The 267317-nt window shown below is 44.3% G+C and overlaps 1 protein-coding gene and 1 non-coding gene across 13 annotated transcripts; one reads left to right on the forward strand and one right to left on the reverse strand.

The window, feature by feature from the left end:
* Nucleotides 1-11719: 11719 nt before the first annotated feature.
* On the reverse strand, nucleotides 11720-186032 carry DISP1 (dispatched RND transporter family member 1). Of its 12 annotated transcripts, XM_057315337.1 has the most exons (11): nucleotides 185904-186012; nucleotides 107068-107144; nucleotides 66166-66365; nucleotides 63934-64112; nucleotides 54702-55230; nucleotides 30825-30854; nucleotides 25313-25436; nucleotides 24445-24572; nucleotides 23831-23928; nucleotides 21517-21614; nucleotides 11720-15324 (listed from the first exon to the last, which is right to left on the reverse strand). In XM_057315337.1, exons 5-11 carry the CDS (start codon nucleotides 55211-55213, stop codon nucleotides 11740-11742), a joined length of 4575 nt encoding a protein of 1524 aa, XP_057171320.1. In that variant the 5' UTR covers nucleotides 55214-55230; nucleotides 63934-64112; nucleotides 66166-66365; nucleotides 107068-107144; nucleotides 185904-186012; the 3' UTR covers nucleotides 11720-11739. The 12 variants fall into 12 exon arrangements, with proteins under 12 accessions (XP_057171320.1, XP_057171318.1, XP_026365259.2 ...); XM_057315335.1 differs by lacking the exon at nucleotides 66166-66365 and having other exon boundaries at nucleotides 107082-107144; XM_026509474.4 differs by lacking the exon at nucleotides 66166-66365.
* LOC113262996 (U6 spliceosomal RNA) lies at nucleotides 119189-119294 on the forward strand. The gene has a single exon (XR_003319017.1). It is a non-coding gene; the product is annotated as a U6 spliceosomal RNA (small nuclear RNA).
* Nucleotides 186033-267317: the final 81285 nt, after the last annotated feature.

Below are 267317 nucleotides of genomic sequence, written 5' to 3' on the forward strand. Positions count from 1 at the left end.
TCCTTCCACATCCACCTGTGGGTCCCCTTCTCCTTCTTCATAGCCCAGCTGCTGTCTTTGCTGACCTGGCTGAAATGCCACCTCCTCCAGTAAGCCTCCCTGGGTGGGCGCCCACTCGGGCTCCCGCTGCACCTGTCACCCGGCCCCCGTGGTTCTTGGTGTCTCTCTCACCCCAGATCGTGGTGCCTCTGGAGGTCCCTTGCCTGCTCCTGAGTGGAGCCGGCATGGACGGACAAGCGGGCAGACCCCGGTGTCTGGGGTGCCATCATGGAGGCTGGGAGTCGGGAGCTCAGTTCTAGACCCAAGTTAGCAGAGGGGGCTGTGTCTACGCCTCTCTCCCCGGGGCGGTGTCTACGCCTTCCACAGCTACGTGGAAGTGGCTGCCGCTCTCCCCTCCCCACCCCCCGGCAACGAGCCTGAGGCCCCTCCTTCACCCTAGAATGCAGCACGAGGGCCAGTGTGGGGACAACACTGCAAAAACCAGACGTCAGACCAACCTGCCAAAACGCCCCATAGGATAGTCCCCGGGGACCATGCGCTTCTTCCCACAGCGTCCGACTTCGAGGGGTTTCCAGGGAACAAATGCACAGAAAGGGGCCAAATTGAGAGGCAGGGGTTCTGGAATGTTCTTGGTCTCCCTCTGAAGAAACTGAGAATTGTAAACACCAGAATGACCTGCACTGGTTGGCGTCAGTGGCCATCCATCCTAACCACCCGAGACTCCACGGGGCCATGTTTGGAGGACTGGCGGTAGGACTTCAACACCGTTACCCCTGCCACCAAGACTCCCTGTGGACCCTCCCACCCCCATTACCGCGCTCCATTCTGACACATATGGAAGCTCACACCTTCCTTTATGTTTCTGAGAAATGTTAAGGCATCGAGTGCCAACCCCAGAGCAAGACTGACATGCCCAGGGTCGGCTCCTGGCTCGAAACCACCTCTCGATTCAGGATGAGCCGGACAGCAGTGAGGGAACCGGCCCGACCTGACCCAGGGCTTCTGAGGGTCGACCTCACCGTCCCATGCAGCCAGCGGCAGGACCACAGCCACACCGATGCCCCTACAGACCAAAGACGGGACGTATGGAGCCACCAGGCGGGACCGAGTGGCTGCAGGGCATTCGGGCTCTTTGGGTCGCTAAAAGGAAAACCTGTATTTTTAAGCTGGGGGTTTTGTTCCTGTTGTGCATTTGTGTAAAGACAGGAGGCTGGGAGGACAGATGTCAGAGGAGGAAATCAAGCCAGTGCACAAGCTCAGCCAGTCCTTGCTCCAGCCCCACATTCGGGGTGGGAACTGGCACGAGAGGGACGCTTACAACCCATTCACTGTGCCCCCGACACCCTCGCCGGTGGCTGGGGTGCTGCTCCCGCTGCGGAGCCGCGAGCGCAAGCCAGAACAGATACTGTCCTGCGTTCTGTCCGCTGGGGCCGCCGGGTGAGTCCTTCCTGTGAGGACATGGACGCCCTTCAGAGCCGGATGGAGGGCTCCTCATGCTCCCTCAGATGCCGGCAGCAGCAAGGCCTCTGGGCTGGAAGCCAGGAACATGAGGAGGACCAACCCTCAGGGCTCTGTGTCCCCCACCCCTTCATCAGTAAAGGCCTCTCCGGAAAACCACTAAGGAAATAAAACATCTCCCGTTTTTCTGTGTGGCGCTTTTCCTATCCGGATTTTAGTGGCATTTGGACCTTCCCGAGGTAAGAACTCAGCAAGTGTCCTTGCTCCCTCTGTCCTACGTCCCATGTCCAAGCCCTGCAGGTCCTGTGGGATCGGCTCCACCGGCCAGGTCAGGGTCACCCGTCGCTGTGGCATCCGTCTCCCGCCAACAGCTCTAGGAAGCTGTGAACCTGAGTCAGACCAGGTCGCTGTCCTGCCGTGGACCCTCTAGTAGCTCCCGAGACCCTCAGCGCCAAACCCAACTTTGCTCACACCCTGCGATCCACCCTGGCTGCTTCCCTCCCTGCCCCCCACCCCCATAGCGCCGCCTGGCCTTGTGTTCACCACTGTGTCCATGTGCCCAGAAGGTGAGTCCCAGACAGCGGACACCTGCCCTTGCCCGCTGCCCACTGTGTGCTCTCAAGAGCAGCGGCGGCTCCAGTGAGCGAGCTCTTTCCAGAAGGGGTATGGCACAGATGAGCCACCATGGCCTCTTGCTGCTGGGACGGGACTGGCGTCTACGCTGAACCTGGATGGCCTCTGAGCAGAGCTCACTGGCTGAGGCCAAGGCTGATTGGGGCATGTGGCTTGATCACCTGTCATCAAGGCTGGTGTTACTGCCGAGCAGCCACTCAGAGTGGAGGAAGTCATGTGCTGGTTCTGGAAGCTTCTGCCTGAGGCGGAACCTGTCACCCATATTCGTTGGCTCAAGCAAGTCCCTCAGCTGCACCTGAGCCTCATGGGGCCAAAACGAGCGCTCCTCCTCCTGTTATTCCCTATTTCCCTACATGGGCAAGCAGGCCTCGGAGAGCCCGGGAGCTGTAGGCTGGGCCTTTGCACTGTCACTGTGGCAGGTGCCTGCCCCACATACCCTCATGCAGGAGTGAAAGGAAGAGAGGGCCTCGAGCCCCGTTTCCCCCGACACCCATGCATTGGTCGGCACCAGGCCTGGGGACAGCCGACGCTTGTGTCTTCCAGCCCAGAGGCCTTGGGGAAGGAATTCTGCAGACCTCAGGGCAAACCCTCTCTGCAGGCATCCTTGCGGGGTCCTGGCCCTACTCTGCTGCGGGTCAGGCTGGCCGGCTGTTTGGGAAGGCCAGACGCCCAGTGGTATGGGAGTGAGGCTCCAGGCACCTGGTCTGTTTGCCCCAGGACCGCATGTGGGCTTTGTGGTGGTGCCAGGGGAGGCCACGTATCTCCCTGCTGACCTGGTGAGCACCGCCTCTCTCCCTAACACCCCGCCGGCTGGCTTGAGGCCCACAGGCCCCGCAGAGACTCTGGTGCTGCTCGGTCCATGGGGACTGCAGTCCCTTTCTTGCAGCTCCCGCCAACCAGACAGAGTGCACTGGGTGTGGGGCTCGGTCCAGGGAAGCGAGCCCATGGCTTCTGGCCGGGGGTCCCATGGGGCAGTGTCACCCTATGCCCACTCTGCGCACGTCCACGACACTTGCTTCAAGACCCATCCACCCTGACCTTCCTCCGGTCCCTTAGCCCATGGAGCCTGCTCTGCGCTGAGGGCGCTAACATTTCTGTGAATCGTGCTGTGAAATCCATGCAGAATTCGGTTCTCCAGGGGTTGCTGGCCATGCCTGAGTCGTAAAGGGCAGGTGTCGCAGTCTGCCCTCCGACCTGCTGGAGGCTCCACCCTGACTGTGGTTCAGATGAAGGGCAGAGAGCGTGAGGAGTCAGCGAGCGTCATGTCCAGGCCTGCAGCCCTCTGCTCTGTGGCACATCAGAATTGCCCATGGATATTAGAAGACGCAGGTGCCCGGGCCACATCCTGACCAGCAAAATCAGAACCTGTGCGGGAGGGACCCAGGCGTGAGTGCGTCTTCATGCTCTCCGCAGGCACGTGGGGACCCTGAGCCACACGCCACGTGCACGCGCATCACGCGGGGTCCTGCACAAGGGTGAGTGCTCCTCCCGTGGGGATTCTGGATTTCAAAAAGGCATGAAGTCGCACTGCCACCCACCCACATACCTCACCTTGAATTACAAGGCGCTCGACATTTGGAACTTTCTGGAACTGCCCCGCACACAGGTTTCATGACTGCTGGCTACCTCCTCATGATACCCGAGTCCCCCGTGATGCACAGGGCCCTGTTCAAGTACGCACGTGTGAATAAGTGGAGAGAACAGTGTGCATTTCAAAGCGCCGGAGTGTCCGTCCTTCAGATGTGCCCCTGGCTCGGACCCCAGTGCCGTCACCTACTGAAAACCACTGTCGTATCCACGGGGACAGCCCGAAGCCCACCTCCCAGGACGCCTGCCCCGGAGCCACGTGAGCTCAGAGCTCGCATCCTGCACCAGTGTATTGGGGGCAGCCCAGGTTGGGGAGCAGGGGGAAGGGCAGGGCTGGGGCCGCCGGGGGCAGGGGCTGCCGGGGGCAGGGAGAGAGAAAAGCTTCTGTGGCAGCAAGTTCCAATGGCCTCCCCTCTTGCTAATCCGAAATCTTAACAGTCTGAAACCAAAGCAAGTGGACCACCTCAGCTCCAGCTGTTTTTCAGGTCAGCCCCGTCCCAGCCCCCACTCCATCCCTGGTGGAGGAGGGGAGGGTCACCCCAGGCTACCATGGCCTCCCCTTGCCCCCCTAGCCTTCTCCTGTCCCAGGGACTCCCTGTTCTGCCTCCCTGCTCTTGGGAGTCTCATGGGGCCTCCAGACTGACAGAGGGACAGGAGTAGCTGCCTCCCTGGGAACTGGGGGCTGGGCTGCTCAGCTGCTGGGGCCACATGACAGAGGCAGCGGGGGATGCAGCCGCCATGGTTCTCTGCCAGCCTCGCAGGGGGCCTGCCCTGGGGTTCCGTGGGGCACCCCATTTCCCACTGTGTTTGCACTGTGTAGGCCAGGCTTTGGGAGAAGCCAGGGACGCCTGGCCTCCACGCCTGGACGGTGGCCTCTCTCTACGAGGTCCTGGGGCCGGGAACACGACTTTGGTTCTGACCTGAGGGGCGTCCAGGTCCTGTGGGGTCCACAGGCTGCCCTGTCCCTCAGGAGCCCGCTGTCCGTGGCCTGAGGACAGACATCGAAAGCAATCACACTTGGCCCTGGAACGGCCCACTGTCCAGGTCGCAGGAAAGGCGGCTGCATCATTTGAACCCAAACACAGCCGGGGTGGTAAGACCCACCTGAGAATGCGGGGAAGCCCATACCTTCTTGGGGTGAGTGAGCGTGGTGGACAGAAGCCAGCAGCCTTTGCTGGTCCGGGCAGGGGCGGTGCTGGGGCTAGGGTGGCTCTTTCTCGGGGAAGCAGGGTCGGGGGACCTGGCACAGGGACCAAGTGCTGCTGCCCCCTGGATCCTGTCCAGGATCTGCTTCCTGGGTGCTGGGGGTTCAAAGGACTCCACACTCCTGGCTTCACCTGCATGCCCTTGGCAAATGTACAAGACGACTAGCCCCGGGTCTCACTGGTGCGAGGCTGACGTTGGAGTGGAAGCCCCTCGGCCCCCAGGTCCCTGGCTTCTCTTCGTGCTACCCCTGCAAACCTGGCCTGGAAGGGACTGGGGGACACTTCCGGCCTTCCTGCTGTGGGCCCAGAGAAGAGGCAGAGCAGGGTCCTTGTGCCACCAGTCAGGGTGTCCCTTCTTTCCAGTCGGAAAGAAACAGCTCATTCAGGAACCTCCCGTGCCCCGGCAGCCTCCTGATTATTCCTTCCAACCTGCCCCAGCCCCAGAGAAGGAAGAGCAGTCCATTCTCTCCGCTTCCTGCTTGACTCTGGATAACCATTTCCCAGAGTGGGGTGGATGCCAAGGGCCTGTGCCCATGAGAAAGCGGGGAGGGGGTCCTCAATGCCAATGGGCACCATGGTGGCGAGAAGGGGCCCAGGCCTACCTGAGGCAGGTGATCCCTGCCCATGTGCCTCTAAGAACGCACAGAGAGCACCTCACCCTTACATCTGATGGGAACCTCGACAGGAAGCTGACCGAGCCACCGGCCACCAGTCAGCGGACAAGAGGCAGGGCTGGCCGGGTGGAAGAGGCAGCAGGGGTGGACCGCGACCCCAGTGGGTGCAACGTCCCCAACAAACGGTCATTACAGAAAAACCACTGTGGGTCTTGGGTATTGTTTTTCAATTCCTGAGCATTATGAGACCCTCAGAATGAATATGAAACACACATGCGGCAGTATTCACATATGCAAGTAGCAAATACAAAACTGGAAAATGTGTATCTACTTTGATTAAGAACTAAACAAAGATTAACAGGCTAGTAAGTAATGGTGTCATGAGAGGTCATACAGCCCACTAAAATCAACACAATATCAAGGAATCGTTAACCATTTTTTAAAAATGACTTCATTATGGTGGGTTTATCTCATGGAAAAAACCCTGTACTCCGAGCTTGGCACTTTGTCAACTGAATGACCAAGTCCCTCAGCCTGGGTTTCACCATCATCTGTGAAGAGGGGAAAATATCTGCCCAGATTACATCAACCATTCATTGTCTTTTTGTCCACTTACTCACTCAACACTTGGCAGACGTCCTATAGTGCAGGTTGATTCAATTTAAATGACGAGCACGTACAGGTGACTCCAGGAACACCCCAAGAATATAGTGGATGAGACAGTGATGCGACTTCTGGAACACAAGACAATGCCACTTAATTAAAGCACAGCGATATCCCAGGGAGCTGGACGGACTAGAGAGGGATGAAGTCTTGATTATTTTGTAGTATTTGCACAAACACCCACACTGGAGACCCCGCACGTGCACACCCACGTTCTCTACACCACACCCACCCACTGCCACAGTGGCAGACGCACAGACGGCGTCAGTGTGACGCGGAGCTGGCGAACAACCTCTGTGTGCTCTCGTGAGGACAGAGGAGCCCCAGATGGGGCTGTGCTCTCGGCACAGGAGCATCTCATGTGTCTTATCCGCCGAGTCCTTGCTGCCCTGTGAGGACGGTATCACCAACTTCAGTGTATAGGTGCAGAAGCTGAGGGCCTGCTCTTCAGCCCGGGTCTTCCAAATCCTTCCATCTTTTGTTCACACCAGGAGATTCTAAAATGCTCACGACATCGAACCCTCGTCCCAACACCTTCATATCTCCCACTTGAACAGAAGTCTTCTCGTGCAGTTACCTGCTTTACAAACCCATTTTCCTTGGAGGGCTTCAGCTCTGCTTCTTAAGGGCAGAAGCTTCCTGAAGGCAGAGGCTGTAGGTAGTCAGAGGCGGTCCTCCAGGCCCTGCACGCCATGGTGCTCAGTGAGGCCATGTTGCTCTGGAGTGCCACAGAGGCTCTGCATCTCTAGGAGGTAGTCTAGCGAGGGAGACAGGTAATCAGGCGATTGTAACACCGGGCGGAGGACGCTGACCGCAAGCCAGTGCCAGAGAGACCCCAGGGCGGTTTTCTGTGGTCCCTCAGGACGCCACACTGCATGAAGGACCCATCTGCCTGTTTCTCCCAAGACCCAAGTATGACACCAAAACACAAAGAACAGAAAGCCCTCCCTCCCCCTCTGAAGGGGCTCAAGAATCAAGATGAGTTCTCCCACCCTGGGTGGTTTGTAACAATCAATCCACAGACGAGAAAAATCAGTTTTTGTTTCCAGGGCAGATCTGTCCCTAAATTGTTTTCCGAGTCACAGTGATTTAGATGAGGGACAGAATTTCATCCCCAAGTTTGCTTTTTCTCACCTCTGCTTTCTCTTGGGTGGTCAAGTGCTGTGAGATTTGTCATGATTGGTGAGGAAGCGCCCACTGAAGCGAAGTCCCCCTGCCTGCCATTCAAAGCCTGGGCTCTGTGACAGAAATATCCAACCGCTCACGATCATCCAGTCCCTCTCTCTCCCCATCCGGCACGCACACTGTCCCAGAAACTGAAGGTCAAGGTCCAATTATGGGAAGGAACAGACACCTGGATGTCAGTCTGAGTGAGGGCTGAGATTCCGTGCTCCCAAAGCCTTCTCTGGATCTCTGCATGAGCGACTCTGCTAAAGGAAAGACAAGCTGTGGCTTCGTACCCCCACCCCCGAAGGTGCCACTGTGTGTGGCCCGCAACTGCTGCCCAGACACAGGAACTAGAGGTCGCCAGTGGGCCCCAGAGCTGCCCAAGGGGGGTAATGGGCTTGAGTGGGAAGCAGCCCACAAAATTCACATTTAGGACCCTTTAAAAATAGATGCTGTCTTACTATTCTCAACTAGTATTTAAGCATCTGGTAAGGTTTTGCCTCGAGATGCCCCACCAGGACTGCTCTGCGGCGGCAAGGTGGGAGCGAGGTGGGAGCTCGCAGCGGGGTCTCGAACTCTGGAGCTTGGCTTCCTTGTGCAGGCTAAACAGGCCCTTATAATCTCTTTCAGACTGATTCACTTAGCAAATCCTTTCCCCTTTAAATGCAGAAAGCTGAAGTCGAGTTCACTGATCAAAAATGTCCAATGAGTGGATAAAGGCTGAGCTGTCACTTTGTCACAAATTAAAACCAGATCCTGTAGGAATCTTGCTAGGCTCCAAAGACAAACATCTCTGCTGAAAACAGTCCACCCTTCACATTTTAGGGCGGCACAGATCACGTTCTATAAAGTTATGTGGAAAAAATGCGAGTAGGACGGCAAACATCAAAGTTTAGCTATTCCGGTTGATTTGAGCACAGGAAGTGTAGCCTCCACATCACCAGGAGTCCCAGGCGGGGCTCCCACCCTCACACACAGCAGGCACCAAAGTCAGGACTCGCGTCCCATTTCTGGTGTCTGGTGGGAACAGTGGGGGCGCTGACCGGTAAACCAACGTTGGCTTAAATCCCCGAGCACAGCTCCTCATAACCACCTGGGCCACTGACTGACCGTCTTACTCAAATTCAAAGTAGATGGTTCTCCAGGTTACTGAGTGTCCGGCCAGGAAGAGCGCTCCTGAGTGCAGAACATCACTGCTTTGCTCCCTGCCCTCCCCCAAACAGCGAGCCGCCCCAGATCTCAGGGGGGCCTTGCTGATATGCCACGGACACCCGTCAGTCCCCAATAGCAAGCTGCCGCTGCCGTGCTCACGCACACTGAGTGCTCAGGGGAGTGGGGGGGGGAGCACCACACTGACCCTCGTCACACGCTGTGCTTTCTAAAGTTTATGAGAGCAGAAGTTATACTCTTGGGGCTTGTTTTTTTTTTTTCATGAAAAATCCAAAATTTGGGCAGTTAAAGCACTGTTAAGAACAAAAGACACAAGATTCTACCAACCAACCATGGATAATCACTACTTACCTTTTTCCTGTATTTTTATAGGAAATATAACGTATATTTATAGGAAATGAAACACTGAAGAAAGTGGCTATTTTACAAAAAACACTGCAGAGTAATATGACAATTGGACGTAACAAACTAAATGCCAACATACATTCTGGAAAGATCCATGATGGTATAAAGGGTATTTGAACATGATAGTTTCTTCCGTATATAAAAAAAAAATCCCCTCATGACTTCAACAAATTTCATGTTCACAGCTGTGTCTGAATCTTATGAAAAAAAAATCCAGTTGAGTCTTAGGAATTTTTTTTACATGGACTTAATTTTTTTCTTTTAAAATGGCTCTCCTCGTTAAAGAGAAAAGCCACAGCTGTTTTCAGTCGTGGTTCCCTGGTATTTCGTTCAGAAACTGTCCTAACTGCTGGTGGGAAGATGGTTTCCATGGGAGACCCGGTGAATCAGGAACATCTCCCGACCCTCTGTAAGACCCCATCTTCAAACCGCCCGCGGCAATCAGTTCACACCGAGAATGATGCAGAATGGAGCAGGGATAGCCATGCGGTGCTTCTCTGACACGCTTTGTGCTTGCGCCTGTCCTGCTTTTCCATCAACCAGAGATGTAAGACGTGACCCTGCAGGGAAGAAGTCAGGGACGGATCTGGGAACACGGGCTCGAACTGGAAAGTACGTTCTGTCGTAAGGACGGATGGTGCGGAAATACAGCCCCCCCCCCCCCCCCCCCGCAAGCTATAAGTATTTCACAGGGAAAGGGCTCTTTCCCCTTTGTGTAACTCAACCTCTTACCTGCTTTGCAATTCTCTACAAGAGGACAGTGGATGGAATTTCTCTGTGAGGCAAAACTAGAAACAGGGGCCCTTCGTTGCCTGGTAATGAGTAATTAAAAAAAAAAAAAGAGAGATTTCTAGTTCCAGCTACCAAATTCTTTAAAGAATTCCTGCATGAAAAACACAGTCAGTTCAAAGCCCGAAGTCAGAAGCTGTGACCCACGTGGGTTTACGGCCACACTCAAGGTTGGGGGTAATGAGGCAGAGCAGCAGAAAGACGGGCCCGCGGTTCCTGGAGCTGGAACAGGTGCGGCAGGCGGGCGGCTGAGCCGGCTGAGGGCCCGGGCGGACAGAGGACCCCTCCCTCCTTGGCTCGCTCTCTCTGATCTTATTTTCTCGGCACCGCTGACATTGTGTCAGGGAAGACTGTTCGGAAGTGTGTCTCTGATCACCCTTAAACTCAGTCTGTGTCCGTGCCAGCATAAAGCTGCTTTGGGTCACCAGACTTCCACTAGCCAACTTCACGGTTACACGTTTCAGAGGAAAAACAAGGAGTCCTATTTTCAAGTGTTCTCTGTCCTGCGCTCTTCCTCTAACAGAGCTGAGTGCACCAGGAATGGACGCGGGGTCCTCAGCCTCGGGGTGGACGACTAACCCACTCCCACAGGCGGCTCAGCAGCAGCTCACGCCAGGCCTAGCGGGTGGGTTACCTCCACGCTGTGTGAGGCTCGGCGGTGACGTCTGTGCCACACAGTACTTCCGTCCCCAAGAGAACAGACAGGAGCACCATCCGGTCCCCTCTTCGGGGCCTCCATGCGGGCAGGGGTTGTCCGGAGGCACTCAGTCAGAATGGCTTAAAAGCTGGGGGCGGGAGGAGGAAAATTGGAGGGAGCAGGGACGTCGTGGGAGGACGTCTCCAGGGACACCACATGGCAGGAAGATCAGAGGCATGTGTTTTCACTTCAGGGAACAAAAGGACCACCGGGTAGAAAAGCTACAGGATAACAGACTGCCGTCAGCAAGGGAGTCAGGTAGTGAGTCCCTTATCCCCGAACAACGAAGAAGCTGGAATGCTACTTAATAGAAATGTGTTAGAGTCAGGGAACCATAAGGTCCCTTCCAACTCCTGACAGCATTTTTCAGGCCCTAGAATAATATTCAGATCCAATTTGGAAAACTTCTCAAAAAATAGGCAATACTGCTTTTGGAAAGAACACTGTATTTAAAAACATTTCCACCCGCTCTCTTGGGAGGACCAAACTAGAGGCAGAATGGGAGGGACGCGGGTTCAGTGGTCAGGGTGTTAGCGGCACCAGGAGCCCCCCCACCCCCATCCTGTACCTCAGGCCCCAGTCTGACGGCGGAGGGAGTGGAGTTTCATGGGACACCCCCACCCCGAAAGCTTCCAGGGCCCGCGGGCTGTCTCCCCTGTGCCTATCCATGTGCACCCAACCCCAGCAAGTGCAGTGCTGTTCTCTCTGGGCACTAACATACTCGTGGCCTGACATGGGACGCCGCGCTCGCCATCTGGGTGACCTGATGTGAGACCTGAAGGCCCGTGGGTTTTGGCTAGTGTGGAAAGACCCTGATTTACATCTAAATGAGTCACTGGCTTCATGTAAGTTCTACTCATGCAGATAGGCAGAAAGCACCATTAATATGCGTGGCAATTAACATAAATTTTACTGTTGTATAGTCCCTGGATCCCAACGGAAGTGTCTCTATCAGGATCAGTGTTTATGTTTGGCGATCAAAAGTCCTAACCACTGCACCCGAGTCAGGGTATCAGGTGAGCAGCGCTTCCAGAAGCTTCTGACTCTGCACCTGGGACTCGCTGCTATGGCACAGCAGAGACGCTGACCAGCACTCGTCAAGCCAGATATCAAGATAAAAATAAGACCTGTTTGAACTTTGTACTTTTTGAAAATATAAAATCCAATCATCAGCCAACATGATATGTGAGTGTGTTGACTGTTCATATAGGAAATAAAAATAGCCCATGATTTTTTAACAACGCGAAGCCTGTTTCTGCATTTTGCGGCTCCCTTTCCAAACTTCTGGATTTTACTTCCATTTCAAAGGAACGATTGAGAGGCACTGGTTCTGAAATTAACACTATATTTATTAAAGTGTTTTTATTAACAAACTTTCACCAGAAAGTTCCGAGTGTGTCAGCACAGGGGGACCGCTGGCTTCACACTCTGGCATCTGACGGCCCGCAGAACCGCACGTCACCCGGACCCCTCGGCCACAGCTCTGGGGGTCGTTAGCGCAGCACCGAGTGTCCCCCGTGCAACGGTTAAATATGGGTTTTGGTTCATTCTGATTTAAATGTTCAGAGTCCTGTGATGGGCATGGCTCTGCTTTCCTTTCCGCCTCGTCTGCCTGAGCCCCCGGACCCAAGTCCTTGTTCCCGGCCCTTCCGCTGCCCTCCATGTTCCCAAGGTCTCTGTTTCTGGAGAGTCCCCTTTGGCCGTTCTCGGGATCACAGTTCGGTTTTTGTAAGGACCCGGGACTTCTGTGGACAAAGGACGGTGGCTCTGGCGTCTGTGGACCAGGCTCTTCCACGCCCTGGACGTTGTGGGAGCTGGCCTTGCCAACTTTCTCCTGGGCCTGCATGTGCTGCACCGGGTGTAGGAAGAGGCCCGTGGGCAGAGGACTCTGCGCTCCCGGCCGTCTGGCTCTGGCCTGCAGGCAGGGGCAGTGGCGGATGTGCGGGACGGCACACACGAAGCCTTCGGGGGCCTGCTGTGCGGCCTGCAGGGGCACCACGCCCTTCTGCACGTGCACGAAGCTGCTGGCGGCAGTGGCGGCGCATCGGGGGCACAGGCTGTCGCCCACCTGTGGGCAGGCGTGCGGGCCGGGGCTCAATTGTCTGTAGGTGTTTGGGCAATGACATCTCTGATTCAGAGAGAAGAAGTGACACAGGCTGTGCTGCTCGAGAGCGGGCGGAAACGAGGCGGAGCTGGTTTCGGGTTTGGAGCTTGGACTGTAAGCGGCACGCAAGGGCAGCCCTAGACTCTTGGCCTGGCTGCCGAAAAACTCAGAGCAGATGTGGGTCTCCTCATAAGCCGCCTTCTCAGATGCGGTGCAGCTGTGGGACGCCAGAGGCTCTAATTCATAGAACTCATGCTCCACGTTGGATTTCTGGGCCCTGGGGTCTAAATGATAAGCATTCACGGCCCGTGGTTTGCTCTGTCCCTTGTCGGCAGGGGTCGCGGACAGGGCGTGAGAGAAGGCACTGCACTGCAGCTTCCTGGGTAGCGGAATCTGCCCACAGGTGCCCTGCGGCCCGAGGCAGCGGCACATGCACTGGAAAAAGAAGGTGGCAAAGGCCCAGCTGACGCCCATGATGAGCATCATGAAGGTGCCCAGCTGGGTGTACGCCAGAACCGTGGACGGCATCATCATGGCCCCAGCCACAAAGGTGGTCAGCGCGGCCATGGCAATGGCAGAGCCCATGCGGCTCAGGGAGAAGATCACCTTCCCCTCCCGGTCGGCGTCTGGGGCCAGGCGGTAAGCGACCCCGTAGTGCACGGCAAAGTCCACGGACAGGCCGACGGCCACTGAGATGATGACAGACTCCAGGACGTTCAGCTCCCAGCCCAGCAGGACGAGAGAGCCGACGGTGACAAATATGGTGCCGGCGATGGAGATGATGGCGTACAGGCTAATGATGACGTTCCAGGTGGTGAGCAGCATGACACTGAAGGCCACGGCCACGGACAGCCCCATGGCGATGAGCGTGCCGTCGGAGAGGCTGTCCTGAAGGTCGTAGAACTCCAGATTGCTGACGAACCAGCCGTTGCTGAGGCCCTCGGGGGCCGAGCGCAGCTCCCGGGAGATCCAGGCGTCCACCTCCTTATAGAACTGGTGCATCTTCTCATAGGCCAGCGTGAAGAGGTAGGTGCTCTGGAACTCCAGCACCACCGCGCGGATGGTGTCATTGACGTCAAACCGCGGCCCTGGAGTCTTGCTGTCCAGATGGTAGCCCGTGCTCCTCTCCAGCTCCATGATGGCCCTCTTGATGCACAGCTCGAAGATCTCCTGCTTGTAGGGGAAGCTCCAGCGCCGGCAGCACAGGTACAGGGCGGGCTCGTCGCAGTCCTGGTTCTCCATCCACTGCTTGAACGTCTCGATGAAGCAGCTCGTGAAGTCCTGCTCTTCCGTCTGCTGGAAGAAAGTCTGGTTTCGCAGTTTCTGACAGAAGTGCAAGATCCAGACCTGCGAAGCCGGGCTTGCGATGTTAAAGCTGCCGTCCAACGCCAGCTTCCCTTTACTCTTGGGGTTCAGGGGGTCGCCGTTGTCTTCTGGGGACACTCCCCAGACCACGGTGATGGGCATGTGCAGCTCCTCCCCACGGTGGACACGCTCAAACATGAAGAGCTTCTTGTACTCGGCATCGTAGCGCTCGAAGGGGTGGGAGGGCCTGAACAGCTGAAACTCGGACAGCTCCAGGGAGGGCAGCTTCATCTTGGGGTTCACGCACACGACGTAGGCCCCGCCCACGGTCAGGGCCAGGAACCACAGCAGCCAAAGGTAGCGGAACTTAATGACAACGCACGGCAACACCTTCTCAAAGAAAATGCGCGAGGCTTCTGAAACGGCAAACAGTGCTTTGTGGCACGTCCGGCGGGCCACCGTCCAGCAGCTCTTGCCCTCGCAGGCCTGCTGCGGTGGCTTCTTGAAGCAGCTGAACATGTTGAGGAGGTAGCGCTCGTGCAGGACGACAACGGCTGGGAGCCACGTGACCATCAGCACGTAGTTCACCAGGATGGCGGTCCCCGCGTACACACCGAAGCAGCGGATGGCGGTGATGTTGCTCACGTAGTTGGCGTAGAAGGCGGCGGCCGTGGTGAAGCTGGTGACGAACATGGACAGCGCTGCGTGCTGCAGAGTGATGCCCACCGTCTCCGCGGTCGCCGCGTGCGGCCGGTCGAACTTGGTGTAGCTCCACACGTCACACAGGACGAACGCGTCATCCGCGCCAATTCCAACCAGAATAACAAGCGCGGTGAGATTCATGAAAGGGAAGAACTCAAAGTTGAACACGACGCGGTAGAGGAAATAGGAGACGATGAGGGAGCTGATGACGGCAAACATGGTCATCAGCGTGATGAACAGGGACCTGGTGTAGGCGCACATGACCAGGAGGACCAGCAGGACCGCGATGGCCGGGTACGCAGTGTCCGTCAGGAGATAGTCCTGGAACAGGCTGTGCTTGATGCCGAACTCGATGCCGGCGACTGTGGTGACGCCGTCTGAGCCATTCCAGTGCTCAAAGTTGTCCAGGTAAATGTCCATCATGCTCTCCCCCTTCTCCGTGGGAGAGAAGAGCATGCTGTACTTGAGAGTCGGTGCGGCGGGGTCGACTACCTTTGGGGTCAGGAAGTCCTTGTCCACCAGGTAGTGTAGGATCTGGTAGACGGCGTTGTACTTGGTGCACTTGCGTGGCACGCCCGTGCACTTGAGCTGCCCCTTCCTCCTGGCGCCCGCGTCCCAGCAGTCGGGCTCCAGGGTGCCATTGTGATAGTGCTTGACGCACGCCCGCAGCAGCTTCAGGGTGTGAGACACGTCTCGCTCCACGATCTTCTGGCAGGACGACCTGTTGTTGAGGATGGCGATATAGTTCCCCAGCGTCCAGCTGGGGCAGCAGGACGCGGCCGTGGTCCTCTGGCACAGGTCGCCAAACTGCGCGTGGGATCTAATCTGCAGAGAGAGACACGCGGAGACCGGCGTTTAAAACCGCTTTACCCAGAGGCCTGAGTTAAGGCGGCCTTGAGGGGCAGGTTAAATAGCCATCCTCTTAGTTAGGTGTCAGCTGGGACACAGGTGGCCATCCCCCAGAGCCTGCCCTGCGGAGCATCCACCAAGCACGTCCCTCCAGACAGCAAATTGCTCAGCGTGCAGGGGACACGCGGACGTGAAACCACCAGTGCTGGTTTGGTTTTAAGAAGGACACAAAATTAGCACCTCTTTAGGAAAAAGGCCTTTTCCAAGTTACTTTAAAAGGCAATGAAAAGGACAGGCCATGGGCTCATGTACAGAAACTACAGGATTAAGAACAGTTGTCCAATTGATAGAGGACACAAATTGGTAGCTTTGCCTAAAACTTCTGGTTATTGGCATGAAATTTTTGGTAACAAAGGTACTGTATCTCAACCAACTTAGCTGGAAGCAAAGATGATATTCCCCCAGAAAGCTGTCTGCGAGCTCCAAGGTGACGTGCGGTGCACTAATGTTAGGGGTGCACGAGAGACCGAGGGCACAATGGTTTCCTGAGAAACGAGCAGAGCGTGGCAAGGTTCCTAAATTACAACAGTCTGCATATCGGATTAACAAGTAAATACTGAAGTAGGAGTTGATTTCTTCCACTTCCTTCAAAGCTTACTGGAGCTGGCTGAAACCCTCTCGGGTTTTGGAGACGTGGGGTCTGCTGCTTGGTGGCTGTAGGACGGCTCTGGGTCTGGTGTGGACAATGTTCCCAGAGGCCTGTTCACTTACAGCTGTTCCCAGAGGCCTTTCTTCTCTGGCTGCTCTTGTCACAGCAAACTGAAAAACTACTCCACTGCCGAGGGTGGGGTTGCTAGAATATGGCGGAGCCCTCACAGTTTCTTACAAATCTGTCAACTGTGTCAGTGGCCCCTCTTTCCTGAGGCTGAGTTTAGGAACCATCCCTTTTTCTTGAGCCTGGCCAGAGAGCTTCTCTGCAGAAGGCGACCCACTCCTGTTTACCAAAGGCTGCTCCAGGGAGGAGACTCCAAAGTTCAGAAAGGGCGTGAGTGTGTTTCCTCCACTGGGATTAAACTACTCTCTGCCTTTATTAAAGTTGACTTTCTCAATCATAGGGAGCGTTGACACAAACTGTCTCTCCGGAACTTAGAATGATCCTAGAACCTTGTTTCCTGTACCCCTCGAAGGCTTGGCTGTCAAGCTGCTTTCGTGGGACCAGTCCTGGGGGTGGATGCAGAGGACACAACACTGCCCGTGTACCCCAAGTGTTGGAGCTGGGCGACCCGCATGTGGGGATTCATTATACTAGTCTACTTCTGCATACATTTAAAAACCTCCATAATAAAGCATTTTTAAAGGGCACTCTATTGAAGGTAAAGACAAATGAGCCAGAAGGGTTATTATTCAAGTATACTAAAATATTTACTTTAACAAAGGCTTAATTTTTCAGCTCATTTCTAAGAGCAATAATTATTCGACACTTTATAATATGGATAATTAGTATTTAACTGTTTCTAGGTAAAAGCATACAAACATACTAAGTCAGGGGAAATGGAACCGCGTAATAAATAACAGCAAACCCTGGGATAGCACTGCTCTGGGTTTCATGGCAGACAACCAGTTCCCATCCCACAAAGAAGTATCAGACAAGCCCCTGGAGTCAGCCTGGTGAATGAGAAGAAAGGGGATACAGCCATAGCGTCGGACACTCTCAGATGGAGGAAAATGATCGTGTCGGTCACGAAGCCTGCCACCAGCTCAGAGGAACACACTTGTAGCTGCTTGAAGAACCAAATGCTAACGATGAAGGGAACAGGGGTGCCAGCCAAAGCCCAGAAAGAAATGACCTTGACTAATCTTTCCAAATAGTAGCAGGGTTTGCGTGTGTGTGTGTGTGTGCGCGCACGCGCGTGTGACCCAAGATTAGAAAGTTAGACAAGATGAATGTGGACCAAAGGCGCTATCAAAACTAGAAACCAGTAAGCCGCTGAGAGCTAGTCCTTCAGTTCACAGGTGGAGTTGGCTGATGTACAACCATCCACAGAGTCCTTGAGGACTCTGACAAGGGTCAGAAATAAGGACAGAGAAGACACCGTGACTGATACTCTTTACCACAAGCTGATGCCAGCGCCCTGAATGTAACGGGATGGGGCCCAAGAGACCATGTAGGCTTTCAGGGAAGAAGGCCCTATGTTCCCATCCATCTATTCACCTATCAATCCATCCATCCTTCCATCTGCTCATCCATCCATCTGCTCATCCATCCATCCATCCATCCATCCATCCATCCATCCATCCATCCATCCAACTTCTATCCATCCATCCATCCATCCATCCATCCATCCATCCATCCATCCATCCATCCATCCATCCATTCATCCATCCATCCAAACTTCTATCCATCCATCCATCCATCCATCCATCCATCCATCCATCCATCCATCCTTCCATCTGCACGTCTGTCCGTCTGTCCATCCGTCCATCTGTCCATTCACCCACCCACCCACCCACCCATCCATCCTTCCATTCAAAAGAGGAAACAATATTTACTGAGCACCTACACTCGAAGAATAGGAGGGTACGGGGTCCTTGCCCCGGAGCTGCTCACAGTGAGAGAGAAAAATCAGGATTCAGCATGGGAAGGAGTGTACTGTGTGTCCAGGTCTGTACAAACTTGCAGGGAGGGGTGCCCAAGTCTGAAGGGTGGTGGGATGGCAACAGCAGCCTGGCGGTGCTCTTTAAACAAGTATCAGGAGGCACATTTCTGGGGTCCACTAAACTTCAGGGGGGTCTCATGTGTCCACAAAAGCTATGCAGTAAACAGGGTTAGCACTAAATTTCAAATCTCCTCTACAAAGCTGCTCCTTGAGCTCTAACTTCCACGAAGCGCAAAGACTAAGGAACAGGGAGAAGGGTTTCCAACAGAGTCAAGAGCCGAGAAACACACTCTGGCTACTAATGTACAGTATGCCAGTGCGTCCCTGGGGAGGGAGATCAGGGGAGTCGGCTGAGGCTCCTTCGGAAAGCATCTAAGAAAACAAGCATTCTGTAAGGAGGCGACGACAGCATCAGAAACAGGAGCCCTTCGCTCTGGAAACCAAAGCCCGTCAGAATCATGAACTGAAATGGACTTAGCCAGGGGGCTCCATGTGCTGTAAACACAGGCAGGTGACAATGGCCACGTCTGGCCGGAGACGCCGTGCCGACTGCCGGCCATCTTCCAGAGTCATCGCTCCCCAGGTAAGCTCCTCTGATCGGCATCACTTGTTATGTGTCCCATCCATTGAAGGCTGCTGAGAGCCATGTGCTGGAGCAGGACGGCAGGAGGTCAGGGGAGGGGAAGGGAAAGGCTGACCAGTAGCTTGGGGGACACAGCTTACTCGTGTCACCACCAGGACAGACAGCACTCTGCAAAGGTTCTTGAGCTGGGAGACACGAAAAGGGTACAGTAATAATCTGCAGGCTGAACTGCTATGCAACAGTTATCACGTAAGATGTCACGGGACACATCCTCTCTGTGACAAAGAGAGAGAATCATTGTGCATTCACCGCAGAGGCCGAGACTGGAATACAAAGGTGTGTGCAACTGGTAAAAATAGTATTTAACAAGTAAAATGATAACCTGCTCTGTGAGACAGAATCTGGGGCTGTGACTCTCTGTTTATTCATTTATTATTGTGGATCTGTAACTGCCTTGACCATTCATGCAGACACGTCTTGGGTCTGTTCCTCAACTTTTCAGAAGAGGACCAGGTGCCCGTTGTGTTCCTGCCAGGAATCACACACTCAAATTCAGGGCCATCCGGTCCCGACTCTGAGCCCACAGAGGGAAATATTCAGACAAAGGGGCACAGTGCTCCTTCCACAGTCTGTACATTTTGCAAATGCTGTCAAGCCAGACCACTGGAAAGCCACACACTTAGACTTCATTGCTTTACTTTCTTGTAGAAAGAGCTTTTGCCGTAATGCTCTCCTGCTACCAGCCTGAGCGTGGCTTAGAAATCAGCTCAGATTCATGACTGCACATCTCGTGAACATGCTGTTAACGAAGAACTTTGTGTATGACGTCACACTTCTACTGAGGCCACAGAGACGGTGCTCCCCCTCTTAGTAAAAGGGAAGGCCGGGCTTCTTCTAAAACCCCAGCTTGTTGCCCTATTTGTGACCTTTGTCACCGACTGCAAATCCCATGTTGCTCTAGGGGGGACACAGGTGTGCAGCCACCACCAGTGAGCGTGGAGACTGTGGGCACGTATCACTGCACAGAAATCACACCGTGGCTTTACCTTTTCCTCCCATGACTCTCCCTTCAATTTAGTTATACTACCCTCTCTGCCTTTTTGTGAGCTACCCACTCATGCTGATATTTATCATCTGATAGCCCCTGATACATATTCACATGTGTACGAAACAATGTCCTGCTTCCATTCACGAGAGCGCTGCTTACGGGCCTGAGAGTCTCTGGGTCCGTGCAGAGCCCAGCGGCACTCACAGAACCAACTGTTGTCATTCGAGGCCGCGAGGACTCTTTGAGGATCCTCTGAGTGGGAAATAGCATACAGGACACAAGACAAGGGCAAAGGGGTGGTTTCTTCTGCGTGTGATGCATGATGGGAAAGACTCAAGGGAGGCTGGGTTCAAGTCCCGCATCCGCCTCTTACCCTCGGTGTGGACTTTCCCCATCCAGAACACAAGCAAATAATAGGATTTAGTTCATAACACTGTCATGAGGACTAAATGAAATAAACCGGTCAAGTGTCTGGGACACACCCCGACAAACTCAACAATACCCAGTACCCACCAGCTACTAATCAGCTGTGTGGAGTCGGTCACCACTCGGGAGGGAAGGTCTAAAGGTCAACAGCAAAGGTACAGAAACGAGGCCTAGAAGGCGTGGAGTTACTGTTCTCCTGTGAGTGTGAAGACGCGTCACAAGTGCCAAGGTCAGGGGCTGACTGCAGGGAGGGGTGGAGAGTGGCGAGCAGGAAGTCCTGCACATACTAAGTACCGTATTTACTTCTTCACAGTTAACTTTCTACACAGGGAGAGTGGTAACACATTCAGAGCCTCTGCCTAACGAACTGACAGCTGCGGGAGAGAAGACAAGAAGGCAGATAAACACTGACCAGTGGTTAAGAACCTCAGTTTGTGTGGAGAGGCTGGTGACTTTGGTCTGTTTGAGCTGGGCAGAGCAAAGATGGAGCTCACGGAAAATCCTGATAGCCGGACCAGCAGGCAACACACAGAGTCTTTCAGAATGAAGAATAAAGTCTGGAGGCCTGGGACCCAAGGGGGGAAGCTGTGTGCGTGAGCACGCTGAGAGCTGACCCGGTGACCTTCCCCGAGAAGCCCTGTGGCCAGTGCCAGCTCCTGCACCAGGGGTCAGGCTAGCTCTTAGGAGGGCGTGTGATTACACTTCCCGCTTCTAGTGAGTTCCCACGTTAGAGTTACGCTATGCACACAACGAGTTCCTTTTCTGCTTGGTTCCTGGGCTTGGGCAGGTGCAGCAGTGACAGCAGACAGCAGTGTCTCCTGAGAGAATCTGCCTCTGAGCACACGTTGCTGACAGCTCTTCCAAGCCTGGAGGCCGAATTCACAGCTTCTGGGGCTGATGTCTTTTGGCTCCAGAGACTGAAAGCGGAGGGCTTTTTGTCTCGCATTCTCTGTCTTCAAGGTGTTCAGAGTTCAGGGCAATCTGGGCTGGATTCCTTGTCACTGACACAGACACTTGCACCCCTGGATGTCCCCTTTCCCAGCCTGAGCCCTACATCTGTCCCCGAGACCCACTGGTTGCCAGAGAGGTAAGCCGTTCACTGCGGAGTTGAGAGGCTAGCAGTGGCCTCAGGAGGAAACACTGCAAGTAGCTTAGGAGAGAGACCATCCAAGAAAAGAAGAGACAAAGTCTGAGCCATGAAGCAACAGAGGACGGGGCAGCAGGAAGGAAAGAGCTCTTCGCTGAAGAAGGCGGCGGGTGTCAAAGACGGGGCCACACAGAGGCGCTTGGATCCTGGGGTCTACAAGTGTGTGAGCCGGCCTTGGGCATGTAGTCCCTGGGAGTGAGACCCAAGTAAGTACTGTCATCGCATGAGTCACCAGGGTCAGCAGGGAATGGACTGGTAAAAATATAACCTTATCGTTCTCAACACATATCAGTTTTTCTTTACATACCCTTGAATTATCTACATTGCACATTGATTTAATGGCAGGTAAATTCCATAGTGTCTCCCCTCCAGCTGAAGTAAATACTACTCTGGAATATCGGTCACCTGGTGACATGAAAAAGAAAAGAAAAAGGTTTATAATTGTCCATTTCTTTCATCAGACTCAGCATTCAGGAGCAACTCAAACTGGGGAAGCACAGGGACAAGTCATTAGCAGCAGGGATCCTTTCCTTGATAAATTCTAGGAGGAAAAAAAATAAACCAATGCTATAATATTGTTTCTGCTCAAAGTCTTTGTCTATGCACGACATCTGAAAACTCAGATCTATTTCTGATCAGACTGTGATTAGGAACAGTAATCCGTAAGAACACTCAGTACAAAATCAATCGAACGCTTCCCTCTTAATTTCGAAACACGTCACCAGAATGGGGTGTAAAACCCAAGAAGGATACATTAGGGAATATCAATAGTGGGTGTTCTCTTGGGCAGCTAACTAAGGAGGAAAGATGGTAGGTGATCGGTTTAAAAGCACTAAAAACAGCCAACCAGGTACCAAAAGTGGGCCAGGGTGGCAGACATACTCCACGTTCTGGCTGGGTCTGTGGTCTCTCTGGTCCACCAGAGTCTAGAATAAATACTGTGATAATCACACTAACACAGGCCAGCTGTGGGATAGGCGAGCCCGACTCTGGGGTCAGAAGTGGTGGAACCAGGTCCTGCCTCGCCCCAGCTCTGGGGACGAGCAGATCCTCTGAGCCTTGGCCCCTCATCTGTAAGCACGTCTCTCTCAAACAGGTGTGAGAACAAAGGAAAAAAGAACGATCAGGGCTGCTTCTGCTCCCTCCACCATTAGAAGAACTTCATACGATAAAACAGAGGGGACGCACCTTCTGTACAAATTTATGAATAAAGCTTTATAGCATGAGCTTTTATTCATGATTATGAAGTTTTCTTTAGTAAGCCCTTCTCTTCACCAAATGGCCATTATCGTATGTTGACTAATTTTGAAGAGTACAACAAGCCCATGGAACAAACACTTCCTCCTCGGAGCGGAACAGGGACGGCTTTCCTCAAGGCGGAGCCGTGGCCGAGGGGATGAGTGTTGTGTGTGGGCTGCGGGGACAGACGTGGCCACATGTCACGAATTTGCTAATGTTCATCCTGGTTCCAATATTAACCAACAGATGTTGGTTCAGAAATCTATAGTGCCACGCTGAGAGAGAGAAACCAGCCAGAACATTCAACTAGAGCTCAAATTTTCTAATAAGACACAGAAAAAGATACGTGTGTTCCTTCCTGGGACCAGGACAAAATTCTCCCTAATCTCCTACTTTCTGTCTCTCAGTTACTGCACAGTGGAAATGTCCCAAGTAAAGAGCCTCAGGCTTGGCTAGATCCAAACATCAGAGGTCCGGTGAGGTCCTCTAATAAGAGAGGAAAATACACATTTTAGGGGGATTTTCAACAACAATTTAAAAAAGCTGAATTCAAAAGAGCGTTGGTGTGAAGATTCACTGAAGGAGAAGCTGTAGGTCCTCACGCCTGCTCTCTGTGGCTAAGCTGGACTAGGCTAGCTGGACCTCCACACGCACCAGTGTCCCTGAGGCCGCGCTCTACCCCACAGCAGATGCTGGTTAGTGAACCTGCTGCCAGTGTCTGGAGACCTAGCGATGCTACGTTAAACTCTGGATTCCTGACCTCAGGAAGTTCATACACATCTGGGCCCTCATTTCTTCAAGGCCACATTCTGTGGAGCTAAATGGCAGCTCCTTGTGCTCCACGACGTGACATCATGTCTAGCTGTCTGACATGACATCATGCGTTCACGTGATGGGCTGGCCGCCGAGGCACTCCAGCCATGAGCCTCTGGACTGTATTCTGTTCATCTTTCTATCCCTAATGCCTAACAACAAGGCAGGCACAGAGAAGGCTATTATATATGCTTTCTGAATGAAACAAAACTTAAAAAGTTTATTTCTGATAATAGATTGTTTTAGGGTTCAATCCAAAAATATGTACTTGTTACTTCACTGAGAATATATTTTTAAATAATGTAAGAAATTTAAAATGACTTGAAATTTGCGGCAAGGTCAAGTTTTTTTTTCAATATTTTTTATCTTCCTTAAAACTGAGTCTAACTCAATCTCAGGTAAATAAATTCAGATTAGTGGCTGACTGACCTTGAGAAGTCAAACTACAAGTTAAATCATGTAAAATCTGTGTCAGTGCCCAGCACATCCTCCCACCGGTCTCGATTTCCTTGTGCTCCATCTTGAGCGCAAGGAGCCCCGAGGGGCTGTTCACTTAGGATGACACTCACTCGGAACGTCGCAGAAAAAGCTGTCTTTGTGGAAGTTCCAGTCAACTTCTCTTTTCTCTCTTTCATAATGATCCTCTGACCATCTATCATCCCGATGGCTGAAATGGAACGACAATGTGATCTTCAACAAAGCACTTGTGACAGCACAGGGAATGTGGTCAACAATGTAACAGTGTTGCACGGCGGCAGAGAGTAGACGGAGGCGAGCACGGTGTAGGGTGCAGACTTGTCGAATTGCTCTTATACACCTGACACTAAACTATGTGTGTCAACCATAATGCAATCATAAAAACATAACAATAAATAAAGTACTAGCTATTTCAAGGCCAATAAGCATACCAGTAATGGTATACACCTGCCATGAACTACTCGAAATTAAAAGGATTAATATAAGCAACCAACATTAATTTTCACACTGCTATAAAAGAAAAAGAACCCCAAGCCCTCACTTTTTTACCTTAATACAACAAAATCTTAAAAGACAACGAGAATGTAAACAAATTCAGTGGCAAAGATTTTGAGCCACACACTTGCATTTAATCATCTTGCTCAGGCAATCCTTAATAGTGGAATTCATCAAGCAATGTTTTGTGTAAAAGTTAATAAACAATTACCTTTTGGCTTGTTCATCTGCATATTTAAAAGGATAATTTGCTAATGTTGCTTTGTATCCTGTATTTTTCACCATGTTATTCCACGTGACCAGTCTTTGGCCTATCGCAGTCCCTCTTGGCTCAAAACCCTGAGACAAAATATTACAAATTCCCATTAGTGCACTTCTCTTCAGGCTATGAATGGTTACAGCAGGTTGGGAAAGCAATGCTGGGGCGACGTGTGGCTTTCAACAGGAAGCGCAGGCACTCCTCGCAGCTGCCCCGGGTATGAACAGCACTGAGCAAGATGGCAGCCACCGTTCACCACGACAAGGCAGTTTGGTTCTCTGGTGTGTGACCCGTCTCAGCAAAGAGGAATAATCGTACCTGAAGCTTCTCTTTCAAAATCTTACCTAAGCAATTAACAAATACTTACTTTGATGTTATAAAAAATTATGGTGAAATCAAATTATGTCATACACGTTACAGCATATTACTGGGACATTTATTTAAAAACAGACCCTGCCATCTCTGAAATTCCTTTCACTCCTCTGGGGAAGAATAAAGAGACATTCAGTCTTAAAGACTTTATGAAAATATTTTTATGGAATGCAGATTCTCCATTTTATTGCCTTTTAGCTTAAATGTGGGAGCCAAGAAGCAAAATTTCCACGTCTGTAATGGCGAGCAAGTTCCCTGACCTCTGAAGAACCCAAAAATAGGATGACACAGGTTTACTTTTTAGAAAGAGAGCTGCATACTCCTGATGGCTTGAGAAGGTTTTAAAAGAAACGGAATACTGAAATATATAATGTTACACGTATTGAAATACTGAATTTCTTGAGATAATTTTCAGCTACAGAAATCGGATGGGCTGAATTTTCCTTACCAGCAGTGGATCAGAGAAGTCGGGAAGCTCGGGCACTAACACCCCAACCAAGGCGCAGGTGACGATGAACACAGTGCACATACCCAGCACCACCACGGGCCAGTCAGCTATCAGGGACGCGTAGCTGCAGAGCAGAGAGGAGCACACAGGAGGCCACTTAGAAGCAACAAGAGGCTTTGCTGCCCAAGAGAGCAATGTGTTCAATCCTCTAGTTCAGACCTAGTCCAGGAGTTTCTCAATCAAAGATGCAGTGAGATGATAAGACAGACAGCATTTCACATCTACGTCTGTTCCTGGAGAGAAGATCTACAATCTACACCCCCAGGTGAGGAGAAAACGTACTTGAACCGAGGACCCATCCTCCTGCAGCCTCTTCTGGAACTTGTTTCTCCATCCTTGTACTCTATCAGTTCTTGGAGAAGAACTCAGCCCACAAACAGGCTCATGTAGCCATCTTAAGAATAACCAAACCAAAAACTTCCCACAAACCTGCCACTTTCCTTCTGGCTGAAACTATAATGAACACATCAGCCTGAGTTCCAGGAGAGAGGGTGCTTGTTTCCTAGATTTGTTTACTGCAGTACTGGGACCTGGAACAGCACCTTTCAGAAGGCGCCCTGTGAGTACCTGCCCCTCCCTTCACTCTCCAACCAACCTCAGCAGCTGGGCCTTGGTTTCCCCTCCCTGGTACCAATCCTGCCCCAGGGTGGAGTCCTTTCTTCGGGGCGCCCCTCCCTTCTGTAAGATCCTGGGTCTTACTGTCATGACACTTGCAGATCTTGATATGAACTCTGTGCTCAACAGAAGTTGACTGAACAGAATTCTTCTAAAATTCAAAAATGTATCTTGCTAACTTCAGGTTTCTTGAATTTTTATTCAAGAAAAAAGAAGCATTTCACTTGGGGACGATTACTCTCAAATCCTCCACAATGTTAGCTCCCTTGACCTCTGTGATGGCTGTTTCTGGCTCTTTACTCCTATGTTTGCAGGTTATTTCTCCAAGTCAGACCAGGGGTTTAATGAAGCTGGTGGCTCTAAATGTCACTCAGAGAGGCTGCTGTTTGTCTCCAAGACAAGGCTGCTCATGTTTCCATTCTGCTCACACAACACCACAGATCTGGCTTTCTGGGGGCATTTACTTCAAATGAAATTTTAATATGGAAATTAAAATACAGCATAATTATGCTTTAAGAGAACACTCGCACAGGATTTTTCAGTGTTGTTCTTCTGAAGGTAGTCTCAGGAGGAAGAATGATCTCTTGCACTTACCCGTCGTTCCTACGCGTTACACAGATCACCTCACTTAATCCTCAGGGCTTTCTAAGACGCACTGAGGCACAGTTTGGATCTGTGCTCCGAGCCACAGAGCTGGCCCAGCATGTGTCCTGGGCTGCAGCACACGGCCTGCTGACTACAGTTAGCAACACCGGACTGCATGTGTGAAAGTGGCTGACTAAGTAGATCTTAAGGGATCTCATCACAAGAAAACAAAATTCCGTACCCCTGTGCAGCGGTGGGTACTACGCAGACTTGCTGTGGTGACATTTCACAATATGTACAAATACCGAATCATCACGTGCTGTACCCGAAACTAACACAATGCTGTATGTCAGTTCCAGCCCAATAAAAAAGTCACAAGTAGGAATCCTGGTCGTCTGGCTCTAGAGAGGGGCCTCCTAACCACTGTGATATCACCTCTTGCCCTAGACACGAGAGAAACAAAAGACATCAGGACTAAGTCGACTTGCCACAAGTGTACGCTCCCCCAAATTCACATTGTATGCTGAATTTCTAAGCCACACTAACAGTTCATTTCATGATGCAAAACCATCAATGTCCACAGGCCTCCAAGTCTAAGCATTACTCACAAGCCTGCAAATCCTGAATTTAATAACTCACTCGGGAAAAATTATGCTAGATAAGATGGAATGATCCTTGGAACATTATTCTGAATGTAATGAAAACATATAAATCACAGACACTGATTGGGCTTGTTCAAATGCACACACTGTTCCAGAACACACCCAGTGCTGATAGTCACCCCTTGACTCTGTTTCCTCCTCCACCAAATGCAAACTCAGGATGAAAGCAACTAGTGTGGAAGCAAGCTAGTCCTTTGTCAACAGCACACTTGAGACTTTCTGTTCCTGGCTTCAGCCTTAAAAAGAGTCCTTTACATTTTAGACTTTGAAAATATCAGTGCTGCGAAATGAAAATGGCCCCAGGCTTAGACAATTACTCCCTACACTTTATTTTAAATGGATCAATTTTCTTCCAAATTGACCACAAGTTCTGCATTCTTACATACAAAGGTGCTATCAACAGAGGGCAGTAGGCCCCCAAGTGCTTCTTTTTCTCTCTGTGGGTTAATTTCCCCAGATAATGACTTTCTGTTTTGTGTTCTTGAAAAGTCGGCACACACATGCAACCTTAACACCCCCTTCAATCATTGCTTTTTCTTCCCTTGAGCACATTTGGTTTTGATTTTACAGCCCTGCCCTAGGCCATGTGTGTGCCCAGACTCCACATGGAAACTTCACGGCGTTAGTGATCGCTGCACGCTTTTCCACCCCCTTGAGCGTCACGGTGCTACAACTCCCTCCTCCTGCAGTGCGTGTCTCACGGCGGAACCTCTCCCAGAGACACTGTTACACTTCAAGGAGTCACCACGCCGAGCTCGGCGGGGGGAGGCCCACAAGGGTCTCTCCTCGATACCGCATTACTGCTGCCTGCGCTGGATGTCGCTCAGCAGTGGGCACCATGTGGGAAACAGAAGTCTCAGGTACAATATGAAACCCAGACAATGCTGTAATATTAAGATAAAAATCTAATAAAGCAGGAAAACCAGAGAAGCAAAGGAAATTAAATATGGCCTATAAATGTCATTGTTACATTTTTCACTAATTCCACTCCTAGTGAGTCTGGGTTCAAGGCCTATATCGTACCTGAGTGAAAAGAAGTAAGTATCTGCACATTACGTTTCTGAGAAGTGAACCACGTGTCCAGGAGCAGATGCGTCAAAAGACCCACTGCTTTGACTGGGATAAGACCTCCTGCATGTCACATAGTCTGTCCTTCTTGTGCCGGCTCTCATTCTGGAAACCTCTAGACAACACCACAGCATAACTACAAATCCTGTCGGCCTCTGTACCAGGGTTTCCCAGCCAGTGACCGGGAGGAGTTCTACCCTGAGGCCCTGCAGGACGCTAAGTCCCAGGGAGGAAACGGGTCAGAGGTACTCCCTTCTACAGCACGGGGACACGGAAGCGGCAGGGTGCAGGACACGTGTTGTGGCTGAGCTGGGGATCCGCGCAGGCATGCGGCCGGCATCGCAGCTCAGGCTGTCTGCACACTGCAGTTTTCACGAGTATCCCACCCACGCCTTCAGAGATCCCAGCCACCTTACTGCCGGGCTTAGCCTGGGACAAGAGCAGAAGTAACTGTCCGAACAAAGGCAAGAAGCGTCTTTCAAGGTTAATTTTGCTCGGGCGCCAAGGTGAGTGTGGGGGCCAGTTCTAAATAGGCCATTTGTACCACAATGGGCCTCCACAGGGCATTTTCCTCTCTTAGCTCACAAAGCTGTTTTCCTCTGCCCTTCCCGGCCCCTCTGGAAACAGGCTCTCCTTTCTCCTTTCCCTCGGAGCAGAGAGCCGGGCTTCACACAGTTTGAGTGCCCTGGACCCAGGCCCCCCTTCCTGACTGAACACCCAACCTGTAACCCCTTGCTGCCCGGCTGTGCTCTCTCGAACCTGCCAAAGCCAACAGACCAGCTCTCTTGGTTTTCATTCTCCCTGAACTGAGTGGTATTTAACACTTGAGTTACTACCCCTTTCTTCCCAAAAATCTCTTTTTCCTTGTTTTTTTCCCTTCTGTTTCTCTTAACCATTCCTTATTCCCCTTGTCCTTTAAGGGCAAGCATTTCAAAATGTTATTAATCATAATTTTCCCAGTGGCATTGGCTATCAATTTAGTGGGAGGACTGACTGAAGCTTGCAGAACTTCCTAGAAGAACACAGGATACAGAACTCTTTCTTTGTTTGGAAGTAATAAAGTCAATGTCATTAGCATCACAGAATAAGGGTGCGGGTGTCTGGGAGTAAAAACGCGGCAGACGCAAATCTCGCCCTTAAGGGACATGGAACCTGATACAGAAAATCAGACAACTTTACAAATACTTACAAAACCAGGTAAAGAAGTATGTGTTTTTAGAGGGATACAGATAAATACTTTGTGAATTCAACAGAGATTACTTCCAGCGAGGGGAAGGGAATCAGGAAAGGCTTTTTTGAAGAAGCTGTATTTGTATGTGTATGTACTGAAAAGAAGACATTAGGACTTGTAAAAACACCAATCTAATAACAGAAAAAAATATGTATGAATGAATGTCTTCAAAATGCAGAAGGCTTATCATTAGAGAGGGCTCTATTATTTGTAGAAAAATGGAAATTCATTTTCCTAACATGCCACATTTACTTGTATAACCTCTTCCTTTATCTCTTGCCATAAACACAGTCTATCCAGACAATGGACAGACTTCAAAAAGAAGGACGTTCTGCCACTGCAGGGACGAGCCTGGAGGAACCTGGAGGGCATCCTGCTGAGTGGAACCACCCAGTCCAAACGCTGGGGGGGGCTGCACTCATGGAGGTGTTGGCAGGGTACAATTCATCGAGGCGGAAAGTAGACGGTGGCACCAGGGGCTGGGGGTAGGAGGAACAGGTAGTGGCTGTTTAGCTGGGACAGAGTCTCCCTTTTACAGGACGAAGGTAATTCTGGAGGTGACTGTGGCCAAGCCGCACAGAAACTCGAACTCGGCACCGCAGAGCGCGAACTTACACTCGGTTAAAATGGCGGATTTCATGCTGTGTGTATTGTAATACAATTTTAAAAAATAAATAATTTTTAAGTGGAAAGGGAATTTATGAATGAAAATTTATGTAGTAATTATATTGGAAAGAGAGGCTAAGGCTTCAGTCATCAGCACCTCTCTCGCAGGTGAGTTTCAAAGACCGCTTAGTCGCCTACAGCACCCATGAGACCAGGCTTTCTTTAAGAAACGCTTATCCCTTTAAAATTTTGCTTTTCGACTGAAAAGATAAAACTTCAAAATTTCCACATAAAAGAATACCTCCATTTTAATACGGTAAACCACATTTTGGGGAAGAAACACAGACAACCTCTGAAATAAAGAGCTACAAACTCAACTCATGGCAGATGGCAGAGCAGTGACTCTGTCCTCAGCAAATAACACAGGAAGGAAAGAATCCGCTACAGGAAGGAGCCAATATAAATGGTTAAACACAAACAGAATCTAAAGACTAAAAATCTACCTTTATCTCAAACCCTCTTTGGGGGAGAGATGATTACTCAAGCAGCCAAGTCAGGGAAAAGGTACCTTTCCTTCATAAAAATACGAACGAGGGAGGCAGAAACAGCAGCAAAACGTGAACAAAGTACCGAAGAGGAAAGTGCGCAAGTAACTTCATTAATGAGATGATACGGATTACTTTACCTTCTTGGCAACTTGAAAGGTCTGCATGGTCTGAAAAAAACCAAAGGTAAACCAATTAGAAACAGGCATTATAAAATTAAGGCTTTTTATGTGCTCCTAGCATCTTCCTTGTTAACCCTCCCGAGCAGGTGCACGTGGGAAGGCGGAGACGCAGGTGGAGCCCCGGTGCACCGGGGTGGGGGTGTCAGAGCGGCTGCCCGGGACGTGGACATACAAATGGATTATTTTAAAATTGAATTAAATGGGGGCGCCTGGGTAGTGCAGTCGTTAAGCGTCTGCCTTCGGCTCAGGGCGTGATCCCGGCGTTCTGGGATCGAGCCCCACATCGGGCTACTCCACTGGGAGCCTGCTTCTTCCTCTCCCACTCCCCCTGCTTGTGTTCCCTCTCTCGCTGGCTGTCTCTCTGTCACATAAATAAATAAAATCTTTAAAAAATTTTTGAATTAAATGACACAATTACAAAAATAGGCAGAGCTGGCATGCACAGGCTTGGTAAGCACACTCGTCAGACGCTCGGGGCAGACGCGCGTGGATGCCGTGGACCCTCGCACACGCAGCCGGCGGGGCGCCGAGCGCATGGAGGAAAGGAGCGACACCACGGAGTGGGTGAAGGGCTCAAAAGGGGCTTTCGTTAAAAATGCTACTACTCAAGAAGTTATGAAGAATACTGAATTTGGGGGTAAGGCTACCCAAAACCAGAACACTGTATTTTCAATGTAATTACACATTTGTTTTTAAAGTTTTATTGAGCTATAATACACAAACCATACAATTAATCAATTTAAAGTGTACACGCTGGTGGGTTTTGGTGCCTCCACAGACTGGTTTTTAAAGAATATGCTACCCAACCAGCCATGATGAAGCTACTGATGAGCCTGAAGAGAAAAAGTACTTTCCCAGAGTGGGAGAGTAAGGCACTGAACAAAGAAGCGAATCACTTAACTTGTACATGAACCCTTAATATTTTACTCACAGTGTTCAAGTCATACACCCTCAGAACCACCTCCTGAACTTCCATAAGAACCTAACAGACTTTGTTGTCTTTAGGTCTGTGACCCTCAGAGCCATGACTCTGGGGCAGACCGTACTCAGCGGTTGCAAAGAAATGATATTATATACATTTTGGGTCGTAACAAATGTAAATATTCTTTCTTCCTACTCACCCCCACTCACTTTTTTTTTTTTAACAGATACATTCATGGATCTATGACTAGTTCACTCCCTAGAGTCAGAAACACCCACAGACTCATCACATTCTTTCTGCTCAAATAAAGACTTCATTCTGTGTGATATGTGGGAAAGTAGAGAAGGCCGCATCTGTTGGATAAGGAAAACGGGTTACCACAAAGATACCTCTTGGGGACACATGAAATCCCTTTGACACAACAAACAGATGTCTGAAGCGATATGACGACAGGTAGACAGGAGGCCCATCTGACTCTCCATCGGCGACGGTGCCCGGCCACCTCTCACCAGAGAGCACCTGCGCAGGAGGCCAGCAAGGCGCCCACCGCACTTCCACCCCCCAGAAGCCGTCTTCCTCCATCTGGAAAATCTTTCCGATTTGCTGCTTTTAATCTCTATCTAATACAACCTGCAGCATGATTTTTCACCTAACCTCGGTCCTGGGTTGATAAATAACAACTCTGAAAACAAACAATTCCAATCTCTACTACAGAGCGAAATAGTCTTTTCCACAGTTCATGCACCTTGAATACCATATGGTCAAAACTCATGCCAAAAACCAAACAGAAATAATCTCAGGTGGGAACATCTTTGTTCCCTGTTCTTGGTTAGGTTTTTAGCCTCTTTCAACACAGAAAAAAAAAAACCCCAAAGCAGATGGCATTTGCTTCGTGACGCAGTCCCAGAGATGAGCTTGGGCTGTGCACCGTTCCCAGAGGACCAGCTCCAGAACGCACTTCTGTGCGCGAGTGGGTGACAGCGACATTTTATAAGCAAAGCTCCAATCTGCGTAAGAAAGCACTTTGTAAGTTTGTAACTCCTCGAAATTGGGAGCAGGCTGCCGACACCTCACACCTGAGAACAAGAACAGCTGGGGACCGTGGCTCTGGGACCGCTCTGGGACCGGAACCACCAGCACACTGTGCCCTGTGCACATCCCTCAGTCAAGGGCACAACTGATGAGCCCGTGAAGTTCTCAGGACGGGAGGAGGGAGGTACAGAGAGGGGGGGAATCCCCATGATGGGGCTGAGACAGATACAGAGGCAAGGGAAGTCTTTATAAAAGGTAAGAGAAAAAAAGAAGTATGAGAGGAAAGTTAACAAGAAACAGAAAAAAATGTGGAAAAGCTACAAACGGTGTTTCTTTGTTTCCCTTGCATTTTCTCTTTTGTAACAATGTTTGGGAGAGAGTGGGAGATTGCAGGGTGAGGAAAATGAGATTAGGAAACCACGAACACGCCATCCACCCATCCAGAGCGCTCTTGTTGACATAGCTGCAGAATATCACAATTTACAAAGAGACAGCGTCAGGTTTCACAAATTCCAAGTCATTCTTTTTAGCAGTTGGGAAAATCCAAGCTATGGGGGGAAAACTGTATATTTCTTTTTATTTTTTATTTTTTAAATTAAAGTGTAGCTGACACACGCTGTGATGTTAGCGTGAGGCACACAGCACGGTGAGGGGACAAGTATGTGCCTTAAGCTGCGGTCACACGGGTGTGGCTGCTGTCACCACACTTTACTGTGACAACACCACTGCCTGTGTTCCCTGCGCTGCGCCCTTCCTCCCGGGACTTGTTCATGCCATTCCTGGAGGCTGCAACTCACTCTCCCCTCCACCCGTCCCTCCGTGCCCTCCCCTCTGCAACCACCAGCCTGTCCTCTGTATTCATGGGTCTGTTTCTGCTCTTGTTTTGTGTTTTAGATTCCACAAAATCATACAGTATTTGTCTTTCTCTGTCTGACTTATGTCCCTTAGTATAATACCCTCTAGCTCCATCCACGTCATTACAAATAGCAAGATTTCACCTTTTACAGCTAAGTAATATTACAGTGTGTGTGTGTGTGTACCACATCTTTTTAAAATTATTTTTTTAAACTGCAGTATTTTATTTCTTTTTGAGTAATCTCTACACCCAATGTGGACCTAGCTTGAACTCACAACCCTGAGATCAAGAGTCATATGCCCTACTGACTGAGCCAGCCAGGAGCCCCACTACAGCATCTTTTTTATCCATTCATCAATCAATGGACACCTGGGTTGCTTCCATATCTTGGCTGCTGCAAACATGGGGTGCATGTTTCCCTTCAAATCAGTGTTTTCATTTGCTTTGGGTAAATACCCAGCAGTGCGATTACTGGATCGCAGTGTAGCTCTACTTTTACCTTTCTGAGGAACCAGTTTCCATTCCCACCAGCAGTGCACGAGGGTTCCTCTTTCTCTGCATCTCACCAAGACCTGTTATCTCTCTGTTGTTGATTTTGGCCATTCTGACAGGTGTGAGGTGATATTACGTTGTGGTTTAGATTTGCATTTCCCTGATGGTGAGTCATGTTGAGCCTCTTCTCATGTGTCTGCTGGCCATCTGCATGTCTTCTTTGGAAAAAATGTCTATTCAGGTCCTCTACCCATTTTTTAAATTGAATTATTTGGGATTTTCTTGGTATTGAGTTGTATAAGTTCTTCACATATTCTGGATATTAACCCCTTATCAAATGTATCATTTGCAAATATCTTCTCCCATTCAGTAGATTGCCTTGTCATTTTGTTGACAGTTTCCTTTGCTGGGCAAAAGCTTTTTATTTTGGTGTAATCCTAATAGATGACTTTTGCTTTTGTTTCCCTTGCCTCAGGAGACACACCTAGAAAAATGACGCTACCGCTGATGTCAAAGAGTTTACTGCTAATGGTTTCTTTTAGAATTTTGATGGTTGCAGGTCTCACATGTAGGTCCTGAATCCATTTTGAGTTTATTTTTGTGTATGGTATAAGAAAGTGGTCCAGTTTCATTCTTCTACATGTGGCTGACCAGTTTTCCCAGCACCATCTGTTGAAGAGACAGTCTTTTCCCCACTGGACGTTCTTGTCTCCTTTCTCAGACTAACTAACTATATAAGCTTCAGTGTATTTCTGGGCTCTCCATTCTGTTCCATTCCTTCTTTTTAAAAAAACTGAGGTATAACTGACATATAATATTAGTTTCAGGAGTACAACCTGAATTTTTGGATTCACTGGAATTTTGGAATATTTGGATTCATTGCACTATGATTATAAGTCTGGTTAACATGGACATAAGCTTCGTATATTTCTGAACAATGAATATGCTTTGAAGGAAATATACTTTCTGCTTCATGGCTGTAGCCAAATTTAAGTAAGAAGCTGCCTAAAGTAGCACATTTTTGTCTCAATTGTCCCACTGGATTGTGCCATATTGCCTTTTCGTAAAAGGGCAGTCTGCAAATAAAAACTTTTCAGTTCAGTGCTGGTATGTGAGGAAGAAAGTGTCTGAAAGTAAAGAATCCACACCCTGATGAGCGTTCTTAAAAGACTTCCAACAAAAACAAAAGCATTCTTTGTCCTCCAGTATTTGCGCGGATCATCATGGGGACCCTCGGGCGCTGCCGTGAAGATGAAATGAGCACCCCGTAGGCCAGCCTTTCATCCACCATTCACGCACCAGAGCTGGGTGTGCTTGGGTGATGCGTTTTCGAACGCTCGCTGGACCCCTCTATGCAGGTCATCTCATGCCTGGTGCTGTTAACCACCGAGGAGTCCTGACTACCACACAAAGCACAAAATGACCCAGGTGGGAGGACAAAAGGGCTGGCAGCCATGAGGACTAGCCTTTAAAGAGCATCTCACAGACACCAAGCACTTCAGAAATGCTAACGAAGACATTTAGCATACATTAAATTAAATGGTTGAGTAAGAGGAAATTGTCTTTTTAAAAAAAGTTTTTCTTTTTTTATTTGCGAGAGAGCTCGAACGGGCACACACGGGCACACAAGGGGGTGTGTGTGTGAAGGGAGGGCAGAGCAAGAGAGAATCTCAAGCAGACTCCCTGCTGAGCCCGGAGCCCCACACAGAATTTTATCTCAAGACCCTGAGATCACAACCTGAGCTGAAACCAAGAGTCAGTCCCCTAAATATGTAAATGTATTTAAAACATTTGGAGGGGAACTCTCTTTATACCGGGGGAAAGAATCAAGGATGAGTTTTACTTTGTATTTTTGAATTCATGAGAATGTATTTGTGAATTAGTTGCATAATTAAACAGAAGTGAAAAGAATTTTTATAAAGAGAAATTGTGTATATATTCATTTAAGTACTTATAACTGAAGTATTTTATTTGAAAATTTCTCTCACTGATACGGAATCCTGACTATAAACTAGATGAAAAGAAGTAACACTACACACAGATCATAATTTTCAAAGAACTTAAAATCCATTTAATACAAAGTTGATAGTTCTGCTCAATTCAAACATTTACTGCGCAGTTTAAGTGATGAGTAATCTGATCATCACTGGAACGAATCCCCTGGTGGCTTAATGGAAACAGGGTCCCAGGCTCCTCACCAGGGACCAGCTTCAGTAGCCTCGGGGCAGGAACTACACAGTCCCAGCCGGGGCCACTGCTTTAGGCAGTTTGCCAGGAAAATGATGTCCAGACAAAAACAGAGAATACTACAAGAAAAGCAGCAGAACTTAAAGGTATGGTACAAACATGGAGTGGGCGGGGAACAGGGAGATAGGATTAGGACAGAGTTATCCAGAGAGTAGCACTAAACTGGGCACGAGAAGCAAAATGTGAGCGAGGTCTTGGAGGGCAGGTAGGGCTCAGAGAGCAAACTTCACACATCGTGCAGGACCTTCCCGAACAGACTGAGCCACGTCACGGGGACAGAACCGCAAGAGAAGCACTAAAGACACAGGGAGCCCAGGGTGGGAGCTGGTGCATGGTCCGGAGCACGGTGCTGGGAGGAAGACACGGAATGACTTCTGTCTCCCTTTAATGAACCAGAAAGCCTCTGAGAATCTTACAAATATGGGAATAAAATGATTAGTACGTATTTTCATAAATATATATGGTACGACCAGAAAACATTCTGGTGAAATGACTAAAGCCGGGTGATCTGTCCTACGTACCGCAGAACACACTTCCACACTCACTGCTGTTCAACATTCATATACAATCGGAAATGCCTAAAACTACACTGAACATCTTTACAGAATGAACTAAAAACAGCAGGAGGGCCCACAGAAGTGAAGTTAGTGACAATCTGGACAAAGGGGTTGTCTGAGAGATTGGTCTGGAGGTTGAGGGCGTAGTTTCATAAGTACGTTTTTGAGACTGACGTCAAGCCTGGTTCAACAAATATGTTTCATTACTCTAATTAAGCAAGACACACAAACGCTTCTCACTTGCAAAATTTTATGGATCTATAAAAAAGTAAAATCATTGTGCATTTTCACTACAAACTATACAAATTACATAAATAAGAGCATGTATGTGAATCACGACCTCCGTGAAGGGATATCTGAATTTAAGTCGAAGTCGTCGGGTTTACTGTGAGGACAGGGCCCTCCCGGGTGAGACTGAGACCACAACAGAAGCACAAATGTCCTTCACTCACCTGTTGGTCACCTTCTCCCTCCAAGTTTTCCAGGTCTCCAGTTTTGAGTTTGACTTGTCCATATTTGGTTCACCATAAAAACTATTATTTGAGCTCAAAATTACAAGAGACATCATTAACCTTTCTTAAAATTTATTTCCCACATATTTTGGATTACATTGCCCCTACCAAATTACTCAGTATCGCCCAAGTTTGAGTGTGGAAGGTTAAAAGTCACACCTGCTATTAAAAAAAAAAATTTGAGGGGGAGTTACAAAAATAATAAAAATCCACTGTATCAAAATGAATTGCGACAGCGTAACCTATACCTCGCAGCTGTTGTGACGTCTTCATTGCACTGGCCAGGAGGACAGGCCGGTCCTCGCCATCCACAGAAATTCCTTAATTACACTTTCAAGAACACCAGTATATAGAGAAACGGAGCTTTCTTAACTAAATTTGCTCATATTTATCCTTTAACTTAGAAACTAAAATTACGTAACTCCACTGCCAAAAGAGCTAATAAATAAAGATCAAAGCAAAACTCAAACAAGGTCAGCTTTTGTAAAAATAATACTGATAGAAAAGAGATTTCTTCTCAGCTGGAAGTCCAAGGTTAAAAAAAAATCAACTAAGCTGAAAAGAATTCAACTGAGAACAAATGGGAATTTTCTGAGGAAACATGAGGAAGACCCCGGCGTGGCGGGGCCCACCTGTTCTCAGGCCGCAGTGAGAGGCGCCATGGCCGCTAGGCAGAAGCTTCTAGGCCACTGTGTTCAACTCAAGTGGTGGAGACTCTATGCCAATGATACCCAAACACCACAGAACAGAGTTTGGACGTGTATTTTGAGGCCAGTGTAACAAGAAGACCACGATGACAGGTCAGGAAGCCTGTGACTAATGGGGTGCTAACCGTGGGCCCCAAGCTCTCTGGCTTCAGCCTCTTCATACGCACAATAAACAGAGCTGGATTAAATCATTTCTAAGGTCCTTTCCTGCTCTGAAACGCTACTGTAATCTGTGGAGCTTCAGATCATTCGGATCACCATCTGGGTATCTGAACGCCAAACCACGGCAACAGCTGGAAAGCCAGGCGCCCCTAATCAAAATTCTAAGCTGAAATACTTCATGTGAATAATCAATGGAAACCATCCTTCACAAGGGAGGGAAGAACTCATGTTTTAAAATGTTTTAAAAATAATGGTGACTCTTTATGTGAACAACGAAGAGAGATAGATATTTTTAAATGGCTAAATAAATGGTTTAATGAAAAAAGTGCTAAAAAGGGCTTTGTAAGAGGGCTCCCCGCGTTGTTGGCTTCAGATAAGCGTGCAGATGAGAACCATGAGGTCAGCAGCACACCTGAGCGGGCGGGTGTCACAGGGAGACTGCAGGGACCCCAGACGCTCGAGGGCAGCGGTGTCCCTAGTGCAGCAGATGTGCAAGAGCGCTCAGGTTTTCCAGAAGCCTCTCTCAAGTCTCCCACCTACTATTACAGAAAGGCAGCATAAAATATTCATTTTTTTATTTAAAAAACTTACCTTTGATGGGCTTTTCACTTAATAAATTTTGCCCATTCTAAAATAGGAACTTTATTTTTTAAAAGATTTTATTTTATTTATTTGAGAGAAACAGAGAGAGCACGAGTGGGGGGAGGGATAGAGGCAGAGGGAGAAGCAGGCTCCCCATGAGCAGAGAGCCTGACGTGGGACTCAATCCCACGACCCTGAGATCATGACCTGAGCCGAAGGCAGACGCTTCACCAACTGAGCCACCAAGGTGCCCCGGAACGTTAACTTTCAGAGGAGAAGCAAAGCTTTGAGGGAGAGAGATATTTTCTGTTTTCATGTTGGTTTTGTTTCCTGATTATAAAACTAACACATTCATTTTTTTAAAGCCTGAACATGCGGAAAATCATGCAGGAAAAGCAATCATCCACACTCTCAATATAAAGATCTAACCTCTACATTCTTTTCGATCTATTTCTTTTCAGTATTTTCCCCTTTGTGCCTAAATCTACACGTTGAACATGCACACAGTTAGGGAACACTGGCTCTGAGTGTCATCACCTCAGATCATGAGCTTTTCCCAAGTAATTAAAATATTCTGAAAACATGACATTTCATAGCCATAGAGCGTACCATTGGATTTATCATCATTTATTTAATATATACACACGGTTGTAATCACACACTCCTCTCTCTTTGGCATGTCCAAGTGCACGTGTGTGTGCACACACATCTTTCCTACTCACATATGAGACCCTGTTCACGGCTATGAAACATCACAGTTGTGGAAACTATTTTTCCTACTTGTGGAATGGTCTGTTTTTAACATGATTTTTGGACATGCATCTTAAAATTTCCGTACTTGCAATTGTCCTTTGTAATTTGGGGAACTTTTACCCCTGAAGAGTGACCTTTGACCCAGATGTCAGTGTTCTTCCCAATTTCCCCTGAATAACCGAGTCCAGCCCTATTACTCTGTGATGCTTTGGCTGTCTTCTTCTCCAAAGCCCCGCTTTTGGGGGAGATGAGGGTCTAAATGTGCATTTTCATAAAACACATGTGACGACAGCGAGCTGATCACGGTGCGCCCGCTGACGCCCCCAGGCCCCCTGGGCACCATGTGTACAGTTGTTTGCGCGGGTCCATCATCAATGGTGACAGCTGTGGCTCCTGACTGATGGCCTCTGTAGGCTACACGAGTGGGGAAGAATCTCTCAGTGAGTTGGTGCCCACTCTTAGCCAGATCCGGGGACGCTGGGCTGGGAAACCACCTCCCACTTCCTCCAGGCTTTTGTCAGAAGAAGCAAATGCTTGGCCCCATTTAAGAATGGGAGCTGGGCGGAAGTCAGAGGCCCATGGAATCACCAAGAGGTTTTACGTCAGTGAGGTTTCATGTATACGGAGGTCTGTCTCATCTGTCCGGGTGGATCCACAGATTGAGGCTTTTACAGAACTGCTTTGTTTTAGTTATTTTGGCTTCAGGAAATCCTACTCCCTTTAGAGAACTAATGGGTTTACGGTGTTACTGCTGCAACTGTGACTTCACAATGACTCCGGTGAGTGAGAGGACAGCAGGGATAGCTAGAGAACTTCAGTTCTCCAGGGATGTGCGCATCCCAGATTACAGCTCAGAACTAGTTCCTGAAGGAGATTTCAAAAGCCTTCAGCTCACTCAGAACAACTTCCTAACAGGATAACGGCATGAGCCCCAAAGGCAGAATTACAGCCAGACTTCCCTGTGCTTTCCCCGTACGAAGAGATTTCTCACAAAGTAAACGCACATTCTGTTCTAAGTCAACTGAGTGCAGTAAATTTCCCCGAACCTGACTTATGTCATAGGATGAGGTATTTTGGAAGAAAAGGCTTACGTATGTAGACTCTCTCATGTCAGATATGTTAGAAACACCCTCTCTCTTCCTTCTTCCTGGCCCTAAATCTGGCTCTTCCATATGGAAAACTGAAATCTTTTTATAACCTTGGCTTACTTCTATCGTAAGACCTTTGGCAGAGGGATGGAAAAGATGCGTTACTGTCTCCCCACGGATGGCTCTTTATTTTCTCTGCATTACTAAATCATTCCTTTTGTCATGTCTTCTCCACCCTAGAAACTCCATTTCGCTACATACTTGTCGAGTAGGAAAAGGCAGAAGCACAGTGTCTACTCTCAAGCAGCACAGACAGGGGGGCTGACAGAGACGCCAGTGGGAAAGCAAACCAGGCAAGAGTGTAATCGTGTCACAGAAGACTCTCTGCTTCAGCTTCTGAACAAAAACGCAGCTGTTGAGCACGTGGTGTGCTCTCTTCAAATCCAGGAAAACACTGATCTACACACACAGACGACTCGGCAGAAAGCACCCCCCACCTTCCTCCTGCCTCCCACCCTCTCCCACAGCATAACCAGGAACGTGAGAATGAATGGAATATTGTCCCTTGTGTTCCAAAACGAGGAAAGGAAATTTTAGTTTTTCAAACCCCTTACCTCATTCCTATTTCACCCAGCTCGTCAGTAAGAGGCACAAAGTATAAGTGTTCGGCCTGATGGATTTTCATACACGCACACGTCTGTGCACCTACCACTCGAGTCAGGATACAGGCTCTCCCCAGCAGCCCAGGAGGCTTGCCGGTGCCCCCTCCAATCGACCACCATATCCTGCCCCCCCAGGTAAACAGCGTTCGGGCTTCTGTTACCATACGTGAGCTTTGCCTAAAGGACTGCCTATTTTTAAAGACAGCCAAAGAGAAAAGTTTAAGGACAAACTTAGAATAAAATTCAGGTTAGCTCGAACTTAGGAAAATACGTAAAAATGAAGCCCTAGTAACATTTCAGTGGGTGGCTCAGAGACGAGTCTTCACTGGTCCTTTGCCTCTGGTGAGCAACACACCTTCATCATCAAGGCTACTCTCGGTTCAGTTTTCTGTCATTATGCTACTTCTGAATAAGTTATTTTAAAAAAATCCATATTATTCTGTTTCCTGACATTTTAGTTTCTTCCAAAATTCAGTCTTGTCCGAACCAATAATATCTAGTTACAATAAGCTATGCTCACTAGTGTCTAATTAACAAAGTATATGGGCTTCCATTTAAGGGTTTCAAAGCGCTCTCCTCTGAGACTTTGGCAGAATATTCAAAGGAAGACATCCCACATGCTACTGTGAATACAGAGACATCCATCACATGAGAGATACAGGCAGGAAATGGGGATCTGAAATCTTTTTAAAAAAGATTTTATTTATTCATCTGACAGAATGAGAGAGACAGCACAAGCAGGGGGAGCAGCAGAGGCAGAGGGAGGAGCAGACTCCTCGTCGAGCAAGGAGCCCGACGTGGGACTCGATCCCAGGACCCTGAGATCGTGACCTGAACCGAAGGCAGATGCTTCACCGACTGAGCCACCCAGGGGCCCCCCGGATCTGAAATCTTTTTTTTTTTTTTTTAAAGATTTTATTTATTTATTCGACAGAGAGAGACAGCCAGCGAGAGAGGGAACACAAGCAGGGGGAGTGGGAGAGGAAGAAGCAGGCTCATAGAAGAGGAGCCTGATGTGGGGCTCGATCCCGGAACGCCGGGATCACGCCCTGAGCCGAAGGCAGACGCTTAACCACTGTGCCACCCAGGCGCCCCCCGGATCTGAAATCTTTAACAGGCAAGGGGGGGAAGGAAAAGCACAGTGACAGGAACTGCACTACGTGTCAAACATGACATCCCAAGCACTTGACATAGTAAAACATTTAATTCTGAAAACAATCCTGAAAGGTTAAGTGGAGATTTTAGAGATGAGGAACAGAGACACAGAAAGGATAATAACCCCCCAAATTTGCAGTCGGTGAGTGGAGGGCAGGATTCAGACCCAGGACTCCATGTGGCTGGTGGCAAAAGCCTCGGCTGTTCTCTCAAGAAGCAGGTGAGCTACCCGCGTCCAGCGGTTGAGGCTAAGTCCCGAGGAGGAAACTGGAGAGAGAGGTGCACGAGGAAGCGTGCTCAAGGGTTTGCAGTGAGGACACGCTTCTCCCAGCAGACAGGGCTGGAGCACCAGAACCCTCGGTGGGTGGGGGGCAGCTTGACATCTAAAGCAGAGGGTTCCGTCCAGACAGCTCCTCCAAAAAGGCCGTGTTGCCCTTAAAACCTGCGAGATCTACTCATTACCACTGGCATTTCCAACAACACTGCGTGTGAGTGCAGGGTGCCCAGGATACGGACAGCAGGGAAATCAGGCAGCCACTCTCTGGGTCTGTGCGAGAGGCGCGTGAGGAGCCTCCTCTGCCTCCCGGCCTGGAAATCCTCCTGCAGCCGAGGTCAATCATCCGCATGTCATCTGTGATCTCCAGGGCGAGCCTGCACGGAGGTTACGACACAGCAGTAACTGAGTCTCGAACCTCGCTGACACTAAGACACCTTGTTCTGTGATGCTGCAGCAGCAGAAGCGGGAGAGGAAAAGCTGCGCAGTCAGAGACCAGGACTCACCCCAAGCCCCACACTTTGTAACCACCTAGTCTCTGAAACGGCACTTCATCGTTTCATCTGGCAGTAGAGATGAGCAACAGCTCCGAGTTCCTTGGGCCGTTTCCAGGATTAAATCAGAGAGCGTGCGTAAAATATAGCACAAGGTGGTATATGGGAAGGGTTTCGATAAAACCTTAATAGTGTTATAAATTTGAGACTTTATGCCACTGAAATCCATTTTCTTTGCCAAAGACACAGGTACAATGCACAACCACGTCCCATCTCATAACTCAAAGAATTTTACTCAGTCGTGCATTTACTCAAGACTACTATTCATTATTTTGGACTACTTTAGAGAATTTGTAACAGTGATAAAGCTTACTATTAAAATTCTCAGAAATGTAATTTCGTTATGACATTACATAAAGGAGATAGTCATGTGATAGCAGAATTAAAAAATAATTTGAATGCTATATAATCTAAATTGCAATGCAGATGGGAAACTAAATAGTCTTAATTGTGCACATGTCCAGACATATTCCAGGAGGTCATTAACACAGAAGTCATTAGTAGCTGATTGTATTTCCACACAGAGCCTACATCTGCAGGTCAGAGAAGGGGAGACATGGCTCTTGACCACCATCTTCATTTCTTCCCATCTTCACACCTTGGTGGCACCATGAAATGCACGTGAGTGTACTCTATGTTTTATAGACTTGATTCACAATGATTAAGAATTGCTTTTCTTTTAAATCATGATTTTTAAACACAAAATCTTAGGTTGGTTCTTTTAACTAATGAAAAATAAAATATTTTACTTGTAAACTACGTGACGCTAAAATTCTATTTCAAACCATGTTGAATTTACATCTAAGATACATCTAGACTCCTGATTATGACCGTTTCTACCTTCAGTAATGAATGTCTACACTTTTAACATACAAGTTTTATATTTGCTTTATGGCTGACAGGAAATGGAAGCCTACGGGAGAAAATAAACCATGTTTTTCGAAATGACCGAACTGCTAAAATGTCTGGTTATGGACAATCTCGCTGCTGAATCCTGAATCTCCTTTGCTGTCTTTCACTTCTACCCACTTGAAAGCCCAGGGAAGCATTTAGTGGCTACTAATCAGCTGAGAAAATCCCACCTCCAATTGAGCTGTTAAATTATTTGCAGTTTTCCCCTGGAGACATTAAGAATTTTGCAGAGATGTAATAAAAGATTCAGCAGACACAATGATAGAAATGTGCATTTTGAACATATTTAAAAATCCCTAGGCCAACTTAATCAAAACTGGCAGAAGAGGAACACCTGACACTTACGAACGTCTGTCCAGTGGGGATGCAGAGGGAAGGGTGAGAGAATAGTGGCCTCCAATAGTAACCGAGCCTGGTGACTGTGGAGGCATTTCCATGCGATGCTCCAAGAGAAAAGTATGTTTTGTGCATAATATACGTGATTCTCTGTCTGTCCCACTCAGACTCAAAGCCCCATAAGCTGGAACAAACCTCACTTTCATGGAACAGCTTGAGTTCCAATTTAAGTTAAAAAGAAATTTCTTATTAGTAGAGCCTGGTCCTGAGAAGCAAGCAAGAAATAAAGCTATTTTTTCCCCAGTGATTTCAGTAAACAAGAAAGGAATTGTGTCAGCCAAAACTGGGGGACGATGGGGAAGGATGTCACTTCCTCGTCTATTATTAATTAATTATCTCCTCTTTAGAGACTGCTAGTTAAAAGGCAGCTCTTGGGCTGCTCACTGAAAGGTGAGGGAAGCGGGGCATGGGAAATTCATTTTCAAACACATTTTGTCTCTGCCACTTAGAAGGGGGAAAGAGGAGGGGCAGTAACTAAGGTCAAAATACCACACAGCTCTGGTCCCATGCAATGCACACCCCAAAAGAGGAATCCAAGAATGTCGTATGTTTTAATAAGGAAACTGTTTAAAGACATTAGAACACTGATAAACACAATTGGTTCATTACAACTATTTTTCAATAGCTGAAAAGTAGCTTTGGTTAAAAGAAAACATTCTTCCTCGGCCCGTGAAGTTACACCTGCACAGTTTAGCTGGAGGTTACAAAGCAAACAGTGCCATGTGTTATAGTTAACATTACACTAAATTATAAAGCACTTGCCCTTAAATGTGAGCCTTTCCATGCCAGACTACTGCTGTGAGTCCCACACCAAACACGCTAAATAAGAGGACAGCATATACTCTTCTTAGTAAGATGTGAATAATAATCACTAATAAGAGATCCAAGAAAAGCTCACAGAAAGCCAGCAAAGTCTTATTAAACTTAACTAACTTAAGAGCATGGAATGCTGGAATGAAGTCTAAAATCCTCAAGCCAAAATACCCACCAGACGCGAATGCTGCTCGCGTAGAATGTGCTTTGGGAGAAGGTGAGGGTAAGAAAGTACAATAAGAAAAAGAATCAGTACAATGTGGAGCTCAAGGTGGGGTTTTACTCTGTGTGCGAGGGGGACATTTTATCAATCGGATAATACATTTAAATGCATGTCTCCTAGGAATTGCTTTACAATGAAATCTTTTTTTTTTTTCTTCTTTCTGGTGGTCACTATGGTGGTCAATGGCTGACAACTAAAAACTCCTAGGCTAATACCTAAAAAATAAAGACCCAGGATATTTAGTGTTGGCTGGGACCCCAAAAATGATCTAAGTCTCAATTATCTGTTAAGTGGGAACAAAGACCCAGTCCATCATTAACCAGATTTCTATTTAAACTGCTGAATGGCAGGAAGAAAACCTGTTACAGTCATCTCACTCACTGAGATCTGTCACCGTTGTTCCTGTCCAGGGCTACAGACTTTTCCCTGAACTACCGCCCTTCCTTCCTCCAGCAAACACACTCCCTCCCCGACTCCAGTGCCAGGTCAAGGAGTTTGGGGAAACCGTGAAGGATCCCTGAGCCAGGGCCGAGAGGCATAATGAAAGCAGTGTCTCAGGAAGGGAAGGTGGGCAGGCCCAGGCGACCACAGACACACAAATAGGGTCTGAAGGAATGAATGTGCTAACTGTCAATCCTTGCTTCTTACTAGACACACAGAATAGTGCTTAGAAGCGGTAAACTGTTCACATTCCTGGAGAAAGCATCATGCTTGAACCTCAAACTACTCGGTAACCGATCAGAGCCTTGGACTGTTCAAACCACCTAACTCGCAAATCCACGTAGAACAAGGGATCTATCACATCTGGACCTGCACCTTCTCATTTGAGTCTGCTTTCTAAATTTACAAAATACATATGAACAAAGAATTCAGGAATTTATGGTTCATCCACCAGTTTTAAAAACTCACTCTTACGAGACCTGCAAATATCCTGGAGGGGGCTGGAGCCGAGCAAACAGAAAGGTTATTCCTGGCCGACTTCCAGAGCAAAGGCTCCTGGCCCCACCTGACTTTCTCAAAGGGGCTCCAGGATCAAGTTTGATGGCACCGTGGGCGCTGTATGAGGGCCCAGGTCTCTACATGTCTTCCCTTTGCTCCTTATGAATGAGTCTGTGATTTTATTTATTCATTTGAGAGACAGAGGAAGGGAGAGAGAGCAGGGGGAGAGGCGAAGGGAGACAGAATCTCAAGCTGACTCTGCGCTGAGCATGGAGCCTGACACAGGGCTTGATCTCAGGACCCCAACCGAGATCATGACCTGAGCCAAAACCAAGAGACACTTAATCAACTGAGCCACCCAGGTACCCCCAATTTTTTTTAAAAGTCAGAACCAATGCATTTGCAGGGAGATTTAAAGAACAGAAGGAAGTATCCTCCCAAATAGACCCAAACAACAGAAATAAGAGTGTTTTTAGGGAAAAAGAACCTGTGGTGTCTTCCCCCATCATTTGGGAAAATATCTTACTACATTAGACCAATGGTTCCTGATTTTCATTATCAAATTATCACATAAAAATAAGCTCTGCACAAGAAGGACTTGATGGATGCTCAGTTATTTATTAGCCTGTTAAACAATTAATTTGAGTGTTTACTAAATGCCAGGCACGGTGCTAGGCCCTGGAGAGACACAGGAGTACCAAAACTCGGGTCAGCAGGCCCAGGGAAAGGTAGTGAATCCAAGATACGAGAAGTACACAGCTTCTGTGTGTGAGTACTTAGACAGTAAGTTCTTTATGACGCTCACACTGCATTGGGCATGCGCTGCTCGGGGGAACAGTCTCCTCGGACCATCACAGCGTGCTGTGCTTCCAGGATCCCATGAGATGAACGCACCCAGCACAACGTGCTGTCACCCCTCCTCTGGGTCCTTTTCCAGACAAAGGAGGCCACATGCCACCCCCCCACGCTCCCACTCCCACCCCCTCCAGACCTCCTGCTCCTGCCAGCCACCCCCCACCCCCCACTCCCAAGCTCTCCAGGCCTTCTGCTCCCGTGGGGCGGGGCTGCAGGCTGTGTGCATTTTAGGCAAGGCCCCCAAATCCCTCTCTGGGACTCACATGACTCTCTAGACTCTGTCTCTGTGCTTGGAGAGCAGCTGCGTTTGCTCCAATCATCTCTACCCTTTGAGACCATCACGGTGCCTGATGCCAGTGACCGGTCTAACTTCATGAGGTTTCCTTAAAAAGTTTAAACTCTGTGAACTTTCATTATATAATATGTTCCAAGAATTACTGTTTTGTGATCATTCACTCAACAAATATTTACTGAGTTCCAGCTATGCTCCAGGCGTAGTTCATATCCAAAATATCAACTAACTGGTTAGAGATCTGGTTTGTGCTTTAAAAAAAAAAAAAAAAAAAAGATGCATTTTTATGGAGTCAATTTGCTGAAAAGAACACAAAATAGTACAGCAATCAAAATGCTCCTAATAAACATTAAGTTATGTAAATTCTTTTAAGTGACAGCTAGCCACCCTCTTAAGTTTGGAAATAGGGTGCCCTTGGCAAGCGACTGGGGTCTTCCTGAGATGTACCTGATCCTTTCATTAGGGTTTACTGATGGTCGAATTTCTTACCTTTCTTTAAACTTTTTTTTTTTTTAGCCAAAAGAAAAGGAGAACATTTGAACCACTTCTCTTTTTTTTCCTCTTCAGTCTCTAGTATCTGCTAAACAACTCTCACTGACATGGAAAGGAGGTGAAGAAGGAACATGTTTACCTCATTCCAAAATGTCATATTAATTACTTTTACGAAATAAAGAGGGCATTGTTTGCTGACATTTACTATGAAAGTAAAAGACGACCAAGGTCCAAATTCTGAAATGTGCATTCCACGGCACCCTCTGAAATCCATTCCTTTATACACATTAGTCTCTAAGAGAAGTCTTACCATAAAACAGGCCTTCAGCCCATCTGACTGCCAAACAGTCTGACTTTGGCAAGCAAGCTCGGAACATTTTAGATTTTACAAACATTATCCTGTCTTAAAAGTTAATTTTGACTACTTTAAGGAATTTAAAAATAAACTTCGGTTTCAATGAAATCAAGATTAAATCTTACCAGACTTCTAAAATTAACCATGTAATCAGATGATATATTAGCATTAGTACAGCGGCTCTGGGTCTCTCGGGCAGGAGAGACCCGCTTATTCTCAACAGTCCCCTCCTTGTCCAGACGGCGAGCCAGGGGCCGTGTGCTACACTTGTTCTTCGGGGCGGAGGGATAAGAGTGAAAAGCAATACATCATGTATTTATTTCCGCCAGCATTCAGCCGCAGCTTGATTTCTGAAACAAGATGAACGGAGGGAAGAACAGCAGCAAGGAGAAAGAGAAGAAATAGAAAGAACACAACCCAAAGAGGAACACTTACTCCCGTCTCTGCCAAGACAGAAAAGAAGGCTGAGAGAGAAGCACTCCTGCCCGAGACACAAAGCCAGCAAGTGGCAGCACCAGGGCTCACACGGGCGTGTGTGAGCGAAGCCGCGTGCTTACCCCTCACCTGGAGGGGGGGAGGCAAGGGAGAGAGAGGGCTGGAAAAGAGAAACGCGAGTCGTAAAGTAGGGCCAGTGGTGCCTGCAAGGAGGGCTGTCTCCCTACCCCCAGAAAAACTCTGTCTGACGTATCATAGATCTGCCGGCTACAAATTAGATACGCCGATCCTTTTGCCTTCAGACTCATCTAAATAATGTGGCAGTGGCTTTTGTGGGATGTAACTGGGGCCTCCGAGGATACTGACCCACTACAATTTTTTATAGTATAGGGCTTTACTCCTTTAGATTTTTGAAGAAAAGGGATTGTATCTTTTGCTATTTCTTTGTGATACAGTCACGAGTTCACTGTCAAACATGGCTGCCGCTCTACATCGCTAACGCTCCACTTGCAGCCGCGGAAGCTGGGAGGGACTTCAGTTGCTCCGAGAGAAAAGAGACCACCTTGCCCAGGAAAACGTCCTGCCAGAATGGAAATGTCCAGTATGGGAGCAACTGGCATGGGTGGCCCCCGGGCACATGAACAGTACCCAGTAGGACTCAGAACCGAATTCTGAAGTCTGCTGGGCCCTGTGAACAGCGCACGTCTATATACGCAGTGTGACCATCCCTTCCCGCAACATGCCTGCCCAGCAGTCCCACAATCTGTATTAGTAAGTAAAGGCTCATGATTATGTCGCTGTTAGTACTAACTGTCATCGTAAGAGAGGAAAACAGGAGGGAAGAATTTATACAACTATGATCTGGACCATGCCGTTTTTACCTCTGTTTTCAGCACCTGACTCCATTACGTACGTACTCACTGAATACTTGCTGCATAAGGGAATAACTAACCTTGAATTTGTCCACTCATCGCTCCAGCATCTTAGAAAAGGCATTTGGTTTGAGTCTAGTGACTGGCGCAACTCACAGACACTGCAATCTGCGTCAGTGCGAGGTTCATGCCACAGGGCTAATGAAGTGTTCAATGTGATTTCTGTTTCAAATTTCCCAACTAAATAGAAATAACTCAATCACCAGGGCTCAGGAAAGGGGAAAAGGGTGGATCACCGCAGAGCATCTGCATCACAGGAAGATAGTTTGGAAAATGGCGCTCAGAGCCATCATCTGGCCCCCGGGTGTTGTGATATACCATATACAGAGAAACCAGATTTCAGGTGGTCAATTCTCTCTCCTAACATAACATAGGAGCTCTCACTTCTTACTTTGTTAAGAAAAAGAGTTGAAAGTGAGTAGCACCCTAGGGAAAAGCAAACAGATGAACACCTCTGAGCAAGTGAGCCAGACGTTGGAAGAGTCAGGAAGGATGGCAGGAGAAGGCTGCAAATGGCATAGGCACCATGTTCGGGGGAGGAATGAGGGTGTGCTTGACTGTCAGCCCCTTTCATGGGCTCCTCTGTGCCACGCCTGCTCAACTGCACAGCTCTCGAGCCTCTGGTCCCCGGGGAGCACTCAGAGTGACCATCTGTCTGCGAAACCACCTTCCGGGAAGTAAACCTGCATTTGGCAGGCACCCAGAACCATCACAGGTTCCCCCCATGATCAGGAGTCCGGGACTTGCCAAGCATCATTCATGGCTTCCTCTGCCGCACTTGAGAACAGGTCTTTGCAGACCTTGCATTAGGAAATCTGTCTGTTGTTTCTGGACACAGAACTCCTTGTTAATCGTGTCACAACACCATTACCCTTCCATTCGGATGGCAGTAAGAGGACCCCAAACCAGAGCCTGTGGAGTGTGAGAGGCTCCAGGGGGCTCTTTTCCTGTTCCGCCTCTCTCCCTTCCCCCCTTCCATGGTTTGCCCCTGCTCCCCTACCAGCCCTTCCATGCTCCACCCCTGCTCCCCTCCCTCTTCCATGCTCTGTCCCCTCCCTCCCTCCTCTTTCCATGCTCCGCCCCACTCCCCTCACCCCCTACCCACCCTAAGCCCTCCCATGTCAGTTAGAGGGCCTCTCACCTCATCAACCCACAGGGCTCCTTCCCCCCTCTGCTTGCCTAGAGTTATTTTTTTCTACTGCAAAGGAAACATCATTATTATCGTACTTATTTAATGTCTAACTCCCCAGGTGATTCAGATGGCCAAGCGGGTGTATGCCTTGTCTCTTGGTAGGAAGACATCACCTTTTGCCTTTCTGAATTCCTTAGTGTTCTCAACTGGACCCCATAATTAAGGGCCAGACTGTGGGCATGAAGATGGGAATCTAGAAATGAAGAACTGGGAAGCCTAAAATGACATCTACGTAAACTACTTCATATTTGGTGATAAATGGGATTAAAATAGAGTATTACCATGATTCTTGCACTGATCTTAATTTTAGTGATCAAAAGATTAACAGATAATGTTACAAAGCAAAAAAGCACACACAGGTGATTGATCTAATGAATCTTTTCAAGAGACGCGCTGGAGCCTAAAGAGCCAAGAAGGGATAAGACGGAACCTATCACTTTAGAGAAGGTAAGGAAAGAGAGCAGCGCAAATGAGCCAGGATAAAATTACAGTTGCTACTTGACTGACCCTTTAAAACATTCTCTATGGCTTAAGTGTTTCATAAACAAATGAAATCCAAAAAAAACAAGCCCAAGCACCAGCCGGGTGGGCCCATTTGTGGCGCGGGTGCAGACACACGTCTTTGTGCAAACTGTTCCTGTCCGCGCACTGGCGACTTCTATTCACCCGCAGCCCATGAGCTCCTTCTTGGAAACACGTCTCATGATTTCGTAGCTATGGCTGGAGGCTGGCCTTTCTGTTTCCCTCCTACCACCTCGCAGTCTCACCTCGTTCAGAATGACATCTGTGATGGTCAGCACGTGTAAATACTCAGTAAATACTGTTGATCATACAAATAACCGAATGTATAAAATAAGGAAGTAGCTTTGGCAGGTCACATTTTACAGTGAGGTATGTGGTAGACACAACTGCGAACAGACACTCCTTTACAGGCATCTGTAAAAGGTTCTACATCTGTAATACATAGTTGATCAAAAGGCTCAAATTCTAGAGAAAAATTCTAAATATAAAAAATTTCTCATGTAATATTCCACTTTTTTCTACAACTTTTCTTGATAGACAAATATGGCATTTTTATGTTTTTTTTTTTTTAAAGATTTTATTTATTTATTCGACAGGATAGAGACAGCCAGCGAGAGAGGGAACACAAGCAGGGGGAGTGGGAAAGGAAGAAGCAGGCTCATAGCGGAAGAGCCTGATGTGGGGCTCGATCCCATAACGCCAGGATCACGCCCTGAGCCGAAGGCAGGCGCTTAACCGCTGTGCCACCCAGGCGCCCCTATCTGTTTTTTAATGCCATTCCATTTGTCTTATTTTTTATTAAAGGTTTTATTTATTTACTTGTTTATTAGAGAGAGAGCAGGCGAGCAGAGGGGGAGAGAGAGAGCGTCTTAAACAGGCTCCACACCCAGCACGGAGCCTGCTGCGGGGCTCGATCTCACGACCTCTCACGATATCATGACCTGAGCTGCAACCAAGAGCCAGCCATGTAACCGACTGAGCCACCCCAATGCTGTCCTATTTAAAGTGTATGTACATAGGACTCTCATCCTTTTAAGAATCGGTTTCTGAGAAATGTGAAGCTAAAGTCCTGAAAATATTGACATGCCTACCATAAAGAATTGGTTTAATATTTTCTACCCATAGCTTTAATATTTTCTAAAAGTTTTTAAATGAGGGATCAGCCTCCAAATGTAGAACTAGCTGTCTCCCCTCACACCCACAACCATGTAACTGATGATTCAAAAACATCAATACCAATGACCATTCAATTTCAAAGTCAACTACTTCCACGGTTTAATTCAAAGTGGAAGGAGCCTAGAGCTGGTCACAGAGCACAACGCTATCAGGACAAGCCTTTTGAGAAATGGCTTTGGCATGTCCTTCCCGTAGTTCTGTGGCTTTTCTGACGTGGAAAACGTATTTAGAAACTGCAGAAACACGCTGCAGAGGAATGTCCCCCGGTTCCCAAGCCCCGCTGTCTTTCCCCATCTCTCTCTGCCTTCTTTTTAAAACAGTGAAACCAGATCATGTCAACAGCAACCCGAACCTGATGAAGGTGAAAAGATCCATTACTTAACCTCTGCCTGGATCTGACTCCTTTTTTACTGAGCTGTGATTGCATGCAGCACTATATTAGTTTCAACATCATTTGATATTTGTATACATTGTGAAATTAGCACCACAATAAATCTGTCACCACCCACAGTTACAAGTCTTTTCTTGCCATGAGAACTTTTAAGATCTGCTCTATTAGCAACTTCCAAATACAGAGCCCAGTGTTCTTAGCTACAGTCAGCACGCCGTATGTACGCGACGTCCCCAGGACGTACTTCACAACTGGAGGTCTGACAGACACTGGAGGGGACAGTGAATCTGTCCCAGGTACACAGTGGACTGTGGCTCAGCAACAGAAAGGAAAACTACGCACAGTTAGACGAGTCTTCCAACACTATGCTGAGTGGAAACTGCACGAAACACATGTACTGTGTGACTCCATTCGCACGAGTTTTCAGAGCAGGCAAAACCAGCGTGCAGTAACAGAGCTCAGAACAGCGACCTTGTCGGGTGAAGACAGCAGGAACGAGGAGGCGGCGGTTGGAGGGGACGTTCTCCATCACCCCGGAAAGAAACGTTCCAAGTGGGCCAGGTGTGGACCATGAGGGTCCACACCGATCCAGCTGTGCACTTCAGACTGGCACATCTCCCTGTGTGTAAACTATATCCTCATCAGAAAAGGGGAGTGCTCTCCCAGCTCACTGACAGCTCATTACCTGAAATGTGAACTGATACTTGGTCTCTACAAAGCACTTAGTATTTCATAAAATACACCAATGTCGCTCACCTGCGGTGCACGTGGAGGAGACAACGGAAGAGACACTGAGCAGAAAGCACGCGCTGGCATGGGGTGGGAGCCGGCCAAGACACAGGTGTGCCCAGCGCTTTTCTGTCTACCAGACCCAAAAATGCTTCATAAAACATAGTTTTCAAAGACCTACACTACAGATCGACAGGCTCCCCCCATGAGGAAAGGTCTGACCTCAATGTACTGAATGATCACCCAAACCACACGGACAGCTGGTGGACATGGCCGCTGGGAAGCCTGAGGAAGCAACTGCTTCATTGTCATAAAGGTTGAGGACCATCAAGACTCCTGTTTAGGCAGCCTTGACACAGACATATTCCCCACAAGGAGTAACTGCAACTGACAGTAATAGTTTTACGGGTAAGTCAAGGTCACCAGGGACACCAAACCGACTGGCAGGCAGGCAGAAAGCACATGAGGGTCTATCAACGGATGACACAGAGACACATTATTTCATGTGCATTTTGGTTTTCCTTCTCTGACGTATGTATCTTCCTCCTTTTGGGGAAATCAACACAAGTCGGGCACCCTGCAGACTTGGGTGGGCGCAAAGGTGAGCAGAACCCGTGCACACTCACCTGAAGCCGGCCGCGTGCTGCTGCACGGGCTGGTGTGGGAAACGGCCGGGCCACGCGTGGTGCAGGCAGAAGGACGGAGAGGGCTGCAGGCAGCACGCAGTCTGGTAGACGGGCGAATGGCTGGGACACAGAGGTGCAGAATACTCGGAGTGTGGCTGCATGCAGCACGAGGCCAGAGCAGAAGGCGCAGCTGGGCCAGCCTCGGGCCGGCCCTCTGGGTGACTGCTCTGGCCGGCCAGGGGCTGATGAAACGGGCACGGGTGGCAGCACGGGGACAGCATCGCGGGTGCTCTCTGGTGGCTGTCCACGGGCAGAAAGGAGGACTTCATACTGCCATTGACCTGCAGGCATCCATTCGGACTCATTTTTGTTCTCGGGGCCTCTCTGGGTGTGAGCTGCTGGGTGGCGAGGTCCCCATCACAGGGCGTGAGGGCGCCAGGGTTGGGAGCACTGGTTGCGATGCTGCCGTTGCTCAGAACCACAAAATCGCTGTTTCCATTGCTCACGGCCATGTTCCAATTTCTTGGCCCTAAGAGAGAAAATGATACAAAACCAACCAGTGACAGGCCGGCAGGCAAAGATGCAGACAAGACAGGAAAGCTACTGGAAGGAGTCGAGAGCACGGGGGAACCCATCAGCCTCTGCAAGGGGCCCCACAGCTGCTCGGTGCACCCGCAGAGCCGCCGTCCCGCCTGCGCCTCCCCACCTCTGCTTTCAGTCCTTCTCTCCCCGTCCTCATCCTTGGTGTGAAGTATGGGGTAAGACTTAGCACATTTTAGGAGAGGATGGGGACAGAGAGGGCACCAACATCGCCCTGTGACTCTTCCCCCAGGCGTGAGGTGTTAGGACACAGGAGTAAGGACAAAATGAAGGGCCGTCATGAGGGCAGTGAGTTGTGTAGGTTAAAATAATTTGAATAATCTTAAGAACGTCTTATGTCTTAGAAAAATCTCAAGAAAATATGATTTTTCCCCCTAAGTCTCTCAGGTCCTAGAATAAGAAGAAACAAAAGAAAATAAAAAGTAATCGGCTAAGCCAAGAATTGCTGCGATCGAGATATCAGACACCATTTTTCCCCCTCAACTGATGACTACAATGCTTAAAAAATGAACACGCATGCCACGAAAGTTGCCAAGAACTTATTACTTTGTCTTCTGTGTTATGTAGCATTGCTTGCACATGAGAAAAATAATAGTATGGTTAGGATTTGCTTGAAATCAGATTTTTGTTCTTAACTTTTTTCCTTTTGCCAGAAGGTCCGGGCCCTTCAATGTAAAGGAAAATTAACAGTCAAAATACCAGTACCATGTTTCTGTCCCACCAACAAATGAAAGCAAACACAACTTCCTCCCTCCCCACTCACCCACCTCACCTCTGACCACACACACCAAATCGGGGAATTTGCAGTAAGAACAACGCGCCACCCACTGCCCGCGGTCTGTTTAACCCGCACGTGAAAGCTCACAAGAAAACAGCAAGAGACGGTGTGGTTTGCTAACCCCTCCCGCAGGGCAGTCCTCGAAGCAGACGGAAGAGCCTCCAGACCAGTCTCTCCCAGGTGTCTCCCAGCCTCCTGCAGACACGCAGGCAGCAGAAGAAACCACCTCGGCTCAGTCTGAGCACATGGTCAGCCAACCTGGCAAACCTGGGCCTCACCAGGAAGGGCCACCAGGAAGGGCCCCGGGTGCATTCTCACCCAACACACGCCCCACGGCAGGGGCATTTCTGAGCAGAGTGCGCCACAGCGATGCGCACTTCCAATCTGAGGCTGGCGCCCAGAAGACACTGGGCACGAATTCAGCATCATTACTGTATTTACCTTTGGGACAGAAGACTCCTCAAAACACACGCACAAATTCTACATCGTAAGAGATGGAAGAATTACATGGACCCCAAACAATTTCTTTATAAATTATCCTAGTGGAAAGACAAAGAATCTATAAACATCAGAATATACATAAAACCGGGTCATGGTGACTTCTCTCCTCCTGTCTTACCACTTCTGAAAGTGGTCATGGGTCCACCCTCCTTTGCAGGGACCACAGGGAGAGATCCTGAGCGTCGTAGTAAAGGCAGTTTCCCGCTCTGGGGATAGGCACCGGGCACAGGGCGCTGGCAGGCCCACGTGTCACCTGCCCAGTGGGAGGGCAGGGCAGGCGCAGTGGCAGGCCTCCCCTCGCTTTCTCAGTGAGGCGGGATCTCACCCTGAGAGCGCCTCAGGGAGGTTCTGTCACCCTGTCACCACAGCTTCCTCTCACTGAATGTATTCTCCCTTTTACTAACAACAAAAAAAGCTGCATGCAAATGTCTGAGGACAATGAGACACGAATCAGGGGCGGGGGCGTCTAAAGAGGCACTACACTTTCTCCAAAGCCAAGTGAAATTTAAGATGCTTGTTTGTAGGCTGAAGTGCAAGGCAGCCTAGAACGTGCAAGGAGAACGAGCCACAGGACATAAATGCGGTCACTTTCCAGAGCCAGATACTCCGTGGACAAACACTCCACACAGACATCACAGGCTCCTCTCCCCCCAACTGGGACGCACTCCTTCTCTCCAGAACTCAGTCCGGTTGCCCCAGCTCATGGGGTCCGTGGGCCAACAGGGAACCAGCTCCACTGACCTCACCACCTGGAGGACGAAAGGGGGAATGTTTTCTCTGATTTGCTGGTTTGTTTTTACTGTGAGGTTCTTTAATATCCTCTCAGATAATCTATTTTGTCGATGCTAATCACAGCTGTTGTGGAAGTTATGAGGGCGCCGAGTGTCTAACAACCACCCAGATCCTCAAAGTTTTAACAACAAACTGGGCTTTAGACAGTGTCCCAGCCTCTAGCAGCCTTCCCAGCCCCCTGATGTCCCTGCAGACTCTCCAGTTCCCTCTGTGTCCTGTCTTCCGACTGGACGCTTTTCCTGGGAAAGAGAGTTTTCTTTGTAACCAGAATCCCACGATCATTCTCTTACTTTTACTGCAAATGCATCATTAGGTGGTTATATAAGAGTTAAACAGACTTCTGTAGGCCGGCCAAGGGGCCTAATCACCGGTTATAACATTTCCCCCCACCGTCGGTAAAATGCAATCCAAGTGCCAAGTAATGACCTACAAATGGATTTTTGGAACAGAACCTGTTTCTTACACTGGAGACTTCTCCCGATGGAGCGGGAACTAGTGGAGAGCAAACAGTCATCTGAACTCTGGCTGGCTGGCGTCTGAAGTCACATGAGCGTCTACGATTCAGGTTCTTCAATCATAAAATAGAGCAAATTGACTAAGGTTGTGAATTATAAACAGAAAATAATTAAAAGCAAAAACGGGGAAAAAATTATTCTAAGAAATGTCTGTGGATTAAGTTCGGTGGATATACTTGGCCAGGAAAACAGCAAAGTTTCAATCTGAAGTCAAGAATGGATCCCACGGCCTTCCAGAGAAAATCTTAGTTCTTTAGAACTGGGGCAGGTAAGAAAAAAATGTGGTCTGAGCCTAAGACAGAGAGAGCTAAGAGGAAAAGCAGCTGAGACAGAGGAAGAGTCAACATAATAAAAAGGAACCATCCTGACAGATGTGATGCCACTGATTATGTCTGCAGTGAGGTCTAAGGAAAGTTCTGGGTCAAATGCAGTGAACTGTAAATCACCCATTTTCCCCAGGGCCGTCACACACAGAGGCAGCCAAAAGAAAGCTGTTTCTGAGCTACTGTTGGCTTGAGGTGTGACAGGGCCCCATGGCCAGAAATTGTATTTTCCTGTTGTTCATGAACATAATGCGCCAATATCAATACATTCAAAGCCACTAATCCCACACCCCTTATTTCACCTCTTCTAGCATTTTTAAATCTCGAGTGCTCTGGCAGTTTGGGGGGTCATAGGGCCTTTGGTCAAGGACCATCTTCTGATTACATTTTAAAATTTAATTTCTTTTTTCTTTGAGCCTCAGGTCTTTCCATGTATTAATCAGGATAATAATCAATGTCCATCTCACAGGACCACCATTAAGGGCTTAGAAGAGGAAGGAAAGCTTCCAGGCTCATTTACAAGGCCAGCATTACCCCGACAGTAAAACCACACAAGGAACAGAACTACAGGCCAATATCCCTGATGAACAGAGAGGCAAAAATCCCCAAGAAAATATTAGCAAACTGGGTTCGACAATACATTAAAAGGATTATACACCGTAGTCAAGTGGGATTTATCCCAGGGATACAAGGATGGTTTCACACTCATAAATCAGTCAATGTGACATACCACATTAATAGAATGAAGGAGAAGAATCATATGGTTTTCTCAATAATTGCAGAAAAAGCTTTTGACAAAATTCAACATCCATTTGTGGTAAGTACTCTCAACAAAGTGGGTATAGGGGGAACATACCTCAACATAATAAAGACCACATATGACAAACCCTCAGCTAACATCATTCTCAATGGTGAAAATCTGAAAGCTCCTCCTTTACCATCAGGAACAAAAGAAGGATGTCTACTCTCACCACTTTTATTCAACACAGTATCAGAAGTCCTAGCCACAGCAATTAGGCAAGAAAAAGAAATAAAAAGCCTCCAAATCAGAATGGAAGAAGTAAAACTGTCACTCTTTGCAGATGGCATGATATTATATGTAGAATACCCTAAAGACTTCACCACAAAACTGAGGATAAGTGAATTCAATGAACTTGCAGGATATAAAATCAATATACAAAATCATAAAGGAATGTGTATTTATAATGGAAGAATTATCATAACTGCCTGATTGCCTGTTAAGAATATAAAAATATAAGGAATAATCTCTATGCTTTAAAATAGCAGCTGAGGGGCGCCTGGGTGCCTCAGTGGGTTAAGTGTCTGCCTTCAACTCAGGTTTTGATCCCAGGCCCTGGGATCAAGTCCCGCATCGGGATCCCTGCTCCATGGGGAGTCTGCTTCTCCCTCTTCTCTGCCCACCCGCCCCCCGTCTTGTGTTCTCTTTCTCCCTAATAAGTAAATAACATCTTTAAAAAAAAAAAAAACAGTAACTGAGACATCTAGCTTAGAAGAAACAGTGTGGGTGAATCTGAGTTTGAAAGCTGACTCTAACTACTTTCCACCTTTGAGAACGTGGATCAAATTATTTACACTTTACAGCATCCACTCTTGGCTCTTCTCAGAGTTAAATTTCAAATGCAAATTAGCACAACTGTCTAAGAGAGCAACGTGGCACTCCTAATGAGAAGTTTAAATACCCCTATCCTTTGACCACAGTACTACTAGGAATTTATCTTTTGAATATACTTGAAAAATGTGTAAAGATAAATGTACAGAGAAAGATGTTACAGACTGCCCCACTGTTCGTACCAGCAAAAACTGGAAACAATCTAAATATCACCAATAGCAGACTTAAATTCTGTCATAGCTGTACATTGGACATTCTGCACAATAAAGAAGAATGAGTTAGATCAGGCTATATTACTATGGAAAGAAGTCCAAAGTATATCTTTATGTGTAAATAAAACCTAGCTACAGAACAGCCTATACTGTATGAATCCATTTCACTGAAAAAGGAGAGAGATACATATATATGGTTAGGATACACATAGTTTCTAGAAGGACATACAAAATGCTAACATTGTTTCCTGCTGGAGAGCTGGACTGGGAATTTTGGAAGGGTGGAGAAGACTTCCACATTTCATTTTCTGTAGCACTTAACAACTTTTGCTATAATTGTGTCTTCTTTATAGTAATAAAATATTAATAAAACATATAAAGTCTCTAGCACAGAGACTAACACTGCACAAAAGGTAATTATCATTAAAATGTAAAAACAGAAACAAAGTTATTTTACTTTGAAGGATAACTAAACATCTATTCAGTGGGATGCATTTTACATTATCTTCGGAAATGCATCTGCTGTGTTACAATAACACCCTGCACAATACACTGAATAACTGGATGAAAAAGGAAATGAACATGGAAGCTGAGGGGCAAGAACAGATGATATCAGAGTATTCAGGACAGGGTTCTATTCAGGTTTCTGGAAACACACATGACCATTTGTGGGACCAAAGCAATCTATGAACCAAGAAACAGAACCATGACCAGTTCCACAGGGAGCTGGGAGACACTGCAGAGACCCTTCACTCATGTTTCAACATAGAGAGAAAAGTCATCGGAGTTCATGCGATTACAGAGACCACACGATCGCCTCCTACTTTGGTTTGGGACTCAGAAAACTTAAAGCTTTAGAATAATAGAATATATAATTACATATAATATACACAATTGGTATAATTAAATATGATAATATAGTAATACATATTTTTATAATATAAGGAAATTATATTTAAAAAACAGGAAATAGGGATGTCTGGGTGGCTCAGTCAGTTAAGTGTCTGCCTTTGGCACAGGTCATGATCCAGCCCTGGGATCCAGTCCCACGTCGGACTCTCCACTCAGTGGGAAGCCCGATTCTCCCTCTGCCTCTCCCCTCCCCCTGCTTGTGAGCTTTCTCTCTCTCTCTCTGACAAGTAATTAAATAAAATCTTTAAATATATATATATATTTTTTTAATGAATAAAAATAAAAGAAAGTAGTATCTCATTGAATATATTATCGTATAACCACAGTAGGACCTGTTTGAGTTATGAAAACTTTATTCATCAACATATTGTGCACAAAATAAGTTACAGGACACAGCGTCACAAAGGATGCAATCAAGCTATTTAGGTGCCCAGCAGGGCACAGAGACATCTAAAACTTTGCTATGAAATCCTCACTGTAGCTATTTGGAATTGGAGGTCAGGACTGCAAGCATGGTCAGAAAACTGTCAGGTTCAAATCTAAATGCCATGTTGAAGAGAATACACAGACCTCTTCCAATCACCATGATGACCTCTAGCAAAGCCAGCACAACCTCTAACAAGGCAGGGCTCACCGGCTGGAGGAGTGCCACCCCAGCCCCATCGACAGCTCCAGCATTTCACAACACAGGATCCCACCTGACTCGACTCTTAGAAAAACAGGTGTGGCAGGCATCGCCAGTCCGTTTTGCTAAAGAGGACTGGAGATATGGAGTCTCAAATGGTAGGCCAGGAAGCCCAAGGCCCAGGGTTTCAGGGCTTTCTGTTAAAGGACTCTCTGTAAGCTCAATCACGTGTTCTAGAACAGCCCTCGGCTTCATCAGATCCATATCACGTAACTGAACAGTAAGTGGCAAGATGGGATCCCTAGCGCATTCCCATGCTCTAGCCTTTTTCAAAGGAGTGATGCTTCCCACAGCACAGTTCCACTAAGTAAAACACAAAACACTAATCCAGTGCTTCTCAAACACAAGGATCACTTGGGGATGTTGCTACAACACAGATTCAGATCCAGTGCACCCGGAGTGGGGCAACAAGCCTCCAGCAATGTGCCCACACTGCTGGTCCCTGGAACACACAGACTCGGTGAGGAGGCTACCAGAGAATCAGCCCTCAGTTATGGCAAAAGGCACACAATTCAAGCAGCGTGGGTCAAGCAGGGAAAGGACGGGAGTGACAGAAACAAAGGCCTGCTGTTCCGATGAAGGCAGATTTAAAAAGTAACACATTTTAAGAGGTTCTAGTTGGTAACTAAGTTTAAGCACAGCTTACTAAAGTGCTACGGGCATAGATTCTAATCATTCTGGTGTAACTCACAAAAATACGGATTAAAGCACCATGTCCCGTTAACTGGGTGAGACAGTCTTTTTTTCCTCAAGTGGTACCAGATATTAGGGGATGGATATATAAAGACACAGGTACAAAGGTGTTCAGTTACCTGTGTCCATTATTTATCAAACTTGTTTTAACATGAAATCGTTCCTCTAAAATGGCTTGATGCTCATCCCGAATGATGGCCTCATTTCTGACCACCGGCAGCAAGTCGAACTATCACTACTTGGTGCTATGGCCAGAGTGTAAGTAGCTTCTCCAGCTGCACCCGGGACATCAACAAGGAGTCGTCCTGTAGGCTCCTCTGTAGCGGGGCTGCTAAGCTGGCCTGTAGAAGGCCACGTCTCCAGGGATGTTTTGCCTCTTAAAGGGCTATTAAAACTGTGTTTTTTTTTTTTTGTCATCTCACTGTGTCAAGCACTTTCCTTACAATACCTCTTTGTAGATATCACTAAACCCACTAGAGAGAACCTGAGGGTTCAAAGTATTGAAGTGCAACTAATCTAAATCACACGATTGGGGTCCGCCTCAGACCAGCCCGCCCAGGCTCGCCCAGTACCTCAAGATGCCTCCAGGACAGGGCCGGGCTCCGAGAGCTCTGAGAGGACTCCTGGAGGTTATGGATACAAAACTCAGCCTGAAGGTCTGCATGAAAAATAGCCTCTGAATTCAAAATTTCCCAAGACAGTTTTAAAAGGTACAATTCAGCATCCAAGAGTGTACATATTTCACTGATAAGAAGTGTTTTCCACCCATGCATCATGTTATGCAAACCTGAAAAGCAAGGCTGAACTTTGCTGTCATGCAGCATTTGGACAATTTCAAAACACAACTGGGACTTGACAGCAAAATCTGTATCTTTAATCAAAGACTCAGGCTTGTGGAGGAACTGACAAGACTGGTGTACATGAGGAAACAGAATCTTCTCCCCTTCTGAGACAAATTAAATTTTCTTGTTTTTGTTTGAGTTCATGAACTTCCTACCACTAAGCTCTCCTTCAACAAGAACACTTAGCAATGTCTTCACTTAATCACTGAGGAGGATTTCATATGTTACAAAGAACTATACAAAAATAAGGGAGTTTTGCTATCACTCCCCTTACTCATTAATAGCAATATATCCGAGGTCTTCTTCCCCGAGAGACAGTGGTGCAGATTGAAGCACCTGTCCCCTCAGCACACGTTCCATGAGAGCCCCCTGGGTGCTACTATGCTCTCCCCACACCACGAAGAAGCAAACTGAGTCTGGGAAATTCGAGAGTCACAGATTCTTTAACAATGAAAACGTAACTATGTTCTAATAAATTTATATTATCAAGAAGGTAGTTTTGACTTATAACAAACACACCTTTGAAAATGAAATCTATCTAATATTTTTATATAACCTCTTTTAATACACACAGTCTATACTGATAAAGACATCAATAAACTATAAATGTTAAATGTTTCATCATTACAACTGTTCATGCGTATTTACAAACAGCTTCATGATAAGGGAAAAAAGTGTTCTGATAAAATTTCCCTCTCAGATTTACAACCAAAAAATACAAGAGCCAAATAACCTTAGGCAGATCTTACGGTGTCACAGCAAGTCTGAAAACCCTGAGTTTGGGAAGCAGTCCTATCACCAGCTGAGAGTCTGGTGGTCCAAGCAGAGACCCACACGGGCAGGCGCCAGGGCTTTCTGGGCTGCAGAAACACCAATCTCCGTTTTCTCGTGTGTTCTATGTCCAATGTGTCTTTGGTAACAGGTCTACCTGGGAAGAGAAATGTAAAATAAAGCTTATCTTTTACATCTGGGATACATGATAGCCAAGAACATCTTTTTGGCATGAACACTTGTCTCCTGAAATTCCTATTTCATGAGCACTATCGCTGCATTGCGGCGATGAGGACAGTTTTCAGAGATCCCTTTTCCAAGTTTATCCACAAAAATTATCAGTCTGCACGATATGCACCACGTTCCCCCACGCTCACCATACAGCGCCGTCTCCACACATCTATGCCCTTCAAAAACAAAGGCTACTTGTATCTCTGAGTTTCAATTTCACATGAGCTCATGGGTAAAACTAAGACTATGTAAAATAAAACCAGAGTAGTTTTCTATCGTTATTAGTATCAATCAAAGGTCTTTGACAAAAGCTCTGGAAAGCCCTCTTATAAGGGTTCATCTAACCTAGGAGCCGGCCACGACCAGCGTCTAGACTTGGCCACAAGTCCTGGAGGGAATGTAATACATACAACAAATGTTCACAAAGTTATGAGTCTATTACAGCACTCTCAACCCTTTCTGCACTTTAAAATCACTTTAGTTATATATATATATATATATATATATATATAATTACAGACCCAGGGCCTTGGCCCCAGAGGTTCTGACTGAATTCATATTGGAATAGACTGTGGTCATTAACATTTTTTAAAAGCTCCTCAGATGATTCCAATGTGTGGCTAGGGCTGAGAATCACTGATTTATACTTCTTATTAATTAATGCTGATCAGGTTGTAAGAGCAACCAATGGTCACTCAAAATATTCACAGGCAGAAAATATTGCTTAAAATGCAAACACATTTGGAACTGGTACGCCACGTGACATGCGCTTTAAAGCATTTAGATGATCTCTACTTCTCTTTCTGTAACAGTGAAGAGTACTTCTGAAGTTCTAAGGGTGGGGATGAGGGCACAGGAAGGAGAGAGCCTTCGTCACACAGTCTAAGAGACAACAGGGCAGAATTCACATGCATCAACGTTGTAAAAAGGTGAAACACGGCATCGCGTGGCCTCAGACCCACGGAAGTTTAGGATACAGCCCATTTGACTAATGAGTTTATTTAACCCTCAAGAAAAATCATATCCCCAACTCCCTGTCAATCTTCAAAATGAAGTCCCAAGCCCTCGTATTAAAAGAGCATGTTCCCTGAAGTTTTGTATCCCCACCACCAAAAAAAAAAGAAAAGAAAACACAAGAAAACAAAAGAAAGAAGAAAAGGAAAAAAAATATGTGACTGCATTTTAAGCATCTTAAACGTTCCAGTTCTTGGATCAGACAGCCTTCAGACACCAGGCCTGCATCTTGCCTCACATCCTGACAAATAAGAATGACAGGACGCTCTGGCCATAAGTAGCAACCCCCCCCCCCCCCCCGATGATAGGTCTATGTCTAGGCCATAAGATTTCATCTGAAATTACTGTCTCAAGTAAAATCACAAAACAGGCAACCTTGCAACCTGGCGATTTCTCTGGGCCACTGTAGCTCTTCCTGGCAGAAACAGGATCATGTTACCGAGCTTAACTGATGTGCTGAACAGATCACAAGGAAGCTTGAAGACACCAGGAATGTTAATACTTCACACATCTCAGAAACGCAAAACTGAGCAGCTAGCTCAAAGGAAAAACACGTCACTGAGATAAATCAAATCAAGAAAATTCTACTCCCACATATTGTGAGGCAAAAGAATGTGAGAGAATTTTTCAAATGTCTTCCACAACGCAGAAACTGAGATCAATCACCATAAAGGACTTGGGTTGTTTGGTTTAGATGGTAACTGCTGTTTTTTAACACCACTCTTGGAATTATCAAAGCTTTCCCCACAAATGCTTCGTGTCTGATAGCAGGCTCCACACCCTGCTGTTCTGTGAAGTCGGAGCAGCAAATCCGATCTCCTAGACCATCACCCCAAATGGGCTCTTTCCTCAGAGTCCAGCAAACCGTCTCAAGGGCATCCTTCACTCTACCAAGCAACCCCTCCGGGTCCTTGTATGAAACGTGGTTAAACACACCCTTTTACTTAAAGAACTCTGTGATTTACCTGAAGCTTAGGAAAACATCAAATTCATAGACTTTTGGGGGCGCCTGGGTGGCTCAGTCATTAAGCGGCTGCCTTCGGCTCAGGGCGTGATCCCAGAGTCCTGGGCTCGAGCCCGGCATCGGGCTTCTCCCCTAGGAGCCTGCTTCTTCCTCTCCCACTCCCCCTGCTTGTGTTCCTGCTCTCGCTGGCTGTGTGTCTCTCTGTCAAATAAATGAATAAAATCTTTAAAAAAAAATTCATAGACTTTTCTTCTTCCTTGCACTGGATCAGTAAGCTCCCTCTTCATGAGAACCTGGGTGTGACCTTCACAAAGCTGTTTGTCTTTACTGACACAGGCTAGCGAGCTCTACTTGCTCTCCCGCAAGCAGCAGACGAACTGAAGTCACAGTGACCCGCCATGCGGGATCCTCGTTTGCCCACAAAGGAAATCAAATCACATTTTTCACTGACATAGGTGAAGGTCCTTCTTCAGCAAGCATTTACTAACAGCTACTGTGTTCACTGTGAATGTTTCTCTCCGAATCTGCGTACGTGCACCTGCACAGTACAAGCCTGGTTCCTGGGACTCAAATCGCTCAAGTGCAGAAATCCAGATGAGGCCAAAAAAGGCCACCCTCTTCCCAGTCCTGCTTCGCTAAATTTTACCTGAGTTACTTTGTTTTATGTTTCTCCCCCCAAAAAGGCTGACAGGCTAAGCACCTCATCTGTCCAGTCCGAAACACCCACATGTACTTCCTGTGTTAGGGTGTGATCGGGACTCGCTGTTTTAAAGAACAGGCAGCGTTCACAGAGCCGGTGTGCCAAGGCTGCCGGCCGCGCTCTGGGTTACGGGCGTGGCGGGCGCACTGCTCCCACCAGGCCAGCAAAAGGCACAGGACTGGGCTCCCCAGCGGATGCCAACAAGGGCTGACTGGTTCAGTATAAACTACAGACAATGGGCTCAGGTTAAAATACGGAATGAATCGGTGCTATGATACACATTTTCTAGATGCGGTGAGGTTTACATGTTGTTTTCTAAGTTGGTTTGTAGGTTAACCATTTCAGACACTTCAACATTTTTCATGATCAGCGCAAACAGTTCATGCTCACAATCCTATAATTCACATCTAAGATGGAAGCTAGATGAAGCGTGGAAGATATATGAAAACACTCTGCCTTATCTATGTACGTTAACACAAGAAGTTACAAATCAAGTGTAATCTAATAAAATACTCCAATGTTCGAGACTGGCAATGAAAGCATTTAGCCTAGAGATGTAAAGTGTAAAAACAAATAACATAATGCAAAAAGATTATTTTAGCATTTTAAGAAGCAGAAATGTGTGAGCAGACATTAAAACCATGGGAAGCAGTTAATTCACTGTCCACAATGAAACACTCATTAGTTTGGACTTTATTTACATAGTTTAGTGACTCCTGAGGCTTCAAAGGGAACGAGAGTTTTCTTAATTATAAATACTATGACTGAAAATAACCTTCATGTGGGTAAAAGGGACATATTCATTCTTTTTCTTTCAACGAGAATACCTGTTGGAGAAAATTTTACCAAATCGTGAAGTGTGCTCTCAATTTCTTGCATTATCACCGAAGAAACTCATTTATGGTCAATGATTTGCATGAAATACCTCAGTTTTGACAAAGTTTTTATCTGCTTAATTTCTTTAAAATTTACATTTTACTCTCAGACATACAAATTTTTCACAAGTTAAACCAGTCCAAATTTTCCTGCCAGTGGCATAGAATTTATCCATTCTATTTTAAGCAGAAGTGAGCACGGCAGGGATAAGATGGAAGTTGTGTAAGGTACAGACTTGCAACGGGCAGGAAACAAGCCAGAGAACTCACCGCAGGGCAATGAATCCACACAGCAACGCTGAACTACCATCATCGAACCTGCTCAAGACACTAAAACTTCACTAACCCCAACACTGGACAGAAGGGGTAACTATGTAACAGGATAGTGGTGCTAAATATCACTGCAACAGTATTCACCGTTACAGCATATAAATGTACCAAATTAACACACCTACACTTTCCATTTACACGATGATAAATGTCAAATGTATTCAATAAAAAAGAAAACACGTACATGTGGCCCACGTATTCTGACTTCCACTTGGAGTGGTAAATCCAATTACAATGCCTGAAACGTGTCATCAAGTCACACGGCCTGAGGTTGCACACAGCGTTAAGATGAGCAGGGCCACGACAGCGCGCGGTGGACCCTTAGTTCCGAGGCAGAGATCTTCACCAGACTTCCCTCCATTAAGGTTGGAAGATGCTAATACTTTACCATCTTTTTACGATATTTAATTCACACAAGTGAGTAAAGTAATTCCTAGGGTTCGACACCTAGTTTTCTACCAGCTAGTAATGAGAGAAGCACGGATTTTCAAAATCCTCTCCTTTAGAGAGAGGCTAAAAAAGACTCTCAGAGCATGAAACGACATAAACGACTTTAAATCTGAGGTTTCCTCCCGACTTGCTAAAGAAAGCACATTATTAAACCCCAGAAACGGCTGACCTTACCTTACTGTGTCAGATCAAAATTCAAACGAACTGCATAAGATTTTAATGCATTAAGATGCCATTCAGAGTTCACACCAAGAAAAAAACCTGAGATGAAATTAAAATTCGATCCTAGAAGCAGAGAACAAAGTTCCATTTTCAAATAAATTCTCAAAACAACAAGTTCACACATCGGAAGCATGAGTAAATGTATTACCTTCACATGCAAAGAAGAACGGTGCCGGCTCGATCTGCTCTGCGCTCTGCGAGGGACAGCGGCAGCGAGAGCTGCAGGAGCAGCAGGGCGGACAGAGTGCGAGCACATGCAGAGAGCTTTGAATTCCGCCTGTGAGGGGCAGGGACTCTCAGCGTCTGCGCTCCTATAGGACAGGAGCGCCTTCTCCCACCTCCCCCTCCCCCCAGGGGCAGGGTCTCCGCAATGGGAACAGCTGGCACACAGGGGCTGGATCTGAGCACAAGGTCAGCGAGCCAGGATATGAAGGTGACATGTAATTTCTAGCCTTTTCCTGCTTCGACCAGGGAAATTGCAACAAGGACTGTTTTTACTTATAACTTCCTTTGATCTTTTGGATTTAAAGTTACTTAGTAGATTAAAGCCATGTTAGCTGATATTATTTGCTTGCTTAGGCTAACTTCAGTGTTACAGGTTCAGTTTTCTGACACATAGGGCTACTACATTTAAACTAACACAAATAAACACCAACCTTGTTTATTTCCAAGTTCCGGATTCTTATGTTTTTTCACGAATGGCTCTTGAGATTCTACTTTTGGGGCAGAAAGTTCAGAGTTTTTAAGAGGCAGAGTCTTCTTTATTAAAGAGGAAAGTATTATTTAAAGCAGTGATATGTGTTTCCCTTCAATTTTCCTAAGCAAAATAGCAGTGTGTTAAATGACTTTGACACTACTTTTTATAGACTTGTGGCCCTGATGATGTCATTATTTTAAATTCCACAATGTTAAAAATCTTGTAAATATCTGATATCTGCAAATACTTTCCAGCCATTGGCAAATAAGCAATCATTTACTGAAACCGTGAAATCCAACTCTTCACAATCTAATAAAAAAATGTGTAAACAACTCTTTTAACAGGTTGTACTGATTATATAAAGACAATACTTTCAAAATTAAAGAAGTTAACACCAAAAGCACAAGTAATCAAAGAAAAAATAGGACTTCGTTAAAGAAACTTTCATACATCGAAAACATTATCAAGAAAGTAAAGACAACTCACAGAAGAGGAGGGAATATCTGCAAATCATGTACCTAAGAGGCTAGTATCCACAATATAGAAAACACAACTCAACAATAAAGAGACAAGTAATACAGTCGATTAGTCAAAGTTTTGGAATAGACATTTTTCCCAAAGAAAATGTATAAATGGCTCATATGCACATGAGAAGTTGCTCAACATCACTAATATTAAGGAAATGCAAAATAAAAGCACGCCTATACCACTGGACATCCACTAAGATGGCTATAATGGGAAAGAAGGGAGGAAGGAGGGAGGTGGAGGGAGGGAAGGAAACAGGTCTGGGGTTCCCTAAACAAATGACACAGGCACAGTCAGGGTGGGACAGCAGTGCCACGCCTAGCACAGTGGATCCTCAGTGTTCATGGATTCCGTATTTGCAAATTCGCCTACTGGCTCCAGTCTACTCATAAGCCCAAATCATCCTGGCAGAGGCTTCACATTACTTCCAACATGCGTGCGCAGCGTAGTGAAAAATTTGAGTCCTTCAACACGCATGCTCCCAAGGGGACACTGAACACGGTCACGTTCTTATTTTAGCTCATGTGTGGTAAACAAGTGTTCTTTTCTCTATTTAGTGCCATGTTTTTTTCACATTTCTGTGCTTTTCATTGGAAAGGTCACTGTTTAAAAGAGCAGTGAGCAGTGGTGCCCACTGTTGGTAAGCTCAAGAAGGTGTGATGTGCGTGTTAGGTACACTTCCGTCAAGCACGAGTTACAGTGCTGCCGCCCGTGAGCACAATGTCCACGAACCAACAATACACGTTAGATAACGTGTCTCTCGACAGGAACACACAAAACAAGGTCATGTACTGACTGGTTGTCCAAAATGGAAGCAAGGCTCAAAGGCACCTAATCCTGCATTTCCCTGATTTGGTGTTGGCAGCGACCGGGAGGAATAGAACTTCCGCGAACAACAAGAGGACTGAAAACACTGGTTCGTACAAGCACTTGCACATGGGTGTTCACTGCAGCACTGTAATCGTAACAGCAAGGAAGTAACTCAGTGTCCATCAGTGACGCATGGACAAACAAAAGACTGCACGCACACAATGGAACGTTATCCACCCACAAAGATGAACGACACACGGGGCAACACTGATGAACCGGGGAAACAGGACGCTAACTGAGTGAAAGCCCAGACACGAAAGGTCATACACCGCATGCTTGCATTTATAGGAAACGTCTAGAAAAATCAAATCCATAGAGACAGAAAGCAGACGAGTGGTGGCCAGGGGCTGGGGGTGGATTCGGACATAGGGAGTTAACTGCTACCAGGGATGCAGTTTTTTTGGGTGATAAAAATGTTCTGGAATTCAACAGTGGTGATGGCGCATGACCTTGTGAATTTCTGGAATATGGATTTTATCTCAATAAAAAAAGTAAGTACAAAGTTTCAGCCATTAGACCAGAAGCCCTCCAACTTTACCAAGCGTCAGAATGTCCAGGAAGGCTGGAAGAAGGCAGACTGCTGCGTCCCATTCCCCCAGGGCTCCAATCCTGAGCCTCTGGGGCCTGAGTCCCCAGGCAATGCAGACCCTAATGATCTGAGACCACATTCTGAGAACCAGCATATTAAAGACACTAGTCCCTATGTTCTACACCCAAAACTAATATAATACTGTGTGTCAATTATACTTCAATTAAAATTAAAATATTTGTAAACATCGAAAAAAATAAAGGGAACGTATGAGTCCCTCAAGGGTAGGAAGGTAACTTTTTCCCTGTATCCTCTAAATTTACATACAGAAGAGCCAGTCCTGGGAAGAAAAAGACAGAAAGACAGAAGAGAAGTATTTACTCAAGTAAATACATTAAAACATTCGGTCTCTGAAATCATAGGGTATGTGGATCCCACATCATACAGATGCCAAATGCTGTAAGACCAAAAAACTCTCCAAAAAAGAACTACAATGAACACGAAGGTATCTTACCATTCTTTGATGGTTTGAACTGGACTTTGGTTCAGTTTATTAAAGCAGCCAATCTCGCTGCATTGTGCTTGTTGTTGCAAGAAGTGCAAACAAAGGTTCTAGAGTTGCTGATCCATTAGTTACCTCAAGAAACCTTTAAATTAGTTACGGTGCCACAGAAACCGAACACCTGAACTGGTCCAACTCATAAACTTGCCAATTCTTATTTATGTTTTTAACCAAAGCACTGATTGGTATATTTAATTACTTTACTTAAAAATGTTGGGTCCATGTGAAAACAGACAATATAAAGTACCCCTCGGGTATTGTCATGTGGACATTACTATTTTATAAATAACAATTAGGATTATTTTGATTAGTTTCAGTATGTTTCTCAATATACAACTTAGAGTAAAAAGCGAAGTGCTAGTAACTTTACAAAGTTCTCATGTTCTCTGAAAACAACATCCTTTTTTTCTGAGGTCACATTATCGGGATATCTGTCTTCCTCCAGTACTAGACAGACGGAGGGTGTGAGACAGGACAGAGGCAGGAGCTGGCCGGGAAAGCCTAGAACGGGGCACGCCGAAAAGGGAAGACGGGTCTGCTTTAACAAACTCTTTCACACTGGAACTAAGTCCAAAACGTCGCTCCAGTTTTTGTTGCATTTATTAACTCTGCCATCCGTTAACGTCCGTGTGTGCCACACAGCAGGCACGACACGGTGAAGCACCAGGTCAGCACAGTCATCTGAAAGGACCCATCCAGAGAAGGGGATCATAGAGACGTTCTGAAGGTAATACTCCACATCGTACTTTCATGTTTCTGCATATTGTTGGGGACACACTGAGGATTCAGCCCAGAGCATGCGGCTGCCCCGTCACCGCTGCTACTGGGGGTCAGTGCCCCCCATCAGCTCTGTGACCTTCAACTATCACCCCCCGCCCCCACATCTACAGACCCCACACATTGCACGAGATAGTCTCGCAGATCCTTCCTGGCTCTGAGTTCAGTTTTTATGAATTTGGGCATTACTGCAGACGGATAAAATAAGTCCCAGGTTTACTCTTCAAATCTACATTCGACACAGACATGGTGAGAATGGAGCAAGACCAGACTGCAAGCAAACTGGAGCAAAAGCAAAACATGGGCCTCGCTTATTCCTCTCACCGGACACTTAGATTTCTTAATGTTAACAGCTTCTTTTAAAATCCCATTTCTTGTTGATGAGCCTGCCACCAAAATTGACAACTCTTACAAACAGATGTCTTATGACCTTGCTTACCTTTCAGTCTGACATCCAACGGTCTGCTCGTCATCTTGGCAATGCCGTCCAGCCCTCGGCCCTCACCCCGTCACACCTCTACCTGCAGTCTGTGGTCGGCACTCACTCAGTTCACTACCCTCCCCGTGCCGGCCTTTCTGTGGCCCCCCTTCCACTTCATCTCCTGCTCCGCTGGTTTTCTCCCAAGTTTGGTAACCCTACTGAAAAGCCCCCAGACAGGGAAGCAGACACCTGACCCGACGCACACTCTCACCTCCAGTGGCCTGTTCTGTCCTTGCTGCTGACATTTACCCACCCACCCGCCTTCTCTGAGATCCCGCAGGGGCTGCTGGAAACCTTTCCCGTGCTCCCTACTTCACTCTCTTCGCACACAGTGTTACCTCTTTCATGGAAAATAATGGAACTATTTGGCCACGGGTTCCTTCAAATGTTATCATCTCTCCCTTGAACTTTTTTGGGAACTCCTCCTCATCTCTCACAGTGTCTGGTTCACTTTCTTAAATTACTTACACACTGTATCTCTGCCACCCAATAAGGGAGCTACAAGCCACATGTGACAATTTACATTTAAATTAAAATTCCACGAAACTGGAATTTCAGCAGGTGCCCCGCAGCCACACGTACGTGCACAGAGCAGGCAGAGTGTACACCCGGCCCGGCCCAGCAGCGTGTGTCAGTCCCCCTTCCCTCCCAGGTCCACCTGTACCCCCCCAACTGAGACAAGTGACCCTGTTGTGGCCTGCTGGCACTCAGGCTGCTGATCTGGCATTCCTCTCCTTCCCAGACAGCCTCTCTCACCCCCTCTCAGACCTACCCACCATCTGACCAAACGATTCCTTCAGAAATGAAAGTTGATGGTCCTTTCTCAATACTCACTTCCTTTAAATTTCTTCACCTCCTAATGTCCCTGGCAAGATTCTCTTCTTGTTCAGTCTCTGCCGTTCTAATGTCCTCTGCATCCATGTTCAACTTCTTCTTTCCTTTCTTTCTTTCTTTCTTTCTTTCTTTCTCTTTCTTTCTTTCTTTCTTTCTTTCTTTCTTTCTTTCTTTCTTTCTTTCTTTCTTTCCTCTTTCTATTTTACTTATTTGACAGAAAGAGAGCACAAGCAGGGGGAGCAGCAGAGGGAGAGGGAGAAGCAGACTCCCCGATGAGCAGGGAGCCCGATGTGGGGCTTGATCCCAGGACCCTGAGATCATGACCTGAGCAGAAGGCAGACGCTCACCCGCCTGAGCCCCCCAGATCATGACCTCCCCGACGGAGGCCCCCAGATGCCCCTGAACTTCATTTCTAAGTTCCATTTCTGCAGCTCTTGCTGCCTCAGGACATTTCAATATATGTGTCCTGCCAGCAGCTCAAACTCACTAATCTAAAATACAGTCACCCCCCCCCTCCATGGGGACACGTGTAAGACCCCCATGGGCGCCAGAAACCACAGACAGTATAGGACCCTACGTAACCATCCCTACACACACACACTCAGGATGGAGCCATCACAAGACACGCATGGACATGGCCTCTCCCTCTAACCACCTTCTTCCTGTGACGGGGAGTGAGGATGGGATGCCACGTGGGCAGATGGCATGGGGTGAAGGACGTGGGCGTGTGACACAGCGCCAGGCCGCCCCTGACCCTCTGGTCACACGTCAGCAGGAGGGTCATCTGCCTCCAGACCACAGCTGACCGCGGGGAACTGAATATGCGGAAAGCGAAACCCAAGAAAGGGGGGGACTACTGTATAATTAACTCAACATCCTCAGACAGCCTCTTGATTTTCCTGTGTTTATTTATCCTCTCAGTCACTTGAGTGCTGAACTTTAACTTAAATATGTATTTATTGAACGCCTGCCCTGTGTGGCATCCTGACCCTCACACGGCCGTCTGCCCGTGCTCATCTGTCCTCGAGACCGAGCCACTGCTGTGCACGCCCCTCCTCTCCTTCCCAGGCTGCCCGGTCTGCCCTCAAACCACCGCTGCGGCCTGAGCCGTGCTCTCCCTCATTCAGGCAACCCGGAGCTTCCAGATTCTCCATCGGAACAGGCAGATCTGGCCATGCTGCTCCCAGTCCAGGAAACACCAGTGGCTGCTCCAGGCACACGAGGTCAAGTTTAAAGTCCCCAGCCAGCACGCAAGACCCTCCACTATGGCCCTTCCTACGCAGTGCTCTTGCCAAACAGAATGTGCTCCAAACACATGCGCCCACACATGGCATTTCAGTGCTTTTGCCTTTTTTTCTTCACCCGCAGCGGCCTCTGCTTGCCCTTCCTGGGGCCACATCCCATCCACTCTTCACAACACATGACGGGTAACGTGCTTGCAAGAAGGCTTCCCAGATGACCCGGCCAGGAACCCTCTCCTCCTTCTCCAAGTTCTATGATCCCGGCATCTCTCTTACGGCAGAGGGAGAGGGACAGATTCCACACTGAGCCCAGAGCCCGACATGGGGCTCAATCTCACAACCCTGAGATCGTGACCTGAGCCGAAACCAAGAGTCAGACACTTCACCGACTGAGCCGCCCATGCGCCCCTACCTTGGTCATTTTTATATCTCTTTCACCCCCTTCATCTATACTTAACCCCACAAACTCTGTCACCATCATTTGTACACTACTCCAGAAGATCTAGTACATGGCAAGTACCCAACAAATATTTATTGAACAAATGATGTTTTATAATTTGTTACCATCGCACAATTACATTACTACTACTTCGTTAAACAGAATAAATGTGGTTTTGAAATGCAAAATAAAACTCAGTATACAAAATCTTTTTTTCTTGCTGATTTCTATGGGCCCCAAGGACCACTTCTACAGTGAAAGAAACAGCCAAGATTCAATATATTTTAAGTATGACTGCGATATGTTGCACTGTTGTCTGCTTGTAAATTTGGAGTAAACTGTTGCTGAATCATAAGAAATATCAGTGATTGGCTTTTCATACTTTTATCCAAATCAGTGGAGGTCATGCCAGCAGCCAATATGCAAGCTTCTTCTTGGGAAGTCTTAAAAGTTTATTTTTACTTTGTTTCTAAGGTAGGGTTTCCTTGGCATTAGCATAAATATTCTTAAACAATGAACACAAATAAAAGTTTTCTCTCACAGTGAGTCATAATTTCACTTTCTGCTTAACTGCCAATTGGTCTTATACTGGCCTAAGTGATAAAGTGTCCTGGAAACGAGGGGATCTGTAAGGTCTTAGTTTTCATTCATTACATCCTTTGCTTGATTTGACTCAACACTAGGAAACTATGCACACTTCATCAATAATCCAGAAGGCACTTCGATCATCAGGATGAAATTTACTTATTAATCTATACACCTCTAGATTTCAGTGAAGATCAGAAGCTGGGGTACCTATTTTAAAGCAAAACGCAACGAGATTATTAGTTAAGTTTCAGACAAAAGGTAGTCTTCTATTTTCCTGTGGAGAAAAAAAATCTGACCACGCAATACTAAAATAGACAAAAATTTGAGCCCTCCTTAACCTAACCAAAAGTTAAAAAACATTTGAAATGTGAAAACCAACTCAGGTAGGCTAGTTTGGTTTGGGTTTCAGGAATTCTGGTAAGCATTCTGTCTTTGCGTGAGCAGTGCACTTAGCAGCAGGAAAGCCTCCTCCCACCGAAAGCATACGGAATGTGTTACGTTTCAGAGGAGGAGAGGAGGCCCAGAGTTGATAGTTTCATATCAAAAACAAGCTGGAACATTTCAGCCATAACAAAATAACTAGACTGCAGATCATCTAAGAATATAATCTTGTCATGCACGATGATTTAAAGGCAAAGCATAATGCACCCATGGGCTCTGGAGAGTTTCCAAAATACTTTTGGTTTGCGATATAGGATTTCAAAGGAAGATACTTCACTTTCACAGTAGATGCTCCTGGTATGAGATACACTCCTCGAATGAAGACCACTGTGTCTTAACTCTTAATCTAATTAGAATATTATTTTAAGGGTTTTTGCTGCACTGCTACCAAATAAGTCTAAATAAATCTAAATGAACGTCGTATGCATAGATTAAGAATGGGATTATGACTAATAATTTGATTATTATGACTAATAAACTGAAATTTTTGATTAGAAGCCAGACTTCTAATATTTATGGAGAAAGTTACACTTACTTTCTGTATGTCGTGAAATAAAAATATAGGCAAGTTAATTTTCCAAAAGTCAGACTTTGTAGGAAAATAGATGTGTCACTTGCATACAGACACCTGTCATCGCTGCCGAGGGCTCCCATTAAGTGACATGGTGACACACTGCATTTTCTGACCTAAGAGGAAGTTGTACAGAAGAAAGTAAATGAGAGTCCTGGTCCTATTTATTTATCCTTTCTGTAATGTGTGGTAATATTATTTTTGGCAAGCAAAGAACCTTAAACTACCCAAACTCTGAGACAGAAAACAGCGTTAGGAGTCTTTCACAAATGCAGTGGGAGTAGTTTCCTATGTGGAAAACACACTCATCAGTGATTCAGAAGTTCAAATAGTCCAAAATTATGAAACTGGTGCCATGTCTGGCTTCGGAGAGTAGTTTATATGGAAAAAAGTTCTGTGAGATGCCCCTAACAAGAAAGGAGGTAATAACAAAAGAAGGAGATGGGTCTTTAATTCATATCAGAATCCAAGACTGTGAGACACACGCTAGAATACTTTCCTTTGGCTTCCTTAAAATCTTTTGATATATCACGGCATGGCAGCGTTGTTAGACTCAAATCATAGGCCTGGCTGAAAGAATATGTTTATCAATGGGGTACATCAGAAACTAGGATTAGGTCACGGAAGGTAAAAGGGCTTCTTAACATGTTAAATACAGCATGTCACTGGGCTCAGCAAACGCCACCTCAAAGCATGGAAACAGAACCCATCGTGGTCGGTGTGCTCCCCGATGAGTCCACGATGAGTCCACGATGAGGCTCCTTGAGAACAAGCCATCTTTGGCACATTTGCTGCAAACCCCAAAGGTGAATGCGCTGAAGCAAGCCTAGCTGGCCACGACCGTCCCTGGTGGGGAGACTTCCAGGCTGTCAGCCAGGATGGACCTCGCAGGTACAGACTGGTAAGAGCTCCAGGTCAGCGGCTGGGAAGCGTGGCCACGACAAGGCAGGTGTCCCGACGCCCATCCCAGGCCAGCACGTACGCCCCGTGACATGTGCTGCTGTATTCTGGCATCCGTAAAAGACCCAGAATGCTGTGACGGGGGGGGGGGGGGGCGGGGAGGAGAAGGGGGCCCTAAAACCTACAGGGGCTGCCTGGTGCATCCTCAACCCTCGGCATCTGTAGAGAAGAAAAAGCCACAACTCTGTTAACCTGTTCTAGGTTCTCGAATAATAAAGATCACAAAACTCTTGACAAAAATGTAGTGGGAAAATACTTAAAGTGAATACAAACATTTCTATTTCTTGCAACAAACCTCACAACCTAACGGTAAGGAAATTACCAGGAGACATGTAACAAGCCTTGGCTCAAGCACTGCATCTGCACAGAGACACCAAGGAGACGGGCCGGGGTCACTTCATAAGGGACATACTTTATTTATGAAGCCGGTCATTGCATCAGAGTTTCGAGTTATGCTAACAACAGCTTACCAGCACCATGACCTCTGCCTTAAAAAGAAACAGAAAAGCGTTGGTCATCGCAATGTCATTAGTAATAGTCAGTATTTAGATTTGCAAAGATCTGTCACCGGACAATGAGAGATGAAAGAAAAAAAACAAAAACAAAAACACAAACACAAACATGGGGGAACTGGAGAAATGGAACCAGTGAGTTATGTGCTTTGTTCCTGAGTTATGGCGTCTGCCTTGTCCGGTCATGGAACAGTCTTTGCCTTCCTGGAGATATCCAGGGATATCTAAGTGCATCCCCTACTTAATAACCTCAAGCCACATTCCTCACACAGCAGTGTAACACCGCCCTGAGCCACAGACCGGGAACACTGTGCACTCCCCCACGCCATCCCTATGGGATATTAGGCAACTCAGCGTTCATTCCTGCCCCTGCCAGTGGAATTCCTTAGTAACAGGCATCTGCAGCTTGCTGGCTTTGCAAGGAGTCAAATCCAGCACCAAGGATCAAGCTAAGAAGCCCTGTATAGAAACAAGTGGGACTGTCACAAATCTCTAAAATGATCCCTAAAGCTAAAATGTACTTTTTACTTAGATCAAAGAAACCTAACTCTGGGGAATGACTGTTTTTCCTCATCTCTGGTTATATTTGCAATGATGGCTACAGAGACAGAGTCCAGGATAACTGTGGCTGAGCTCAGATTCTGGGAAGCCAGGAAGCACGAAAGAGGCTCAGTCTTGGGGTGCCTGGTGGGCTCAGTGGGTGGAGCATGGGACCCTAGATCTAGGGCTCATGACTTTAAGCCCCACGTTGGGTGTACAGATTACTTAAAAATAAAATCTTAAAAAAAAAAAAAGATGCTCAGTCTTTGCTCCTATGACCCTAAGTTCCTCTGACACTGTCAAAGACTAAATTTCACAAGCTCTCTCAGCATTATCTCTTGCGGAGGGGGGAGTATTCACAGAGCTTATTCTCAGTGACAAGTAACTCTGTATCCTTCTCAAGGGAGTAAGGAGGAAGCAGGGGTGAGAGTACTGAAGGAGGAGGTGCTGGTGCTCTCGTCTCGTTTCTACAGCAAAGCCCCTCGAGCTGGTCCAAAGAAACCCGAATCTTAATAATAATGCACAGACCTCACGGTGTCACAAGAAAAAAAAATTTTCTGACCCCAACTTCAAAGTGTAAAACTAATATCCCATTGGTGTAATATATTTCAAAAGGCAACTGAGTTTATAGATAGTAATACACTTTCACTTCGGGATTCTGGTGCTCTATCTGAAAAGTTCAACTATGGATTTGCAGTCTCCCTAAAAGAGTTTTTATTTTTTAAAAGTTCCTTTTAAAAACTTAAATCCTGGTGTCTTTGATCAAGACTGACTTCAAATAGAGGGGCAAGCGGTTTTACAACAGCCCGAAGATTTTCATGATTTTCTTTGGATCTCAGGCATCAGAGTAAGTCTACACCCACCTGGGTTGGAGAAACCAAGAGCATCAGGTATACAGCAAGCCTCACCCAGGCTTTATGCAGAGCATTTCTTAAAAAATCAAGTACTCCTACTTTCAAGTACGGATTTGGGAATAAGACAAGTTATCCCCACTTGGATCGGGAGCAGACCAATTATACAGGAACAAGGAGTGTATGAACCTCAAATTTTATAAAAGTTATCCGAAAGACAGATGCTAATAACAGATCGCTATTTCATGTTTCATCTGCTCTTTCACTGAATGTTTAAACCTAGTATCTTGTGACTTCATTTTTAAGATGAAAGGTTAAATAATAAAAGCAGAGGAAAAGAGGGGGGAAAAGCCTACAGGGTAAAATCTTATTTCTGAGCAAATAAAAAATATAGTTCAAGTTATTTTAATATTTTGTGAATCAACTTCCTCTTCAAATAAGCCCTTGAACTTGGAAGTTCAGACTGGATAATGTAGGTCTTGATGGTTAACACCTGCACTCTCAATCGATACCTACAAGCTAATAGTTTGATATATGAAAGCTAATTATTTTATTCATGAAAAATAAACTTAACACATTAATTTCTTTGCTTAATTTTTTAATATTTTATCAAATGATTGTCTTAATTTTATATTTCATTTCTGACCGTGTTTGAGGTTAACTTTTAAGAGACAGGGTGGGGCAACACTTTACACAGCATTGAAATAAATCTTTTTAACGTGCTAAGTTCTAATCACTACTTTCTACTTTATTCCACCACTTTAAAGTATGGTTCAGTTTTTTTAGTTTTTGTTTTTTGGTTTTTTTTCCAGCATTCCTGCTATAAACACATAGTCCTGCAGGTTGAGAGTCCTGCAAATGTCTCGCGGTCCAAGATCACTCGGCTGCATCTGGCAGCTGGGCCCCCTCCTTGCCCCCCCGTTCCCGCGCACGGCAATACTCAGACATGAAAGCACTTCTCTATCACTCGGCTATTTTTCTAGCTCACATTCTTCAGTGAAACCTCAAATAACCAAACAAGTTCAACAAAAGTTTACCAGAGCTTATGAATATTGCGCGACTGGCTTTCATTCTTGGGCTGTCTAACGAGCCTAGAGAAAAAGTGAGAAAGAACAGCGTGGTTGATATAGGGGTCAACCCCCCAAAATGGTGAAGGCATATGGGAAACAGACAATGATCACAGCGTCGAGGTGGTGAGTTTAAGACGTACTCACCAAATACAGGGGAAGAAGGGCAGCAAGGCAGAACTTGGGCTATCTGGGAGGGACATGGGGAGCCGAAGGGAGAGGATAAAATATGCCACTGAATTTTGGAAGGCAGAAGGGAATCTGGGTGTTTTGTGCCATAATCGAACACAGAGAGGTCATCCTAGCTCCTACAAAAATTTACTGGCAGAAGGAGACTGGAGCAAACCGTGTCCCGGGGCAAACCTTCGAGTCACCACAGGGATGTAAGTGTTCTCACGCACTGTGGTTCTTCTCAAGATTCCAACTTAGTTCTCATCCTATGACCCCTAACACCCATCATAATCCTAGACACCAGGCCCGTGGTTAAGGCACGTTAGTTAGAGCCTGTGAAACACAGAGGACCACGGGGATCCCAAGTCAAGACTCAGCAGGGTCCTAGGATTGCCACGGCACCTGGCCCTGCTACTCCCTGCGGCTGGCATGGCCACCTCAGTCCCTCAGGGGTCTGTGTCTTCCCCCTGCAGGAGACAAACAGCCATCAGGTGCGGCTGCCCTCCTCCTCCGACAGCTCCTTAGCCCTTGCTCTCCCCAGCGTTACCCTTGAGCAAAGTAAATGCAGGCTATCTCAGGCCCTTTGCTGCAGATACATTATCTTCTAGACAATTCAAAGAGAAACAGCAACAGGATTCCATTTAGAGCAGATACTCTTTGCTGCTAGGACAACCTTGATTTATATTAATCCCTAGGCAGCCTTTGTTCAGTCTGAGGATCACCTGAGGGACAAAGGAAAAATAGGGTTGGTTTTTTTTTAAGATTTTATTTATTTGACAGAGAGAGACACAGCGAGAGAGAGGGAACACAAGTAGGGGGAGTTGGAGAGGGAGAAGCAGGCTTCCTGCTAAGCAGGGAGCCCGATGCAGGGCTTGATCCCAGGACCCTGAGATCATGACCTGAGCCGAAGGCAGATGCTTAACGACTGAGCCACCCAGGTGCCCCGGAAAGAAAATAGGTTTTAACCGTAAGTTAAAATAATACAAGGAGATGAACACGTTTCTCTTGATACAGAGACACTCCCATGCCCATGAGAAGGGCTCCAAAAATTTCAAAAGCGCCTCCTCGACCACTTTCTTACATAAATCCTCACGTTGGGCCAAACTACCCTCAGCATGAGTCCTGAACCTCATGACGTGCATGCCCTGTGCTCTCGGTGCTCAGCCTCCTGTGAGAGCAGCGAAGCTGAATGCCGCCTGTTTCTTCGAGGCACGGCTAAATCTTTTTCTCTTTTTAAGACTATGGACTCACAGAGACCCTTCTCTCCTTTGATTGCCTAACAACTAGTTTCTGTGTCTGTACTGGATATTTGCGGGATCGTAAGGGCTTCCATTCTCGTAGTTGGAGTAACTGAATTACTGCTGTTTTGCACATCACGTTCACACATTCGCAAAGGCAGGCCTGACTCCCACTCCTCTGACGTATTCCTCCCCTCCCGTACTACTGTCGAATTTCACCCATGTGTTCCCTCTGGGGTAACTTTTCTTCTTGTTGATTTCTGTTTTTGGGTATTTCCTCTGGGAGGTTATGTGAATGGTAAACACTCTATTTTCAATTTTCTTAATTTTGTTCTCATCCTTGAACAATAGTTTAGGAGGGTGCAACATTCTACGCACGCTGTTCTGTTTTCTCAGCCCTGCCGGGTTATTACTTCCCTGTCTTCTGGAATCTCACTGCCCCGGACAAGTCTATTAGGGGAAGCCTTTCCCCCGGTCGTTGTACTATTTTCTCTCTGCGTCTAAGGTAGTTCTACTACAGTGTTTCAATTCACGTGTGAATTTGCCTTTTCTTGCCGTTTGGTCCCTGGAGTACGTTTGATCTGCTGCCTCCTGACTTTCACGGATTCTGGAAGCCTTGGGGTCGGGTGACAGACCTTTTGCTCACCGAGCATCCCAGACACGCTTCCCTACAATCTTCGTGAGAGAGTTCCAATGGTGGATTCGATGTTCCAGTGTCTGATCTGTCTTCCGTAACAGATGCTTTGGCAATTAGGTTTGCAGGATCATTTTTGAAACGGAGGTCATTTTTGGTTTTTTTTCCAACCTTGTTTTTCTCCTGACAACTGCATTTGTGGCCGCCTGCACTTAGCTCCTCTCCCAGCCTGACTCTGTTCACATACTTGCTATAAGTGGAGATATTAGCATTTTAGAGCTTCAGTTCTGTGGTGGTATCAGGAATAGCACAGAACCAGCAGACACTCTGCCTTGGTTTCTGGTCAAACCATGTTTTTATCCTACTTTCTTCCCTTGGTTCACAACTTCTAATAACACTATGGCCCCAACACATTGGCAGAGCTGGCGACTTTCAGGGTCTGGTAGCAACAGTGATGGAAATCGGGAGGGGGAAGGGTTCTCGCTTCTGCTCCTTCCTCCAAGCAAGGAGCCCGGCTCCATTGCCCCAGTCCCTGCGCAGTAGCCAAGGAGCTCTTGAGCATCTTTCCACTCTGGCCAGGAGACTGGCTGGTTCACAGTTCCAAGTTCCAGTCTGATCACAACTTCCTATCTCTGATCACCTTATGGGTCCTTTGAGATGTTTGTCTTGATTTTCAGGCTGGCCATGTCTCTTCAGTTTTCTCTTCTGTTCTGTCATTGGCATGTAGAGGATGAAAACAAGGCCTACAGAGCTGGAGTGGTGCTGATGGGGACTCTCCTGTCACCCAGTGCGGTGCCTCACACACAATAGGGTTTCGATAAATATCCCGCACAAAGTAAGTGCACACACCCAAATGTCGATGGAATCTTCAACCATCACAGCACAGCACTAACAGTCATTGTGGCATACACATACACGTTTTATTTGCTTTGATTAAAAATAGCCGTGTCTATGCCAGCCACCTGAATGTGACAATCTCCTGTATAATTCATAACGAGCTTGAAACAGTTCTAAGAACACCAGTGAGTACTGGGTATAAAACACTAAATACAGTACTGACCCATCTCTTCCTGACTTCCTCTGTTCTCTACGTATCATGTATTATTGGTGACATGATAAGAAAAATGTTTCCTGGATCTGAAACATAAATTAACATGAACCGGCTCAAATCCATTTAGCCAACATCATTCTCAGAAGAAAGCATCCCAGGCTGCCTGGGTGGCCCAGTTGGTTAAATGTCTGAGTCTTGGTTTCGGCTGAGGTCTTGATCTTGGGGTCCTGATCTTGGGATCATGATCTCGGGGTGCTGGGATCGAGCCCCACGTTGGGCTCTGTGCTCGGTGAGCAGTCTGCTTGGGATTGCCTCTTTCCCTCTGCCCCTCACCTCATGTGCTCTCTCCCTCTCTTTCCTTCTCTCTCTACAATAAATAAATAAAATCTTAAAAAAAAAAAAAAAAAGCAGTAAGCCCTCCCAGGAAGCTTTTTTGTAGGAAGTATATACTGTAAGGAAAAACAGTGCCTCCCAACCAATCCTGAGGCCATCAGGATACAACACATTTGCAAAGTGTAGCGTAGTAACACCACAAAGAGAAGAGTAATAATCCCAGGAATTCTCAATAAATAAATAAACAAACAAAAGGAAGAAAGAAAGAAAGAGAAAAGAAAGGTCAAAGAATAAAAATTTTTCAGAGGTCTTCAGCACTGACCAGGAGAAAATGGTCAATTGATTTTTGAAAAGGCTTCCCTTTATTTTACATTGAAATATTTTTGGTATGGAGAAATTAAATTTATTAAGTTATTGATTTCAAAATAAATAATGCTTAAGAATATCCAGCTGTGACTGGGCATCACACAGCTGCTCTGATTGATAGTTTTCCCTTCCAGGAGAATAAACACATAACACGAAAGTGTGTCATTCTGGTCTGAGCTAGTTTCATTCCCACTATCACATGATATATTGACAATGGATTTTAGAAAGAAGTCTCTGGTTACTTCTAGGTAAACTGATAACCTGCAAAGCTGAAAGCCTGTGGTTACCCCATCAAAGTACAAACAGCTCTTTCTTTTAAAACTACATTCGAGGACTAATAATTTCTGGACAGCTGTGCTAAATCATCAGATCTTTAAACCATCCTGTCCTCTGACAGAAATGACCCCAGTGGTCATCTTTTCTATAGAATTCCTGATCCTAGGCTGTTCCCTGATGAGCCTGCTTATACCAGCATCCCTGGAAGGCCCATTTATTATTTTTTTAAAGGATTTCATTTATTTATTTGACAAAGAGAGACACAGCCAGCGAGAGAGGGAACACAAGCAGGGGGAGTGGGAGAGGAAGAAACAGGCTCCCAGCAGAAGAGCCTGATGTGGGGCTCCATTCCAGAACTCCAGGATCACACCCTGAGCCGAAGGCAGACGCTTAATGACTGAGCCACCCAGGCGCCCCCTGGAAGGCCCATTTAAAACCCGGCTGCTGCTGTCCCTCACCAGCAGATCCCGATTTAGGGATGTGCATTTCTAACAAGCTCCCAGAGGATGCTGAAGCTGCTACTTGGGAGAACCATACTTTGAGAACCATGGCTCTAGCTTTCCCCTTTCACTACATCCAACACAGTTCAACCAATCCGCCTCAGGCCAGACATCAATATAATAACCAGGGCTGTCACATGAAAGCTAAAACAACTCCCTTCCCTACCTTCGCCCCTCTGTGAATCAGATCCCTTGTTTATCCCGACCTCTTCTCTTGCCCAACCAAGCAAACCCTTTCACAGCTCTGGCCACCTCAGATCTCACTCTGCTAGAAGGCTCTCCTTATCTGCCAATAAATGGTCACTCTTTTATCATTCCTTATTTATTCACTGTAATTCAATAAATATTTGAGTCACCATACTTAGTGCTGTGAAAAATACTGAGGTCCAAACCTGCCATAATTAACCTCAAATCAACAAATACCCCATGACTCCGTCTTAGAGTCCATCTAAGACTCCGTCCTAGAAATTAAATTGTTTAAACAAGCAAAAAATAAGTCCTCCAAAACATTTTGAACTGGTTTTTCCAGGAGTGGAAATGGATGCATAGTGTATCTACTGTAGTCTCTTTCCTGGCCCTCTTATAACTTAGTATCCATTTTAAAGAGTTGTAAAAAGAGTTACGAGTATAATAAAGATTCCACTATGTATATGCTAAATAGATTTGCAACCTCACGCTGTAGGCTTAAGAAAAGTAATTGCTGGAAATTACAAACTGATGCTGGGTATTCTCTCTACATAGAAGGAAACTACTTGAGGGCAGGAAATAAGCCTTCCATCTTGGTATTTCTGGAGTTTAATGGCGCAGGACAGCTCAAGATCTAGACAAAAAGATGAAACCACTCACTGCCTGTTAAATGTTTCAGATGGAATATTTTTACAGACAACACCACAGCAATACATATTTAGTGGTAACATTTTACTCACTCTTTTGAACCAAATAGACATTTTTCTAATCCTCAAAGTACTATGAGTATATTTTTAAATTTGTTTTTACTTGTGCTTAATTTTTAAATAATATTTATTCATATTCCTGTGCTAATCTTAATGAAGTCATTCAAGTTATCCAAAACTAATAAGCCCATGGAATAAATGGAATTATTAATGATAAAGGAAGCTTTCACAGAGACCCAATTAAGTCAATTTTATAATTTTATTAAAGCATGACAGAAGAGCCCATGTAAGTGCAATAAAGTTTAATGGAAACTCAGTCTGGTACTAAGAGTGGGCATCGTATGCAATGAAAGCATAGGTTATAAATAAGAAACAGTCTTACAAAAAGTCTCTATTTCCTCAGAAATTAGGCAACATCTACTCATGATCAAATTTATGCACTCAGAGCTTGTGGATAGCTAAAATGATGCTATATATTGCTTATTCAGTCTGCATTTGAAAAATGAAGTTATTCTTTAATTAGCATTTCTAAGCCAAAGTTAACGGCTGTTTGAAAATGAGGCTCGTTACGTGATTCTGTAAATGTACTCATAATAACTGACATTACCACACAGCTGTATAAACATATTTACCATGACATTTTTCTTCTACCGCAGGTGTATATTTTCCATTCTGAGCATTAGTAATATGTATCTCAGACTAGCCTGGTTTAGTATTAACATTGAAGGGAAAAAATATTTCTTAAATTATTTAACTATTTGTAAAATAAAATGTTAACCCCACAGAACATTTCATATGTCATAATACATCTTATTTTTGTATTTTTATGCTCCTACCTAACCCTGAAAGGGTTTATGCTAGCTACTTAATTCCTTTTTTATTTTAGATATATTAACAATAAAATCTTCATCTAAAAACTCAACAAAATCAGTCTCAAAAGAAATAATCTGATTTGCATAACCAGCAAACATCACTTGCAACATGAGTATATTTTATGTTTTTCTAGTAACATAGTAAAATATAATTTTAAAAAGGTAAAATATTCCATAATATAATCAAGTAACTAGGAGTCATTTTATTAGGTAAAAGTCCCTGAACTAGCTAAATTATCCTTTCTAAGCTTAATATAAACTATCATAGTAAGAGGAAAGGTTTCGGGAATGAACTTCTAGCCTTTTTGAACATCAAGAATGGTGATGTGTTAGGTGATAAAAGTCTACAAATATTTTACCATACAAATAGCATATTTGGTACCATTCAGAACAAATGGCTTAGTAACAACTTATGATGATCGCTTATGAGCAGAGGTTTAGGAAACTCCCACAAAATTCTATTTTCTATCTAACAATTCAGAAACTTCAATCTTGGAGATTACTTTTTAGTTTTAGAAAAATGAAACCGATTAAAAACCTCACACTGGCAGGTAATCAAACACCTTCCATGTCTCAAGTGATTTCTTTTTTCTTTTTTAAGATTTACTTATTTATCTTAGAGAGAGAGACAGCAGGAGCAGGAGAGACAGAGGGAGAGGGAGAGAGAATCCCAAGCAGACTCCACACAGAGCACAGAGCCTGATGCAGGCCTCAACCTCACAACCCTGAGTTCACGACCTGAGCCGAAACCAAGAGTTGGATACCTAACCGACTGAGCCACATAAGCGCCTGCAATTATTTCTAAAGATATTTAACCCTTTACATAAAGGGCATGAGAATATTTTTCAGCTGTTGCCCAAAGCCTATCAGCTTTGCCCTTCCTGAAGGAAGGAACAGGCAGACTTTTCCATTAAAGGGATCTGAACTGTGGGGAACACAGCACACATGCTAGGTTTTATCTGATCTGAACACAAAACAGTGGAGGAGACAAGGATAATAAAAAATGTATTTAAGCACAAACTCGATGTTTATTCACGCTGCTGTCTCGTGCTGAGTGAGCACCCAACACAGCTTCCAACGCACAGAAGCGGCGCTCTTTCCCACTCTCTGCACAAACATCCCGGAGCCTGGGAATGACTTTGGCATCTGCTAAATCCAGGATTTAGAGTATTAATGTTTAGTATACTTGGAAGGTAATGGCAAGTACCGTGGCACCTTCTATTTTACACAGTGCAGTTCAGGTCCCACTACACTTACCATCTCTGAACGGCAATAAATACAAGGCAGCTTAAGGGACAGGAGCTCGAGGGGCTTTCCGTGTCTTCACTAGTCTCAGAGGGGAAGGGCAGTAACTGAAGCAATTTGTCATAGTCAAGCATATGCTCCAAATTCTTCCCACTGTAATATTAGCAAGTATATTTAAATATATAATGTTACATTTTAACATTTACTTTTACAATTAACGCTTCTTTAGATATACCAAAATACTAACCCACTTCTCTGCTCGTATTGATTCTTGCCTCTCACGCTTGCATCTGGGTTCAATTTCCTTCTAGTTGAAGCATATGGTTCTGCAGCTCTTTTGGCAAAAATCTATGGATAGTATACATCCTCAGTCTCTGCAGATCCCAAAATGTCTTCTTTTCACTTTTACTCTTAAATTATTTCCCCTAGCACTTTGAAGGTGTTAGCCCACAGCCTTCTGGCACCTGCTAGTAAGTCTGCTGTTAGTCTTAGGAAGGAAACCTACCTTTGTCTGCAGTCATTGCGAGCATTTCCTTTCTGACGACTGTTTCATACCTGGTCCCAGCTCTTTAAACCTCTGACAAATCCTCCCCATCCTTGTGCTGGGCCAACGACCTGGGTTTCTAGTTTCCTGGGGATACATGAGCAACCAGCAGCATCCCTCACTGCCAGGGGCCCAGCAGCATCCGCACGCAGGGCAGCTCTCTGACACCTGGCTTCTCCTAGAGATAAGCTACTCTCATGCGTAAGGCTAACCTTACATTTGTGCCCTAGATGCCATTCCCTTGCACGCTACAGAACGCTGTCCAGCACTTCTCGCAAAATCTTCCCTCTCTACTGGCTCACCCCATCAGTTCACAAATAAGCTTAGTTTTTTGTTTTAAAAATAACAACAAGGCAAATATAAAATCTCCCCTCAGCTCATGCCCAGATTTCCAGACAGAGCCCCTAACTTCGGCTCCCTCTCATCACTCTGTCCTCATAATATTAGCTTTGATCACAAGTAAGATCATAGTTAGCTTGCTGGGATCACACTGGGATCACTTGAGATCACAGTTCACTACTTCCATATTGATCTACCTCTAATTTTTCAGGTGAATTACTATCCTGCCTTAAAAGTATGTTCTGGGAGGAGCCATGATGTCTTTCAGTAGATGAATGGATAAATGAACGGAGGTCCACACAGACAATGGAACATTACTCAGAGCTAAAAAGAAATGACCTTTCAAGCCATGGACAGACATGGAGAAATCTCAAATGCTTATTACTAAGGGAAAGAGGCCAATGTGAAAAGGCCACATGCTATAGGATTCCAACTATAGGACATTTTCGAAAAGGAAAAACTATGGAGACAATACAAAAATCCGTGGTTGCCAGGGGTTGAGGGGGAAGGGAAGGATGAAGAGGCGAAGCACTGAGGTTTATGAGGGCAGTGAAAACACTCTGTGATACTATAATGAAAAATACACATCATGATACATCTGTCCAAGTCCACAGAATGCACACCACCAAGAATGAACCCTAGTGGACACAACTATGGCCTCTGAGTGATTAGGATGTGTCAGTGTGGGTCCATCCACTGTAACAAGTGTCCCATCTGGGGAGGTTGTTGGCAGTGGGGGAGGCTGTGCATGCGTGGGGCCGGGGGACACACTCGAGGTCTCTCTACCTCCCTCTCCATCTTGTTATGAAACTAAAACTGCTCTAGAACAAGTAGCATTTTTTTAAAAGTAAGTTCCGGGTTATTTTGGTTATTGCTGTTTTTATTAAAGCATAACTACAGTCAAGTTTCAGTCTTTCACACTACCCAGTGATAGATCATCCAGTTTGCAAACTTGTTGAAGGATGCGACTTTTCCATATTCCTATTAATTCCTTACTCAGTAGGATCCCCAACAGAAGAAAACAGAAGCCAAGAACAACAACAAATGAAGGGTACAATGAACTGAAAGTCACTCACCAACTAGATTTTGTTTCCTGTTTCATCTACTGAGATAGATAATCCAAATTCCCTGTATTGTGTGACCATATATGGATGACCAAGTTACTCACATAAATAAACCTTGTTTAATCCTCATTCTTCCCCGGAGAAGCAAGTACCATCATTGTCCCCATTTCATCAATGAGAAAACGAAGATCTGCCAACATTGCAGAACTGACATTAAAGCCTAGCAACTAGCTCAGAGCCTAGACTCTTACCCACTGGATAGGTCAGTCCTAAGGACTCACGTTCCTAAGGCAACGTACGCTTTCCAACACGTCAGCCCCATCAGGGTTTTAGGAACTAAACTACTTGAATTTTACTTGGTTTAATTAATCTTACTAATTTACTTAATAACACAGCATATTTTGTACTTTTTATTAAACTTTATAGTAAAATTAACTGAACTCTCGAAGTCAGAAAACTTTTGGGCGTGTAAAAACCATTACTTTCTGAAAAACTGGATTACGGCAACAGCTCTACATAGAAATTAACATTAAATCTCTTCTTGCTCCAGTTAAATAACCTCATTCCTTTAAGCCAGACAATATAAAATAAGGCCCTCACTCTTTGCGATGAGGACATAACTAAAATGGAGATTTTATTATTGAAAACCTGGTCAACATAAAAATTGGGATTGAATGCCCACAAATTAGAAATCACAGATAATAATTCAACTAAGAAGACATCCTCCTCGTCTTCATCTGACACCTGCCTGAAAAAATTAGACACTGAAGGCAGAGACTGAAGGAAAGAAAGTCACTTTTAAAACTGTTATAGATCTCCTCTTACCGTTAGAATTGAAGACTCTATTTTCTTGATTTCTACCCCCTACAACTAACAGGTTGAAAACTGCAGGAGACAGCACCAGGCGGTGGAAAGACTGTATGAAACATAATTCTTGTGAACTTTGGTTTTCTTGTGGCCTTATCGTACGAATCAACTGAAAAAGTAAGACTGTATTCACGCCAAGTGTTATTTCAAATAGAAGCTGCTCAAAAATGTATTTGCAACTTATTTTCTAAAAGGATATTAAAATCTTTTCTCAGAAGCATCAAAGATTAAATGTCACAAAAGTTAAACTATTTCAGCGTTAGTTATGTACTTAGATAAACCAGATCAGGGCCCAAGTACGCCAACTGGTTTGTTTAATTTAAACTAGTCCAAAATTCAAGCTCCGATATCAGGAGATATAAGAGAACGAAAGTAATATAACGTGTATTATATAACCTAACCCTGGATGCAACCTCACACGGCATCTATTAAAAATGGAAACTGTGCCTTCCCTGCCAACCCCAGCAGGCTGTTGGGGAGCTCACGAGAGACGCCACGTTTGAAAATGGTTTAGGGGGCCCCTGGGTGGCTCAGTCTGTTAAGCGTCTGACTCTTGATTTCAGCTCAGGTCATGATCTCATGCGTACTGAGATGGAGCCCTACCTCCAGCTCTGTGCTCAGGAGGGAGTCTGCCTGAGATTCTTTCTCACTTTCTCTCACTCTTTCTCTCTCAAGGAAATAAATAAATCTTTAAAGAAAATGGTTTAAAGTATTAGGCACTTTTTTAATTGAAAAGATTTTTTGTTATTATTAAACCAAAAATTAAACAGGAAAGGTTTCAAAAGCTATAAATTACCTAAGAAGTTTCATTTGTTTTTCAACAGAATCACTCTTCCTCTTCAAAGAGCATTCTATGCCACATAAAAACCAAGTTGATACTTCCGTATGTGCGTCCCTTCCCCAACTGCTGTGTGAGCTTGGTCTTTTAAAAATAATTCCCCTCACCGCCTCTGAAAAAGACATTTTGATACTGCCTTAAACTTTTATAATACATCAACTGGTACAGAGTTTTTCCACTCAAAAACATGTTTATATCCCTGCAGTTAAATTTCTTCCATGTGCTATAAGCTACAACCAACCCCGGAGAAAAGTGACCAGAACTCTACAAAGAAGACCATTTCATAAGCAAGCTTATGTTTTTCCTCTAAGAACTGCGCTAGTGAAAATCAGATGCCAACAATGTCTGTGCAGGACACACAGACACAAGGCAGGAGAGCAGGACGGTGCAGGTGGGCGCTGCTGACTGGGGCCTGAAGATGAAGACGGGAGAATGCGCACTCTCACAACTCAGCCGACACAATGTGGAGTATTTTCACGAAAGGAAATCCAAAATGAACAGATTCATGTTTTTAAGGCACGTGTAGTTTAACTGAGACACCAAGTACTGGAGCCTCTGAAGATACAGGAAAGTAAATCTAGTAACACTGGTATGAGTGTTAAAATACAAGCCACTCAACTGAAAGCTAGAGCTGCAGATGTTAAGGAGTTTCTCCCGGAGAGAACGGGGCAGACCTCGTTATTTCTCAATCACACCACAACTATTAGGTGCAGCATTAAACTATTCATGACCGGCTCACGGAACGGCCTCCTCGAAGGTTTAATACAACACCAGAGAAATCCAGAATGGCTCCTCGTAAATTTAACTGACCAAATGCTTTCTAACAAATACATAAAACTAGATGCTAACAATATTTTAATGATTTAAAACACAATTTCATGTTCTTATTTTTAAACAGCTTTGTTGATATATCAGTTACACACGATAAAATGTACAGATTTCAATGAGTTTGGACCAGTGGGTGGACTCGTCCACGTGATCGCTACTGGACTCGAGCTACAGAACACGTTGCACCCTCTAGCCTGTCTCCCGACTCTGCACTTACACGTTCTCTTGCGGATACACACGTAGGTTGTTTCCAGCTTTTGTGGATTCTAAATAAAGCTGATGTGAACGTTCATGCACAAGTCTTCCCATGGACATCTGTTTTCCCTTGCTTTGGGTCAGCGTCCAGCTCTGGACTTGCATGTGTGGTTACTCAGAGACTGGCTGTCGTGCTAGCGATGACGCCACGTTCACGCCCGTCGAAAATGTTCCACTCGTTCTGCTTTCTGTCCAACACTTGTTCTTCTCCGTCTTTCTAATTGTAGCCATTCTGCTGGCTCTAAGTGGTATCTTGCTGTGAATTTTATCTTTTTGATCTTATTTTTAAGCAATCTCTACACCCAACATGGGGCTCGAATCTACAGCCCTGAGATCGAGAGCCAGGAGCCCCCTCGCTGAGAATTTTAAATAACTGAAGTGTCTTTTCAGGTCTGCCCATTTTTAAAAAATCGTCTTACTATTGTATTGTAAAAATTCATTAAATCTTCTAGATACAACCTCTTTGTCACACATTGTTTTACCAATATTTTGTCCAACTTCATGCCTTGTCTTTTCATTTTTTAAATAGTAACTTCTGAAGGCCAGAAACATGTACAGTCCTGAAGTCCAATTTATCAAAGCATTTTTTAAATTGTATGAATGGTGATTTTGTCCTAAGAAGTTGCTATGGTCTGAATGTTTGTGTCCACCCCCCCAATTCATTGTTACATCTGAATGTGATGTATTAGGAAGCGGGGCCCTAGGAGGTGGTCAGGTCATGTGGATGAGGCCCTCACGACTGGGATTAGCACCCTCACAGAAGGAAGTCCACAGAGAACCCTAGCTCCTCTGCCACATGAGGACACAATGAGAATTTCACCAGCAGGAGGATGGCCCTCACCCGACCACACCAGCACTCTGATCCTGGACTTCCAGCCCCCAGAGCTGTGAGATACGAAATCTGTTTTCAGTAACCCGCCCCTGCCTGTGCTACCTTGTTACATGGGCCTGAATGGACTAAGACAGAAATCTCTGCCTACCCCAAGTACACTGTAAGCTTTGGTTTTAGGTTTTACAACATTTAGGTCTACGATCAATTTTCTAAAAACCTTGGTATTTGCCGTGAGACAGAGATCAAGGTTATTTCACCCGTCCCCCAAGAGATCCAGTTAAGCCAGCATCACATGCTGAAAAGCTAGTCTTTCTCCACAGAATGACTTTGGCACCTCTGTTGAAAAATCAGTTGGCTATATATGTGTGGGTCTATTTCTGGACTCTTTATTCTGTTCTACTTACCTGCTTGTCTATCAATCATGCTCTCTTGAAGAGGTGAATTGCACATTATTTCCTCTGTCTTGGTATAAGGAGTCAGAACCAGGGCCAACCACTGATGCTGATGTATTCCTTCAACAAGGAATAGTAACAGATTGAGAAAAATGGCAAAAGTTTGTATTTCGGTGTTCTTTAAAAATGATCCCTTATTGGGCCGCCTGGGTGGGTCAGTTGGTTAAGCATCCAACTCTTGGTTTCAGCTCAGGCCATGATCTCAGAGTCATGGGATCAAGCCCCCGTGTCAGGCTCTGCACTCAGAGAGATTCTCTCTCCCTCTGCCCTTCCCCTCCAGGCACACACCTGCAAGCACTCACATGCACACGCACTCTCTCAAATAAATAATAAATCCTAAAAAAAAAGATCGCTTATTTTTAAAACAATAAATATAAGCCAAGGTAACACTAAAATGTGTTGAACTAGTTTTCTAAGTAGACTGTTATTTCAGTTAACTATTTGGAATGAGTGTAGAGGCAAAAAAGCACCAAGGGGGTTAGCTCCACAAAGGGTCATCAGTTAAGCCTTTCAGAATTTCCCCAAAATGCCTCCCCTGGCCTTCAACTGGACGGTGCTCTCTCAGATTCATCCCTGGTCAGCTCTTCCGAACTATAACCACACCGCCCTGGCTGCCCAGGCCAGCCTGCTTGCCCATCATAATCAAGAGGGATGAGTTCACTCCTTCTTTAGAGAGAAAACAGAAAGCCTCTTTTAGATTTCGAAATTCATCTACATTTCCACGCATCCTTTGTTCCTTCCCAGGAAGGAAAAAAAAGGAAAGAAGAGGTGTCCCCACTCAGGTGCTGGTTTCTCTACCTGTGTCCTTCATCTTAGCCTTTGGGTCAAATCAGTGTCTCAGGTGGTGAATCCCTGACGTATCTTAGACCAGAAACTGGAATCCCCAAGAATTCTCAATACCATACGTTAGTCTGTATTTTTCATACATTTATGTTTAAAATAACAAGTGACAGAAGTTATACACAGTGAATAATTTTTCCAAGATAGACTTACATTAAAAATTTCAGAAATTTACTGTAACACAAGAGATTTAATAACAAAGGCATGGTTATTATTAACCAATATATTGTTATATATTTCAATAACATGTAAAAATGATCTGTACACCTCATAGACATCTAATAATAGAAAACAGTAAATGAAATGAACATAACACAAATGTCCAACAAAATCATTTAAAAATGAAAAGATACATAAAAGTCATCATTTTTTTTTCAAGTAGGCTCCACACCGAGCGTGGAACCCACCATGGGGCTCAAACTCATGACCCTGAGACCAAGTCCTGAGCTGAGACTAAGAGTCAGATGCTTAACTGACTGAGCCACCCAAAGGCCCCAAAAGTCATCATTTTTTTTGAGGGAGAAAGGGGGTGAGTGGAGTAGGGGCAGAGGGAGAAGGAGAGAGAATCTCAAGTAGGTCCTGCTTCGAGCCCCACTGGGGCTCAATCTCACAACCCTGAGATCATGACCTGAACCAAAACCAAGACTCAGGTGCTTAACCAACTGAGCGACCCAGTGCCCCAAAAGTTATCATTTTTTAAATGAAAACTTTAAAACACACAAAAGAGTGACAGTCTTAATCTCTGTTTCATGACAAATGACCAGACACAGAAAAATTTCTTTCATTTTGCACAGATGGTATGATCTCCAAGCTGGGCATTCTGGTGTATTTTGCTTCATTTAAACTGATTTCCGTTTTTTGTTTTCTTAAAACCCAGTATAGTTGACATGCAGTGCAATACTGGTTTCAGGTGTACAATACAGTGATTCTGCAGTTCCATAGGTCACCCGGTGCTCATGACAACAGGTGCACTCCTTCATACCCATCACCTGCTTCCCCCATCCCCCACCCACCTCCTCCCTGGTGACCAGCAGTGTGTTCTCTAGAGCTAAGAGTCTGTTTCTTGCTTTGTCCCTTTTTTTTCTTTATTTACTTGTTTTGTTTCTCAAATTCCACACCCATTTCCTTTTTTAACGTGAATTATTTTGTCTGCTTGTCCTGATTTTGGTTTTGCCAATGAGTCAGTATTGCTTTGCAAATTCAGATTACAGATCAGTTTCAATCCCACAGCCACACTCACCTTCTCTGCATTTGTTCTACTCAAGTATTGACAATAATTGCAGCCTGTAGCAAGTATCAAGCCCTGGAAACCATCAACAAACATAACGAGGTAGCATTCCAATAACGTCATTTGAATCCCCTAGAGGGGAACCGGCGTGACACAGAACCGCAGGTCCAAGCCTCCAGTTTGTGTGAGTACTTGTTAGTTCTTGGAACGCCACTCCCTAGATTCATACAAAGTGATGAACTATGTGAATGAACGTATTAATACTTATTTTGTGGGGTCCCTGGGTGGCTCAGTTAGTTAAGCAGCTGCCTTCGGCTCAGGTCATGATCCCAGGTTTCTGGGATCGAGCCCCACATCGAGCTCCCTGCTCAACAGGGAGTCTGCTTCTCCCTCTCCCTCTACCTGCTTCCCTCTCTCTCTCTCTCAAATGAATAAATACAATCTTTTTAAAAAATAATTATTTCGTTTGCAAGAATGACTCACTGTTAGCAGCAGATATGGCTAAGAACACACACAAATACATGTAACAGCCCCAAGGGAGAGGGTGAATCTCTCCTGCACGAACCTGTCCGGGTTCCCAGGAACATCCACCCTGGCCCATGACACCTGTATGCATGTTTCCTGCTCTCGTTCAGAACTTGATGTCAGTGGGACCCTCTGAATCAGCAATCTCTGCCTTCATTGCTAAACCTTTTTTCTTACAGGAGAGTTACAGTATTTCCCCTATTTTCCTGATTTCCCCACCATTTGGGGTCTGGGAAAAAGGACATAAATTATGCAAGGAAACCCTTCTCTTAGTTATCTTCATCGTCCAACCCCCTCCCCCCCCCCCCCACTTATTTCCTGTTCTCGGCTTCCAATCGTGCCGTCTGCCACCACGTCTGGGTGCTGCCTTCCTTACCCCTCCACTGCCAGTGCTCAATACATTTACTATATATTTTTATGCTGTAGTATAAATGTGAACTATATGAAATAAAGACACTTCCTAATGATTTACTCCTGCTTCTTCTCAGCACACAACAGCCAGGTTTCTACTCTCACCTCCTACAGAGCCTGGTCTTTGACCTCCGACCTCAGCTCTCCTCCTTGACTTCGTGTAGCACCTGTTGCACTAACCAGTCCTCTGACTCAGTTTTCTGAGCAGGGCTCCATCCCGGTACCTCTTTCTGCCTTTCTGTGGGCTGCTTGTTCTGACCTCTTCCTCAAATGCAGGTTCTCCTCAGGTTCTAAGGAGCCCAGCCCTTCTACCTGAGACACTGTTTCTGAGTGAATTTACCGAACTTTGACCCAGAACACCCAACCCCCAGGTCTTACCCGGCGGCCGCAGCCTTGCTCCTGACCAACAGATACAAACTTCTGTCTGCTGGATATCAGCACCTGGAGAAGGCAATCCCGCTTTCCTCCAGGCCATGCTCAGGGCCCACGCGGCCTCTGCACCCGTCCTACATGGGATGTCCTGGGGCCACCTCACTGCACTGGTTCCCAAGTCTGTCTGTAAGTGAGCCAGGCTTCTTTCCAACACGAGACCTTCACATGCTGTCCTAGCTTCTGGGGAGAAAAAGGTTTTCCTCTTCCCCTTCTTCACTTGGCCAACTGCTGGTGTTGTGAGTTGCGGTGTCCCCCCAGATTCAAACACTGAAGTCCCAACCTCAACACCACAGAATGACCTCATTTGGAAATAGGGTCGATACTGAGTAATTTCTTCAGATGAGCTCATATGCCTGGTGTCTTGATATAAGGGGAAGCTTGGACACACACACACACACACACACACACACACACACACAGAATGCCCATGTGAAGATGAAGGCAGAGCCAGGGGTAATGTGTCTACAAGCCAGAAACGCTGAAGACTGCCAGCAAATCACTAGAAGCTAGGGGACAGGATGGAAGGATTCTCCTTGGAAACCTCCGAAGGTACACCTTGATCTCAGACTTCTAGTCTCCAGACTGTGAGACAATAAATCTCTATTGCGTAAGCCACCAGTCTGTGGCACTTCATATAGCAGCCCCTCGGAAACTGACACACCTAGTCGTCATTCACATCTTAGCTCAAACGTCACCTCCTCCAGGAAGTCCTCCCTGTCTCCCTCAAAATAGACTAGTCCCCACCTCCCTCACTTACATGGTCTCACTCCATTCTTCCTTCGTGGCATTTATCGTATTTATCTGTGTGATCAATTGTAATGGCATCTCTAGGCTATAAAATAGATCAGTCCATGTCCACAGTTAGTTCTCCCTGGCCTTGAAGCACTGATCCCTATCTGAAATTAACTTAATCACCTATTTATGTACTTATTTATTGCTTGCTTCTTCCTCCACGGGAGCATGACCCTAGCCTGTAGGACAGTGCCAGGTACATGGCCCATGGGCCGTGAACTAGCACATCAATAAACACTAAGAGCAGAACCCAGGACTGCTCTGCCCACTACTGACTGTGTTTCCAGCGTGCGACATCACAATCACACAGAAAGCAACTGAGAATTCTACGTGTTGAATAAATGACTGAATGAGCCTATTCAATATGGCAGGCAGTTCATTATAAGGATGCCATAATCACTTAAAAACAGTAAAAGTCTGAGAATTGTAACCTTCTATATATTAAAGGAAATCTTGTTTAGTAATAATACATTAACATCAACTTACTTCAGCTTTCCAGCTGATATTTAAAATTTAAGAATGCTTGCCAACAAGAGAACTCAAAAGGTAAAGCTCTCAGGTATGACTGCTTTCAAAATGATTTAAATTTATGGACTGAAGATAAAACTTTTCAGTACTTTCTTAAGACTTCTGCTCTGAAACAGCAAAATGGAGAAGGCCAAAATATTTTTTTCAAGAGTGTCAAAAATGAAAAGTGTCTTCCTTAGACTATTACATATTGCTGAGGTAATTCTAGCAACATTAAGAAAAATTTTAAAAGATTTATTTATTTATTTATTTAGAGAGTGAGCAGGGGGAGGGGCAGAGGGAGAGAGAAGCGTGGAGCCTGACATGGGGCTCGATCCCACAACCCTGAGATCATGACCCGAGCTGAAATCAAGAGTCGATGCTCAACCAACTGAGCTACCCAGGTGCCCCGTAACATTGCGAAATTTTTAAAAATTATTTTTACCCATTATCCTAAGTTTCTAACAGAACAGGGATTTTCCTTGTTTCTATGTTTCCTGTGGCCTTTTGCCCAAAGCACATACATTTCATATAGTTGTAATAACATATGGCTATGACTCTGAGAAAAATGATAAGCCAATTCAAAACTGTATTTGGAAGAAAAATGGTACCACACAAATAAGAGATAGTGTCCCAAGTGCTAGTGTTTGCCTTCTGTCATCTTTCATCAGAAAATCTCTCAAAGGAGTTCCTTTTGCACAGCAATCTTTAGGAATTGCAGAAAAGCACTTATTGGGGAAAAACAGACCCCCTACCATTAATCAGCTCATCAGACAAGGTAACTGGACACCAAACAGAACTCTGGTTTTCAAGGGATTAGACATCTAATACTTGCTTACTTGGATTTTGACGTTTCTTCTCCCCTCATTCTTAAGGTAAAAATTCTTGACCTCAGAAAGGATCCTGACACTGTTTTCCAAAACATACCATAATCAGAAAAACATGACTCGAAGTATAAAATGTATTTTTAACAAGAGTTAGAATCTCAGAAAAAACCAAACTACTTATCTAAAAGGTTTCAAGGCTATAAACAAGTAGACAACGAAAAAACTAAGAAATCTCTTAGAAGTCTTTCCAACAACAACAAAAACCCACCAAAACACAGAACATAAGCAGTGATTCAAGATAAGGTTATCACTAAAATAACATAAAAAGAAACTTCAAAATGTTTGTAGTTCTGATAAAAGTTAGCCCTGTGGATGTTGTGGAAGTTTGTGGGAGAAAATAAGGATTGCTAGAACACCTTCTGGTTTGCCTGTTACCTTCAATGGATAGCAACAATAAAAACAGCCAAACACTCAACATTTTAGAGACCCTACTGCTCTTGTGGGCATGAAAATACAATCCACCAAGCATGCCCTTGCTTCAGAAAAAAAACTTAACTAAGAAAAATAATAAATTAAATAAATAAATAATAAATAAATAAATAAATAAATAAACAAACAAATAAATAAATTAGGGAGCACCTGGGTGGCTCAGTCGGTTAAGTCACCTTCGGCTCAGGTCATGATCCCAAGGTCCTGGGATTGAGCCCTGGAACCCCAAGTCGGGCTCCCTGCTCCACAGGGAGTCTGCTTCCCCCTTTTCCTCTGCCCCTCCCCCTACTTGTGCTCTCTCTCTGTCAAATAAATAAATAAAATCTTTTAAAAAAACCCAAAAGTAGAATTTTTAACTCTTTTCATTAAATAAACTACCACGAAAAATTTTACTTTAAAAAACTCTTTTTCTTAAGATTGGCTTGTCCAACACATGTAACGGCTTGAAATTTTACTCTTTCCAAGATGGTTTGTTCCATACATGTGTGTAAATACCATAAACGCATGTAAGGACCTGCTCTGTGCCATTCATGCCCATGCAGCAGCCTGTGTCACACAGGGGGGCTCACTGTGACTGCCTCTCCAGCTGAGATCAAACTGTACCAGTGGCCTTTCTCTGTGCTGCACACACATCACTCAGCAGTGAGGGGGGGAAACTCAAGGAGAGCCACGCTGTGACCATTCTGGGTAAGTCCATAAAGCTAAACCATCTACTAGGAATGGTCTTCAATGAAACAACTGGGCTTCTCACATTCAGGCAGACCCACTTTGCAAATCCACCCCAAACTATGAACTCCTTCAAGTTCCATAATCAATATTTCGAAGACCAAGCAGCCAAGGCCCCAGGAGAGGCCCTATCAAAACCCAGGATCAGCGACTGGAACAATCGGATAATAAAGGGTCAACAGTGTCACTTTCCTGCTGTTGTGACCTCCGAACCCCACTCCCACCTGCTAAGTTAGGACAAAAGCTGTTTCCATTCTTAAAGACATCATTATTCTGAGCACAAAAATATTAAAAACAAAAGCAATGTGATATTTATAAATAATAAAGCAAAGGAAACCATCAACGAAACGAAAAGGCAGCCTACTGAATGGGAGAAGATACTTGCAAATCATACATTTGATAAGGGGATAATATTCAAAATATATAAAGAACTCACACAACTCAAAAGAAAAAAAATCTGATTTTAAAATGGGCAGACAACCTGAATAGCCATTTTTCCAAAGAAGACATCCAGATGGCCAACAGACGCAAGAAAAGATGCTCAACATCACTGATCATCAGGGAAACACAAATCACCACAGGGAGGTATCACCTCACACCTGTCAGCGTGGCTAAAATCAACAACATAAAAAACAACAGGTGTTGGTGAGGATGCAGAGAAAGGGGGACTGTGGTGGGAATGCAAACTGGTGCAGCCACTGTGGACCACAGTATGGAGGCTCCTCAAAAAATTAAAAATAGAGCTACTCTCTGATCCAGCAATGCTACTTCTGAATATTTATGTGAAGAAAATGAAAACACTAACTTGAAAAGATATCTGCATCCCCATGTTTACTGCAGCATTGTTTACAACAGTCAGGATGTGGAAGCCGCACAAGTGTCCGTCGATGGATGAATGGATAGAGGTGTGTGTGTGTGTAATAGTACTACTCAGCCATAAAAAAGGATGAAACCTTGCTATTTGCAACAGCATGGACCCTGAGGAGTGTTATGGTCACTGAAATAAATCAGACAGAGGGGAGAGAAACGTGCCATATGATAGCTCTTAATGGCAGAATCTAAAACGAACACACAAATACCCCAACCTCACAGGTACAGAGAACAGACCAGTAGTTGCCAGAGGTGGGGGAGGCAGAGGATAGGAGAAAAGTAGTTGTTGCTTTTAGTTTAAATAAACTGAATTTTTAAAAGACAAGATTAAAAATTTTCTTAAAGACCAATGTGGTATTTGTAAGTAATGACTTAGTTTAGGAAACTGTTAGGCCTGAAACTACTAAGTATTTTGACCTAGAAGTGTCAGAGTAATGGGAGAAGAAAATACTCCGACAGGTTTCTTTTGCTCTCAACTGGTTGAGAAACGTCCAGATGCTCTGGCTACGATCAGAACAGCCACTCTGAAGGATGACAAGCTGCAGGAAAATAAGGCTTGTAATTCACGTATTCAAACAAGTATTTAAAAAATGCTCCTGTCTTAACAAGCAAGGTTTTAAGGTGTGAGAGGGTAACACCAACCAGCTTCTGGTTTCCGATTTCCCATTAACCTGACCTCGGGAAAGAGAAACTTGATAACTCCGCATCTCTGAACAGAACCATCCGCTGTCAGCTTCTGTGAGGACGTTTTCCACTCGAAACCCTTAATTTAAAACATCTCAACCACAGTGTGTGCAGAATTGTGCACTCATCCGCCCAGAAACGTCTGCAAGGACACAGGCGGTGCCCAGAGGCCTCAGCGGGCACACCACAGCCGGCCCACCTTCCCAGGAGGAGCAAGGAATCCTCTTCAGCAACTTACCCTCTGCCTGTAGGGAAACTAGATTAACTCCAAATAATCTCTCTCGAAACTCTTTAAGTAAACACGATGTTTCAAATAACCCGCAGCTATTTTCAACTCCCTTCTGGCAGAGGGTTTTTCTTTCTAGGCTTTTCTAGGTCACCTGATTGGCCCCATGTACACCAAGATTGCCTGGAGTCACTCTCTTCAAAGGAAGCGCAAGCTCAGATGGTCTCACAACAGTTCCGACATCAAAGCAGATGCAGCTTCCTCTACCGCTGGGTCCACAGACCGAGTCTCCACAAGTTCAGGCACTTCAAAGAGCTGGCCTCCAGCCAGCCACGTTTGTGCTCAGCTGCCTCCTATCCTAGTCAGTCCTCCTTGAGGAAGAAATGCAGGCGTTATTTACCAGAGAAATCCAAGCACTGTCTTCCTACCGCCAGTGTGGCTTTCTCTAAAGGTTAAGGCTTAGGGTTTTCAGACCTTTTCAGTGCTTTAGCACATAGCAGGTGCTCAGCATGCACTTTCTGAGCTATTAAATACCTGAATCGGGCAGCTGCTCCCTGGGAACGTTGCTCCCCGTCCTGCCTCTGATGTTCTCCCAGCACTCACAACTAGAGGACCCAGCCCCTCGCTCTCAGTGCCACCAGCATCAGGAAAACTTGGAGGAGAAACGTCAAAGGAGCGTGAGCATCAGCTCCAGTGTCCGAGTTGGAGAGGTCTCCCCACAGCTGAGAGGGAGGGACTCCACAGGCGACATCACACATAGCAGATGAAGCCTAAACAGAGCCTCCCAAGTTGCCCGCTGCAGGGGTTTTCACACTTTCTCATCGGGCAGAACATACCAGAACATCATGGTGCACTTTGTTTGAAGTATCACGCTGAGTGTGCGTGAGATGGCATAAAACAGGATCTATTCAATTTTGTAACACGAATTAGGAATCACTTCATTGCAGAAAATGTTACTCTGTGTGTGTGTATGTGTGTGTGTGTATATACACATATATATTTTTTTTTTTCAGAGATTTATTTCTTTGGGGCGCCTGGGTGGCTCAGTCAGTTAAGCGTCTGCCTTTGGCTCAGGTCATGATCTCAGGGTCCTGGGATCAAGCCCCATGTCGGACTCCCTGCTCAGCGGGGAGTCTGCTTCTCCCTCTCCCTGTTCCTCTCCCTGCTTGAGCTCTGTCTCTCTCTCTCTCAAATAAAAAAATTTTTTAAATCTTAAAAAAAAAAACCAACAAAAGTAAAAGCAATTATTGAAACACCTCCCTTTAAAAAACTAAATTAAAAAAAAAGATTTATTTCTTTATTTTAGAGAAAGAGAGAGAAAGCATGAGTAGGAGGGTCAGAGGGAGACACAAACTTGGAGACTCCCTGCTGAGTGTGGAGCCTGACCTGGTGGGGCGGGGCTCAATCTCAAGACCCTGAGATCACGACCTGAGCTGGAGACAGACGCTTAACCAACTGAGCCAGCCAGGCATCCCCTAAAATTCTGTTTTAATTCCTACTGTGGTAAAGATTGATAGCTGTAACTCACATAAACAAAGGCTCCTTGAGGTCCTCAACCAATTTTAAGAGTGTAAAAGTTTCTAGATCAAAAAGCCTAGCACTGTGGCTCAGGTAGCAGGAAATGTCTAGGCAAAGACCGAGAACAAGGGAGACCCCAGGCAGCTCATCTCGCCACAGTGTGGGCTAATCCGTTCATACTTACGCCATAAACCTCTAATACTTATTTTGTTTTGAAGATCCTGGAACTCTCGTTAATTGGGACTAGGTCAGTCCCATTTAATTAATGTAATACACTAATTTGTCACCTAAATTCTGAGCTCCCTTACCCTCTGTTTTGGGGAGGGGAGGGATGTTGGGTTGCCAGACATTTGGTTCCGAGTGAAGGGCCCCCAATTCCAGCTAAACTACCTGGAGTGATCTCCAGTGTCAGATACCCTGGAAACACCCTGAGGGGCTCTTTAGTTAGTCCACGTGGCAAACCAGTCACATGTGCCCTCACTATTGTTTTCAAGAAAGGCATTTTTTCTCCGCTACATAGCAGTAAAATCAAAACTTTTTTCTTCCACCCCTTGTGCTCCTGAGCACATAGGTCTGATTTAGAATATAAACTACAGAAATGTACTTTTGTACCAAAAACTTCGTTAAATTCAAAAACACACAAATTAGAAATTTGTTAACAGGACAATGTAAATAATACATGATTGTTTTATATACTGAGGGTTCAAAAACCGTTTCACTAAAACATTTTTATTTATTATTTACATATTAACACAGTGAGAACAGTGTTATTATATATGTGTGTATATATATACACATTTTTTTTTTAAGCCTCTGGTCCTGGGGCGCCTAGCTGGCTCAGTCGGTAGAGCATGCGGCTCTTGTTATCAGGTCGTGAGTTCAAGCCCCACGTTAAGGGGTAGAGCTTACTTAAAACAAAACAAAACAAAAACCAGGGGTGCCTGGGTGGCCCAGCTGGTTAAGTGTCCGACTCCCGATCTCAGCTCAGGTCTTGATCTCAGGGTTGTGAGTTCAAGCCCCAAGCTGGGCTCCACATGGAGCCTACTTAAAAAACACAACACAACACAACACAACTCTGGTCCTAATTTCAGTTTCTTTAGGTACTTAGTTTTAGTGGCTGTCACCATGGGGAAGGAAAATCTCAAAGATAATATGTGGATCCAAATGGAAGAAGCACATCTTTAACTGTCATACCAAATCATGATTTTCGATTCCACCAGTGAGTCATTAGAGGTTTGTCTTCACGTACCGCGAATTTAGAATGTTGCTATGCTCAACATATCCACTTCAATAGCTAATAACCTCGAGGTGCAATATGCTCAGAGTGAAATCAATCACTAATAAGAGGTACACATCTAGTAAGTTGAAGAACTAGGATTCAAAGCCAGAAAATATGATTTCAAAGTCATGCAATAACTCATGTTGCTCAAAATGTGACCCACAGCCAGCTACATCTGCTGGGAGCTTGTTATAAATGCAGAGTCCCAGGCCCAAGTCCAGATCTACTGACTCTGATTCTGCTTAACTAAATCCCCAGATGATCTGTATACACACTAAAATTGAGAAGCACTGCTTGAAAACGTTTACACATATATTTTAAAAATCACCTGAATGCCTAGCATCCAAGAACTCCGAACACCTGCCTACAGGTGCTCACTAGAGAGTTCACCTTCGTACAGTCTGACACAGACATCCCTAGAAGGCTGCAATGGCTTCTCTTTGAGAGAGACGGAGACACATAACGATCTATTTCTCTAGACTGCTGTTTTTTTATCACGATAGCTCACCAGAGATATACATACACAGTCTACACCCGTTAGGACTTCTAGGAAAAGCTTCCATAAAATCATGATTTACTTTCATCTTAGTCTCTTATACTGCACATCAATGTAAGAAATGGCCACTGTATTTTCTGCAAAACCGCCAAGAGTCCCCCTAAAACGTGAGCCCCTCAAAGGCAGAGCCAGGTCTTAGTTGTTTTGTCTCACTGGGGAAGAAGTACATAGTAGCAATACAACGTATTTGTTAAATGGATACATGAAAGAATGAACACAGCTCTCATCTGGGCTCCCGCTTTGTGCAGACATTTTGATAAACACCGTGTGTACACTTTCATACCCTCATGACAACCCTTGGAAGTATAGGCTCAGGAAGGGAAAGTAACTTACCTGACATCACATACCTGATAAGAGATTGGATGTAAATTCAGATCTGACTTCAAAGCCCATGAGCTACACCACCGGTTCTGGAAAAAAGGTGAAAATCAGAATCATCTGGCGAACTTGTAAAAACAGATCCACACTTTTGGATAAGCTTTGACTTTTAGAACACACATTCAAATCAACCAAACCCCAAAATGAGTACAACAGTAACAAAGGCCCCTAATGGGGTGATGAGTGCATCACAACCACACTGAAGGACGTGGAGGAAGGAACTGGTCCTAATAAACTCAGTAACACTGTTTTGACTGAATACTGTTAAGACTAAAGAAAAAGTAACTACACAAAGAATGTGTTTTTCATAGGGGTACAGGCTGCCCATTCTGAAACTGTTTGATGCCCCAGGTTTCTCAACGTAGGCACTACTGGCATTTTGGACCATTTAATTCTGTTGTGGGGCCATCCTGGGCACAGTAGGAGGGTCAGGACCTCTCTGGCCTGTCCTCACCAGATGCCATTAGCACTCCCCCACCCGAGGTGTGACAACGGACAACGTCTCCAGACATTGCCAAATGGCCCTTGGGGACAAAACTGCCCATAGTTAGAGTCACTGCTTTTTGTGTCTACAAGATTTGAACAAACAAGTAAATGTATTATAATGGGAGCCAAGTCTCTCACTGCTGGAGAAACAAGTTACCAGTAAGAAAGGGGGCAACGTTAGAAAGAACCCAGTCCTACGGGATTTGAGTCAGTGGTACGTAGATACTGAAACAAATGTGTGCAGCTGTGCTAACATGCGTAGGTGTATTCACTAGCTCAGTCCAGCTGGAAGGGCCTACAAGCAAAGACACCCAAGCAGCAGGGAGCATGTCCAGCACCCTGATCTCGGTTTCTAAATATCAGTCTCCAGTACAAGAAAGCCTTGCAGCTCTACAGCCATTGCAGGAAAAACAGAAGACGAGCCTAGAATATCTTGTGATGTCTCAAAGTATAAACGTGCTAAAAAAAATGTGGAAAGTCAAAAGCTAATTCAAAGGAGTTCACAATGGTCAAGGCTGCAACCATCTGAGCAGGAAAATAAATTAATGATCGTATTGGATGAAAACCCACAGAGTAAAATAAATACTTCGGAAGCCATACTGACATAAATAAGTAAATGAGGGAAAAGGGACCGTTCTTCCTTATAGTCATTTTCCAATTATTGCATGTGGAAGGAATAGTAGAAATAAAAAATTAAGTAAATACCATAGTAATAATTGTGGCAGGCAAGAGTCACAGAGGTCTGATGAGAATCAGGATATTTGCAAAGTCTTCAAACCACAGATGCACTTGATGCAAGAATTACTACTATGCTATCTGCCTAATGGCAATTTTTGTTGAGAAACAGGATATTTGCAAAGTTATCTCCTCACAAGATACTTAATTACAAAGGAAAAAATAGTAACTTTACAGAGTAAAGTTCTGATAAACACTGTGTGTATACTTTCATACCCTCATGACAACCCTTGGAAGTTACTAAGGGTTGACAACCCTTGGAAGTTACAATTGTAACTAAGAAATCAAAGTTACCATCCCCAGTAGTAAGACTTAGTGATATCACATACCCCTGATATGATGTACTAACAGGTGTGTAGCTTCTCTCCTGTGGTATTTCTGCCCCAAATGCATACCCTCAGTCTAATGATGAGAAAATATCAGATACACCCAAACTGAGAGACACTTACCAAAAAAAAAAAAAGTGCTCTTCAAAATTGCCAACATCATGGAAGATAAGGACTAAGGAGCTATCCTCACACACTCAAAGAAACTGGGAAAACAAGACCATTGAGTGCAATGTGGGGTCCTAGATCAGATTCTGGGCCATAAAAAGGATATAAATGGGAAAACTGGCAGAATGCCAATAAGGCTTATAGATCAGTTAGTAGTATTATGACAATGTTAGTTTCCTTGTTTTAATAATTGTGCTATAGTTACATAGGATAACATGAAGAAAAGCTGGGTGAAGGGTCAAGGGGAATTCTCTAAGTTTGTTTTTTAAGATTTTATTTATTTATTTTAGAGAGAGAGCATGAATGGGGATGGGGTGGGGGGCAGAGGGAGAGGGCGAATCTCAGGCAGACTCCACACTGAGCTCAGAGCCCAACCCGGGGCTCCATCCCTGGACCTTGAGATCATGACCTGAGCCGAAATCAAGAGTCAGATGCTCAACTGACTCAGCCACCCAGGTGCCCCTCTAAGTTTTTTGAAGGTTTAAAATTATTTCATAGTAAAACTTGGAAAACATAGGCCCACATGGATGAGTAAGAGTTCCAGGGAACAGAGACCTAGGCATTTATGTTTTTAAATGGCTCAAGTGATTCTGGTGAAGTCACCTGGCAGGAGTTTGGAAGCCCGCTGCAGCAATCAGAGTTTAGAGAAAAGAGTGATGGACGAAACATGAATCCTTGACAGAGAGCCGGCTGCAGGACAGGTCCTCTACTGGGGCACCAGGATGAGAAAGACACGACGGATCCTTGTCTTCAGAGCCATCACTCTGTTGGCTCTCCTTACAATCAGAGCCCCTAACCCCTTACGGTGTGTGACTATCCCCCACGGTGGCACAAGTGCATCTGGCATTTGTCTACCTCCAAGCACAGTTAGCATACCGTCCAGGTTCGTTGTATGAATATAGCACCGTGACCCTCCACACTGCCCATCTCCAGAGCCGTGGCTGTACTTCCAGCGAGCCTCGTGCAAGCGCGTGTACAAGTGCATCTGTAGATTAACAGCCCTGTGCGTGCTTGTGGCTGAGCGACTATGTCTTGTAACTCCCGCACACTCTGTCACTAAACAATGACTGTGGGAGGTGGAAAAATAAGGTTTCTATTGCAGGAAAAGGTTTCTATTTCTGCAGCTGTGTCTAAGTCTTTTAAATTATTTTCTTAAGATAAATGCTTATGCTTGGAATTGCCGGACCAGAGGCTATGAACGTATTTATGGTGCTTAAACTGCCCTCCGCATCCTCCAACCTGACTATCAGGACTGGGCCTTCTCTTCTTTAAAAAGCAAAAAATGACAGTTTAAAAGACATGAAATTATTCTCCTGCCCTATTTTAACCGGCATTCCTTTAGTTAGCGGTACCCTCCTGCAAGTCTTCTTGCTGTACGGACACAGACATCTTTCCTAAAGGCTGGTCCAGTCATAATCTGACCTAGTTCGGTAAAGCCTTTACATATGACAGACGTTGACATTCTTTCCGAAAAATTCCTTTGAAAAACTTATCTTTTTTATCTTCTCTGATATTTTTAATTTCTCCACTGTATATTAGTTTCCTGTTATCTATACAGATCCCCTAAGCTGATGTTTAACATACTGTCAATTGTTGCCATCATCATTTATGTCCAGTGAATCTGGCCTGTCACAGAAACACAAGGAATTTATGTAATTTCATCATAAAATGTTTTCTTTGTTCTGTCAAATTCCATGGAAAGCCAAGTCAGACAAATGGGAACTGCCCTAAAACTGGAACACGTAGGAAGTTTTAAAACTAGAACAAAGGAAACATACAGAGAATAGTTTTGTCCACTCACAAAGCTAGAAAGAGAAAAATGTGGCCCCTTTGCATTAACCTGCAAATTTGCAGTATTTCTTCTTCCCTTTCTGGACAAAGATAATTTCAAATGTAAGGCAGACAAGACAAGATCCCACCAGATGTCAATCTCCTCCTTCTGCCACTGGACTGGAGTTCTTCCAAATATCTGCCCTTCCCAGATTACTACACTAGCAAGAGAAAACGCTCCTTTGTGGTGCAGATGATTGGAATGGCCCTCGAGTAGTAAAGAGAAAATCACACGCCTGCAAGGAGGAATTAAATTTAGAAGCTAAACATTAAAAGTTGAGAAAAATCATTACAAAATAACGTTATATTTATTTGCAATGCACATTTTATCTTAAATGATCTGCAACGTACAAGTATTTTATTCCTGATTATCTCACGACATGAACACATATGGTAAAGAGACCATGATGGAAAAGATTAAGAAAAGCTGAAAATTCTCCATGTCAGTCTCTGAAGGAAGTCAGACAATTCCTTGTTTGCTCATATAGTGCTTCCTTTTAAGATGTGTCAAGGTTCTACTTCTATAGAAAAGAAGGAAATGCTGTTTTTCTAAATTTTTTTTTTAAAGATTTTATTTATTTATTTGACAGAGAGAGACAGCCAGCGAGAGAGGGAACACAAGCAGGGGGAGTGGGAGAGGAAGAAGCAGGCTCCCAGCGGAGGAGCCTGATGTGGGGCTCCATCCCAGAACACTGGGATCACGCCCTGAGCCGAAGGCAGACGCTTAACGACTGAGCCACCCAGGCAGTCGTTTTTCTAGATGTTAATTATTAAAGTCCCCACACCTCAAAATTTCCTTTAACCACCTTCTCAAACGTTTCAATTTGGTAAAATAGTCTTATTTCACGTGTACATGTTGGATACATAAACCCACGTAAATATATGTGAAGGCACTCACTCAAAAATCTGTTCCTGTCTACTCTTTCCAAAATAGGAGCATCTTTTGTGTCCCTTCCAAAATCTAGAATTAAAGAGTGTCAAAGCAGTATTTTTCCTTTAAACCAAAACCAAAGGTACAATGACTGAAAATACTGTGTTGCTAATTTTACAAACTCAAATTATACCCCAATGCCAGCTGACTTTGTCAATAAACCCACGACGGAGCCACAAAAGTGGCTCCTCCCTCAGCACTGTAAGGAGAACTTCAAGAAGAAAAGATAGAAGCACTTGTCTGAACATCCCGCTCCTTCCTTAAAATCCATGGATGTGAACAATGGGAATGTTCTCCGTCAATAGTGCTACAGTGTATGGAGCAGTTCCCTGTAGTAGGACACAGCAGGCCCATGAGTGTTCTCGAAGTCAAGTGAGTTCAAACCAGCTTTCCTGTCTGGCACGCTCTCCTGCGGCTCTTCTAGAAGGCCGTACGGCCCCCTCTCCACACTCAGGAAAGCTACACTTGCCCCAGAACAGCTTTATTCCGGAGTAGTTCAGACAGGAAAGTGTTGCCCTCTCTTTGGAAAACCTCCGTGCTTCTCTGGAACAAACAGCCTTCTCCTGCTAGAAAGGCTGAGGAGGACTGCGTACCTTCACATGGGAAGACGTCACAGAAGTGATTTTAAGTAAATACCGTCCGCTCTCCTTCTGGTGACGGACACAGTGCGTGCACACTGAAGAAACACCGGACGGCGCAGAAAAGCACGAACACTGATACAACAATCACCTGTGATCCCAAAGCCGGGATGCTCTCTCAGCATTCTGGTGCATGTATTTCATGGATATCAATCTCATCATTTTTGATGAAATTACAGTATTACTAGTTTGCTTTTTGTCTTCTCCTTTTGTTGATAAGTTTAATGTCCTAAAAAAATGACTTTGTATTTCAAATATTCTTTGTGATCTATAGGGGAAAATTCAGACAACTGCATTTTACAGAAATTAAAAATCTTATACAGTAATTAAAATGCTTTTATTTATACTCCAGAAAGCAAGTATTTACACTTAGTTTTCTTATACATAAAATCACAATGCTAGCTAATACTAAAGGACACAAATCAGCTTTCCTGAAATTAATTTTTCAAGAGTACAGAAGCTCCCTTTTTAAAAATCAGGGGGCGCCTGGGTGGCTCAGTCGGTTAAGCGTCTGACTCTTGGTTTCAGCTCAGGTCATGATCTCAGGGTCGTGAGATCAAGCCCTGAGTTGGGCTTCACACTCAGTGGGGAGTCTGCTTGAGATTCTCCCTCTCCCTCTCTCTTTACCCCTCCCACCACACATGTGCTCTCTCTCTCTCAAATAAAAATCTTTAAAAAATAAAATAAAAAGGGGCGCCTGGGTGGCACAGTCGTTAAGCGTCTGCCTTTGGCTCAGGGCGTGATCCCAGTGTTACGGGATTGAGCCCCACATCAGGCTCCTCCGCTATGAGCCTGCTTCTTCCTCTCCCACTCCCCCTGCTTGTGTTCCCTCTCTTGCTGGCTGTCTCTATCTCTTCAAATAAATAAAAATAAAATCTTTAAAATAAAATAAAATAAAATAAAAAGATCTTTTTAAGAATTAAAAAGAACACTTAAAGGTTTTGCTCTCAAAAGTAAACTTATAAAAGTGTAACATTCTATTTCTACATGACTTCAGAGTTTACCAAAATACTTTCCCAGAAAGTGCTGTAGTTGCTCATTGTAAGTCCCATCTCTCTTACGTAGAGTATCTGTGCTGAGAATATCATATGATTCACCGTAAAGCTCATCACAGAGCAGAGCGCCCATGAAGACCTTTCTGTAGCACCCGCTGTACCAACTTAGAAGCCACACAGCTGTAAGTGTAACGGGAGACACGGGGCACCCCAGAGCCAACCAAAGCGTTAAACTTAAGGACTCCAGATTAGAACTGAATAAAAAGCATTAGCCAAAAAATGTGAAATTAAAAAAATAATAATAATAAAGGCAAATTAACTTACTGATAACTAAGTTACATTCAGATCAAAACAGTCAGATGCTACTTTTCCTTCCACCCAGGCTAGATCCAAGCCTGCTGACACCCCTGCGGACAAACGATCGGTGTGGGGGGTGCACACCGTCAGCCCTGTAGGCGCTGACAGTGAGTAAACCTTTCCAGAGGAAACACAGTAATAGTTATTAATATTTTTAATACACCTTTAAAAATACCCTCTAACCCAGAAATCCCATTGCCACAATTTACCCTATGACTAACCTAAAGTTCATCAAAATAATACAAACAACTACATTTGTTGCACCATTCTCTATTTATCGAAGGAGGAGGAAGAAGAGGTGAAAATAGAAACACATTCTCCATCAACTGGGAACCAGTTGAATAAAGGTCCATTCCTATAACAGAATTTAACGTCAAATGTGTATTAAAAAATGTTTGTCTTTGTACGTCTCTATTTTTTTAACTTATACTTGAAGTCCTTGATTCTCTCCTGTTACCTGCCAGTTTTCACAACGACTTGGTTCCTTAGCATCCTCTAAATGTGACCAATGAGGACTGAGATCTATTTCTCTTATTAACCAGTGTCTGGAGCCTAGCCCACACCCTCTCCCCTTCTCTCCTCTTTCTGGCTGCCTTTATTGCTGGAGGACACGGGAAATGACTCAGAAAGTGGGGGAGGGAGGCAGCTCCACAGGGAGGGTGGGTGGAAAGGAGTGATCTTGGGAAGCAGCATACCAATAAACTCATCCATCAATCGCCCACCACACATGGTGCTTGGGACACAGTGAACCCTCAACAAGTATTTGTTTAACTCATGAATGTTGGAAAACACTTAAAACATTAATGTTATTAAGCACTTCACCTGGGGGTGGCAATGAGTAGGAATAGCATTGTCATTTTGGTAACAGCGGTTATACCCAAACCCTCTATTTAGAATACTGTTAAGTTCTTTGGTATTTGTTTGCTATTTATTCTAGGCTTTAACTCCAAGTTTGTGTAACAGTGTAAACTTAGGCAATATAATAGAGTGAACAACAAAGCACTCTATTATATTTAAAGATGATGACCCTTAGGGTGAACAGCTACTGGCACAAAGGACTAAGGGAGGGAGGACCAAAACTCTTTTCCAATCTCAGATGTTTCAAAAAACTACCCACGGGTTTGTGGATGCAGCTTTCCGCCTCTCAACTCTTGTCTTAAGAAGCACATCTAAACTCTGATTGCTCTGATTACTCTGGGCCCTTCCACAGATCAGTTTGTAAGACTTCCTAACAATGCCCCATTGTTTCTAGTTGTTTCCAAACCATCCTTCAAGAATGTCTTCCGTTCACCCTGATTTTCAGGGACTCTAGTCTACCGGACAGTGTCTTTCACTGCTCTTCTCATTCCCCATATCACCCAGCTGGGCCTTCAGAGTGCTGCACAGCTGGCCTGTAGCTTTGTAACTTCGTCTTCGGCCCCTCCCCCTGGAGCTCTGCACCCCGTTCCACTGGCCTCCTTTGGGTTCCCTCTCTGGCTGTGCACCCTCTGGCAGTACTTCAGGGCTGTGCCTGCGGGCTGGAGCATGCTACCTTCTCTTCTTTACTGAGCTCCTGCTCTTCTTCAAAGCCCAGCCCTAAGGCACTTCTCAGGGAAGCCTTTCAGGACCTCCCCAACCAGCTCACATGCGTGCCAGATCAGGGTGCCAGCGTGTCAGAAGGGGGTTGTGGTGAGAGCCCCTTCTTGTTTTCCTCACATAGGAGGGGGCATGAAACAAGATCTCTCCTGTCTCTTATTAGAGCACTAATCCCATCACAAGGACTCCACCCTCAAGACCTCACTACCTCTTGAAGACTCCATCTTCAAATACCATCACGTTGGGGACTAGAGTTTCAACATATGAATCTGGGGGGACACAAATGTGCAGTCCATAATATCCCCTATTAGAAGGAATCACACTTGCACCTGTCTTTCAAGACACAGATTACAGGTGTCGTTTACATTTCTGCGTGTGATTAACTGATGATCTACCTCGCCCACCAGACTCCACAGTGCTGGAAAGGCAAGGATGACGTCTGCTGTTGCTCAGACCTTATTCCCAGTTCTTGGCACTTCTGCATCCACAGCTATAAGATGCACTTTAGGGTTGCTATTAATTACTAACAAACTGGGATAGAGATACTATTTTTTTAAATTGTTTTATTTTTGAGAGAGAAAGAGTGTGCATGTGAGCAAAGGGAGAGGGGAAGGGCAGAGGGAGAGAGAGAGAACTGTAAGCAGGCACCATGCCCAGCACAGAGCCCGACAACCTCACGACCCTGAGATCTGAGCTGAAATCAAGAGTTAGACACTTAACTGACCGAGCCACCCAGGCGCCCTGCAGTATTATTATCCCTACTTTAGAGATGAGTTCACAAGCTCACAGAGGTAAAGCAACGTGCTAAGGGCCAGAGTCCAAAGAAGCAGAGGACAGACCCATGCCTCTTGACTCCAGGGGTCACACTGCCTCTCTCCTTGCTGCTTTTACGCTATCTCCACGTACTTACCTTAATTATGTGCACATACAGTATTTCAAATATAAGAAGAAAAAGAGATGGATATAATGAGTGCCCATGCTCTCACCTCCTAGCTTTAGACACATCTTTAAATTCTGTCTTATCTGCCTTTTTCCCCCCATAAACTGTTGCAAGTGGATTCCCCTGCGGAACATTCTATTCCCTTTCCTCACGCTAAACATGTGACCACTATCCTGAATCTGGGGTCTTCATTTACAAGTATTTCTTGGACTATTACGCCATGCGTATCCATACACAACAAGGTACCCTCGCGCATGTCCTCAAACTTCCTATAAATGCCGCCACATCACATGCACCGCTCCCAAGTGTTGGCTCGCTGCTGGTTCTGCGATCCCTGGTCACACACAGCTCTACCTCCTTCTTCTAACTGCTAAGTTTTATTCCACAGTGTGGAGACATTAAGCTCACTCTCCTACCACTTTCGATGGACATCGAGGAGTTCTGGTATTTTACAACTACTGATAGTGCTGCAATGAACCTATTTCTGTCTCCCGTATATGCAGGCAGTTCTCCAGCGGACAGGTGACCTTGAACAATGCGGGTCTGAACTGCACGGGGCCACTCATACACAGATGTTACAGCACAGGACTGTATGTGTTCTCTTCCTTGTGATTTTCTTAATAACATTTTCTTTTCTCTAGCTTACTGTATTGTAAGAGTGCAGTATACAATACATACAATATACAGAATATGTATTAACAGACAAGATATCGGTAAGGTCTCCAGTCAACAGGAGGCTATTCATAGTGAAGTTTTTTGGAGTCAAATGTTATACAGAAACTTTCGATTACATGGGAAGTCAGCGCCCTCAATTCTTGCATTACTCACTAAAAGTGAAATTGCCGGTGTGCACAGAAGAATCCGAGCACAGACAATGCAAACCTGCTCCCCAACATGCGGGTACTCCTTTCATTTTAATCGATTAAAGATTAAAGATACATCACATTATACAGGCCAGAAGCTGAGTCTTTTCTGGCCCCACCCACACTGATCAACCAAACCTCTTCCCATATACACAGAGCAAGTGATTAATGTTAATGAAATAAAATGAGTGTCCAAACAGGAAATCTATTAAAACATTTGTTCTGTGTCAGAGACTATCCTAAGAAATTCATTCATTCATTCATTCATTCATTCATTCAAGTAGGCTCCATGCCCAGAATGGAGCCCAATGCAGGGCTTTAACTCTTGACCCTGACATCAAGCAAGAGTTGGATGCTTAATCAACTGAGCCACCCAGGCAACCCTATCCTAAGAATTTTAAATAAAAAATACCTTTTCATTCTCATGACAAGAGGTTATATCCCCTTCTGCTATCTGATAGATCAAGTTAGATAGCTAGGTAGGTGACTCTCCTTTGCAGAATTCTCCTGGCTGTTTTCACATATTTTTTTTCTTCCAGACAAGCTTTAAGTTCATGTACAATCTTAAAATGCAACAGCCAGATCAGGAACTCCTCATTTTAATTCATAATGACAAGCATCTACCAACTGTCTTCTGATACTATTTCCTGCCTCATGTGGTCCTTGTCCCTCTAAGAGGCCAAAAGAAGTTCTGGCCACTTCCACTCTTTTTAGGCTCCAAGTATATGGAAAAAGAATAAAAAAGAGCCAAAACAGAGTTAAAATAATGTATAGTGTATTCTATAGTTTAATGTTTTCAACACAGAGACAAAAAACATACAACTACATATAACCTTAATTGGAGATAAAGCCAACAGTGTAAACTTAAGGCGCTAAGTGCAAGGCCCAAGCTAACTGCCCCAGCAGCCCACCCCATGAAAGCCCAGAATTCTCTCCCATTTTCCATTTTTACCACACCCATGCCACAAAATCAGCAAACGACAGTCATGGTCTCCTCTGGCCTGACAATGGTCTAATTCTCGCTCAGCTGTAGTAACAGCAGGTGTCGGCAGTGGAGGGGGTCCTCCTCAGGGGCTCGACGCACCAGCTTCATGTGAAGCTATTCTGTGAATTTAGGTGCTCCGATCCCTCAAAATGTAGAAGGATCAAGGAGAAGACCTGTTTTTCTTTAGGATTGTTCCATCCTGTGTCATTTATTTTGCTCTTCCATAGCGCCAGTCAGCTAGCCCTTCAGTTATGAGCTCGTGCGTCAGTGGCTCGTGGCTCCCGGAGGCTTCAGCAGCTCCTTGGAGAGAAAGAACCCCCTGTCCACAGGCGGCGCTGGGTCAAGTCTTGCTACACTCTCATGGTCTTTTAAAGATACTAATTTTGTGCTACTTTAATGAAAAAATAAAAGTCTGCCACAAGACCAACTGATTATACCACACAGATCTTAGCCAAGAAAAGCGTTAATAACATTTTGTTTTCTCCATCCCAAATACACTCACATTGTTACCAGTATTTTTCTTCAAGTTTTAAAATTGACTAGTTTTTAAGTTTTGTGTGAATAATGGCTTTGTTAGTGCTACGTGAGACCTATGACTAACAAACTTCCAGTAAATATTTACATTTAAAAATATTTTTCTTTTATTAGTACCTGTGATTTAAAACAAACAAACAATATCTTAGGGTGTGAGGCATCCCTTCTGTTGGAAAATTACAAGGGTATCTGCACTTATTTGGAGTTACTGAAGGCTCAGAGACTTAGAATTTAAGAAAATTTGCAAATGCATAGAGTTTACGTTGTTCTCTTTTTATATGAAAATTGTAATTACGCTAAGCAATTCATTTCTTGACAAAGGAAGGTTTGAGTCTTCATTAAACCATGGGCATGAGAATTTATTAGCCTTGGTTTCACATGGAAACAACATTCATCTTTTATTGGTAAATATACTAATCAGTTTACTGCTAAATACAAAAGATTATGAATTATGTAAATGCTTAAAATTACGTGAATGAAGAATGTAAGCATTTGAAAAATCTGATCTTAGGGAAAGCACATCTGAAAATTATCCTCAAGATGTGCTTTTCTGTATATGTTATTATTGAAGAATTTCAGTGTATTAGAAACCATCCAAACAGACCCAGCCAGTAGCCAGGTAATCTGTGATTTTCTTCTATGGGAAATTCTACTAACTGACTTCACTGTTACAAGTTCATTTAAAAAAAAAAAACTCACCACCAACAACATCAGTGCTCGCTTCAGCAGCTCATACACTAAAACTAGAACAATACAGAAAAGATCACATGGCCCCTATGCACAGACGACATACAAATTCATGAAGCATCTCATATTTTTTTGAGAGCGAGCGAGCACATGCGTGCCTGAGCTGGGCGGGGGGAGGGTGCGTACAGAGAGAGAGAGAGAATCTTAAGCAGGCTCCACACACAGCGCGACGTGGGATTTGAGGTCACAACCCTGAGATCATGACCTGAGCTGAAATCAAGAGTCGGGTGGTCAACTGACTAAGCCACCCAAGTAACCCTAGTAACCCATATTTTTTAAAAAATCATAAAGACATAAAGCTATAGGTTGATTTTAATATTTATTTATTAGGTCTTTTTAGTAACAAAAGTAACAGATGGTTCTTCAAACAAATTAAACAATATAATGATAAACAAAGAAAGAAATGACAAGGTTTCCAGATCCCACTACAGGAGACAATTAATGCTCCACACTCATTCACAGATAGAGAAACATCTCAGATGTAACATATATGTATATACATTACATGGTGTCTATATCCCTACATTCCTCATATGGAAACATATGATACATAATATGTAAACATACATATGCAGGGTTTTATTTTATTTTTCATAGGATAATACATACTACTCTGCAACTTGTCTTTTTCACTACTATCCTGGCTATGCCTTTTGTCATAGACGCAGAGCGCACACAGCCTCTGTGATGCCCACACAACTACCTTTATTCCCTTCTGTTGACCAACGTTCAGACTCTTCCTGAATGCTTGCCGACCCTAACCCCTTCCTTGTGGGCCTCCCTCTCACTAACCCCCTCTTGCAACCCACATTCCATGAGTGCTAGGGAGGACAGAAATGCTGCTTTTTAAACCCAATTTTACATGTAAGGCTGCCCCTCAATGTCTCATATTTGAACATATTTAACATACCGTCTAGATAAATCTGCACAGAAAGACACTAACTTATGTTGCATGGTAGTGAGAAGTCTATTATTTACAAGAAAGATACACGGGACAGTGAACCATAAACCCCAGGCTCTACTTCCAGTTTTAAGATGAGCCACCAATGTGACACTGAGAAGTTACATAACTACTTGGAGGGCCATTTCCTCCTCTAAATAATGAACTGCTTGAACTAGATAATTTCTAGTCCCTTCATACTAAAATCAGTGGTCCTATATTGTTCAATGAATGCAGGCTTTACAACCCAGAGAAGATAATTTACTAAAAGAACCTTTGTGCAACCCCCACAAAGAGTTTACTAACAAATTAACAGCGCAAACAATATGAAGAGAACAAATATTTTAACCACTCAAAAAAGCAAACTGTTTAAGTACTTCCATAAGAACATTATAATTACCTATTTATAACTTACACGCTAATCACAACTATACTGGTCATTTTATTGAAGAAGTATGACTAAAAATCTCACATTATTATACATGTTTGGCTCAGTTCCAATTATTACAGATCTTGAAAATAATAAAATTAATTTTAAAAAAAAATGTAGTAAGTGTTGAATGGCTACTGGGAATCTGGCTCTATTCTCACCCCAGCCATTCGGTTTCTAGATTAAGTTTCTTTATTTAAAAAATTAAAAAGTACCCCAAAGTTTTAGGATTCACTCACTCATTAAATGATCTTCATCAAGCATGTCCAGCGTCCTGGGCAGACACTGTGCTGTTCCAGGGCCATAACTGTGGGAAAGACACAGGGCTCCCCGTGGTGGCCCCCCACCGCTGGGATGGCATACACCCACAGCTTTGTCCCCCAGAATGTCTTCTAATTCAAGCTGGCACCTCCATAACTAGACTTGGTTCAGTTAAATTTTAATGTATTTCTGTTAAAAGATTCATGTGTCATTTTTTACAAATATTCTGCTGTGTTCTTTTTTTTTTTTTGAGCGAGAGAGAGAGAGACAGAGTGTGTGTGAGTGAGCAAGAGCACAGGGGGAGGGAGGGAGGGAGAGAATCCTGAGCAGGCTTCATGCCCAGCGTGGAGCCTCCCACCCCCCCACCCCGGGCTGGATCTTACAGTTCTGAGATCAACACCTGAGCCACAATCAAGAGTCCTAGCCTCAACCACCCAGGCACCCTCTGCTGCATTCTCAAGAACAGAAAGGGAAGTTCGTGTTTACTTGAACTGGCAAGAAAGGCTTGGCTCACTGCAAATTTATAGGAAAGGGTGATAAGAAGTTACTTCACATCCACAAGGAACCTTTAGTGCATGAGTGAAATGGAAATGTACCTGCATCTTAATTTGTTTGATGTTTGTCTCACTCAGAAACAAGTGAAACAGAAGGAAATACAAAACGAACCCCAAAACACTGCATGGGTCCCATTTCTGAGGCCATGTTCTCCTGTGAGAGACAGCAGTGAAGACAAAGCCATCACTAACAAAAGATAAGGGTGCGCCTAGAGAGTTGGGAGGGGGGGAAACAGCCAGCCTGGAGAAAGACCCCCACTGGTCCCTCTGCTCACCTCTCCCTACAGTCCTTCTACTTAAGTCAAGGAACAGGTGGGCAGGCAGGGCCAGACCCACGAAGGTAAACACTCGTTTCCCTGGGTAACTCCTGCCAGTCCTCATGAGGGTCCAGTTCCTGGGAGGCCCACTCCTTGAAGAAGACACTGCATTATCATAAACCCAATAGGGGGTCCTGAAGTGACAATTCAAAGAGAAAACAAAAAAGTAACTTTGGGCTACAACTGCAAAGACATTTTTGGAAATATGCCAACTACACCTGCCTCTAACAGTTACTGCCATGAACACATGGATAAATCAGTAATACTAGGCTGACGCTGGAGCAATCTCTTTTTCTAGAGACCAACCGAAATAGGCAGCAGGGAATCTATGATACAACAACACTCTAACCGCCCCCCCCACCCACGAAGTATTTCTTAAACAACTGTTTTGGGATTTTAGCTTTGTACGTCTATACAAAGACAGAAATCCAAGGGCGCCTGGATGGCTCGCTCAGTTGGTTAAGCATCCAACTCTTGGTTTCGTCTCAGGTCATGATCTCAGGGTCGTGAGATCGAGCCCCATGCTAGGCTCCGTGCTGGGTGGGGAGTCAGCTTGGGATTCTCTCTCCCCCTGCCCCTCCCCCTGGTCGCATGCATGTGCTCTCTTTCTCTCTCGCGCTCTCTCTCTCATGAATGAATGAATGAATGAATGAATGAAAGAAATCCAAAAAACTTTACTTTCAAACATTTAATCTTAGAAAAGACTGTGTAAACTGCTATTTAGTTTTTCTTTAAATAGGAAGGGCTTTCAAGAATGAAGTGCTTTAAATGTCTTGCTTTTTCTTAGTTTTAAAAGATGCAGACTCCTGGCACTCCTCCCTTTTAAGTGTGGGGACAAAAAAAAAAAGTTTCTGTAAAGGGTTAAAGAAACCATGTTGGCAGAAAACTTCTTTAAAACAAAAAATAATCAATTCCCAACCAACAGTATGGAGAAGTCTTCCTGAACATAAAACTAACCCGCTTGTTTCTTTTCTACGTTTCTGGTGGTATGACTCATTAGAAATTACATTGTGGGGGCGCCTGGGCGGCACAGCGGTTAAGCGTCTGCCTTCGGCTCAGGGTGTGATCCCGGCGTTATGGGATCGAGCCCCACATCAGGCTCCTCCACTATGAGCCTGCTTCTTCCTCTCCCACTCCCCCTGCTTGTGTTCCCTCTCTCGCTGGCTGTCTCTCTCTCTGTCGAATAAATAAATAAAATCTTTAAAAAAAAAAAAAAAGAAATTACATTGTGAATTCTATCCTGGAGGTTAGAATACATATGCTACACTTAATATCCTCTAGGTAAACAGAAAAAGCAAATACATAAAAGGATAAAGTAGTTTTTAAACAAGTTTCTAAGGATAAAATAAGAGTTTATGAGCAAGGAGTTGTTAGTTTTAATCACATCAAGACAAAAATAGGCATTTCCTGAGGTTTAAGAAAAAAAAATTCACTTCATGAAGGAACGTCATTAACGGCTGTCCTAAATTGTAAATCTACCTTTGAGGGCATAGGTGAATGAAAGCCTACTGTTTTGTCCCCAGATTACTCACAGTTAATATAATTGGCAGTGAGTCTGAAGGTTATCAGAAATTTCTAACCACTTGCTCATAAGTTTTCTTCAAGCATACTTTCTTATAGCAACTTAATAACAAGCAGCAGAGACATGGAAATTCTTTTTGTCTGACAGTGGGGGTGTAGGAATAGAATTCAGATGAAGAACTTACTTCATGTCGCCAGAGCTGACAAATGTGAAAAATGTGCCAGACTCTGCAAGCTACAATTTCTGTAATTAGAAAAACAGGAATTTTTTCAGTGGTGCAGCCCGAATCTGAGATTTTTCAAATAAAAGCACTGTTTTTCTTACAGAGTAATTTTATTTTTATTTATGACTTTTTCTTAATGGAAAATGACCGTTCCTATTAACTGAATGATTTCTCTGGATTCAAGCTTTAAATGGCAAAAAAACAAGAGTACTTGGGGCACCTGAGTGGCTCAGTCGGTTACATGTCCAGTCTTGGTTTCGGCTCAGGTCATGATCTCAGGGTCGTGGGATCGAGCCCCATGTCGGACTCCATGCTCAGCTCAGAGTCTGCTTGAGATTCTGTTTCCCTCTCCCTCTGCCCCTCCCACTCGTGATCTCTAAATAAATAAATAAATAAATCTTTAAAAAAAAACAAAAACAAAACAAGAGTATTTCTATGGAGTCATATCTCATCTGGTTTGAAAGTAAAATAGGAAGATATTGGAGAGGAAAGAACCACTTGTTCAATAAAATTTTATTTACCATTCCACCTCATGCCAAGTATTGGTCACAGCAGTGAGAATATATACAGAGATAACACTGTAACCATTCATTCATCCAAATCCTTAAACCATGGATTTACCACTCGATGCCAAGGCGTGGACAAGATACTAGGGACACGGAACAGCACCATGGAGCCAGGTTCCCCCCGCTGGGGGTTACAAACACACTGAGACTAGAACGAATCGTGGGCTGCTGGGTTTGAAATGAAATGACGTAACCGTTCACTTAGATACAGAGCTTTAACTCAGACACAGACAGAGGTGTATAATACACACACAGGTGCGCATATGCTCTGGCTCAGTCTGAGACAGCTGAGACCTAACAGGATCTAATTTAGCCAACAACATATCCATAGCAATGTGCACACCAAGCACCCAGATCTTGCTTTTAAAATACCATTCTCCACAAAAAGGAACCAAGGCGCCCTAGAAAAAGGCTGAGTCCAAGGCTGCAGCAAAGAAAGTACATGAAGAACTTATAACACTTTGTTACATCAAAAAGTAAGAAATTCTCGGGGCGCCTGGGTGGCACAGCAGTTAAGCGTCTGCCTTCGGCTCAGGGCGTGATCCCGGCATTACGGGATCGAGCCCCACATCAGGCTCCTCCGCAATGAGCCTGCTTCTTCCTCTCCCACTCCCCCTGCTTATGTTCCCTCTCTTGCTGGCTATCTCTCTCTCTGTGTCAAATAAATAAATAAAATCTTTAAAAAAAAAAAAAAGTAAGAAATTCTTGAAGAATCATGAAGACATTTCCAAAGGTCAGAGGAATAGTTGGTAGGTAGGGGCTCCCACAGACTGAAGCTGGAAAAACTCAAGCACCAAAATAATTAATGACAGTAAGAAATATAACTCCTTGAATAAAACAAGAATCTATGAACCAATGTAAATCTTAAAAAGGAAGAAAGGGGAAGCTCTTTCTTAGAGCCTAATACCAACAAACAAATGGGGAAGGCTGGAAGGCTGGATGCTACAACTACCGAGTGAAAGTCTGATGAGGAACAAGATATTTATAGTTTCAAAGCATCTCCCTACAAATTACATATTAATAACAAAGGGCAAACAGTAATTTCATAGTGGAGAAACTTGGTGGATCCAAGCTAACCGACTGACAAATCAGTAATATCCGTACTGACATCACGCGCCTCTTAAAATGAGGTACGAAGAAGGCACAACATCCCTTCTCTGTCCTACCAAAGCTAGCAAACTTCAATCCAATCGTGAGGACACATTAGACAAATATAAACTGAGGACTATTTTAAAAAATAACTGACCTCTACTCTTCAAAATATGTTAATTAAGGTCAAGAAAGTAAAGAAAGACTAAAGAACTGCTCCAGATTGAATTCAAGGAGGACGTGAGACTTACGTGGACCGTGTGGCTCTGGACCGGAAAGAAACGGCTATATCACACACTGAGACCGTGGACTGCAGGGGAGCACACGGTAGTGTATCAAGGCTAAACATAGCAGACTGCACTTGATCAGAAAATGGACTTCTTGGGAACTATGTACTGAAGTACTTGGAGGTAAAGGGCCATGATGTCAACAACTTATTCTCAAATGGTTCAGAAAAACACTATGCATATATATATAAAAAATTAAAAATGGGGGCACCTGGGTGGATCAGTTGGTTGAGGGTCTGGCTCTTGACTTCGGCTCAGGTTATGATCTCAGGATCCTGGGATCGAGCCCCATGTTGGGCTCCGAACTCAGCAGGGAGTCCACTTGGGGACTCTCTCTCTCTCTCTGCCCAGACCCCCACATGAGCACACACGCAATCTCTCTCTCAAGTAAATAAATCTTTTTTAAAAAAATTAAAACTTAGAGGGGCGCCTGGGTGGCTCAGTCGTTAAGCGTCTGCCTTAGGCTCAGGGCGTGATCCCGGGGTCCTGGGATCGAGCCCCACATCAGGCTCCTCCGCTGGGAGCCTGCTTCTTCCTCTCCCACTCCCCCTGCCTGTGTTTCCTCTCTCGCTGGCTGTCTCTCTCTCTGTCAAATAAATAAATAAAATCTTTAAAAAAAAAAAAATTTTAAACTTAGTGAACAATTGGTAAATCTGGGTAAACAGTATATAGGATTTCCTTGTACTATTTTGTTAACTCTTCTTAAAGTTCAAAATTATATCAAAATAAAAAGTTATAAACAAATGAAACACTATAGTTAATCCACTCATGAATGTAGTCCTTCAGTTGATGGTGAAGACTTCATAAATGTCACACAGTGGACAAAGATGAACAGAACACAGATTCCAACCCTTGAGGACATCTCAGTCAAGGATCGCTCAGCCTTTCAGAAAAACAAATTATAAAATTCTTTTTTTTTAAGATTCTATTTTTTTAAGTAATCTTTATACCTAATGTGGGGCTCGAACTCACAACCCCAAGGTAAGAGCTATATGCTCTACCGACGGAGCCAGCCAGACACCCCTAAAATTATCTTATTACTACTCTCTTCTAATGCAGCCAAAATACCTCACAAGGAAAACATACTGTGAAGGACATGAACATTTTCCCTGCTGTACTAGAAGTTCTATAATTAACATTCCTAAAAATAAATAAATCTATCACCTGAGAAGCAGAATTTTTGCTTTCAAAATATTTCTGTTGCAACACGATCTATATTATAATAACATTACTAGAGAATTCAGGCCGTGTGGCTTGACTAACACCAAATATTATTTTTAAATGCCAAATTAATCATTCACTATGGTGAATGAATTGTGAAAGAACAGTAGGACGATGACCAGGAACAAGGCATGGTGAGAAGGTAAAATGTTTGGGAAGGAGAGGGCTTGTCGGTGTTAAATGGAAGCCAAGAGAGAGTACTTCAGCAAGAGGAGGGTGCGGACCTCCACCAGAAGGACAGCTGAAGAAATGTGCCCGAGAGTCACTAACACGTGCTGAGCAGCTGACTTCACAACCAGACCACTGCCAAGGCAGTGACGGCCCCGCAGGAAGGCAGAAACAGCACCGTGAGCAGCCTCTGGCACGCGCTGTGTGCGGAGTGGGGTCCCCGCCTCCCCGCATCACATCCTGACACAGAGGAGGGGACCAGGCCAGGACGCGACAGATGGATTCAAAGCCAGGCTCATCTGACCCAGAAGCCATGCTTTTACACACTACATAATCTGCGTTTCACAGCGTAGGAGAACTTCGGTCAAACATGAGGATCTCCCGTGTGCACAGACTGCGACACTCAGTAATAAACAACATAATCCCTGGTATCGCAGAATTTCTGGTCTAGAACATGTAAACGGCTGGAACCACAGGCAAAGCACTAGTAGGGTTCTCTACAGTGAAATGTGTTATCAGTAATTGGAAGTTACAATAAAACCACCACCAATGGCTTGTAAGTCGGGGGTGGGGGTGCTCTCGGGACAAAAATGAAAAGTCACCACAAAACAGACCAGAGAACTAGGAGCGGAATGCTCCCAGCCACTCGCTGGGCTATGATGTGACTGACTGTACTAAGGTCTTTAAAGGAACACAGTGATTCAGAAGACAGGACCGCAGCCATGGAGGCTGAGAGAAAGAGACAGGGGCTGTCCCAGAGGGAGGGCTCCTTGGCCCAGGGACAGCCACACTCTGGCGACAAGTGTGGCCTTAGTGTAGGAATGGATGGAGCCTGGTTCCATCAAATATCTGAAATTTAATTTTTACTTTTATCAAAACAACCTATTTACATAGTTTTAAGTAGTTCTACAGGGCCCTTACTGGGGGGAAAAGTGGACCCCTGCCCCTCCTTGCTTCTGCTACACTTTCTCCTCATTCGATATCTGCAGGTCACATGTTCCTGTTTTCCAAATTTTTTTTAAGTAGACTCCATGCCCAACGTGGGACTCGAACCTACAACCCCAAGATCAAGAATCATGGACTCCACCACGGAGCCAGCCGGGCGCCCCATGCTCCTGCTACCTCAGGCATTACGTACAGACTTCACACAGACAATATGGATGTAGCTCCCCAGAACATCCCTCCCCCTTCTCCGCACACTACACCTGTTTGCTAAACCAGTACTGTTCACATTACAACTAAATAGTACCTAAATGTTATTCCCAAAGGACTTGCTTATAGAACAATGATCATATTTCCCTTCTTGACAACGTTTCCTTCTGATCTGTGGCCTCCTACTTTTCTGTGCATCTTCTCAATACAAGGATGATTCAGTGACATCACCTCCAGGCCTGTGACATGCATACGCTGGACAGTGAACACCTCCCAACCTCCTGGGAGCTAGAGTCTAGAGTACCCGTGCCTGGACAACAGCAGTGCCCCAGGACCTGTCCTGGGGATCCTCCTGTCCTGTCCATCCTGGAGCTCCTCCTGTCCGTCCTGCACCTCCTCCTGCCGGGCAAACACCAGTCTGGCTCCCTCTAGCTGCACCTTGTTACCTCCCTGCCCGCTGAAACCTACTTTGGGGAAGGTAGTCTCCATTTGACGTCCCAGCCCTTCCACTGAATTAATAATCTTCCAATATCCAAAAGCCCTATTTATTCTGTGAATGATCCTTCCTGGAGCCTCTGTTGTTCCACAGACACAGCATCTTCTCTTATCTCTGAGGATTTTAATTATGGTTTCTTTGAAATGTCTTTTGCTCCTTTATTGTTTCTGTTCCTTTCACATTCTTTTTTAATCTTCCTATTTTGGGTTCTTTCATGTGAGAGACTCTCCTCCAGCACGTCTGTCCGAGTTAAGAGTGAGACAGCAGAGACATAAGCAGTGGCCGTATGTCGACTGCAGAACTGTTTCTTCTCCCCTAGAGAGAGAGCCTCCATTCTCCCGTGCGTGTCTGTAGAGGGTGGGAATAAGCCTGGCAGCCTGTGTGTTAGCCAAAATTGGGCAGAGAACATTGCAACTCAGTATGCGACTCTGATTTTATTCCGTAAAAACGTTAAGTCAGACTGTGTTACTCAAACCCATTCTGAGAAAAAGCAAGTCCTTACAATAGCCAGCAAGGCCCTACATGATCTCCACTGCCCGTCCCATGGCCCTTCAGTACTTCTGACCTCATCTCTCACTCCCCTCCACCAGCTAACCTCCATGCTGCTGCAGTCTTACGTCCACCTCAGGGCCTTTGCACTACCTGTTCCTCTGCCCAGAACACTCCCGCCTCCAATCCGCAAAGCTCATTCCCTCTCCTGATGCATTGCTCAAATGACTCCCACTCTGCCACCTCGTTTTAAACTACAACCCTTCCCCCAGCACTCACAACTTTCTTATTCTAAATTCTCCTTCCGTGAGTACTGATCACTTCTAACATCCTATGCAAATCACTTTACTACATCTACTGTTTATTGTTTATCTCCTCCCACGAGAACAGAGCTTTTTTGGTTTAGATCACTCATACATACCCGAAACCTACTGCAGTATTCACCCCTGTCCTTAACTATGCCCAACTGAAGGTTTCTGAAAATACAGCTCATCTTCTGCTGGAGTGGGAAAAGGCAATTCCCTGGCCACATGCAGCCCAGGAACCCAATTTTCAAACAGTTCTTCTGTTTGCAGCTCCTGCAGCATGCCTGCCCTTCAAGATACCCCGAGCCCCCCATGTCTGTGGCCTCCAGGGACGTGCTCTTCAATTACTCGCTTCTTATTTGCTTCTACCCTGTTCAGTCTTCTCTGCTCTGCTGAGCCCATCAGGGCTAGTCCATCCACGATCCAGCCTCCAAAATGTTGCTCAAGTTTCTTCTACGGTTGTCACCCTCCATTCCATTACAGTCGGTTCAGCGAGAGTTCAGAGTGGGCAGAAAACAGAGCATGTGGTCAATTTACCACACTGACCTGTGTTGCTAACTATCTGAATCCCAGAACTAGCTCCCTTCTTTTCACACTCCCTTGCTCGCTAAGAAACCTCTTGATGATTATGGCTTCTCAACTTGCTGCTCCAGTGCTAGCTAGAAGACACGTTCTATATATTGCCTTTAGCAGGCAGTAGCTGCAGTTACACTGCTCTGTGACCTTGACTAAGTCTCCCTGGGAGAGATATCTACTCTTAGGAGGCTGACATACCCGCAGACTGAAAGTCACAGGAAGATAATGTAATCTTAGAAGCCTCTTGAGAGATAACCTTTCATTTTTCATACATTTATCCATTATGCTAAATATTTTCACATTTTTAATTTCAGCAGAATACAACCGGATTTTTTTTAAAGATTTTATTTATTTTTAAGAGAGAGACAGAGACAGCACAAGTAGGGGGAGGAGCAGAGGGAAAGAAAATCTCAAGCAGACTCCATGCTGAGCGCAGAGCCTGATGTGGGGCTCAATCTCACAACCCTGATATGATCACCTAAGCAAAAACCAAGAGTCAGATGCTTAACTGACTAAGTCACCCAGGCGCCCCCAGAATATAGCTGGATTAAAAAGGAGGGGGGAGCCTAAAAAAAGATCTGTAAGATAAATATAAATAGATAGGCAAGCAGGTAGGCAGGCGGATGGGTAAGCAGGCAGACAGACTGGACGGAGACAGACAATTCATAATAAATATATAATGGATCATTTGCTGAGTACCAAATATGCTCTAGGCCTTATATAGGCACCCTATACCTACCATATCGTTAATCCTCATACCAACTCTGTAATCTGGCATGCTATTAAAAAAAAAAAAGTCTAAGACTCGGAGATCTTATGTCACTGGCCTAAGGTCACAGAGCCAGCTGAGACAAAGCCAAACTGCCCAATTCCAAGTTCCATGATTTTTACGCTACACACACCGTTTTTAAGTGTCCGTTAATACAGTTTAAAATGTGAAATGAATACATTCTGATCTGATTTTAACAGAATGTTAAATGGTGATAGCATTTTGAATGTTTCCCAAAGTTCTATCATTTTTGTAACTTGTAATAAACATTAACATACTGTTCACCCAACTCAACATTCTGTCCCAAAATGGCCAGTGGCATGAGTCAATACCTTGTGGTAGGAGAGAGCTGCTTTTCATCACACCAGCTTCAAAACCTTAGGGACAATCCCCAACACAGTCTCGTTTTTCTAGAAACCCCTGCCCCATGCCAATCCTCCCCTGTACCGTGTCTACGAGTGAGCCCACACCCGAGTCCGACAACAAACCCCAGTTATGTCAGGGTAGAGAAGGCCTCCACCTCCAGCCACTGGAATCTCCGGCACAGGATCACGTCTTCTCATGGGAAAAGGCAAACAGTGCCTTTGGGTTCAGAAAAAGAAAATTAAAAACAGTAAGCAGCCATACCTGGATTAATAATGAGTGACAGCAACACAGCCGGGAATTATTAGTTTCATCTGGGCCGGAAGGAGTCTCAGTGCAGGAATTTTTGGCTGCAGCTCTGCTATTTGCTGAGAATTCTGAAAATTAAACACTGATCCCCTGGAAGTGGAATGTGTGCATGCAGATCACAGGAGCGCGCTGGCCGTTGCAGCCAGAGGTTTATATGAGATCTAATAAAGGACTACACGTCAGAATAAAGTTTTCAATTTTTCCATTTGAACTCAATAAAAAATAAATGACAGTCATGGCGCTCAAAATATTCACACCCTGGAGCAGCCAAGCTAAATAACTTAGTATCTTTTTGAACAGAAAAAATCTTTTCCCCCAGGACATATTTTTCAAAATATTAAATGTTCTGTTAGCTCAGCCCTCCTTCTGCAGCCAGCTGCATTCTGTTTTTGAAACTGGAGAATGATGGTCTGCCTCTCCCGTAATTGGAGAAAAATTCCAGTCCCATTAGGTAGGAAGCATTCAAATCACATACTCTTACAGCTTATAAATTATGGTATTCTTAATATTATGCAAAATCTGAATTAGTCAAAATATCTTCAAAAGGTGGGGAGAAAAAAATGTGTTTTGAAATTAAAAAAAAGGAAACATTTCACATTGCAAAACTAAGCTAGTCAACTCTTTAAATTTTGTTTCACTAAGCATGAAAAGCACTTAGCAACAAAGTAAAATTAATTGCAAAAATCAGGACAGCCTGGTTTAATGAAGACCGGGCCTGACCAAGGCAGCCTGTGCATCTATCTGCGGGCACCTAATAACCATCTCCACATGCTGATCCTGCAAAAGTTAAGACTCGTTACTGGCTAAAATCCGCTGCTTTCTAAATAGTTCAGAGCGTTGGTTACTTCTATACATATTCTTAATGAAGAGAAGGCAGTTTTTCATTTAGTGAGAAAATTGAAGAGTATCTTTCAGGGCTTTCAAACGTTAATTAATGTTTAAATCCATCACTTATTTTTTTTAAGATTTTATTTATTTAATTGACAGAAAGACAGCCAGCGAGAGAGGGAACACAAGCAGGGGAGTGGGAGAGGAAGCAGGCTTCCCAGAAGAGGAGCCTGATGTGGGGCTCGATCCCAGAACGCCGGGATCATGCCCTGAGCCAAAGGCAGACGCTTAATGACTGCGCTACCCAGGCGCCCCTAAATCCATCACTTCTAACAGCTCTTCCTTTCCTCGCTCTCACAGTGTGAAAGTCAACTGTTACACTTCCTTTCCCTACTTTCCTTGTGTGAGAAGGGCAGAGGACAGAACAGGGAAGCCAGGGTGAAGAGGTCCTGTGGCGGCTCCTTGTCACACGCAAGGACTAATCAGGAGCTGGTGAGCATGCTCTAACTTGGGAAGGGTCCATGACAAAGAAGCAAGAACTTGTCCACTGTTTTCAAGTTCTTTGTTTCGCTTTGTAGCAGCTCCCTAGTTAAGGGGAGTGGGGTGGGCAGAACCCCCCCACCCCACCCCCACCTCTGCAAACCTGCTCTTGCTGGCAGCCCTGAGGGTTGTCTGGGGGGCCCCTGGGCCCCCTAAACAAATCTGAAAATGATTTACACAGAACTGCCCCAGTTCCTTGGGCTGTTAATGCTTGGACTGTTAATGCTCGAGAGCAACCATTCTACTCCCCAAAATTTTGTTCATCGAAAGGAGTTCGGCATCCCCACTTATACCTCAATGCTCAGCTTTCAAAGCAGTCTTCTGAATAAGCAAAATATTAGTCAAATACAAAAAAAAAAAAGAAAAAAAAAGGAAAGCAAACAAAACAGTGAATTGGAAAATTTAGGCTGGACAACAGGATCTCTTCTGATGAACCAGAGGGAAGGCACTGAAGCCCCCATTTCAGCAACAGTGAAAAGGCCCAGACTACACTGGTCAGCAAAGACTGGAGTGCAGAGCTGTCTCCAAGACGCAGCTCCAGGGGCACCAGCTTCCACGACTTAGCCTTGTCTCATCAGGGACATGGGGGCACAAGAAACAGTCCATCCGTTTCCCGGCTGCACAGGCTGTGGCCAACACCTCTTGCGTATGTATCCACATGTTTGCATTTCCAGGGCAAATCTTCTGTTTCCAGGCACAAATATTGTTGGATGACTGAAGCTTCTTTTCTGAACTGCCACAAATCATGGCCTGGCACCGACTTCATTATTAAAACACAGAAAAGACATTAATCATCAAGATTAGATGAAAGGCTCCACTTTCTCTGCCAAATAACTAACTGTAGGCGCCATTTTAAAGCAAAGATTGTCCTCTCCTCAGGTCCTATTCATCTCTTCACTGTACTTGAGGTTATCTGTATATGAACATATGTAGGACATATACTTACACACATACATGTCTGTCTCAAGGGCAAGGACCTTCTGTGCCACATTCACTATTACACAGCCCAAGCGAGCACCTTCGAGGCCCTCGGTTAATTTTGTTAGCTAAGCTCCACACAATAAGCCAGGACTGATCACCAGTAGTTTTTTAAAAGAGGGAGTAAGGGGCTTGTGTTTGTTAATTTGGTTTGATTACTCCCTAGTAGAATTAAGACCATTGAAAATGGGTATTTTATTTTTGAGGTCAGAATTATCAGTGCAGAGATGAAAGCAGCGCTAATTTCAAAGGAATATTTTTCTTCTCTCAACTCTGACATGTGATAAGATGTGTCACTTGGGTATCTTCTCCTCCTGGAGGAGGTCTAACTTTTCCAAGCTACCATGATGAGTATTGTGAATGATGATTTTAGTCAAGAAAATAACTTCGGCACTTTGGCCAACTAGAAAAAAATATACTAAAAGTCTACATTACTGTTTTGTAATAGTTGACCTATCCGCCTTCAAAGGCTTACGAGAAACCCAAATGCTGTTAATCTGATTTTTTTTCTAATCAATTTATAACTGATTCCAAATAAAATGTTCTTCCAGTGGACAATCAGCTTCAAAAATATGAATGCTTTTCTTTCCAAGTGGGAAAAAATGCAATTAAAATGAGAACTATCTACTTTGTTTTAAATGGAGCTGGCCATTTATTAGGAATATTTGAAACAGGGAAAATAACTACAGAATGCTTTTTATATCCCTAACACTGCTAAAATTTTTAAAAGCAAAGCTGTTACATTCAAATATTAAAGCACACCCAGGAATGTAACAGTGAATTACTGGGGAATAATTAAGTCCCTTTATACTTGTATGGTACGGATCTCCTGTCCTCCCTGAGCGCCCAGAACATAGTGGGGAGCACCTTCCTGAGTAGAGAGGTCCCCTGACACCCGAGAGGCAAATTGCAAAGAGGCCTAACAAATCATCTGGGAAGGAGGACATCTTCAATCCGGAGAACTCATGAAATCCTCTGAAACTGGTCAAGAACTATGGAAACTTCCCTTAATACATCTTCACAGAATCTTGTGTACAATCCAGGGGTTCTGCAGCCCCGCTGAAGGCACGCAAAGACCCGGCCAGGAGCCCCAAAAGGAAGAAGAAATCATGGCCACTGGGCCTATCAGACAAAGGGATAGGAACTGGGAAATTTAAAAACATAATAAATCTTGGGGTAAAGTGGGAAAAAGAGAAAGAGGGAACAAGGGAGCTGGTGGAACTGCAAACACGTGGGAAGATGACAACACTGAGAAGGGGGAACAGGGGTAGGCAGGGGAGAGAAGGAGGGAGGGAGGAGGTCTGCTGACACAGACGCTCCCTGCGCATCTCTTACGTACCTGCCCACTGTGCTCCCACAACCCCGCAGGGCATCCACCTTGCACACGTCCCAGCTCGTCCCAGCTCAGGAGCGTGCGGCACAGAAAGGGGAGGTGCCCTTGCAGCCGACCAGCAAGTGATGGCGGCAGGACTTCAGCAGAGGCCCCGAAGCCAGCCCCAGCTCTGCCCAGCAGTGCCCGCACACACTGAGCTCCTCCTCTCCCTGTTCCTCCTCAAGACGACTTTCTAAGGATGTCAGTGGCCCCGAATACATTCTCTTTCTCAGGAGGCCCCATTCCAGAATCTCAATGACACTCTTATCAAGTTCTGAAATTACCAGTTTTTTCTTTTTCCAGCTGTACTGTGATGTAATCGACATATAACACTGTGTCATGATGCTCATTCCAACTGAACTGGTACTTTTGTCTAGGCTTTTAATTTTTAGAAATTTCATGATTCCACTTGTCAAAATGCTTCGTATGCATTAAAGTATTACTAAAAATGTACTAGAAACAAGGCCTGTAACGGTCACTCACTAAGGTACTTCAAGTTCCACAGTCTCTTCAAGGTACGTGTTTGTCAGATGTGTTTGACAGCTGCTTCCCTGTCATTACTTTCAACAATACTGTTTTGTTAAAGCTGCCTTCCCAAATCACAGAATTTTTTTTTTTTTTTTTTTTTTTTTTTTTTTTTTTAGAATTTTTTTTTTTTAAGCTACACTGATCTTGAAAGGTTTATGTTATACAGATCTGGTCTACTGCATCTAATATGGTCTTGATTTAGATGGCCCTTTTTGCATGCATACTAGGTTTACAAGTAACTTCATTCTTCCCAGAGTTTCAGTAATTGGTATTTTTCACACCATTAGCATGCAAAAATAGAACGTATGCTACAAAGCTGGCATGCCCCTGACAATGTGTTTCTCTTTTACAAGTGAATGGCTAAACTCATCTTGTCATAGGTGTGGAATATACATAGAACAGACACTTGGGATTTCAAAATACATTAATTTGATCTTAAAAAAAAAACATAAATTCTTTATATGATTTTAGTCACAGAATTAGAAGCATCCAGAGAAAATATTAAAATAACGTGCAGAAATTACCATCGTTTTGTTACTATGTAGTGAGCGCACATTCACTATTCAGCATTAAATGTGGACTATATGGAGTGAAAGTATTTAACAGCAGAAAATATACAAAAGTATTCCCAAAATGTGGCTTTTTGCCTTGAGATCAGCAGCATACAAGGACTGGGGGGGAGGGGAACAACACATGTAAGTACTCTGAGATGTAGTTCACAGGAAGCTAGCATGAAAAGAGTATTTAAGGGGCGTGTGGGGGGCTCAGTCATTTGAGCGTCTGACTCTTGGTTTCGGCTTAGGTCGTGAACTCAGGGTCATGGGATTAAGCCTCTCTTCAGGCTCCACACTCAGCAGGGAGTCCGCTTGAGATTCTCTCTCCCTCTGCCCTTCCCACCACCCCCACTCACGTGAGCGCGCACTTGCACGCTCGCTCGCTCTCTCGCAAATAAATCTTTTTTTTATAAAACGCTATTTAAATATTCTCATCTTGGGGCGTCTGGGTGGCACAACGGTTGAGCGTCTGCCTTCGGCTCAGGGCGTGATCCCGGTGTTATGGGATCAAGCCCCACATCAGGCTCCTCTGCTATGAGTCTGCTTCTTCCTCTCCCACTCCCCCTGCTTGTGTTCCCTCTCTTGCTGGCTGTCTCTATCTCTGTCGAATAAATAAATAAATAAATAAATCTTTAAAAAATAAATAAATAAATAAATAAATATTCTCATCTTCCCATCCTATGTTTAGGGAGATGTCTCAGCGAATATGCACAGTTCTGACATAAATATTTCCATATCCATGGAACAACTGAAAACACTGGCATATATATATATTAGCATTTTCATAGTATTTATATTTATTTGCTTCTATGTCTGTTTCCTCAGCTGGACGGCAAGCAGCTCCAGGTAGACTGGTCCAGTTACAACTGGTTCAGAACTCCATGCCTGGCACACTGAGGTGCTGAGGTACTCGAGACACATTGTTACATGAAATAAGATATAGTGTCTGCTCTCAAAGATTCTGTAATCTAGAACACCTGTTATTGTAAATAACTGAACTTCACCTAACCTTGGTTGTGTTTTTTAATATAATTTATCTGTCTATAATGAATACAAGTTGTCATTCCATAAGCATAGTACAAAAATGAGAAGTTCTGAGTTTTTATGGAAAAAAAGAGATGCCAGTATTTCTTACTATACTTTAATGTTTCTTTTGCAATTTACTTTCCTACTATTTCAATAATTGATTCCTTCTCCACTGAGATGCTAATAACAATGGGTAATATGTGTTGACTATAGTAGCCAGCTCTAATCATTTTCTTACTGAGGTATAACTGACGTACATTGCATTAGTTTCAGGAGAATATAATTTGATATTTGTACAGACTGTGAAATGATCACCACAGTAAGTAAACAACGTTCAACTATGCACTACAGTGTTATTAGCCATGCTGCACGTCACATTCCCGTGACTAGTTCATAACTGGAAGTTTGTTCCTTTTATCCCTTCACTCATTTCCCTCACCCACACCCCCTGCCTCTGGCAAACATCAATCTGTTCTCTGTTATCTAGGCGCTTGGTTTTGTTTTTTAGATTCCACATATAAGTGAGATCACACAGTATTTGTCTGACATAATTTCACTTGGCATGATGCCCTCGAGGTCCATCCATGTTGTTGCAAATGGCAAGATCTCATTGTTTTTTACGGCTGAGTAATATTCCAGTGTGGATAAACCACATCTTCTCCACCCATTACTAATCACTAGATGCGCATTTCTCTCGTGATACTCTCACAATCACCCTGTGAGGTGCTATCCCACTATTGAGCATACAGTGGAAGGAACAGATAAATGGGACCTAAGAACACAGGAAAACAACAATGTAAAGCAGGATCCGATGGGGACGGCATTTCACCTCAGACAGGGAAAGAACATTAATGTTGGAATAACTGGCTATCCATTTGGACACATCAAATAGAATTAGATCCTAAAACACCCCCAAGTAAATTTCAGGTGGATTAAAGATTCCAATGTCAAAAACAAAACAAAAGGCACAAAGAGTACTGTAAATACTTTTATGAACTTAGCTGGTGACATGAAAGTCAGAAACAAAAAGAGAAGGAGAAATTGATGAAATTGACTATTTTCAAGTTTAAAATTCTACCTGGCCCCTTCCTTCCTTCAGTTCTTTTCACCCAGTAGAGTAACTGGGATAAGAGTCACTCCCCTGGGGCACCTGAGTGGCTCAGTCGTTAAGCGTCTGCCTTCGGCTCAGGTCATGATCCCAGCATTCTGGGATTGAGCCCTGCATCAGGCTCCCTGCTCAGTGGGGAAGCCTGCTTCTCCCTCTCCCACTCCCCCTGCTTGTGTTCCCTCTCTCACTGCCAATCTCTCTGTCAAATAAACAAAACAAAATCTTAAAAAAAAAAAAAAAATTCACTCCCTTCCCTTCCCTTTCCCCCTCTCCCTTCCCTCATCTTTTCCCTGTCCCCTGAGCCGGGTCTGGCTGCTGGGAAAGGGAAGCCAACAAGTCCTGGAGCAAAAACCTGGCTAATTATAGACAGAAAAGTTGTACATACGAGGGGACTGAGCAAGTAAGCAAAATAACTGGAAGGTATTTCTACAGTTGAAGAGATGCAGAAATACATACAGATATGTATGCCCCGCACAGACACCTGTGTGTACACACACACACACATTTATACATGACTTCCAAAGCCAGTCCACTGACAGGACCTAAAAGCAATGAGGCCTTGGCAGCAGTGAGCACACCGAGTGTCTAGATCTTTGTTTCAAACACTGTTCTCCACGAGGAAGAACCAGAGCTCCTGGGAGAAATGAACAGGTATGGGGCTCGGGCAGGGAAAGGACAAGATGAGCCCAGAACACCTCTTTAGAGGGGCTGTATAGATGTGCCAAACACCTAAAACTGTACACTTAAAATGGGTACATTTTACTACACATAAATCATATCTCAGTAAGGTTAATTTTATTTGTTTTATTTAAGATTTTATTTATTTATTTGAGATTATTTGAGAAAGAGAGTGTACACGAATGGGGTGGGGGGGCAGGAGAGGGAGAAACAGGCTCCCCACTGAGCAGGGAGCCTGATGAGGGACTTGATCCCAGGACCCCAGGATCATGACCTGAGTAGAAGGCAGATGCTTCACCAACTGAGCCACCCAGGTGCCCCAATAAAGTTAATTTTTTTTAAAAGATTTTATTTATTTATTTGACACAGAGAGAGAGAGAGAGACAGTGAGAGAGGGAACACAAGCAGGGGGAATGGGAGAGGAAGAAGCAGGCTCCCAGCGGAGGAGCCTGATGTGGGGCTCGATCCCATAACGCCGGGATCACGCCCTGAGCCGAAGGCAGACGCTTAACCGCTGTGCCACCCAGGCGCCCCAACCCAATAAAGTTAATTTTATTAGAAAACTAGATTGAGAGACTCAAAAATGTTCACATAACACTGGTTACCAGGGTTACACATTTCTGACCTTTTCCCGGCTCCCTCAAGCTATTTAGGATAGAAATATTTGGTCTTCTGCAAAACATATTTTAGCAGTACAAAGCTCAGGTATGTATCATTGGTTCTCCTTCATGACAATCATTCTGCTTCTACATTTTTAAAAATTACTTTTAAAATGTTTAAACAAGGGGCGCCTTGGGTGGCTCAGTCGGCTAAGCATCTGACTCTTGATTTTGACTCATATCATGATCTCAGGGTCGTGATCAGGCCCCACGTTGAGCTCCATGCTGGGTGTGGAGCCTACTTAAGGATTTTCTCTCTCCCTCTCCCTCTCCCTCTGCTCCCCCTGCCCTAAAAAACAATGTTTAAACAAGATTTATGCACACGCATGCACAGAAAGTGCCATTACAGCATTGTTCACAAAGGTCAACCAAAGAGGACTAAGCACATGCCCCATCGTCCTTCCAATGGACTAGTAAGCAGCTCTGTGTGCCCCAATATCGACAGTCTACAGACTCACAGAAGCCATTACCTGTTCAAAAACCTAAAGCAGTTATCATGCTCTTCACACAACAGGCACATAAACAAGCCTTCTAAGGGCCTCTCATCATTCTTAAAATGACACACAAACCCTCTGCCTTGGCCCTACCTGACCTAGCACCTGCCTGTCCAACCCCTTCCCCCTCCACGCTCCCATCCATACTGATTTCTTTAGCTTCCAGAGCCTCCTTCTGCCCATCTTCCCTTGGCTGGGCTCTTCTTGTCAGTCAGGTCTCCATTTAAAAGTCACTGCTTCCAAGACCATCCCTAAGCACCTAGGTCAGTCATGTTTTCCCACAAAATAACCCTATTTTAATACTCATTCATTCTCTCCGCGTGTGTGTTTATCTCTCCTACTTGAATGTGAGCTCCATGAGAGTAGAGATCTTGCCTGTTTTGTTCGCTGCTGTATTCCCAGGATCTATGCCAGCCAGGCACTTCTTAATACATATCTGCCAAATGAATGATCTCCAAGATGTGTTGTGAAATGGGGAGACGGCACAGGATGCTGTTTATGCTGTAAATAAAATATATGCACATATCCCATACATGCTTGTATCTGCATAAAATCTCAGGAAGGATACTGAAGGAACTGGCGTCAGCCGTCGCTTCTGAGGACAGGGCAAGGCTAGAGGAACTAGTAACTTTACCCCTTTTGAATTTTTTACCACACACATACAGTATCTATCTTAAAAAGTAACCTGAGAGAGAAGATGTTACCCATCAAATGCAGTGACATGCATCATAATTAGAAAATGAACTTCAGAGAGCGTGTTGTCCCACAACTTTACAGATTTCCAGCCCTCCCACACCTCTGCATGGAAAGAGTGTCAGCAACGGACACAGTCCTGACACTCTCCTGTCATTGTACGTACTTGTTAACCACGCTTACTCGTCCTTGTAAAGCTGACATTTTGATTTTGTTTGTTTACATCATTGAAAATACGTTCCAAACAAACCTACTACCTTCCATCTTTTTTCTTCCTAATGAACACCCACAGCTTTTATTCTCCATGTAAATCATACCGGCGAGCACAGTTTAAAAAAAGAAAAAAAGAATAAAAAAAGCACAAGGCAACACTTGCCCAAAACAACAGGCTCAAGAAATAATCGAAAATCACAGAAGTCTCACTAGGATGATTACAAAAATTACTCCAACCTATTTGGCGTCAATGACATTTTACTCTATATGAGCGACATTCTACAACGTGGATCTGGACCAAAATAATAACAGATAAAAACTAAGTTATTAAACTACACACTTAAATTTTATTTTTAACTGAATTGAATTTTTCCAAATTAAAAATTAAACTGGTAGGAAACCAACATTTAAAATATATTTTCAAAGTATCCTACAAGTTAAACCTGATAAATTTACATTTTACTTAGGTAAAAATAGGAGATATTCAATAAAGGACATGACTAGTTGTTGAGAATTCAGTTTCACTGTAAATTATTCTGAATATTAAAAGCATGTCAAGTGATTCATACATTTCCAAATACTATATCTCAAAACACACTTCTACCCCAAAATCTGCATCTTATGGAGGGGAGAAAAAAGTAAAGAGTAAGGCTTCAAAATTATCTCTCGATAGCACTATCATTAAACTATCTGGCTGAGGTCCAGATAAAGCCAAAATACACAAACACGCACACAAAAACAAATCAATTCACAGTCATAATAAAAATAATTCAAAACCACCTAAACATATTGTTCAAATAACCAGAAACTCATCAAGAACTCTATTAAGAAATGTTTATTGAGGGGCGCCTGGGTGGCACAGCGGTTAAGCGCCTGCCTTCGGCTCAGGGCATGATCCCGGAGTTCTGGGATCGAGCCCCACATCAGGCTCCTCCACTGGGAGCCTGCTTCTTCCTCTCCCGCTCCCCCTGCTTGTGTTCCCTCTCTCGCTGGCTGTCTCTATCTCTGTCAAATAAATAAATAAAATCTTTAAAAAAAAAAAAAAGAAATGTTTATTGTGCTAATGTGTGTAACACTGCGGACCTACATAAAGTTTCAAAAACACTAGTTGCAAACACATCTAATAGTTATGTAAATTTAAGTCTTTTATCTTACATTGAGAAATTACACAAATTCAAACAACTTTAAATAAAAATTACTTACCCTTGGGATTTTAAAAAAAGAGTCCTTTCAAAGAATAGTGTGTGTGGTTAAAAGCCAAAACATACATATAGACCATGAGATTGTATTTACTATCAATCTAATCATTCTGTCTTCCATTTCTGTTTTTGCTTTAGGATGACAAACGGAGTGCAGAATTGATCTTGAACGCAACAAGGAACGTTAGTAACACTTCTGCCTTTCTTTGACAGTTACCATAAGCAAAGTAAGTTAAGTTTGAGTATTCAAAGAAATATCCTCTTTGCCAAACTCTTTTGCTCGGCCAAAACCACACAGTAAGGTATCTGAATTATGATTTTACCTTTTTCACCACTAGATTACAAAAAAAAAGTATTATTTTAACCTTAATAGATAAATGATGGACAGTCTTCTTGACATGTTCGGTCAGAAAGCTGAAGTAGCCCATTTTTAGTCAGGTCAACGAGCTATAAACTCTAAATGCGGAGTCTGCAGCTTCCACTGTTGATCAGTGAGTCCCATCCTTTATATTCACAACACCTCTTTCATGGTCTACAACTAAAATACAGCAACTGCTGGACACCCTGTGGAGTTATTCCAAGCTCCACTTCACAATATCTTAAATTCCTCACTTGGAAACACTATGATCAATACAAATCCTGCTGTAATTGCTCCATTCTGCTTCCTTGCCACATGGCGCAGAGCCACACAATGTCTTTTTTGCATTCTGAAAAACTCAATGTCTTACTTAGAAACAGCTTTGAAACTTGGCTCGTGGCCTGTTTGTAATTGATACTACAGCTTAAATACCTTTCCAGCAAAGTTACACTAACTTCAAAATACTCTGGGATCAACCATTAAAATGTTTTTGTTTCGGTTACAACACTAATGAGCACCAAATGTTAGAATTTGTTTTAACGACCTAATACATCAAGGATTTTCTTAAAAGGAAACGCTAGATCAGCTATCCATTACACAACGAAAGGCAGATTAGTCAGTGCTGATACAGATAATGCTGGAAGATTTAATACCTAGAGTGCAGAATCAAGGATATAAAAGTTAAATTCAGAAAGCCTGCTCAGTCAGCCATCATAGTTTTTCCCTGTGAAAATACCAAACTTCTGCTCACGGAAGCCTCCTTCCCTTCATGCTTTGCATAAGCCACTCAACCTTCACCTTGATGTCCCCATTGCTATCAAAGGGGTGACACTACCATGCTTTACTATACTTTCTCGTAGTACAAAGGAATATAAAGTACTGAAGAAGCAAAAAGTAATTGAAGGAAATCTCAACATACCACGTTTATTAAAGCCTGGTAAGAACTGCTGATATGACATGATTTTAGAAACAAATGTGTAAATGCTATTTTAAAAATACAAAAACAGAAAGAATGGCCCATCACAGATATATTCTAGAGATAAACACTTCGCCTGCAAACACACAGCCGTGTAAGGACTGCTGCCACACCACAGGTGTCTTCCCAAGCCCTGAGCACACTTCGCAGGGTGGGGTACACCAGTATCCGCAGTGGCCACCGCGACAGCAACACAGGCATCTGCCTTTGCTGGGGCTTCTGCTCCTTCTGAGGCTGACTTCTGCGAACTGGCCCCTTTCAGACCTCTTCCACGTCTAAGCAGCGTGGCTGCTACAACCACCATAACTAATTTCATCTTTCTTTTCCAGCATCTTTTCACTTTTCTCAGCATCTCGTCACTTTCCTTTTTCTTGTTTTTTCATCTACGGTGACTTAATACTTCTTGACATTCGATCTGGACTTTTACAGAACTCAACAAACAGATGTGTTTCCTTTTGGTTTAGCAATTATTAATCCTTCCTTTTAGCCTAAATGGTCAAGTTTTGGGTTGTCATTTTTAGCACTGCTCAAATTTTTTTTCCTTCTTCATTAGATAAGATCTCTTTCACCTATTTCCACGTTTCATTCTACTCTCAATTAGGATACAGCTCACTAAATAACTAAGGTTTTATGAGACATGCCATATTAAGAATCTGTAGCAGATTAATTTACAAGAAAATGACTTAGCAAGCAAATACTATAAATGAGATTCATGTAATAAAAGCTAACGCCTTTGAAAGAAATGCTTTAAAATAATCTCGAGTATTTCAGAAGTACCTATATATTTGCACCTGAACTAATTACAAGTCACTGCTATTTACTCTTCAAAGAATTTCCACCCAGAATCTTCCACTTGAGAATATTTTGTTAGTATAATTTGAGATGAAGTATTTACAGTGATAAAACTGCATTTCTTTAAAAAAACATTCTGTATTCTTTTTACATTATCTTGGATTTGCCTAATTTCCCCAATAGTTGGAATTAATGAGGCTTATCATTCTGACACTATATATCAAGTAGAGAAATTCTTTTGTAAATAATATGTCTACAAATGCAAGGAACTACAGTATATAAAATCAAAGAAAATTCACTGCACTTTCAATTTCTAACTGTTACTCCCTAAAATCTATTTCTTAACTAGGAATGAAATAATGGTAGATTTTTGACGGATTGTCGTTCTGCAACCTCAGCAAAATACTATATTGTTACAAAGCTATGCCACACACCATCATTTCTCAGTCTGTGGAGCACAAAGGGCATCAGACAACCAACATATATTATGGGGAAAAAGGTTCGAGGTTCAAACAAATGTGGGAAATGTGGAGCTAAGGAAGCTAAGCCAGTTTTTATCACTACAGGATTTCTCAGTATCATTAACATATTCATATATACTGCAGCTACTTAAAGCATGTGTGTTGACCCACACATCTGTGTATGTTGGGAGGGGTGGTATTTATGCAATTATTCCTCAGCTTATGATTAGAAAACCATACTGCAGCAGAGAATCCCCCCAAAGTACAGTCCCACAGAATATACTTTGGCAAATACTACGATTTACAGAAAATCGTCACTACTGGGTGTTGTTTCTTATCTTTAACATAAAGCAATTTCTACAAGATACTGTATTTATAAAGGTACTGATTACTGGGGAAAGAGAGAAGGCATAAAGGTTAAAAAAAGAAATAAAGGTATTATTCTTCTCCTAAAAACAGTAACACCTGAAAAGACAAACAACGCTCTGTCCACACTTAACCCTTCTGCTGTAGCTGTATAGGAATTCAACAGATAATTCCTTTTTTTTAATGACAGGTTTTGCTTAAGAGATGGCACAGTGAATTTAGACATTTCTTTCTTTTTTTTTTTCTAATGACAGGGCACAAGCAGGGGGAATGGCAGAGGGATAGGGAGAAGCAGGCTCCCCGCTGAGCAGGGAGCAAGACACGGGGCTTGATCCCAGAACCCTGGGATGATGACCTGAGCTGAAGGCAGACACTTAAACGACCAAGCCACCCAGGCACCCCAAAGTTTAGTAAGCTTTTACAAGGAAGGAGTCAAACACCTAAGGAAAGCAAATGAAACATACTCAGAAGGATTTATGGACGAAAAGGATATATGTACCAACTTACAAATCGGTAGTTATTCCTAACTCATGGACTCCTTTGTGCAAACACGGGCTCGCCACTTCATGGACGCCCAATACTGTGCTAGGTGCACGGTCACAAGGATAAACAACATAAAAATCCTTGACCCAAGATTACCTGGTACTCTGCTCAGTTCAGGATTTATTAAAAATTTAAAGTTAATAAACCATTTGTATATAGTATATAAATAAATGGTGTAACTGTGCGGAAATGCAGTTTTGTCATGGTTTTTAAGAACCTTCTAGACATACCCCCAGTGAAAACTCCAGCCAGTGACCCTGTGGACAAGGGCATATAATCACGTCTCCACTCCTGCTCCACATTCACTAGTTGATTAAAGCTGCTGGAAAGGATAGCCTGGCTTTGGGAGCTAAACTTAGAAACTAGTACTGTTTTCTGTTATCAAATGATTTGATTGCTCTGAGAGAAATGAACAGGGATAATCTGAAGTCGGCCATGTGCCCCTTTCCTCTGGGGCAGGTTTTACTCCTAGACCCTCAGGTTCCAGCTGTGGGCTGGCCGATGTGCAGCATGACTGTCCCTCTAACTTGGCCACTTGTATCCGCCTTGCCTTAGAATCTCCAGCCTAGCTTATTCAAGTGTACACCATGCACACAAAACTTCAATCAACACAAATAAATGATCAGACAGTATTTAAAAGAAAACTTTTACACAGAAATTTTTAAAAGCTTTAAGTCTATATAATCCCTTCAAGAGCAGACAGTAATTACCTAAATACTTCTCTCCCTCTGCACTGTCTCAGCAGCTGAAATCTGCAGCGTATTTCTAAATATTTACAATATCAGATACTACATTCTTAGGAAAAGTCTAACTTCTAGACTTTTCCATTCCTTATTAGACTACTCCACTGGATAAAATTAGTTGCATGTAATTATCTTTAAATTGATCCAAAAACATTTTTTTTAGAAAAGGACACACAGGGGTACCCTGAGACCTACCTGAGATCAAGCCTGAGCTGAAATCCAGAGTCGGACACTTAACCGACTGAGCCACCCAGGTGCCCGCCCCAAACATTTGATATCTTTCAAATTTTCTTACTAAAATACAATTAATCAACTATTGTTTATGACTTGTATCAACTCATCATTCTATCGTAATTGAAAAGACAAGACCAGTGGCAAGATAAAGATCATTACTAAGCAGAAACAGCCCAAGAATGGAAGGGAAGACCAAGTTCACTGAAGATGAGTGAAGATGACTATTATCACTGTTGAAAGACGGAGCGCCAGCGGAGCGTGCTCAGAGTGTAGGCTTCAGTACCAGAATGCATGGGCTCAAATCCCAGCTCTGTCTTTTCTTAGTTCTATAACTTAGGGTATCTTAAGAGAGGTATCTTAACTTGTCAAAGCCACAGCTGTTTTACCTGAAAATGACGACACTAGAAGCCACTGTTACATAAGTTGTTTTCAGGTTCAAATGAGATAACGCGTTCAGCACAGAAGCTGGCATGTTATAAACACCCAACAAATGTCAGCTTACAGACAAGACAGGCATGACCACTATGTGGCCACAAGTGTGAACCCTTAACTCTTCAGTCAGTCACACTATTGAGCAGAAACACTGCTGCTGAGCTGTAGGGCACGCAGCTATGGTTCCACTGGCTTTCACAAAGAGATGGCTGATGAAGCTTTGTTCCCAGTGTAGGGGTTAGCACTGATCTTACAGAATATAAAAGAATAATCAGGACAGCCATCTAGAACTTCATGAATACTGAAGCTAGCCCAGATAGGAATCTGAATGCCACTCAGTAGTCATGACATGTTACTCAACCTCTGGGTTCTACTTTCCTCATCCCTGTAATGGGGATAATACCACTTACCTAACAAGTCTGTTAGAATAATAAGGAATAATCCATGTTACATGCTTAGCAGATGTCCAACACATTGTAAGTGGCCAATGAATGGTACTAAGATAACTACAATAATGACAGGCACTTTACTTCTCTTACAATCAGATAACAGAAGAAATGGGCTTACACTGTTCTATTTCTTTAAAAAAAAAAAAAACTATTTCTTTTAAAGTAAAAAATACCACCTATTGGAATGCAGTTCTTTCTGAGCGAGGGAGATACATATATATCTCATTCCTATCCTTCCACAAAGGGAATTCAAATAGATGAGTGAATGAATGAATCGATGAATAAATTAAATAAGTCACTGAAATGACTTCATCTATTATGAATTAATTCACTAACTTACTGAAATACAGCCACCTCAGTGATATAATACAGTTGCTACTGATAACCAGAAACTCCTCACCAAGCCCCAGCTGATGGGAGCCCTAGAGACATCAAGTGGAGACGGTTTTGTAAGTCTCAGCTTTGTTCTGCAACGTCTTGACTCTCCCTTATTATAAAATAAAGAGAATTATTACTAATCTTAATATAAGTTGAATAAAAGTTTATTAGCTTTGATTGAAAGGAACCAGTCACAAAAGGTCTCATACTGCTATGACTCCACTTCTGTGGGATGTCCAGAATAGGCAAATCCACAAAGAAAGTAGATTAGTGGTTGCCTGGTGCTGAGGCGGGGAGAAAAGGGCGAGGAGCAGGGACTGCTTGTGGACATGGAGTTTCCTGTAGGGGCATTCACATTTTTCTACTAGTAGATGTGATGGTTGCACAACCATCTGTAGATATACTAAAAATCACTGCACTGCACACTTACAATGTGTGAACTGTTCTGCTATGTAAAATATATCTCAATAAAACTTCAAAAATTAGAGTTATGTATTAGCATTGAGCATGTGTTCTGACTTGTTTTTCACGAATGTCAGTAGTTTAAGCTACAGGACTTGGCTCTTTAAGTTTTGTTTTGTTTTTTTAAATGAGCTGGCAATATGACACCCTATGATACTTCCTAAAAATGGAAATTATATCACCATCACCAAAAAGTGTATAAAGTAATAAATCAATAATTCTTGGGTTTATCTCAAAATCATCTTTCATTTCAGTGAAAAGATGATTTATACACTTCCTTGAAAATGGAATTTCTGGCTAAAATGAGGACTGAATGACTCCAAGAAATGGTATCTAAACCTGTTACCTATTAGAAAAGAGCCCACGGAAGAATTTATGTCCTACATGCTTCGGCTAGCTTTTCTTTCTGGCAATACGGCACACCAGGATACCTAAAACCCTTCTGTAGTGGATGCCGGGGTTCCACGGCTTGGATCTTGCCCCTAAGGACTCAATCCCACAGCTGCCAGGAACGTTAGCTGCTGTTGGCTCCCAGCCGTATCTCGCTCTGGGAATTGCTCTCACCCCAAGCCCTCCATCACTAGGGGGAGATGTGGTACTATCAGCCCCAGCGTGCTGTAGTCCAACTGCTGGAACTTTCCCAGTAGTGCTCTGGGATGAAAACCAGAAGGGGCATGCATGGGCAGAAGCATCTCGAGCCCTGAGAGGCGAGGGGAAAGCAGTAATTACAAGGTATATGGAACCAGACGGCTCTTGCTGGGTGCTGCTGACGCCATGAGCAGAGATAGCAAAGGCTGAGTGTGATGAATCACCAACTGAAGGTGAAGTAGCAAAGTCAAAGGACCTCCCTGGCAGCATATAACACACTTTCTCTTGTCTGACAACCAAAAAAACGGAGGCTTAGGCCCAGGACAAAACACAAATGAGTTGAGCTCCTGATTGCATTTTCAGCCCCCTCAAGTCAGCTGCACCAAGGTCCAGATCCTGACTGGGAAGAAATGGAACCCCAAGACATAAGATGAGGACATGTGGATGCTGCAAATCCTGAATTCCCAGATTCGGAGGAACCATCTGATCCTTGCTGAAGATGACACAGAGGTTCCTACCTTACAAGACAACCTGTGTCCTCCAGGATCGATGTGTACTTCTCCTCCTGCCTACAAGCCAATCACAAAGACCAATGCTCGGGAAGCACTGAACCCGCTCAGGAGGGAAAAACCATATGCCGCAGGAGCTGCAGGACTGGCTCAGCCAACGTGCACAGCAGAGCCAGAGAGTAAGCGCAGGACTGTACCCTGAAAATGCTGGCTCAAGACGATGGGACCTAAAGTTAGGTAAAGGAGAGCTCATCCAGCTGGGAGCGCTCTCCCATGACAAAGGATGTAACCTGGACAAGGACCCTGGAAATGACATTATGACACTACGAAGACGGTGCAGGAGAAATGCCAGAACTGCTGTGACAGACGGTGAAGTAAGGGAAGGAAAGGCTCAGAGAAGTGGGCATGCTTGACAGCGTGCACCAGGTCAGGCTGGAAAAGCCGCTGGCCAGCTATGCTCCAGCAGGGCCCAGGGGACACTGCATCTCCCAAATCAATGAGGATCGCCCCTGCGAGAAGGCTCCCCGTATTGCTGAGAAGCTCAGTGCTAGCTGTCCTTGTAAAGCCAGGCTGGCCACTGGAAACACTGCTGGAGAGCTGGGTTCCTTGAGGCACAAAGTCCTGGCCCCAGTGCCTGGATATGTGATAATCCCAAGGTCCAGGGCTGCCCAAGGGGCTGACTCCAGGATCGGTGGCAACCACACTGTGCTTAGCTTCTCCCTCTGCCCAATCTCAATTCACAAGCCCTCATTTCCCTACAGGTGTTGTTGCCAAAAGAATTGTCTAAAAAAAACCCTGCATGCAAATCTCTGCCTCAAATCTCTATTCCCAGGAGAACCAGACCTAAGACAAACTTAAACATTCCAAAATGCTGGATGAAATAAAATAAACATTCCTTAAACACACAGTAAGAAATTAAGTGCTGAGAGGCCAAAACCAGGCAGGAGTGGGAGACCAGAGCAGTCAGCATGAACTGATTGTGGTTGCTGGGGAGAGACTGACCAGTTTCAATAACCAAGAAGCTCGAATTTTAACACCTATCAAGTAGCTGGAAATGAGGACTTAACCCTGAGAGACAGGGAACTGGAATAAAACGCCCTCATAAAACCAATTTCCCCATCAAGGAAACTTAGCTATACCTTGGCCTGGGTTCTAAGTGGATAAAAAAAAAAAAATTCCCCAAAAGCTACACTGAGAATTTGAGTTATATGCCAGTCTTCACAAAGACCTGAGGTTCAAATTTATAGTACCTGCATGATCCAAGAAATCCAAGGCTCAGAAATTTATAAAATGAGTGATCTCAGGCCAACACTAGCCATGGGATACATAGCAGAAACAAATGTGTAACTACTCTTGGCCTGCAGAATTCCAACAATTAAAGCCTTACTGACGATGAGCTCTCGGCCCAAAGCTGCAAAGCACAGGAAGAAATAATCTACCATGAGGGAAAGAACAGAAACGAAAGACAACAATTAGACAACAAAACACTTCAAATAATAGTACAGATAGAAATTATAAAGTAAGTATGCTTAGAATTATTAAAAACAAGTCACTATAAAACTTTGAGGAGGAAAAAAAGAAAAAGAAAAGACAATACCAGAGAGGACAGGTGAACTTTGGGGGTAAAAAGAAAGAACTTTAAAAACACTGGAAAAAAAAAAAAAAAAAGCACAGTGGGTTCAAGTACAGATTAGAGAAACAAATTGTAAGGAAAAGCTTCTAGGACAAAGACAATAGTGGTTTGTTAATAGGTAAAACAGAATCTGAAGAATTAGGGAAGAACAATTTATAAAAAGCATAATGATATAAAATATGATGATGATTATGGTACTTAGTGATCAAAGCAGAGACATTAAAAATAAGCACAGGTAGTGGGTGGATACTGTGGTTACCTTCCCAACATCCATGTCCCCTACATTGGTTTTTTTGAGTGTTATTCCTGCTTCACATAACCTGTATGTTTTGGTGGGCTAGAACCACCCTCATTCTAGAAACGGGGTGTGAAACCCAGATGCAAGGTAAATCAGTTTAATTCCTGCCCCCAACCCCACCCTGAGGTCTGGAGAGGCTTTCTGGTAACTTCTGGGAAACAACCTCTCTCGACCTGGAGCTGGGGCAGCCATTTTGTAACCATGCAGGAAGCCAGCCTAAACACAAAGTCAACATGTAGATCAGAGCAGAGCTGAGAGAACTGCAGACAAAGAGAACAAGAGTCTTGATCAAATAGCACTTAAGACTGACCTATCTCCAAACTTTCCAGTTAGGTAAACAGAATACATCCCTGCTGTTTTATTTGGCTAGTTAGGTTTTCTTTTATTTGCAACTAGAAGCATTCTGTCTGATACACATGGTAAAAGGTAAAGTTCTAGCTGATCTATCACTAAAATTTCCACTCATTTAGATTGAATACAAGTTTTGAGCTAAAAACTATTAGGCTGTCTTTCAGAAATGGCTGAGGAAGCAAAACAAGGGTATGCCTGACATGGGAGACTTTCAGGAATGCTAAGATTGTAATTCCCTAGGAGCCAGGAACATTCGCAAATCAGATGCCCTGCATATGCTAACACAAATTGTACAGAAAAGGGTAAAGATGATGGAGCCAAAGGGAAAACAGGACATCTGTGAATGAGGTTTGCCTCTGGAGAAGTCCACTGAGCACCAAACTACCTCATCTTAACAGTCTTTGTTTTCATGCTATTTTGTTTAAACTTTACTATTTTAAAAAATTGAAAGATTCCTAGTTAAAAGATTTATTCCCACTTACTCCCAAAACTCCACTAAAATGGCTGTAAAGGCATTTTTTTTAAAAAGTATGAAACACTTAAGCATAAAGACTAGAAGCAATTATAGACAAAAGAAGTTAATCAAATTTTGGAAGCCGGAAAGCAGAGGGGTGAGTAGTTTCTGGAGTAGCAGAACAGAGAAAATTGAAACCTAACTGTGTGTAGTAAAAAGGATGCCAACGATAAGGTAATTCACAACCAAGAATCCTAGATAAGGTTCAGGAATGTGGGCACAGTGGTGGCTGGGGCTAGAATCAGGAGGACAGAACTCTGCATGAGACAGCTGGGTGTCAGTCACACTCTCTCTCCAATTCTCTAACTAACTCTCGCTCCAGGAGGAGGAAAGCAGTTACTCTCTGGGGAAGAAACAGACTCTGACAAACTCCAGACTGAGAGGCTGCAGGTGCAGAGTGCAAGGATGAGACACTGCAGGGAAGCAGAGAAGACAGAGGCAAGTTTATATACCAAGCAGTGAGCTCCCCACTTCCCCGGCTCTCTCCCCTACTCAACTGCCAGAACCTGGCGGCCAGTCTTACAACCCCTGGGCAGGAGACAGGATTTCTCTTCGGGAAGAAAATCAGAAAAGACTACCGGTGTTAAGAGCCAGGTACGTGTCAATAAAATAAATCTGGTCTTCAACGAACAGCCCTGGAAAGAAACCCACGCACACAGCTTCCACTAAGACTTCTCATATTCTCCTCATGTGAGGAATTTTTCTACGTGAAAGATAGAAATCAAGCAGAAAAACAAACGGAAAAGAAATAACACAGTACACAAAGAAATTGGCTTTTTTTAAACTGAAATTAACATCTTCAGAGAGATGTGATGAAAGTGTGTCCACAAAACAGTAACAGGGCGTATCCAAAGGAATGTTTACACAAAAAGAAAAAGCTTTGGGGATTTTAAAATTAAAACTACTTTCACGACCTTTCTACTTAGCATTGTGCCCACCCACAAGGGGTAGAAAGTAACAATTTAATAAGAATAGCTAACCCAACAGAGCACTTCCTACGTGTCATATGCCAAAATGCAGAAACTTAACACATATATAATACTAAGACTGGTAGATAAAGTAGAGGAAACGTCCCAGACACTAGAAAGACAGAAAGAAGGAAAAAAGAAAATTAGAAGACCAAAATCCAGGAGATCCAATACCAGACTCTAGAAATTCTAGAAAAGAGAAAAGGGAGCAGAATAAATAATCAAAAAGATAATACAAGAAAATGTCCCATAAACTCCAAGAAAAACAAGTTATGGGAAAAAGTGAGTATAACTGCAATCACTCAGTGACTCCATTATAATACTGAATTATAATAATGAAATCACTGGCCAACCAAAAATCGTGTACCTGTTATGGTGGAACAATGCTGAGGGGGAGAGGGAGAGAACTGACAAGTGAGATATAAAAGAGGTCAATACTCAACTGCCTCACTAAAAAGTCAACAGATAAGTGACAAATGAAGAGATGGCATCATAAATAATGTTTAAAAATACAGAGGTAAATACCAGAAGAAACCACGAAAAGAATTCAAACCAGGTGCCTCTGGGGCTACTGACCCACACCTCTCTTTAGAGGCTTGACCGCACTGTTTGACTTTTTAACAGTAATCAAACCTGTAAACCTTTGTGAGAAAGAACCATTTATAATATTAAATAACATGAATTATCTTTCCATACATTTTTACATTCTTTTATGTCTAAATTAAATCATAAGTTTTTCTCATATGGGTCCTCTTGCACGTCTTATTGTTTCATTCTAGATAAAGTGTGTCTTTGGTTACTATTATGCACAACACTACAAAAGTTTTGTAACAGGCTCTTATTACCTATTTTACATACGTTTTTTAACTGAAATTATCCTTGTTTTTAATATTCTTAAATCCACTAATAATAGAAACTATTTTCATGACCTTTCCACTTAGCATTGTGCCCACCCACAAGGGGTAGAAAGTAACAATTTAACAAGAATAGCTAACCCAACAGAGCACTTCCTATGTGTCATATGCCAAACCAGGAAGTTCATAATCTCTAGTCTTCACATCTATTTTTCTATTGAGGTACACCTGATACTAGTGTCAAGTGTACAACACAATGAGATTTCATATTTGCATATACTGCAAAATGACCACAAGAATTAAGTCCAATTAGCATCTGATACCATAAGTTACAAACTTCTTTTTCTTATGAGAAGTTTCAAGTGAAAGTGTGTCACTTTCAAATATGCAATACAGTATCATTAACTATAATCACCATGCTGTACATAACATCCCCACAACTTACTTATTTTATAACTGGAAATTTGTACCTTTTGACTCCCTTCACACATTTTGCCCACCTGCAACCCCAGCCTCGGGCAACCGCCAATCTCTTCCCTATATCCACGAGCTCAGTTTTTCATTTTTTAGATTCCACATGTGAGATCATATGATATTTACCCTCTTATGTTTGACTTATTTCACTTAGCATAAAGCCCTCAACGTCTATCAGTGTTGTCGCAAATGGCAAGATTTCATTTCTACGGCTGAGTATTATATTTACATATTTATATGTTATACACACACATATATATTATCATGTTTTATCTATTCATCCATCGATGGACACTTAGTTTGCTTCCACATCTTGGCTAGTATAAATAATGCTGCAATGAACATGAGGGTACAGATACCTTTTGAATTAGTGCTTTCATTTTCTTTAGATACTCAGAAGTTGAATTGCTGGATTATACAGTAGCTGTATTTTCAATTTTCTTGAGGAACCTCCACACTGTTTTCCACAGTGGCTGTACAAATTTGCATTCCCCCCACCCCAAAAAAATTAAAAAATAAAACATGTGTAGAAGCATAGAAAAAAATTTACCTTCCCACTAACAGTGCACGAAGGTTCCCTTTTCTCCATAACTTCACCAACTTGTTATCTCTTGTCTTTTTGATGATGGCCATTCTAACAGGTGTGAGGTGACATCTCACTGTGGCTTTGATTTGCATTTCCCTGATAACTGGTGATGTTGAGCAGCTTTTCATGCACCTGTTGGCCAACTGTATGTCTTCTCTGGAAAAAGGTCTGTACAGATCCTCTGCCCATTCATTAATCACAATATTTTTTGCCACTGAGTTGCATGAGTACTTTATATATTTGGATTTTAGCCCCTTATATCAGAAATACGATTTACAAATATCTTCTGATGTTCAGTAGGCCACCCACAAATCTTTAAGGTAGTGTTCTGTTTAGGCCACCAGGCAAAATGCAACAAGCTGTAACAGCTGTAACAAAGAAATACAGAAACACAAGGGCTTGAGTAAGACAGTTTATTTCTCTCTCACATAACAGGTCAAAGGTGAGTGAGTCGTCTTCATCACTTGGTGTCTACCTCTGGATCCAAGGCTGCTGCTTCAATTCCTGTCATTTCCCAGCCAAAGAGAAACAGGAAATGAGGACATCCAGGGCGAATAACTGTCTTTAAGAAGAGGACCCAAAAGTTGCCCACAACTTTTCCTTTCCTTTCTAGGGTCCCAAACTTAGTCACAGGGCCGCGTTCAGGTGTGTCTTGTTAGGGAACGCACTTAGACCTGGAGAGTCATGGGTTAGCTGACACTGGGGTGGGACTGGGAAGTTGTCTCTCAAAAGAAGAAAAAAAAAATGATTACTGGGGTATAGTTAGCAGTCTTTGTCACAGGTAGGTATTCTCGTCCCTACTTCTTAAATGAGGAAATTGAGATTCAGAGCTATCTGCCAAAGGTCCCATAGCTAATAATAATTAAGCCAGGATTAAACTGCATATTTTATCTCTAGATCCTATATTTTTTCTACTAAATCATGCTCAGGGACAAAAGGAATATACATATTTTAAAATTTCTTGCTAGGGGCCCCTGGGTGGCTCAGTCAGTGAAGCATCTGTCTTCAGTTCAGGTCACGATTTCAGGGTCCTGGGATCGAGCCCCTGGGATCAAGCCCTCTGGGATCGAGCTGAATAGGGAACCCACTTCCCCCTTTCCCTGCCTCTTTCCCCACCCCCACTCATGCTCTCTCACTTGATCTCTCTCAAATAAATAAAATCTTTTTAAAAATTTCTTGCTAAATATAGCACAACCAGATTGGTTCTAACCAAACACCTCTGGGTCCAGAAGCTGTCCACTCACAGTAGTACTGACTGTCCACTTCCATCTGAGGGGTTTAACAGTAATGATCTCCCCAGTGGCAGCAGTCATGCAAGATGATGCTGACTGTCCTCAGGACTCACCTCTCCCACCCCTCTATGTTTCTAGACCTATAACTAGACTCAAGTCCCACTAGGGATACAAAGTCTGACTCATGAGGAAGTGTGCTACATTTCAAAAGAACTGCTTGGGTTTTCTACTTTATACAAGCAGAAATCCAAGGAACATGTATGGGAATGGATAGTTAAGGCTGTGGATAATAGAAGACAGATCAAGTTGGATCGAGCTGAATTTACTGATATGGGCTCACAAAGGAGAAATTCTGCATTTAATGTTGCAGCTCAGAGAGTTAGCAAAGGCTCTAACGATTGGTTGGTTCGCTGGTTGGTTGGTTGGCTGAAAGGTAGATCAAAAGATGCTGTGCTGTGAGCAGACGGAAACTGCCCAGGCTCCCTTGGTTTAATGCAGAGGAAGGGATTCAAAGCCTCAGGGAGATTGCACTGTTAGAGTGGATTGACATTTAGGACCTGCTCACTCAGCAGGGGAGGATCGAGAAGACATAATTTTCACCCATACTTTGAGAAATAAATTTGTGAGGGAGGGGTCCCAACATCCTTGAAGAGCTCCATTAATTGCTCTCCTCTGTAAGCCAGACCTTAAACTGGGAACTCCAACCAATTCAACTGGAAAACCTGAACGCAATGGGAGTAATTGGATCCCACGGTGGCAGCTGCCAAGTGACGGCAGTCAACAGCCAAAGGCAAGTGGGTGTAGTTACTGTAATGGACAGCAGCCAAATCAGCCATCAGAATAGCGGGACTCATACAGACCTATGGCACTGGCTGGTTAACCATGGTGCCGCCAGAAGCAATGTAGATACGAAGTCTACTAAATTCCTACCTGATCCGTAGAAGCAGAAAAAATCTAGGTCAAGTGAACAAAAGTCTAACTCACACATACAAACAGAGCCATGGTCTCTCAGTCAATTCCCAGACTTGAGCCAGTTTACAGCGCTAGAGCCCCACCCTGCTTTTTTAAAGTAGGCTCCGTGCCCACCATGGAGCCCAACACGGGGCTTGAACTCATGACCCTGAGATCAAGACCTGAGCAGGTATTAAGAGTCAGAGGCTGAACCGAATGAGCTACCCAGCTGCCTGCTCCCAGATCCAGAGCTCCTTGAAAGAAGGGGAGGTCCCATCCCCTTGAGGAAGGACCCTGGCACACTACTGAAAATGAATACAGGTAATTGTTCTCCCAGCATTCCCCCCAAAGGCACCTACATAGGCTTTTCATAGGCTGTGCACTGGGGAAATGGAAATAATCAGGCCTTTCAAGGACTAATGAACACTGGCTCTGAAGTGACAGACTCCGGGGAATCCAAAACATCATGTGGCCCTCCAGTCAGAGTAGGGGCTTATACAGAGGTCAGGTGATCGATGGAGTTTTGGCTCAGACCTGTCTCACACGGGTCCTGTGGATCCTCAAACCCATCCTGCAGTTATTGCCCCAGTGCCAAAATGCATAATTGGGATACACATACTTAGCAGCTGGCAGAATCCGCACATGGGTTCCCTGACCTGTGTAATGAGGAAAGGCCAAGCAGAAAGCAGTAGAACTGTCCAAACCTAGGAAAACAGTAAATCAGAAGCAATACCACATCCCTACAGGGACTGCAGAGCTTACTGCTACCATCAAGTTGCTGAGAGCCGCGGGGGTGGGGATGCCTAGCACATTCCCATGAAAATCCTACTGGACCTGTGCAGAAGACTGATGGATCCTGGAGAATGATGGGCCATCCGAAGTTTAACCAAGTGGGAACTCCAAGTACAGCTGCTGTGCTAGATGTGATCCCACTGCATCCCACTGTGCAAGCTAATGCATCCTGCTGGCACCTGGAAGGCAGCGACTGATCTAGCAAATATCCTTTTCTACAAACCTGTCCAGAAGGCCCGCAGGTTGCCTTCAGCTGCCAAGGTCTGCAATACGTCCTCACTCTTCAGCTGTGAGGCATAACTTAGTTCCCAGAGACCTGGATCGCCTTTCCATTGCACAAGGTCTTCCATTGGTCCAGTACACCAATGGCATTGTGCTGACTGGGCCCTACTGAAGTAAAGTAGGAACTACCCTAGCCTTACCGATAAGACATGTCGAGGATGTTGACCACCTCTCCTCTCTGAGATGAAGGGTAAGTTGTTGTATCTGGTCCCTCCTATAACCAAAGAAAGAGGCACAACGCCTGGATTTGGATTTGGAAGGCAACATACTCCTCATTTGGGTGTGTGACTCCAGCCCATTTACCCAGGGACCTGAAAAGCTGCTAGTTTGACTGGGGCTGTGCCCCTTGGGTCACGTGATGCAGCGGATCCCCATGGCGTCTGAAGTGTCAGTGGCAGATGCGAATGTGTTGGGAGCGTCTGGCAGTCCCCTATAGGTTTGTCACCCAGGCCTTCAGGATTTTGGAGTAAGGCCCAGCCATCACCCTCAGACAACTACTCTCCTTTTAAGACACGCTCTTGGCCTGTTACTGGGCCTTAGAACAAATTCAGTGCTTGGCTATGGGCCCCAAACTACCATGAGACCTGAGCTACCCATCATGAACGGAGTGTAATGTGACCCACCAAGCCGTCCAGCTGGCACGCACAGGCACACTCCATTATCAAACGTAAGTGGTACAGATGTGGTCAGGCCCAAGCAGGCCTGAAAGCACAAGAGACAAATGACGTGGCCCAAATGCCTGCGGCCCTGACTCCTGCTACACTGCCTTCCCTGTCCCAGCCTGCACCCACGGCTTCATCGGGACTTCCCTACGGTTTGCTGACAGATGGAGACTCAGCACTGGCTTCCAGGCGGGTCTGGCTGACAAGCAGGGGACACCACCAGAACGGGCGCAGCTCCAGCACTACACCTCCTCCCTGGGACAGCCCTCAAGGATAGCGGTGAAGGGAAGTCCTCTCAGTGGACAGAACTTTAGGCAGTGCATCTGGCTGTGTACTATGACTGGAAGGAGAAATGGCCAGCCACTGTTCATTGTAACGATTCATGGGCTGTAGCCAATGGTTTGGCTGGACGGTCAGGGACATGGGAGAAAGATATTCAGAAAACTGGGAACAAAGAAATCCGGGAAAGACGAATGTGGACAGACCTCTCTAAATAGGCAAAAGATCTCTGTGTTCCATGTGAATACTCACCAAGGGTAACTTCAGCCGAGGAGGATTTTAACAATCAAGTGGATAAGACGATCCATCCTGTGGATATCAATTAGCCTCTTTCACCAGCCACCCCCATATCACCCTGCCAGCTCGTGAATAAGGTGGTCACAGTGGCAGGGATGGAGGCTATGCACGGGCTCAGCAACGTGCACTTCCACTCACCAAGGCTGACCTGGCTACGGCCATCACTGAACGTCCAATCTTGCCAGCAGCAGAGAACAAAACTGAGCCCCTAATATGGCACCATTCCCCAGGATGACCAGTCAGCTACCTGGTGGCAGGCAGATCACACATGGCCTCTTCCATCATGGAAGAGCAGCATTGTGTCCTTACTGGAATAAACATCCTGGATATTGATCTGCCTTCCTTAAACACAATGCTTCTGCCAAAACTACCATCTGTGGACTTATAAAATACCCCATCCACCATCATGGTCTTTCACACAGCATTGCTTCTGATCAAGGAACTCACTTCAGCACAAAAGAAACGCAACAATGGACCCGTGTTCTTGGAATTCACAGTTCTTACCATGTTTCCTATAATCCTGAAGCAGCTAGCTTGATACAACAGTGGAATGGCAATAAAATAAATTGCTTGGTGTATGTCAAGGAAAACAGTAACAAAAGAAGAAGAAGAGGGGAGAATCAAGTATTTTTCATACTTGCTTGATTTGTCCACATGAAAAACAATTTAAAATGATGGCTAATCTTAATGTCTCACAAAATTTTCATGAGCAATTCAGGGATAACCGTTAAGAATAAGTGAATTAATGTAAGTGGGATAAAAGTTTACAAATGAGCTTTTTAAAAACAATCATTATGTTTCATAATATGTCTACTTAAAAAGAGTTTCCAAAATTTTTTTGGAAAAAACTTAGCTATACTAAGTTAAATGATGGATAGTCATAGACTATCTTGACCATTTCCAAATAACATAAAGTAATAAAACATTAATTGTTGAACAAAAGTTTATGTACTTTTTACTTCTTAAATTTTACAGAGAGACAAAAGATATTTAGGTCTGTTAGCAAACATGTCCTTTGCCACACTGAAAAGCTGTACTTAGGGGAGGCGTATACCTCCAGAAGTTGTGAAGTAGGGTATTCATAAATTCACTAATACACTACAGACGGTTAGTACGTGGCAGATAGTTCATAGTTGCCTGCTCCCTAGTTTTCACTGAAAATTAAGGTTACTAAAGAATAAAAATTCTTATCGACTATGTAAATGAAACTACTAGAAATAATATAGAAGAAGAAGAAAAGTATACAAAGTATGCAAGGAAAATAAGATGTGTTTGTGATAAGGAAAAGTATACAAAGTTTGAATGATATGATTTTGTTGAAAGTAATTTGTCCTAATACAGGATATGATTGGCTGTTCCGGAATGAGAAAAAGGAAAAGAGCAGGACAAAAACTTGAGTAGATATTTTATTTATTTTGTGTTTATTTATTTACTGTGTGTTCAAGCTGCTAATATTAAATAGTGTTTTTGTAAGTTGGAAAAAAAAAAAAAGGTGGGGGTGCCTGGGTGGCTCAGTCAGTTAAGCGTAGGACTCTTGATTTCGGCTCAGATCATGATTTCAGGGTTGTGAGACTGGGCCCCACATCAGGCTCCACACTCAGAAGGGAGCCTGCTTAAGATTCTCTTTCTCCCTCTCCCTCTGCCCCTCCGCATGCACGCATTCTCTCTCCCCCTCTCAAATAAATAAATCGTAAAAAAAAAATGAACCTTAATATCAGAAGTATACTGGTGTAAAACTAGAATGACAGATTTTCTTGGATTATTGGTCTGCTTTTATTAAGAAATTGAAAAAAGATTTTTCTTTATCTTTTAAGTAATCTTCCTGGGGAACCTAAGTTTTGTGTGTTATCAGAATGATTTCCTGGGCTTCATGTTGTCTTTATCAGGTCTTTGATTACTTAAAACCAAACTTTCTCAGTATTAAAAGAGCTGAGGGTTTGTTCACAACTATGTTACCTTCTGTCTCCCTTTAAGAAATTTCTGTCACTTTGGTTAAATAGATAATGAAGTATTATAATCATCTATGATACTATCTAATCAAGCATTCAAATTTTTTGACATTTTTGACAAGCTTTCCAATATCAAATTCAAAATAAAGTCTTTTTGATCTAAACTAACTTTGGTATTTTAAAGCGGGTCCCTGGAAAATCTCAAAGGATTTGTCTCTCACTTTGTGAGAGATGTTAAACTAATTAGGTTTATTCAAATAAACTGCATGCAAAGTGTTGTCAAATAAGTGATGATAAACTTTCTTTCCGTTGTATTTGTATGGACACATACTATTAATGTAAGTATCTCAGAACTGTATGAAGTGCATAGAAATTTGTCAGTACTCTTGATGTTCACGATGTGTTCAGCATCATGTTATCAGTCATAATTCTGGTTATTATGTTAAAGTATCGTATGTCACTGAAATAAAGTGCCTTGTCAGTTACATTAGAATGACCTCTCACTAGATTTTTATCCATGGCCATTTTATAGTCTTTTGTCATTCACAGACAAAAGACTTGTTTTCACTCCTGATCCTTCTCTGAAAGTGTTTTTGCAATCAGCTACAGGTAGAGAATGCCCAAAGATGCCATCACTTGAGTAACTCTGAGACCATGCCAGTGGACTAATTTTCCAAACTAATGAAGTTGATGGGGTCATAAAACTGCTCATCAAAGATCAACCAGAACAAGAATTAATTACACGAGAACGAATGAACCGATGAGGAGGGTTATAAATTTTTTAACAACTTTTTGTTTGAAACATTGCTCATTCTTTAATATCTGGGTTTCCTCTTAAACTGTCTTTAATTTACAGCAACCTGGTAAAGTATACTTTTGTGAAAAGAGCTGAAACAATTAGTTTTTCTCTCTCCCTGGTCCTTCCAGAGCTCAAAACCTCTTACTATTTTTGTTTTCATGGCAATATAGTTATTGGCCTAAGTCCAATAAAAATCTGTTTTCCTTGTAATAAGAACTAATCAAAAACACTGGTTTTATTACCAAGGCTTTGACTCAACTGTCATACTTGAGAATGATGTACACAATTAGATATGACCAGACAGTTTTAAGAAACAAAAATGGTCTTTATGAAGCCACTGCTAATAAAATTCTCTTGGGAAAAAACTGGCCTGGTAATTGGCTCACATGTTTCCCAGCCTTATAGGTGAGTAAGAAATGTCACTTCCTAGGAGACCCAGGAAACTTAAAATATTTGGGGAATCTCAGGAAGAGAGGAATTCAGCCAAATCTATAGGTACTGAAGGCAAAATCTAGTGACAAGTTCCTGGCTTGGCTTCCTAGCCATGAGAAGCATTTAAATCTAATTTGAGAGTCCTCCTTAAAAGTTCTAGGAAGGCAAACTTAAAAATTTGAGTCTATCTGGTCAATCCCTGTTCTTGCTGCACTTGTGTAAATAATCAGGCCAAACTTAATGAGACCAGGCTTATTTTGCAAACTTTATCTTTGATAGACATGGGAGTGACTATAGAGAGAAAAATAATGTTTCAGCAGCTAATTGTATCCATCTTGGGGGTCTTAATTTCTACTCTTGTTTGTTGAGCTTAAGGTTTTGTTATCTACCTTATAAATTGGACTGGATCCTGAATTCGTCTGGCTTCCTCCGATATCTGGCTGTAATTCTCCAAATTAACATTTCCAATTTTTCTCCCGCCCTTCTGCGTTGGAAGCACTGAGAACCAATACCATCCTCTTCTTGAAGCCCTGCAAGCTGAGGATAGCTGACTTGATTTGAACATCTGAGAAATCGCCACAACAGACCACGTGTGAGCAACCTTCCTGCCTATAGCCATGTGGGCCACTCAGGAAGTTCACTGGAACACGTGGTGACCCCACAGAGACATTCAAACTGCAAACCAGGAAAATCTGTCCGATTGTCACTGCCTATCCTCACTCCACCATCTCAAAGATGCTTTGAACCCAACACCTAGAAATCTTAACTGACTGTCTTCTGGACTCAAAAACAGAGTTTAAAGTTTGTTCTAAACATTAATCTTTGTTTTTCTTTTGTCTCTCGAAAAATGTCCCTTCTTCAATGCCTGACTGCTCATACCATAGAGAGACCTAACGTAGGTGGGTACCTACTCCCACCTATACTACCACCTTCCTGAAATGAGACACAACTATTTGACAGGATTACCTCTTCCCTGGACTGAGACTGGTTCGGTGGGTTGTGGGACAGTCTACCAACTCGGGGTTTGGACTATGAGACTTCTTGGGAAAGTTTCACATGGGGGAATGACAGGGTTCAGGACATGCTACCCCAGAATACGGCACCTTAGCATGGTGACTATTATAAACTGAAGGAATTTAAGAAATAGCACATGCAGGAAGGCCTATTTGAACTTCCCCTGAAGTAGGTCGTAAGACCCTCAAATGAGAGGTACCCTTGCAGGATCTGAAGGAGCATACTTCTCTCTATAGATGGAGGGACACCAAGAAAACTCTCTTTTCCTCTGTTTACCACTTTCAGCTCATACTCCTTTTTGTCTTATTGTATTTTTCATTTTCTCTACACTGTTGATGAAACCTAGGATAAAAATCAGGTTTTAACCATTTCTTTGGTCTTCATTTCCTTCTGAAGCCTCTTGTATCACATAAAATTTGTATTACATAAATTTGTCATTAATTTGTCTTTTGTTATAGAGAACTTAGAAAGGTAGAAGGGAAATTGATTTTCTTCTTCCCTATAATAAAGCACCAGATGACTTCCAAAAAAAAAAAAACTTTTGAATACTGCCCTTTCTGGAGGCTTATACTGACTGTCCTCTTGAGGGAGAAAGAGAAAAGTCTGAAAACAGATCTTTTAATGGGGTATTAAGTATTGCTTTATATTGAATCTTATTCTGAGATGAACAGGAGCCAAGAATTACTTAATCTGAGTATCGATTGCCATGTGCAAAGCTCAGATAGGAGCAAATACTCTAAGAATATTTATAATATTAAGGCCGAAATTACCATGAACATGTCAAAACTTATTTGTATTGGAATTCTGCCAAGTTTTGAGAATTTACCTTCTTCAAGGGCCTCAGTAATCTTCAAAGAGATGATAACTGTACCTCATCAGTTCTCTTCATATTTTAGGCTCAAGAACAGTTTTTGGGGGGGACACCTGGGTGGCTCAGTTGGTTAAGCATCTGCCTTCAGCTCAGGTCACAATCCCAGGGTCCTGGGATCAAGTCCCACATCGGGCACCCTGCTCATCAGGGAGCCTGCTTCTCCCTCTGCCTGATGTTCCCCTTGCTTGTGCGCTCTCTCTCTCTCACAAATAAAAAAAATCTTTAAAAAAAAAAAAGTTTTTTTTATTAAAAGAAATTAGATGAATTTTCCTTGTATCTGTTTAAATTCATGTTTTTAAGTGAAAAAAAATCATGCATTATCAAAAATGGTGTCTGTTCTATTTTTCACCTATTCTCCTTATTTAGCAAAAATATTAGGAGGGCATCTAGAAGTAGAAAATAATTTTAGAGCAGTGTTTCCTATATTCTTCTTTATTTCATATAATCTTATAATACGGTTACCTACATAAGATATGTGTTTTCCTTGGCTCACTAAACACTGTTAAATACAATTTTAATGAGAAAGACGCTTAACCCATATATTTTTAACGGGTTATGGTTAACGTTTTATCAAGTTATTATTTCTGTAGCAGGCAGTGTTAATTCAATGTTGTTGGCAGTGGTTTTCAGTTTGTGCTAAGAGAAAAGATGAGCATTTGAAGGGAAACAGTTGCTTGCTTTTAAGTGGTGATGCTGAGTAATGACTAAGTACATTCATCTGCACAGTCAGTATCAACTCCAGACAGATTTTTCCGTGCCTTTTCCTCAAGTGGGTCACGTGATTTGGTGTTTATCATACCTTCAAGTCTCACAAACTATGGAACTTGACCATGAAATCAATCAGCTGCTTCAAAGGACTCTTTGCAAGCAGGTTTTATTTTTTTATTCTGGGGGCCAGGCCACTGCAATGAAGATTGTACATACATTGAGTATGTACATTGAAAACCTTTCTCCCCTTCCTTCACGTTCTTTAAAGTGAGTCTCAACGCACAGATTTCTACAGTACTGTCTAGGTGTCTTCTCCGAATGGTCCCTGCCACCAGCAGAGTTAGCTCTGTGTTAAGGCTAACAGGCCATTACCCAATAGTGTGTATGGCATTTTGTAGCTATCTTTTATAGATGACAAGTCAACATCTGAGATTGTAAGCTCTGCTCTTTGTCCTCTGATTTTAGGGGTAATGGGGAAGGAGCCTAATCTCTAAAGAACAGCGTCTAAGTTTGCGAAGAACCCACAAAGGTTGTTATGGCGGCACATGGAACTGACAATCTTCTGGATTTATATTCCTGCAAGGTTCTCAACATATGTTTCCTCTATAAATTGTTTGCGGGTCCTTTTTTCTTCTGCAGGAGATGTATACATATTATTTACCTTTAATATGTTGGCCTTCGATTGCACTAATGTGAAATGCTTCTCAGATGATTTTCTCAAAAACTGGGTTGTTTTAACATTGAATGTCGGCATTATTATCTGATAAGAGCTACCTCTCCATTTTAACTATTACTCAGTTTGGTGCTTATATGTATATACGCATACACATGTGAAATTATGAATCAGGCAATGATGTGTGAAATACGTGGCTGTTATTTTGGGGGCAGTAAGTTTATTTTTGGACAAAAAAGGTATTCTTAAATTTATTTAACAAATATATGCCAAATGCCCATGATGTGTACACACCTATATCTGATGCTGGCTAGAATTTATAAACAGCCATAAATTCTCATCCCTCTCTTCTATGATCCCACATGCTGTACTTGTTGAGTGTAAGCTCTGTAGTGATTCAGAAGAGATTATCGCAGAACGAGATTAGAGAAGACTTCACAGACATAATGACCTGGGTTTCAGTATTTCTTTTTAGACTAAATTTATATTATGCCCTTTTATAAATTTCTGAGAGTGCAGGACACCATGTTCTGTTAAATTGTAGACAGTAACTCAAAAGGCACATATCAGTCATCGGAAGCAGCTTCACTGAACAAAAGATAATTTCAAATTTTGAAAGGGTCACTTATTCTTTAAATTTACTTGGGTTACATTTGTATCCTTGACAAAGATAATAATCTTCTTAAACTAAATTGGAGTCATCTAGACTACAAGATACACCAATCACATCATATTCTCTCTGTCCTGGAGTTATCGTCTCCCCTCCAGCTTTGGTAATACTATTGATTTTAATTTTCCAATCCTGATGACCACACTATGCTATATGAAGTGGACAATGGGAATAAGTTGTTGTCTTGCAAATATTTAAAAACTTTTCCCAGGGGCACCTGGGTGGCACAGTTGGTTAAACGTCTGACTCTTAATTTTGGCTCAGTTCATGATCTCAGGGTCATGAGATCAAGCTCTGCACTGAGTGTGGAGCCTGCTTACGCTTCTCTCTCCCTCTCCCTGCCTATGCTCTCTCTCTTAAAAAAAAAAAAAAAAGAAAATCCTTTAAAATATCTCATCAGGTTTCAGAACAAACAATAAATATTCCTGGCAATACTGAATTCCACCCCCCTCCCTTATTTTTAACCAAAGGTAGACCTTTTTCAAGTGACTCTAAACTGATGAGCCTTTTATGGCTCAAATACGGACACAACCAGGCTTTCGCAAAGAGGTTACAGAAGATACAGGCCTCTCAAGATCCAGAGTCACCCCCAAAGACAGCCAAAAGAAAGACTAAGACAACACCCTTGAGAGGTGGCAATAGTGGGTAGAACATTAGCCACAAATGGGGTGCCACATCCCTGGAAACCCCAACCTGCAGCTGGCCGACTACACACACAAGTCCAAAAACCTGCATGCCCTGGCAGGGCTAAAGCCAAGCCAAGCTTTCAGGACACATGAGGAGACAGACAGGAGATGGGGCAGAACAACAGCTGTCCCTGGGAAGGAAAGGATCCGTAATGAATTGGTTACCCAAAACCAAATTCATGAGAGTCACAATTCAAAGATCTGATTTTTACAACTGTTTTTTCTCCTGCTAATCTGAATTTGGAAAGGAAGGGATAAAGACAAATGTTTCCCCTGCTGTCTTTAGTATAGACTGGGTACTACAGATAGAGATCTAGGGGAGCTGACTGTGGCAAGAAGTCTTACCATTCCTGGACTTTTATCAGTTTTCCCAAGATCCCATCCGCAGACTCCGGAGTGAGTGTGGTGCCCCAGCCATGCCCTCATGGTCACCAGAAACTGCAGGGGCGGAAAATATCTTTTCTCTCTCCCCTTCTAAATTTTGGCTGGGTGTCTGTAACAGAAGACAGAGTAACAAGAGAAAAGCATACTAATTTATTTAACATAAATTTTATATGACAGAGGAGCCTTCAAAAGGAAATTAAGACCAAAGAAATGTTTTTATACTAGGTATGACAAGGAATAGAGTCATGGAAAAATGTGATGAGATAAAGTGGTAAAATGGGGAAACTTAGCAAGGACTATTCACTCAAATTCCTCTTGACATCACTCCATCCTCAGAGATAAGGATGATCCCTTCCTCTGGGTTTAGGAAGGGCACCTCTCATGTGCGGATCTTATGACCTGCTTCAGGGGAAGGTTAGAAAAAGTCCTTCCTACACCTGCCATTTCTCAAATTCCTTCAGCTTAAAATATTCAACACGCCAAAGTGCCATATTTTGGGGTAGCATGTCCTCAACCCCATCATTCTCTTTCAAACAAGTTATTTCTGGGGCACCTGGCTGGCTGAAACAAGTTATTTCTTATGACTCTCAATGAAAGAGTTTTGCCAGTTAGTAAGAATGGGTATGTAAGTCCTCCCCCCACCCCCAGGTTCAATGCAAAACACTTCAATCAAGCACAACAATGTGGATTTCTTTGGCAATGTAAACCTGATGGCTGGAGAGCCCCTAAAAATGCTATATTATATACTTTCAAATTATTTTTAAAAGTATGGCTGAGCTAGCTATAAAGCATGAGAAATGTTCTAAGGCAGAAATGGTAAGAAAGCACAAATCTAGAGATGAGTTAGTTCTGAAACCAGCATGTCCTAGGGGCATGTGCACAGTCCTGGTGGCTAGAACTTGGAAGTGGGGAGAGAAGCTATAGGAAACAGGATAACAGGAGGCAAAACTGGGGGGCCTATGCAAGACGCAAAGCCAGAGCACAGCCTCTCCCACAGAAAGCTTTCAAGGTGAGATAAGGGGCACCTGGGTGGCTCAGTCATTAAGCGTCTGCCTTTGGCTCGAGGCATGATCCCAGGTCCCTGGGATCGAGCCTCGCATCAGGCTCCTCCGCTGGGAGCCAGCTTCTTCCTCTCCCACTCCCCCTGCTTGTATTCCCCCTCTTGCTGGCTGTCTCTCTGTCAAATAAATAAATAAAATATTTTTTAAATAAATAAATAAATAAAATAATAAATAAAGGGGAGATAAGTTAAAAACAATTCATCTTCTTGTCAATATATGCGAAAGAATGGTCAGAAGGAAGGAAAAAAAAGATAAATGCGTATGGGTAAATCTAAACACTGTGTTATTTCTGGGGTTAAAAGATCAAGTCCAGGGAGGCCTGGGTAGCTCAGTCAGTTAAGCGTTGGCCTTCGGCTCAGGTCGTGATCCTAGGGTCCTGGGAGTGAGTCCTGGATTGGGCTCCTTGCTCAGTGGGGAGCCTGCTTCTCCCTCTGCCTACTGCTCCCCGTGCTTGTGCGCACGCTGTCTCTCTCTCTCTCTCTTTCTCTCGCAAATAACTAAAATCTTTAAAAAAAAAAAAAAAAAAAGATCAAGTCCCAGAACATATAATACTAATAAAAATAGTTCGTATCAGGAAGAGATTGATCTTGGGTGCCTGGGTGGTTCAGTTGGATAAGCGGCTGCCTTCAGCTCAGGTCATGATCTCAGGGTCCTGGGATCGAGCCCCACAGGGGGCTCCCTGCTCAGTGGGGAGTCTAATTCTCCCTCTGTCCCTCCCCCCAGCTCATGCTCTTGTTGTATAAATATCTTATATTATTTATAATATAAATATCTTGTATATAGATTATTTTGTGAATTTAGAGACTATGCTCCAAAAATCAGAACGTTCAGTAAAAGCTTAGTGTCAAGTGTTTCCCAATAATAGTGTTACAAAGGTTGACTCTAAGGAGAAAATAATGTTAAAAACCCTTAGTTCAACAAGCCACATATGGATTATCTGTGCCCTCAGCCCATCCCTGCTTTAAACTGTTCCTGGCCGATTTTTTAAATTCTGAGTGGATTTTTTCTCTTCTACACAGGAGGCTTCCAGAACTTCCCCATCTGTACATTTTAGAGAACAGAAATTAATTTCCATACCTAAGAAACTTCAAATGACAAATCTGCCCCCCAAACTACAATATAATCCCAAATACAGTATGAATGCCTTAACTTTTTGTTCCAGTACAAAGGTTTGGCTACCCCCAACCTTAAAACAACGTGTCAAACAGTCAACAAGGTGACACAGTCCTCTTACCTGGAATAAAAATGCTAAAAGCTAAAACTGTTGTGAAAGAAACCAACTGGCAGCCACTAAAATTAAAGATGAAAAGTTCTATTTGACTAGAAATGGAAAAGCCTGTATGTATACACAGACTCTGAGAGGGCGTTGTGGACTTCCAGGAGTAGAAAGCATAAACAGAGCTGACGGTGTATAAAACAGAAGGCATCAGGGCTTGCTGTCCAGCGGAGTAGTTAAGGGCTGTGGCCCTGAGGTCAGGATGCCTGGATTCAGATCCCAGCCCTGATGACGGTATAACGCAGGCAAGCTATTTAGCTTCCACACAGGTCAGTCTCTATCTGTGAGGCTGGCAAGACAGCCCTTGATAGGACTGCAGTAAGGATTAAATTCGATATGACAGAGTAAAAGCCCTTAGCACAATAATCGACACACGGTAAATATTTAATAATTGTGAGTTAGCTATGGAATTATTATCCTATTTCTAATACTATTTTATAATACCACACTACCAGAAGTGTCAAAAAGCACCTTAAGCAGTGGTTAAATATATTTCAGTTATTCCCTGATAGTAGATAATCCTAACGCCCATTATACAGCATTCGGCAAACACAATAACCAGATCCAATGCCAAAGAGCCACAAATTAAATAATTAAAAATTATTAAGGCATAACAGTGGCCACTAACCTGCTCACTTGAGCCCAGAGATCTGATTACTAATAATCAGGTTACAGTATTAAGAGACTAATGAAATTTTTCTATAATATATGCTGCTGTGGTCTTGAGAGGCAACCATATAAAACCATAATAAAGTCAAAAAGAATCAAGAACCACCAACTATTCTGTGGCCACAGCCATTCAATATGCCCACCTCACAGCCTGAGCAGCTGGGGGACGGCATCAGCGACAGGAGGCCAATCACAACAGCTGAGTTCCGTGGGGCGAGCACCCACAGCAGATAATTCTAAAAGTGTGGTTTGCATTTGACCCTGACAGCCTAAGAAAACCTAAGCAGTCTCAGGGAAAGTAACACCTACATCCAAAACCTACAACTCGGGGACGAAAAGAAAAGACTCTTAAGAAAGAATGGATTCTTACACCACTCCCCGGGGCAGAAACTATTTGAGACTGAACTGTGAACTGGCAGCTACCACCATCAATATCCCCAGAGCCAACTCCTTGAGCAGGAATCTAATAACCACTTACTCGGTAGCCACTAATTTACTCTTCGTTTCAAAGCAGCTTTTTATCTTGGTTTTAAAAGAATGAAAGTGTCTAAAATTCTCTTTGCAGCAAATGGAAATGCATTCCATCATTACCCCCCATTATCCTTTTCAGCTGGCAATAACTTGTAGTTTTAAAGCAGAACAACAAAAAAGAGTTTGGGCGATGCTCGTCAAAGCTTGGATTCCAGCCCTGCCCTGCAGCCCGCTGTAATTTGAGAAAGTTCCTGCTTCACATTCCAAAAGAAATTCATTCTTCTGTGAACAGCCCTCTACATTAACTGCCACCTCTCTTTGTGTCACTGTTTTTATCCGTGCAGCAAACATTTTGTAAGCATTTACTACATTATGGTTCCATCCTTGAAAGAAACATTTATCCTTAACACCCTGATTGCATTTCACAGACGTTTAAAGTACAACAAATGGATCACAAACACTACTGTGAAGTTTGTGGATGTTAAAAAGAATTCTAGAATCAACATGCTGCTCACACTCTCCAGAAAGTACCTGAGGGTAGGCGCCAAATTTAAGGCTCTTTTGAAACATAGAGGAAAACAGTGTACAATCAAAAGCAGACAGGCTTTAGAATTAGCTCCACCATTTGTAAGTGTTATAAATTTAGACAAATTACTTAGTCTCTCCAAACTTTGGTTTCCTCACCCAGAAAAGAAATATAAATATCTACCTTAAATAAGGCTGCTGCAAGGGCTGAATCCAATGTGTATTAAATGCCCAGTACAGTGCCAGGCATATAGTATATGATCAATAAATAGAAGCCAGTGTTATTAGAGACATTTTCAACAGGAGGAACACATTTAGTGGTGACTTGTACTCTTTGGTGGAAAAAATTCATCATGTCAACAGAATTTATTATTACTGTTCTAAAAAGACAAAGTGAAATCATAAGCTTCACGGGAGAACCTGTAACTTGATACCATAAATTAGTAGCATTTACCTTATGGCAAGGTGGAAGACAGGAACCTGCAATTAAGAAGTGAGTTATATTTTATAAGAAGAGTATTTAAACAAACAAACAAAAAAAACAAAAAACAAAATGAATGTAGTGAGATTACAAAGGAAGGACCTAAAGAAGGAAGAAAGTCAAAAAGCAGCTATACCGATTTGTCAAGTGGAGAAAGGTCCTGTCTCTCCCCATTATCCTTTCTCCTCTTCTCAACTCCTCTAGGGAAGAAATATGTTCTCTTGGAAACCGGGAGTCCAAAAAAAGGAAGTCTGAAGAGACGAAGTAAACAAGCAATCTCTATGTATTAAACCACATACTAACACTTTGGACTAACAGGCTTTTGTTTGGTTTTACGAATTTCACTTTAAAATACATATCCAATTTAAATAATGTATCTTAGGAGTAGGTCTATCAGTCATCCACGCTTCCTCTGAATTAACATAACCAAATAATTATGGATCAGCTATCAGTTATGAGGGAAATGGGAGATTTCACTGGGGGGGGGGGAGAGGTTAAGGTACAAAAGAGAGAGAAATGGGTGATTCTAAGGCACGTGGCACCTGTGAGATGAGAAAGCACCATTACCTAACGGAGGACACAGCAGAGCAGGGGAAAGAAGAGTCTGTGTACCGGCGAGGGTGTACTGGCGGCCCAGGAACAAACGCTAATAGTCAACAAAGCCCCTCCTCTGGCTTCTTAGGGGCATTAATGCCCGGCCTATTTCCCTGAAAATCACGTGCTACTGCAGATTACCAATATTTATCAACTCTAGGACTATGAAACAGGATACCACGTAATGTGAAATGCTGGGGTCTGCAAATACAAAACTGTTCTACATTATGATCAAACCATAGAAAAATGATCATTCAAAGATTAATGTTCATTTAATCGCATCATTTTTTTAAAAAAAGCAGTTAGAGGTCACTCAAATGAAACATTCACATTTACTTCTTTGCCCTGAAGGCCTCTTTCAAGATTTTCTGAACTCCTTTTGCTTGGAAATGCAGAAATGCAGAAATTTCTCAATTTAAATTTAAACCCAGCATACAGACCTGTGCAGAGATGCTCTTGTCCAGCCCTAAGGGTTCCAGAGAGAACCCTACTCAACAGATGTTCGAGTACCAGCAAGGCTCCTAAGAATGAAACTAAACACTCCAGGCTACTCTGTTCTGAGCAGGAGCGAAATGGCTCCCGGGTCTGGTTCAGAAATAATCACACTGTAAAGTTGAAGCAGATACTCTATGCCTCATATCTAGTCATCTCAAATTTGATCCCATACACTGAAAAATTCTGTTATTTGACTACTATGGAGTCTACATCCATAAGTGCTTTTATATCTTAAGATGCAATTATCAGAGAAAATGTCTTTTTAAGTCAGTTCTCTTTGGAGCTGGCCTCCACTGAAATACTTCATTTTGTTTTTTACTCAAAACCTGAAGGAAATAACCCTTTGAAGAGGAACGAGAGAAGTTGCTTCAAAATCCCGCACCTTCACTCCCCTTTCCAACTGTATCTTCCTAGTTATAGTCCAAAGTGCAAAAAAAGTAATAAAATTAATTGGAAATAATGCCATAGTTAAGTACATCATTTCAATTTGATGAGATGAAATTTGCAATTGAAACACACCCCTCCCCCCCAAAAAAGGGCATTGCTTATTCAAAAAGACCAGGCCTGTTGATCACAGAGCTGAAGAAGTCTATACGGTCAGAGATATGTACCCGCCTGGAAATACTAAACCTGAAATAAGAAACCATGCTCAACAGCTGTGGGTGGGCATAAAGTAGATGCAATGAGTGAACCTAAAAGAAGGGGAGAAAGAAAAAGGTCCTCACTCTAGTGATAGCTTCTGGTAAGACCCTCAGCCAGCTGCCAGGATACAGTATATAAATGCTATCATTTTTGAGTACTACAAGCCGGGCATTATGCTAACGAGCACATTACATTGTCTCCTTTACTCCCTCTAACAACTATGTGCAGTGGGTATTAATATGATTATTTTGCAGGTAAGGAAGTAAACTCAGATGATGCCCAAAACCCTGCAACCTTCTAAAGGACCCACTGACATCCTAGAATGTTTTCGCTACGCCCCATGGAATCCTTACAATCCCCTCTTGGGGGATTTGCAAACTCCAGGTCTGTGCTGCTTGGAGAGCACTTGGGTCCCAACAGCTCCATGTTTCTCTACTAACCTCCTCACGAAAGAAAGCTCTCCCAGCAACTTCTTCCGAACCACACGTTCTCCCAACTTGAGGTCTTCTGGAATATCCCCTGGGAATCATCTGATGGCTAGCCCGTACTTACTTGTGAAATCTCTCCAGGCCCTATGGGTATCCCACGTCGCTGTGGCCCTAAGTGGATATGCTGTCCACCTGTACACAATGTGGGACACACCCACTTCTCTCTGCCCACCCTCCCCCCAGTGTCACCGAGTGGCCTGAACATCACCTCCATTCTCCTAACTATCAATTCATACGCAATCCCTTAAGTAGGTACTCAAAATCACCCTCTCTTCAGAAAACCCCTTTACTAGCTTCACTTCCCTGTAATCACTCTGGTAGCAGAAGAGTACTGGATTAGATCAGATCCGGCTTCTAATGATGGTTCTTTTATTCATCTGTGTTACCTGGACAAATCACTCCACCTTCCTGGGACTGCTTTCTCAACCACAAATGAGGAGAATTTGACTAAATAAGCTCAAAACTAATTCTCACCTCTAAGAATTTTTTATGGAAAAAGGCTAGCTAGCTATAGCATTAACTTATAAAAAACAAAAAAAAAAATTGTTATAAAATTTTTAAATTATTCAAGGCACCCTAAATTTAAAAAATTAATACACAACATATAAAAACCATAAAAAAGAGAACTTTTACATTTCAAAGGGTGACAAGGTTGATTTAATACCAATAATAACATCCATGACAAATAGATATCTGGTCTCTGTTTAAGTCCCAGTGACTGTCTTGCTCAGGACAGTTCCCATAATTAGACTCTTCTCCAAGCTAGAGAGTGTTTCTCCATGAGGGACATCCGTTTTCTATTCTTTATTTGACACATGAATGAAGACCCAGGTAATCCCTTACAGACTACTGGTCTACGAATATAGACGTTCTAATCTGTACTCACTATGCAATACTTTAATATACCAAACATGTTTTAAATACTGTGATAGTTGGTCTCATGGGTGAACCTGGTTGGGCTACAGGACTCAGTTAATTAATCAAACATTAACCTAGGTGTTGCACAGAAGGTATCTTGTAGATGTGGTTAATATCTACAAGAAGTTGACTTTAAATAAAGGAAATTACCCTCGACTGAGTGGGTGGGACTCACCTAATTAGCTGTAGGCTTAAGAACAAAAACTGAGGTTTCCCAGAGAAGGAACTCTGCGTTGAGACTGGCAGCATCAACTCCTGCCTGACATTCCAGCCTGTCAGCCTGCCCTATGAATTCTGGACTTGCTAATCCCCACAACTTTATGAGCCAATTCCTTAAAATAAATCTCCTTTGAAACACAAACACACACACACACACACACACACACACACACACACACACACACTGGCTCTTTTTCTCTGGGGAGCCCTGACCAAGACACCAACATACTGAAAGACTCAGACTGGTATTTTTTTTTTCTTTTTTGAATAAGGGTTAACAGATGTCTGTTTCTTGTAACCTCTTTAAAATATTAAAGTCTTTTTTAAATGAGAAAGTATTTCAAGTAAGTGCTCAGAAGGTTACTTTGTTAAGTTAGTACTTCCCGCTCAATGCCAACAAACCAGCAACACTGCTCCATCACTGTGTCTTTCTTTACTAAAATACATAGGAGGGAAAAAACAGTGATAGTGCCTACATGGAATTTTTAAGCTCCAAAACTGATTTCAGAAGAGTGTGAGATTCCATTTTTTTCTCACTGTCATGGCTTTGAAAGTATTTCCTCACTACCAGTTAGTGTAACATCACGGTGGGAAAGTCAACCATCAGCCCAAACTCAGAAACTGAGGAACCATACAGAACAGATGGAGACCTGCCCTACTTGGTGACATTTACAAAATCAAGCTGAGAATTCTCCAGCTCTCGTTTTTATTGTTGATCCATCAGTTGGTGAATCTTCGGTGCTACGGTGACATAGAAAAAGATTTCCAAATCACCACACACAAACACAACTACTAAGGATCTATGAATCACACACTTAGTGACATCAGTTCATACATTTGGTGTCATTCAAAAAACATGATACATGACAACTAGAAACTGGTTCTGTAAAGACGCCAGCAGTGGTTAGGCCTTGCAGGCCACTACTCACACCTCTGTTACTGTCACTCCAAAGCAGCCAATGACAATCCATAAATGGAGAAGCATAGCTGTATTCCGACACAACTTTATTTACTAACACAGGCCATAGTTAGCTAGCGTGGGGGGTGTAGTTTGCTGTCCCCTGCCGTATACTCAGAAAATCACCCAGCTGGAAAAGCCCCTGGAAATCACATGGTACAATATCCCACCCGATGCCAAAATACCTATAATAACATCCATGACAAATAGATATCTGGTCTCTAAGTCCCAGTGAGTGTCCTGCTCAGAACAGTTCCCATAATTAGACTCTTCTCCAAGCGAGACAATGTTTCTCCATGAGGCACATCAAGATTTTGGGATGGGATATTTTCCTATTGTGTAGCACTGCCCAAAGCGCTGTGGGTCATTTCGCATCCCTGGCTCCCAAACACTAAATGCTAACTACACACACATACACCCGTCACTGTGACAACCAAAAACTTTCCCACAGATTTCCAAATCCCCTGGGGTGGAGGTGTTGGCACCCAGTGGGTCAAGATGCACTGAACTGTATCAGTGATGGGAGTACATGGTAGGTGTCCTATGCAGCCATTCCCCCTTCTACTTATGGCAGACAGAACTAATAAATCACAATATTCTTTAGTACCGAGGTTGGACTGTGCTTCAAATTTTTAACACAATGTTCAAGACAACCATCACTAATAAATCATAATTGTGATGTTAGCACATATTTGTTATCCCTAATCTAAAAAGAGTTCTACATACACACTCTGAAAAGAAACTGGCTTCCTCTTTATAAGGCTGAAACATAATACAGTTTAATTTTAAAACCTAAGGGGAGTTGTCAAAGTCTGGTTTCGAGAACGGCTGAGGGGCACTGATTGCACCAGGCGGACGGAAGCCAGGAGTGCAGGATGTGCGGCAGCCCTGGGCACGGCTCACTGCTGCACCACTAGGTCATCCTGCGTCCTACCTGAGTGTTGAATGTCCCACCAGAAACACACATGGACGGAAAACCTGTTTAAATCATCTGAGCCAGAAAAACACAAATTATCTTGTTCACACTTTTAATCATCACTAAATTTTCCCAAAATGTAACTGCTTTTCAGAGCCAAGGCGAGACCATACCTAACTGTTGCCTGACTCTGACCAAGTTGCTCACCATTTCGGGCAGTGATCTCAATGACAGCACCAGCACTCAGGGTATTTAAGTACAACCGAGCTGCCCAGGTCTGCACGTGTGACTGTCTCGGTCAGTGATTCTAGACACGGCTGCAAAACACTGACCATCTGGAACGTATTATATTAAAAATACATGTTTAAGTGATTTCACTTTTGTACCTCCTTTCCATCATAGTAAGAGATTCTGTTCACTTCTTTGCCATCAGGTTTGTAAGTACAGTATATCTATGAATTCATTTCAGGATCCTAAAAGAGGAATTATAAAATACTTGTTACAAAAACAGAGTGTTGGATCCAACAGGTTAAGAACAATGGTCTAAAGACACCTTTTTTTTTTTAAGATTTTATTTACTTATTTGACAGAGAGACAGCCAGTGAGAGAGAGAACACAAGCAGGGGGAGTGGGAGAGGAAGAAGCAGGCTCCCAGCGGAGGAGCCTGATGTGGGGCTCAATCCCAGAACGCCGGGATCACACCCTGAACTGAAGGCAGACACTTAATGACTGTGCCACCCAGGCGCCCCTAAAAATACCTTTTTGGCCAAATTTCCCTAACACAGACGCCAATCTCGTCCATACCCTGGAAACAAAGGTAATGCACTTCAAGGGTTCAAAAGCGACTTTAACTGGCTACTTTACAGATAAACACTAGCTCTCACAATATAGGTGCGGTTTCTGTATGTCCTGCCCTCTGTTGAATAGAATACATGAGAAAGGGCCGTGAAAGCCTAGTGCTGAGGACCTCTCAGTCCCCCAGCTCACTGTCGCTGTCTGTCTCCGCAAGGACTTCTACCTGATGGTAAAGGGAACTGCCAGTGATTAACAGTCAGTGAAAGAGCCCTGCTGTCACTGAGGCAGCTGCCCTTGCTCACCAGACACGAAGACTATCCTCACTGAGTCCACTTTCCCCATTAAGTTATGTTCCTGAGATCTGTCCCTACTTCACACAAAGCAGGCCCTATAACAGCATCGACAGAACAGCATGTGACCAAGCACCGAGAGGGCAGAAATACCCACCATCCACACTGGCTGATGTGGTGACCCCGTGTGGCATGCGAGCCTTGGCCTGGAGGTTTAGTGTGACTGAAGAAATGCACTTTTCAGGTAGCCTCATGTGACCGCTAACTCCGGTAGTGGGCAGCACACAGCCCTGGAATACCAGAGCTGAAAAGGGGCCTGGAGGCCATGTAATCCAGCCACTCTTCCCGCAGGGAACAGACTTCCACAATAGGAATCAGGAAGCGGCAGCTGAGAGGGGCTTACCTGTCACGTTTGGGGTAACACTGGGGGAAACAAGAACCCTGATGGGATCGACCCCTTAACTTTTCACAGGACAGGACGTTTCTGAGGCCACCAGTCAGCCCATTAGCGGCACAGCTACTTCCAGCACCCAGGTATCCTGAACTCGGGTTAGGGCTCCTCCTCTTCCTCTCCCGTTCTGCGCCTAACTCAATGAAAACTCAATTGTTTCATGTCTAATTCCCCTAGTAAATACAGAATTAATCTCACCAACTGATAGATGTTCCTCAAGTCTAGATTTAGCTTTAAACCATTTTAATGTTAAAAATATGGAGATTTAAAAAAACTAAGATTTGAACTAAAGCTTAAAAAATGAGTCTATATAAGAGATTACTAGTTTGGGATTTAAAGGTTTGACATTGACTGAAAATGAAAATAAGCTCTAATACAATCTATGTCGATTTACATATGATCCATATGCATAATGATATATCTCCATTACAATAATGGACTGAGGCCATTGGCAAGCTTAGTTCCCAAGAACATTAATTACCATTTCCCTCTGTAAGCCTTTCTTTTAAATCTTTTATAGTTCATGGCAGTTTTTAAGTCTGGATAAGTTTAGAGTATGGATAAGAGTTCATATATAGTTCAAAGACTAACTCCCAGCAAAATCATGCACAAAAGAAATGGCAGGTCCCAGATACTTCTTTAAACCAAGTTTTCAACTACTCCAGGTTTAAGTGGTAGCCTTCCGTCTGGAGGGCTGGGAGAGAGCCAGGTATGTGGAAGCACAATTCCAATGATTTGTTTTCTCCATTCTTCAGAGACACACATGTGAAAGTGAGTGGTAGGGAGCAGAAAACCCAACACAAACTTTGGGATGGCCTCTAAGTAATTCTTGGGTCTCCAAGGGAATAAGGGCACCACATCCAGAGAGCCATCACTTGTCACATCTCTGCAGAAAACCTGGCATAAAATTACCCACAGAAGATCTGCCTCTAAGCCCTATGAGGAACATGAGCTATGTAGCTATCATCAATCCAAAGCCAGCCCTGGCTCCACGCAAGCTTGAAGAGGTCAGTATTATAAATCTAAGAGACAAAGCTGAAAAGGATAAGCGAGTAAGAAAACTGAGACCAAAATAGATCACTACAGGGTGAAATGCTGGACCTCTGAGACCCAGGCAGGATCAAATTTAACAGGAATAAATGTCAAGTCTTGGGATTCAGTTCAAAAACCATCTGCATAGGTACAGGAACCAGACTAACAGATTTCCCATGAAAATTTGGGGGGCTTTGACTTACCAAATGCTTAATATAAGAGCAAGATGTGTCCTCTTAAATGTTAATGTAATTTTGGACTTCAATAATATTGAACGTGCAGTAATAGAACCTTACAGGAAGTAACGGTCCCCCCCCTTTGCTGCCTTGATCATACATCTAAAATAGCGTAGACAATTATGGAAGCCATATTTTCAAGATACTGCCAACCTAGTGCAGCCAGAATAGTATGATCAGGATGGTGAGAGATCTAGGTAGTGGCAATATTTAACTTGAGAAGAGACAGTTATCCTTAAATACGTGACAAAATTTTACATTGCAAAGAGAACATAGATCTTCTATGTTGCTCTGGAAGATATAACTAAAACGAATAGATAAAAACCACAATAGGTAATCCGGATCTGTTATAAGTAAAAAAAATAATCTTATAACTGAAGCCTCCCAACAATGAACCACGGCTGATTAGAAAGAGGTGAACACCTTGTTACTCTAAGTTTTCCTGCAGGGGCCATAAATACTCCGGGAAGGGAAGAGTTATAAGAGTATCCAAATTAGGTAGAAGATTGGATTAAATGACTACTACCAGTCCACTCTAATCCTGCAATGATACTATGTTAAGTGAAGAAGAAAAAGATGAAGTAGAGTCAGCGCTTTCTTCCCTCCCACCAAGTTCAGCGAAAAGATAGAAGAAACAAGAAAGCCAAAGGGAATATGTTCAAAAATATGTGATACAGAAGGACTTAAAAGTGAAATGCAGAATAAGTAAATCAGGATAAAGGGTATACGGATTTAGGGTTAGAAGAATGGGGGGTGCATTCCAGGTCCAACACAGCCTAGTTCCAGAGGACATCAGGCAAGTCACCAAACCTTTCTATAGCTCAGGATTTCCATCTCTGACAAGTGATCCTACCTGTCCTGCCCTAAGAACCAAGTGACTAGATAAGAGAAGCTCTCCGTAAATAATTTACACATAAATGATCAGTCATTAGTCTACGTTAGTCAGACTCTTCCAAGCTCTGCTCACCACACATTAAAAAGGCTATGAAAACCCTAGAATCTTGAAAGATCAACCAACATAAGGCCCTGTGAATGGACAAAAGACATAGAAAGAATATTTCTAGGTAGAAATCCTAAAGGTATAAAAATAGTCTTATCTGAGGTGTTAACAAGGTATTTATTACAAAACAGGTTAAACTTGCTTAAGAAGGATATTAACTGTTTAGCTGTTTTCAATAACCAAGTACTAGAGATTAAGAGGAGGCAGACTTGGGGTGCCTGGGTGGCTCAGTCAGTTGAGTGCCTTGATTTGACTGAGCCAAAATCCTCTTGGTTTTGCCTGTCATGATCTCAGGGTCCTGAGATCAAGCGGGCTGCAGCTCTGTGCTCAGAAGGGAGTCTCTTGGAGATTCTCTCCCTCTGCTCCTTCCCCCTTGCATGGTCTCTCTCCCTCTCAGTTAAATAAATAAATCTTAAAAAAGAAAAGAAAAGAAAAGAAAAGAAAAGAAAAGAAAAGAAAAGAAAAGAAAAAGAAAAGAAAAGAGGCAGACTTGAATGAATGTAAGCAAGATCAGGTAGGTCTTAGAAAGAACATTTACATGCTTCTTTTGAGATCAAATGAAAATGTATAAGCCACAAAGCAACAGACAGACATAGGAATTATAACCCTGGTCAGGATGATGAGACTTTGGAAGAGACTATGGAGGTCTGGAAATCAAAGCGCACTGGTCGTGGACTGGTCAACATTCACCGCCCTTCGGTGAGTCAGATCAGACTGTCTACCAACATACTTTCTAGCACTAGCACTAGCACTGCGTGAATTAGAGCCAATCAATTAACTGTTTGTTAGGAAAGAAAAATAAAGTTAGCAGGTCTATTTGGGAATATATTTCACGTGAGCATTCTACCTGGGGCACCTGGCTGGCTGGGTCAGAAAAGCATGTGACTCCTGATCTCGGGGTCCTGAGTTCAAGGGCCATGTTGGGTATAGAGATTAAACAAAAAAAAAGCATTCTTGTTCTTAAGTGATAAAGCAAATGGGGTAAAATGTTAATAGGTGAATCCAAATAAAATGTATACAGGTGGTTCCTTGTACTATTTCCATTTTTGCAACATTATTCAATCACTGTGAAAGAGTCACCACTTAAAGTTTAAAATATTAGGTGTTGACTCTGATAGTCCTTATCTACGTAGTCCTTAGCTCTCATGGTAAAGTCTAGAACTTGATAACGCATCACTTCCTAGGGTCTGCCCTACGTCCTCCGCTTTAATTAAGGCAAGTTCACTCACATATACTCCCTGGTCTTCTCATCAGTCTCCACGCTTTCTTCTTCTCAATATTGAAAATAAACACCAAAGCTAAAATAAACCTCAATATTTATTTTTTTATTCACATTTCAACCTCTTCCCTCAAGCCTTTCCATGATTCCTAATTACCACGTAAACTTTTGACTTCAAGAGCCTCTCCCAGGTCATTCTCATGGAAGTGGGAGAAATAGCAGAGATTTCTCTTTCTGCCCCCTGCAGGCAAGTAAAGGAGTGCATTGTCTGTAGGGTACTTTACCACAATAAAGCCAACTAAGTCTTTCTGCTCTTTATTATCACCAAGCACTGGCAATTCTAAACAATGTCAGGGCTAAGGTACTCCCACCCACCAGAGACAGCTCCCACCACCACCTCTTAACACGTTACCAGTAATGGCTGCCTCCCCCACATCTTTTATTTGACAGTTTTTCTTTTCATGAGGATCTCAAAGTAAAGCAAACCAACAAAGAAAAGTAGTAAAAGAGCAAAGACTAATGGCAATCAGTGTATTTTCTGTAGTATCTCCAACTGCATCATTTTAATAGGAAAGTTCGTGTATAAGGTGATGCCGCACTCTAAGCAAAACTAAGTAGAGTCCATTTATACAATCCGACCCATTATGATTTAGAATTAAAACTATTTTTTAAACAATAATAATGTAAACAAATGGTTCACAGCCATAACGAAGTGTCTGGAGGGTGGAAAATTTGCCAAGATTTATGGGTTCAGACTTGGGAGAATGAACAAGGCTACAGCAACAGGACTGCAGCGCTTTTGGCCGCTCTGATCCCAAGTCACGCTGAGGCCAGGTCACCTTAGTCACTGAGAGGAAAGGTCTAACTCAGCAGAAGAAAAAGGACGGAAGTCCTACTAAAAGAAGGGGTGGTCATGCCTTGGTCAACCTGGTTGACGGCCATTACAGAGAAGGCAGCTGGGTGGTAAGACAGCAGAAAATTAACATTCTCCTTGGAATCTCCCTGTCCAGAAGCAGTATTCCTCAGCAGTAACAAGTTCTCCTGATTCCATCAAATGGCAGGGAATGCCTTTCTAACTAGGCGGTACAGATAACTGAGAATGGACTCTTTAATTATAAAACTGACAATCAGAGAGCACCGAACCAAAAAACTCAATATAGCAAACTACTTCATATATTACCAACAGGTGATGATGGAAAACAGACTGTGTAAATAGGTGTAAACAAAAACAGAGTTTGGGCTATCACTGTTTTAGTAGTTCTCACAAAGCACAGATACGTATTTTGCCACAGCAGAAACAAAAAGAAATCATAAATCCGTAAGAATAACTAGTAATTTGCTGCACCCTCATAAACAATTTCCACTATTGGTTAAACTGTAGAATGTATCTAAATCCTACAGAATAACACATAGGTTTTATCTATAAAAGCTGAAAAATTTACTCAATTAGGACAAAGAACAAAAATTCCAAAGATTATCCAGAACACAGAGCAATCAAATTTCAAATATAGCATTCAGACATGTAACTAGAAACCTGCCACAGAAGGCGAGCTCTTGTGTTTCAAAAACAAGCATTTCCTCTACCCAAACTAAAGTCTAAAGATCTGCATACTTTCTCAAGTACTTTATCTCCCAAAAGCCAAGGGAAAGGGGGAAGAATACATTTTTTAAACCAAGATTTTATGGAAAATTCAGGACATGCCTTATCAGAAAAATAATACTGTCTAATTTAAAGACATGAGATTAAAATATATATAGAAATGTACACAGTGGTTAATTCAATAACTATAAAAAATCAGTGTCATCTTTTCATTTTCTAGTTCGAGAAATTATTCAGGCTTTCCACTTGTAAATATCCCTTGTGTCCCTAAATATAAGGAAATCACAACTATGTAACTCAAGCACAGACTTACAAGTGCATCAGGAGTTTATACTTGTTACTAATATTATAATTTGAAATCTGGAGGGGAGTAGATCGTAACTGTTCTCACCACACCAAAAAAAAAAAAAAAAAGATGATGATCTGTCATCAGCTTGACTGTGTCGATCATTTCACAATGTATATCACACTGCAGACCTTACAGAGATACAATTTTTATTTGTCAAGTATACCTCCATAAAACTGGGGCTGTGGGAGGAATTTATAAGCTAGCAAGACACTAAAGCACCAACAAATATAAAATATTCTAGTTTATGTAGTAATTAGTGCAAGCGAGACCACCAAATCAGATCCAAAAATCACCTGCACCAATACAGTAATTTGAAAAATAAAAAAGTTAAACACTTAAAATAGCAAACACCTGCAACAAGCAAGGGCTCATCAGACATCACCCTCCACCAACCACAATGTGATGGCTGTCCCTAGCTACCCTGCCCAGCCTGCGTACCCGCTGCTCACAGCCAGGAGCCTCTGTAATTACACTTACGAGAGACACTACACGATGTAGATGGGGAAGCGCACATTAATTGCAGCCAATAAAACATATATACAACGCAGACAATAACTGAAATTAATAATGATTACCTCCGGTAATGTTATAACAAGACCACACTAAAGAAAACTGAATGTGTATGTAACAACAGATCTTGGGTCATTAGTATCTGTTAACACGCTGTCAATGGCAACGTAGCAGAAATAAAACCTAAGTAAATTCTTAGGAATTGGTCGAAATTCGCTGCAGGCTTCGGTAAAGCTTTGCTTTCTGGTTAAACCAAGAACTGAAGCAAGAGGCTAACTCTTGGTAGAAACGTGTCAGTTAAGCAGAACCCGAGTGAGTCCCACTGCAGCTGTGAGGCATTCAGGAGCTCACTGCACGACGGAGGCGATGAGACAGCCCGGACTGCTGCCCGCTCGGGGTCTCAGGGGCGCCTGGCCGGCGCAGTCGGGGGGTGGGGGTCCCGGCCCCACCGCGGGGGCAGACGACTACAAATCATACGTGACCTTACGGGTCTGACAAAGAGAGCGGCACAAGTGGCCCGGGGCAGAGGAGAGTCCACGTTTCCCCAGGAATGCGAGCTCTCCTCCCGAGACCCGCACAGGGTGAGCACACACACACACGCCCCGGGTGCCAGCACCACCTGGCAAGGGGGCCCTACGAGCTCGGCGTACAGCAGCGGGAGGCTGGCCACCTTCCCGACCCTCCGCGACCCCCGGACGACGGCTGACCCTCCCCGCCAGCCCCCTGCGCCGCCCCGCGGCCCGCCTCGTCCGGGCCCCCGCCCTCCGGAACGCACCCTCTGACGGGGGTCACCCGCGCCCCCCACACCCCTCACTACTGCCCTCGGGGCTACCCGCGCCCGCGGCCCCCGACCGTGCTCGCCTCCCTCAAGCCCGGGACCCCGGCTCGCCCTCCGCCCCCGCTGGGTGCCCCGGCCGCCGCATCCCTACCCGGTCTCCCGGTCCCGCGGCGCGGCGCCGGCGGGGCCAAGACGCGCCCACTGAGGAGACGGGCGCCTGGGACGCGCCAGCCCCGAAGCGGACCCGGAGCCGGCTTCCGCCTCGCGCCGGAAGGCGTCTGAGAGCGGGACCGGAAGTCCCGCCCCAGTCTCGGGGCTGGAAGGTGGCGAGGGCGGAGGGCGGCAAGGATTTCACCGCGGCCTCCCCTCCCCAGGCGCTGTCTCCCGCGGCGGCGGCCGGGTCGGCCCGCGTGCCTTGTGCGCCGGCCGAGCACCTCAGCCTGGCGGGAGGTCACACACACGTCCGCGGGCTGGGCACAGTGCTGGCCGGGAGCGGGGCTGTGCTGCGGAGGGGCGCCGGGCCGGGGGCGGGAGGTGATCTGCGCCAGCGATGGCTGCTAGCTGACGGCCGGACGAGGCGAGAGTGCATGCCAGGGAGAGGGGCGCCCGAGACAGCCCGGCAGCTGGGGGGAGCCGGGGGACGGGGGGTGCACCGTGGAGCTGGGGGCGCATCGCGGGACCCGGGGCTGCTCCGGGGAGCTGGGGGCGCATCGGGGGCCGGGGGACTGCACCGGGGAGCTGTGGGCGCAGCCGCCGCTGCAAGGTCGAAGATCACGGAGCCAGGAGCGAGTGCCGATTCCCGAGGCCTGCCGGACCACCGTTCCTTGTACTAAGGAACTTGGACTTCGGACTCCTTGCAGCAGGGAAGGGCGGTTCGCTAGGGTAATAGACGAAGTCAGGAGTTCACTAGCGTCATGGACCTGGTCATCAAAGAAAAATACAAAAGATTGTGGACAGAACATTTCCCCCTCGAGGGTGCGTTTCCAAAACTGCGATACCCAGATGCAAAAACGGGCAGTCAAGGACTGTAGTCCTGTAAGGCAGGACCACAGGGCTCTCACCCGTCAGGTCACCCCATTGGGCAAGCCACCCCCACCGAGCGAGATGCCCCCTGAAGCCACAGGGAAGCACAGAATGGGCTGAGGAGGAAACTGCATTACCGGCTACAGTAATGAGGATTGTTGGCTCTATTTATTTTCTTGCTTGCTACTAGTGTTTAATAAATGCCTTCTGCACAGCAAGCCCCCCTTTTCCTTTTTAGAAAGAAAAAGCATGACAACAATTTTTCTTTTCCTTTTGCACGCAGCAGGGTATGTTGTGACATGCACAGATCAGACTGTTACAGAAGAACAGAAAGAATGGAGGTCATGGAGAAAGTCTGTACCTCGAGGCCACAACATCCAGTCTGGTTGGAGTAGAAGGGCACTGTTTGGGGTTTCCCGACCTTGGGGAGGCAAGCAGTCCATTTGTGGTGGCATATGAAACAACCCAATCATCTGGTAGAGAAGTATAACTTTGAAGGAATGAAAAGATTTTGGGGGTGGGGGCACCAAGAAGTAGAATGTAACAGGCATTCCATGAAATGTCTTGGTATAGGTCACCACAATGGTTGGTTGGTTGGTTGGTTGGTTGTAGGAATGGCCCTAATACACAGGGCAATCCCTTATAGAGCCATATATCCCTATACAAGTGACTGTATTCTAGGGTGACCAAACATCCTGGGTTGCCCAGGATTGAGGGGGATCCCAGAACACTGGAACTTGGATGCTTAAACTGGGATAGTGCTGGGGAGAGTGGGCAAGTTGGTCCTACTATCATCCCCTGTGAAACAGATTAATCCAGAAATGGACACATCCTAAACCAGGCCATTTAGAGTCTTCCCCCACCCCCAGGAATTTAAAATATGGCATCAGAAAACACAGAGGATAGCCCTTAGAGCCATCACATAAACGACAGTGCCCTAAAGAAAAGATCTTTTAACACCCTTTGCCAAGGACCCAGGACCTGCCACATCTCCTTTGATTGCAGGAGGTACCCCTGTGTACTTCCAAACATTTTGTTGCTCGAGTAGCCAGAGAAGACTTCTACTCTTGCAAACACCCACAGCACGCCCTTGCTTAAGACCATCTGCTCTCAGAGCCCCTCCTGAATGGGCACTGAGCCAAATGGTCCATACTTACCCCCACAGCAAACTGCAGTAGAACCATCACAAACCCAAATATCTTGAGTCTCCTGCGAGGATTTTGGTCATAATTGGAACTCCAATTGGTGTCTCATGTTGAGATGGAAATGTCACGTGAACCTAGAATCAGGTTAGGCATGAGCAAGATGTCTGAGGCGGGTAGAGCAAAAAGGGGGGAAAACTGAAGGGAAGAGAGAAGACAGGATTACATGAGAAGTGTTCATCTTAGTCCCCACCTGCCAGGTTTTCATTTCCAGTCCCTTGTGAGGTCCAGCTACACTTCCTGTCCTCAATTGTATTAAAATTCTGTGTCCTTCTGGGGTGCCTGGGGGGCTCAGTCTGTTAAGCATCCGACTCTTGATTTAGGCTCAGGTCATGATCTCAGGGTCTTGAGATGGAGCCCGGTGTCAGGCTCTCCGTTCAGTGCAGAGTCTGCTGGAGATTCTCCCTTTGCAGCTCCCCTCCCTCAAAATAAATTTCAAAAATCTTTTTAAAAATAAATAAGATTCTGTGTCCTTCCAACAAAGTCCCCATTTTCCTTGGGTTAGTTTTAGTAGGTTTCTATTCCCAGCAATGAAGCAACAAGATAGCAGTTCACAAGACACAGGTCGCCTGCTCACCCTGCAGCACCCATCTCTTCTCACCAGAGCTCCGGAGCCAGCTTGTCCTCCCATTCAATGACAGGAGGAAGATTTGCACGCCTGCGCTGCTGCCTGGTCCCTTCAGGAAAACTGCCACAGTAACCACAGGGTGCCTGGGAGGGAGTTGGGAAGCCATGTATTCCAAAGTCCTTATTACGCACAGGGGAGACCAGAAGTCCACTTGGACGTAGTGGTTTTCCCAGAGTCAAACAGTTTCAACCATCCCAGAGACAGGACTAGTTCAAAATCTCCCTCCCAGGCTGTGCCCTGATTTTCTGGTGTATGGTGGGTGTAATACCCCCCCAACCCAGACGCCACCGTGAAATCCCCAAGTGTGCTGCTGAGCTTCCCGAGCCACCCGCCTCATGGGCTCTGGCACGGGCCGGACTGCAAAATCGTGACAGCTGTTTTGTTGTGAGTGACTGTGGGAAACAGACATCCAGCAGGGAGGGAACCAGGAGAGAACGTTTTAAGAAAAATGTCCTCAGTACCTACCAACTGGCTCAGACAGATAAATGGGTTAATTAACGGAGCTAGTAAGGTTAGTTTAAAAAGTGCATTTACACTTCCTATATATATTCTCTCTCCTTCATATGTGGGTGTTTTTCTCATCTGTATTTGTTCATCGAGATCAACCAGCATCACCATCCTTAGCAGCGGTTAGGTCCGCAGCTGTGCCTTCGTCCCTTTGCAAACTGTCACTATTAATTTGTTGCAAAATAAACTAGTCTGTAGTTGGAGGCAATCAGAACAGCATGTTCCTTGGAATACAAACTGCTTACTGTGAAATCATGTTAATTAAAGATAATGTATTGATGGATAAGGTCAGCCAATGCTCTCCAATGAATAATTCCCAACTGGGCTGCAGGGTTCTAAAGGGGAGGTATTTTTTTATGAGGATCTCAGTCTTCCGTGATTCAATAATACCGTTTAAAGTGAAAGTTGACTCATGACATTTAAGGTGGTGTTTTCTTTCCAAATGTGTAGCCTGGGGGATCTGCCCCAGAAATGTTTCAATTTGATTGGAATATTTAAAAAACATAACCTTTGATAGTTTGGTCTAACTTTTTTTATTGTGGTCAAATACATAAAACATAAAATTTACCATTCCAGCCATGTTCAAGTGCATAATGTTATGTATCCACCATCCCCATCCATCTAGAGCTTTCTCATCTTCCCAAACTGAAACTTCAGAACCATGGAACAGTAACTCTCCATTCTCCAGGTCCTCTAAATCTAATTTTAGTCTAGGTTTATAGGTTTTATGCCCATAAAAATATGTTCAACACAGGTTCATATCCTCTGCAAGTAAACATTTATAAATAGAAATAAAATATGGCCTCATTCACCTCGTCTCCTATGGAATTCAAAAGAAACCTGTGATTTCCACAAGGACACCTTGTATAACAATCAGATATTTCTACTTCAGACCTCTTTAAGACTGACACCAGTAGAAATCCCACCTGTAAAACACAGGGAAACTTAGCATGATACTCATTCACTGGAAAGCTTGGGTAGGTCCTATCCTGAAGGACTTTTAATACAAGCTGATAACCATAAACGCTGATCCTTGCTTGTCTTTCTGCAAAAGCTACGAGCATTCCACACATCTGATTGGAACACAAACCTTGCTGTGTTTTCCTCCCCATGGCTTCACAGCTAAGCAGAAATGCTTGTGCCAGTGAAAGCTTCACCTGCTTCATCCCAGCAGGGCTGGTAAAGCAAGCCTTTCCTCGTGAATAAAGGGTTCACTCCACGGTTCGGTAACAGAAGTAGAAACGCAGCTCTACTCTTGACTTGAAAATCTTACCACTAGGTAAATAACAAAATGACTTTTCAGCTCTGAGTCTCAGTGATACAAACTTACTTCCTATGAAGAAATTAGCTACAGGCTGGGAAGTTCAAGGCAAAGCTTTCCCTGTAAAAACAACGGATGTGTGCCTTAAACGGGAGCGTGACAGGGCGCCTGGCTGGCTCAGTGGGTGAGGCACGTTTGAGACCCACGGTGGATATAGATCTGACATTAAAAAGAACAAAAGAGAGGAATATGCCTTCTGTGCAAGAGTCTCCTGGTTAGTTAGTAAAGGAGTCACTTCCTTCGGCACTCTCTTAAAAACTTTTAAGATCAAGTGATAATGTACAGATCAGTTCTATCTGCCTTGAGTAGGCATGGCAGAAGCATAGAAAGTTAGTTGTGATTCCTCTGTATTTTTGTCCTGAGACAGACCTTCTCCACATTACAAATACCGCCCAGAAATATACCCTGCACATAGAGTCCCCAGATAAAATTCAGGATGTCCAGTTAAATTTGAATGTCATGTTATTTTTAGTGTAAGTGGGGTAGGGGAGTGGAAGGCACTCCATCTTAGAAAGTTCCATCTCTGCCGTTTCTCGGTTAGGCTCCATCTACTCGTGTTCTATACGTCCTTGCATCTGAGCGACCCAAGAAGTTCTGTTCCTGCTCCAAGAGGGAAGCAAGAAAGTTCATTGTCCTCTGAGTTTCGTCCTCGGCCCCCAAAAAGCTGGTAACATCTCAGAAGAACTGGACCCGAGCATGTTCCGAAACAATAGAGTCAAACCTTGGTTGATACTGGCATCAGTACCCCCGACTTTCGGTGATTCATGGAATAACACCTGTTCACCTGTCACTCGCCTTCCTTCGGGCCCCACCCTGGATTCCCCAATCGATGGGGAAACTCTTCCTTTCTGAGTCTCCCAGACGTCTGCCTGTTCCACACTATCACTTAGGTTATTCCATAGACTCTGTTCTCACTTCCTCCTGGCTTGCGTTTGATTTCTAGCCTGTGTGAAACCAAGGACGCTCCTAGCTGGTTCTGCAGGGCCCCCTCTGGGTCCTCGGACCTGGCCTGCCTGCATCATAAGTGTGTCCCAAAGATTGCATGGGACAAACTTACTGTAAGAAAGTATTTATTGTTTGTTTGTGTAAATTTCAAACTTAACTGAGCATTCTCTAATTTTATTTGCAAAATCTAGCAACCGTATTGCACATAAGCAAGATTCCTTAAATATAGCAATGCACTTTTTTTTTCTCTACCAAAGTATGCACAGAGCATTAGACTACCACAACGATCCGCCCTTGCACAATTTCCTTAACATTTCATAATAAAAAACAGAAGCAAGACCACAGATCTGTGGAGGGGATTGTTAAGAACTTAATGGAAAGTGTGGAAGCCTGAATCCCAGAGACAGATGTGATTTCCACGTGCTTGTAAGGCACTAACTTATCTGGGGAGGTTGAGTTCGGGAGTCTAGGATTTTACCTGAGAACTCGGTGGGCAAGTGCTTTTGAGCCAGACTGGTTGCTTCATGGTACTTACTTTTGAAGTACTTTTCTGTAGTGTTTTTTTTTTTTCCTTGAGTCATGTTCTATGTCTTTTATTCTTTTTTTTCCTCATGGCAGTCAAGTAGAATTTTCATATTAGAGGAGTATAGCCCAAAGAATGTTGGAGGAATTTCTGGAAAAGGGGACATGGAGACAACATTTACAATGCTGACCTCTCTCTCTGCACCCTCTTTACCGTTCGCTCCAACAAAGACCCACCACATGCGGTGTGTGAGATGGCGAGTCACTCAGCCCAACCTGAGTGCATTGTCTCCGTCGCCCCAGGCTGGGGACATGCATGGGTCGCCCAAGCCCCCAGCCCTGGGGCCTCCACCCGGAGGCCTCTGCAGGTGTCCTCTCCCTGGCCCTAGTCTCGCTTTGTCGCCTGAGACATCTTGGGAGCGTTGTCTGTAAACACCTGCGGCTCATCTCTGTGTGGAGGAGTGACCGATAATATCTAGACAGACACATTGCCTTCCTTATCCGTCCTTGTTTATTAGTCTTATTAGCCTTTTGCCGGCAACCTTTTTATCAACTAAGCACACACTCAGTCATTTATTCATTCAACAAGTATCCAGACAGCATCAACCGTGCGAGGCCCATCAGTAAACAAGACACAACAATTCCCACCCCTGAGCAGTTTGCATTCTAAAGGGGGTGGGCAAAGATAAACAATACAGCAATAAATAAATATGTTAACTATGTTACAATTTAACATATTTATTTATTCACATGATGAAAAATGTTCATTTATTATAACTTAACATGTTTTTCTTACACTGTGATAAATGTTTTAGGAAAAAATAGGGCATGATGAAAGACAGGGATGGTGGGGGGGATGGGTTTCAATTACAATCATCAAAGAAGTGACACTGGGGCGAGGCTTGAAAAAAGTGAAAAGAGGGCATGTCTGGGGAGGTGTTCGAAGATAGAACAGCCTGAGCAAAGGCCCTGAGGCAGGTGTATAAAAATCAATTTCTGGGTGTCTGGTTCTGAAGCCTGCAGCATGCTCACAGGTGTCTCAGTTCTGGCTCAAGCTCAGACTGGACTCTTTCCAGAATGATGGATTTGTTTGCATTTCTGCACCCCCTCCCCCAGCCCTGTGAACTCTTCCCTTTTGTCCACTGCCCCTGGGAGTTCTCCCGTGGGGTCATGAGCGAGACATTGCTTCTTATTTCTATGGTGGCACCTGGGATGACCCTTTGCCTTGGGAATGGCTGTGGGGACCAGCCCCCAGCCTCATCAGGTCCCTGGAAGGAGGAGTCCTGCAGTGTTCCCTCGTTTCCCAGCCCCGCAGACAGGGTGTTCCCTGCCTCCCTTGGCTCTCCGAATGTCTGTCACCCAGGTAACCAATTCCCTACACAGATTCTCTTCTTTAGGGTGACTGCCGTGGTTTCTTATTCCTGCACGGAGCTTGACAGGTGAGGAAGCTAGAACCTGAAGTCACAGACTGTGTTTTATTTGGCTCGGATTCCAAGCACCCGGCACAGAACCCAGCCAGTGACGGTGCTCCATCAAGGTTTGCTGAATGAATAAGGCACAGATATCCTCTCTACTCAGCAGCTAAGTAAATTAAGACCAGTGACTGCAAGCGTGACATCTAACCCCAACTTTGTCATCACGGATTCAGAAAGCTGCCTTGGTTTTTCTCATCAGAGTAGGGCAACCCCTGCCCATGCCCCCCCTCCTGCCTCCCGGAGGGAGTTTGTACAGAAGCGGGGGGCGCATGGAGAACACAGTCGGAAACAATCAGTCCTCATCCACACGGTCGTTAGTCCCTGGAGGTTCTAAAACAAGGAGAGAGTGTGTAGGTTAAAATTATTTACTGAAATCATTAGCATTTGGCCCACTGCCCACCGAAAATCTGCCAAAACATGGGCCACTTACTGACAGGGAGCCCTAGCCAGACCCTGAGCAGCTTAGTTTCATTTGCTCAGAAAATATAAAAGAACATCTCTCTGGGAATACTCGTGCACTGAGGAAACACCATGCCCCATTTTAAATGCTCGACTGTATTCCCAAAAGAAAATTGGTTTGTAATAGAAACAAAGCGAGTGGTACCCTGAACGTGGGGCAGAGCTGCCTGGGCCTCACACGCAGTGAGCACGGTAATGCTGTCCCATGCACATTCTTTATCAGAGCTCCAAACTATGACGAATTCACCCCACAGAACTCAGACCGCTGTGGATCCCATAACAAGCAGAAGAGAGACAGGTTGACTTTGATACCCTTTTCCATCCCAGCCACTGCCTCCATATAAACTCCCTTTTTTGAATTGCTGTCATGGCCCCCAGAATGGACGTTGGGCCACTCTCTCGGGCCGCGCTACACATTGCTCTCGGGGTTTTTCCCAAGTCTCCCTTACTTAGTTCAAATACCAGCTTTGTCATTTACTAGCTGTGTGGCCTCAGGTAACTTGGTCAATCTCTCTGTGCATTGGCTTCATCATCTTAAAATGGGGACGATAAGAGTACCTACCTGGTAAAACTGGTACCAGATCGAAGTAAGTTAAAGCAGGTGAAGTAGTTAGGATGACGCTTGCATGTTGACCCGAAATGTAAGTGCTGGTCATTCTTGCTACACTTGCAAACACTAGTTGGCTTCATGCTGCTTCGGGGATAAAATGCAATTCTTTAGCAGATATGGGTTTTCCTACTCAGAACCTCCAGCTGTCTTTCCAGACTCATCCTCCACTTCTCCCCATGATTACATATCTCCTCACCCCTCTGATAAAACCTACGTTCTTACGAGAAGGTTCTGTGAACTGGACCATGAACACCGCTGTCTTCCCTGTCTTTTCTTATTGAGGGTCTTTGCATGTGCTTTTCTCTGTATGTGGAATGTTCTTCTGCCTTTTCCTCCATGACACACACCATACACCTTCCAGGGCCCCCCGGCTGTGACTCTCTCTGTGCAATTCCCCAGCACCCTCCAAAGAGAGGAAACAGCTCTGGTCCTCGAGGCCAATGGAAGCCGTCACGTCTCTGAAGGGCCAATAACCATGTGTAGGCCACCTCACGTGGTTGTTACTTGTCTCTCCTCATAGGAATTCACGCTCCCTGGAAGGCAGGAAACGTACCAAAACCTATGACTTCAGTGCCTGGCATGTGTTCAAGAAATGTGCAAGTAAATGAACTGATCACATAACAGCGACTTGGAACGGGCAGAGGGACTGGCCCGTCACTCGGGGCCTCCCGCATCACCGTTGCCAGGTGAGAGGAGCTGAGACTTTGGGCCCGGTGACTTCTGACTCCACGACCTCCGAAAGAAGCTAGAGGAGTTCGTGCCCTGTGTTCATATAGTCAGTTGGATGCAAATAATAGACTCAAACTGGACTCCAATGTTGTCATTTCATTGTACTACTTTTTAAAATTTCTATACTAAAAAGATGTGTAAATACATACGACGGACCAAAAGCTGGTTCTCAAGGTAATGAGTTTTGTGAGAGTTCACAGAAGGGAAGCCTCAACCGCACTAGGGTTTCATACAAGAGGTCGTTCTTCCAACCGGAAGATCTGAAAAATGCAAATGTAATCTATGCCTCTTGCTAAAAAAAGTCAAATACAGAGGAAGAATGATGAAGTGGTGGGTGAAGAAAGGCGGGTGCCACAGGGACAGAGCGAAGGAGCTGCCAGCCGAGCCCGAAGACGGGGCGGTCAACAGAGAGGTGAGCCGTGAGCTAGCTGCCCGAGCGGCTCACATCCACAGTCACTGCGTGTACGTCGGTAACACGTAAAGTAAAAAAGGTCAAGCAGCGAAAACACTACCAGCTTTTCCTTGACACACAGCGTACGTAGCATGGACAATACCTTTTGTCATCCAAGAAGTTTCTCCTTTTCAGACTTGACTATGTCACATGCAAGTCTGACGCGGATCATTTGGGAAAGCAGAGGTGAAAGAATGAGTCTGCGAGGAAAACCATTCCTACTTATTTCTTTAAAGATTTTATTTATTTATTTAAAGAGAGAGAGAACGTATGACCCGAGCCGACGGTAAGTGCTTCACCCACTGAGCCACCCAGGCATCCCCATTCCTACCTATTTTTAAAGAACAAGTGTATGTTTAAAATATTAAAATCGTTCAGGCTTAAGAAATACCGAGCGTTGGCGAGGATGTGGAGGAAGAGGAGCCCTTGTGCTCCGCTGGGAATGTGACTCAGTACAGCTCTGCGGGGAAGACTACGGAGGGTCCTCAAAAAGGTGAAAATAGAAATACCATATAATCCAGTAATTCCACTGTTGGGTCTTCACCCAAAGAAAACAAAAACCTCAATTCAGAAAGCTATGTGCAGCCCGGTGTTTATTGCAGCATTTTCTACAGTCGTCACGATATAGAAGCAACGTAAATGCCCATCGGTAGAAGAATGGATAAAGATGTGGTGTAGACCGATAATGGACTATTACTCAGCCATCAAATTAGGAATGAAATCTTGCCATTTGCAACGATGTGGATGGAGCTAGAGGGTATTATATTAAGTGACATAGTCAATGAGAGAAGGACAAATATCTAGGATTTCACTCATGTGCGGAACCTAAAACACAAAACAAGAGCAGAAACAGAGCCCTGAATGCAGAGGACAGACTGGTGGTTGCAGAGGGGAGGGCGGGGAGGGACGGGTAGAGGCGAGAGAGTGGTGCAGGCTCCAGGAATGGGATGAATAAGTCCCAGGAGGAAAGGCACAGTGTGGGGAACACAGGCAATGGTGTTGTCACAGTGAAGTGTGGTGACAGACGGCAGCCACAGCCGTGTGACCGCAGCGTAAGGCACACACTTGTTGCCTCCCCGTGCTGTGCGCCTCATGCTAGCATCACAGCGTGCATCGGCTGCAGTTCCATGAAATGCTTTTTTAAAGAAAAGAACAAAAAGGACTGAGATACTGAGACGAGCTACAGGAGAGCGGAGCTCAGAAGCAGCACGCCAGGCGCCAAGGGACAGAAGCGTGGGTTTCCCCGCAGCATCCGCAGTAGGCAAGCTGCTGCAGAGACCTAGCGCCGGCCAGCATCTGGGGCTAGGAGGGTGGGGGCTCACGCTGATGGCGATGTGCGGTCTCCTGGGCAACAGTGCCCACCAAGCTCAGCATGGTACTGGATGCGAATTCTAGCTGCTACGGCTAAAATATCAGAATAAATAGAGAAAAATAAACAACTGAACTTCAAATATAAAATCAGGACGCATGGGTGGCTCCATCGGTGAAGAATCTGCCTTCAGCTCAGGTCATGATCCTGGGGTCCTGGGATCGAGTCCTGCGTCAGGCTCCTGGCTCAGCAGGGAGTCTGCTTCTCACTCGGCCTGCAGCTCCCCCTGCCTGTGCTCTCTCTCTCTTTCTGCCAAATAAATAAATACAATCTTTTAAAAAAAAACCCATAAAATCATTTAGTCATGATGTGAAATGTAGTTTGTTTTTTCTTTCATTAACAAAAATAAAGAAATGCTTTGGCCAATTTCACCTTTCTCTTCTGGTTTATACACAGATGAAAGAGAAAGATAAACTTTCCTGCTTTTTTCTTCCCAAGCTCCCAAAGAGATCTGTTTACAGAGGCAGAAAACATTCTTTCTGTGCAGAGAAAGCTCAGCTTCCGGAGGGCCAGGCCCTCAGGCCTCATCACCCGCGCGCCCGAGAGCGGCCAGCCCTGCGCTTCTGAGAGTGTCCTCTGACCCACAGTATTCCTCGAAATTTAGCATATTTGAAAATAAATCAGATAGAGGTTTTTAAAAATGGAAATCTTAAAACCAATCGCCCGGTAACAGTATAATATTACCCTAAGTTTTAAAGCAGTCATTTTGTGCAGTTTTCGAGGAGGGGAAGCTTTGTGTGTCACCGTGCATGTGGCGCCCAGCCAGCAGATCCAGCTGTAGGTCGGGAAGGGTGTCACCCCACAGACGGAATGGGAGCCCTCGGCTAAAGTTCACTAGAATCTCAGATAACCCATCCCATTACCTATCCAAGAACACAGACCTGTCCGATTCCCTTCAGGAAACTTTTAGTTAAAAACTATGGTCATTGCTCCTTTGACATTTAGGCCAAAATAACTTTTAATGCTGCTGGAACGAGAGTTCTGAGATCAGCAGCCCCCCCTACTTCCTCCCTGCTCCCAGCCCTTGTTCAGTGTTAACGAATAATCGAATCATCAAGGTGTCAGCTGAGAGTAGCTGGAGAGGTCTTAAGCACGGATTTTTATTTCCTTGAAAAATAGTCCTTAAAAAATGGGGTTGGGGGAGGCTTTCAAGAATTAACTACCGGAAGCAATCACAGTGAACTGCTGTCCTGGAGTGGGAGGGCCTCAGTTTACCGGCCAGTGCTGTGGCCCCAGGCCCATTCCCCCCTTCCCGAGGCAGATGTGCAGCCCCTGAAGCCACGTGCCCTCTGTGGGTGCCCCCTCTGTCTCTGCCTGCACCCCCTCTGTCTCTGCCCCACTCCCTTCAATAAACCGAAAACTCCTGAAATGATCAATCTGAACAATCACCACCTTATCCCATCCTGCGTGAAGGTCAAAGCTCGGAATTCAGCCAGATAGCGCCCCCGCCGCCCCCCCCCCCCCGCCCCCGGCAAAGGGCTAGGGAAGACAGTCTTTTTTTTTTTTTTCTTAAGATTATTTATTCATTTATTTGACAGAGAGACCACAGGCAGGAAAGCGGCAGAGGGAGAAGCAGGCTTCCCGCTGAGCAAGGAGGCCCACCCGGGGTTCAATCCCATGACCCCGGGATCATGACCTGAGCTGAATGTAGATGCTTCACCGACTGAGCCCCCCAGGTGCCCCCCTTAGGGAGGACAGTCTTGACCTGAACCATTTGTGTGAGCCTGACTCAAAAAAATCAATTTTGGCAAATCGAGCTCCAAGCATTTACAATACACAACCCTGCCTTGTGGGGACCGACAGCTCTCTCCAATCCGGGACAGACATTCAGCAGTTGAAGGCTCCCGGACCTTCACTGTGCTGCTCCCCCCACCCACCTTCTGCTGTCTTTGTACGAACTAGGCTTTGCTCAGAGGCCCTCGGCGTTTGTTTTACTTTGTTTTGTTTTGGTTTTTCTGGACCTCACCCAAAGGTCAGGGATTCTTAACCTTATTTCACTCATGACCCCTTTTGAGAACATGATGAAGGATATGCATCTATTCCCCTAAGACAAAGCATGCTCACACGCACGTCTTTGCACACACACAGTTTTGTGGATAATTTCAGTACACTCATGGACGATTTTTTGGTTTGGGTCTTATCTTAGAAAACGTTAACTATATAGACAACGTGGACCCAATATATTAGACACAAATACAGCTTATGTTTATAAAGTCTTTGCAATGAATGAATGGTTCCACACAGCTCAGTCCGTTGGGGGGCAAGTTTTGTGAGCCTGGGCTTCAGAAACACACGTTGGAGCCAACCCAACCCTTCTCCGCACCTTAGGCTGGTTTCACGGTCTGCAGAGTGAAAGATTCAGGAATGCCAGCCAGACCACACGTTTTTGCCTAAGGTTGCACTTCTCTATTACCAAAACATCATTTGAATTATCCTTTCTTTTGAAAAATGTCTTGGACAGTTGATACTTCCTCCTCTATGCTCACACCTTCCCGGCGTCGTACTTTTTTTTTTTTTTTTAAAGATTTTATTTATTTATTTATTTGACAGAGAGAGAGCCAGCAAGAGAGGGAACACAAGCAGGGGGAGTGGGAGAGGAAGAAGCAGGCTCCCAGCGGAGGAGCCTGATGTGGGGCTCGATCCCATAATGCTGGGATTACGCCCTGAGCCAAAGGCAGACGCTTAACGACTGCGCCACCCAGGCGCCCCCGTATTTCTTTATCTAAAGGTGAAGAAGAGGGAAACATGACCAGGATAAGAAAGTCAAACAGTATTTGTAAAATACTTGTGGTGTCACCAGTCCCAAATTTCTGAGCGCAAATATGCAATGACCTGCGTTGTCGAAACGATCGTTCTCGAGTAGAACAAATCTTGAGACATGGAGAATTTAGCGGCGTGGTTATAATTACCAAGGATTATGATTGTGCGTTAATTTGACAGTGATAGTTTCAGTGCATTTGAGCACTTTATGCAGACATTTTTCATTTGTATACGGAAAACTAAGTCTAAGGAGTATAGTACTTTAAAAAGCCATTTCAAAGCCTTCTTGATACCATCTATTGTAAACTCCCAAACTGCTCTTTCAGTCGCTTCGAATCAGAAAATTCCTGAGTAAAAGCTGAGTAAGTGGAAAGAGAGAACAGTAAGTAGAAAGAAATGTTCCAATATCTTAAAACAAAGCGGTATTTTTGTTATTCGACATTTCTGAGCATGCGTGCGTTTTTGCTGGAGAACATGAAGAGAGGCCGAGCACCAAGGCACGTTTGTGGGCTCAGGGTATGGCCAGAGGAAGGACGCGGGAGCACACCTCTGGGACACAAGTCGGGAAGTGGACGGAGGCCACAGCCCAGCCCAGCACACGCACCTCGTCAAAGCGTCTAAGGCAGGATGAGGGAGCAGCTGTCAGGGCCCGAGAGATCAAGGACCCCGGAGCTGCTCCAGATTGTGCATGGGAGAGAGGCGCTGGCAGTGACCTGGCTGGAAGAGGGTAGGAGTCTTTTGCTGGAGCTGTTTCCAAAGCAAGCCTTCGTGAACGTGACAAATGCTGGCCATGGATTTTCCTGATTTGGGGTAGCCTGAAGAAGGCTGATGGACCTCTCCAGCCCCCATTGCACCCCTCATGTCAGTTTACACGAAGACAGTTGTGCTCAGAGCACAACAGAGCAATACAGCCTTTATTCCTGTCTAATGCCGGGATTCCTCATGCGTGAGTTCCTGAAGTTCTGTGCAGATATTTTAATGACGGTTTTAAAATAAAGCTTTTACTAACAGGAAAGAAAAGGAGAAATTTTACAGGTGAAATTCCTTGCTTGTGATGGAGAGTGAGCGGGGGAATCCTGAAGCCAGTCTCTGGGCTCCCTTGAGTTTGGAGGCAGAGCCTGATCTTAGGAAAGTTCAGGGAAAGGGACAGAAAAATCATCTTTGGAAGCAGAGGCCGTACTTTTAGAGGGTGGAAAACAGGCAGAATTAAGTTTCTAGGCAACAGTGCTCATTGTCTACAAGTTACACTTCCAAGTTCACTCCTCAGTGCTGACCGGTCCCAGATCCCAGGGGCTTGCTCGCCAAGCAGCATGCAGCACGCGGGCTCCAAATGTGCCCGCCCGGTCCAAACACCAGCTACAGTCACATACACGGACATTTGACGACTTAGAAGTTGGATAGTCAGCTTTTCCAGATTATCCCCTTTAAATCTAGAGTCTTGCTGCTTTAAATTTAAAACCTCATGGCTTTGATGGCTAAGCTATGGCGATGAAAACCTTTGCCCAATACTTTGTTCACTGATATCAGGAGAGGAGACTGAGACTCTGATGAGCCTTTATTACCAAGAAGGTGGTCAAATCTTCCAGGATACCAAGAGAATAGAAAAGAACCCCGTTGTCTCTGTCTTTGTTTTACAGAAAAGGACAAACAATTATATTCTCATTAAAATTTCAGGCAAAACCGAATAGTTTCCTTCATTCTAGCAGAATTTCCCCCTTGTTCAAATTAAATAAATATTTACTGAGCATCGACTGTGTGTAAGTCCCAGTAACAGGTGCCATAAGGGATATAAAAATAAGAGAAGGACATTTCCTTCTATCGAAGCGCTTATAATTGGGAAGAATGGGGAAGTCAAAATATGAAGATTCATAAGTAAACCTGTGGAGGATGAGGACTATGAGGAAGGCACCCCAAATGGTACAGGAGCAGAAAGGACAGACAAATGAAATCAAGTTCAGAACATAGGAGAAGGCTCTGTGGGGAAGTTGTCCTTGGCCTTAAAGGGTGGGTGAATTTTGGCTGTGGGGGGGCAGGAAGGTATACAAGTGCAGGAAACAGGGCAAAGCCATGGACACTGGGAGACACTAGACGTATTTAGGAGAACAAGGGATCACGTACTACTGGGCTTACAAGAGAGGAGTTAACTGCTCCCTTCGCATCCAGGTATCCAGACCGCGCCCTTCCTCCAAAGACGTTTTGTATTTACTTATTGTCTTAGTTTGCTAGATCAAACAGAATCGAATGCTGCAGGCTGAGTGGTTTACACAACAGACCCTTCCTTCCTCACAGGTCTGAAGACTGGGAGCCCAAGCTCAAGGCGGCCGCGTCGGTTCCTCCAGGAGGCCCCCAGTTTGCGACAGCCTCGTGTAGCCTTTTCTCCCTGTGAGCACCTCCCTGGTGGGGCTCCCTCTTCTTAGAAGGTCACCAGTTCTACTGAATTAGGGCGCCCGTATGACCTCGCATAACCGTAGTTACCTGTTTACAGGTATGTCCAAATCCCATTCTCTCCTTAGGTGCCACGGGTCAGGGCTTCAGCCTGTGAATTCGGGGTGTGGCCTATTACACCTGCTTCTCCTGGTTTTGTCCATCTCGTCCCCATGTGCCTCAGCCAATCCTGTCATTGAAATATTTCTTTACCCACATTTTGATTTGGGGGTAAGATACAGATTATGTACGTTGGAGTCTGATGGTAGAGAAGAGCTTTTGATGCAAGGGAGAGGCTTAAATATCTTAGGTTAAAGAATGGCGGTGGGGTCACACAATGAGAAGTGCTCTTCCAGACAATCGCTCTATTATCAGTGTAGAGGATTTGTAGGAGGTAAGAGGACACAGAAGCAGGAGAGCCAGTCCGGGGTCCCCCACCACGGTTCGGGCGAGGGGTACTGAGGACCCAAATGCCGGGGGTGGCTTTCGGGAAGGAGGTGAACAGCAAGACCGTTCAAGGCGTGGATGTGGCCACTGGGTGGCAGGAGGTGAAAAGAAGGCAGAGAGGTCTGAGCAGGTGAGGTTTGTGAGCTTGATGACTTGAGACAGCTGCGTTCATCAGGAGGCGAGCGGTGAGCGTGAGATGCAGGTGGGCTTCAGGGTACCGCCTCTGGGCGCTCAGTGTTTTCTCAGTCCCTTCCCCAGCACACAGCTGGAAATGGGGGTCCGTGGTCACAGAATGAGCTCTGTCTTATTCACTCTGGTATCTGCAGCCCCTGGCCCAGTCCCGGGGCATCCATAATGCCCAGTAAATAGTTGCTGGATGGGTGGAACAGGCAGGGATGGGAGTGAACGGATGGCAATGGGGTAGGTGATGTCGGGATCAAGGGCACGAAAGGAGGAAAAATAGAAGCGAAGCCTGAGGACACGTAGTCTCCCTTCTTTCTGTAACTTAAGAGAAACACAAAGGGTAATTCTCAAAATTACATAGAGAAAACAATCTCCGTATCTACAGAAAATAGGGCATTCTGGAGCGGCTGGAGAGAATGAGTAAAAGCTACCTTGATTCACAGCGACACCTAGTGACCGGTCCGCAAACAGCACTCAGCCCTGTGAGGAAGGACAGTCAGTGAGCGCCACAGGTGCTGCTGGTGACAGTGACTGACAGATAAGGTCCGCAGGGCCCTCCGTACTTTACCAAGCATTCGTCTCTGCCTTATTTCACCCGGTGACTGAGATGGATGCCGTGGAGTTGAGGCTGATGGGGCCTGGGCTCCTGGTGAGCTGGGGTCCTCTGGGCTCTCAGAGGCACATGGGGAGCCGGGCAGCCACCCGCGGGCACCTGCACAGCCTCCCCCTCAGGGGGAACTACGTCTCGACCGTCTGCACTGGGGTGCCCCTCAGCGACCTTTCCGACCCCTCTCCCCCGAGAGCCCCAGACCCCAGAGCTCGGCGCCTGCCGCGTGACTGTGTCGGGGTTTTCTGTCACAGGAGTTTCCCGAAAGCCTTGTCCCAAGGCCTCAACGAGCTACCGTGTCTCCAGCCTTAAAAATGCCTGCATTGCAATGATTGATTGACAGTTTCTGTCTCTTCTCTTGGACTCTGGCTTCCTCAAGTGAGGGTCTTCCTCCTCCCTGCAGCCCCAGCACTTGGGGATGGCACATAGTAGTTAGCTTGGGGTCCAGACAAATAGCGGAAGGTTTCAGCAGTTTTCTGGAACATGAGGACACGGAAGGAAACCAGAATATGTCACCCCAAAATATGCCACATTGCCAGAAGGGATCAAGGAGAAGCAGAGACAGGGGAAGCTCCCTGATTTTTCAGAAAATCTAAAGGCAGGACATAAAGTTTCAGGTGTTCCTCCTCTCCCTCTATCGGGAAGGACAAAAGGAAATCACCAGAGGCAACATTATTTTCTTATTTTATTTTATTTATTTTTTTAAGATTTATTTATTTATTTTTTAGAGAGAGAGAATGTATGTAAGCAGGTATGGAAGGGCAGAGGGAGAGGGGGAATCTCGAGCAGACTGCATGCTGAGCATGGAACTCATCGTGGGGCTCGATCCCAGGACCCTGAGATTATGACTGGAGCCAAAACCAAGAGTCAGATGGTCAACCCACTGAGCCCCCCAGGCTCCCCCAAGAGGCAACTTTACACTCTGATCAGTCCAGAGTTGGCTCCAGAGGAATCTAGGGACAAATCTTATTGAATGGCCCTGATCTCCCATTACTGGCCTCCTGTGTTCTCTCCTTCCCACCGTTCCCTGCCCTCAGAAGCCTGAAATGCTTTCCTTTGTCCTGTTGTCTCTCCACGACTTCACTGTCCTCTGTTATAGAGACGGTGTAAGCTTGAGCTTCTCCCATGTCTGTCTGAGACACACATGTTCCTATTAATAAACGTCTGTTTCTCTCTTGCTCACCTGTGTTCATTATGGAGTCCCAGCCAAGAGCCTAAGACAGGTGGAAGAAAATGTTTTCCTCTTATACAGTATTTAAAGCAGAGCATATTAGGGGGTGCAGGCAAACTGTCAGGTCCACGGTTCTGAGCTGTCCCCACTCCTTGGGCAGCCTAAAAAATCCGGAGCAGCAACAGAGTCCATTTACTAGAACTAAGGATCGGGTAGGGAGTAGGATTCGGGATTCAGAAACCTGGGTGTCAGAACTGGAGGAGGGCTGAGGCTGGACTCCCATGGAGTCTTTCCCAGACAGACGGGATGGCCTCCTGAGTCTCTCCTGATTGCATGGTCCTCACACTGACACCAGAGCTAGCTTCCAGGAATTCGGAGGATGTCACCTCCTTGCTCATGGACATTGTGTGGCCCCATGCCAGCGTGTCTCATCCTCAAAGCTGCCCCATGGCACTCAGCTTTTGCTGCAGGACCTGGCCTCTGCGAACTGCTTCTCTGTTCTCTAGGTGGTTCAAAGTCGGGCTCTGCCCAGAGGCCACACCAGCAGGAGACTGCACGCCCAGAAGGGAGATGGGATCTCCCCTTCCCTTCTGCGTCCTGCCAGCATTGCCCTGGGAGTCTAGACACCCCCCTGGGTAGCTTCAGTCCCAGTTCCAGCCTTGGATTCCAGTTTGCAGTGTTCCCAGCATGCACCAGCCCCATCACAGCCCCCTCAGAGACGCCAGCACCAGCGGGACTGCATCCGTCTGGGAGGCCCAGCTCCCAGGGCTACCCTGGGGCTCAGAATGCCATCACCCAGGCTCTGAGTTTCAACTCGGCAGGGTGCCTCGTCCAAACTTCTGGTTTTTCTTTAACCAGTAAAAAACACATCATGTGGAATTTACCATTTAACCATTTTAAGTGTATGGTTCGATATTGTTAAGAGCATTTGCATTGTTGGTGCAACTGATTTCCAGAACTCTTTTCCTCTTGCAGAACTGAAGTTTTATCCCCGTTAAACAGCAACTCCCTATTTCTCTGTCCTCCCAGGCCCGGACTGCCAATGTTTTACTGTGTATCCATGAGTTTGACCACTCTAGGTATTTATAGAAGTGGCATCGTACCGTGTTTGTCCTTTGGTAACTAACTTATTTCCTTTAGCATGATATCCTGAGGGTTCGTGCACGATGAAGCAGGTCCAGAGTTCCCTTTCTTTTTAAGGCTGAAAAGTATCCCATTGTGTGTATGGACCACATTTTGTTTACCCACTCGCCACCCACGGACCCTTGGGGGGCTTCCGTCTTTTGGCTACTGTGCTTAGTGCTGTTGTGAACACGGGTGCACAAGTATCTTTGAGACCCTACTTTCAGATCTTTTTGATGTATATCCAGAAGTTGAATTGCTGGGGCGCCTGGGTGGCTCAGTTGTTAAGCGTCTGCCTTTGGCTCAGGGCGTGATCCCAGGGTTCTGGGATCAAGCCCCACATCGGTCTCCCTGCTCCACGGGAAGCTGGCTTCTTCCTCTCCCACTCCCCCTGCTTGTGTTCCCTCCCTCACTGGCTGTCTCTCTCTCTGGCAAATAAATAAAATCTTTAAAAAAAAAAAATTTGAATTGCTATATCATATAGTCATTCTAGGGTTAATTTTCTGAGGAATTTCTAAGTGTGAATAACGCCAAACTCTCCCTTCTGTCCTCTACGCCATCGGGGTGGTCGCTGTTCCCCTTGTGTTCTTTTCCTTATTTTTAGTTCCTCAATAACTCTTTCTATTCAGTTGTGGATAATTTTGGGGGGGATTAAATTTCGGAAGATAAACTTTACAACCTATTATTTAGTTATAGGATAGTCAGCTTGGGTTGGGATTGGACTTGAGTACTTCACAGCGTCCTGACTGGGTTCTGACAGCGATGCCCGTCCCGCCTGCTGAGGGAAGGACACATATACATGTGACAGATGTAGGACACTCAGCACATTATCCGCGGGCTTCTCACGCCCTGGACTCCACTTAGGTCCAAAACCACGTTCCAGCCATGTTCTCCGCTCTGCCTTTCTTCCTTCCTTCCCTTTATTTTATTTTTTTCAAGATTTTATTTATTTATTTGAGAGAGAGCACAAGCAGGGGGAGGGGCAGAGAGACAGGGAGAAGCAGACGCCCCACGGAGCAGAGAGCCTGATGCAAGGACTCGATCCCAGGACCCTGAGATCATGACTTGAGCCGAAGGCAGGTGCTTCACCGACTGAGCCACCCCGAAGCCCCATGTGCTTTTATTTTTCACTAGACTAAAAACTGAGGGCAGGCGCAGGGATGTGTGCTGAGTGCCCTTCAGCAGGAGGCGGGACAGAGGACTGACAGACTTCCCATCTGGATGCCGGCTGCAGGACAGTTCACAGTGGGACGTCAGAAGGTGAAGTCCTGGAAGGTGCCGAGATCGGACAGTCCCACCTCCTCCTGGTCCTCCAAGGAGATCAGGAGCATTGAGAGGGTTTTTGAGTCTCCAGGACCCAAGACATTGGCTGGCAGTAGCTGATGCTTTGTACATACTCAGGAGATGAAAAGGAGGAAGGAGAGGCGGGAGGTCGGCGGGGGAGGAGGCAGTGCCCCAGAGCTGGAGTCGAAAAGTGATTTTTGCCAAAACTCACCTCAAAACTCAGTTTCTTCTCTCCTGGTCTAGTTCTGTTTCCCCTAGATTATTCACATTTTCCACATTACCAGTGTTGCCAAAAATGCCATCTATTTTTCTGTTACTGATGACAATTTAACTGTGAGAGCAGTTGTCTGGCGTCCCTGCAGCTGTTGCCCCACGTACCTGAGATGACGGTGCTCCAGCTGTCACCATCGAGAGCCCAGCACGCAGGAAAACAAGACAAAATACTCTGCTGCCTTAATTCTAGCAGGGATTTAATTTAATTAGCATCTGATTTACGCAATGTGCTTCTGACAGCTGTGTTTGTGGAGTATCCGTGGAAGTGAGAAATTACCATCCGTTGAAATCATCATCAAAGCTCATTTATTTTCCTGCTGCACCTGCCAGCCTTCGGCTGTGGGGACGTCACAGAGGTTCCAGTAAGTGACACTCCAGTGAGTGTCCTGGGGTCTACCGAGTGTTTCGTGCGGGCTTGCTCCAGAGCCTTAGTATGATAAATCTGGAAATGGGGCTTTGGAGGTTTGATTAAAGGATGGGTGTTTTTTAACATCAGGTTTTAAGGAACATTAAGGATCTCAAATGAGAGAATCTTACCACCGGGGCCAAAGGAGTGATCACAGCTGGGACGCGCTGCTCTCGCTGCTCATGAGGGACTCGGGGGATCTGAGACGGGCTGCTCACGGGGACCCCTCTGGAAGCACCTGGAACTGTGCAGGGAGGCCCAGGGATTACCCATGTTTATAGTCCCCATTGCCTGGAACCTAAGAACTAGTTGTTGAACGAGTGAATAAACCCATAGATTCAGGTGTGATCAGCTCGCAGCTCAGCTTTTCAGTCCTGGGCAGTCATTCACTGCTACTCCCACTCAATTAAACCCACTACCCAAAGAATGAGTACGTGAGTTTACAAGTCACTCTAACACCGGCAGGAGGCATTGTAGATCGGGGATGTTCTAACCAAGTCCTGAGGAGGCAAGGTGACCATCTGAATACCAGCCCAAGGGAATGTCCAAGAACAGGTGGGTCTTGAATGACACAAATGCTTTGTTGGAGACAAATGTTTTAATAACAAGAGATAGGAGGTGGGGATCCCAAAGAGAGAAAATTATATGAACAGAGATGAAAATGCATGAAATAACATATTTTGAGGAGCTGGGAGCTTGGCTCCCAGACAGAAGAAAGGCAGGATAAGTTAGGACTAGACCATGAATGACGTTGAAGGATCTCAGATTTTATTCTGTAACCATGTGGGACCTTTGAAGATTTTTGAGAAGGCGGATGGCCTGATAAAAGTCACGGTTTGGAAGAAAAGCTTCCAGCATAAGGGAAAGAATACACGAGCTGAGAGATGCCCTCACTAGTTAGAGAGACTTTCAGCATTTTCACTGGCACAACAAGAATCAAGAACCAGATCCACCAGCAAAGCCTGGAAGCAGGGTTACCACATGGAAATGAGTTTCAGAGATAACATGAAGAGTGAATGGGTGGGTTCCAGCGATGGATGGACTCCCAGCTGAGTCAAGGGTGCCGCTAACGTACAAATGCTTCCAGCTGGGCTGACAGCAAGAACGTGATGCCATGAAGAGGGAAAAGTCTAAAGCAGGTGCCGGTGAAAATAAAAAATGCTTCCCCATTTAGCCCGTAGTTCATACACCTGACACATGCCCAATTTTCTTGGTACCATTCCGGCATGATCGAATATGAACATTAGAATTATCTGCTGTAGCGTTTCTCAAAGTGAGCTCCTCAGACTGCTGCTGCTCGACGTACACATGTGATTTCATGAGCAAAATAACGCACGTTAGCATCTTAAATACTCTGTAAAGTCATGCAGCAAAGAAACCTTTTTCATTTTGTTTACAATGAACTGCTCCGAAAAATTAAGCTTTTCAAATCTTCTTGAAAATAAACCTTATGAATGAATGAATGAATGAATGAACGAATGAAGAACATAATTCAAGAAAAGCTAATTTAGTCCAAACTCCTCATTTCATAGATTAGAAAATCAAGCCCAGGATCCTCAGTGGCTTTTCCAAAATCAGAGAACTTTCCAGAGTCAGGACTAGAATCTTCTTTCCAGAATTCTGTATGCAGTGCTCTTCCTTCTGGGGTTTCTGATTACTACTGGAAACAGGCAGAGGGGGGAAGACTCGTCGGTCCTGTCCTCCCCCCTCCCTCGGGTCCTCTCCTTCCACAGGCACGAAGCTCCTTCAACCCTGGGTTTGACTTTTCTTTCTACCTTCCCTCCCAACCTTTCCAGGGCTGAACAACACACATTCGACTGAGTGATTTAAAAGATCACATTGACTTTATCGAATGATTCATGAATTGGGCAGCATCCTGTCCTGCAAGTACGGAGAAGCTCCTCGAGCTACAGAAGAATGTGTTTCTGTGTCAAGGTCACGCTGCCTTGATGACAACGGCTTTGCAGTCTATCCTGAGCTCTGGGATTGTGATGCCTTCAGCTTTGTTCTTCTTTGTCAAGATTGCTTTGGCTATTCGGGGTCTTTTGTGGTTCCGCACGAAGTTTAGGATTCTTTGATCTAGTTCTGTGAAAACTACTATTGGTATTTTGATAGGGATTGCACTGAATCTCTAGATTGCTTTGGGTAGTGTCCACATTTTAACAATATTAATTCTTCCAATCTATGAGTATGGTATATCTTTCCATTTATTTGTGAGAAGTAGTAACTTCTTAAAAACATGCTGGATAGCAGCTGTATCAGGATTCTCCAGAGGAAAAGAGTCAAAGGATTGGCTTATGGAATGTGGGGCTGGCATGTGAAAATCCGTAGGGCAGGACATCATTCCGGAGACTCAGGTGGGGTTTGGTGCTGCGGTCATGACACAGGCTTCTTTCCTCTTTGAGAAACCTCAGTTTTTTTCTCTTAAGTCCTTTCAACTGTCTGGATGAAGCCCATCTCCATTATTGAGAGCACTCTCCTTCACTGAACAGTCAACTGATTGTCGGTGTTAAGCACATCTACGAAACACCTTTACTGCAGCATCTGGATTACGCCTGATTAAATAGGTGGGTCCTAGACCCCAGCTAGGCTGACACATAAAACTAACCATCACAGTAGCCAATGAGGGGAAACTGGTATTTCAAGCCATTGACTAAAATCAGCATTAATTAATAAATTAGCATTAATAAAGCCAATAAAGTTTCAAGAGCTACCTTTCTTACAATTTGAAGATAAAGCTTTCCACCATCAACACATTCTTGGGGCTGGTCAGAGAAAATAATTTTTTTCCCAAGACAACCAAAGATCATCATGAAATATGTATCTTGGAACATGTTTTCTACAGAAATTCAGTCAATTCCAAATAGAATTTTTGTGTCAACCACGGTTCCCTGGTTTATGCAGCTGGTAAACTTGAGCAGGGGAAGACGACAGTCAATATGCCAGGAAAGTAACATCTAACTCCTTTCGGGTGATTGGTTGGGGGGCCCTTCACATTCTTTTTCTTGGTATCAATACCGCCCAATTAAACTCATGTCGACAGAACCATGTCCCTCTGCCCTTGTCCCCAGTGTCAATGAAACTATACAAGGAAGAGTTTTTCTCTGTAGGGCATTCACTACTCCCCCCTCTTTTGCTTCAAAAGCTGACTACCGTGTTTGCCAGCACTCAGCACAGCTGCATAAATTCCCTGAGAATAAGACTGGTGTCGTCAGCTTCATTTCGCTGTAGGGATAAGAAACGGTTGTATAGTGTGGTTGGGGAGCACTGCAGTGTGGCAGGGGACAGACACTTTCACAGGGATAACTGAAGGGCATCCCCATCAAGATGCCTGCAAAGATGAAAATGCCCCAACCAGCTCCCGGCTGGCTGCTCATCCCGGCAAAGACGCGAAGGGTGGGTCTGCGTGGCCAGTGCACCTCTGCCGAAGACCTTCCCCAATCCCGGCGGACTTCCCGAATTTCCACTTGAACGGGTAACTTTAGATGACTCCATCATTAGACAGAAAAAATAGTAAAATTAACTTACCTACTTTACACACCACAAAGTGTGGTGATAATGACCCAGCACATGGAGAATCAGGAAACCATCTGAATTTACTTTATTGATTCAAAAGATGTTTTGCTATCTAATTAATTTAATTAGGGACTTCTAGCAGAGCAAGAATCCAGGGCCTGCTGGACGTGGAAGTCAGTTATTCCCTTCCCAACATTGGATCTTGAAAGCTAACAGAGCTGGGAAGTACTTTTCCTTCACGTACTCTTCAACAGCCACGTGTTTGTAGAAGGCACGTCTGCCTCCCAGGAGGAGATGCAGGCCCTTCTCCAAGGGTCAAAGAGGAGCTGGTCGGATGGATGGGACTGGAGCGTTACTGAGCAGGGCCGGGTGGCGTGAACCGACAAGAGGGCCCAAGAGGGGATTTGGGACTGTCGACCCGTCTAGATTGCTGGTGGGCAGGGTTGGTTCTGCTGTGGGCTCCCTTCCTGCTGAGTCCACCTGATGTGGTCGTGGCCTGCTGGAAAAGTGGCTATGGAATCTGCAAATCAAAGAAATTTATCTCCAAAGAGCTGTACTCTTTGGGAGCCTCATTTTTTGGGGGGGATGCCCATGACGAATATTACAGAGAAATGTCTCTCTGGCACGTTGAATATCCACCTGGCGAATCAGCAGGTAGGTGATATAGGGATTGACAGGTGCCTTGGGCTCAGGTCATGATCTCAGGGTCCTGGGATCGAGTGCCAGATCGGGCTCCCTGCTCAGCGGGGAGTCTGCTTCTCCCTCTTCCTTTCCTTCTGTGCTCTCCCTCTGTGCTCTCCCTCTCTCTCTCAAGTAAGTAAATAAAACCCTTAAAATAAAATGACCCCAATACTCAGCAGCTGAAAACAAGAAACATTTGTGGTGTCACAGTTTCTGGGTGCAGCTGAGCCGGGAGGCTTAGGCTCAGGGTATCCTGAGCAGCTTCCAGGAGCCTCCAGCACGCAGGCTGGAGGAGGGTCACCTTCTGAGGACACCGCCAGTGCCCAAGCTCAGCCCTGCACAAAGGCTCTAATGACTCTGAAGCCATATATCCTGGGAACTTGGATGGAGGGAACAAGGGATGAAGCCTTGCTGGAGGGACCTGGGAGTCCTGGAATGAGAGACACCTGGGAGCCTGGTTCGCAGAGAGGCCTGGGTCACCAGCAGCCACAGTATCAGATCACGTTTCAGGGGTCCTGTCCCCCCAGGAGAGGCCAGGTGGTTAGGCTGTGGAGCGCCCTGGCTGCCCAAAGCCTGTTGAAGGGGTGCAGACTGCGGAGGCGCCTTGGGGTTGCCTGGGATCTGGAACGGTTCACGAGACCTCAGCGTCCAGGGCACTAGTGTGGGTTTCTGGGGGAACCCACAGAGTCGGAATGATTCTAAGCCCTAACCTAATCAACGGTGCCTATTGCCCCTCAAGATAGATTAGGGGGGGACTCCAAAGTCTTGCAAAGGTGGGGCAAGGCGGGGCTAGATGGGGTTTCCTTTAAATAAGAGACATCTGGGAGACCCAGTTGTAGAGAGGCCGCTGCACCTGCCGCTCCCCCCGCCCGGGTGTGGGAAAGCAAGCTGCGCATGCCCATCCCGCCCAGGTCCTTGGAACGGGGGGCGGGGGTAGCCTACAAGCTGGTGCTGGGCCAGGACCCAGTGCAGGGGGGAGGCAGTGGCGCTATGCTGGGCTACCGGTGGGAACCAGGCATCTGCACAACATCAAGTCTCCCGAAGACAGGTATCGAGGAAACTCTGAAGCCTCGCTAGGAAGGACCAAGCCACGGAGAATGAGAGACACCAGGGAGCCCGGTTCCTCGAGTGCGCCTGAGCCCCATCGCCAGCACTTCAAAACAGGAGCAGACTTTTCCCCACTATCAGATAATGTTGGGGGGACAGTATCCAGGTGGCCGGGCTGGGCCGTGACACCGGAGGTCTGAAGTGCGCGGACACCCAAGGCCTGCGGAAAAGGCCCACACTGCGCACGCGTGTGCACATCCCTACCCAGCTGCTCAGGCTTGCCGGGTTCTCCGACAATTCAAGGGTCCTGAGCAGCCAGACCAGCAGCATAGACTCCGGGGACAAGGCATATGGCTAATCACAAACCCGAAGTTGCCCAAAGGAGAATATGCCCCCTGAAGACAGAGCTCCTGCTTCCTGACTCCCCGCTGAGGAGGGCCCAGGCTGGCTGGCGGGAGTGTCCTCCAGCAAGGGACACCCGGGGAACGTGGTCCTATGGAGAAACCATGACTCAACCGAAGAGCAAGGCCAGACGCAGACCCTGTCAGCCTGCAGCGTGGAGACCAATGTGGGGCTTGAACCCATGACCCTGAGATCAAGACCTGAGTTGAGATCAAGAGTCAGATGCTTCATCCACTGAGCCACCCAGGTGCCCCCCTTCCTGTCTTTTCTTAAAGGCAGAAGATAAATTCCTGTGTGAAAGTGACCTGCCTGGTGGAAATAATTACCTCCCTTTCCGCTGCTGGTTCTAGAGGATGAGCCCGCTGGACTCAGGAGAGCTCCCCTTTCAGCGCTTCCCGCCTCCCGGCCAATGACATTTCTGTCATTTTTACATCACCAGTGTGCACCCTCCTCCTCAGGGTGATTTTCCAGGGCTGGCCCCCTTCACACTGGAGACGGTGCAGGGGGCTAGGGCCGGACTGTATGGCCCCGAGGGCCACAGCAGCCCCGAATGTGCCGACATGGAGTGGGGTACACACAGGGTGCATGGGCCAGGATAGCCAAGGGCTTGGACCAGGGAAGGTGTCAGGAGAGGCTGGATCAGGGAGCAGGCTAAATTCAATCCTTCACCTCCACGAATGAGGACATTCCCCCAGAATGCAGAATGGAGGGATGGGGAGTCCCTCCCCAGGACAGGACTGGGAGAGTTGGCTGGAGTACTCTCTGTAAGACACACCTGGGAGCCTTATTGCTGGAAAAGCGCCAAATGCTGTCAGGAAGCAGGACTGAAATGGAGCCCAGGGTCACCAGTTTAAAGCTGCCGTGTCATAAAGAGATGTTAGGAGTGGCTTCCCTCCAGCGTGTTGGCCATAAAGTGGTTGGGTGGAAACTCCACAGGAGGGCCCCAGTCCAAGGTAGGCTACAAAATGCAGACATGCAGTGGAGACCCCGGGGACCTGGAAGAGGCAGATGCTGAGGAGAAGGGGTAGGGGAGAAGGGGTAGGAGGAGTGGGCTCTTGGGGTACAAAACACCATCATAATGGCTCCTTCCTTGTAGAATATTCTACCTGAAGGCAGAGCAGGAGCTTTTTAATGGTCTTGGCAGAGAGAGGACAGGGAGCGGGACAGGTAACCTGGATTAGGACACATCTGGTAGGGTTAAGGGTTACAGGTTAGAGTTTAAGGTTAGGTTTACTGGTTAGGGTTAGGGTTACAGATTAGGGTGGGGGTAGGGTTAGGGAGAGGGTTAGGTGTTACGGGTTAGAGGTTAGTGTTCGGTTTACGGTCAATGTTAGGTCTAATGTTAGGCTTGGGTTAAGTTTAGGGTTAGGGTCTTAGAGGTTAGGGTTAGGGTCTGTGTTACAGTCAGAGTTGGGTTAGTGGATATGCCTGGCATCCTGGGTACAGTCCTCTCCAGACGGTTAGTTTTAAGTGTTAGAGTTAGGTTTTGGGTTAGGGTATGTGCTTGGCGTCCAACGATTCAGAGACCTCCGTAGACAATAAAACCCCAGACTACCGCTGGGTGAGAATAGACGAGGCAGCCGCTACTAGGGCGGGTCAAGGAGGGGACCTGTGACTCTAAATACTCTTCATGTGGATATTTAACTGTCCTTTCTGTTTTTTTTTTTTAATATTTTATTTATTTATTTGACACAGAGAGAGAGAGACAGCGAGAGAGGGAACACAAGCAGGGGGAGTGGGAGAGGAAAAAAGCAGGCTCCCAGCGGAGGAGCCTGATGTGGGGCTCGATCCCATAACGCCGGGATCACGCCCTGAGCCGGAGGCAGACGCTTAACGACTGCGCCAGCCAGGCGCCCCTGTCCTTTCTGTTTTTATCTCAATGTGCACACCCGTTCTCATGAATACTAGCATTTCTTCTTTTTAAAGGTTTATTTTCATTCCAGTTAGTGAACATGCAGTGTAATATTAGTTTCAGGTGTCCAATATAGTGATTCAACACTTCCATGCGTCACCTGTGCTCATCACGACAGGTGCCCGCCTTCATCCACATCACCTGTTTCCCCCATTCCCCACCCCCTCCCCTCTGGTGTTTATTAGTTTGGTCTCTATAGTGTGTTTCTTGGTTTGCCTCTCTCATTTTGCCCCCTTCGCTGGTTTGTTTTGTGTCTTAAATTCCACATATGAATGAAATCATGTGGTATTTCTCTTTCTCTGACTATTTCGCTTAACACTGTACCCTCTAGTTCCGTTCAGGCTGTTGCAAATTGAAAGCTGTCTTTCCTTTTTGTGCTGAGTAGTATTCCATTGTGTATACCCACCTCTTCTACTTCTTCCTCCCCCCTCTCATCAGATCTAGGTTTAGGGTGAGGGTTAGGGCAGGGTTAGGGCTTGGGATAGGGTATGTGCCTGGTATCCTGCAGTTCAGAGACTTCTCCAGAGAATAAAACCACCGACTTCTGGTGGGGTAGGAATAGACCTGGCATTCCTACACCAAGCTTATGCAAAGAGGGATTTTAAACAGATATTCAATTGGTCTTTCTGTTTTTATCTCTGTCTTCACATCCATTTTCATGAATACTACGGATTGTTTTTTAAGTATTATTTTTAGTTCCAGTACAGTTAGCATATAGTGTAATATTAGTTTAAGTTCTCTTTTCCTTTAGTCATTTGTTTTTCTTAAATTGCACATATGAGTGAAATCATATGGTTTGTCTTCTTCTGATTTCAGTTAGCATAATTCTTTCTAGCTTCCTCTATGTCGTTGTAAATGACAATGTTTCATTCTCTTTGATGGCTGAGTAATATTCCAGTGTGTATATACGCATATATACCCCATCTCCATTCATCAGTCGATAAACACGTGTACTGTTTCCATAGTTTAGCTATTGTAGATAGGTGCATGTATCCCTTTGAATTAGCATTTTTGTACTTTTTGTGCAAATACCTAGTTGTGCAGTTGCTGAGTCATAGGGTAGCTCTATTTTTAACTTTTTGAGGAGTCTCCATACTGTTTTCCAGAGTGGCTACACCACCTTGCATTCCCACCAGCAGTGTAAGAGGGTTCCTTTTTCTCCACGTCCTCCCCAACATCTGTTGTTTCCTCTGTTGTTAATTTTAGCCATCCTGACAGGTGTGAGGTGGTATCATTGTGGTTTTGATTTCTATTTCCCTGATGATGAGTGATGAGCATCTTTTCATGTGTCTGTTGGCCGTCTGGATGTCTTCTTAGAGAAAATGTCCATTCATGTCTTCTGTCCATTTTTCAATTGGGTAATTTGTGTTTTGGGTGTTGAGTTGTAGAAGTTCTTCATATATTTTGGATACTAACCCTTTATCAGATGTGTCATTTACAAATCTCTTCTTCCCTTCTGCAGGTTCCCTTTTAGTTTTGTTGTTGTTTGCTTTCTGTGCAGAAGCTTTTTATTTTGATGAAGTCCCAGTGGTTTATTTTTGCTTCTGTTTCCCTTGCCTCAGGAGACATATCTAGAAAGAAGTTCCTATGCCCAGTGTCACAGAGGTTACTGTTTATCTTCTCCTCTAGGATTTTTATGGTTTCAGGTCTCAGATTTAGGTCTTTCATCCATTTTGAGTTTGTTTTTCTGTATGGTGTAAGAAAGTAGTCCAGTTTCATTCTGCATGTAGCTGACCAGTTTTCCCAACACCATTTGTTGAAGAAACTGTCTTTTCCCCATCGGATATTCTTTCCTGCTTTGTTGAAGATTAATTGAGCATAGAGTTGAGGGTTCATATCTTGGTTTTCTATTCTGTTCTATTGATCTGTGGGTTTTTTTTTTTGTGTGTGTGTGTGTGTGCCTGTACCATATTCTTTTGATCACTAGAGCTCTGTGTTATAACTTGAAGTCTGGAATTGTGATGTCCCCAGCTTTGATTTTCTTTTCCAACACTGCTTTGGCTATTTTCAGTTTTTTAGGATTATTTGTTCTAGCTCCGTGAAAAGTGCTATTGCTATGTTGATGGGGATTGCATGAAATGTGTAGATTGCTTTGAGTACTATAGCCTTTTCAACAATATTTGTTCTTCCAGTCCATGAGCATGAAATGTCTTTCCCTTTTGTTTGTGCTCTCTTCAATTTCTTTCATCAATGTTTTATAGTATTTACAGTATAGCTTACTCACCTCTTTTGTTAGGCTTAATCCTAGGTATCTTATTGTTTTTGCTGCCAGTATAAATAAGATTGATTCCTTAATTTCTATTTCTGCTGCCTCATTCTTGTTGCATAGAAATGTGACAGATTCCTGCAAGTTGATTTTTCCATCCTGTGATTTTACTGAGTTTATCAGTTTTACAGTTTTTTGATGGAGGTTTTCAGGTTTTCTGTACAGAATATCACGTCATCATCAAATAGTGAAAGTTTGACGTCTTCCGAGCTGACCCAGATGCCTTGTGTTTCTTTTTGTTGTCTGACTGCCATGGCTGGCACTTTCAGTACTGTGTTGAATGCGAGTGGTGGAGTGGACATTCCAGTCTGGTTCCTGACTGTAGAGGAAAAGTTCTGTTTTTCCCCATTAAGGATGATGTTCTGAGTTTTTCATCTATGGTCTTTATTATGTGGAGGTATGTTCCCGCTCAACTTACTTTTTGAGGGTTTTCATCATGAATGGTTGTTGTATTCTGCATCTATTGACATGATCATGTGGTTCTTATCCTTCCTTTTAATAATGTGGTGTATCACGTTGATTGATTTGTTAATATTGAACCATCTTTGCAACCCAGGAATAACTCCCACTGGATCATGGTGAGTGATTTATTTAATGTATTGTTGGATTCACTTTGCTAGTTTTTTACTGAGAAGTTTTGATCTGTGTTAATTAGGCATATAGGCCTATAGTTCTCTCTCTCTCTTTTTATAGTGTGGTCTTTATCTGGTTTTAGTATCAGGGTAATGCTGGCCTCATAGAATGAATTTGGAAGTTTTCCTTCCTCTTCTGTTTTTTTTTGGAATGGTTTAAGAAGAATGCATATTAACTCTTCTTTAAATGTCTGGTAGAATTCCCCTGGGAAGCCGTCTGGTCCTGGACTTTGTTGGGAAATTTTTGATTACTGATTTAATTTTTTTGCTGGTTATCTGTTCAAGTTTTTGATTTCTTTCTTTTTTGGTTTTGCTATTTTATGTTTCTAGGAATTTTTCCGTTTCTTTCAGGTTTTCCAAGTTGTTGGCATATAGTTTTTCATAATGTTCTCTTGTAATCGTTTGCATTTCTGTGGTGTTGGTGGTTATTTCTCCTCTCTCATTTGTGATTTTATTTATTTGGGTCCTTCTCTTTTCTTTTTGGTAACTCTTCTATTGGTTAATGAATTTTATTAAAAATTTTTAAAGAAAAAGCTGCTTGTTTCACTGATCTGTTTTTTTTAAGTTTCTATATAATTTATTTCTGCTCTAGTCTTTATTATTTCCTTCCTTCGGCTGGCTTTAGACTTCATTTGTTCTTTTTCTAGCTCTTTTAGGTGTAAGGTGAGGATGTTTGAAATTTTTCTTGTTTCTCGAGGTGTGCTTGTATTGCTTTCCTCCTAGGACCACTTTTGTTACATCCGAAAGGTTTTGGGCGATTTTGTTTTTATTTTCACTTGTTTCCGTGTGTGTGTGTGTGTGTGTGTACGTATGTATTTATTTCTTCTTTAATTACTGGGTTCACCCACTCCTTATTTAGAAGCATGTTGTTTAACCTCCATGTATTAGTGATCATTGACATTTTTTTTTCTTGTTGTTGACTTTTAGTTTCATAGTGTTGTGGTCAGAAAAAGTGCATAGTATAACTTCAATCTTTTTGTATTTAGATTAGGGCTGTTTTGTGACCTAATATGTGAACTATTCTGGGGAATGTTCATGTGCACTTGAAAAGAATGTGTATTCTGCTGTTTTAGGATTAGATGTTCTGAATATATCTGTTAAGTCCCTCTGGTCCAGTCTGTCATTCAAAGCCACTGTTTCCTTGTTGATTTTCTGTTTGGATGACCTGTCCATTGCTGCGAGCAGGATGTTAAAGTCCCTTACTATTATTATCATTATCAGTGAGTTCTGTTATATTTGTTAATTGTTTTATATATTTGTGTGCTCGCATGGTGGCATAAATGTTTACAATTATTATATCTTCTTGTTGGATTGTACCCTTAATTATTATATAGTGTCCTTCTCTGTCTCTTGTGAAGTCTTTAAGGTCTAATTTGTCTGGTATAAGTGTTGGTACTCTTGCTTAAAAAAAAAAGATTTATTTATGTATTTTGGGGGGGCTGGAGGGAGAGGAGAGAGAATCTCAAGCAGACTCATCGCTGAGCACAGACCCTGACATGGGACTTGATCCCACAACCATGAGATCTTGACCTGAGCTGAAACCAAGAGTTGGACACTTAATCGACTGAGCCACCCAGGTGCCCCACGCTGGCTTTCTTTTGACATCCATGGGCATAATATTTCCCCATCCCCTCACTTTCAATATGCAGGTCTTTTGAGGTATAACACGAGTCTCTTATAGGCAGAATATAGATTTTTTTTTAATCCATTCTGTCACCCTATGCCTTTGATTGGAGCATTTAGTCCATTTACATTTAAAGTCATTATTGATAAATAGGTATTTATTGCCATTTTATTACTTGTTTCTGAAGATTTTCTCTGATCCTTTCTTGTCTTTCTTTTATGTTTATATTTTCTTTAGTGATATATTTGGATTTGTTTCTCTTTTTTCTTTGCACATTTATTAGTGGTTTTTTATATATAATTACCATAATGTTTGTATATAACCTCTTCTGGATACAGCAATCTATATTAATGTGATGGTCATTTAAGTCTGGGCCCATTCTTTTCCCCTCCCTAGGTTTCAGGTATATATTATATCTTATTTAATTTTTTTGGTGAGTTTTGTGGCTTATCTTTTACAGAAATATTCACTTTTACTGCTGTTGGATTTCCTACCCTTATATTGTCACTTTGGGTCTCTCCTTTCCACTCCTACATTCCTCTTTAATATTTCTTCTAGGGCTGGTTTAGTGGTCATGAACTCCTTTTGGTTTGTTTGGGAAACTCTATCTCCCCTTCTCTTCTGAATGACAGCCTTGCCAGATAGCGCATTCTTGGCTGCGGACTTTTTCCATTCGGTATGTTGAATATATCATACCACTCCATTCTGTGTTGCAAGTATCTGTTGAAAAATCTGCTAGCCTTAGGGGTTTTCCCTTGTACATTACGAACTTCTTTTGTCTTGCTGGTTTAAATTTTTTTTAATCACTGTATTTTGCCAATTTAAATACCATATGTCTTGCTGTGGGTTTGCTTTTGTTGGTTTTGATGAGAATTCTCTGTGCCTCAGGGATCTGGACGTCTATTTCCTTCTTCAGATTAGGGAAATTTTCATCTATTATTTCTTCAAATAAATTTTCTGCCCCCTTTTCTCTCTCTTCTTCTTCTGGGACTCCTATGATATGAATGTTATTACATTTGATGGAATCACTGTGTTCCCTAAGTCTGTTTTGTTTTTTTAAATTTTCTTAGTTAACACACACTGTAATATTGGTTTCTGGACATTCAGTGATTCCTCACTTACATACAACACCCAGTGCTCATCACAACGAAGCCTCATGTTCTTTTTTTGGGGGTGAATTTCTCCATCTCCTCGTTTTGTCCAGAAAATAAAGAAGAAAGAAACAGAAACAACAACAATGACAACAACAAAACAAAAACCCAGAAAAACTTGATCCTGGGTGTGTTTTGTGTGCTTGTTAAAAGAATCTAGATCCCAAAATAAGAAAGAAAATAAAAACAAAATACAATGAAAGTAAACAAAAAAATACAAAGTATATATATATAAATAAAAATTAAATTAATAAAAAAGTTAAATAAGAAAATAAGTGAAAAAAATAATAAAAGTATGAAGGAAGCTAGATCCTATTTCTCCTAGAGCTGAAGTTTTGCAACCCCCTATGATCCGTAATCTCCGCGAGAGCGAGTTGTTCCTGCTGGGCTTCTGGGGGAGGGGCCGTTGTGCCGATTCTCAGGTGGACTTGCCCTAGGGGAAAGGCTTCTGGAAAGTGGAGGGAGGCATAGCTCAGTGTAAGCAGCTCTGGACTCCACTAGGTGGCACTGTTTTGCTCCCTGAAGGCTTTCAGCACAAATAGGTGGAGGTGAAAATGGCCTTGCCCTGCTCTGTAGCCTCGGAGCTGAAAATTCATGTCCCCCAGTCTTCAGTGAGCCCTCACAGAAGAGAAATTAATCACTCTTGTCTCCCCAGTTGCCATCAGAACCCTGTGTTCACCCTGCCTGTTTCCCAGCTTTTTTATCTCAGGCAAGTGACCGAGCTTCAAAACTCCAAATTTAGGGACTCCTGTATCGTGGACCTGCGCTCTTCCTCCTGGGGGTGGGGGGATGGGGTCTCACCAGGCTTCTGCCGTTTGCTGGGCAGGTCCCAGGAAAGCGGTCCCATCACTGCGCAGCGGTTTGTAGTTTATGGCAATACAAAGCGGAAGGCTGGTACCAAGACCTGCGGCTCCCTGCCGGCTTCCCTGCTCCTGTGCCTGGGAACAAAGCAGCACATTGGCACCATCCATTCTTGTGACCCAGGGGATCCTTAGACCATGCTGTCACTCCTGGGGCTCCACCCCGCTTTGCCACCTGAGCATCTTTAAGCCCAGCACATCCCCCATTGTAGCAGACTTCTAGAAGTTCTGATTCTGTACTCCTGCTGCTTGTAATGCTTTGTGACGGCCTCTGTAAGCCAGCTCCCTCCCCACTGCCTTATTCACAGCCGTATTTCTCCCAAGTCAACTCTCCACACCTCCTACCTTCCGAAAAGTGGTTCCCTTGCTACTTGTAGACTTGCAGTTTGTTCTCTCAGACTTCTGATGGACTTCTTGGGTGTTCAGAATGATTTGATAACCACCTGTCTATGTTTAGGTGTAAGACAAGCTCAGGGTCCCCCTACTCCTCCACCATCTTAACTCCTCTCTCCCTAAGTCTCTTCTTGTTTGGCATAATTTTTTTCTCTCTCTTGTCTTCAGCTTGATTGCTTTCCGTTACTCTGTCTTCTAGGTCACTAATTCATTCTATTCTTCCATCCTGCTGTTCATTCCATCAAGCATATTTCTCATTTCACTTATTGTGCCCTTTATCTCCACTATGTTATTCCCTATATATGTGTTAAGGGACCCACTCATGTCTTCCACTCTTCTCAAGCCCAGTGAGTATCTTTCTGATCACTGCTTTAAATTTTCTATCAAGCATGTTACTTATATCTGTGTCGCTTAGCTCTTTGGCTGTGGCTGTGTTCCTTTCTTTCACTTGGGATTAATTTCTCTACTTCCTTGTTTATTCCTGTGTGGACTAAGTCAGCTCTGTCTTCTGCTTTTGCAAGTAAGTACTGACTTCATGAGGAGGGAGGTCCTGGAGTGCCGTGCCGGGCAGTGTCCCTTGCTCACCCGGACCTGGCACCTTAGGAGAGTATCCCACGTGTGTCGCTTGTGCTCTTCCGTTTTGTTGGATGTACTTTTCCTAACAGTGCGGTCATCCGCACTGACTCTCTGCCCGTGGTGGGCTGTCCTTGCTCTCTGCGGTGTGAGTGGGACCCAGGCAGGCCAGCTCTGAGGGGCTGTGCCTGCTGAGCAACTTGGGAGTGCATTGGGGAGTGCAGTACAGTGCAGCATCTGTACTGGATCACCCTAAGTCCTGCAGCAGCTGGGAGCTGGGGCCACTGCTGCTGGGATTGTGAGGATGGACACAGTGTGCAGCGGCTGGGCGTGGCCGGGGCTGGTACACGACAGTGGCTGGGGGTGTGCAGCTGGGCATGGCATGCAGTGGCAGCTGTGCACCTGGCTGCCGGCTGGGGAACTCATGCTAACAAAATCTGCCCCGAATCCACGGCCCAGGCTGGCATGCTTGGAGTGGGGAGTCCTTAGGAGAACTTGTGGATGGTGCACTGCTAGCTGGTCAGGTGGCAAGTGCCCGTGCAGCCCCACCTCTAGCAGTTGGCTAGCGGGGAAGTGGGAGAGGAAAATTTAGACCGCCAGGTCCTCATTTTAGAGAAGCCCCCCAACATGCTCCGAAATCAGCTTGAACAGACCTGCCTCTTGTTTGTCCCTGGCATTGTATAAACTGCCATTTTAATGTCTGTCCATGCAGGCTGCTGTCTCTAGAAGGGTGATGACCCAGCTGGCACTTGCCCTCCAGGCTTGCCCAGGGCTGAATCAGCTGACTTTTAAAGCTCCAGGTTCCAAGCCCCACTGGTTTTAAACACTCAGGGAATCCGGTCCCTCTGGTTTGAAAGCCAAACATCATGGGGATTAGTCTTGCTCATAGGAGCTCCCTCCTGCGAGGGCCACTTTCTCTGCCTTTTCATGCGCACAGTTCCCTCCCTCTGCCTTTCCGACCTTCCTAACCTTTCAGATGAAGCCTCCTATCTATATTCAGTTATGCAGTTTGTTATGCCATCTTTGGCTGTCTCTCCATTTTATTGACTTGGGTTTAGATGATATAGAGTCATAAACAATGGACAGGGTCCTCCTACTCTGCCCTATTCCTAGACTCCCCACGAGACTTTAGATTGTCTGTATGTAGAAGTAGGTCATCTGCAAACAGTTTAACTTATTCCTTACCACCTGGGATATATTTTCTTTTCTGCCTAATTGCTGTTGCTAGCCCTTCCAATACCGTGTTGAATAAGAATGGTGACAGTGGGCATCCTTGTCTTTCCCTGATTTTAGAGAAAAAGTTCTCAGTATTTCACTGTTGACTATGTTTGTGATGGGTTTGTCATGTATAGTCTTTATTTCTTTTAATTAAATCACAAAACAAATTATCAGATACTGGCCAGTTCTAGGGTTTTCTTGAAGTAGTCAGCAGTGTCATCAAAGATCCTGATGTTTTCTATCTTTCTCCCACTATGTTGCCGTATCTTCCCTCAGAAGGGAAGGGGGTTATAGCACCTACACGTATCTTATACAGAGAATCTTTATTATGTTGAGGTACGTTCCCTCTAATCCTACTTTTTTAAGAGGTTTTTTAAAATTTAAATTCAATTAGCCAACGTATAGCACATCATTAGTTTCAGAAGCAGTGTTCAATAATTCATCAGTTGCGTATACCACCCAGTACTCATCACATTATGTGCCCTCCTTAATGCCCATCACTCAGTTACCCCATCCCCCACCCACTTCCCCTCCAGCAACCCTAGTGTGTTTCCTATACTTACGAGTCTCTCATGGATTCTCTCTCTCTCATGACTTCCCATTCAGTTTCCACCCCCCTTCCCCTATGATCCTCTGTGCTGTTTCTTATATCCTACATATGAATGAAACCATATGATAATTGTCTTTCTCTGAGTGACATACTTCACTAGAATGCTCCCCTCCAATTCCATCCACATTGACACAAACGGTGGGTATTCATCCTTTCCGATGGCTGAGTAGTATTTCACTGCATATGCATATATGAACCACATCTTCTTTAACCATTCATCTGTGGAAGGACCTCTCATCTCCTTCCACAGTTTGACATTGCTATGAACATTGGGGTATGTGTGTCCCTTCTTTTCACTACATCCATATCTTTGCGGTAAATACCTAGTAGTGCAATTGCTGCGTCCTAGGGTAGCTCCGTATTTAATATCTTGAGGAACCTCCATACTATTTTCCAGAGTGGCTGTACCAGCTTGAATTCCCACCAACAGTGTAAGAGGGTTCCCCTTTCTCCACATCCCTGCCAATATTTCTTGTTTCCTGTCTTGTTAATTTTAGCTATTCTGACTGGTGGGAGGTGGTATCTCATTGTGGTTTTGATTTGTATTTCCCTGATGCAGAGTGATGTTGAGCATGTTTTTATGTATCTGTTGGCCATTTGGATCTCTTCTTTGCAGAAATGTCTGTTCATGTCGTCTACCTATATCTTGATTGGATGATTTGTTCTGTGGGTGTTGAGTTTGAGAAGTACTTTATAGATCTTGGATACTAGCCCTTTTTCTGATATGTCATTTGCAAATATCGTCTCCTATTCTCTTGTTGCCTCTTAGTTTTCTTGACTGTTTCCTTTGCTATGCAGAAGCTTTGGATCTTGAAGAAGTCCCAAAAGTTCTTTTTGCTTTTGTTTCCCTTGCCTTTAGAGACGTGTCTTGAAAGCAGATGCTGTGGCCGATGTTGAAGAGGTTACTGCCTATGTTCTCCTCCAGGATTTTGATGGATTCCTGTCTCACATTGAGGTCTTTCATCCATTTAGAGTTTGTCTTTGTATATGGTGTCAGAGAATGGTCCCATTTCATTCTTCTGCATGTAGCTGTCCAATTTTCCCAGCACCATTTATTGGAGAGACTGTCTTTTATCCATTGGATATTCTTTCCTGATTTGTCAAAGATTAGTTGACCATGGAGTTGAAGGTCCATTTCTGGGTTCTCTATTCTGTTCCCTTGATCTATGTGTCTGTTTTTGTGCCAATACCATGCTGTGTTGATGATCACAGTTTTGTAATATAGCTTGAAATCAGGCAACGTGATGCCCCCAGGTTTGTTTTTCTTTTTCAACATTCCCTTCGTGATTATGGATCTTTTCTGGTTCCATATAAATTTTAGGATTGTTTGTTCCAACTCCATGTAAAATGTCAATGGTATTTTGATAGTGATGGCATTGAAAGTGTAGATTGCTCTGGGCAGCATAGACATTTTCACAATGTTTATTCTTCTGATCCATGAACATGGAATGTTTTTCCATCTCTGTGTCTTCCTCCTTCATTTCTTTCATCAGTGTTCTGTAGTTTCTAGAGTATAGATCCTTTATCTCTTTGGTTAGGTTTATTCCTAGGTATCCTACAGTTTTTGGTGCTATTGTAAGTGGAATTGATTCCTTAATTTCTCTTTCTTCAGTCTTGTTGTTAGTGTCTAAAAATACAACTGATTTCTGGGCATTGATTTTGTATCCTGCCACGTTGCTGAATTGCTGTATGAGTTCTAGGAATTTGGGGGTAGAGTCTTTTGGGTTTTCCATATAAAGTATCATGTCATCTGTGAAGAGAGAGAGATTGACTTCTTCTTTGCCAATTTGAGTACCTTTTATTTCTTTTTGTTGTCTGATTGCTCAGACTAGGACTTCTAGTACTATGTTGAACAAAAGTGGTGAGAGTGGCATCCCTGTCATGTTCCTGACCTTAAAGGAAAAGCTCTCATTTTTTTCCCCATTGAGAATGATATTTTCCGTGGGCTTCTCATAATGGCTTTTATGATATTGAGGTATGTGCCCTCTATCTCTACACTTTGAAGAGTTTTAATCAGGAAAGGATGTTGTATTTGGCCAAATGCTTTTTTTCAGCATCAATTGAGAGAGAATCCTGTGGTTCTTGTCTTTTCTTTGATTAATATGCTCTATCACAATGATTGATTTCGGAATGTTGAACCACCCTTGCATCTCAGGAATAAATCCCACCTGGTCATGGTGAATCATCCTTTTCACAGACTGTTGGATCCTGTCGACTAGGATCTTGTGGAGTATTTTGGTACCCATGTTCATCAGGGATATCGGTAAGTAATTCTCCATCTCCAAAGATGGGGTCTTTGCCTGGTTTTGGGATCAGGGTAATTCTGCCCTCATGGAACAAGTTTGGAAGTTTTTCTTCTTCTATTTTTTGGAACACTGTCAGTAGAATACAGGTGATTTCTTCTTGAAACATTTGGTAGAATTTCCCTGGGAAGCTATCTGGCCCTGGACTCTTGTTTTTTTGGGAGGTTTTGAGGACTACTTCAATTTCCTTGCTGGTTATTGATCTATTCAGATGATCTTTTTCTTCCTGTTTCAGTCTTGGTAGTTGATCAGTTTCCAGGAATGCATCTATTTCTTCCAGGTGGCTTAATTTGTTGGCCTATAGTTGCTAGTAATAATTACTAATCATTGTTTCTATTTCCTTGAGGTTAGTCGTGATCTCTTCTCTTTCATTCCACATTTTATTGGTTTGGGTCCTTTCCCTTTTCTTTTGGATAAATCTGGCCAGAGGTTGATCGATCTTGTTAATTCTTTCAAAGAACCAGCTTCTAGTTTTGCTGATCCTACTGTTTTTCTGGTTTCTAGTTCATGGATTTCTGCTTTCATCTTTATTCTTTCTCTTCTCCTACTTGGTTTAGGCCTTATTTGCTGTTCTTTCTGCAGGTCCTTCAGGTGTAACGTTAGTTTGTGCATTTTGGATTTTTCTAATTTTTTGAGAGTGGCTTGGATGGCTAGGTCTTTCCCACTTAGGACCGCCTTTACTGTATCCCATAGGTTTTGAACTGATATGTTTTCATTTTCATTTGTATGAACTGTTTAAGTTCTTCTTTAATTTCCTGGCTGACCCAATCATTGCTGAGCAGGATGCTCTTTCACTTCCAAATATTTGAGTTCCTTCCCAATGTCTTCTTGTGGTTGAGTTCCAGTTTCACAGCATTGTGGTCTGAAAATCAGCAGGGAATCATCTCAATCTTTTGATATCAGTTGAGACCTGATTCCTGATCCAGTGTGTGGGTCCATTCTGGAGAACATTCTGTGGGCACTCGAGAAGAATGAGTATTCTGTTGTGTTAGGGTGGATTGTTCTGTAAATATCTACAAAGTCCATCTGGTCCAATGTGTCATTGGACCAGCTCTTGTTTCTTTTTTAATCTTCTGCTTAGATGATCTGTCCATTGTTGTGAGTGGAGTGTTGAGGTCTCTTACTATTAATATATTATTATCCATAGGTTTCTCTACTTTGGTTATGAATTGTTTTCTATCATTGGCTGCTCCTGTGTTGGGGTCATAGATATTTACAACTGTTAGATCTTCTTGTTGGATAGACCTTGTAGGTATGATATCATGTCCCTCTTCATCCTTTACGACAGTCTTTGGTTGAAAATCTAATATGTCTTTATGAAGATTGCTATCCCAGCTTTCTTGGGAGGCCCATGAGCATGGTAGATGGTTCTCCATCCCCTCCCTCTCCATCTGGAGATGTCTTTAGGCTCCAAATGAGTCTCTTTAAGATAGCATATGGATGGGTCCTGCTTTTTTCTCCAGTCTGAAACCCTGTGCCTTTCCATGGGAGCATTCAGCCCATTTACATTCAGAGTAACTCTTGAAAGATCGGAATTTAGTGCCATTGTATTGCTTGGAAAGTACCTGTTTCTATATATTTTCTCTGTTTCTTTCTGGTCTCAGTGACTCTTGGGGTCTCTCTTCGCTTACAGTATCCCCCTTAATATTTCTTGCAGGGCTGGCTTGGTGGTCACATATTGGTTCAGTTTCTGCCCGTCCTGGAAGCCCCCTGCCTCTCCACCCATTCCGAATGACAGCCTTCCTGGATACAGTATCCTTGGCTGCACGTTCTTCTCACTTACTGCTCTGAATATGTCTTGCCAGCCCTTTCTAGCTTGCCAGGTCTCTGTAGACAGGTCTGATGTTATTCTTATATTCCTCCCTCTCTACCTAAGGAATCTCTTCCCCCTCGCCACTTTCAAGGTTGTTTCCTTGGATCTAAGATTTGCAAATAGTACTATTATATGTCGTGGTGTTGGTCTGTTCTCATTGATGTTGGAAGGGGTCCTCTCTGCCTCTTGGACACAAATGCTTGTTTCCTTCCTCAGATTAGGGAAGTTCTCAGCTACAATTTGCTCAAATATCTCTTCTAGACCTCTCTTTTCTCCACCTCCTTGGGGGATCCTGATAATTCTGACATTGGAACATTTCATTGAGTCAGTAATCTCCCACAGCTTTTTGTCTTAAAATTGGATTCTTTTTCCCCATGCTACCTCTTTTTCCTTCTTTTCTATCATCTCATCCTCTAACTCAGTAATTCGTTCTTCTCCCTTGTTTACCCTGGCAGTCAGAGCATCCAGTTTAGACTGCATTTCATTCATAGCATTTTATTTTATTTATTTTTTAAAAAGATTTTATTTATTTATTTGACAGAGATAGAGACAGCCAGTGAGGAGGGAACACAAGCAGGGGGAGTGGGAGAGGAAGAAGCAGGCTTCCAGCGGAGGAGCCTGACGTGGGGCTCGATCCCCAAATGCCGGGATCACGCCCTGAGCCAAAGGCAGACACTTAATGACTGAGCCACCCAGGCGCCCCATCATTCATAGCATTTTAAATTTCTGCCAGATTTGTTCTCATTTCAGCCCTTAGAGATTTTATATTTTCGTTAATATTTTTCTCAAGCCTATACATCATCTTGATAATTGTTACTCTGAAATCCATTTCTGACATCTTGGTTATATCCATATCCATTAGTTCTGTGGCAGAGGCCACAGTCTGTTTCTTTCCTTTGTTGGGGGGTCCTCCTCTTTGTCATTCTGATAAGGTGTGGTTGTGGGGATATACCAGGACCCAAGCAAGATGCACCTGTTGTATAGGGACCTTAGGGATATGGGCTTCTTTTTCTTTCAGCCTGCCTTCTGGGGGAGGGAACTGCTGCGCTGATACTCAGGCAACCCTATTTGGACAGAGTTGCCTTGTCCCCTGTGGGGAGGGGATGGGCTCAGTGAGAATTGTTTTTTGGGGGGTTTTGTTCTCTGGTGGCTTTCCTTGGTGGCTTTCCATGTCTCTTCTGAGAGTCAGAGCAGCAGTGACTGTATCCAAACCTCTGTCTCAGAACAGAGAGATCAGAGTCTGCTCTTCACTGAGCTCTCCAGGCCACACTGACTCTGTTTCTGTCGGTGCTGCTAAAAACCCACAGCATCCTGATTTGTGGGCCCCACAGCCACTTTCCCAGTCCTCGCTCCCAGGGATGGCATGTCTCTGTCCTTTGTGCTTCTAAAACCACCAGCCACCCCCAGTTCACACGTGTGCTCCCTAGTTCAAGGTTTCAGTCTGATGTTGCATCCTAAAGACTTTTCCCCACTGCTACCGGTCTGCTCATTCGGCCCGCTCCCCAGCGTGGGCAGCTTCTGCCTTCCGGGCACATGAGCATGGAGGCTCCCTCCCCCTTACATTTATCTTCTGATATCTGTCCGCAGACTCTTGGCTCCCCGCTTTGTACCTCGAGACCAGCCACCGGAGATGCTTTGTAGAGATCCAGATGTATCTTCTTAAATCTCAGGCTGATTTTGTGGTTTTTAGGATGGTCTGGAAGATATCCAGCTTGATTCAGGGGACTGGTTGAAACAGGGTCCTCTACTCCTCCACCATCCTTTCTCTCCTCCAGGTTCCTATATTTAGGTCAGTAACTTCATTGTCTCTAAGTAGGCTCCTCTCATTGTTATTGTACTTCAAGGTTTTATTCGATAAGCCACTTATGAATTTTGTCCAGTGAGTTTTTTGCATCTATTGATATCCTATGGCAGTCTTCCTTCTTGATGTAATTCTTATGTTGGAAGATTTTTGATATCCTGAATTCATTGGGTCATGATGCATTCTTTTGATACCCTGCTACCTTTTTCAATAAAATTTTATTTTATAAATGTTTCACTTATAAACTTATAAACATGCTAGATGTTTATAAGTGAGATTTACGTACATTACAAAAATCTTTATCAGTTTGCACATATAAGTAATACTGACTTTACAGTGTCAATGATGGAATTTTCTATCTTTTTCTATACCTTGAATTCATTTAAATCATTTGAATTATCTATTTTTAAATGATTAGCTAACTCTGCAAAGCTGTCTGTTTCTAGTGCTGTATTACTATTACCATCATTAGTATTGATGGTAGATATTCATCTTTCAAGTTGAGATAGATTTAAATTTTCAAGGTATCCTTGGTCAAATTTCTTAGTTCTGTTTCATCAAAAATCATACTGTGATACAGATAGAACAACACAGAAAGTTACCCATCCTCTCTATATTTTTAAACTTACTTTTAGAGTTTTACCAAGTGTAATAAGTAATAATAACAAATGCTTTCCATATATATGGTTTATGACATCTTTCTCATTTGGGACCTTGTATGTTTTTTCATTATTCCATGTTAATCAAATTTATGATTACTATGGTGGTTATTTAAAATTATTTTATTTTCATTTATATCTATTTTTTAATTTAAATTTTACTTAGTTAACATCAAGTGTAATACTGGTTTCTGGCGTAGAATTCAGTGATTCAGCCCTTATATACAATACCCAATGCTCATCACCACAAGTGCCCTCCTTAATGCCCATCATCCATCTAGCCCATCCCCCACCCACCTCCCTCCATCAACCCTCAGTTTGTTCTCTATGGTTAAGAGTCTCTTATGGTTTATCTCCCTCTTTCTTACCCCCGGCCCCTTCCCATACGTTCAACTGTTTTCTTTCTCACATTCCACATATGAGTAAGACCCTGTGGTATTTGTCTTTCTCTGCTTTCGCTTAGCGTAATACACTCTAGTTCCATCCACGTCATTGCGAATGGCAAACTTTCATTCTTTTTGATGGCCAAGTAATATTCCAGTGTGTGTGTGTGTGTGTGTGTGTGTGTGTGTGTGTGTGTGTACACCACATCTTCCTTATCATGGTGGTTTTTAAAATGGCTTTTTAGGGGCGCCTGGGTGGCACAGCGGTTAAGCGTCTGCCTTCGGCTCAGGGCGTGATCCTGGCGTTATGGGATCGAGCCCCACATCAGGCTCCTCTGCTATGAGCCTGATTCTTCCTCTCCCACTCCCCTGCTTGTGTTCCCTCTCTCGCTGGCTGTCTCTATCTCTGTTGAATAAATAAATAAAATCTTTAAAAAAATAAAATAAAATGGCTTTTTATATTAACTTATGTATTACATAATGCCCCTCTTTATTCTGATTAGTGCTCTTAAGTTTATATTTTTTGTTTTTTAGTGATGTTAAGTTAAATTCCCCCTTTTCTGATATTAATATTGCCACCTCAGCTTTATTTTTATTTGCATTTGTTGACATTTTGCTTTTTATTTTTAATCTTTATTACACTTGCTAAGACTTGTTTTTATAAACAATACATTTTACATGCAGTCTTCAATTCCTATTTAATGGAATTCAGCTCATTCATAATAAGTATTTTAGTGGCTTCATTAAATTTTATGCTTTAGATCTACTTTTTATTGATTGTTTCACTTTGTTTTTTTTTTCTTATATTTCCTCTTATTTTTTCCTAGTTTGATTATTTATTCTTTCCTTAAAATGTTTTAATTAATTAAGAAGTTCTATTTTCTACTCTCCTATGCCACAAATGGTTACTACTATCCCTGTAACACTTACAAATTTCTCAACCATTATGTGGAAGAAAGAGGACCCCACGTCCCCTGTCCACCTGCTTTGTCCCCCTCCTGCCTCTCTTCACAGGAGGAGAGGTTTTCAGATGCTTTACTTCCTCAGTCTTCTCAGTAGGTAAGACCATTAGAATGGTTCATGTGCCTTCTCCCTCCGCACTGCCACCCCCCCCCCCAAGTCTTATGCTTTGTAGAGGCCGTTCAGGGCTTTAGTTTCAGACCATGACATATTTTCTCTTTTCAGAGTGGTTTCTCTATGTCAATAGTCGGTATTGAACACTTGTGATGAATGTGTGCTGGTGTGGATGGTGGTTGCTGACCCGTCACACTCCCATACATTTTTAAGTTCTACCAGGGCTCAGTTTTATACTTCGGATATATTGGAAGATACAGCATGTGCAGTTCCATTGTTTGGCATGAGTTGTGATGGAAACACGTTGGCTGGAACCCGGCCCCCCAGCCTGAGGAGCCTGACAACCCCTGGAACACAGGCTCTCAGCTTGTGGTCCACACTGAGTGGTGCAGAAAGATGAAGAACGGTAAACACTGAAAAGTGTGCATTCGATTTAGCAATTGGAACAAGGTTGTTCCCAGGAGACACATTTAGTGAAATGATCAGGATTCTGTGTTAGGAATGCAGAAAGGCGTGACAGTGCAGCTGGCTGCCTCTGGAGGCACTGTTGAGCTGCAGTTTAACAGAAGAAGGAAGGCGTGAATGTGCAGCTTGTCTCCACTGGAGGCAGTGATGAGCTACAGTTGGAGAGATGCAGGCAGTCCTGCCAGTGCAGCTTGTTTCCAACAGGAGACAGTGGTGAGCTGCAGTCTCTGTCCCCGAGGCACAGGTGTGGCGGTCACAACCCCCAGAGCCATTGACCAACTCAGCATTGTGCGCTGTGTCCCCAGGGCTGTGGTAACGGTCGGTCAGGATCATGTGGGAGGGTCTTCTACATGGGGGCTTGAGGCTGGAGTAAACCAGACCCCACCCAAGTTGCATTTGGAACAGATGAGTTGAGGGTTTCTTTGGAAGAGTAATTTCACTTCTCCAGAAAAGGCAATGTCATTGGTCTATTTAGAATGAAGATAATTACTAATAAGAAACAAGTATGTGTTTCCCTTCTCCCAGAAACTGAAGCAGGTGGGCAGGCTATAGGTCAGAGGCGCCCTCTTCTCCCCAGCTGACAACACTTCTCTGCTCTGGCTCCACGAGACCCGAGGTTTTGAAGAGAAGCCTCTGAGTCAGTGAGGCAGCTTGTCACAGGACGCCAGCGTTCAGAGAAAGCAGCAGGTCCATTTGGCGCAAGGTCATATCCATGTCAGGACTGGAGGTAAAACCTCTCACTAACCCAAAACCGCCTGGGCTTTTCTCTCTTCTCTAGTTGAGCCACAAAGTCAAACTGAAGCAGCTGGCAGCATTCTGGATTTGATGCGAGAGTTAATTTCCCTGCAGGTAGAACTTTTCAGGGGGATCACATTTTCTCTGTTCATTTATTGCTTTTGAATGTATTTTGCACATCTATTTCCTAGGAAATCTCTTTTATTAGAAAGGGAAGATGAGATTTACTGTATGTGTTTGTAACATATAATTTGTTCTTTCATCTAACAGTGTTTATTTAATTGGACCTAGGATATGGTTGAGAGGCCAGCATCTAGAGTTAAGTGGCTTTTTGTCCTCAGAAACAGACTTTGATGATGTCATTTGTGAAAGGTGATGTTTCATCATTGATTAGTCTTTTCATTCAAAGAGTAACAATTAGGGCTGAGGGAAATTTCAGAATTATTCAAAGTAGCCTTTTACTGTTTAAAAGTTGAGCTTGATACCCTTCACTGGGTATTAAGGAGGGCACGTGTTGCATGGAGCACTGGGTGTTATACGCAAACAATGAATCATGGAACACTACATCAAAAACTAATGATGTACTGTATGGTGACTAACATTATAAAAAAAATAAAAGTTGGGCTTGACTTTCTAGTTTTACTAAATGTATCCTCTAGATATTCTGACGTGCCACTTTTCTTTTGTGGTGAAGTCAGAAGGAGAGTCTTTGGGAATTCTCCTGGATAGAGGCATGCTAGTGTCTTCAAGGGGCTTGGCGTCAGGAGCCCTGGGGTGAATTCTGGAACAGCTTACCTGATGCTGGGTGAGTCAGGTTATCCCACAGAGTTTCTGCTTCCTCCTTATGAAATTGCTGGCAGGTAATGTTCTGCTTAAAGGGGAACCGTCCCGCACTGCTGGTGGGAATGCAGGCTGGTGCAGCCACTCTGGAAAATAGTATGGAGGTTCCTCCAAAAGCTAAAAATTGAACAACCCTATGATCCAGCAATTGCACTCCTAGGTATTTACCCAAAGGATGCAAAAATGCGGATGTGAAGGGGTACAAGCACCGTGATGTTTATAGCAGCAGTATCTGCAATAGCCAAACCATGCAGAGGGTCCCAAAGTCCATGCACCGATGAATGGATAAAGAAGATGTGGGAGATATTTTTGAATGAACTATGATCCAGTTTCAAAAAGAATGAAATCTTACAATTTGCAAGGATGTGGATGGATCTAGAGTGTATTAAGCAAAATCAGGAAGGAAAGACAAATACCTTGTGAGCTCCCTTGTAGGGAGCTTCAGAGAGAAAACAGATGAACATAGTATGGGCGGGCGGAAGAGAGAGGCAAGTGAGGAAACCGACTCAACCTTAGAGCACAAACCGAGGCACAGGTGGAGAGCTGGCCGAGCACCTTCTTCTGGGCCACCAGCCTCACCCAATACACACAACCTCATCGTCTGTTCCTGTCACTCCAGTCCAGACTTCTCTGAGTTGCCAGGTGGAGACATTTGTTGGTGCTTCTTTCTTGGCATGGGTGTGAAGTTTCAAAACGTAGATGATGGAAATGATGGGTCATCAGAACATCTGTTACTCTTTTATTTCCTGCTCTTCTTTCAATAAGTGAAGTGAATCATACCTGCTAGTGGAAGGGGCTATCTGTGTGTTATCTCCTGGTTTAATTAATCGATGGGAAAACAATCTTCTGAAATATTAAAAGAATCCTTTGTGGGTGTTCATGTTTTTCTCTTCCATGAACCACATTCTGATATTAGATATTACTTGTTAGAGTAAAACACAGCCCTGGAGCTCTAACAGGGTGCGGTGCCCTTTGCGAGGGGGACACAAGGACTAGTGTAGGTTATTTAGGAGCTCGGGGAGTGGCTCAGTTTTTTCACCACATCTTTATAAAGAGGTAGTATCCGTTCTTGGATTTGCAAACCTAATCTGGATGCCCTGTCTCCTTCGGGCAATTGGCGCTATCCCCGGCCTGGGGAGTCTACGTTCAGCCCCAGCCAAGGGTACCCCACCAAGGCCGCCCTAAAGCAGCCTCAAATAATTTCTGCGCGGAGAAAACGGAACCCCCTCCCGAGTCGGGCCGGTCCTGCCTCTCCCCGAGGAGGTGGTGGTCCCATGGTGACCAGACGACGCGTGGACGCGAAGTGACATCGCCGTGAACAGCCTTTCGTCCGGTCCGCCCGCCTGCTTAGGTCCCGGTCCCCTTGGCTTAGGTGAAAAGTCACGGGCAGCGACGCAGGTGGGTGCTGGGCTCTGTCAAGTTCAAGAACCTACCTGCTGTGGCGGCGCGGGCGGCCCCAGTCCCGCGGGAACCCAACTGTGCCGTCGCCCACCTCCCGGGGGCGACTCTCGGCGAATTCAGGGTCCCGGCGCGGCACGCACTCACCTTTATTTCAAGTCCCGCCTCCGGCAGGTGTGGGCGGAGCCTGTAGGAGGCTTTGGACGGCGGACTCGTTCTGCCCGCGGGGCCGTGAGGCCACAGCATCAGAGCACCTGTCTCCGAGACGCAAGGCGAAGATTCAGGGCCGGTCCCCGCCGTGGCCGCGGTGTCCCGCGGCAGCTGCGCCTGTCGGTCCCACCGGAAGGAGCGCCCGCGCGGGCGCGCTGCCCCGCCTCGCCGGCTGCTATCCGCCGGCGGCCACCAGGGGGAGATGCGCCCTAACCCTTCCTCCGGGATGCGCGGCTGCCCGCGAGCACTTTGGGGCTCAGCAGCCCAGCCCAGAGCACCGCACCCCTCTGCCCGCCCCTCTGGAAGCTACGATCGGCTCCTAGCGGGGCTCAGGTGGCCGTTTGAAAGGTGGCTGCTTTCCTCCTACGGATTAGAAGGCTTTCGACTCACACGTCTTGGCAGTCCAAAGGTGGGCGCCAAGCCTGCCAGCGACACTGCCCGCCGGAGTGTTCAGGGTTAAGGGTCGACAGTGCGCACTAGGCCCCTCTGACGCCCCTGCCAGCGATGGGCTCAAAATCATTGCCAAATTCCACACAAGGTTGTCGCCTACAGGAAGAAATCGAATTGCCACATTGAGGAGCAGTCTGGGAGCCGAGGACCAAAGGGGCCTGAGAGCAGCTGGGGTGGTGAAGGCGTGCAGAGCTCACCCAGTCCTGGGAGCTTGGGCCCGGAAGGAGAGAGGGAGCAGGAAGGCCATCGTGAGATGCTTGCATCAAACCCGATCAGTAATGAAAGCTAGCTCCTACTGGGAGCCGAGCAAAGCCGCTGACATTACCTCCTTTAGTCCAGACCATAACCCAGTGAGGTATAAACCGCTACTGTCTCCACGCCATAGGCGAGGAAACTGAGGCCCAGGAGAGTTAAGTTGCCCTAAGATATAAAATAAGTGGTAGAGTTAAGATTGGAGCCGCTGCTAGTCGCTGTGCTTATCCCCTTTGCTGTGATAATCATGATAATAAAAGTTACTTCCACTGAGCGCTTAATGTCTGCCAGGCACTGAGTGGAATGTTTTCGTAATGCTGTTTTGTTTACAGATTTATTTAATTTAGTGAGAGAGAGAGTGGGGGCGGGGCGTGCAGAGGTAGAGGGAGAGAGAATCTCAAGCAGACTCCCCACTGGACCTGGAGCCAGCGTGGGCTCGATCTCACGAGCCTGAGGTCATGACCATAGGACCTAACTAAGCGATGGCTACTTACAACCAAGCACAGTTACCAAAAAAGAGAAAATTCTATCCGTTCCCATAACTCCTCACTCTGCCCTTTCGCTATAGCCCCCCACCACTGCCTCCCGTCAGACACTCTCCTTTGCTGTCCTGCCTGCTGTCCCTGTCCCTTGCAGTGTATTCAATAACCTTCTATCTCCTTTGTTGCGCCTTGGGTGAACTTTTTCACCACCCACACCACCAGCCTCCACCCAGTCAGGTCGCCCCACATGTAGTACCTTATTATTGCCGTAGTCCTCTTTAATCCTCACCACCACCTCTAAGGTAGGTACCATTATTATTTTAATCTTTTATTTAAATTCAATTTAGTTAACATATACTGTATTATTAGCTTCAGGGGTAGAAGTCGGTGATTCATCAGTTGCATACAACACCCAGTGCTCATTACGTCAAGTGCCCTCCTTAGTGTCCATCACCCAGTTACCACATCTCCTCCCACCCACCTCTCCGCAAATTCCTAGAGTTCAGCATCTCCTATGGTTTGCCTTTCTCTCTGTTTTTATCTTATTTTATTTTCCCTTCCCTTTCCCTATGTTCATCTGTTTTGTTTCTTAAATTTCACATATGAGTACAATCATGGAGTATTTATCTTTCTCTGACTTATTTCACTTAGCATAATACCCTCTAGTTCCAGCCATGTCATTGCAAACGGCAAGATTTCATTCTTCTTGATGGCTGAGTAGTATCCTATTGTATATATATAGACCACATCTTCTTTATCATTCCACTGTCGATGGACATCTGGGCTCTTGCCATAGTTTGACTATTGTGGCCATTGCTGCTGTGAACATTGGGGTGCAGGTGCCCCTTAGTTAGAATCATTATGTTTGCATCCTTTGGATAAACGCCTAGTCATACAATTGCTGGGTCCTAGGGTAGCTCTATTTTTAACTTTTTGAGACACCTCCATACTGTTGTCCAGAGTGGTTTCACCGACTTGCACTCCCACCAACAGTGTAAAAAGGTTCCCCTTTCTCTACATCCTCACCAACATCTGTCGTTTCCTGACTTGTTAATTGTAGCCATTCTGACTGGCGTGAGGTGGTGTCTCATTGTGGTTTTGATTTGTATTTCCCTGATGCCGAGTGATGTTGAGCTTTTTTTCATGTGTCTGTTAGTCATTTGTATGTCTTCTTTGGAGAAACGTCTGTTTGTGTCTTCTGCCCATTTCTTGACTGGATTTTTTGTTTTTTGGATGTTGAGTTTCGTAAGTTCTTTATAGATTTTGGATACTAGTGAGGTAGGTACTATGATCATCACTGTTACTTTACAGGGAGATAAACTGTCATAAAGGGCTAAGGAACTTGCCTACAGTCACATGGCTAATCACAGGTATACTTGGAGTTGAGCCCAGGCAGTCCCACACCAAAGTGCACACACGCACTAGCTGCCATGTTCTGGTGCTCGCCCTATTCCAGATGTCACAGGCCAACTCTTCCCAAGGATTTCATCTGAGACCAGCTAAGGAAGAGTGAAAATTCCTGATGCCTTCCGACCACTCTAGCTGATGCCATCCTTTCACCCATCTGCATTATACATTATACGACAACTCCCAGTAACCCCATGATTCCTGTGCACTGTGGGGACAGAGGTCATGCATGTCCTATATCCATGTTACCAGGGACCCCTCTACACACTGCACTGGCCTTATCATGTCCACATCAGCTAGGTTAGGAGATTTAAGCAGAACAGTCTTTTCATTCTCTCTGTTTTGTTTTGCACAAATGTCTGATGTCTGGGTTTATTGCCTCCCCTCTCCCCCACCCCGTTACCAAGTGTACTGAAGAGTCCAAACCTAGAAAGTAATATCTGCATGGTTGACTCCAGTCCAGGAACACGAGGCAGGCGCACTCAGGCTTCTCCCACATGGAAGTAGGACGACTGCCATTTCTATGTGCTGTTTGAAATAAACGTTGCGGTATTGTATCTGTATGGTAGAGCCTGACCCAGTCGGCTTTACTCTTATTGCCCCCCAGTAGGGTTCTTGAGGCTTGGGACTTCAAAACCAGAAACAAAAAACTAAAACAAGCAAATAAAAAATGCCAGAAGTGTGCCTTTCACTGCTTCTCCGTCATTATGATCTGTAGGGACCCTACGACTTTAAATTTGTGTGTGGAGAAGGCTATAGCCAGTGTAAACCAGATTCATGAAATTTGGCTGCTCCTATGACCGCTGACTTTGAGGGATGTCTGTCTAATACCAAATGGACAGTAACTGGAGGTCACTTCTTTAATAGCTGTGAGGGACCGCTGAGCAGCCTCATACCCCAAAGTACCTATTGTATCACTGGGTGGCTGGGGTGACAGGAGGGCTCTATCTGTGTTCTTTTTTTTTTTTTTTAAGATTTTATTTATTTATTCAACAGAGAGAGAGACAGCGAGAGAGGGAACACAAGCAGGGGGAGTGGGAGAGGAAGAAGCAGGCTCATAGCGGAGGAGCCTGATGTGGGGCTTGATTCCATAACGCCAGGATCACGCCCTGAGCCGAAGGCAGACGCTTAACCTCTGTGCCACCCAGGAGCCCCTCTATCTGTGTGTTCTAATGCCAGCACAGACAGCTTCTGATCAGATAATAATGTTAATAAACATTTACCAAGCACTTAATATGTCCACACAAATTACTCTAATGTCCAGTGTAGTCCAGTGGTTTCCATGTCATGTAGGGGATACCTAGGGACCAACCAGGCCAGGGTGATGGAATTAATTCCAATTGATTACTCTGGGGACCCCAATGGGGCCTATGGAAGACATGAAGTGTATCTACCCTCCATTTCTGGGATCTGATATGGCCAAAGATTACTGGAATTTGCTTTCTCTAACAGAGAATTATTTCCATTTAATTTGCCCCAATATAACTTTGATAAAAGTAGTTTCTCAACTTTGGTGTTAGAACCACCTGGGGAAATTTTCAATAACTCCACATGCAAGCCACACTCCAGACTGATAAAATTAGAATGTCTGGGAAATGAAGCCCAGGTATCAGTATTTTTCAAAGCCCCCCAGCCCCCAACCAGGTAATGTCAGTGTGCATCCATTCTTCATAGTTTTCCTCCTGAAAGTGACTTATAGAGCAGGGCACCTACAGCACCTTTTAGGGCAGAAGCCTGTGGGCTGGGAACCTCAAATATTCCTGGAGAGACTACGTTGATCTGACCGAATTAAAAGAGGCAAGTTCCCATATGTTTGCTACAGATCAAATCAGATATCAATTTTATAGGATCACTTTATACAAAGGAATATAGGCTTGTTGAGGGCATTCCTGGAGGGAGATAAATTGGCCTCTGTCACATGGTGGAGGCTGAGCCTGGGCCTTGGCCCCAAAAGGAGTCTCATCTGATAAGCAGCTATAAGCTGCCCTTTGGTTACCCTTGAACTTTAAGAAAATACACACCCAGAGTGAAAATCTGGTTTGGGCTGTGCTGTGGGGATCAGGGAAGAGTCTAAAGGTGGACTGGTAAACGAGGAGTGGTAATCTTGTTTAGGATGACATGGTGGCTGGGCGCTGCGGGAGACAGTCAGCAGAAGCACGAACAGAGATCTTAGGCAGGGCAAGCAGCAGTGTCCAGAGCCAGCAATGGCAGAAATATCATGGCGTCAGAGACTGACGAGCACCTGTATGAATTCCTCTGCCCTGGAGCCTGTCCAAGTCCCCATCACCATTGAAAGTGAGGCTGGAGTACATGAAGGGGTTGGAGAGACAGGCAAAGAGGCATTATTATTCAGACATGGATAATAACCTGTACTGCTGAGTGGGCGAAGCCTACCACATGTTGCTATAATCTAATACTTCAAGCCCTACTCCAGTTTCCCACTAAAACAAAGCCCCATTCCCAACCATACGTAAGTTTCTCTTTGGCCTTCAGTGTTGGCTAGACATCTTCTGGTTGCTGCAGGGAAGAAAGTGTATGAGCGTTCTCTCCCAGCAAGGTATCCTCGGGATCAGAGCTCTGAGACATCAGGACACTTTATATGTAATACGTATCCTATTAGATAGTAACTTCTTTGAATAAAAGGCTGTTCCCTGGCTTGGTTCGTTCATGACTAGCAATGACCAAATAAAGCTTGTGCTTATTACAATCCATGTTATCTTTGAACTACTTTATCTCTAGCCTCCCTGAAATAACACACTGGGGAAAAAAAGCCAATAAACTCTACTGAGAGAAACAGTGTCATTTTGAAACATCTGTAACATACCTATTTACCTTTTTCAAAATCCTCACCAACAGAGTCACACTATCCCTCCAGTCATAATTTCAAGCACTTTGTCTCCATAGTGATGATTCAGGCTCCTGTTGCCATGGCAATCATTCTATGAGCTAAACACTTCCGTCAGTCCTTCCCCCTCCTTCCCATTACTGTTGTCAGTTCTGCGATCCAAGCCCTTACTATGTCTTCAATATCTAGCACTGGGCCTGACAAATAATAGGTGGTCAATATATTAAAATAGCTCTTACCTGATATTTCCACCGCCAGGCCTTGTCCTGTGGGTTCTTATGCTTTATCTTCTTTTTTTCCCTTTTACTGGAATGCTTAAATTGGCAAAGCAAACACATCCTTATTTTAGACAACTCAAACAATACAGATGCCTGCAAAGTTAAAGTAAACATTCCTCTCCTTACCAAAACAAATTCTGGCTGGGTCAATGATTGAAACATAAAAAAAAAAAAAAAACTATAAAAGTTCTAGAAGAATTTATAATCTGTGATAAGCAAGATCATTTTAAGTTAGAACAAACTTCAGAAGCCATCAAGAAACAAAATTAATATACTTGACCGCATAAACATTTCTAAAGTTGCGTTGGGGAAAATTCCATAAACAAAGCCGAAAGACTAATGAAAAACTGGAGAATGTATTTATAAAGAAAATGGTAAAAAGTTAAACTTCCTTAATGAATCAGTATGAAAACGATGACCAAGCCAGAAGGAAAATGGCCAAAAGAAACTAATGTTTGCAGAAAAAAAGGAACAATAGTCCAGAAGGCAGATGACAGGATGTACCATCTCACTCATAATTAAATAAATGCAGATACGCTAGTGAATGAAGAGATAATATTGTTGTTTCGCTGGTCTGATTGGCAGATGTCGATGTTTAATGATGCCTGCTTCTGCAAGACTGAGGAGAAAATGAGCGCTCTCATAAATTGTTGGCAAAAATGTGCATTGGTGTATTCTTTCTGGAAGATACGTTGACAATATCTGTCAGAACTAAAAAATGCCCATCTCCTCTTACCTTTAATCCCTCTGCCTTAAATTTACCCGATATATGTAGTTGCAAATGTTTAGCAAAAGGTATGTACTAGAATGTTTATTGCTACTTTGTTCTGAAGCAGCGACAGTTCGGAAATATTCAGTATTCAAAAATAGAAGTCAAGTTAACTAAATTACAGTAAATCCATATGATGAATAAGGATGGCCCTGAAAAAAGAATAAAATAGTTCTATAACCTCAAGGGTCAGAAGAGCAAGTTGCAGGGCAATGTGTAACATTTTTACAAGAAGAGACAAATGTATATATGACATGAATATGTACGTTAAAATATTTTTGGCAATAAATTACAGGAAACAGTTATCAGTGGGATGTGAGCTGGAAAAGGAAAGAAACTTTCCCTTTTGTTGTGTATCTTTTACTTGATAAATTTTCCATCTTACGCATGTTTCATGTATGACATTTTAAAAACTGACAGCAGGTGTGTCCTTTTCTCTACTTCTCCAACTGCAAGGCCCAGAGATACTTTTTACATTCAGTTTTTTTCTATATGTAGACAAGAAAGATACAAATGTACATTTTTGCATACGCACAATTACAGTGTTTTGTTCTTACAAAAAGGGGATTTACATAGCTCTGCAATTTGCTTTTCTTAATTTATATGTCATTCACATCCTTCCCTGTAAAGACATACTGCATAAAATTTCATAGCTGAGTAGCTGCCCACACTCTCTGATTCACTGATTGAGCACATGTGCATTGAACAGCAAATAAATGTCACGCCTTGGGCCAGGCAAATGGAAAGGACACTGAATCGAACACAGTCCCAGAGGACAGGAATGAGGAAATGCTTGTGGTCAGGGTGGTCAGGGCGGCAAGCACGTACCTCACCCACCTTGGTATTCGGGACTTCCGAACCTGGGAGGGCGTAGAAGTCCGTGTTTTCCTCAAGCACCACAGAAGTGTATGGACAGAATTGTCTTCATTGTACAGTGTGTGTGTGTGTGTGTGTGTGTGTGTGTGTGTGTAAGTAGACTTTATTTATTATAGCAGTCTTAGGTTCACAGCAAAACTGAGCAGAATACACTGTTTCCAAATACACCTCACTCCCATATGGACATAACGTCCCCCCATTAACATCCTGCATTAGAGACGTACATTTGCAACAATCGTTGGACTGGCCCCTATCAGCCAAGGTCCATAGTTTCCATTAGGGTTCATTCTTAGTGTTGTACATTCTGTGGGTTTTGAGAAATGCACAATATCACGTATCCATCATTATGGTACTATCCAGAACAGTTTCACTACCTTAAAAGTCCTCTGTGCGCTGCCCTCCCTACCTCCTAATACCCAGCAACCACTGATCTTTCTACTGTCTTCATAGTTTCGCCTTTTCCAGAATGTTCTATAATGGGGATAGATGGTATGCAGTTTTTTTAGATTGGCTTCTTTCATTTAGAAATATGCACTTAAGTTCCCTAAATGTCTTTTTGTGGTTTCTTTTTAGTGCTGAATAATATTCCATTGTTTGGGCGTGGCGCGGTTTATCCATTCCCCTACTGAAGTACAGCTTGGTTGTTTCCGGTTTTGACAATTATGAATAAGGCTGCTGGAAATAAGCATGTGTAGATTTTTGTGTGAACATAAGTTTTCAGCGCCTTTGGGTCAATACCGAGGAGTACAATTGCTTTATTATATGGTCAGATTATGTTTAGTTTCATAAGAAAGCACCAAACTTCAAAAGTGGTATGCTACAGTGTTTTTTTGAAATGACTTAGTCTCGCCCTGAGTAGTACCTGTAAGAGGTATGCTTTCAGAGACTCCAGAAAATGTTGCGGCTTGACCAATGTTTTCTCTCTAACTGAAGATGTCTCTCCCTCTGCCCTTATGTTTCATCTTCTTAGTTTGAGACTTTGAACTCTGTCAAAATGCAAACCCCTATATGATCGGTAATAATTTTCATTGTCATCAATTAGATATACCTTGAGTAGGAATAAACATCCCGAAAGTGTTTTGATAAAGCAAAATGGAGTAGAGGTTAAGGAGAAGAGGAAGAGTACAGAGAACTGGTCCATGTTCTTCCTCTCCTAGGAGTGTTTGCCGTATCCGGGGAGAGACATCTCTCCTAGTTACTAAGTGGGGAGGAGCTACCAGTCACCAGGCACTGGACTAGAATGGGGGATACAGCAGTGAGGAGGAGCCGTCTGGGTCCTTGTGGAGCTCACCACCCAGGCACGTACACACAATTTCGATGTGACATAATACGTACTATAATTGCAAACAACATGTATTTGTTGATTTTCTAAGAGTCTGCCTAGTTGTCAGTGGATGCGTCAAATCATGTGTTGCCATCTTTGATGCAGAAAATACGGTTTGCACTAACAGAGGAGTACAAACACCACCAAAGTTCGGTGGTGAGCATGACTGACTCGGCCTGGAGCCTCTGAGAAGTCTTCACACAGGAGACAAAATACTCAAGCATATATGTGACTTTTCCTAGCCCAGGGAGAGACAGAGCTTTTGAGGCGATAGGTCAGTGTGTGCAAAGGTGTGGAAGGGGGAAGAGTAGGGTCTGTTTGGGGAAAGAACGAGTGGTTCAGGGTAACCAGAGGAAAAGGTGTCTGTGCTGGGAGGGGGTAGGAGAAAGAATTAAAGGGGGCAGCATGCGAAGGACTTTTACATCATGGGCAGGAAACTGACCTTGTACAGTAGGCCTGGGATGTCCGGTAGGATAGCCACTGACCATACTTGGCTCCCGAGTGCAGGGAGTGCGGCCAGAGCAACTGAGGGGCAGATTACATGTTGACAATATTTCAGATATGTTGGTTTAAATAAAATACGTTATTAAAATTAATTTCACCGATTTCTTTTTACTTTCAAAAATGAGGCTGGGGTGCCTGGGTAGCTCAGTCGGTTGAGCCTCTAACTCATGATTTCTGCTCAGGTCGCAATCTCAGTATCATGAGATAAAGCCCTGCATCAGGCTCCTTTCTCAGCGTGGTGTCTGCTTAGGGCTTTCTCTCCGTCTCCCTCTGCCCCTCCCTCCTGTCTTCCTCCCTCTCTGTCTCAAATAAATAAATAAATCTTTTTTAAAAATGAGGCTACTAGAACCTTTAAAATTACGTATTCATCTCATGTAATATTTATGTTAGACAGTGCTGCTATAGACAGTTGAGAGCCATTGAGAGTTTTTGTGCAGAGAAAAGAATGTGATGGAGATGGGGTTTTATAATTACAAGGGGAGTGAAGGATGGCTTGGTGGGAAAGTGCACCTAGGAGTAAGGTGACTAATCAATTAGAAACCTATTGCTATAGTTCACTCAAGAGGCAATAAGGACCTAAATGAGGTAGTAGGGATGGAATGGGGGGGGGGGCTATATTGAAAATATACTTAGGAAGGGAAGTTGGCATGGCTTAGTAATGGCTCTGGGGGTGTGTTGTACAATAATTTAACTTTTACAATAATTTACTTACAATAATTTGGCTTTTGTTCCTGGTTCCTGGGAGGTAACCTCAAAATCCTGGGGCTCTCCCAAGTGATAGCAGTATGTTTATTACTCATGGTGGACCCCTTGGACCACACCTGAGTTATGCTAATGAGATGACTCATGGTGAGCCCCTAGGTAGTTTCAGGATGGGGGCTGGCCATGCCAGAAAGACCAACCATATGATTGGGAGGTTAGGGCTTTGCGTTAAGTGGTATCAGCCAGACTTTCCAACCTTGGGGCAGGATGAAGGGGTTAGAGACAGAGGTCAATCACATGGCCAGTGATTCAAGCAATCATGCCTGCATAATAAAAATTTTTAAAAACTAAAAATAAATAAATAGATAAATAAATAAAATCATGCCTAATAAAAACTGTGGACGCTGAGGCTTGAGTGACCTTCCTGCACACTGACAGGCTGGAAGGGTGTTTTGTCCTGAGGACACAGAAACTTCACATTTGGGACCCTCCCAGACCTTGGACTATGGTCTCTTTTGGGGACTTGTCCTGATTTGCATCCTGTATAATAAACTATAATCAGAAGTATAACACTTTCCTGAGTTCTGTGAGTCATTCTAGTGAATTATCAGATCTGTTGGGGTTATGGAAAACCTCTCAATTTTAGCCAGTTGTGGTTGGCATCTGAAGTGAGAGCAGTCTTACGGGGGCGATGTGCCCTTAACCTGTGAAATTTAACCTAGCTAGTGTCGGGGTTGCATTGCGTGGTGAAAGAGAACAGGTTGAGGATGACTCCACAGTTTCTAAATTAAACACAAAGGGAACTCAATAGGAGATGCAGGTCTGAGTCAGGACAGGGGAGGATGGATTGAGTGCTATTCCCGTCAACTTTGAGGAGTCTGTTGTCTTCAGGGTTGAGATGTCTAGGAAGCTACACAGTTGGAGTTCAGAAGAGAATCTGGGCCACAGAAGAAGATTTAGGAGTGCCCCATATGCAGGATATTGAAATAGGAATTTTTCTGCCTTCGTGTCCTCTAAAGCCCTTGTTCCTTCCATCCACTGACCTCCAGCTAGACAGACTTTCCTTGCCTTTGCCTTTTCTACCAAAACTCCACCGAAGTTATTCCTTCCTCTTCATACGCTTCCCGCTCTGGCCTGAGGTGACCCCTAAAACTCTCTTCCTGCCCAGGTATTGAGCCAATGATGTGGAAAGGGTAGATAGCCAGGTGGTTCTAAACCCACCCCCACACCCTGCATGCAGTGCACTTCTGCACTCACCGATTTTCATCTGATAGTCTGCTTCCATGACTCTTGCCCTTTTCACCCCTTCCTCTCGGTGGGGAGGGCACAACTCTGAACCTTTGCAAGGTTAAGTTTGTCTTATCACTTGTGCATTATATAACATGAGGAGATAGTTCATTATTTTAAATGCCAAAGGCATTCATATTTTTTTCCAAACAAATATTTGAGCACCTAGTATGTGCTTAGTGTTAGAGATATAAAGATGAAAAGATATGGTTACTATCTTCAGGGAGTTTATATATAGTCTGAGGGATTATAAACACATGCTCACCAAATTCTTTTGATCATGTGATTATGTATAAATTCTATTTGAGGAAGTTATCTAATATAAGTCCAGTTTGTAAGCTGACAGGAGTTAGTATATTCAAGATGAGTCATGGACCTTTTTACTGTCTTCTCAAGCATTTGTCCATAGAAGAAGCTGGATTTCAGAAAATTAAATATTTCTTCACTTTGGTGTTTTGATTGACACCAAATATTTATTTCTTTTGTTTGTTTGTATGTTTAGCATTTTTATGTCCTATCTATCTGTCTACCATCTATCTACACTAGCTTTCCATATGCAACCCACTTTCCCCTTGCTCTAGCACTGCTGTGAATATGGATAAGTGGTCTAGGGAAAGAAAAAGAGTTATTCTGGGACAAGCTCCATGAAAGCATAACACAAACAGATCTATAGGAGTTCCAAAGATCACCACTTAGGTCAAAAGATGATGCAAGAATCAGCTCTATTCCCTTACTGCTGTGGACTGTTCAAAACCCAGCAAGATTAACATTACCTGGGAGCTTTGATAGAGAGTCTCAGGCCCTACCAAGACCTACTGAATCAGAATCTGAACATTTTTTAAAAAAGATTTTAAGTAATCTCTACACCCAATAAGGGGCTCGAACTCATAACCCTGAAATCAAGAGTCACAGGCTCCACAGACTGAGCCAGCCAGGCGCACCCAGAATCTGAATTTTTAACAAGATTCAAATGCACTATAAAGTTTGAGAAGCACTGTTCAGAGAATTTCATGTGTAGTTTTGTGAAATGCCAGGAAGATTAAATTTCAATCCCATTATAAGCACTGACTGCTTGGTAAGGACTCTTGATGTCGTGGTGAGCATTTTTAATGAGCTGGTGGAGAGAAGAGTCTACCTCGGGCTCAAGCACATTCTCCCACCTTAGATAAAGAGAAGAATCTCGAAAGAGGGACCTTTGCTCAGCACAATTGTACCAAGATGGGCTGTGCATTCAGGGTGGCCCTGAGCAAAGTGAACTCAGTGTCTTGATGCTTCAATTTCTTGGAATGGAGTTTGGGGAAGAAATGTGGTTCCATGAGCCACAAGACCCACCCATCACTACCTGAAAGTCAGGACTGTTTTAGAGCCCAATGTATCTCCTCTTTGGGTGACTTAAGAAAGCAACTGTCCCCAGATTCAAAATTCAGGTTTTCTTTCTTTGGGTTTCAGCTCTTACTGGTTTTGCCTGGGATTTAGATGTGTACTTACTTTTGAATTAAGTGCCTTCAGACTTGGGTGCTAATGGTTTGATTTGCTACTTGTAACTTGATTATAGTGTAATTACTCAGTCACCCTGGGGAATCAGGAACTCATGGAAAGTGCACTGATGAAGAAATATGGGTTATGGTTCCTTGCTGTGCCCCTGTATTAATTCCTGTGGCTGATCACCACAATTTGAAGACTTAAAACAACAGAGATTTATCCTCTCACAGTTCTGGAGGACAGAAGTTGGAAATCGATCTGTCTGCAGGATGTGCTCACTCTGAAAGTTCTAGAGAAGAACCTTCCTTGACTTTTCCATTTCTGGTGGCTCTCGGTGTTCCTTGGCTTTAGGCTACGTAACTCCAATCTCTGTCTCTTGTCTTCAGGTGGCCTTCTCTACTTCTCTGTGTCTTCTCTTCAATCTCTTATAAGGACATTTGTCATTGGATTTAGGCTCCACTTAGATAGTCCAGGATGATCTCATCTTGAGGTCTTCAACCTCATTATACCTTCAAAGATTTTTTTTCCCCCAAATAAAGTTACATTCATAGATTCTTGTGGTTAGGACATAGACAGATTCTGAGGGGAGCCGTCAGTCAATACACTACAGACCCTAGCAAGCTGTCTGGCTCTGGACAGGACCCCTAAGCCTCAGGTTTCTCATCTATGAGAGCTCTTTAACTATAGTGCTAATATTTTGTGACTCCGAGAGTCTTTTATTTGAGAGCTCTATCCCTATACAGAATAGGACAAATGAAGAAAACACTCTCGAGTACTAACTTTTTTAAAGTCATCTTTTAAAATCTTTTCATCCTTATGGTTTTCTGTTTTTACATTGATTAATTAAGCAAATATCTGACCAGGACACAATTCTCAGCAAGGTGTTAGAATGCAGTGATGAACAAAATAACAAGATTCCTGCCCTCATGGAGCTTATATTCCATGTAAGCTCATATTTTATGCTACTGGAGAAGAGAAGCAATAAAGAAGTAACAAATAAATACTCAAGCTAATGAGATAGCACCATGCACCATAAAGGAAATAGGGTGATGGAGAGAGGTACCATATAGGCTGACCAGGAAAGCTTCTCCAAGGAAGGGACATTTAAAGTTGAGGCACTAAAAATGAGGAGGAGCCAAGAATAGGGTAGTTCAAGAAACTGGAAGGAGGCCAGTGTGACTGGAATAGATTTTTTGAAACTTCCATGTGAAAAATGAATGACGGAGGACAAAAGTAGCAGTGTATGTGAAAAATCTCACAGGATTTTAGTTGAAAGTATGTCAGTAGTGTGATGTGACTGCCACAGAAGTCCGTGTGGTCTTGGACTCTGCTGGCAGAAGTCTGCTCTCTGGCTCAGGGAAGATGATGGTCTTCCACTGTCTTGTACTGCTGAGAACACCCCCGGATGCTGTGCTCCATTCTGGGCACCATATGTGGTCCAAGTAAAATAGATCAGTTAAAGACCATCTTGGATTATGCCATGTGTAAAAGAAATCCAAATATTCCTCCAAATTACTTTTAAAATAAGGAGCACTGGGTGTTATATACAACTGATAAATCCCTGAACTCTACTTCTGAAGCTAATAATACACTGTCAGTTAATTGAATGTAAATTTAATTTAATTTAAACATTATCAGAGAAAAAATGTAGATCTTCACTCTAGGTTTTCTGGAAGTCACAATACAGATGTTTATATGAAAAATTAACAGAAAGAAAAACTCTTAAAAATTCTTATCTCTTGCAGCAAAGTTCCACACACCTGCCAGCCTCAGCTTCTCTTCTCTCTGTTGTTGTCCTTTCATACCCTCCACCCCAGTGCTGCCTCACAAGGACCTCCTTCAAAAAGCCTGAGCTGTCCCTGTCTGCCCCTTCCCCACTGCCCACTGGTGAGCATATTTCCCTCTGATTTTCCTCCCACAACAAGTAGTCTGCTCAGTACAAATAGAGCCTTTCATCTCACTGCACATCCTTTAAGATGGTCATGGAAAGTAAATGCATGAGATACTTAAAAGGTAAAATCAACAGGACTCAGTAATTGATTGGCTAGACATAACAGTCTCTGACGTTTATCTATTCTTACTGTGTCATGGCCTGTGCTACTCTGTGATGCAGATCATGTTCCTATTCTCTTTCAAAAATGGGGAAACCAAGGCTCAGAAAGGCCCTATATGTTGTCTAAATTCACAGAGTTCTAAAGTGGCAAAGATGGGATTTAAACGGAAGGAGTGTGACCGTGGGCTCAGGTGAACTAACTGGAATTGGTGAGGTCATCAACATAGCCAGGAAAAATAGGTGAAAGGACAGGCCTTCGGTTTGGAGAGTGGTATGGGTAATGCTAAGTTACTGTTACTCCATGTCAAACTTCCAGTTTATTCCTAAGGTTAAATATGAAAGTTGCTTGTTTTCTATTTTCCTACCTTCTTTGTTCAACCCTTGTAGTAACTGTTAACTCTCATTTTCAGAATTCAATATGCCAAAATCTGCCTGAAGAAATATACAATGATAGAGGGAGCATACCCCAAGAAGATTCAGACTCAGAAATGAAGCACTGATGGCTTCATAGCTTTGCCTGGTGTCTTTGGCTACCTCCATCCTTAGCAATTGGAGTTGATGGCTTGGGGTACACTCTGGGGCTAAGAGGGTCCAGACTCTGTGTGTCCAGTGCAAACTAATTGGGTGGTGCCCAAATGCTTCACGTCCCCTGAGTTTGTTAGGTTCCTAGCAGCAATACCTATGATAGAGCATATGCCCTGCTCTCTTCCTCTTGGGGAAAAAGAGATGAGCCCAGCCCACATCAGTATGACAATCTTCGGTGCTCCAGAGTTAATCACAAAGTTAACTAAGACCTTCTCCTAACAGTTCCTCTCCATAGTCAACTGTGAACAGCTTTTAGACAAGATTCATATTCATAGAATGATAACCAAGAAAGCAGCCCCCCTCCCCAGATTGGGCCTCCCTGGAGAGCAGGTGTGGCTTATAATATTGCATCATTCTTGCCAGTTCTCCTCATACCTCCCTCATTCTGGACTCCTTTTGACCTCCTTTGACCTCTATGGCACAATCCCAGTTTGTTTTTTATATTCAAGGCCTGGTTTCTGAAAATGTTACAAGCCTGACTTATAAAAGAAAGACAGTTTTAGAATCCTTTGTGATCATTCTCCAGAGCAAACGACTGGCTTTCTATGACCCAGAAACCAGGGCCAAAAGGGCTTTTATTTTGCTGCCTTCTGCCTGGCTCCCCTACAGGGCAGCATGGACCCATCAGTCTCAGACAGCATATTTGTGTCACCATAATAAAGTCACTGATATTCACATGACATCATTCATACAGCAGTTTTGTCCTGTGGGTTCTTTTGATATTAGAAGGGGCCTTTTCTATTGGTGCCAGAGAGACTTCAGCTCTAGTTTTCTTTCTTCTGATGGATGCAAAAGTGTCTTCTCCTCTATGTTAAGAATGCACATGTATCTGTCCTCCACTTCACAGATTGGGACAAAGGAACAAAGAGCTGGAGTACATGAACATAAACTCTTAATCCATCTTTCCTCCTGTCCTTCCCAAGAAAACTTGATCCCTGCCTGCCCCCTCATCGTGTCATCCCCTACTCTCCATGCAGCAGCGGTGACTCAGAAGATAGTGACTCCAACTCCAGCACTTACTCATGTAAGCCAGTCAGAACACGGCAGACCTAAGACAGCACATTCAGGCTGGCAGAAAGGCTTGTATTAAATCCTAAAAGGAATAGCTTCTCTTACTTTGCTGTGGAGTATGAGCAGAAAAATCCGTTGTCCCAGGTGCTGACCACAAAAGGAATCAGTTTTAGGATGAAGTTTCAGGGGTGCCTGGGTGGCGCAGTCATTAAGTGTCTGCTTTCGGCTCAGGGCGCGATCCCAGAGTCTGGGGATCGAGCCCCACATCAGGCTCCCCTGCTGGGAGCCTGCTTCTTCCTCTCCCACTCCCCCTGCTTGTGTTCCCTCTCCTGCTGGCTGTCTCTCTGTCAAATAAATAAATAAAATCTCTTAAAAAAAAAGAAGGATGAAGCTTCAACGTGGATGGCAAAGAGCAGAGTTAGAAAGAGATCATGGATAACATAAATTTAAGCCACTGAAACAACCAATTATTGTGACCCATTCTACATTTTGTTGACTCATAAATTTGCTCATTGTTTTTACCAGTGTGTGTCAAGATTCCTGGTTTTGTTGTTGCTGTCTGTTGTTTTGGTTCGGGTTTTTTTTTTTTTCCTTGTCAAAATGTCCCACTCCACCCTGTGCTTCAGTCTTCTCCACCTCAGGAAATCTGTCACAGTCTCTTCAGTTATTTAAGTCAGAGACCTGGGAATCAGATATGTTTTTACCTCTGCATCATTCTCCAGAACTTCATCAGTCAGGAAGCCTGTTCGCTCTAACCTCCAAAATGTCTTCATAATCCATTCTATACTCCATCTCCAATGCCATCATCTCAGTCCATTGTCTTTCTCAGCCTTCTAACTGGTCTCCCTTCTCACCTGCTGGCCTTCCTGTAATCTGTTAGCCATGCAGAACTCAAAATGTTCGTAAAGCACAGGTCATGTTATTTATCTGTTTAAGAATTTCTAATGCTGGGGCGCCTGGGTGCACAGCGGTTAAGCGTCTGCCTTCGGCTCAGGGCGCGATCCCGGCGTTATGGGATCGAGCCCCACATCAGGCTCCTCCGCTATGAGCCTGCTTCTTCCTTTCCCACTCCCCCTGCTTGTGTTCCCTCTCTCGCTGGCTGTCTCTCTCTGTCAAATAAATAAAATCTTAAAAAAAAAAAGACTTTCTAATGCTTTCTTATTTAGAAAAAAATCCAAATATCTCATAATTATAGGAAAGACTACATCGCTATAATAAAGATCTCAAATAGAAGTTTATTTCTCTTTCACATAACAGTCCAGGCTGGCAGGGCAATTCTGCCCCATGAGGGTGGTCAGAGACGCAGTTTCCTTCCATCTTCTCACTCCACCTTCCCACAGGCTCGCATGTGGTCTTTATTTGCAGGGTTGGTCACTCAAGGGAAGAGAATAGAGAGGAAGTTCAAGACAAGCATGTTCCCTTCAGCCAAGTGAGGTGGGTGTTGTGCACATCTCCTTTGTTCATATCATTGGCAATCACTTTGGTGGTATGACCACAACTCACAACAAAGAAGACTGGGAAGCTTAGCATCTGGCTAAGGATTCTTCCTTTACCGAGGAAGAAAAGGAAAATAGATTTTGGGAGGATGACTATTGTGTGCTGTACTTGATGTGGCCTTCAAGGCTTAGGTGACCCGGCCCCTGCAGCTCCTGCAACATCATCTCCTACTTCTGTTCTTGTTCACTAATTATGAGCTGTGGTGGCTTCCTTTCTACTCCTCAAACATCCTGAGGATGTTTAAACCCTTTGTACTTGCTCTCCCTCTGCCTGGAACACTGTCCAGTGATCCTCCCGTCTGGGTTCCTTCTTAATCTCCAGGTAACAGCATGAATAGTCTCCCCCTTTGAGACACCTTCTCTACCTCTCTTCCAAAATTGTCCCACCTCTTACCTGTCAATGGCTATAACTCTGCTTCATTTTCTTCATAATGCATGAGATGGTTTCTTTGTTTTTACATTGGCTGTCTCCCTCGCTGGAATCCGAGTTCCATGAAGTTAGGGGCTTTATTTGTCTTGTTCTTGTTTACTGAGGTTACAACTCCAGTGCTCAGAATATTGTATAGACATGGTAGGTGCCCAAACAATCCTTTTAAAAGTAAATTGAGGGGCGCCTGGGTGGCTCAGTTGGTTAAGTGTCTGTCTTTAGCTCAGGTCGTGGTCCCAGGGTCCTGGGATGGAGCCTGCATCAAGCCCCACATTGGGATTCCTGCTCAGCAGAGAGACTGCTTCTCCCTCTCCCTCTGCCCCCTCCCCCCACCCCCACCACTGGTGCTCTCTCAAGTGCACTCTCCTTCTCACTCTCTCAAATAAATGAGTAAGATCTTTTTTAAAAGAGTAAATTGAATAAAGTTTTTAAGGAATATCTCCCCATCTCATCTCTTTGCAATTATCTTTCAGATCAACATTTAAGACTTTGCATTTTTCCCTTCTAATTTTATTTTGTTAGATTTGGCCCATTGCCTGGATCTATAGCTCTCTCTTGGGATTTGATTCTGGACCTGCCCACTACCTGGCCCAGGATCAGGACCTGCAGATACTCTCCGCATCCCATGCAAGTTGGCCGTCAGCCTCTTGCACTGTGTTAATGGGCACTGACCCTTCCCAGGGTCTTTAGTTTATGTTTCCTTTTCATCTCCCTTTTGAATATGCGATCGCACAATCTTTGCACTTGTTTACAAGCAGGACTTGTGTGTCTTGAGTAATGAACCAGGATTCAGGAGATTTGGGTGCTAGCTCCAGTGCCACTGTTGTCTTTTTTTTTAATCACTTCATGAAAGTCATTCCCCTTCTTTGTGGTCTTGATTTTCCCATATGTAAAATCGAGGGCGAAAAATGCTTTCTCTGCTTTCCTCGCAGAGCTGTTACAAGGATCAGATAACAATATATATATATATATATATATATATATATATATATATATATATATATATATATATATATACATGCCATGGAATGCTCCAAAATTCTGTTGAAATGGAAGGTCATACTCGAGGACAGCCAAGGCCAGATGATAGGAGTCAGGGAGAGTCTGGGCAATGGGGGACTGTTGGGGAGTCTGTCTCCAAAATCATCAGCCCCCCACCCCATTTTCTGTACACAGTAGGGTGTCTTGGCCTTTTCCCTCCAGTCTTCATGTCAAGCATGGAGACACCTCCTTAGAGAAGACATAAAAAAAAAAAAAGAAAATCCCGTTGTGCAGGATGACAAAAGGATGGCCTTGATAAAAAGGGAGACTTTTAAAATGCTGTTATAGCCAGTGTAATCCATGCCTTATCACTGCACATGTAGAAGTTTCTCCAAAATTGCCCAAGACGATTGCACTCATAACAACAATGACAAATGCTTAGAATCTTCTTTTCATATGTTCCTCAAGAGCTCAAATAAACGATGGTTATACCCTAAATCTGTGTGTGTTTAGCTCTCCAATCCTCGAGTTCATCTTGACCGTCAACATTCGGGCTCTTCTCTCCTACACTCTGATCCTTCCGTGTGAATCAAGGAAGTCATGCCCGGATCCTCTGTGTTCTTCCCTCACTCATTACCTTGTTTGATGCTAGAAATTGCAGACACTGAGCTGGCCGTTCAGAAATCGGTGTACACTGAAAGAACAAGGTTGAAGAGTGCTCATAGCATTGATATTTTCTACCTCTTACATCGATTTGTTGCCTTTTAGACTAAAAGAAATTGAGGCTCAGACACCGTAGATAGGAAGGGAGCAGACACAAAGTCCGGGCATATTTTTAGTTCCCCATGACCAGGATAGGATCTTCCAAGCCCCCTAGTTGTCTAATCCTAACGTCTCTATTTTGTATACATAGCTTTTACGCTTGCATGGTTCTCTTGAGCTTGGAGATAATAATTCCTAGTCTAGGCATTGGTGAAATGCTCGCAACTAGCTGGCCTATGGACTTGTTGCCCCCTTCATGTCTCATCCACAGCCTCTTCAATAACCTCTATGGATATGAATCCTCAGCTGAAGTGAGCACCTGAGGTTAGCGTCCAGAGCAGTGGGCCTCAGGTGTTTCTACCTCCAAAATCTTTGGCTTCTTACCCATGGCTTATAAGTGACAACAGTCGTCATCTCCTGCCCTCTGAACCACTCCCGGCTTGTATGTCATTGTGAAAGGGAGCAGTTTCTTGGCAAGTCCCTTTCAAAAGCTTTCCGAGCTCTGCTCTAGCACACAGCGAAGAGGAAAGCCCTAAAGTGACTGAGATCGTTCGTACTGGCTGAGATGTGACCTGGATGTAAAAGCGTTTGGGCACATTCAGCCACAGGGCAGTGACTGGTCTCTAGCCCCCCTGAGGTCAGAGCTTTCAGAATGTCATAAATAATCTTGCTTTGGTTTAGTGAAGCTAACATTGGAGAACCTATGGTGTGTCATACACCATAGTGATTTGAAGGATCCAAAAAAGAATACTTTCAAAGAACTTGCATTGCAGTGGGTGGACAGACACAAAAAGAGATCATATTGAAATAATGTGTTGAATGCAGCGACAGGATGAACAGTGCTGGGGAGAATGAAACTGGGGCTCTTAGCCTGGTGAGAGCAGGGCTTCCTAGAGGACATGACACCCAAACTGAATCCTAAAGTGTGCAGAAGAAAACGCACAAAGAGAGAAGAAGGCATTCTGCAATAAAGGCACAGAGGTGCAGGAAAACACCGTGTATTCAAATGCTACAAAGTGTTCTGCATCTGAGAGCATAGCAAAGAAACAGAAAAGAAGTAGAAGTAGAAACTGGTAATCAAGCTGCAATGGCAGGAAGGGGTCAGATCACAGAGAACCTTGTATATGTTCTAAGGCACTTGTTTTGTGTCCAAAAAACTGTGGGGAGCCAGAAAAGTTTTGAGCAGGGAGTGACAAAGTCAGACTTTCGTCTTGCCATGTATCTTAATTTTGAATGAACTATTTGTTATTTGAGTTTTCTGCTTAGGAAACATTCTCACATAGGGAATTTCATAACTGAGGGTCATTACCAAGATGTAATGTAGCTTGTGTGCTTGCCCTCTTGAATGAACTATGTGCTGCTAGTTTTGTTTTGTTTTGTTTTGCCTGGATCTAGGGGCCCAGGAACCCATCAGTTCATCTCTGTGTGCCAGGCACCTTCCACTGCAAGACAGAATTAAGTAGCTCCCTTTTATACCTTACAGTTCTTACACTGAGAGTCTTTAGGTGGATTTTTTTCCCTCTCTCAAACTGTGAGGAGCATTTGGCAGCTTTTAAAAAAATGCTGGTCTCCTAAAGTCAAGAATTTAAAACACTTTATTTAATCCTGAATTTCCCTGAGAGATAAAAAATGTGTTGATAAGTTTCTTGGAATGAGAGATACGTTTGCTGTGATAAAGAGTTGTTTGCCAGTTCTTGAAGACTTTTCCCTCTGAAGCACTGAAAGTGGACAAAAAGCCCTCAAATGCAAGAGAAGGTTTCCTTCTCAAAATTCTCCATGACCTGTGCTGAGTGACCAGAGTTTGGATCCTCATGAAAATCCACCTTCATTTAATAGATTTAAATCTGAAGAACCTCCTTGGGAAAATGAGCACTCCCCAAGTTTTCATGAGGAACACCTTGTACATGGTGCCCACTTCTCTGGAGGGAAGAACTCTTAATAAATAGGTGTTTCCATTCCAGAATCTGCTACCCTGGACACATGAAAAGATGCTCAACACCATTAATTATCAGGTAAGTTCAAATGAAAACCACAATGAGATATCACTTTACAACAGTCAGAATGGCTAGTATCAAAAACACAAGAAATAACAAGTGTGGGCGAGGATGCAGAGAAAAAGAGCCCTCATGCACCACTGGTGGGAATGCAAACTGGTGCAGCCACTCTGGAAACCAGTATGGAAGTTCCTCAAAAAGTTAAGAATAGAGCTACCTTATGACCCAGCAATTGCACTACTAGGCATTTATCCAAAGGATACAAACATAGTGATTTGAAGGGGCACCTGCACCCCAATGTTTATAGCAGCAGTGTCCACAATAAGCCAAACTATGGAAAGAATCCAGATGTCCATCAACAGATGAATGGATAAAGAAGATGTGGTGTATATATACAATAGAATATTACTCAGCCATCAAAAAAAAAAAAAAAAAAAAACAAACCAAAAAACAAAAACCCCGTAATCTCGCCATTTGCAATGACATGGATGGAACTAAAGGGTATTACACTAAGCTAAATAAGTCAATCAGAGAAAGTCCAATACCATATGATTTCATGCATAAGTGGAATTTAAGAAACAAAACAAACAAAAGAAAAAAGAGACAAACAAAAAGAAAGACTCTTAAATACAGAGAACAAATTGGTGGTTACCAAAGGGGAGGTGGGAGGGAGGATGGGTGAAATAGGTGATGGGAATTAAGAGTACACTTTTCGTGATGAGCACGGAGAAATGTATAGAACCGCTAAGTCATTATATTGTACACCTGAAACTAATATAACATTGTATGTTAATTATACTTGAATAAAAAAATATTGTAACATCAAAAAAAATCTGTTACTCTAAATTTGTTAAAATGTGTTCAATATTTTGTCTGATTTCCTGGGTCAAATGCTGGGATGGAAAGAAAGTGTAGTGTCATGGGTAATCTATAGTCAGAGGAGTGTGAGATATTGGTTGCTTAGAAGCAATTAATGTATTTTTTAAAAAATATATATTTTAAAAGCCACATAATTTAACATAAAAATTACATATTATATATATGTAATATATATACATATAATGCATATTATATGTATATATACCCATCAATAAACTTTCCATAGCACGTACAAATATTTTCTGGTAAAATAATGTCCTGTTAAGGCTTAGGGGTCTGAGGTGGCACAGTTTTATTTTTTCATGACCAATGCCACATACACATACAGAAAGATTACAGTCAAATGAGGTTTCCGAGGGACAAATAAGTCCCCAAATGCAGGGTTTCCAGTAAGCATGTTAAAGAATGCTTTAGCCAAGGTGCCTAGAGATGACTCTGCCCAAGTGTACCACCCCTGAGAACAAGAAATGAAACGGGATGTGGGACCAGAAAAGAGAAAGTGCTTTACAGTGTGAAATGTGGCATGGTGAGCTGCAGATTCTCCGGAATCTAGTTAGTTCCCGTTTCCTGCTTCTACAGAAAAGAATAAAAAGGTAGATAGGGAAGCAAAACCCCCAGTTCTATGGAACTTACAGAGGAAGAGGAAAGCCCTTGCCCAACATCAAGTGTTTTTCTTGAAACGATCTAGAGAAAGGGTGAATTATTAGGGGATAGCACAGGAGGTACGATAGAAGAAAGGAGAATAACCCCAAAAGAGATGAAAAGTCCTGAATAACGTGGTGACACAGAGATGGATTTCTGAATTTGGAACAAGCTGAGTATAACCAAGAAGATACACTGGTATGTGGAGGGTGCTGGTGGGATTTTTCTATGAATTGTAATGAAAATAGCCACCCTGATGCCCTGGATAGAGATAGTATCTCTGAGGGTTGTTTAGGCCTCTAAGACTAGAGGTGAAGAATATTTTTGGGAGGAGGAGTTAAGATGGTGGGGGAGGAGGGGGACCTTACGTTTGTCTCGTTCCTCAAATACAACTAGATACATTATAAGTAAAGGAGTGCAAAATCAGAACTTCTAGAACTCTGCTGCAGTGGGGGACATGCCTGGTTTAAAGGTGCTCAGGTGGCAAAGCAGGGTGGGATCCCAGAAGTCACACCATGCTCTGATGATCCCCTGGGTCAGAAGAAGAACGGGTGGCCCCTAAGTGTTGTACTGTTCCCAGGCATAGGGGTGTGGAAGCCAGCTGAGAACAGTGAATGTAGGCGCTGGCTTTCTGCTCTGGGTTGCCATAAACTGTGAACCACTGTGCGGTTGTGTGACCGCTCTCCTGGGATGGGTCCAACAAAAGGCAGAAGCCTGGCAAGACCCTGGGAGGAACAGCACAGGTCTGTGCCATAGGAACCCCCAAATTTGGAGTTTTGAAACTCAGTCGCCTGTCTGAGATAAAAAAGCTTGGGTACAGGCAGGGTGAACACACAGTTTTGGTGGACACTGAGGAGAAAAGAGTGATTGACTGCTCTTCTGTGAGGGCTCACTGAAAGAGTGAGGGGCTAGAGTGCTGGGTGCAGCCATATTCATCCCTCCCCATCCGACCAGGGCTTAAAGACTTCAGGGAGCAAACCAGCGCAACCTAGTGGAGTGAGGGGCCATTTACACCAAGCCCTGCCTCCCTGTGCCCTGGAGGCACATTTCCACCAGGGCAGGTCCACCTGGCAATCAGTGCAACAGGCCCCTCCCCCAGAAGACGGGCACAGACAACCAGCTCTCACTGAGTTTACTGATCACAGAGGGCTGCAAACTTCAGCTCTAGGGGAAAATAGTGTCTAGTATCCTTTGTACTTTTATTCCTTAGTTTATTTAATTTTTTCAGTTATTTTATAATTTTTTTCAATTCTTTTTATGCTTTTTTAGTTTTTATATATGCTATATACATACACACATACACATATATATTATTTTTGGTTTCCTTTCATTGTGTTTTATATAGATAGATAGATCGATATATATCAATCTATCTATCTTTCTCTTTCTGTCTTATTTTGGGAACTAGTTTCTTTTAATAAGTAGACCAAAATACACCCAGGATCTAATTCTTGTTGTTGTTTTTATTGCTTTTTCTTTTCCTTTCTTCCTTTCTTCCCTGGACAAAATGAAGAGATGCCGCATTCACCCTGAAAGAAAAAACAGAAGGCAGTACTCACTGCCAGGGATTTAATCAATACGGATATAAGATGTCTGAACTAGAATTTAAAACAATGATTATAAGGATATTAGCTGGGCTTGAAAAAAGCACAGAAGACACTGGAGAATCCCTTACTGTAGAGATAAAAGAACTAAAATTAGTCAGGCTGAAATTAAAAATGCTACGACTGAGATGCAATTCCAAGTGGAGGCCATAGAAATGAGGATGAACAAAGCAGAAAAGCGAATCAGTGATATAGAAGATAAAATTATGGAAAATAATGAAACTGAAAATAAGAGAGAAAGAAAACTATTAGATGATGAAGGTAGACTTAGGGAACTCAGCGATTCCATAAAGCAAAATAATACCCACATTATAGGAGTCCCAGAAGAAGAGAGGGGAAAGAAGGGCAGAAGGTTTATTTGAACAAATTATAGCTGAGAACTAACGTGGGGAAGGAAACAAACATTAAAGTCCAAGAGGCACAGAGAATCCCCCTCAAAATCAATAAAAATAGGTCAACAGCACCACATACTATAGTGAAAATTACAAATTACACAGAGAAAAACCCGAAAGCGGCTCAGGATGAGAGGTCCTTAACCTACAAGGGTAGACACATAAGCTGGTACAGACCTGTCCACAGAGATCTGGCAGGCCAGAAAGGACTGGCATGATATATTCAGGGTGATAAAAGGGAAAAATATGCAGCCAAGAATATTTTATCCCTTAAGGCTGTCATTCAGAAAAGAGGGAGGGATAAAGAGTTTCCAAGATAACCAAAAACTAAAAGAATTTATGAACACTAAACCAGCCCTGCAAGAAATATTGAGGGGACCCTTTGAGCCAAAAGAGAGACTAAAAGCAAAGACTAGAAAGGAACAGAGAGAATCTATAGGAACAGTGACTTTTAAAGTAATATAATGGCACTAAATTCATATCTTTCAATAATTACTCTGAAAAATAAAATGAGATGAAAATAGGGAGGCAAACCATAAGACATGCTGAACTCTAGAAAATAAACTGAGGGTTGCTGGAGGGGAGGTGGGCTGGGGAAGGGATAATTGGGTGATGGGCATTAAGGAGGACACTTGTTGTAATGAGCACTGGGTGTTATGTGCAACTGATGAATCACTAAATTCTACCTCTGAAACTAATAAAAAACAAATAAATAATTACTCTGAATGTAAATGCATCAAGTGCTCCAATCAAAAGACATAGGGTATCAGAATGGATTTAAAAAAAACGAACAAGACCCATTTTTCACAGAGCTGGAACAAACAATCCTAAAATTTGTATGGAACCAGAAAAGACCCTGAATAACCAAAGGAATGTTGAAAAAGAACACCAAAGCTGGAGGCATCACAATTCTGGACTTTGAGCTGTATTCCAAAGCTGTAATCTTCAAGACAGTATGGTACCAGCACAAAAACAGACACATAGATCAGTGGAACAGAATAGAGAACCCAGAAATTGACCCTCAACTCTATAGTCAACTAATCTTTGACAAAGCAGGAAAGAATATCCAATAGAAAAAAGACAGTCTCTTCAACAAATGGTGTTGGGAAAATTGGACAGCAGAAGAATGATACTGGACCACTTTCTTACATCATACACAAAAATTAATTCAAAATGGATGAAAGACCTAAATGTGAGACAGGAATCCAACAAAATACTATAGGAGAACACAAGCAGCAACTTCTTGGACCTTGGCTGCAGCAACTTCTTGCTAGACACGTCTCCAAAGGCAAGGGAAACAAAAGCAAAAATGAACTGTTGGGACTTCATCTGGATAAAAAGCTTTTGCACAGCAAAGGAAATAGTCAACAAAACTAAAAGGCAACATATGGAATGGGAGAAGATATTCACAAATGACATATCAGATGAAGGGCTAATATCCAAAATCTATAAAGAACTCATCAAACTCACCCCCAAAACAAAAACTCTGGTCAAGAACTGGGGGGCGCCTGGGTGGCTCAGTCGTTAAGCGTCTGCCTTCGGCTCAGGGCGTGATCCCGGCGTTCTGGGATTGAGCCCCACATCGGGCTCCTCCACTGGGAGCCTGCTTCTTCCTCTCCTACCCCCCCTGCTTGTGTTCCCTCTCTCGCTGGCTGTCTCTCTCTCTGTCAAGTAAATAAATAAAATCTTAAAAAAAAAAAAAAAAAAGAACTGGACAGAAGACATGGACCGACATTTCTCCAAAGAAGACATGCTAATGGCTAACAGACACATGAACAAATGCTCAACATCAGTTGGCATCAGGGAAATACAAATCAAAACCACAATGAGATACCACCTCACACCAGTCAGAATGGCTACAATTGGCAATTTAGGAAATAATAAATGTTGGCAAGGATGCAGAGAAAAGGGAACCCTCTTATACTGTTGGTGGGAACGCAAACTGGTGCAGTCACTCTGGAAAACAGTATGGAGGTTCCTCAAAAAGTTAAAAATAGAATTACCCTCTGCCCAGCAACTGCACTTCTAGGTATTTATCCAAAGAATACAAACATAGAGATTCAAAAGGGCACCTGCATCCCAATGTTTATAGCAGCAGTGTCCACAACAGCCAAACCATGGAATAAGCCCAAGTGTCCATCAACAGATGATTGGATAAAGAAGATGTGATACACACACACACACACACACACACACACACACACACACAGATAAGTAGATGTGAGTGATGGATATAGAATCTGACTACATTAAACCCAGATTTTCCCTCAATTCCTACAGCTCTTCTTCCACCTCATGAGTTACCCCAGGATCTTTCTAATAAACTACCTCTATCCCCTCCTTTTTTTTTTTTCAGCTAGTCTGAGCTGGCTTTCTGTCATTTGCAACCAAAAATTTTTTTACTAATATCCCTGCCAAAGGAAAAACTTCAGCTGGAACTTCATGTCTCCCTGTCATGAAGGAACGAGAAAAGCCAGTTTCTAGGACCATAACAGTAACACCAAGAGGTTATGGGGGAGGAGGGATGCTAGTATGTCTATTATAAATGAATCCCACTCAGTTAAACAAAGGTCTTTTATAAGAACAGTGGTAAATGGAGTCAGCATACATATCTCTTTGGCTTTGCTCTGCTGGAGACTGAACATCTCCAGAAAAAACAAATGAGCCAGGAAGAATACATTGTTTCCGGTAAGCAAAATATAAGAACACATCTCCTGAGAACAAGGGTTGTATTTAAAAAGTGTTTTAATATGAGACTATTGAGTCTTCTCTGCTTGTTTTTTTAAAAAAAGAGAGGGTGAGGAGGAAAGGAGGGAAAGAGAGTGAGAGAGAGAGAGAGAGATATTCATCTTTTTACAGCCAAAAGCCAAGGAATGGACTATTTGGTTGCACATTTCAGTGACATAATTTTTGTTAATGAGAAACTGGCTTCACTGTAACTCTGTCGTATCAAAGTCTGACCTGACTTCAAAAAAGACTTGTAACTCAATGGTGTTAAAAAGCGCACTTTAAAATAGCTTTAAATTAAGGGAGGCTTGTGTCTCGTTCCCACTTGGTCTCAAGGAAGAAACATAAGATTTTTCCCACATGGTATCCACAAAAGTCTGCCCTGAAAATATAATATAGCAAGGTCTACACTTGAAAAACGTACAGAAAAACTCATCACTTCTAAATAAAAATCTCCTAATGCACTTTAATTTGATTTGCCAAAAGCAAACTCATACATGGCTTTTTAAGAATGCACCTCATGGGGGCGCCTGGGATGGAGCCCCACATCAGACTCCTCTGCTAGGAGGCTGCTTCTTCCTCTCCCACTCCCCCTGCTTGTGTTACCTCTCTCGCTGGCTGTCTCTCTGTCAAATAAATAAAATAAAATAAAATAAAATAAAATAAAATAAAATAAAATTAAATTAAATTAAATTAAATTAAAATTAAATAAAATAAAAAATAAAATAAAATAAAATAAAATAAAATAATAATACACCTCATGAACAAAGGGAGGAACACTCTAGCCAATACCTTGAAACCTGGATATTTAGTACCAGAGGGAGTCCCTTGGATGTGCGCCGCTAGATGGCGTGTTAGGCTAACTCACTGACCTTCTCTGGGGCAGGCTAGCTACTACCTCTATTCCTGCCATGTTTTGTGAGTCATGTCAGACCACCTGACGCTTTCAGGAAATGCTTAAAACCAAATTCAGCAAAAAGTCTTTCACCTAAATGGTGTGATAAGTATCATTAGGATGTATCTGTCAAGATTTTTCGGAACCTTTCCAAAACCTAGTTAAGCCTAGTTATTTCTTGAATCCAATGTATATAAAAATATGACTTTTGCATTAAACAAATGGGAATCAATAGATGCAAACAGAAGATAACATATTTTCCCCCACAACTGCCTAATTATAATCCATCCTATGAGTCTAGTCCTTCTTTGCTTCTTGAATAAAACCTGAATCCCTAATTTCTTTGGTCACTTGACAAATAGATGAACTTCTGTTCACATTTAACCCCCAAATAGTCTTATTTCTATAATTAAAATAGTGACTCTTTTATAATGATCAAACTATGAACAACATGCAAAGTTAAAGCTTCTTGTTCTCTTTTATCCTGGGCTCATTTTAGTCTAGAAGCTTGCGTTAGAAATGTGCGTACCTCCTAGATTTAACCCACTTAGCACTTCCATTCCCTCTTCACTCAGTTACTCATTTCTCTTGGACCCTCCAGAGTTACTGTGTATATGTGGGGTCATTATGGAGAGAAGGAGGACAGGTAAGGAGCAAAAAAGGTCTTTCTTGACTGGCATCAATGCAATATGGCATTCTACCAAACATGAGTCCATAATCAAAAATCTACAAAACATATAAGGAAATAAGAAACCATGACTCAGAGTTAGCAGAAGTAACAAACCGAAAACCTATAAAGACTGCAGATAGAATTACTGGGTATAAAGTATAAAATTAGTACACTTAATGTAGTCAAAGAAATAAAAGGGAAGTGTCTACAAGAATAAGGAGCAGGACGGTATCAACAACGACCATGCAAATCTGAAAAAGAACTAAACTGAGCTTTTAGAAATGAAAAATTTATTAATTGAAATTAAAACTCAGAGAAGGAGATTAGAGTCAATTGAAGAGAAAAATAGTGAACTGGAAGATAAACTTGAAGAAATTGCCCAATGCAGAACAAAAAGACAAAGAGATGAAAAATAGGAAAGATAGCTTAAGCAATATGGACGATGGAACGAAAAGGCTTAACATACATTTAATCGGAATTCTGAAAGGAAAGCTTAAAGAGAAACATATCTGACATGTTAATAACTAAGGGTTTTCCATCATTAATGGAAAATCCAATCCACAGATTAAGGAAGCACAGCAAATCCCAATCTGAATAAGTAAAAAAGAAATCCACATCATGTTAATTAAACCAAAGAACACTAGAGACAAAAAGAAAATCTTAAAAACAGCCAGAGAGACAAGATCACTTACAAAGGAAGGATAGTTAGACTGCTAACTGACTTACAAGCAACAGTAAAAGCCAGAAGAGAACATGCTAATATCTTCAGTGTGCCAAGGGAAAATAACTATTAGTCTAAAATTGTCTACTCAGTGAAATTATCTTTCAAGAACAAGAATGATATAAAAACTTTGTTTTAGATAAACAAAAATGGATAGAGTATCCTACCAAAAGACCACCACTAGAGAAAATTTCCTTCAGAAAAAAGGGAAAAGATTTCAAGAGAAGACCTGAAATGCAGAAAGAAAAGATGTGTAGAAAAAAACATGTAGGTGATTCTAAACACTTTATAAATGGATATTTTATTTTTCTAAACACAATAATTTATAAAGCTGAAAAAGTAAGATAAAATTAAAACAATGGACAAAACAGCAGAAAGTCCAGAGGAGGTAATCAGAGTTAAACTGTTCTGGAGACTATCTTTAAGTTAAATCTACATGTGAACATTTTTAAGTTAACTGCTAAGAGACTTGAGTCCCGATGCTTCAAGCAAGTGGACAGGCTTTCTATTCAACCAGGACTCTAAAATCTAAGACTCCCTCGATAGGGCCTGGCTAATAAGAAAGGATTAAGAGGTCCCTGAGG

Source organism: Ursus arctos, unplaced genomic scaffold, assembly GCF_023065955.2.
Source record: "Ursus arctos isolate Adak ecotype North America unplaced genomic scaffold, UrsArc2.0 scaffold_2, whole genome shotgun sequence".
Lineage (NCBI taxonomy): Eukaryota > Metazoa > Chordata > Mammalia > Carnivora > Ursidae > Ursus > Ursus arctos.

Coding starts and splice junctions, on each gene's coding strand:
- DISP1 (XM_026509467.4), bottom strand. CDS start 107,127: ATGGGCTTTGAAGTCAGATCTGAATTTACATCCAATCTCTTATCAG. Junction 30,855..54,701: donor CAGCACGCGGCCGGCTTCAG/GTGAGTGTGCAC, acceptor GGTTTTTTTCAG/ACCATGCAGACCTTTCAAGT. Junction 21,615..23,830: donor CTTTTTCTGCGACGTTCCGA/GTGAGTGTCATC, acceptor TCATGTCACCAG/GTGACCGATATTCCAGAGTA.